Source organism: Eptesicus fuscus, chromosome 16 (genome assembly GCF_027574615.1).
Source record: "Eptesicus fuscus isolate TK198812 chromosome 16, DD_ASM_mEF_20220401, whole genome shotgun sequence".
In the NCBI taxonomy this organism is placed as follows: domain Eukaryota; kingdom Metazoa; phylum Chordata; class Mammalia; order Chiroptera; family Vespertilionidae; genus Eptesicus; species Eptesicus fuscus.
The window spans coordinates 23,965,898-24,254,255 of NC_072488.1; the positions used below are offsets into that span (position 1 = coordinate 23,965,898).

At 41.2% G+C, this 288,358-nt stretch overlaps 2 protein-coding genes and 1 non-coding gene across 3 annotated transcripts in view; 1 reads left to right on the forward strand and 2 right to left on the reverse strand.

Moving 5' to 3' along the window:
- Positions 1 to 6,337: 6,337 nt before the first annotated feature.
- SRBD1 (S1 RNA binding domain 1) lies at positions 6,338 to 168,706 on the reverse strand. Its single transcript, XM_008162174.3, has 21 exons — positions 168,671 to 168,706; positions 165,515 to 165,594; positions 162,246 to 162,423; positions 159,023 to 159,409; positions 150,630 to 150,796; positions 148,324 to 148,441; positions 147,188 to 147,326; positions 143,254 to 143,350; positions 139,788 to 139,923; positions 136,666 to 136,769; positions 135,602 to 135,709; positions 131,536 to 131,693; positions 127,199 to 127,289; positions 125,892 to 125,999; positions 89,003 to 89,094; positions 85,031 to 85,113; positions 40,911 to 41,017; positions 39,456 to 39,632; positions 35,562 to 35,741; positions 10,087 to 10,271; positions 6,338 to 7,103 (listed from the first exon to the last, which is right to left on the reverse strand). The coding sequence occupies exons 2-21, from the start codon at positions 165,592 to 165,594 to the stop codon at positions 6,814 to 6,816; spliced, it is 2,985 nt and encodes a 994-aa protein (XP_008160396.2). The 5' UTR covers positions 168,671 to 168,706; the 3' UTR covers positions 6,338 to 6,813.
- Positions 128,837 to 128,995, reverse strand: LOC114230339 (U1 spliceosomal RNA). Its single transcript, XR_003616247.2, has one exon. It is a non-coding gene; the product is annotated as a U1 spliceosomal RNA (small nuclear RNA).
- A 26,628-nt stretch (positions 168,707 to 195,334) lies between the features above and the next one.
- LOC129151823 (protein kinase C epsilon type-like) overlaps positions 195,335 to 288,358 on the forward strand; it is a 171,198-nt gene continuing 78,174 nt past the window's right edge. The window contains exons 1-2 of the mRNA XM_054727960.1: positions 195,335 to 195,371; positions 195,574 to 196,118. Of these exons, the coding sequence (XP_054583935.1) occupies positions 195,771 to 196,118 (348 nt within the window). The 5' untranslated portion in view covers positions 195,335 to 195,371; positions 195,574 to 195,770. The remainder of the gene's footprint in view (positions 195,372 to 195,573; positions 196,119 to 288,358) is intronic.

The following is a 288,358-nucleotide window of genomic DNA, read 5'->3' on the forward strand; positions in this document are numbered from 1 at the left end:
ATCTGAATGTACTCAAAATCAATGACCTGTACCCTTTAAATAGTGAATTACATCTCAATAATGCTGTTACCAGAACCAAAACCAAAACAAGAGCAAGGTAAAGTTTCTGGAGGCAAAGTTTCTTATTGCAGACTGTTTTCTTTGGTCCTGGCTCTCTTCACTGGGGCCAGCAGACTGTATTAGTGAAAAGTTGGCCAGAGCCCAAAGAACTCTCTTCATCTGTGCTTTGCCTTGAGCAATTTATTTTTAAATAACCCTTTGTCAAATTAGACATACACAGCCTGGTTTTGCCTATCCTTTCCTAGGGTTTTTGATGTTTTTATCTTGGGGATAGAGCGAAACATGGACGATATGTTTTCCTCTTTGAAAGATGTGATGGGTTAAGGGCCAATTCATTGTCAGTTTTGGTTTTCTTGGCCCTTGACTCATGTCCATTTTCAACTCCAACAGCTTCCAGAATCAATCACACAGGAGCCAAACTCTCCATGAGGCTGAGAGATCGCCCCACATCTCTGAATTTCTAATTCTCTTTCTTTAGTGGATGTGCAGCCTCTGCTCAGTGTTCTTAGAGGTCCGGGTGGGAGGGAAGTAATCTAGGAGGGCCTTGTAAACAAGGAAGAAATAGAGGGTTTTTAGCATCTAGGTTACCCAGTCCTGTTAAACATTGGGAGGTGAGGGATGCCTAGGTCTGGGGCTGGTTTCCCTGAGAGCTGGGTGGGTCTCCTGGGTTAGAAACGGGAAATCAATGCCTGATAGGAGGAACTCTGACCAGTAAGAAGCAAGAGAGAGGAAGGAGACAGCAGGTAAACGTTTCTTTCCTATCTTCCTTCCACTCTGAGTCACTATATAGTTTCTTCGAGGACAAACTGGTGACTCAGACACTGGCAGTGCTTTCTTATGAGGTTAGAGTTGAGTTCCACAAGTACAGCATGAAAGTAAGGGTAACGGGGCAGAAAAGGGAGGGATGGTGGGCACTCACGATCTGGTGGATATGGTAAGCTAATTTCGCGTTGAAGACCCTCAATTCTAATGCTGCAGAGGCTATACTGGACCTATGAGGCTCCCACCCCACCCTCAGCCAGAAGCTCTATACCAGGGGTGGGGAACCTTTTTTCTGCCAAGGGCCATTTGGACATTTATAACATCATTCGACGGCCACACAAAATTATCAACTTAAAAATTAACCTGCTAAATTAATTAACTCACCTCACCCCTAATGCCTGGCCGTGGTCAGACCAAATGATTTTGAGGGCCTTACATGGCCTGTGGGCCGGACGGTCCCCATCCCTGCCTGGCTGCTACTGTCACTGCTGCTTGCTGGAGAAGTGGGGGTAAGGTCCAGAATCCAGCATGGCCTCCATCACACCTGTGCAGTGGGTCCAAAGTAGCTCCAGCATAAGGGTCTGACCCTACTGGACTCACATCCTTAGCAGCTGTCCACAGAAGTCAAGTAATAAAACCTAGAAGTGTGGGAAATCGATGCCTGGTAGGATGAAGTGAAACCAGCAGGAGAGAGGAGGGAGACAGCAGATAAACTTTTCTTCCCTACCTTCCTTCCACTCTCTGAGTCACCATCTTGCTCTACAGTTTCTTCGAGGACAACTAAGAAACTGGCAGTTTTCTTATGAGGTTGTACAGAGCTTTGTTTTTGCTTTCTCATCTTCCGGGATTCACTACCCTTTTCCCTTGCTCTTCCCTCCCTGAGGTTATTAATCTCAAAAAAACCCGAGTACAGTCTATGAGTAGGTGGAAAGTCAGTCAGAACTGGGAAGATTTCAGTAGCAGGATTTCATCCATTTGTTACTTTCCCCAAATGCTGCAATAAATTGGGAGATCTATTTGGCCTAATCACGTGGATAAAACAAGACTCAAAACTTTGTGCTCCAACAACACTGGGCTCTCCCATTGCTCTCCCCCCTCCCGTGCCTTCACCACTATAGTATGTCTTTAACTTTAGATTTTCTGCTAGGACTGAGCTACATAATACTTCAGACATGTCACATTAGATGAGCTATATAGTTGTGACAGATTCTCTGGTATCTGAGAGGTTTCTCTCTGTAGTGTTTAGATTAATAATTTATTTCCTTTCTTTAGGGTTAGACTTTTCTCCTTAAATATTTTGGGGGAACGTCAGAATCCTTAGATTCCTGATATGAGGCAAGAGGCTAGCAAATCTTTTCTAGAGTGGTTTTTAAATTAATTTCTAAAAAGGTAATTGTTAGTGATGACAGGATCAGAGTCTGCTTATCCCACTCTCCCCCTAAATAATAACCCCAGCCTTCACGCACAGCATCATCCTCACCATATAAATGAGTGGGAAGAAACCTATATCTTTCTTCCTGTGGAACAGGCAGCCTTGGCAATGAGCCCAGTCATTCAGGAGTCTTCATGATCTGTTATTTAAATCCAACTCGTTATGACTGATTTTAGGCAGGAAGCCAAAATGAAAATATTGGCTAAATATATCTTTGGTTTTTCCATCCTGTCCCTTCTTTCCATCTCCAATTTTAACACAAGTGCTAATTCTGAGGTCAGGGTCAGATGTAGACACTCAACACGAGCACTCCATTAACCTAAAACCAAGCATTTCAAGGAATCTTGTGGTGTCAAATGAGATGGGATGACACCATATTGTGAAGTAGATAGCAGCCAGGTTTAGCCCCAAAATGTCCATGATTTTAAACTTCAAATATCCCTTGCTGCAGCTGAAATTGCAACTCCTCTAGGCTATAGAGGTCCTCAAAAGATATCAGATTAATCTTTCATCCTCAGCAGCTGGCATAGGGTCTCACAGTAGGTGGAATAAATGTTTTCTGAATGGAAATTTAGGTCTATAGGCTCGTCTCCTCTATTTCTTCTTGCATTCCATACTATGCCTAGTTGATTGCTTCTTAAAGCCCTTCTATGTTTGCTTGTTGATCTTTAAAAATGTTATTTATATTTAACCCATCTGGAATTTATTTTTGTATGTAGTATGGCAATTTGATTTTACCGCTTTTAACATAAATTCCTATTGATTTTGAATTGTTTATTCCACTCTTCTGTTTGTCTATTCCTATTAAGCTTTTGAATATAATTTATTATCTGATAGGACAAATTCCCCCATACTATCCAACTAAATTATTCTTTTAAGGTATTGACTTTTTTTCACATACTCTTTTAAATAAATTTTATTTATAATTTTAAGTTAAAATAAATAAACAAACATACAAACAAAAGCAAAGCCAATTGAAATGACTGGAATTTTGGCAAAGCTTAGATGTATATAATTTTTGGAGGATGGTACCATGTCTTCCAATCCAGGAACATGGAATACATTAATGCATTCTGCGGTTACTTTAACATTCATTAGTAAAGTTTTATAATTCTTCTGCATATGGATCTTGTATATTGCTTGTTAGGTTATTTCTAAATATTTATAATATGTTGTAATAAATAGGAACTTTTATTCCATCATATTGACTAACATGATTAAGAATAATTGTGCATTTTTTGAACATTTATTTTATATTCAACCATTTTATTGAACTTTTATTCAGTATTTATTCATCTAATCAATCAACACTTACTGTCTATCACATGCTAGAAATTTTGCTATGTGCTGGGGGCAGGGAGAGGAGGACAGTCAGGCACCACACAAATGTTATTAGGAAATACCCTTTGCTGTAGCACCCTCCTCCCCCATAGCTTTTAAGTGAATGAAGGTTTTGTTTTCACCCATAATGTGAAGTTCAGAATAGGGAGTTCAGGACCTGCTTTAGCAACTCCACAATGCCAAGATGGACTCAAGAACTTTCTATCTGTCCAGCAGGCACTGTTGAGTGCTGGTCACTATCTGACCTCCCGCACTCCCAGCATTCTGTCTGCATTCCAGGCAGGAAGGAGGACAAGGGCAAAGGATAAGAGAAGTATGAGAGCTGAGCCTGACCTCTCCAACATTGCCAGCTTTCCTGGAATCCCACCCTATGACTTTTGCTTACTAGTATACTCACTGGCCAAAACTATATCACATGGCCACATGCATGTCCATTGGTTACATTATGGCTGTCCTCAAATCAGAATTCTCATAGTGAGGAAGAAGGGGAGAATTCTGAACAGGCATCTAGCAGGCCCTGCCAGGATAAGACAAAATTCCTGCCCCTACTGGATAGAGATGTTCAAAGAATTTACATCCGAGTGTCTTGGCTTTTCAACAACGCAGTACTTGAGTCCCTTCTGTACTTTATGTCCTACTCATTCCATTGGTGATCTTAGTCTATCCCAGGGCTGCAAGGAGTCACATGATAGTGACTACCAACTTACATTCCAGCCCAGTCCTCTCCCCTGAACTTCAGACAGAAATAGCCAACTGTCTACTTGGCATCTCCACTCAGATGTCTAATGAGTATCTCACTTTAACCCGTTCAGAATGAACTCCTTCCCCAAAACTGTCCTCCCACAGCCTTCCGCCCCGTGTCAGCAGACAACAATTTCATCCTCCTGATTGCTCAGGCTAAAAACCGTCCTAGATACCAGTGTCTCACATCTTACATCCAATACTCCAGAAAATCCTGTTTAACTCTATCTTCACCTCCCAACTATAGCCACAATCCCACCACTTCTCACCACTTTAACCACTAACATTCTGGTCCAAGCCACCATTATTTTACGCCTGCACTCTGCGACAGCCTCCCAAAATCATTAGCCACGTAGATAATCCTTCCTTAAACTGTCATTTGACTTCCTCTTCTTTAATGATATTATCCTTGTCCCCCACCCCTGTTATTTATTCCCATGACCGATCATTCCTTACCCTTTGTAATTACTCAAAACTGCAATACCAAAAAACTGTAATTTCAAAGTTCAGCATCCTCCTTTTGACAACTACTTTTTCCACCCATTATGCCCTGTATTAATCCCCCTCTAACATTCCTCCAACTCCACGAGGACCTACAATCCATTAATCCTATACTTTTTCACTGCCCCCCACACTCCCCTTACTGTTGCTTTTCTTCTTACTGAGCTTAATTTCCATGGTCAATACTTTCTTTGTCCACATGCCCTCAACTCCCCTGCCCTTCTATATTGACCTCATTTGGCAAACTCTCAAATCTGATCTACCTCTTCACAAAATCAGGACCTGTGCCCATGCAGCTAATGTGACTGAAGAAAATATATAGCCAAGCTGACTGATCCTACATTCAATTGGTCACTAACCTGAAGTGGAACATTTAACACTGTCCAGAAATCACACACTATTTCCTTAGGCTTTTCACTCTCTTATCCTTTTCTTATCTTTCCCTTTCTTCTCAAACCTCCAACCCTTTTCCCCCTCCATCTTTAGTCTCATTTGATGATGTTCCTTTATATTTCAATGAGAAAAACAGAAGCAATCCAAAGAGACTTTTCAGGCAGAATGACCAAGAAACACAGCCTGATTTACCACTTGGTAAGGGATTTACTAAGGTGGTCATATGACTTATTATCCAATATGGGGCACTTTGCAAATAAAAAGAGGCACTATTAAAAATTATGCCAGGACAATAAGTGTTTACCAGGGCTGTTTCAGGCAAAAGAGCAGGATCTATCACTGTCTTTAGTGACCATCCTCTACTGCAGGGGTCCTCAACTTTTTAAACAGGGGGCCAGTTCCCTGTCCCTCAGACCGTTGGAGGGACGGACTATAGTTTAAAAAAAACGATGAACAAATTCCTATGCACACTGCACATATCTTATTTTGAAGTAAAAAAACAGAACGGCAAAAACACCCGCATGTGGCCCGCGGGCCGTAGTTTGAGGACGCCTGCTCTACTGCTTACACATGGAGAACCAACAACCCATTCAGCCGTGCAAATGACTCCACCAGGCAAACCAACCACAGCACCCTGAATGCCCGACAAAATCCAGCATGGGCTCCATTTACGTCATTTCTACCCTGAGTGGGCACGCCAATACTTCCCATCTCCCCTGAGTAAAAATGCAGAGTCACCTGCTTTATCTACTAGCCTTTCTTCCCTTTCACACATGGTCTACATTCAATCTTCAGGAAGGCCATTTCTGTCCCAATCTGAAGCTTAATCCTAATGCTTTAGAGAGAATGTACCCTTCTATGCTAAGTCAAACAGAAAGTCAATCTTCAAATTTCCAAAGGCTTCCCTCTTCCGCCAAAGCACAGTTGGTTTATACGAAATTTGTATAAGTGTGCGCCACACCTTCTTTAATCAAAATGACTCCGAGGTCATTCACTGAAACAACATTGCAAAAAACAGGTCACTGACACAAAATTTTATTGAAGTCACCAATACATATATTCTTCTGAGAAATGTTCTGAGCCATCCACTTGATGGTTACAGACATATAAGGATCGTTTTTATTGATATATTTTTAGTTTGCTTGTCAAGAAAGAAAAGCCACAAATCAAATTCAAAAAGTCTGATTTTTAAAAATCCATAAAAAATGAGAGTTAAAACTGCATAATTCAAATAAAAAAGACAATTTCATACAAGTCCAGCAAGGCAAGTTGGCAACTGGAAGTTGAAATAATCTCTTATACAAAATGCAAAACGAGTCAAAGATGAATTACAAAAAAATAAAATTTTGGTCAGAAAATCATTACTATATAAAGCCACATAAGGACACCTATTGTTTTCTTTAAGGTGAAAAGAAATCAAACTATTGGTTTGCTATTTATTCAGAAAGAAAAATTAGGAAAGTGTATGGAAAACACTTCTTATATTAAGTGACTTCTGCTATTTAGAAGTCAGAAACATTCTGACTTATTCTTGCCGATCAGTAGAAATGAGGAAATAAAGTGGTTGGCCTTCAGTGGGACACTTACAACACCCGAATGAGGTCCAGAGTGATCCGAGATCGGGGGACGTCAATGTTGATTACTCGGACTTCCACCCTTTCTCCAGGGCCCAGTCCAAGACTCCTTCTCCTCTTCGTTTTAGAAAGCTTTGCTTCTGTTACATTTCGTATGGGAATCAACCCTGTTATCCCCACTCCTATATCCACAAAAATGCCAAACAAAGTGGCATTCTCAACTTTGCCTGTAAGAATTGTCCCAACCTCCAGATCTTGCAAGCAGACTATGCTTCTCTTGAAATCGGGTTGACTGAAATCTGCAAGGAAAGGGGAACAAAGACATGTAGTTTAATAAGGTTCTGCACTTCCTAGACACACACAAATGAGTAAGCATTGGCTACATCTCACTTATGTGCCCAGACCAATATTAAGCAATCAGGGGTGACACAAAAGGAGCTGGACTCCGGCCTGCCTTTGGAGAAAATGCATCCTAGTTGGAGGATCAGCACTCACACAGTAGAAATAAGTCAAGAAATTTCCTCTCCTCAAACTCTCTCGTTAACATGTGAACACTGGCACTTCATTTAAGGACTCTTCTTTTCCTCTTCATGAGGCGATTAGGAAATAATTTTGCCCAATGAATACACAAGGCTGAATCACAAACAATGAGAAAGTCAGACCCTGGGAGACGGAAGGTTGGGAGATTTTACTCAGTGCCTGAATCCTCACACTTTTTAAAGGTGGTAGAAAGTACACCAACATCTGGTCAAACGTAGATGAAATTCAAATGTTCTTTTGTCTCACTTCTCCCCAACAAATCTGGAGCTCAGGAATCCATTTCTATCCATTTTGAATATATTTATCCAATCAAAATTTATGGATTCTTAATTCATCAAACATTTATTAACTCCTATTATCTCCTTGCCAGGCACTGCTGGGCGCTAGGGACACAAAGGTGAAGCCGTGCAGGCTCTGTCCTCAAGGTCCTCCCAGCCCTCTTTTCCTGCTCACCCCGGCGCACATCCTTCTGTTCACTAACAATACTAGCCCCCGAAAGGTGGGCATAAAGCATGCAAGGAATCATTATGGCCCTCGTTAAAACAAAACAAAAACAAAGGTTTTATAAGGGAGAAGGTTAGAACCAACAGTTTAAATGGGGCGTTTGGATTATCTCTGGATTCCATTTATCCACGCTCTTCTTGGCCCCCTTTCCTAGGATTACTGGATGTTGATTCTAGTAACAAAGAACACATTCTGTGCTTGGATCTCCTTTCACTGAGACCTCATTTTCCCCCCACCCATTCCATTTCCTTTTCCTCCACAGCTGCCGGCTTTATCCTGATTACTTGTTGAAGCGATCCTTTACATTTGTATTAACAACTGGTCACCTCTCTGTTCCCCTGCCCCAGCCCAACCACACTGAAATCAAGATTTTTTACAAACTCACCTTCTTCCTGTAAAACAAAAGCCTTCTTTAAAACTCAAATCTCATAAAAATAGGAATATGCTAACACTGGAACTGATTCTGTAGAATCTCACTTGATGCCGAAGCAGAAACCTACTATAATGTAATATATTACGCGGGGCACTGACTGTGTCCAAGCAAAGTGAAACTAAGTCATGGATCAGGGTCAGAGGCAAGATGGTCTCCGAGGCCCCATAGGCATTGTTTTTATGCTTGAAAAGTCTTTCCCCCCTTTTTTCTTGTAGAGGTCCAGCTGGTACAGATTCCCCAAAGGTTCTTGATCAGCTGCTTAGTTTGATTTTGCACGGAAAAGCAGAGCCAGGAACTACCTAATATGCTCCTGAAGACAGCCTGGGTCACTGAGAAATCAGAAAATCCACCATGTACTAGCAAACTTTAACACTTTGATTGGCAAGGTACATATATTCAGTCCCGTCATAAGGCTGCTTAGGAAGAACCCAATTATGGAAATCGACTAGCAACCAGAGTGCTAATGACATAGAACTGTGTCACCGAGAACACAGAAGATAGGATGAGTATCAGAAAAGAATGCTGCATCAGGAAGAGAGATCCTTTGGAGAAAATGGAGGAGATGAGACTCATTTGAAATTTCACTTGGCCAATGATTAAAAACTACAGTAACTGATAAGCCCAGTCGAGAGCCTACATGCATCAGGTTTCGGCTCAACTACGGGCATCACCAGGTGAGGATCTCTACTTGGCTGCTGGCTATTTAACTGAACTATATAATTTAAGAGTTGATCTTTGCCCTGAGCCTACAGTGTAACTGCAGTAACAGAGCAATCAACCCCGAGACAGAAATATAAAGATGGACAGCAAAACCCTTTCAGGATGCCTGCAGCTGGAGCACATTGGCCAACCTTCTAATGCAGTGGTTCTAGGCACACCGCCCTCAAGTCCCGCCCTGTTTGAGAACCATGGCTCTACTCTGCATTCCTACTCAACGCCACTTTGGACGGACTGCCCAGAGGCTTCGACTCCTACATTTTGGGCATAGATCTTACTCTATGTTTTATTTTACTTTTCTCCAACTTAAAAAAAAAAATTAATTTCAAACTTACTGAAAAGTTGAGGTAAAAGTATAATGAGCTTGCTGGCAGTGTTTTTAAATTCCCTTAAACTTTTTCAAAGAATTATGTCCCATCACCCCAATACAGCCTAACAAAGAATGAAAAGAACCAAGCCCTCAGCATGGTTATGAGACAAGTGCAGACTCATTCAAATCTCAGGGCTTCCTATTCAAATTTCCTTGGGAAATTGATACCTTAATTCTTTCTCACTGGGTCACTGCTCTCAACAACTCTGGCTGTCATAGTTCCCTCACCATCTACCTGTGCTGAAAGCTGAGAGCACTTTTAATTAGAAGGAAAAATCAACAGAGAGATAGTATCTTATTTGTTTAATGTGTTCAATGACACAGAATCCAGGAACTTGGAAGGCTTTAATTTAGGAAGATTCACTTTTTAGTTTGTGAACTGAATGCCTTACTTTGGACTTCTGGTTCCTATGAGATAAAAACCGTTTAGAAAAGGATGATGAAAAATGTGTGCCTCCATGCACACAGCAGCACATGTATAATGCATGTAGAGAGTAAATGGGGAACGAGGAATCTGGAGACCTAGCTTCTAGCTTTGGCTCTGGATACTACCTAACTGAAATGACTTTGAAGGAAGGTTACCATGCCTTAGTTTTCTCATGTGTAGAATGGGAGAATAACATCTGTTTTGCCTATCGCATAGGATTGTTGTGAGGGTCATAGGACCTATCGTGAGCTATGCAAATGAAAGGTGCTACTTTCAAGTTCAACTGCTTACCTGTTCGAAAGTCAAAGCTTTCAGGCTGGCTGAGACCATCTATGATGATCTGTAAAGAGGGCACTGTTGTCTGTAATCTTTCTGCAAGTTTCTCTATTCCTTCCTTTTCAAGGAATGACTTTATTTTTTGTTGCATTTCAGGCTTCCCAATTTCACACAGTGTTCCTCCAATGAAGGATAAAAACCTGCAAGGGGGGAGAGGAAAGGGAGGGGGACCAACACTTATTAATAATATTACTTATTTTCCAATTTCCTTATACAGACCACCCTAAAATTCAGTCATCTCAGATCCATATAGTAATCTATCAGTCTTTATTGAAAACCTACTATGTGTCCATGATATAATACACGATTTGTCTTGAAAAAAAAGGGGGGTTGAAGGGATGCATTTCGGTTCTTGCACCTACAGGTCAGAAATATTTTACAGTGTAATGTTCATTAGAGTTTAGTGTCATATGTGTTTGCTAAATAAGGATACCTATACTTACCTCATAATTCCTAAAATTTCAGTTAGGAAAACTTATTTGAATTTAAATTATTTTATACCAACAATGAATTGATTATATAAAAATCCCCAACAAGCACTGCCAGCTTTTGACAAATGCATTACTCTAGTCAGGTGCCATATCATTGCTTTGTACTTGTGTCACCTGTGCAAGCATACCACCAGCTTAGTAATTCTCAAATGCCATCAACAGGCAAGCCTCACATGGACTAATTAAAATCAGTACACTAAGTATATTCAGCATCAACATAGAAAAATGGAAGCGATAGAAAGTAAGATTGCAATTATATAGCCTTAAGATGAACATTATCTTTATAAGTTTTATAATTATACTAGAGGCCCGATGCACGAAGATTTGTGCAAGAATGGGCCTTACTTCCCCTGGCCAGCAGTGCCTTCGCTCCGGCCTGGAGCCGCCTTTCTGCCTTTGCTCCGGGCTGGAGCCGCCATTCTGCCTTCCCATGCTGCCCAGAGGCCCGGAGCAGCTGGGGCAGTGCATCCCACCCCCGGCTGCTCAGAGCCTGTGTATGCAAATTAACTTACCATCTTTGTTGGGTTAATCTGCATACTCACTTCTGATTGGCTAGTGGGTGTCGCAAAGGTACGGTCAATTTGCATCTTTCTGTTTTATTAGTGTAAATAGCTGCAATATTTACAAAATAAAATTATCTGCCTTTCTTAATTTCCCTTTGCTATGTTTTCCATTTCTCTTGCTTGAATAGCGACCTATCAATTACTTAGCTTTTGGAGTGCAATAATGAGTTAATTAAGAAAAAAATAATAAAGGGTTAAGCTGTGTTTCATTTAAATTTCATCTGAGCCGAAACTGGTTTGGCTCAGTGGATAGAGCATCAGCCTTTGGACTGAAAGGTCCCAGGCTCGATTCCGGTCAGGGGCATGTATCTTGGTTGCGGGCACATCCGGTGGGGGGTGTGCAGGAGGCAGCTGATCAATGTTTCTCTCTCATCGATGTTTCTGACTCTCTATCCCTCTCCTTTCCTCAATGTAAAAAATCAATAAAATATATTTTTAAAAAAAATTTCATCTGAATATTGGGCTGTAGCTCACTTTCTTGATATTCCTTGGCTGGGTATTTTTTTACATCAGTGATTTTCAACCTTTTCATCTCAAAGAACACGCAAACAAATTACTAAAATTGTGCGGCAGGCACACCAAAAAATATATTCTATTTTTTGCTGATCTGACAAAAAAAATAGGTATAGCTTTGATTCATTCACACCAGCCAGCTATTATATTGGCTGTTGTCATTTTTTTTTTTTTTTTTTTGACAATCTAAGGGAAAAGAGGTCAGTGCTGCTGACTAAATAGTCAGGTATTGCATGTCTTAAAAATTTTTGTGGCACACCAGTGTGCCTCTTGCGGCACACCGGTTGAAAATCGCTGTTCTACATCATTAAGTTTCATTTCCTATGATTAATGGCACTTTAAAAACGTCAACACAGTAATCAGACAGTGATACTAATGCTGTCAAATCCTTTCCTCTTAGGATGTCTCTGGAATACAAGATGGGAAAAAGGAAAATGTTGGAGACTTGTCTATGATCAGAATTGGGATCTATGCCATTTTGCAGGTTGTTGCAAAAGGAATACTTGTGATTTCAAGTTTTTGCATTGTTGTATTCAACCAGAAAGGCCTCTTTGCTGATAATCTGGTACTGGTAATCTGATATCTGCTGGAGTAAACTCTCACATCTCTCATTTCACTAATGTGTCTCTTTGGGTTCAAGTGTGCAACCCCCATACATTTCAAAAGCCATATTTTTGGTCAAAAACAGATTCTCTAAAATCTAATTAATTCTCTTGACAATGTATTTTGGTTAATGATCTAATGAAAGATGAAGGAGTCGGTGCCTGGTCTCCTTTTTCAGAAAGGAGCTTCCATCCAAACTGGCGGCCAGTGAGCAACCCACTATTTGTGTCCATGGCTTCCCCAGCCCACCAGAGAGGCAGCCAGTGTCTGTTAGTGCTGATGGATGGGCAGTAGCACATATGGGCTCTGGTGACAGGGAACAGCTGCTGGAGATTTGACTGATGGGGCAGATGATACATGACAACCTCTGCCCACAGCCAACTTCCTTGCTCAACTTTCTAAATAATACATGCCCTGCTGAGCAGGCTTCCCTGGTATTTACCAGAACATCTTTCAAATCCCCAAGACTCTGGCCTACAATCAACTGTTAAAGTGCCAAAAAAGTATATTCATGAGCTGTAAATCTATAACCTTGAATAGCATCTCATAGTTAATACAAGTAACTAAATGGCAGAAACTTACCAAAACAGAAATACTGGCTCAGGAGACTTAAGGTTGTTGTGTGTAACTAACATCTACCAAAGTCACTTCCACTGAAAGAATTCCGTTTATAGTGGTTGCAGATGTAAAAAGAAGGTTGGTCTGTTTAATCTGAATGCATATTTCATATATCATTTTCATTCTCACACACTAAGCCTGAGGGCACTAGTAACTGAAATCAATAAAAAAATGACCAAATTGTGCTCCTAGCTAATGCTTCATATTGATCAGACCTATTTTTAAATGACTATGGAACAAAGTCAAATGCTTTTTAAATGTGAAAACTTTTTAAAAGTTACAACAGGACTGCAGAGAAAGGAACATAGCAAACACAAGGGAGAGGAACTACAGAATGAGCTGGGAATAGCATTCAGAATGACCTCTACCTTATTGGATTTCAAATACGTTTGACCGTGAATGACAGAAAACAGTGTTTTATGCTCAGTAATCACTCAAACATGTGTTCTTCAAATATCCTAAAAAATTTTATTCTACATATTCTGAATTTTCACCCTAGAACTGAGCGTGAAAAGGACTATCCAATACAGAGTTTCACTTAGAACTGAGTATGTAATACTCAGTACAAAGTCCTTTCTGGCTCAGAAGTACCATATAAAAACATAATGTGCTCTATGACGCTTGGACACAGAATGTAAATGGACATGTACTGATAACTATGCGTGAAGCATTATGTTAGTGCTTGACAGATGTTCTTATTTAGCCCTGACAATAACCCTAAAAGACAGATATGTCATTCAGAAAAGGACAACTGAGGTTCAGGGAGGTTAAATAATTTTCCCAAGGACACACAGCTATTTTCACTAAACAGAGTTTCATACCATACACACCCATGTGTGTCTGTTTATAACTGCAGTTATGTCAAAAATTAAATGGCAATATTTGGTTAAGCTATAAAATACAATACTTTTGGTGACATTTCACCGGCACAACTTAATGGCAGATTAGTTTTAAACATTAGACAGTTAATATTGATAAATCTCACAAAGAAATTGTTATATAAATGCATTTCAGTAGACAATCTCTCACAATTCAGTGAGTCTCATTTCTCCACTGTCTCTGGAAGGCATTTCAGTTTGCTAAGGAGTGCTGTCTGAGCTGCTGTTTTTATTTAATATGTAATTTCACCCATCTTACTTAAAGTAAGAAAGTAGCATAAGTGCAACAAATGAGCACATCATGTTCTTTTCACGTACATCTGCACAAAGTTAAAATACAGAGCTTGCCGCAGAGAGCATGCTTGTTTTTCAAACAGAATGCCATAGAACCTAAAATCACTGACATTTTCAACAGAAACCTGTTACAAATGCACTCAAAGAATAAAAGTCTTTGTAAGGTTTTTTCCTGAAGAATATGAAATTCTCAAGACTCACAGGAGTTCCGATATAGGCATTCAGTTTTATGTAATCATTTCCAGCATGGAGAAAAAAAGCTTAGGAGCCCAGGGCTTGGCTCATTACATTAAAGCAACGTGATATCCCACAGAGCACAGAAGAACCGCGGTGATGCAACACCATCACTTTAAAACCGGCCTAATATTAGCCCATATGTGTAGGCCAAACTCACAGGATTTATAACTCCACAAAGAACATGCTGCAAGGGCAAAGATCTGCTAGCTGTCTAGCCACTCTTAACACTTTTAAGAGAGCTTTTTGTACTTGTTTATTTTTATCCATTAGTTTTACTCAGCTTTAAAATCATTACGTCAATAAACAAAACGTTAAATTCCAAGAGCACAGTCATTTTAGAAATAAAAAGGTACAGATAAAACAGGTCATAATAGGTAATACAGGTAGACATTCAATGATATAAAAAGAAAGCTTATTCGAGGAGAAAACCTGCCATCTTAACTGTGATTGTAGAGTAAGCGTTGGGACACAAATGAAAATTTAGTGATAGTGTGTTATCCTAAAAACCACAGATACTATATATTTTTAAATCTGCTGCATTTAATATTAAAGACTGACTATAAATTCCAACATGGCAAAGGAGAAAAACCTGCTATTTCTTTTATAGCATCCACAGGAGAACTGATACAGGTTAGCAGGTAGCAGCACGCAATTAGATAAAAGGCAGCCCTGGCTTTACCCACCTTTCGGCAGTCAACTCGAAGGGGCAGCAATGTGAATTGCACTGTAATCATCATCAATGAATCGTTTCAAACTTCTAACCTCTTTGTTAAACTGAGACCCTGGACTGAGCCAGAATCCTTAAAAACCTTTGCTGGTACAAAATCCATGAGTAATGGTAAATTCAAGTAGAGTGCATTCATGGAGAGGCCCCAGAACACCTACTGTGCCGTAGAAGCTGGTAGGTAAGTGAGGATAATATTTAAATTGCTTTTCTTAGCACTTAATCAACCACAGAAAGTTACAGCAAGTCATTTTTCACAAGAACTTACAGCTGACTGGCTTTTGAAAACTTATTGCAGATGAACTTAAAAAAAAAAAAAAAGTAACCCTTTCAGAAAGGGCAATGAGGCTGTTTCACAAGTCCTTACAGATTCTGATCTGAGGGTATAGTTTCAAACGGTATGCAGCTACCTGGGCTGCAGCGGGGCATTTTCAGCACTACTGGCTTGGCAACATTTGGAGACTTTGGGGACACCTCCTGCATCTAAGAATAAAAACAACAACAACAAAACAGGAGGAGCTGAAAAGGATAAGCCTAAGGAATACAGTCTGTCTTCCAAAAGACTCAGTTTCTAAGTACAGACTGTTACCTGCTTCTAACTTCGGAAGAACTTAACTATTCCTTCTTTTTGAAAGGTCTGGTATGCATGCACAGAAACTGGATACTTGATGCATGTTACATTAGTTGTATGTAGGAGAACATATCCTTAGAAAGCTATTTTATTTTAGCAATTTAGAACAGAAAATTAAATTAGTAAAAATAAAAAGTTAGTTAAAAGATTTAGGATGCTCTCTTTAGAAATATAGTTGAAGACATTGCTTGTATAGTTACATCAAAGAAAATATCTAAGACCAATGAAATAACTGATATTACAGAGAATAAGTAGCACTGATTTTGATGTAGCTTTTCCTATGTCAGAACCAGGTATGATATACTGTGTGATTATAACTTAACTAGAAGCCCAATGGACAAAGATTCGTGCAGAATGGGCCTTCCTATCCCTGGCTGCCGGCACCACCTTTCCACTCCAGGCCCGGAACCGCCTCTCTCCCCTCCAGCCCCGGAGCCACCCCTTTCCGCTCCGGCCCTGCCTTCCCACGCTGCCCAGAGGCCCTGAGCGGCTGGGGCGGTGTGGAACACCTGCGTCCTGCCCCACCCCTGGCCACTCGGTGCCTACGTATGCAAATTAACCCACCATATTTGTTGGGTTAATTTGCATACTCACTCCTGATTGGCTGGTGGGCATCGTGAAGGTACGGTCAATTTGCATCTTTCTCTTTTATTAGTGTAGATTAAAATTATCATTTAAAAAACCCAAATGTATATACATATACATTCAAATGAGTCGAGTATATAAAAATGAGAAGGCATCATTGCTGAAATGCTGTGGTTGCTCTAAAGATTTCTAAAATCCTGTTTCAGGAATTGCCTTAGAAATTAACTTATAAGTAACAAAAGAAAATTTTTAAAAACACATTTTTAAAAACACCCCCCTGACCCCATGAAGAGAACCAAAAGTATCCCAACAACTCAACTTCACTTGGTTTGATCATCCTCTTCCCACTGAGTCCGACCATTTTTAACACACACCACACAGCCCTAACTGGTTTGGCTCAGTGGATAGAGCGTCGGCCTGAGGACTGAAAGGTCCCAAGTTCAATTCCAGTCAAGGGCATGTACCTTGGTTGCGGGCACATCCCCAGTAGGAGGTGTGCAGGAGGCAGCTGATCGATGTTTCTCTCCCATTGATGTTTCTAACTCTCTACCCCTCTCCTTTCCTCTCTGTAAAAAATCAATAAAATATATATATTTTTTTAAAAAATAAACACACACCACACAACCTCAAATGATAAAAGATTTGCTAAAATTCAGGCTCTTCAATAGAATGTGACAAAATGCTGAAGCCTTGGAATAATTTAGAATCGCACAAAGAAGATGTGGTATATATACACAATGAAGTACTACACGGCTATAAGAAACGATGAAATAGTGTCATTTACAACAACGTGGATGGACCTTGATAACATTATGTGAAGTGAAGTAAGTTAAACAGAGAAAGCTAAGAACTATATGATTTAACTCATATGTGGACTATAAAACTGAAACTCATGTACACAAACAGCAGTGTGGTGGTTGCCAGAGGGAGGGGGGTGGGGGAAGAAAGGGGTCCTAATATGAGGTGACAGAAGATTTGACTTTGGGTGGTGGGCATATGGTCCTATATACAGATTTTATAAATTAGTAATCCACACCTGTAACCTATATGTTCATGTAGACTAATGTCACCCCAATAAAATTCTATATAATAAAAGGCAAAAAAAAAAAATCGCACATCCAGCTTCCTCATTAAGTATCATTTACTGTGGAGAAGACTGAATGTTTGGTAACAGAGCCTTTGCCCTGAATGAGCTTGCAGTTTACTTTTAAGCAATGACACTGCTGGAATAAATAATCTCCCACTTACACCTGCTCTTAGAGGTAGGATTTTACATGCAGGTAAATAGATACTTTGAAAGTGTTCATAAAGATGATTTCATTCTCTCAAAAAATTATTGTGGCTGTAGGTTTGCAGATAAGAGAATCAAAACTCAGATTAAGTGACCTGCCCAACGTTACACAGCTGAGACCACGGGTTGTAGCTAAGGTAAAAGTTGTCCTATATCACATCATCATTAGCACTCCTTACCCCTTTACTGTGGGGGATTTTCGATGCAGACAGAAGATTTAGATCCCTGATAAAAATTTGGCACCCGGGACCACTGCCTGGGAGCAATTTATTATTTTTAAAACCAAATTCAAAAGGAAAAGGTTTGGCTCTGTTTGAGTTACTGAATAAGAGTTGGAAAAAATTAAGTTAGTGGTTTCAAAGGCTGCAGACTCTCTAACATTTCAAAAACCCTGTTTAGAATTCATATAATTTAATTTACTGGCTGTAAAGCCATAACATGTATTAGTGCCTGTGAATATTTGAAAGAGAAGGGCAAATTAAAAAGTAGTATTCAAAAACATACGGCTAGAGATGGTAGAGCTAAAGTTAAACAGCTCCGACGCTACTAGGGGATAAAGCCCATGTTTTAGGGTAAAGGACGTTCTCCTTGGAAACAGCCCTTTTCCGGTGGATTCTATCTATCTGGCCAAGGAATCCTCCTTTCATGAAATTGGAAAATGCTTAACATCTGTCATTTCCATAAATGCCCTGGTTGTCCTCTGAATGGGCAGAGCCATTTTTATTCCATTTAAAGAGTAGGCAATTAAGGTCAAAGTAAGTTGCTTATGGTCACACAGAAAGTCAGAAGACAGGCAGGAAGGAGGCAGGGAGGAGGGAGATAATGGAGCCTAAGTCGATATCCTACTCCGTTTCAGGCTCCAGACTGAATGATTTAAACCTGGGGAAGAGAAGAGAAGAGAAGAGAAGAGAAGGGCAGATACTTTGGAGATGGAAGGGACTGAGGCAAGCACAACCTTATGGCTGGCCAGCAACTCCTCACTCCTCCTCCCCCGGGAACTGACTGACAGGCTGCTCCAGACACGTAGAAAGACAGGTCCAAGACCCAGTGTTAATGTTCATTAACAATGTTAAATGACCTCAATGATATCCAGATCTCATTATAAACCCACCCCCACCCCCGGGAGACTACCAGTCATAAGCCACCCTCTTTTTCTTTATGGCTCAGCTTGACAGCCCCTTCTCAACCACAACAAAAATAACAGTAATAGTAATTATAGCAACACCAATAAGCTTATTGTCCCAGGTGCTAAGAATTCTATAGATATTAACTTATGTAATCCCATGAGATATGTACTATCCTCATTTAACAGACAAGGAAACTGAGGTACAGGGAGGTTAAACAACTCTCCCAGATCAAATAGGCATGATCTGAACCCAGACAGGCTGGCACTCTACTGATAGAGGGCTTTCTCCCTTGTGAAACAGCCCTTTACTACGGGTTCTATCTATCCACAGTAAAGACTCAGGATTCTTTGCCCCAAACTTCATGTGGGGTGTGTGTTGGGAATGGCGTGTGGGACATTTGATATAACAATCAATTCCTAAGAAACCCACAGTCTGATCATCTGATTCTCCAGTGGGTAGATTCTCTTTCATCATTTTTCTCTTTGTGAAGGCACTTTGGAAAATATGATGAATGTTAACTTCCTGGGAATTACAGTAAGATGTTTGAGTTTTAACTACTAACAAGAAAAAAAATCCCTTTCAATAATTCGTCTATTTATCATGTTTAGATTTTAGGTTTGACCTCTCTTTTATGATGTTATGTTTCTTTATGAAAAGGCAATCTAATATTGTCTAATCATAGCTCCATAGAAGTTAATGTAGGTAACTATTGATACACATCCTAAGACATCACTTATCAAAAGCCAGCAATCATTCTGCCGTAATTTTCATGTCTGAATGCTGCCAACATTTGTGAGGCAAGACCAGAAAAATTTAAGATCTTTCAAATTTGCAAATAATTTCTTAGGTCTGTTAACTTAATCTTCATTTCTTTTACAGCATTTGTAGTTGGGTTTCTTTTCAGGCTAGGTTCCCACAAAGAAGCATGTTTTTACCATTGCAGAAGTTAGTTGGCGTGAGAATGCAGAGTAAAGCTGCAGTAAATTTTAGATGTGGGAGGAGGTGAGCTAGACACACTCAGTAGGCTAAATGACTTACCCCGCAAAAAAATTACAAGTCATTGGCCTTCCGGGTGACGGTCGAAACTATTAATATTAAATCTGTGAATGCCATTGCTCTACTGCTGCTGTTTTGTTTTAAAATAAAAACAATCTAAACTTCTTGCATCACAGCTGCAAGCGATTCAAAAAGAAGACTTCGGAGACACTAAACCCTTGAACAGGAAAGAAAGAGACTTCAGCAGGGCCCAACAGCCCTATCCGGCTGGACTTACTGCAGGTGCATGGCAGAGGGCAAGGGAATACCTCAACAGGGCCTCCCACCATATTGCTCCAACTGCTTTTAATCCATGAGCATCAGGTAAGTCCTTCTATCTCATCACAGAGCCCTTGTGTATCTGTTGTGTTAATTCTACTTTTTGTGTGTGGGGGTTTCCTCCCATCCCCAGCCTCACTGAGATATAATTGACAGTGTAATTTCAAGATAATACACTTATGTAACTGCAGATTGATTACCATCACACATTAGCAAACACTTTCATCAGGCCTCATAATTACCATTTTTGTGGTAAGAACATTTAAGATCTACTCACTAACTTTAAAGTATATAATACAGTATTATTAGCTATAATCACCATGCTGTACATAATATGCTCAGAACTCAATCACTTTACAACTGCAAGTTTGTACCCTCTGACCAACTTCTGCTCTTAAAAACCTGACACAAGATTTTTATAAATTAAGAATAAACACTGCTTGCTTTTCGTACAGAAGATCCTTACTTTTCCAAGTAAATATTTGGTTGGGTTATGTGATTCTTCTGTCCCAGACCTTTATTTTGCATTAATGGTTGTTTACTCTCTGAAAACACACTTTTCAACATTGAGTATAAGGGTCAGTAATAGGTACATCATCAGTAATAAAGGGAATATCACAGTACTACTATTACAGTACAGATATTGACACAAATCACTCCTTGGTATACATTTCCCTAGTCCACTAGAAGGGTATTGCATGTCACATTCCTGCTACACAGGCTGCTAACCAATTCTAGAAACTGGTCTTTTAAAATTTCTCCCCAATGGCTGAAATGGAAATAATAATTAAATACTAGCTAATGCTTTATCAAAATGAGTGCCGAATGACAGTCTTGACATTAAATTTCCTGGAATTTTTCAAGTTGAATCAAGAACATAACTTTCAAGCTTAACTATCTGGAGTGAATCAAATTCTCAATGCAGCAGATTCTTTGGGAGACTGCCAGGTCTCACTGTGACATGTACAAATCAGCATAATCTGCAGCACAAAGCATTACCTCCTGGCACCTTATTCAAGGAAAAGGGGAAATCGGATACTTGCTTTTGGATCTCTTGATCAACCAAGATGGGAGGACAAAAACAGAAGAGGCATGGGGGAGTAGCAACTGCTAAACAGTTTCTGGGCTTCATTTTACTCATAATGTAGCAGCACTTTTACTCTTAGCCCATATCACCCAACACAATGAAATCACTCACACATGGGGACACCATGACAATTTCTGGTTGATGACAACAAATGGTAAATGATCCTCTTTCATGGTCTGTCTCTGTTTTCTAGTCTATAAAAACTAGGAAGGCCGGGTTCTGAACACAATACTCTGTGGAGCATGAGATTCAATGTGGGGAGGTCCTCAAATCCCTTCAATCCACAAGGGATTCTGAAAGAATTACTCACTCAACAGGTGGGACAGGCACCAGCAGAAATAATGATCTAGATGTTCTATCAACAGTTCTGCTTACACAACTGCAATGACCTCAGCCATTTTAGACTATAGAAAAAATATTTAGGTTGAAGTAAAGCTAGACATTTCATTTTGCTCCTTGACACTTAAAATTGCCAATTCCTGAGTAGTCCCTTTCCTCCGTGTTCTTCTACATAGCCACCTTTATATTTTTTATTACTATTGTTTATTCTTTCATTAAACAAATATTGCCATATCAGTCTGTGTTTGGTGATGGGGATAGAATAAACGAGATTCATAAGGTCCCTGCCTTCCTGAAGCTTACAGCCTACAATTATAACTAACCAGCCTAGCAAATCTGGTATGAAAATTTCAGGTGCATTATTTATTTTACAGGGACAAGGACAGTTAGAGAGGTTCACAGCTTTACTTTAACCACAATATTCCTTTTGATAATCCAAGTCTATTATGAATAAGTGGGGTAAAGTGGAGGGCTGAGGCCCACAAAAAAAAGAAACTTCTTAATTACAAAATTTTAAATCTATTATTCTTTTTCTCATTTTTATATAAGACTAGAGGCCCGGTGCATGTATTCGTGCACTGGTGGGGTCCCTTGGCCTGGTCTGTGCCCTCTCACAATCCAGGACCCCTTGGTGGATGTCGGATAGCTGGTTTCGGCCCAATCCCCACAGGCCCAATCCAAACAGGGGGAGCCCGATCCTGTGCATGAGCGTCTGTCCCCTGGTGGTCAGTGTGCATCATAGCAACTGTTTGACCTGGCCGTTCAGTTGCGTAGGCTTTTAAATATATATATATATATATATATAGATTAGTTGTCCCTTAAGATCCTTGATTTTAAGGTCAATTCAATGTTCCCCATATTTTCTTATATTCTTTATGGTTTCATTTTTTAGTCAATGTATTTTGTTGTTAGCAATTTTATTCATCACTTAGAATTAGCAAAACAGTGCAATAGGGCCTGAAGAATATAAAAATGAATAGAGGTGATTTATGTCCTCAAGGAGCCTTCCAAAATAGGGAGGATAAAACTTACCAATAACCATAATAAGGTCAATAATTAGTACGTGCCTCCGTGAAACACAGTTGTTCACAGGAGAAAGGGGTCATTTCTAGACAGGGGAATCTCATAAGGTCAAGAATGACTTCAAGGCTTTTGAATTAAAAAACAGAAAGAATAAATCATCATCATCTGAGATAAGAAAAGCCATAGTTGGAACAAGATGTTGAGGAAGACCAGGAGTTCAGTTTAAGGCATTTTAGGTCTGAGATGTCAAATAGGCAGCTGGATGCACCAGTCTGGAGTGTGGAAAAGTGGATGGGGCAGAGGACATGAATTTAAGAGTCAAGTGCTTATGAAGGTCTTTAAAGCCACGAGACTAGAAGAGATCACCATGGGAGTGATCAAAGTTTAGTTCCCTAACTTCTTTCACCCCCATTTCCCTCCATTACAATGAGTTTCACTTCGTCTCCCAGTGTCTCTGGTCTTCATATTACTTTTGCCATTCACACCCACAGTTACTGTCTTTCATACCTTTCATCCAATCTGTCAGAAAATCACATTGTCTCTACTTGTAAAATATAGCCAGAATCTGCCCACTTCTCACCAACTCTTCCGCTATCATCTTAGTCTCAGTCATCATCATCTTTCACTTGCTTTCTTAATTAGTCTAACTGGTCTCCCTGCTTCTACTATTGCACCTTATCATCTAGTCTCAACACAGCAGACAACAGAATCCTTTTGACATGTACATCACAGCATGTCACTCTTCAGCATAAAATCCCGCTATCGCTCCCAAATCACTCAGAATTAAGGCCAAGTCCCTAACATAACCTCCCAATGCCCTTTTGGCCTACTTTCCTATTTTTCACATCCTTGCTCACTCGGCTCTAGCCACACTGGCCTCCTTGCTATTCCCTGAACATGGCAGTCCTGCTTCCACATTACAGCCTTTACACTGTCTGATCCATCTTCCTGGAACACTCTTCCCAGGATGTCTGCACGGCTAACTCCTTTACCTCCACCAAGACTTTGCTCAAATGTCACCTTGTCAACGAGACCTACCCTGATTGTTCTATTTGTTTCAAGCCCTTACCCATAATTCTGATAAATCCTGATCTCCATTCATCTGCTCTTTCTCTTTTTCCCACATCACTTATCACCTTTATTATTCTACACAGCTGATTTATTATGCTGACTGTATACTGTCTCTGTCCTTGAGAGCAGGGATCTTTGAATGTATTCCAAGGTTGCAGAACAGTATTTGAATACAGCAGGCACCCAGAAGGTATGTGCTTAATGAATAAATGAGTGATCCTGTCCACTCTAGCCCAGTTAATGGAAAGACAGCAGTGCTATTAACCATTCATTATGGGACGAGAGAGAAAGACTAAGTTCTTTTGTTTATTTGTCTGCCTTGTTTTTGTGTGGGGCTGGTGAATCTGACCACTTCTCACCAACTCTTCCACTATTACCTTACTCTCAGTCATCATCATCTTTCACTTGATGGGAGAAGAAGAGGGAGTTACAAAGGAAGGGATAAAAGGAAGAAACAAGTTTTACTTTTAGATATATTGAGTTTGAGTTGCTAAGATAATCATGAACAAATCTCTTGCAGGCAAATAGATCTGGACTAGAGATGTTGACATGTAGGGTTGGAATTATCAGTGGAGAGGTGCGAGATAAAGATGTTCAGTGAGTGGATAAAGTTATCCCAGAGAGCCTGCGGGACAAGAGGAGAAGGTAGCAAAGGTAAATAACTCAAAGAATATATATATATATGTAAAGGGCCAGAGAAGAAGAGAACTCAGAGAAGGCAGAAAATGAAAACAAAAGTCATGGAAGGTCAGTAAGCTGATGGTGTCAAATGTGGCAGAATGAGTAAGTGGTTTAAGGACAGAAAGAGGCCTCTGCTTTTGACAACAGGAGATGACTAGTTGAAAGAGTACTTTCAGAAGTGCGGTTCGGAGAGAAGCCAATCTGTAAGGGAACTGGGAGGAAGCAAGCAGTAAGAATTAGAGGCGGGTTATGCTTCAGAGAAGTTTGGCAATGAAAAGAAGGAGCAATGAGATAGAAGTTCTGGGTAAATAAGATAAAAGGCGGTGCTGCTTTTAGCTCTTAGGGAGTGGAGAAAGGGGAGACCACCACAATAATATGTCTGTGGGACAAAATGAAAGGAGTAAGTGGTGGAGACATTAAAGATACAAGAGTCATAAAACTTTACAAAGCTAAAAGACCTTATTCACTTAGCTGTCACCACCTCCTACCCCCTCCCCAAATATTTCAAGGTGAGGCAACAACACAGAGAGACCAAGACAATGTCAAGGTTGAGTCCTCAGCAGCAACCTGTGAGGAGTGAAGGTGGGGGAGAAACAGAATCACGAGATGGAAGGGTAGCTTAGCAAGTATGGGACAGAATGAGTAAAGATATGGAGATAATCTAAGGAAGGTGATTGTAAGGTAGCTTTGTATTTTCTTAGTAAAGTACTCAGGTAAATGTAAGAAGATCCTGAAAGTAAAAGAGATTTAGAACAAAATAGCTTCAAAGGAATATTGAAGGAAAATCTGAGTGTAGTAAAAGTAGGTCTCTTAATCCCATGCTCCCCTTATACCTTCTTATAATATTGATTCTTTGATTATGTTTTTAAGTTGACATTTCCTAAGGACCTTGCACTACTCCTCAACTCTCTTTTTCTCTCTCTTACTTAAAAACATCTTCTGGCAGAGATGGGCACATCACTAGGATGAATATGCTATTCCTGCTCTCTACTAGTTCCTCTCCTAAAATGAGTAGATACCAAATATGATCACCATCAAGCTGCTTATTTTGAAATGCACACACCTCATTCCAAAACACATAATGAAAGGGAATTCTTTTTAGTGCAAAATTCAGGAAACATCACATCTGCAGCAAAACAGCATAAAATTCTGCATACTCTAAGTGAAGCATCCATTTCCTATAGATCCTTTAATAAAATAAATAGGCAAAGCTTCCTTTATTGGAGGAGGTAATGTTTTCTCCAGAGGAAAGGCAGAGTCTAATTTCAGCCATGTGATGAGAGAGAATAACACTCAAAGCCAACATATTCCAGATACTTGGTCCTTTCTTCCTCTCTTTTTTTCCTCAAGAGGCACACACAAGACAAGTCACAATGCTCTAATTTTTTCTGTGCTGAACACATACTGTCTTTAAGGGTGTGATACCCTTAATCTGAAGGACCAATATGATTACATCTAAATCTGGCTCCAAAACAGCTTTTTAATTGTGACCTAGTTAAAAGCTCAGGCTTTGGAGTGTCACAGATGTGGTTCAAATTGTGTTTCCATCAGCTGAGTTATCTTAGACAACTTACTCTAACCAGCTGAGATTCTGTAGTATATCTAAAGAAGTGGGAATAATAATAATACCAATCTTACAAGATTGCTGTGAGGTTTAAACAAGATGATGCTTCTAAAGTACCTGGTAATGAGGAAGTATTCAATGAGTGTTTGTTTTCATTTGACTAGTAAGTATTCCCCAAACCTGACCAGAGCTATATTTTCCTTTCCCTAACCCTTTAAACATCTGTTTTCCAGTTTCTACTGGTTGAAATCTTTAAAAGACCTACCCAAATGTCACCTCCTGCATGAAACCTTATAACATGCCCTTGTCTAGAAATAGTCTCTTTCCCTTCTGAACAATCTTTGTGCTCACTTAAAGAGCACTTACTAACTATTGACCTCTATTATGATTATCGGTAAGTTTTACCCTATTTTGGGAGGCCTCTTGAGAACGAAAATCACCTCTATTCATTGTTATATTCTTCCAGTCTTATCACAGTGCTTTGTACATTCTAAGTGATGAAGAACACCATAAACAGTAAAACTCATAGCCCAGCTGGTGTGGCTCAATGGTTGAGTATCGACCCATGAACCAAGAGGTCATCAGATCAATTCCCCATCAGGGCACGTGACTATGTTGCAGGCTTGATCCCCAGTAGGGGGCGTGTAGGAGACAGCCAATAGATCTCTCATCGATGTTTCTATCTCTCTCCCTCTCCCTTCCTGTCTCTCTAAAATCAATAAAAACATATTTAAAAAAATAAAACTCATAGAGTAAAAAATAAAATCATAAAAAATCTGGGAAAAGAAGGGAGGATCAATGAATTGATCTTAAGAGAATAAGAATACCAATTTGAATAAAAGCAAGAGAAAGAATAAAAAGTTTATTTCTTAAAAATTAAACATCCATATTTCAAAAACACGATATTACAAGTAGAAATAAAAGGTAAACTAGAAAAAAATTCAGCCCATATAATAAACCACTTTAACATTTAATAGATAATCCCTACATGTAAGTCTTTATAAACAACAAGAATAGTAAAACTAGAGACTTTTTTTAAATGACTAACTGAAGTTACAAAATATCATCTCAATTTTCTATAATGTGAATGTAAGAGAGACCATATATAAAAAAATAAAAAGACTTAATGGCTTCAGATGTTGGTGTGTTTCAGAGAGTGACATTATAGGTAGGATGGCATTAAAGTCATTTATGTTCCTACTAGAGGCCCAGTGCACGAAATTCATGCGGGGGGGGGGGGGGGGGGTAGCATCCCTCAGCCCAGCCTGCTGTACCCTCTCCAATCTGGGACTCCTCGGGGGATGTCCGACTGCTGGTTTAGGCCCGATTCCTGTGAGCTGGCAGTCGGACATCCCTCTCACAATCCGGACCTGCTGGCTCCCAACTGCTCGCCTGCCTGCCAGCCTGATCACCCCCTAACCACTCCGCTGTCAGCCTGATCAACACCTAACTGCTCCCCTGCCAGCCGGATTGCCCCCAACTGCCCTCCCCTGCTGGCCTAGTCGCTCCCAACTGCCATACCCTGCAGGCCTGGTCCCCCCTAACTGCCCTCCCCTGCAGGCCTGGTTCCCCCCCAACTGTCCTCCCTCCCCTGCAGGCCCAGTTGCCCCTAACTGCTCTCCCCTGCTGGCCTGCTTGTACACAACTACCCTCCCCTGCCAGCAATCTTGTGGTGGCCATCTTTGACCACATGGGGACGGCCATCTTGTGTGAGGGCCTGAGGGTCAATTTGCATATTACCTCTTTATTATATAGGATTGGCTTTCTGTTATAACTAAAATTGAAAGTTACTGTAATAGAACTGACTTTCACAACACTGAAGGCAAACCAATGACCTAATATCCCTAGTGGCCTTTTGTTCTCTAGGAAGATACTTACGTAACACTACAGGAAGTATGAATTACCTATGTTGAGAGATGTCTACACTAAGTATACCTGAAAGCCAGAAATAACTATCATAGTTCAAAAGTGGATAATGAGGATGGTAAGCTTAATTAGATAAATTACCAGTTTTGTCTCCGTGTAGAAATTTCTCCTGAAACAGGGTACAAGTACCCTGCTTCTGAGAGACAAGGCTACTCCCAAAGGAAGCATAGAAAGGGATGAAGTCACTGGTAGGGCTTTTATGCTCCACATGCAGAAACTGGCTCATGTGAAAATTGGCAGAAAAGTCCTGTCTGACTGGAGAAATTAAAGATTTCTCAGGCTTGAACATGGCTGGTGGCATTATAAATCAGTATGTGACTTGGCAATGTATAGCAAGAGTCACATAAACTTTCAAACCCTTTGGCAGAGTTATTTCACTTCTAGGAATCCCTCATAAAGATCACTACTAGTACTACTATTACCAAATTACAGTTCAATCACACGATTTAGCCTTTAAAAAAAAATTCAGAAACAAAAAATTGTGCTTATATCAGAAAGAAAATAGAAAAAACGATCTTCTGAAACAACAAACCCTAAAAATACAATTACCATAATGTGAGACCACAAATTTTTTTTTATTAATAAAATGAGAACATGTGCTAAAAAATTGAGAGCATGACAAGAATGCCCACTCTCACCACTCCTATTCAACACAGTACTGAAGGTGCTGACCATTGCAATAGGCAGGAAAAAGAAATAAAAAGCATGATGATTAAAAATAAAAAGAAGTAAAGATTTTATCTACTTGCTGACAACGTAATTGCTTATATAGGAAAACTTAATCTACAAACATCTACTAGAACTAGTAAAATGAATTAAGCAAGGATGCAGGATACAAAGTTACTATAAAGATTAATTTTCTTTTTACTATTAGCAGTAAAATTTTAAAAATTCCATTTACAATAGTGTTGAAAAACAAAAATTCATTTAATAAATTATATGCAAGACCTGCAAATGGAAACTAAAAAACATTGTGGAGAGAAATAAAAGAAGACCTAAATAAATAGAAAGACATAATAAACTGGGGTAAAAAGACTTAATATTAGGATGACATCAACTATTCCTAAATTCACCTACAGACTCAATAAATCCTAATCATAATCCCACCAGATTTTTGTTTTGTTTTGTTTTTTAATGAACACTGACAATCTCATTCTAAAATTTATAGTGAAACACAAATAACCTAGAATATTCGGAGTACTATTTAACAAGAACAAAGTTAAATGACTTACACTATCTGACTTCAAAACTTACCTTAAAGCTACAGTAATAAAGATAGTGTGGTATTGAGAAACAGATCAATGAAACACAACAGAGAGCCAGAAACAGGCCCACCCACTCTTAAGAGAGTCATTTGATTTTCAACAAAGTCACCAAAGCAATGGGTAAGGCAAGTTTTGTTGTTGCTGTTTTTCAACCATGGTGCTGGAATAACAATGTTCATAATGAAGAAATGAGCCTTGACCCCTACTTCAAGCATACACAAAATGTAATTTCAGATGATCTAAATGTAAAAGTTAAAACCATCAAGCTTTTATAGGAAAATACTAAATACATTCATGACCTGAGGTAGGCAAAGGTTTCTTACACTGGACTTAGAAAGCAATAACTATTAAAAAATTGCTAAATAAGACATCATCAAAATTTAAAAAAAAAACTTCTGCTCATAAAAAGATACCAACAAGAAAATAAAGAGGTAAGCCCAGCATACATTCGACTGATTCCAAAAATATTTTTAAAATTCCCACAACTCAATAATAAAAAGAAAAACAACTCAATTAGAAAATGGCTAAATGATATGAACAGACAGTTCACAAAAGAAGATATACAAATGGCTAACAAGTACATGAGAAAGTGCTCAATGTCACCAGGGAATTGCAAATCAAACCCACAAAGAAATACTACTACACACACACTAGGATGGCTAAAATTAAAAAGACCAACATCAAGTGATGGCCAAACTACCAAATAAGCAGAACTCTTTAAGAATTATTGGTGGATGTGTGAAATGGTACAACTACATTGCAGTGAAGTCTGGAAGTTTCAAAGAGAATGAAACATTCATCTACCTTATGACCCAGCAAATCCTGTCCTAAGTATTTTTCCAAGATAAATGGAAACAAATGTCAATAACAACAGTGGAAGTGGGCAAATTTCCTTTAATAAGGGGAATAAACTGTGGCAGATTCATGATATTGTTTATAAGAAGTTCTAGAAGAGGCAAACTAATCTCTGGCAGAGAAAAGTCAGAACATGTGGTTAGTTCTTGCAGGCTGGGGCAGAGATTGTCTGTGAAGAGGTATAAGGGAACCTTTTAGGATAATGGCAATTTTTTTTTTTAATCTTGATAGTGGTTTGGGTTACACAGATACAAGTATTTATTTGCTAAAACTCAGCTAACGTCCACTTGCAATTAAACTGTCTGTGAATTTTACCTAAAAAACAAAACAAAACACACACGCATACACACACACACACACACACACACACACACACACACACACACACAGCTAAGAATGATAGAATTCTAGTTAATAATATGCATACTGAAGCATTAGTTGAAAGTGTACAGATATCTGAAACTTTTTCTTAAAATAAATAAAAGAATAAGATGGACTGATGGACAAATAGATGGATAGATAAGTAGAAAAACAGGCATGGTAAACTATAAAATCTAGGTGTGGGTATATATAGGAATTCTTTGTAAAACAATGTTTAACTTTTGTGTATGTTTAAAATTCATAATAAAATGATGGGAGAAAAACAAGTACCACTGTTTTGATTTTGCTAAAATATTATTTTTTACTTCTTTTGTTTTATTTTCTAAGTTCTCTATAATGTGTTATATAGCCTATAATTTTAAACATTTTTTTAAAGAAAGCAAACCAGAGAGAAACCAAGATGGCGGCATAGGTTAAACACCTAACCTGCAGCCGGGCACAACAATTTCAAAAATACAACTAGAGGTCAGAATGGACATCGTCCAGAACCACAGTAAAGTTGGTGGACTGAAATGCCCACAGCTGGGGGGAAGGAGAAGGCCACGGGGACAGTCGGGGAAGCCGTAAAAGCCTGAGGTATGGAGAAACGGGCGGAGACACGAGCACACGCGCCTGCGGGGAGGATGGAACCGGAGAGGAGGGGGCGGCTGATGACCTGGCCGGAGTTCACTGGCAGGAAGGAGATAAAGGCTCCGGAGTGCGCTGAGCACCGGCTCCGATTGCACTGAACCCCATTCCGGGCGAAACCCTGGGAAACTCACTCACTTTCGCAACTCCGCCGCCCCCGCAGGCCGCCCGGCCCGGGACGCTCGGGACGCCGCCGCAGCGGCGGCGCCCAGAGCCCAGCGGCCTCACAGCACCCGTCCCCGCCGCGCAGCCCCCGCGCGCCTGGTGCCACGGGCCGCGCGCCCCGCACACCGGACGGAGGCCCGGGCGCCCTCTCCGTGCACCTCCCGGCGGCGCTAGACTTCAGTAGAGTTGACTGAATTCAAGGGATTAAGAAGTATAAATTGGGGGGACGCCGCGGCGGCGACATCCGGAACGCGGCGATGGCGGTGCCTGGAGCTCGGCGGCCGCCCAGCGCCCGTCCCAGCCGCGCGGCCCTCGCGCGCCTGGTTCCGCGGGACGCGCGCACCGCGCACCGGACGGAGGCCCGGGCGCCCTTTCCGTGCACCTCCCGGCGGCGCTAGACTTCAGTAGAGTTGACTGAAATGAAGGGATTAAGAAGTACAAATTGAGAAGTTTGAAAAAGATGGCGGCGGAGGTTAAAGGCTGTTCTGTTGCCTCGCACCCAGCGAAATCGGAGGGGATGAGGTGTGGAGGTGCGTGGGTCTGGCTGGTGGCGGGGGAAAGGGGCTTTTGTTCCAAACCTAAGGGAGATTAGCTCTCCATCACCCTGAAACCCATCTTCTGGCGAACCCAGGGAGACCCAGATGCCTGCGGGGAGAGGCGGGACTCTTGCGGAGGTGCGCCCAGCAATCAGTGTTTGCTGCGCTGGAGTGCGGAACGAAGGGACTTAGATACGTGGAAGGCAGAAGGACCAGACTCACAGTCATCGTGGCTCGCCGCACCATGGCCTGTTGGCGCCCTGAGACCCCGCCCCGCCCTGGGACCCGCCCCGCACGTTTTGAAGACCTGCCCCGCAAGTCTTGCAGGCACACCTGCGCCCCAAGCAACGGCTTATGCATGTGGGTGGCCTGCCCTCTGGCAGCGGACCAGATGATCTGCTGTTCTAGTCGGACTGCTCCAGGGCCACTCAGACAGGAGGAAGAAACTACAGTTTTTGCTGTAATCCTTGCTGAGTGCCTAAGGCAGTAGCTGATCTACACCCCATTGGAGACCCAGAAACGAGGGCATCTAGTGGTCTGTGGGAGATGACACCAGATTTCAACCACATGCATAAGGGACACATTCAACGGGAATATTCAGTGAGCGCCAAAGCTTTGCTGCACCAAGACCCGGCCCATAAACGTGTCTCCTGCACAGCAACTCTTCCTTTATAGACAAAGAGAGCCCCCCCAGTGACACCAACAACAATCAAGACTTAACTATACAAAGGAGGACCAAGATGGAGGCATAGGGCGGAAGCCTGATTGTTGCCTACCACAACAACTTTCAGACTACGACAAGAGAGCAGAGCAGACACCATCCAAGACCACCATAGGGCTGGCTGAGTAGATGCTCTACAACTAGAATAAAAGAGGGGTATGTGGGATGATGCTGATGCCGGTGACCCAAAGACGACACTTTAAGAACTACGGCTCAGGCGACACAAAAGAACTATGGCTCAGGCGATACAACAGGGGCCTGGAACGTGCTCGGTGCAGTTCCCCCGGCGGTCTCCGGCTGAGGGGACGGCTCCACTGGCAGCCAAGCACGGACAGACGAGCCCCTATGAGACATGGGGTGGGAGACTCCGCGCTTGCTGACCTCTGAGTCCGTCAAGAATCTCAACGCCCCGGAAGCGGCCAGGTGCGCATGCTCGGCGACCAGCCACCGATGCAGACCCAAGGGCCGACGCAGCGACGCCAGACTGGCCCACCGCCATGCACCGGGTGCACCGGAGCTTCGCCGAGCCGCCGCCCGACGAGTTCTGCAGCAACCATACTGGAGCTCTGGAAGGATGGCCTGGGGAATTGCTGAGGGGGGATTGACCGGCAGGAATTGGGATCGGGAAGACGGGGCCCCGCTGAGACCTGGGTGCGGGCGGGGTTGCGCGCCTCTGGGCTCGGGTGTGGTCACACGCCTCTGGGTATAAGTGAGGCCTCACGTCCCTGGGTCTAGGTGAGGCCACATGCCCCTGGGTCCAGGTGAGGCCGGACTCCGGGTCCGGGTGAGGCCAAGTGCCCCTGGACCCGGATGACGCTGGATCCCGTGCCCGGGCGAGGCCAAGCGCCCCTGGGTCTGGGAGAGCCCACACACCCCTGGGTCCAGGCGAGACCATGTGTCCCTGGATCCGGGTGAGGCCGCGTGCACCTAGGCCCGGGTGAGCCCAAGTGGCCCTGGGTCTGGGAGAGGCCAAGCGTCCCTGGGTCCGGGTGAGACCATGTGTCCCTGGATCCGGGTGAGGCCTCGTGCACCTAGGCCCGGGTGAGGCCACGTGCCCCTGGGTCTGGGAGAGGCCAAGCGTCCCTGGGTCCGGGCGAGACCATGCGTCCCTGGATCCGGATGAGGCCTCGTGCACCTAGGCCCGGGTGAGCCCAAGTGGCCCTGGGTCTGGGAGAGGCCAAGCGTCCCTGGGTCCGGTTGAGACCATGTGTCCCTGGATCCGGATGAGGCCTCGTGCACCTAGGCCCGGGTGAGGCCACGTGCCCCTGGGTCTGGGAGAGGCTAAGCGTCCCTGGGCCCGGGTGAGACCATGTGTCCCTGGATCTGGGTGAGGCCTCGTGCACCTAGGCCCGGGTGAGCCCAAGTGGCCCTGGGTCTGGGAGTGGCCAAACGTTCCTGGGTCTGGGTGAGACAATGTGTCCCTGGATCCGGGTGAGGCCTCGTGCACCTAGGCCCGGGTGAGCCCAAGTGGCCCTGGGTCGGGGAGAGGCCAAGCGTCCCTGGGTCCGGGTGAGACCATGTGTCCCTGGATCTGGGTGAGGCCTCGTGCACCTAGGCCCGGGTGAGCCCAAGTGGCCCTGGGTCTGGGAGAGGCCAAGCATCCCTGGGTCCGGGTGAGACCATGTGTCCCAGGATCCGGGTGAGGCCTCGTGCACCTAGGCCCGGGTGAGCCCAAGTGGCCCTGGGTCTGGGAGAGGCCAAGCGTCCCTGGGTCCGGGTGAGACCATGCGTCCCTGGATCCGGATGAGGCCTCGTGCACCTAGGCCCGGGTGAGCCCAAGTGGCCCTGGGTCTGGGAGAGGCCAAGCGTCCCTGGGTCCGGGAGAGACCATGTGTCCCTGGATCCAGGTGAGGCCTTGTGCAACTAAGCCCGGGTGAGGCCACGTGCCCCTGGGTCTGGGAGAGGCCAAGCGTCCCTGGGTACGGGTGAAGCCAGATCCTGGGTCCGGGTGAGGCCGTGCGCCCCTGGATCCATCCGGGTGAGGCTGGGTCCCAGGCCCGGGTGAGACCACGCGCCCCTTGGGTATGGGTGAGGCCACGTGCCCCTTAGTCCGGGTGACGCCGTGCCCCTGGGTTCGGCCGAGACCAAACCAGAGGGAGTCGGACCTCCATTACCACCATTTGTCCACCATCCAGAGCTGAGGGGTCAGTGCTGACATGTACACATAAGGAACTACTGGACATCGAAATTGGGTCTCAAAAGAACTGTTGGTCCAGGGGGAAGCTCGCTACAGATTGATTCATTTGCCTGTCAGCATAAATATTATTGCTCGTCTCACATTCAGTTCTTATTAGTATATATCTAGTGACATATGATCTCGTTCATCTAGAGGAAATGATGAACAACATAGACTGAGGAACAAGAACAGAACCAGAAGCAAGGAGGCATCGATCGGACTATCGGGCCTCAGAGGGAGGATAGGGGAGGGTAGGGGGAGGGTGGGGGGAGGGGGAGAGTTCAACCAAAGGACCTGTATGCATGCATATAAGCCTATCCAACGGTTGAGTTCAACAGGGGATTGGGGCATGCGTGGGGAGAGGGGTGGGATGGGAATGGGGGGATGAGGACAAATATGTGACACCTTAATCAATAAAGAAATTAAAAAAAAAAAATTAAAGAAAGCAAACCAATTACATTTATCAAATATCAGTTATGTCAAAATAAGTTTAAAAATCTCACTTTAAAGTCAACCAAAGTTAAAATATTCACTATTTTTAAGCCCACGGTCACTTAACTCACTAAAAACCTTAAACTATTGTTATGTAGCAAGTCACTGTTTTTGAACTAAAATTTGTTGAACTAATCGAATGTGATATTAAAAGTTTTTTTCTTTTAATGCCTTACCCCGCTCCCCACCCCATATCATTCTGTGTTAATGTATGCTCTTTAAAAGCACATCATTTCTTATGGTCTGTAATAACCAAGCTGGGCAGTATTTCTCAAGAAATCTGAGTGTTGGCTGTTTACTTTCAAAAGGGCTTTATCTTTAGATAAGCATGAGCTTTAAGCCAGGTGCTAGTCATTTGTGTCTTGTTAATTTCCAAAACAAACAGAGGAGAGTGCCATGCAATTTCCATTACACACACTTCCCCATTAGTACCAGGGTTTATTGGCTTGACACTGCTCCAGGAATAATGGTTTCATTCCTCACTGAAATAAAATAATGTGCCACATAACTCAGCAATGCGGAACTTCTGAAAAATGTTGTCATGTTAAACATGGTCATATATTTAAAGTCTCCATTATACCAAAACAAAGGCCATTTGCTGTAGAGAACTTACACTGAGCATGGAGAATTCTCACATGGGCCTCAGACTTACCTCATGGCTATGTTATACGACTCCGGATGAATACAAGTTTGGTCCAAAGGATCTGGCTTCAGTACAACATTCGCTGCGGTTTTGCTCTTCTTCTTGCCCGGCTTCTCACTTGTGACCTCAACACCTGCTGGAGATGTCACGGCAACTCTCTGACTTGAGCCTGCAGATTCAGTGTGCTGACTACTGTAAGCATGTGAAACAAGGGGTGGGGGACACGGTGAGGGTGGGGTAGAAAAGAAAAGAATTTTCATTAAAAATGTGCTTATTTCTCTGCCATACACAAACAGCAACCAGATTCTGACCATTCACTTCACAGAAATTACCACTTATTTGTTTAAACACTGTCAATAGGATTTTCTGTTAGTTAAAGCCAAAAACATTCTTAACTGATTCAGCCTGTATAATTGGCATTCTAGAAGAGAAAAGAGAAAAATGGAGAGAAATAAATAAGAAGGAGGGAAAGGAGATGGAAAAGATGATTTCCGAGAGCAGAGGAAAAATACAAATTCTCAAATTAAAAGAACCTACTAGGTACATAATAGGATAAATTGAAAAAAGACTCATATTTGACACAGTGTAGAGAAGCTTTAGAATATGATTTTATAAATCAAGAGAGAAAAATAAAACAGATTTCTTAGATAGGAACTAGAATCTGACCGGTATAAAATTTCTCACTGACAAACAGCAGAAGACAGAACACAATGGTGCAATATCTTAAGTTCTAAGAGAAAATAATTTTGAATCTAGAATCATATACCTAGCCAAAGTAGCATTTATTTAAAATCATTTTCACACATGTAAGAAATAAAGTATAACCCACATAATATATCCTCTCTGAAAAGAATTCCAGCAAAAACAATGAGTTAAAAAAAAATGTTAACGTGGGCTACAAGAAACAATAAAAACATACTAAGTTAGATAATTTCTCATGAATGACATACAAAAGGACAGTCTGAAACTAAAATCCCCGGTCACCTCACCACGGGATGTAGAGGAAAAGTAGAAGGTTGGGAAGGACCCTAAGGTCCTGGTTTTCTTCAGGAGAAGGACAGAGACACTAGAGGTCAGTCCAAATTAACTTCAAATACAATCACCAGATTGTATAAAACATGAAATCACTAAGGGGAAACGAAAAATGAGGTGGAAAACAAGGAGAAAACTTGTTAACTGGGAAATCCGATGAACAGCATGAAAGGAAAAGAATAAGAAAGTATGATGAAGAGAAAATATAGAGTATGGAAAATTAAGTCCAAGCAAAGCAATAAATACAATAAATTTGATTATATTAATAAATGATTGGCAAAACCATGAAATATATTTGTTTACAAGAGTTACAGAAATTAATTGCCCTTGAAAATTTGAAAGTAAATCAAGCATGTTCTAAAAGGCAAATATAGCAACATGGACAGCAAACAAAATAGATTTCCAAGCAAAAAAATATTCAATGAGATAGAAAAGTCCATTCTGAATAAAGATATGACCTATCAGGAAGATACAACAGCCCAACTGGCGTAGCTCAGTGGTCGACCTATGAACCAGGAGGTCACAGTTTGATTCCCTGTCAGGGCACATGTCTGGGTTGCGGGTTCAATCCCCAGTGTGGGGCGTGCAGGAGGCAGCCAATCAATGATTCTCTCTCATCTTTGATGTTTCTATCTGTCCCTCTCCCTTCCTCTCTGAAATCAATAAAAACATATTAAAAAAAAAAAAAAAGACACAACAGTCATGAATCTTCGAGTACTTCATAATTAGTTGAAAAAATGGCAAGTTTTAAAACAAATGTTCACCAACCGGACACTGATTAAACTACAGCCCATCCATAAATTAAATACTATGCAGACATTATTAAAAAATGATATAAATCTATAAGTAGTATTTGGAAAGAGATCCAAGATATATTACTGAAATAAATAAAGCAAGTTTCAAGTAGTTGTATAGAATGATCTCTTCTATATGCATTTTAAAATAACACACATATATAAGCTGATATAAATAAAATTTTATTTTTAGAAAGCATTATAAGAAACTATTTTAAAAGAAGAGATTGAGGTGCCCTTTACATTTTCTTCTATTTTTACTGTATGAATTTTCTAACCAAGTGTTCAAAATACATAAACTAAAAAACATGTGATTATTTTATTCTCCCCCCCCCCCCCCCCCCCCGCCCCATTTCTGGCTTCTAGGTTTTGTGGTCTACTTAGAAAGAACTTCCACCACTCCAATGTTCTGCATAATTTACGCATGTTTTCTTCTGGTACGTTTATAGTTTCATTTTTTTCCATTTAAGTCTATGATCCATCTGGAATTTATCTGGATATAGGGTATGAGGTGGAACGAGATTTTTCCCCCACACATACCAAATTCCTGCCAGTTGTCATAAAGCCATTTATTTGATAATCATTGTACCCACTATTTGAAACATCACCTTTATTATAAACTAAATTCCATGTACATGTTGTGGATTTCAGACTCTATTCTATTCTATGTATTTCTACAACAAAAACAAATTGTTTAGTTAGTATAGATTTACATTGTATTGTACTATCCACTGGGGCTGGTTTTCTCTTAGTCTTTTCCAAAATCAAGATTATTTGTCCATATTACTTTTGTTATAATTTTGCCAAAGGGGAAAAAAAATAAATGAACCAGGTGGTCCCAAGGTAGAAAATACATAAAAGCTATTATTTCATAAATGATGCTAAGAAGTTTACCCAATTACTTTACTTTTATGCTAACAGAATTAGAAAGCAAAAATTAGCTTTTTATCAACAGAACTGATAATTAATGCTTTGGTCAGTTTTCAGGGATAGAGGGGATGGGGAAGCCCAACCATGCTCAGGACAACAGCTGCCAATATGAACTGGCCATTGTGAAGTCCTCTTTGTCACTTCACCTTGTACCAGGCCTTCCCACTTAGGAAGCTCCAATCACACTGGCCTGAGTTTCCTGAACACACCAACACTGGGCCCGCCTGTGCACGTACTGTTTACTTTTCCTTGTATGGCTGGCTCCTTAATTTGCTTTTTAAATTTTTTTTTTGTTAATCCTCAAATGAGGATGTTTTTCCATTGCTTTTCAGAGAGAGTGGAAGCGGGGGGGGGGGAGGAAGAGAGAGAGAGAAAGAGGAGCATTGATGTGAGAGACACACATCAACTGGTCGCCTCCAGCATGCGCCCCAACCGGGAGCAGAAAGCCAACCTGCAACCGAGGTATGGGCCCTTGACCAGGAATCAAACCAAGACCCTTTCATGTGCAGGCCAACGCTCTAACCACTGAACATACCAGCCAGGACATGGCTCCTTAATTTTATTCAAAATTTGGCTAATATAACTTTTCAATGAATAACTCATATAAAGCAGTTGTACTACTCCCCAAGATAATGTTGTACCTCTCTAATTTTTATAATACTATAGTTGATATTATTTATTTTTCTAGTTTATTTATTGTCTGTCTCACATATTAAAATTTAACTCCATAAAAACAGGGAATTTGTTGATTTGTCCACTGCTGTATTCCCAGTGCCTAGCAAATATTAGACAGTCAACACATGTTGAGTGAAGAAATAAACAGACACCTAGGATTTATGCCAGTGAGTAGGATGGGTAACAATAAGAAAGGAGGTTGATAACAAAATCAAAAGTGTACATGTTAGCCCGGCCTGCGTGGCTCAGTGGTTGAGCGTCGACCTATGAACCAGGAGGTCACAGGTTCAATTCCTAGTCAGGGCACATGTCTGGGTTATGGGCTTGATCCCCTGTGTGAGGCGTGCAGGAGGCGGCCAATCAATGATTCTCTCTCATCATTGATATTTCTCTCTCTCTCTCCCTTCCTCTCTGATATCAATAAAATATATATATTTATTTTTTTTTTTAAAGTGTACACATTAATAATCACCTGCACAATTTTCGAATATAATCCTGGTTAATTCTGATGAAGCCAGCACACTGCTGAAAAGATTTTGGCCCCAGTCCTTTCACTTTCTTCAGCTGTTCTCGGTTGATGAAGGGCCCATTTTTCTCTCGCCATTCAATAATATTTTTGGCTCGGTTGGCATTGAGTCCTGCAATATGCCTAAGAAAATAAACAAAATGAGAAATAATAGTTCCAAGAGTACTGAAGGAAAAGCTCTCATCTGAAAAGACAATGATATAAAACATTTGTATCATTAAAAAATTGCAATTAATTACATATTGTCATGTCTCTAAGTTTAATTAATAAAAAAGGGGAATTAAACTGAAAGACAGAGTTAAAAAAGAGTTGTCCAAGAGGAGGGATGAAGAACAGAATGCAAAACAATGGCTAAACTAGTAGAAACATAAAGATGCTGGTACACTGGTATCACCCGTGCAAGAAAGAGGACTGCTCCCGCAGCATTTCTACACTATTCACATTCCTTATATTTCCGAGTCAAGTTGCAATTTTGCCTCTTCCTGTTTAGCCTACAAGATGAGGTAACAGCAGAAGTTATAATAGCTACACTTGCATTTACTACCCTATTTTTTTTTTTTAGCCTGTTCTAATTTATGTAAAAGACTTGAACTATAGAAAGGTGCTTATCCATGAATGTCATGGTTATTATAAAAACATGAAAACTATATAATTAGGTAGTTTGCTTTATGTTAATTAAAAGATTACTATTCAAGAGAATCTTAATTCTATTATAGAATTCCATATGTGGAATTATAAATGCTTATAGCTATGGCAGAAAAGCAACACCTCAAAATGGAAGGGTATCTTCTGCTCTATCTGTTTCAAAGGAAAAGGGTCCAGATCTTTTCCAGAGTCCAACATTTTGTGCTGCATCAGAAGACTTGTGTAACAAATGCAAACTATCAACAAAAAGGCAGCTCTTCCATAACCCCAGAAAAAAAAAAAGACAAAGTACATAAGATGTGATTATAGTGCCATGAAGATTTTGATATGTTACTTACGGAATCAAGGTAAAAATATGGTAACCATAGCTTGAACCCTCAGAATTTATCCTTTGGTTCCTGCCAACTTTGACAGATGCATGCAAGAGACTAAACTAGTGAAAAATATCTACTCTCGTGTGGTGAGAAACAGCTCCTTTCCATGTTAACCTTATTTAAATTCTATTAGCAAAACTACTGCGCTCAATGGTAACCATATGCTCTTCGCTTTAGATTTGCAGTATTAAAAATGATAATGGGAACTGTCACAATTCTTTTCTTAAATGATGTCTTCCCTTCTGACTGATTACCTAAAGCAATGTATGAACACACAGACTTTCTGTACTTGACAACTTTACACATGTGTCCCCTTGGTCTAACTGGATAGCCAGTTAAACTCAAGATTCTGTGATCTTCATCCACAGATTTCTTGTCTCACCTTAACAAAACTTCTGAACAGATGTTAATATCGACTCCCACAAAGCTGACACATTCTTCTACAACACTGTCCAGTGTTGCCTTGAGTAAAGTCTGGGATACATCATGCTTAAAAGACAAAAATCAAATATCAGTTGAAAATAAAATACATGAAATTCTTGGACTGTTCCATTACTTTGCCTGTATAGCTGGCTAAGACATAGCATAGTAAATGTCATTTCTTTTAAACACACTGTTAGCAGAGGTAATTAAGCTGAACTTAAGGAATCTGTGTTTTCTTACTCTCTAAATTACTCATATACTTCCCTCAAATATAACAGCACCAGCATTTATCCCTTTTCCAAAATTCTGCTTAGAGCAGTGGTTCTCAAACGTTAGCATGCCATCAAAATCACCTGCAGGGGGCGTGTTACAACACAGGTTGCTGAGCCCCACATCCAGAGTTTTTGATTTAGTAGGTCTAGGGTGTGGCCTGAGAATTTGCAATCTAACAAGCTGGTTCCAGGAGCTTACTTTGCAACACACTCTCTGCTTTGCAATGTTATCTTCACTTGCATGTGTATTCCCTTAGTTCTTATAATAGGAAGCAATACTCTAATACTCACTGAGTTTGACAGTAATTCAAACTCTGTTTCATCAAATGGAAGATAATCCTATCTAATAAAGAGGGGATATGCTAATTGACCCTCACACCATCACAAAGATGGCAGAGCCCACAGCCAATAAGGAGGGAATATGCTAATTGACTGTCCCACCCTCAAAGATGGCAGTGCCCACAGCCGATAGGAGGGAATATGCTAATTGACTGCCATGCCCTCAAAGATGGTGGCACCCAGTCCCCTCAGCCCCCCAGGGCCGCCCGAGGCTCATGCTCCTGGCAATGGCAGCAGCAGAGGTGTGATGGGGGCGTCGCTTTCCCCTGATCGCCAGGTCGCCTCCCGCCCCTGAGGGCTCCCAGACTGTGAGAGGGAGCAGGCTGGGCTGAGGGACCCCCCGCTCCAGTGCATGAATTTTCATGCACCGGGAATCTAGTCTATTATCATAAAAGGCCTGTGGTCGTGACGCCATAACAGCGGAATGACCAAAGACTGGTCACCAGGAGGCTGCGTGCGCGGCGAGGATTTGAGGCGCACGTGGGTGGGTGGGGACTTGACTCTGGGTCCTGCCTCCCGCCCAGCACGGTAGGAGTCAGTCTGGGTCCCATCAGTACGGCGGGTCTGGGTCTTGCGTGATATCGCGCGCTGGGCCTCTAGTATTGCTTTTAAGAAGCACCATTATTTTATGTACCACTAAGAAAATACACTACTATTTAACAAAGATACAATGCTTTCCTATTCATTCCAATTTTTATTTTTTAAATATTAGAAGAGCTCTTTTAGACTTATTTAGAAAGTTTTATAAACCATATATCATACATAGATAAAAAATATATAAATAATCTAAGCTGGTTAAGGTAATTCTAAAATTTCTTCACATTCAACATTCAACTCTTCTGAATCACGTCTTTACCGAGATGTCCAAGTTTTCTACACAATATTTTCCTTTATGTTATCAAGAGCCTTGATAATGTAGCATTACTTAGAAGAAAAATATTCTACAGTATCTGGATTTTCTTTCAAGCTTCAGGTGTTCATTCTGTAAGCTTTGATGATAGTCCGATCCTTTCATCCTTTTAAAAGAAATTTTAAAGAATTTTTTTGAGAGAGAAAAACATCGATTTGAGAGTGAATATCGATACGTGCTTCCTGCACACCCCATATCAGGGACTGAGACCCCAACCGGGATGTGTGCCCTGACCAGGAATCAAACTGGCAACCGTTCAGTACATGGAATGACACCCAACCAACTGAACCCACAGGCCAGGGAGATAGTAGTCCCATCTTAATCTTAACAGAAAGTATCAACAGGAGATATCTGGACAGCAACAAAATTCCTATTCTTACCTTAAAGTTTCTTAAATGCTTTATCGTTAGATGGCTTATTGACTAAAACAGTGAATTTCAAAAGTCACATCTTCAGGATTAACAATCAAGTTCAAACAGAAAATACAGCACGATTTGCCGTAAGGCCCATGGCAACTGTTGGACACCACTAAACGTAAGATGCATCCTGATTTCAAAGATGTGAACATGCAAGAAAATGTGCATCTCAGAAGTGATGAAGTGCAGTATTTGAAAGTACGTATTTGTTGACTAATTGAAGCTAGATTACTACAATGAATAGTTCATAACATACTTGCTATTATTCATAATTCTAAAATTGAAGATCCTCCTATTGTTGTTCCCAGATAAGAAACTGGGAGTTAGCATCCTTATCTTTTTCCAGATATCTCTAGGAAACAAGGCCAGGCTTTGACAACCTCAAACTCTTAGGAAGACAATATAGTAAACGGGTGCCCAGGAACTGTGATTACATCATCACTTAGTAACCGCAGACGTTTTTGTTCTGAAGACTGAAGGGTGCAGAAATAACCTAGTTGGTAACTCTCCAGGTCACAGCTAAAATACTTTATTTTAAAAATCTAATAAGCAAACATAATTATGAAAAAGATAGTAAAGAAAAACCCAATACCTCACTGAGAATCTGATCATTCTTGAGCTACAGCTTTTAAGAAGCTGGATGGTCTTTTCTTTATCTAAATAGATGAGAAACAGCAAAATGAAAAGGGGATTTAAAAACAAAAGTGAGGGCAAGGGACAATGTAAAGGCAAGGACAACAACAGCAACAAGAAAAACTATCCAAGGAAAGAGACAAAACTAAACAAACAGGAAAAACGAAGGGTAATGGTTGGGAGCCAAAAGGATAAAGACAAACAATTCCACATGCTTCAAAGCACAGGAGATGCTTGAGATTCCTAAATGAGGAGCAGCCCCTGTAGCAGACAATCTTGGGTGCCTATCTTACCTCTAGTCTTAACCCCTTTCTCCTTCCATACAGAAGCCTGATTGTGTTTCCGGCATCCACCCTACCTCTGTGAGGCCATGTGCTTTGGGAAAGCTGGCCCCATCTCCAGCAGATGATAATGACTGGTTAAAAACTAGTGGTTTTCAAATTGAGGGTTGTGACCAATTAGTGGGTCATAAAGTTAATTTGGTGGCTTGCCACCAGCATAAAAAAAAAAAAATCAGAAAGAAATAGAATAGACCACATAGAGCATGTTGTATATATCCTTAACATGGAAGGAACAACACAATAAATAATGCAGTGTATTGAGGCTATCATCTGAAAGGAATATATACATGAACCAGGAATATGAGTTTTGTTCACTGATATCTCATTTGATTTTCTGGTAAATGATGGTTATTTTGACCACTGATTGATGGAGAGGTTAAAGGGTACATTTCAGAGTTATGAAGCAAGTTATCAAAACTAAGTATGAGCAAAATGCTGATTCTTTCAATCAAGTTTAGTTACAAACTTTCAGTATATTTTTCAGAAAGAATGTATTGAGCATAACATTTTTCAAATTATTAGAAATTGTAATATAACGGAGTTAATACAAGTTGTCCTTAAAGTAAATCAATTTAAACTTTGAAGGAAAAAAAAATGAAGTAAGCTAAACTACCAGATTTGGAAGTGTCAATAATAACAGACAAAATTGAGGGGAAAATGTTGACTCCAATCAGCAATCTTTCACTTGACTTGAGCCACATTTAATATCTATCTATCTATCTATCTATCTATCTATCTATCTATCTATGTAAGTCTTTAAAAAAAGCATGACATTAAAAATGATTTTACAAATATACAAAGCAATAAAAATGACAGATCCCAGACACACTACTGATCATAATGTCCTCCTAGATATCAATCTAAAACCTTCAAAATCAAAAACCAAATAAAAACACTTGGAACATCCATACCAGAATGACTAAAATGAAAAAGATGAAGAATACCAAGTATTGGTAAGAATGTGAAGAAACTGGAACACTCAAAATATCAACATGATAAATGAATTTTAATCAGATTTGCAAGACAGTTAGTTAGATGGAGGATTTATCTTGTATGGTAAAATACAACTTAACATAAAATCGAATCAGATATATTTAAAATGTAAGCTAAACTACCAGATTTGGAAGTGTCAATAATAACAGACAAAATTGAGGGGAAAATGTTGACTCCAATCAGCAATCTTTCATAAAAATCAGCAATTTGTTCATAAAAATGTATCATTATTCAATATAAATTAAATTAGATAAACTGTAGAGAAATAAAAAATGAACAAATTCCCCGAAATACAGAAATTGTCAAAATCAACTCAAGAAGAAATAAGAAAATCTGCACAGACCTATAACAAGTAAAGAGGTTCATCAGTAATCAAAAATCTCACAGCAAAGGAAAGTATAAGATGAGAGACCTTCATTAATAAATTCTACCAAACATTTAAAGAAGAATTAACACTAATTCTTCTCAGACACTTCCAGGAAATAAAAGGGCAGACAACACTTGCTAACTCATTCTATGAGGCCAGCATAACCCTGATATCAAAGCCAAACAAAGATTCCAGACACACACACACACACACACACACACACACACACACACACTATAGACCAATATTCCCTATGAATATAGGTGCAAAAATCTTCAACAAAATACTAGTAAACCAAATCCAACAGCATATTAAAAGGATTAAACACAATGACATACATATTATGCATTCGGTGTATGTGAACTCAAGAACCAGATACACCCTTTTTTCCATTGAAAATCAATCTCTCTTGGAATTTTTAAACTTTTAATTTTGCAATAACCTCAAATTTAGGGGAAAAAACTTTTAAGAGTAGTAAAAGTATTTCCTTATAGCCTCATTCAAATAAATACTTCAGTGTGTATTTCCAAATACCAAGGACACTGTCTTACATAACACTGTATAATAATTAAAATCAGGTAAGTTATCATTGATATAATATTACCTAAGGCACATCCTTTACTCAAGTTTCATCAATTGTCCCAATTCTACTATGTAGCATTTCCTTCCCAGTCCAGAATTCATCCATGATCACACATCGCATTTACTTATCCTGTCCGTTTATACTCTGTGCTAGGCAGCTTTCAAGAGGTTTCACAGTGATCCCCAACTCCTGGCACTCCTACATTTGTGTAATCCTCCTATCTCCTGCACCAAGAATTCACTGACGATTCTTGTCTCTATCAATTATCACTAAGATTATTTTACATTCAAATGTCAAGTTGGGTGAAAAAGTAGTTTCAATCTTGACTCAATCAAAATGTAAAAGAGTAAGCTTAATAGTGTATTGTATGTGCTCAGTGTCCTCATGTGTTCTAGACTGGGACATTCGTGAGCAGTTTATACCTATACTTTCAATTAAATCTTTTCTAATTCTTGTAAAAACCTTGTATTTAAATATAAATAAAATAGTATTTAGTTTTATCACAGATAAAGAATAAGTATTTTCAGAAGTTTTGTTTGAATTATGTTTAATTGTATAAAGAGATATACACTTATACAGAAATATTTATGTGACAGGTATAGCCATGGTATGAAATGTGTATTTTTCAAAATTTTTATTTTCTTTACTGATTAAGGTATTACATATCTGTCCTTATACCCTCCATTGCCCGCCCCCCCATTCATGCCCTCACCCCCCTGGTGTCTGTGTCCATTGGTTAGGTTTATATGCATGCATACAAGTCCTTTGGTTGATCTCTCTCCCTTACCCCCATCCTCCCCTACCTTCCCTCTGAATTCTGACGGTCTGATGGATGCTTTTCTGTCTCTGGATCTGTTTTTGTTCATCAGTTTATGTTGTTCATTATATTCCATATATGAGTGAGATCATGTGATATTTATCTTTCTCTGACTGGCTTATTTCACTTAGCATAATGCTCCCCAGTTCCATCCATGCTGTTGCAAATGGTAAGAATTCCTTCTTTTTTACTGCAGTGTATTATTCCATTGTGTAGATGTACCACAGTCTTCTAATCCACTCATCTGCTGATGAGCACTTAGGCTGTTTCCAAATCTTAGTTATGGTAAATTGTGCTGCTATGAACATAGGGGTGCATATATCCTTTCTGATTGGTATTTCTAGTTTCTTGGGATATATTCCTAGAAGTGGGATTACTGGGTCAAATGGAAGTTCCATTTTTAAGTTTTTTGAGGAAACTCCATACTGTTCCCCACAGTGGCTGCACCAGTCTGCATTCCCACCAGCAGTGCACGAGGGTTTCTTTTTCTCCACATCCTCGCCAGCACTTGCCATTTGTTGATTTGTTGATAGCCATCTGACAGGTGTGAGATGGTACCTCATTGTCGTTTTGATTTCCATCTCTTGGATGATTAGTGACTTTGAGCATGTTTTCATATGTCTCTTGGCCTTCCTTATGTCTTCTTTTGAAAAGTATCTATTTAGATCTGTTGCCCATTTTTTGATTGGGTTATCTTCCTTTTGTTAAGTTGTATGAGTTCCCTGTAGATGCTGGAGATTAAACCCTTATCGGTGATAACATTGGCAAATATGTTCTCCCATGCAGTGGGTTTTCTTATTGTTTTGTTGATGGTTTCTTTTGCTGTATGGAAGGTTTTATTTTGATGTAGTCCCATTTGTTGATTTTCTCTTTAGTTTCCATTGCCCTAGGAGCTGTATCGGTGAAGATATTGCTTCAGCATATGTCTGAGATTTTGCTGCCAGTGGATTCCTCTAATATTTTTATGGTTTCCTGTCTTATGTTTAAGTCCTTTATCCATTTTGAGTTTATTTTTGTGTATAATGTAAGTTAAGTTGGTGATCTAGTTTCACTTTTTTGCATGTATCTGTCCAATTTTCCCAACACCGTTTATTGAAGAGACTGTCTTGACTCCATTCTATGTTCTTGCCTCCTTTGTCAAATATTAACTGAGCACAGTGGTTTGGGTCGATTTCTGGGTTCTCTATTCTATTACATTTGTCTGTTCTTGTGCCAGTACCAGGCTGTTTTCAGAACAGTGTCTTTGTAATATGGCTTGATATCTGGTATTGAGATTCCTCCTACTTTGTTCTTCTTTCTCAGGATTGCTGCAGCTATTTGTGATCTTTTTTTTATTCCAGATGAATTTTTGGAGAGTTCGTTCTAGGTCTGTGAAATATGCTGTTGGTATTTTAATGGGGAGTGCATTGAATCTATAGATTGCTTTGGAAGCCAACATTACCATACCAAAACCAGATAAAGACAACACAATGAAAGAGAATTATAGGCCAATATCCCTCATGAACAGAGATGCCAAAATCCTCAACAAAATTCTAGCAAATCAGATACAGCATTACATCAGAAAGATCATACACCATGACCAAGTAGGATTTATCCCGGGGATGCAAGAATGGTACAATATCCACAAATCAATAAACGTGATACATCACATAAACAAATTAAGAGATAAAAATCACATAGTCATATCAATTGATGCAGGAAAAAGCATTTGACAAAATCCAACACCCTTTCTTGATAAAATCCCTCAGCAAAATGGGAATAGAAGGATCCTACCTCAACATAATAAAAGCCTTATATGACAAACCTACAGCCAGCATCATACTCAATGGGCAAAAACTAAAACCATTTCACCCAAGAACAGGAACAAGACAGGGATGCCCACTTTCACCACTCCTGTTCAACATAGTTCTGAAGTGCTAGCCATAGCAATTAGACAAGAAGAAGAAATAAAAGGCATCCAAATTGGAAAAGATGTAAAACTGTCATTATTCACAGATGACATGATAATGTACATAGAAAACCCTAAAGACTCCATCAAAAAATTATTAGACTTAATAAATGCATCTGGCAATGTAGCAGGATATAAAATTAACACCAAGAAATCTATGGCATTTTTATACACCAATAGTGAACTTACAGAAAGGGAGATTAAAAAAAACAATCCCATTTACCACTGCACCAAAAAAATGAAGATACCTAGGAATAAACTTAACTAAAGAGGTAAAAGACCTGTACTTGGAAAATGACAGGACACTGAAAAAAGAGATAGAGGAAGACATAAATAGATGGAAGAACATACCATGTTCATGGATTGGTAGAATCAACATCATTAAAATGTCCATACTACCCAAAGCAATCTATAGATTCAATGAAATGTATTTTTTTCCTACTGTGTGTCATGATCACAAGTTATGAAAAATAATAATCTTAGCCAATCATGGTGGTCCATTCCATTTATTCACTTATGGCAAATGAAAGGTGTAAATCTGCTGTGGGCTACAGAAAGACTTCACTGCTCGTAAATACAAACCTCTATGAAGAGCTGGTCTTTTCTTCTTTCCATTCAAGTATGACTCCTGGAACCAGGATAAGCACTCTACTCATGTGACTGGGACTAACTTGCAGCTGACTCTCTGAGGATGGCAGGTGGCACACATGCAAAGACTCTAGCTCTTCATGATACTCTTGAGATCCTGCATTAACCAGTTCTGGACTCACCCATCCTCTGACCTTGTAATCTTTTTTTATTATTTAACAAAGAGTAATAAGTTTCCTATTGTTGATCTCCGGTGTTTTATCTAACTAAAGCAATCATTTTATCTAGGGCTCAAAGTCTAGGAGAAAGATGACAATAAAAACAATGAGCAATAACTGTATTGAGACTTTTTTGCCAGGCAATATTATAAGGCTTTATCATATCTAATTTAATCCTCACAATTGTACAAAATATGTATAGGATTTCATGTACCATCTTCATATATAAGAATTTATTGAAAGGAAATATAGTAAGACATGTGAAAAGGTGTGTGTGTTTGTATTCAATCTAAAAATTGAGGGGAATGATACAAATAAATTATAAAACATACAAAACATGAACTATTATGGTCATTAAAAAGTATAAGGTAAGATAGAACAGATATTTTTACCAAAATACCTTGCAAGAAAAAAGGTCCAACATAATATACTGAGATGAAATATTTTTTAATTCCTCTAACAGCTACACTCATGTGAGAAAAATTTCTGCAAGGATTGCTGTCATCAGTAATCCTGGATGTTGCCTACATTCTTCCCCAACTTTTGCTTAGTAAAGTACTAAAGAGTTAACACTATTTTATAAAAATCATTTATGTTTAGAGGAGGAAATACTGAACAAAGTTCGATATTGTCCCCATAATAATGTCTTTGACATTAAAGCAGACACATTGATTCTGTCATTCTAAAAACATTTTGAAGCAACTATTATGTGCCAGACCGTGCTAGTTGTGCTACGTGTTGAAAGTACAGGAAAAAGCAAGTGAACTACATGTCTTCAAGAAGCTCAGTTTACACCTGCTGAAAGCTAAGATGTGACACATCACCCACCTGGCAGTCAGAGTGTAAGAGACAAGAGGACCCCAAGACTGACTATGCTAATTGTCAAGGACCTGATGCCAGGAAAAAATGAATTGTTCCGTTTTGTAAAAGTTACCTAACTCTGAATTTTTGGGCAAGTTATTTGAATTGTATAAACAGTCTGTTTTGAACTCAAAGAAATATTGTTTGGGCCATTACATTTTTATCTAAAATTTATGAGATTTTTAAAAAGGAATATAAACAGTCATTTATGCTAGTCAGCCTTTTTGAGGTCAGAAGCCACATTTTAATTGTTACTCTGCCACCAATTTGTGAAGAACTGTGGATCCCAACTGCTCTTCTCTTTTTTTTTCCTGAAGCACTAAAATTATCTCACAATTATTTTTTAAAATGTCCTTTCAGATGAAACATTGTCTGTGGACTATAGCTACAGACTACAGCTACAGCAACAAAATTTCATATTGTATATTCCATATTAAACTTTAAGTTTATTCTCAAGTGTTTTTCTGATGCAATAGTCTTGACTATTTTCTTTAGCAATTATCACTCACTCGTGTCTCTTACGTTGCCAAAATACAAAACGCAGTTAGAAACTAAAGATGCAAAAAAGCTTTACAGGGCAATAATTTCAGATAAAGCAATTCATTTCCTCATCTTGCATCTACTTTTCTTTGACTGACATGTGACAGTTTGAAAGTCATCCAGCAGAGTGAGTGTTGAATGACCTATAAAAACAGAACTGACAGAAGAATGGGAAACATTTGAGAAAATAGAACTTGTGGCTTAAGTGTAGCTCCTCCTCCAATTCTTCAAATCCAGTATACAAGAGGTCTTTAGAATATTCCCTTTAGAGACTACGACAATGTCTCTAACTACAGCACCATAGAAGTACTGTATTTAATTTATGTGAATTTCTAGGACAAAACTAATGTGTGGTGAAAAAATCCAAACAGTGCTCCCCTGTGTGTAAGAAGGGGCAGGGGTGAACTTCCTGGGGTAGAATTGTTCTACATCTTAATAGATGAGGGCTATGCATTTGTCAAAACTCATTGCACTGTATCACCACCTTTTTCTGCACGTCGATTATACCTAAAAAATTGTAAATAAACAAAAATCCAGTTTTAGTTTATGAACTGTTAAGGCAGATAAGCATTTTAGGAGGGAACAGTGATGTCCCTAATTACAGATCTCGATCTCTCTCTCTCTGTCTGTCTGTCTGTCTTAATTTGCGCTATAGCAGGCGGCTGGGGTACAAAATAGAGACCACTCGTGGTTTTTGTTCTACGGAATCTGATAGAAAATGTCCTCCCCAGATGTCTCACTTCCTGAACCTAAAAGGTAATTCTTTTCTCCTCAGTCTAGACAGTAATTTTCAAGGCCAGTCATTCTCAGCATAGCATCAGTAGACTACAGGGGAACTTAGTTAATAAAAAGGAGTGTGTAGTTTAGATGGCACACGCTTGCTAGTTAGCTGCTTGTTTGCTTTTCATTCCAGAATTATGAACATAAGATACTGATCCTGCCTTTAAAGGTTTCCCATGATGATTAAAACTTAAACAAAGTATATAACTTCTTGGTGAATCATGAAGCTACAAAATGAGTCTTTTACTATGCTATCTTAAGAGAACAGTGCTTACATTTTAATCTAGTCTGGTTTTCATTCTGTCTTCTAGTAGGTGCTCTCATGTCCCCTAGTGGATACAGGTCGATATGGTGGAGGGAAAGATAGAGGCAATTCTGCCTAAGTAAAGTCCCTAAGTCTTAAATGCCTGTCTTGCTCACATACTTTTCCAAACTAATGCCTAATTTACCATAAATAAAGAAAAACATTAACACATCTAAACTGGACCACACCAATCTGTCCCATGTGTGGTCATGTACAGAGTCTAGGCTAAAACACAATTCCTGACCTATGACATATACATGAACAAATGCATACCAATTAGCTAGGTATTTTGATGCAATGTAATACAAAGATGTCAACATTTCCATTGTAAGTCTCTATCTTTAGAGATTTATAGCTTAGTCATAAAAGTGGACTTCAGAAAAACGAAGAGTACAAAGATTTGGCCACAAGAGAGAAATTTCCCTTCGAATAAATTGAAAGTATGTAGATAATCTGATCTGAAACTCTTCTGTGTATGTATGAGAGAGATTGATTCTTGTGCACAGAAACTCTGACAGTTTTGTGTTAGATGATTTAGGTGGAGGGGGCAGGGGTTAGTGATAGAAGGACGCAGTAATGCAAAAATAATGGCTTTTTTTCCTCCCCAATTATAGGAGCTAGGTTCCTTGTTAGTATATCCAGGAGTTAAGCTCTAAAGATCCATCTTCTCTCCCCCAGTTCACATACATATACTCATATGTGGCCACATACGCAGCCACATATGAATTGGCTTCCAGTCCATTTATATAGACAGTAAATTTTTCCCTATTAGACCTGTGGCTGACTCTGCCAGCACAGGATTCACATAATGTGTTTCCACAGAGTTGAAGCTTTAATAGGGAAAGGGAAGGCTCCCTTTTGTTTGCATGTCCCACTCCACATGCCTATGGCAACAGAGCACCCAGGAGGAGTCCCACACTTAGCCTCCTGCACTGGTGAAGACAGGGCTCTGAAACGCTGCCCCCAAACCACTCTTAGCCCCATTTCCTATTTTATTTTATCTACAGTACTTGCCATCATCTGCTGCACACAAAAAGTTAGGCTGGCAAGTGGATATATGGCCTTTGGAGTTCGGGGAAGAGATCTGTGTGAAGCATTCTCAGTATGAACGGTCTAGCGTGAAAAAAGGAGGAACATAATAAATATCTAAAACCTCAGGAGAGAGAGAGAGTGTAGGGGAAGGATCCAGCAGCATCAAGGAACAGAAGCGGAAATGTGCATCTCAAAAGCAGTTATATAAATGAAAAGCTTAATATAATTCTTTTGTTGTTGCTATATGCAGTTAATTCTGAAATTCATTTTAAAAAGAAGTGATAGCTACCGACTTGTTTTATAAAAAGTGTTGCCTTTAGAATCCTTTTAATATGCATCTAGCGATTTTAATTGGATGAGGCGTTTAATCTTTAATGACAGGTATTGGTAATTGAAATGTCTGTGACAGAGCTGAACTTTCAAGAGAGAATTCATAATTTGGTGCAGTTGTTACTACCATAAAGGGGCAAAATATAATGTGTTATTGAGAAGCTATACTAAGCTACCAAAGTTATTCAAAGTTCCTGTACAAGAAAATCCACTTTACAGTAATAAAACCAGAAAATAATTATATTGGGAGTAGCAGGCGTCTGGAATTTTATAATGCTAACTTAATTCATCCTCATGTCTCCAAGGTTGCTATTATTCTTATATTATTATTCTCTCCATTTTACGAAAGAGGAAATTGAGACACAGAGAGGTTAAGTAAGTTGCCCAAGGTCATACTGCTGGGGTGTAGCTGAATTTTAAGGATCAATCTTTTGAGCCCAAGCTTTTAAACACTATGTCCCCCTGTTTCATATCAGTTAAGTACTATCACTTGATCTAGCAATGCAAATTCCAGCCCTCTTGCTTGGGTTGCAAAGAAAACCATTTACTTTACCTATTTTCTTTCAAAAAAAGAAAAGTTCGCCGAAACCGGTTTGGCTCAGTGGATAGAGCGTCGGCCTGTGGACTGAAGGGTCCTGGGTTCGATTCCGGTCAAGGGCATGATGTGCAGGAGGCGGCTGATTGATGTTTCTCTCTCATTGATGTTTCTAGCTATCTATCCCTCTCTCTTCCTCTCTGAAAAACCAATAAAATATATTTTAAAATAAATAAATAAATAAATCAATAAAAGAAAAGTTCTGTAACAATCAGGAACACATTTTTTTGTTCACAAGATAATATTGTCTATTCATTCATAAGGCTTACCATGACCAAAAATGTTCTGAAAAAAATAGACATGATTCTAAATTTTTAATCACATTGTTTTCATTATAAATCTTACATAAATAATAAGTGTCTATGCAATAACAACAACAGAAAAGAGATAGATTTCTGAAGTAACTATATGGCAACTTGCTTTGACAGGGCACTAGTATTTTTTATTATGAAACTATAATTTACTTTCTCCTGATCCCTTCCCCTCTAAATTTTCTATCCTTCTATCACTAAGAAGAATCAATTATAGCATTTTATTTGATATTCTGAAAATAATCTATTTTGTCACCTACCCAGCTCTGCCACGAATAATAAATGCATTTCTTTCTCAAAGGAAAAATGACTGCTTGGGAACATTTCCTTCCTGGTGGTTCCTTTGAATGGTAGAACAGTAATATGGCCCTGGCCAGTTTTGCTCAGTGGTTAGAGCATCAGCCTGCGGACCAAAGGGTCACAGGTTCAATTCCCGGTTGAGGGCACCTACCTCAAAAGCAGATTTAATCCCCAGGAGGTGGGGCATGAGTGGGAGGTAGTCAATCCCTCTCTCTCCCTCTACCCCTCTTGCTCCTCTCTTTCTTCCAGTCTCTCTAAAAAAAAAAAATCAATGGGAAAAATATCCTCCAGTGAGGATTAAAAAACAAACAAAAACTAAACAGAACAGTAAGTACAGAGGACAGGACCTACGTGTGCACATGTCTGAACCAGAGGAAAATGAGGAAGCCCTTCCCCGGGCAGTTCTCCCTCGTCCTCCCGGGCAACTAGACGTGTCCTGATGACTTCTAATTTCGATTTTAAACAATTGCATTTTAATAACGTAAAAAGCAAACATTTTATGATCACTACCTCCCTTTTGTTGGCAACAAATAATATAGAAGAAAAAAAATTGTCCAAAGGTTTTCTATTGAAATCTCAAAATTTTAGGACTGCAAAGGCCTTCAAGAGATCAGCTATAGTATAACCCTTCAATTCATAGTTGAAAAAAGCTAAACACAGAGACACAGAGTGATTACAGTTAGGGTAGTCTCTATGTTATTGTATCTTCTATCATGAATAAGAACTACAACTTGAGTTTCCCAGTTTGGTTTCTCTACAGCCACATTTGAAAAGAAAACACACATCCTTTATCTCCAAACACCCGAGGGCACAAGAAGAGGCCAAGTTGAAAATTACTCATTGAAATATAGTATGATGAAGTCCAATGCTTCCCAAATGTCAGTTCCTGGCAAAGTTCTCAGTGGTCAATAGCAAAATGAGAAAAAGAACAATGTGAAAGTTTTCTAACAAGATAAATGTACGTGACTTAAGCAACTGTACTTTACTATACAATTATGAAATTCTTGTTTTGGTGTTAAATGGTCCTTTCCTTTTTCTTTGTGTGAGAAGAAAAGAATTTGGAAATGTGTCAGTTCTCCATAACCCTACTACATTAGTTATCTACTGCACTGCAACAAATTACTCCCAAAGCTAGCAGCTTAAAACAATAAACCTTTATTATCTCACATAGCTTCTGAGCTCAGGAATCCAGTAGCAGCTTAGCTGGATGGCTCTGGCCCTCATGTGTAGCTCTCATGAGGCTACATTCAAGATGTCAGGGGTCATTTGGGAAGAAAGGGGGGCATCTATAATACTTTCAACAATAAAGATAAAATTTAAAACACACACACACACACACAAATAAGATATCAGCTGGGGCTGAAATCATCCGGACACCTGAGTGGGTTGAAGGAACTGTCTCCAAGATGGCTCACTCATGTCACTGTTGGCCAGAGGCCTCAGTTCCTCTCCATATGGGTCTCTCCCAGGGATGCTCATGACACGAAAGACGGCTTTCCCCAAGGTGAGTGATCCAGGAGAACAAAAGCATCCAAGACAGAACCACAATGTATTTTATAACTTAATCTCAGAAGTGGTACACAATTACTTCTGACATACTCTACTAGTTACAAAGACCAGTACAACCTGGGAAGTGTTAATACCAAGCGGCAGCATTATTGAGGACCATCTTGGAAAATGGCTACCAGGACCACAAATTTTTAAAAAATTATTTTACTAGTCCATGACATCAAATTCTAGAATCTGTTGTAGTAGAAAGGACATAAAGGATCTTAGTTAGTCTCTTAAATATCTTTCACTGCCAATATACTCTGAAAACTATAATACACTGATGAAAGAAATTGAAGACAACACATAAATGAAAGAATATACCGTGTCCATGGATTAGAAAAATTAATATTAGTAAAATGTCCATACTACCTAAAGAAAACTACAGATTTCAAAGCAATCCCTATCAAAATACCAATGGCATTTTTCACACAATTAGATCAAATAATCCTAAAGTTTACATGAAACCACAAAGACCCTTAAATAGCCAAAGCAATCTTGAGAAAGAAGAACAAAGTTGAAGGTATTACGCTCCCTTATTTTAAACCATACTACAAAGTTATAGTAATCAAAACAATATGTTACTAGCACAAAAACAGATTCATAGGTCTAGAAATAAACTCAGAGTTATATAGACAACTAATCTACAACAAAGGAGGCAAGAATATACAATGGGGGAAAGATAGTCTCTTCAATAACTGGTGATGGGAAACTGGCCAGATACATTAAAAAACACACACACACAAAAAAACCCCACAAAACTGGACCACTTTTTACACCATATACAAAAATAAGTTCAAAATGAATTAAAGACAAATACAAGTTCTGAAACCATAAAATGCCTAGAAGAAAACATAGGTAGTAAACTCTTTGACATAGGTCTTAGCAATATTTTTTTGGAGTCTCCTTAGGCAATGGCAATCAGAGCAAAAATAAACAAATGGGACTACATCAAACTAAAGTTTTGCATAGTGAAGGAAACCATAAAAAATAAATGAAAAGCCAATTTACTGAATGAGAGATGATATTTTCAAATGATATATCTGATAAGGGGTCAATATCCAAAATATAAGATCTCATATAACTTAACATTAAAAAAAACTGATTAAGAAAAGGGCAGAGGACCCGAGTAAACGTTTCTGCAAAGAGGACATGCAGATGGCCAACAGACACATGAAAAGATGCTCAACATCACTACTCATCAGGGGAATGCAAATCAAAAAACCACAATGAGATATCACCTCACCACACCTGTCAGAATGGCTATTGTAAAAAAAAAAAAAAAAGTCAACAAATAACAAGCTTTGCTGAGGATTTGGAGAAAAGAGAACCCTCCTGCACTGTTAGTGGGATTGTAAATTGGTGCAGCCACTATGGGAAAACATTATGGAGGCTCCTCAAAAAAATTAAAGACAGAACTAGCATATGACCCAGCAATTCTATTTCTGAGTATTTGTCTGAAGAAAACAAAAACACTACTTTGAAAAGATATGTGTACCCCTATCCTCATTACAGCATTATTAATTATTTGCAATAACTAGGAAATGAAAGCAACCAAGGTCTTCATCAATAAATGAATAAAGAAGATCTCTCTCTCTCTCTCTCTCTCTCTCTCTCTCTCTCACACACACACACACACACACACACACACACACAAACACACACACACTATGAAATATTACTCAGACACAAAGGAATGAAATCTTGCCATTTGTGACACCATGGATGAACCTAGAGGACATTATGCTAAGTGAAATAAGTCAGACAGAGAATGACAAATACCATATGATTTGACTCAGATGTGGAATCTAAAAAGCAAAACAAAACAAAACAGAAACAGACACATACATACAGAGAACAAACTGATGGTTGCCAGAGGGAAGCTACATGGGGGGAAGGACAAAAAAGGTGAAGGAGATTAAGAGGCACATACTTCCAGTTACAAAATAATCACAGGAATGTAATGTGCAGTACAGGGAATATAGTCAATAATATCACAATAGCTTTGGTGACAAATGGCTATTAGATATCGTGGTGACCACTTTGCAAGTATATAAATGTCGGATCACTATGTTGTACACCTGAAATTAATATACTATTGTATGTCAACTATACTTTAATGAGAATAATATTAAATTTATAAAAGTATGATGCAAAACTTTTTTAAAACCTTGCCAGAGCATGAACATGAAGAATAGAGGGCAAAATAACATTGGCAAATCTACTCTCCATTTTAGGAATTACAAGCAAGACAAAAGTCATTATGGGCATAGTAGGCAGTTTCCATTGCATTTCATTAATATAGAGAAAAAGCATTTAAGTTTCAGGCATTTAAGAGTGACAATCGTCTTTCAGACAGTTGGAAAGGACTTGAGAAAAACATTTGTTGGAATAAATGGAATGTGCCTTGGCTTCTGTGGTCAAAATTTCTGGGACTCAGCTGAAACAAGATTCTGGCTTAAGACTTATATGGTTTTCATCACCCTATAAACATTAACATTATTGATGCAGATCTGTCGCTTGAAATATTTTACCCATATCCTCCACTGCAAGGAATTTTCTTTTTACCCATTCATCTCTAGTGACAAATTTGTGGCACTTACAAATTTAAAAGGCTGTCAAAATCTAATAATGAAATCTTGGGGAGAGTCATGTGGGGGCACAGATCAGAAAGAACCAAAATTAATTTCAGAGGATTTACTACATAGGTTAGGGGTCACAAGGAGGTGAGTTTCTCTCTACAATGTGAAATCTACAGAAGCAATACCTTCCCAGAAGTAAAGAAAAAGCAGAAAAGGAATTAGTGTTAGTCAAGCCATAGAATGAAGTTAGAAACACATTACAGAAACCAGCACACAGACAGCATGGAAAACCATGCTGTCAGTGACTTAAATCCATGCCAGGGCCCATACTTGTTTTAATAATGGCTGTTATACTAAATGTCAGGCATACTTTTTAACTATTGATAACTCACTAGAAAAATTTTCCATCTTCACAAGCACTAAATTTAAAGGCTTGAGATCTATAACTTTTCTCCAGAAAGTGTTACCAAAATGGAAATATAGCTTTAAAAGTAAAAAGGTCAGAGCTTTTCCCCTTGTCTGAGCCTCTACACAGTACCTGCTACTAGAACGTTCAACGGCTAGCAGCACATTGAGGAAGGCAAGTCAGATCAACACCAATGGCACTGGATGATAGAAGACAACAGAACAGATGCAATAAAATAATGGAGAAAAAATAATTTTCCACCTAAAATTTCACACCCAGGGAAATTATTATTCATGTGGGAGAGTAAAATACCTTTACAACACATATAAACTCAGAACATTTCTCTCTCACCTACCTCCAAACAGTTATCCTTAGTAATAGAATTTTATTTAATGTTTTTTCTTCTTTTCTGACTTTCCATGTACTAGTGTAATAAATGGTTTGAATTTGCTTAATGAACACCCTTTCCCTAAAGAGTTTAAAGCAGAGATTATTTCTTTGATTTTCTTCCTTTTCCCATCACTTGTAAATAATTTAAAAATAGCATATCACATTTCCTAAATGGGATTCAGATATGAGTTTAAGTGACTTAAACCTCATGAGGTGACTAAAAATTTTTCCCATGTAGACACCAATTTTCTCTGTCTAATCAGAACCCTCGAAATTGGGTTTATTCTGCCAAAAGAAAACCAAAAAGTAAAACAAAACATATTTGAGATAGCAGGCATTAGGTACATAGAGCTATGAAAGTTGTATATCAAAGTATTTACCAGAGAGATTTCTTTTTAGATACTTAGACAATTACTGTAGGGGTTACATTATGTTCCTGAATATGGTATGTAAAAGGAACTTGGAATATCAGAATTATATATTTGAAGTCAACATAATTTTATGTAAGAAATAGGTATACTATTCCTTAACACAGAGACTAATATTTATGCTACATTTCCATGGTAAACACCAGTATTTGCTCTCTCTCTCTCTATCTTAATACACAATGTTCAATTGCAAACTAAAAATGAAATAAATTTATTGTTTAATAAAAGTATAAGGCAGGGGTCCTCAAACTTTTTAAACAGGGGGCCAGTTCACTGTCCCTCAGACCGTTGGAGGGTCGGACTACAGTTTAAAAAAAAAAACTATGAACAAATTCCTATGCACACTGCTAAGTCGGCTGCTAAGCAGGACAGGCAGCGGCGGCAAAAACACCCGGCGGGCCGGATAAATGTCCTCGGCGGGCCGCATGTGGCCTGCGGGCCGTAGTTTGAGGACCCCTGGTATAAGGAATAATACCAAAAACCGTATCCCCTTTCATTTGTGACATGCATAAACAAGAATGGCAACTGTCACCGAGTTTTCTTCAATAATGTAAGCATCGTGGTTAAAGACCTCTAGTGATGCTAAGCATAAACATTATGCAGATAGCTTACCTATTAAGAGCAAAGACTTTGAATCCAAGTAGACTTAGCTTTAAATCTTGGCTCTACTATTAACAGATTCCCAACTTATTTGAGCTTCAGTTGTTTCATTGATCAAATGGGGGGAAATAGCAACTAGTTTTAAAGATTGGTGAATATGAGATTATATGATTAAGTTTTACTATAAGCCTGGCACATAAGGGTTCAATAAACGCTAACAGTTATAATCAGCATCACCACCACCACCATTATCATCTGCTGGGTGAGCAAAACAAAGCCCACAAAACAAAAACTGGAGTGAACCATTCTAATATAGACAGAGTATTCAGCATTAGGCACAGCGCTGTACAAATACAACATTTGCATCTCAGAGGCCTGGGAGTTTACACAAATGTATGAATCAGGCCCCGTTATAATAAGAGAGAGAAGGGTAGGGGCTGGAGGTACACTGAAGAAGCTTGTACCCTCTCCTAAGGGCATTCAAACTTCAATTATTTTTAAAATTTCTGTGCTAGCCAGACAAAATCCTGTGGAATATGGCCTGTAGGTAACTGTTTTTCACCTCGTGAACTGAGACTATTATTCAAGCCCTCAAGCTGCCCTGAAAGAAATTAGAAAACAGGATTCCTAGATTCCAATGTACCACTGCTGTTTTTCTAGGTTTCTCATTTAATAAATTTGTTTTTCTCCCCAAGAATAAAAGTTACACATTTTATTATAGCAAATTAGGAAAGTGCACAGGTGTGTAAAGGAGAAAATACATAATACACACAATTTTATCACTTAGGAGCATCTCCTCTTAACTTTTAGGAATTTTTCCTTCAACTTTTCCTAGGCATATTTTTCTTCTGCAATACAAATATGAATCTAACTTTTTGGCTGAATATTTGAAAATTTTAATTAGGATTCTTTGGAAACATTAAATGATTGTAAATTACTCAAGTATATAGACATACATTAGTTAATCCAGTTTTTTTTTTATTGAACATGTTCCTTCACTTTCTCAGTTTTTTAATTTTATAGTTAACACTGTAAGAGTAAGTTTATGCATAAGATTTAAAAATTAACCTGCTTCCTTAGGACACAATCCACCGAAAAGAATTAATTGATCAAAATAAAAAAGGACAACGATACATATTGATTTGCACACTGAAATAGTTCTATGACTTGGCATTCTTCCAGAAGAATAGAGGAAAGAATGCCTTTTTGGCTACTTGTTCAGCAACTATGGGTCTGTGGGTATTTTTAACACATATTTCAAATTAAAATTCCAAAATTGCTCTTCACACATCATTAAAACAGGGAAGTGAATTTAAAGTCTTACACAAGAAGTGATTTTGATTCTGAAATTAATGCCAATATAACTTCAAAGTTATATTATTTTTACTAATAGTGGGTTGTAATGTATTGATCCTCTGAAATCCTCTATATTAATACAAATGGATCTGTATGATTTGATGTCAATTATTTAAGTTATTGGGGAGCAAAACCAGGGTGAGATATTAAATATTAAATCCAGGGATAATATTAAAATGGTCATTCCAGCCAATTTTTTCAAGCAATGTCAATCCTGAATTCCTCTGCTTCAGAGCTTATTATAAGAATAATAATAAGAATAAAAATTATACGAGCTAATTATAAGAATAAAAATTAAAACAGTGTATCTTACAGCAACATTCTCTTTGGGTACACTACAGAATGTAAAGTCTATCTACCTAAGAGTATAGCAGCACCAGTATGTCAGCGACACTTAATATAAACTCTATAATCATCCTGAGTCAGCTATTTCAATTAAACTTGCAGGGGTGTGAGCTGATGTGAAGAGCAGGGCTTTATAAAGGCGATCAGACTCTATGGTGATTCTCTGCCCCAAGCCCTCTGTCTTAAGACAGGTGAAAGCAGGCATCCCATAAGATGTTCAGAGGGTTAATAACCAGAGTTTTAAACATTTCCCAACTGATAGTATGAGAACAAAGAAACAAACAAACAAACAAACAAACCCCACAGGGCTAGGATACTATATTTTCTTATTTATCTCATGAGACTGTTATATAAAAATCAAATATAAGAACAGCTAGGCATTTGAAAAATAAAACATCATTACCACTAGATAATGTTATAAACTGGTGTGTTTTTGAAGCAATAATTATCAGTTAAGTTTAAAAAGAAGCTCCTGAATTCACAGTTCCTTAAGGCAGGATCATGTATGTTGTGATTCCCGTGTTTTCTAGCATACCTCCCTTGAATTGGAGACATAATTATTTGTTGAGTAAATAAACAGAATTGATAAGCTATATTTGAATTGTATTATATGTAAAATGTTTTTTAAAATATTTTCACATAGCTAATGAATCTACAAGTGTTAGTAGCAACATGTTTCTAAAAATTTTATATTCTCTATACTAGAAACTATTACATTATTCCTAATTTTTGTGCTCTGTAACATATATTGCAAAATAAATTCTCAATCAGCATCTTATCTTAAAATGAAGCACTGTCTTAGTCCATTAGATATTTAAGGGAGGAGACAAGAAAATGACTATATATGTCAATTAAAGCAATTATAGAACAGAAAGATGTTGGGATGAATATCCATCAAGTTAGTTTTAGAACACATAAGAAGCATCAGAGTTTTGGGGGGGGAGGGGAAGCAAAAGTGCCCTATCTTGGCTGAGTAGCACTATTAAATTCAGATGCAGGGTTCTATTTAGTTTGGACAGGTCCCAGCCACAGAACAAAGTCAGTCTGTCTTAGTACCATAACTGAATTCTACAAGTTAACAGCTTTTCATGAAAAGCTGCCATTTCAAAATGTCAATCAAATCTGAGCATAAGTGGGAACTCCTGCAGAAATAACCAGCTGCAGGTTTGAAAAACATTTTTCACTGAAAGTGGAAACACAAAAGATGTTTGAACGGGATCTCTTTTCATTCCTGTAACAGTAGACGGCCATTTTCACAACATCAAGGACAGAAAACAGAGGACAAAATTGCAAATAATGTCTTGAAAGGGCTATTTGCAGGGGTGATGACTGATTCAAGTTACAAATGACAGAATTACTGGCAAATGGGAACTCATTAATATGAAATTGTTTGTTTCTCATTAACTGATCACAGTCTTAGACTATTCTTTTAATTGCACTTGAATGATGATGCCATACAGAATGAAATGTAGCTTCAAGTTTTGACATTTATTTTCAACCTCTCTAAAGAAACTGATGATGGTATCACTTCATTTTAAAAGGAGAGGAGGTGATTCACCGACTACAGTTTATGAACAAATAAAAAAGAAACATTATTTCACTTTTCAGAATTGTCAAAGATAATAAAAATACTACGCATCAATATTGCTTCTTTCTTCCAAGAAAAAGTCCCTTGTAAGCAATGCTATAATAAAGTGAAACTAAATAACAGAGCAGTAAATATGATATACTATAAGAGTTTATGTGGAAAGGAGATAGGACTTACGGAGACGTACATGAGAAAATAAGACTCTGAAGAAGGCCTACCACCATGCTTTAGCTCCAGACGTATAAAATAGCAAAAAGAGTAATCAGAAAATAGCTTTTTTAAATTGTTCACAACTTGAAGAGTGATACAACACAAACACCCTCCAAATATTTTCTTCATACACCACACATTTCAACAAATCTTTCGTTCATTTGTTGGCAGCTGATAGGAGAATTAAGTATGTTCATTGACATGATGACTCCTCTCAACACCAATGGAATGGTCTGTGCAGTAGAGATAATATCAATGTTGACTTGCTTTTGTAGAAGTAAAAGGTAAAATGAAAACTGTAGTTTAAAAGGCACTATCTATATCATAATGTTCTATTAGAAATTTTTTGGTTCCCACAGTTAACCAATTTTTATTTATTTGGAAGATGTAGAGAAGTTATTGAACCTTGTTTATATATTACATCCCAAATTGTTGTCACTCGAATGAAAACAAAAAGGTAGTTAGAACTTAGACTCCTATCCCCAAATAAATGCTACAAACAGTTCAATCCAAAAAGTGCTGTAATATGGTATGGGATAATTCAGGGACACCAAAGTCTGCCTTCTTTTATTTTTCAAAAAAAAGTTCAATTTCTCGCATTTTCAGAATTTGGACTTTCTCTGGTTTAACGACACAAAATTAACAAACATCTATCCCAAATGCAGGTTTAATTAATTTTAGTAGTTATGGTCTAATTAACCTGCTTATCTCGAGCCCAAATTGTGGTTCTCTGATTTCACATACTTTTATCTATCTAGGAATTTCTCTTGAGTTATATACAAATATTATTAGGTGCTTATTTGTATATAAAGTAAGATATAATAAAGCTCACTAATCTCCCTTAATGTTTCCAAAAGAGCCACAACATATAGCTACATATACCAATTACATTCTCCATTATAGAGAAAAATACTCTTCATCCTAATTTGAGTAAATAAATTCAGTTTTAATATATATACTTCCAAATATGAAATGGTTAAGCCTTGGCACAAGGGTGTATTTTACTTTATTTTTAGAACTTTTCAGTTAGTACTGTAGCATGCACACATCTTCCTAAGAGAATATCCAATATTTAGTTCCAAATGCTTTTAATTCTTGTGTTCAAACAGCTGTATGAGGTTGCAGAGCTTGTGAAAAAGAATTTGGTGGTGGGGAGGGTGGGCATGAGTTGGTTACCAGTTGTCACCCAAAGATAACAGTTACATTTATTGGGGTATTACAAATGCAAATGGTGAATGTGGTATAAACTGTATACTAGATTTTAGTTAGAATGTCTAAAGCTATCACACAAGGCATTCATCTGCATTCCCTGTTTATGGGAATGAAATATGTAGTCATTTGAAGTCCACAATATGTATACTGTGTTTGTAATAACTGCAGATTTTACAAGCACATTATTCTTTCCATTAGGATTAAAACCTCACCGAATAGCAATTTGTGAAAGAATTCTAGCAGGGCCCGGAGCCCAGAACTCTGACCTCTGATGAGATGCTTGGCAGCAACAAACTCTGGGTCTAGGCAAAACATCTGGTTTGAGTTAGACTTCCTGAAAAAATAGCCGCTGTACTGGGGAAACTGGTATTCACTCAGCTTTGTATATATACTTTGACTGACTTCAACACTGCTATAGGGGAAAAAAAGAGATAAAAAAAAGAAAGACTCCACTAGAATGCCTGTCAATCATGATAGACTCCTTGGTGGCCTCTCTAGAATTAAGCTCTCTTAGTAACTAGAACAGCCTTTCTTTCCATATTCCTTGAGTACTTTTTTCCACGTTATAGCATATAAAATGTACAATGACTTCAACATGAGTCCAAGTTTGTTATTAGCAAACACAACAGTACATTATTTTTCTTTTAATCTCTCCAGGGAAGGAATCACCCGTTAATTTTACCTTCATTCTGCTTATATATGGAGGGGGAAAAAGATAAAATAATTATGTTTTGAGAGTTCCTATACATTTGGTAGATGTTAAAACTAAAAAAATCAAATAGATTCTAACTGTTCCTTTCTTCTAAAAATGATAGACTTATATGTAGTAGCAATGTTTAATGGGAAGAGGTTCTTTTTAGTTTTTTGCAATCGGATAAAAATCACAATTCAAAAATGACTCCTCTAATATATATATACTAGAGGAAAGATGCTCTGGATTAACATGCATACATGAAAGAACAATTTGGAGACAAGACATTATTAAAGGTTCCCTGCCCACTTTCATCTTCTGATGAGCAGGTTTAGCAGGACAAATGTGGGAATCCATCCACTGCAGTTGAGTTAAATCTCTAGTTATTTAAACTCATCAAAAGAGAACCATCAAATTATTTCATCTTCTTATATACGGGTTGGGCAAAAGTAGGTTTACAGTTGTAATACAATAAATAATAATACAAGAATAAAACTTCCACATTCTCACAACTATAAACCTATTTTGGCCCACCCCTGTAAACACAGTCTTAAAGTAGGTTCTTACATATCAGACCAAAGATGGCCTGAAACTTTGAACAGTGCTGCAAAGGAAAAGGGCATTATCTAGGTGAGTTGTTTTTTATAACAAAGGTTAACGTGAGGGCTTACCAAAGCATAAAAGCAGGATAGTACAAAGCAGTATTCCCTATCTTGACTGTGAATTGATTTGAGTTTCTAGTAAAAGCAGAAATATAACCTAATTTACCCCAGTGTCAATGTGTAAGATTAAAATCGGATGGGATAATAACTGGGAGCATGATTCACTTTGAAGGACCTGGGAGAGTTTTGTCGATCTCAGGCGGTGGTAAACTGCCATTGTACCTTTCTATATATCACCTGAATTTAATTATTACCTTTGTGAATAGAAGTGCAAACTAATTTAAAGTTAGTCTTTTGAAGGAACAGTGTGGAACAGAATGCAAATTAATAATTGTATATTTCTTTAGGTACGAATTAACTTCTCTACCCCAGTGGCATTGCTAACGACTCCACTGAATGCTAACTTGTTATAAAACATCAATATTGTCCTCCTACAGGTATCAGAGGTTTGCAACCCCTCCTTTACCATGCTTTAGGGAGCTGTTTAGGAACAACTACGATTATATATACTCTGTTTATGAATGAAAAGTAAACTCTTATTGACCAAACTCAAGCCAGAGTCTGAAGTTCCTCGGCGTCCTCACGACACACATGAACTTGCAGCACACAGTTTTTAATGCATGCCACAGCTATTATTCAGTAAATTATACACCTTACACTATCTCCACATTATACAATTTTTAAAAGTAACATACATATTTCTACTACAAAGTCTTGTCATTTCTATGCTTATCAGACTCAACAAAATAATTGTGGAAAAGTAAAAATACTTGCTTCTCCAAACTCTGTTTCTTGAATCCATAATTTTTATATACTCTAATATAAAATGTTTATTTGCCAGCTTTTCGTATAGTCCCTTGGAGCTTAAATTCAGCACTTCTTTTCTCCACGTCCTTGCAACCGTCTTTTGTACACACACCATGCACACAGCCCCCCTACACTTAGCTCAATACAAAATCAAATGTTTCTCTAAAAGATATTAATTTTAACATAAAATAAGTTAATAAAAGATGAGACAAAATTCTCACTTAAATGTAATTTTATGAGAATATATTGTGAAATAAAATACAGACCGATGCTATTAAATTTCTATAGGCATACATTTTCTTTTCTATCTCAAAACGAGGATAAACCAAACCTGTATGTTCGTTTCAGAAAGAAGGCAGAGGCAGTTTTAAAACTGTGTAAAGACACATGTGGAGTTATCATGCATATTTATATGTAACTATACTATAGCTATGTGGTGATAGATTTAGGAATAAAGTTTTTAGAATAATCATTGCCTGGAATGCCTACATAAATTATTTTTGGAAGTCTGCATTCCCTTAAACCTAATTGTATAACAATCTATATTTAAATCAGAGCATAAACATAAAAGTACAGGACTTGATACCTGCAGTTTCTGCATTTTGTCTGGTTAAAAAGAAAGTCATTACATAATTCTGAAGGACACTCAGAGAAACTGTCTGAAGCCAAGGGAAGGGGACTGCTCTGTCATCCTCCTTATGAAAGCAGCAGCAAATAAAACATGTTCTTCCTGATGCAACTTTAGAATGCATGTCGTTCAATCTTGTGCATACAGATAGAGAAAACTGAGCATAACAATGAATACTAACAAAAAATAACAGTAGTGATTTTGTATTCTAATAGTACTTTTACACTGGAATTAAATGGCAAATTTTCTTTCCAAAAGGCATAAAGAGCATTTCATCGCTAACCCCCTGCGTTTTTGAAAGCTATGGCCACAAAGGCACATTTATAAAATAAGCCCCCACTTGTTAAAACTGTAACATTGCCACCATCACTAGAGTTTCACCTTAGTGACTTAAATAAATATAAATAAAGTAATAAACACTATATGTTTTATAGAGTTCTATGAACCAGGGGGGAAAATCACCTTACAAAATAACCTCCTGGCAAATGCAAAAGAAAAGCTAACTTTGCTTTGCCCATATTTTCTGAGTTCCCAGAATATAAGCAGCAGCTAGGGGAAACCTAGCTTATTTAACTGAAAGGCTTTTGCTTATTTCATTTTCCACATTAGCCTTTCTGTAAAACAAGGGGGGAAAGTATTGAACAGAAAAGGATGGAAGAATTAGAGAAGGGCAATCAATATAATAAAAATATTTTGGGGTTTTAAACAAAGTATCTTTCATATTCTATGTTTTTACGATGACTTTGCTAGAAATGTTCCTACTGACTGAGGTTAGATACTGAAAATAAGCACCATAAGAATCAGACATGATGCCCTGCTATCCGAGGTGGTCAAAATGTCCAGCAAGTAAGTTACTCCTTTTGCTTTCCTATTAATTCAGTGCTGGTAAAACTCCATGCTGCTGCTGTCAGACAGTTGTCGTGTAAACTGTTTTATTTAGAACTAAAGAATAAAAATTTTAATGGCTGTCACATGAACAACTTTTAAAAATATATTGTTTCAGACTTGTTAATATACTAATGGAGATTTTGTAGAGTTTGAATATAATTTTCGAGTCATCACCTGGATAATAGCAATAACAACAACACTTATTTTAAATAACTCCAAATTATATACAGTTGAGTAAATTTAATTTGTTTTCATTTAAGGTCTTCTAAAGTTGAGGCCAGCGTGCTGAAGAAAAATATTAAACTATCTATAACCCTGTGTCAACATATGATGCTACTGGGAATGGTAAGCGAATTAATTTTCCTTGGAAAATTAATTACTTATGACTTACAGTTGTAAAAGCAAACAACGTAACTCGGGATTAGGGCACATTTAATTTCTGTTTGTAGTAGCGATTAAATTAATTTCATATAATTCATGGTATGTAATGGAAAGCAGAACAAAAATGAAATTCTAGACAATGACTGACACAGAAAAATGTACATGTTTATGAAGCTGATCCAAAAATAAAGGTCATGGATATTAATTACTGGATAATAAACCAATATTTTTAATGGTTCTGCAATAATGAATTTTTAGCATAGTTTTTGAGAAAGCTTCACCAAATAGAAAAGTCTAACACAGAGAAACAAAACAGAAACCTGTAACAATATCCTGTAACATCTCCTAAATCTCCCCATCCCCTGGCCTCCCAAAAAGTGCTAGAGTAAGGATTTGCACATCTTTTATTTATAATAATAATTCTTGCCCAAATAGATATGGGGCAGCTAAAATTAAATATACTATTAAATAATTTGAGTTGACGTTCTTAAAATTACAACTAAATTCTCTTCCCCTGACATCCAAATAGTAAAGGGCTTCTAAAATGGATCATCTGCGATTCATTTTTGGGCACCTGGGTACTACTAAGACAACAGATTTTGGCTAATTAATAAAGCCCTAAGAATATATACACAGCTGCATATATGAAAATATTCATCTTTATACTCCATCACTTCCTACCTGTTCCAATTAAGCCAGACATAATCTTTCAATTTTGGATTTCAACTTCATGGTATAACTCACGTGTTAGGATAAAGAACTAAATCTTGCCCTAATGCTAATTGTAATTAAATAGTTTAAAGTAGCTATGTGAAATGTCATTGTCCTGGTATATTAAAAAATACACAAAATCAAAACATTTCACATTCTGGTAATAATCCTACATAAACTGTCACTAGCCACCTGGTGAAATCATTGTTAGTAAAATTCCCACTGACATTTGGAATCATTTGGCAATGAGAAAGCAAGCATTTTGACACGTTCTTTTAAAGTCAAGTAAAATATTTCTATGACTTATGCTTTTAGAAATAAGTTGATGTAGACTTCTGATGAAAGATATAGTATGAACAATAGGAAAACTATAATCATAACAAAATATAGTTTCCCCTCAAAATTTTATTTTTACAAATTTTAAACTAAAGTATTCCCTTTCCTAATCACACCCTCTATTACAAAAAAGCATTTACTGTTCCCATATTACCTTCTCTCTTAAGAAATGTATTTATATAGAGAAAAATTATTAATTTATGTAATGCACTTGAGATAAAATTTTAAAAATTACTAAAAATATTCTAAATTCCATTATAATATTAAACCTATTAAAGGAAGAAGAAATTGTGACATTACTCTGTAGTCTTCCAGAGGAGTTTTTGAAGTAACTCTGCACTGTGAAAAGATTTCCTAAGGAGAGAAACTTTTCCCTCCTAGAGAAGCTGTGACTTAAGCATAATTAGAAAACATTTCTGCTCTATTCTGAAGAGTAAAACTAAATGAAGCAATAGAAACCTCCCCTCTCTGACTTGTTTTTCTAAAACACAGGGTTACTCTTATTTCAAAATAGACCTCACTCAGAATAACCCAGATGGAAAAGGGGTCTGTTTAGAAATGTCCTAGATGGGTTCACGTTAGAGCAGGAGGCACATCTGGCTTTTTTTCAACTGGTAAAGATACCCAGGAGACTAAAACATCACCTTCCACTCTCAGAGAACCTAAACTTGACTTTATTTCCTTTCATTCTTGGCTTCGACCACAGAACAGGTTTTTAAGAAGGGGGGCAGGGGGGAGAACAAAAGAATGAAAGAACAAAATCATGTCCTTCTGGCTCAGCTCTATCCTGCTGCCCGCATCAGTGCTGCCTAACTACACTGATGAAAAGAGACACAGGGAGGGAAATGAAAGAAAGAGAACACAGAACGCTGTTCTGACTGGCAATACAGTCTAGAAGACAGGGAAGACTTGCACTTATATTCCCCCTTAGAAAACACATACAAAACAGACTCTACATTCTCCTAATTTTCAAATGAAGTGCAGAAGTCAGTCTCTTTAGGCATCTTTCTTTTAATACAATTCACATTCATATTTCAGTAGATTGACTACAGGGGAATCACTAATTTTTTATCTAAACCATGACGTTTTGACAAACGTTATACATAACCAACTATAAATCTACAGCAAGCCTCAAATACTAAAGAGTTGGTAATATATGATGAGAAACAGCTTGATTATGGTAGAGGCAAGGCAGGCTGTCAACAAACAAACAGCTGTTTCACATTGACAACCCATAACTCAATCCTGCATCCCAACAAACTGAGGAGTTTGTTTCTGATGTTGCTGTTGTTTGTTTTTAACTATTCTACCCTCTTCCCCTCCCATCTCCAAAATACTGAGTTAACTTTAAACATTAGATGTGAACCACAACAGAAGAATCAGGTATACAAGGATAGCAAGTAAAGCACTATCGGCTTACAAAAACTCCTGTAGATAATAACTAACATAAGTTCAAAGTGTACTTTCCAATGCAAGTTCAAATGCCTATCTCTCCCTGTGTAACACGTCCTGTCATTACTGTAGTATCCGAGGCAGCTCGGCAATAGCCTGTTTCCTCATTCCTGGACCATGACCACAGCAATGCCACCAGCAGATCCTTTGTTCTGAAAGCTCTCCCACAGCTTCTTCCGTCCTCGTTTAGAAGGCAATGGACATGCTCATACCTGCCAGTGGGAACTAAATGACTTCTAAGGTCCCTTGCAACTTAAAATTAAATGATTTCAGGAATACTCAATAAGCTTAGCATATGAATAGATAATAGGAATAAATAAAACCCCACCAAAGTAAATGGACTCTGTGTACTTGATATTTCCATCATAGGAAATAAAATCACTTTTCCATTTATATCTTCAGGCATTTTCATATCTTTAAAAATATATATGTAAAAAATATAAATTTCCTTTTAATACTCTTTCAGAAAGCACATAGGTAATATTTTATTTTCCAACAAACCATGAAGAAGTGAAATTACTTTCCCAAGGTCACACAACAAATGCAGCTCAACTAAGGTAAGAACATAGCTCCCTTTGATGCTGAGGCTCTGTGTTCCTTTTGACTGAACTGCACTAAAACGAGGAAGGGACCAGTGAAAATGTCTATGCAGTTTCAGTTTTAAGACAGTTCCCTATCCACACAGGAGCTTCACCTCTCGGGAAAATTCTGATTAAACACACCCTTAATTATAACTACCCAACTGCAAGGAGGGGCATATGTCAGTGAGCACAGTTGTGTGCCCAGACATGACTAACCAAGTATTTTAGTCTAGAATCCAACTTTCCTTTGTAAACTTCATGATAAATTCAGGATTTCTTAAAAGAACATATCTCCTGTCTCACTCTCAACTACAGTGTTCCATTTTATTTATTTATTTATTTATTTATTTATTTATCCTCACCCTAGGCTATGTTTATTGATTTTAGAGAGAAAGGGGAAAAGAGAGACAGAGAGAAACATCAATGTGAGAGAGAAACATGGATCAATTGCCTCCCATACTCGGGGATCCAACCCACAACCTAGGTATCGAACTGGAAATCGAACCCATAACCTTTTGGTGCAGGACGATGCTCTGAGCCACCTGGCCAAGGCCCATTTTATTTAAAACCAGGCCTTTCCCAACTGGCAGATGGGGCTGGATGTCTTCTGCATTCTGCTGCCATCACTGGGTCTGTGTTCGGTTAATGTTACTCTGGTAGCATGCCTATGAATAAATTTGTTTTTTTAAAAATTCATACCATTGCCTAAATTTGTCAACACAAATTGAGTAGGTTTCAAATCGTAAACAAGGGTAGAATCACTTTTTTAAAAGCCCGGTTATACTTCACACCATATGAAGGGAGAAGCCCTAAGTAAGGGAGTAGGGAACAAACTACCTCTTCAAAAAGCAGCTAATAGGAGGCTGGAAGGGAGATGAGGAAAGTGGCAGAGCAAAGAGGGCATAGTAGGAGAAAATGCCAAGCAAGGTAGAGAAGAATGCAGGGCACATTTAGACTTAGGGTTTCTCCATTATCCGAGCTTTTAAAATTACTGTTTATGTTCTGCATTGATTTGAGATGGGCATTTAGGAGGGGAAAAGCATATAAGACTTTTTAAAGCCAATTCCCAATAATAATTTTTAAATCTCATTCTTTTAAAAAGCAACCAAACCATTATGAAGACCAATACACTTTCAACAAATTAAATGCTAGCTTACGTGGTGTCGAACATAACGTCCCTTGGAAATGCCCAAACCATAGTTTCATCCTACTAGTGAGGATACCTGAAAGTTTGAAAGACTCAACCAAGTCATTAAAATGAAGTTTTGCCTACAATCCAATTCCTTTTGAAATTAATTTTTTACCACAATCTGGGACTGTGGATGATCATTACTAATCACCGTCTCAAAGTGGACACATTCTTACCAGGACTGACTGCTCGTGATGACTGAGCAACAACTTCACTAGGGGCGCCAGAGCCCCCTCCCCAGCCACCCTGTTTACATAAACCACAGGCCTAGACCTCCCTCCTCTACCCTGTCTCTAAACTACACAAATAATGTTTCTGCTGGCCTTTGCCAACTCTCTGGGGAAGTGCTATGAGGGAATGACATAATTTTTAGAGCAAACTTAGGGCTCCAAAGAGAAATGAGTTATGCTACTCCAAAAGTAGAGATAAAACATAAAACTGATTGTCATCCTTATTTTCATGGAGCCTTATAATATTTCAGATATAAAATACTTTAAGGAATTCTTATCAATTAAATGCCTGCCTTGTTTCCGAGTCTTTCTGTTTGTAAATGGTTGGTATTTGGGACATCTGGAAAATGAAGGGGTCTTTCAGAACTACTGCCAGGAAGATGACCTATTTTCCACTCTCTCTAGGCAGGTTCACATCACCATGATGCTGGGTATGGCGCAACTCCAGAGAAAACAACCTTTTTGGGGTCTTTCAATGGCAGTTTATGAGTACACAACAAGTGCTTTGTGCCCTGAGAACTCATTAGACGGACGGGTCTTCTTTTGATTCCATTCTATAGTGTGTGGACTTCTATGTGGCATTACATCGTCACCTCTTCTCATAAGCAACTCCCACTTCCAAGCAAACATTTACCAGAGGCTATTTAGCGTGAGATTGATTTTCTTTTCCAATATAGCATCTGTTTATAAATGCATGCTACAAAAGGGAGGAACAACAGGTGCCACACTTTTCCGAAACTCATACCTGACACTAGGTAGGTATTATCATTGGTTAAAGGTTTGTATATTGATTCATTTTATGGAGTCCTCCTCTGAGGTATGTGTGGGCTGTTTGGAAACCAGAAAGATGTTACCCACTTTCCTAATGCCCTAAAAGATGGATCCCAACCCCCAACCCCTTTTTTTTCTTCCTTAACTTGCTGGTAAGGACTGTTTAGATCATTCATAGTCAGTGAATGCCCGTAATAAAATGGAGGAAAAAAATTTCAAGTTTAAAATTGGACAAAAACATTAGTACAGGGGAAAAAAGGAATCAATTTGTAGATAAACTTCATGCTCTGGTGTTGAAAGTTAGGGTCCACAAATCAAAAAGCAGTCATTTCTACAGAGCTAGGCTTTTCCACTGCTCTCTCAGTGAATCACGCTGTGGTTAGTTGAAAGTGCTGTTCACATAATAAATTAACCACCTCATTTCCTTCATCACCAAAATATACATAGCACCCCTACACAGATTTGTTTTAATAAAAGTAATAAAGCAAGCCCAGAGGTTATGGCTGTTATGACATAATCACACCTCGGAGATTTAAAAACACTCACTTGCACATCATGCCTCAAAAAGTCTTTGCAAGCCCCCACCAACAAAACCTAACTGCACGCATACCCTCTGGCCCCATCTATTCCAAATAAATAATGAAACAAAAGCCTTGTATATGTCAGGAGAAAATTCTCCTTCAATTATATTTTGAAAAGAAAATACATCTTTTTAAATAATATTTTACAATAAACAGCATGGGTAGCCTGATCTGGATTATTAAAGGAAATATATCACCAGAGTTAACAATGCACTAAGAAGGCAGCCAACTAGCTTACTATCTCACCTCGAACCAAAGATATCTCCTAAAGTTGTTAAAAAGGACATGTATCTATAATAATAAAAGCATAATATGCTAATTAGACCGACGTCCTTCCGGAGCACCTTCTGGACAAAGCCAGGGCTGCGAAGGAAGCGCGGGTCCCGGGTTTCAGTGGAAAGCCAGTGCCAGCAGCCAGGGAAAGGAAGGCCTATTCTTGCACGAATTTCGTGCATCAGGCCTCTAGTTAAAATATAATATAATCTCACAAGTAATTAAATTTACCTGTACTATTCTTAAACACCATGATCAATACCCACCCCCTCAACACATATACATGAAGGGATGAGACAATCAACATTTCTAAACAATATGAATATCAGATATTCAGGATATAGTTTTTAAATTCTCTGAAGTGACCCTCCTAATGTTGACACATTTTATTTATCTTCCCTATTACTAAAATTGTCTAGTACAATCTTATATTTGAGTTTTCAACAATTCTTTCAAATATGAACAACCTGAAAGATTTCTCATTATGCTTTAGTTTACATTTCCACAATTACAAGTGAGAGTGATAATTTTTTTCATGTCTACACTTTTTTGTGTCTCATCTTCTGTTAATTGCCTGTTCATATCTCCTGCCTGTTTTTCTATTAAATTGTCTATTTTTCTCTTGTTTTGTCAAAGACCTTTGTATATTCTGTGTCCTTTATAGGTTATATTGGTAGAAAATACTTTCTCCTTGCCTGTTAATTTTCCATTTATTGTTTTCTGATTCAGGGACATTTTAGATTTTAAACCAGTAGAATTTATTAATCTCTTCCTTTATGGTAGTACCTTTAATGTCATGTTTAATTTTTAAAATAATCCATAATAACATTTTAAACATTGAAAATACATTAAAGTTTTAGAAATCCTAAGTATGATTTTTGTGCTGATGTATGAAAACTAGGTGACCTGTAGTAGAAACTGAAATTGATCTAGTTTCATTGTCCAAGGTCAACAACATAAAAGAGTAAGCAAACAAAAGATTAAAAAATTATATGTGTGTTAGTAATTAAGGGCATTATTGGTAAAAGTTCTTTCAAATCATACTCACATTTCACATTTCTTTTAAAGATAAGTAATGGTGTTATACTAGAGTGTGTGTATATATACATGGCTTATTACACTGTCAGTGATTTCTAAGAATCTGAGAAAACTAAATTTAATACTTGAATATAGGAAGCATTATTCATCTGGAGTGAAAAAAATATTCAGAACAGAAATTTTAAAACTTTAAGTTTAAGGAATAATTAGCAAATTCTAATACATACATTTAGTTCATGCTCCCATTAAAGGTCAATTACTTGTTTTCAGTTATGGAAAGAGTTCAATTATGGTCAGCAATGAATTATCTTAATTACAAGCTAAGTGTGAATTTCATTCATAATATCCAGTAAGTAAAGCAGAGATTCATGCACAGCTCATATCCTGGGACAGTTAAGGGGCAATATTGTAAAGACATTTTTGGGCCCAGGCTGGTGTTGCTAAATGGTTAGAGCACCAGCCTGCCCACCAGTGTGTCTCTGGTTCAATTATGGTCTTGGGGTGCAAGTCCACTTCCATTCACGGCATGGGAGGCAACCATTCAATGTGTCTTTGTCACATATCTCTGTCTCTGTCTCTGTCTCTCCACCTCCCACTTGCTCTAAAAATCAATGGCAAAAATGTCCTCACTCCTCAGATAAGGATTAAAAAGAAGAAAGGAAAAAAAAAAAAAACTTTTGGCAAGGAACTCATCTCTATAAACAATGCCTGATTTTTAGAACAATTCTGTGTTCCATCTTTGTGTTTATCTATTTCACAATATTGCTTTAGTACAGAGGCAAAAATCTAGTCAAAAGTCCTCTAAGTGGATATCCATAGGACAAACTCTTCTCTATATCCCACTGTACAATAACAAATAATTAAAGGATTAAAATGTTTGAAAGAATTTGGGCAAACAATGTAGGGCAGATGAGGAACCTACTAACCTTTTACAGCCCTAAACTAAAACTGCATTTCCTAATTTCAACATGTTAACTGTAGTTACTGTCACCACCAAAGAGTTGTTTTGGCTTTTACCCAAAACTGATCCCACACAGGAGATAGAGAAATAAAATACAAATTCCCACCTTTAAGGTTTTACCATAAAGAAGTTTCAGTTGGGAAGATGATTTTTCTTTTACAGTGACTCCTCATTATCCAAAATAATGAGGAATAAAGATGGCCTGGATAGAGAAAATCCACTAAGGGTTCCAAAACCGCATTTTGGAAAACCATTTCATTCTCTAACATCGTCAAATGATTTAACAGAGAGGCACAAAAGGAAGAAAGAGAACTGTTCTGTCTTTCCTACTTTCCTGTGTGTGTGCTCATTAACAAAGAGGTGTTAATGAGCATGAAAGTATCTAAAAATGGTCCAAGGAAGGAATAAGCAGCAAGTAAATCCAAGCTGCTTAAGCTGTGCTTTCAGGATATGACAAGGCCAAGCTAAACCACCATTCCCCATGTCCCAGAGAACTCAACAGAGCCAACCCTGCATCATCCTGCTCTCACCCTGGAGTGTTTTCTTGGGAGTAACACCAAGCCACTTTCCAGCAAAGTCTATAGGGGTCAGTTAGGGATATGCTGTCATTTGACCGCACTGGCTGCCTCTCTCTCCAGAAATAATGACAGGCATGTGTTTTTAAAATCAGTTCTCTCCATTTCTAAGACAAGGACTGGAGTGCTGTCTTTAGCATTTGAGCTGTTATTAAACCAAAAGTATGTTAGTTTCTTCTGAAATAATATTATAGCTTCTATTATTTCATTTAACCATTTAACATTCTTTCTTTGAACAGTTTTCATTTTTTTAAAATTAGCAATGTTTATCTAGCTTCAAAATACATATAAGTATTAAGTTTATACTAAAAGCATTTAGAGGTCTCGAATGAAGAGAAATTCAGTCCCACTCTGGTTGTATTGGATGTTTATTCTATTAAGACTTAAATATTAAGTGGCCCATTGGCTGGGATAGAGAAATAGATGTGTATTTTACCACAAAGTTTATTCACACACATTCACTGTAGAAAGTTGGAAAAAGGAAAAAAATAAAAATCCCTAATCACACCAAAGATATAAATATCTTTAACTCTGTATCAATAACTTTATTGCAATTAAAAATATTATATCAAGAGTAATTTCTCGGGTCATTAAATCCTCCCTAAATCTGACTTTTTAATGGTTGTATAATATTTCAACTGACGGATAATCCATAACTCACTTAACTATTCTTCTACTGTAGCTGCTTCCAATATTTTGCTACAACAGCAAACTTGTAAATAAGTCCTATCAGTAGTTCTTATTACTGCCTTAAGAGTTTCCTAAAGGGAGAGCTACCAGGTCCAAGGGATCCATTTTTTTAAAGTGCATCTTAATAGGTATTAAATATTTGCTAAAAATAACCATTTGCACTTTCATTAACAGTGTATATGAATGCTCAATTCACTGTATCCTTCTCACTTGCACTGATGTTTATCATTTTATTACAAACTAGAGGCCCAGTGCATGACATTTGTGCACTGAGGGGGAAGGGAGTCCCTTAGCCCCGCTTGCACCCTCTCCCAGTCCGGGACCCCTCGGGGGATGTCCGACTGCCGGCTTAGGCCCGGGAGGGAGCCTAAGCCGGACATCCTCCGAGGGGTCCTTAGCACTGCTGCAGAGGCGGTAAAGGCTCCCACCACTGCCACAGCACTCGCCAGCCATGAACCCAGCTTCTCACTGACCACTAGAGAGCAGCTCCTGCATTGAGCGTCTGCCCCCTGGTGGTCAGTGTGCGTCATAGCGACCAGTCATTCCACCCTTCGGTCGATTTGCATATTAGCCTTTTATTATATAGGAGGATTTACTCAATTGTTTAATTCAGGTTTCTTTCATAAAGAGAAATATTCATATTTCATCTATGGTAAATGATATGTAGAGGCTGTTTAAATACAGGGGTGGGGAAAATAGGTTTATAGTTGTTCATATGGGAAAAGATATGCAGGTTATGATTACTGCAATTTTCCCTATGAACAACTGTAAACCTACATATAAATTGTGTACAAATCAATAAGGAAACACCAAAACCTTACTAATAAAATATGTAGTTATCATATGCACATATATACTTGTAGCAAATAGTTTCCTTAGTTCATCATCCGATTTAAACTTATGTGTTAAATGACCTAGCAAATCTACTCTTAGGCATATATCCAAGAGAAAAGAAAACATACATCACAGAAACATTCACAGTAGCATTATTCGTAATAGCCAAAAGGTGAAAATAACTTAACTGATGAATGGATAAACAAAATGTAGTCTATATGTACAGTGGAATACTACTTGCCCATAAAAATGAAGTCGTGATACACACTATAGCATCCGTAAGCCTTAAAAACATTATGCTAAATGAAAAGAAGCCAGTCACAAAAGGCCACATACTGTATAATTCCATTTATAGGAAATATTCAGAATAGACAAATCTATAGAGACAGAAAGTAGATTAGTAGTTGCCTAGAAGTAGGGAAGGAGGAGTGATGGAAAGTGACTGCTGATGGTTTCTTTTGGGGGTGATAAAAATGTTCAAAATTAGTGGTAATAGTTTCACAACCCTATGAATATACTAAAAATCACTGACTTGTACAGTTTAAGTGGGTGAATTTATGTATGTTTATACATGTAGGAATGTGATTATATCTCAATAAAACTTTTTTTAAATGCATGTGTTAATATAGGATGGTCTATTAAGACGCCTACAAAAAAAGCAAATGTCTCTTGCTCTAATTTTTAGGTTTTTAATGCTGCATATTTTTTAAAGCTATGTTATTAGATAAAAGAATGATCAGGGTAATTGTATCTTGTTGGAAAACTGTATCTCATTCATCTGAAATATTCCTCTTTAACCTGTTTAATACACTTTGCCTTAAATTCTATTTCATCAGATATTAAATTGCTATGACTTTCTTTAAAAAATATTCTCATGCAGAATATTTTTCTTCAAATTTCTAATATCAAGGTTGCTTTTTTCTTGCACATATGTAGCTTAGTGTTACATTTTATTTTTTAAAATCTGATATTCTATTACTAGGGCAATTTAACCCATTTACCTTTACTTATTATTTAAACTTATTCCTGTCATCATATATTTTATTTACTACTAGTGACCCGGTGCACAAAATTTGTGCACATTAAAAGGGGATTAATTAGAGGAAATAATTTAATATTGTTATTTGCCCTTTCTCTATAATAGAAGTGTCAGAGATGAAAGAAAATTAGTAAAATGTATATGAAAACCTTCCTCCTGTCAGAGTCTGGGGCTCACCACAGGACCCAGAGTCAAGTCCCCGCCCACCCACATGCACCTCAAAATTGCATGAGACCCTGACCCGGCTGGCCACCCCCCCATTGGGCTAGATCCAGACCCGGCCAGTCCCACCCTTGTCAAGCCCTGCCAGGTAGGGGGCATAGCCTCAGGTCCCCTAGCCCAGCACCAGGACAGGAAGCGCACCTTGAGGTCCCCCGTCAAACCTCTTGGGTGGGGGGCATGGCCTCAGGTCCCCTGGCCTGGCACTGGGGCAGGGGGAGGGGGGGGGGGGGGGAGGTGCGGCCTGAGGTCCCTGTCAAGCCCCACGGGGGCGGGGGAGGGCGTAGCCTCAGGTCCCTGCTGATTGCTCGTTAAGGCTCCTTATGGGAACTTGGCCTCAGCTGTGGGTGCAGCCATCTTTGTGACTGAATGATGGTCAATTAGCATATTCCCTCTTTATTAGATAGGATACTTTGTTTTCTCTGCCTTTGGTTAGAATGGTAATTTTTTATTTCTTACTCTCATGATTTATATTTGTGGTTATGATACATATATTTCAGATTATGTTTTTCTAACAAATTGTATCTAAATCTTTTCCCTGAAAAAAAAAAATCCTAATATTTTATAACTTCTTTTTCTTCTACCCTCCCATGTTGAGCTGAGCTGATCTAGACTGATTTTTAAATATGTTAATCCTTAAAAAGATGTACATTTTACTGTGCGTATGTGTACTGTGAAGCTCTCCACTGACTCCTTGCCTCCCTCACTTCTGTTTCCTCACAACATGCCTTTCCCTTCTTTGGGACCCCGCCTCCCCTTCTGTGGTCAGGAGTACTTCCATAAATAATACTTTCAAAAGAGGTCTGTAACAATCAGAGAAGGTGAATCATGGCAAGTCCAAAAATGCTTTTACTTTCCTCTCACACTGAATTGCTGTTTTGCCTGAATATAGAATTATGGGTTCAAAATAATTTTTCCCCACAACTTCAAAACCACTGCATATCTATCTTCTATCCCCTGTTTTTACCCATAATAGGAATGACATCAACCTGATTCTTTCCTTCGTAAATAAACTATGTCTGCTTTCTGGGAGCTTTTAGTCTTTTCGTCTTTATTACTAGCATTCTGAAATTTCATAGGTTATTGACATTTGAGTGTAGAGCATTTTACTGATTTCAGAGAAGAAGGGAAAGGGAGAGCGAGATAGAAACATCAATGAGAGAGAATCATTGATCAGCTGCCTCCTGCTTGCCCCACACGAGATTAAGCCCGCAACCTGTACATATGCCTTGACCAGGAATCGAACTGTGATCTCCTGGTTCATAGGTAAATGCTCAATCACTGAGCCAAGCCAGTCAGGCTGAGTGTATATCTTTTGTTATTCCTTTATTTAGTACTCATTAGGCCTTTTCAAAAGACTTCTCCATCTTCGGTTTTTGAGAAATTTTCTCTTTATTATTTCTGTGATTATAATCCCCTTTAACTCTCATTTTTTATTTAATCTTCTATTTGATGAATGCTAAAGCTTTAGAACGTCCTCTAAATCATAAGACTTTTTTGTTTTGTTCATGCTTTCCACCTTTTTCAGTGTAAGACTACATCCTAAAGAATCTTTGCTCAGTCTTCCCATTCATTAATTTACTTTTAGCTGTGTCCACTCTATTGATCCTGTTTATTGGGGTTTTTAAAATCTTGACACTCATATTTTTAAATTCTAAGATTAGTTCATTTCATTCTATCCCATGTTTGCTTTATAAATGCAATAACCCCTCTTGTCTCACTGTGAACGTTAATTTTACTTATTTCAAAGTCTGTTGCCTGTTCATTGTTTCATTGGGTGCTATTTTTCCTTATTATGTCTGGTGTCTCATTTTTCTATTATAAGTTTTCCTCAAATGTTTAGTGATTCTTGGTAGCTACATCATTTCAGAGTTCCTATGTGGCTATCTGTACAAGCTGTTTCTGTTTACCATCATCTGCCTCAAGTGATAACGTGAGAAATGTGGGATATGATGCCAAGTGTCAGTATAGGTCAGAAGTTTGTCTTGCCAGGATGAGGCTTCCTGACAATCAAAGGCTACTTGAGGATCCCCAGCCTCTCTGGCCCCTGTGTTATACTCAGTGCATTAGCTTAGATTTACAGTAAACTGAGCGAGGGGTTACAATGGGCCTACCCACTCTATATGTACCTCCTTACCTAACACTACAGGCCCCCTCCCCAGAATGTGATTCTGGTTTGAGAACACTAATGATCTATATATTTTGAGGAGTGGTCCACCAAGTTTTATTTTTTCTATGGATGTGATTCCTCGTGCTTAATAACTTTCAGGAATTCCTAAAATTTCCATCCATTGGTGGGACCCTTCCTTGTTTTCCCAAGCCATCATCAATTTATTCATATAAGTTTGTGTTTATATAGGTACAGATATATATGCACATCTTTTCTTACAGAATTTGGAGCTGTGGATATGGCAATCGTGACAGTGGTGCAGTTAAAGAATATCATGAGCTCAGCCTACCATCTTGATCCCTTGCCAGGTGTCATTATTTGCTAGTCTGTACTCCAATGTTAATAAGGCTATTTCTCTAAATCTTTCACTTGCATATCCAACTCCATTTGACATCACTGCGTGAATTTCCTACAGACATCTCAAATTTAACATGTCCAAATCAGAACTACTGACCTTATACTTACCAAACCTGCTCTACTCAGGCATCGTCCACATACCAGGGCCCTTGGAGCAAATTCTTAGCAACTCCTTTCCCTCACTTATTACCAAGTAATGCCTACAAAATAGATTTAACTTCTTTCCAATTCTACTACCGTTAGCTTTGTCCAAGCCACCATCACTCTCACCTGGGCTATGTAAATAGCCTCTAAACTGGTCCTATTGCTTTTCCTCTTCCCCTCTAAATCATTCTCTTCAGAGTAGCCAGAGTCAATGTTTAAAAAAACAAATCAGATCATGGCATTCCCCTGCTTAACACTTCCATTACTTCTCAGTACTGTTGGAATGAGGTCCAAACTTTTTCAGATTAAATGCTGTCTCTGAATCCAAAGCTGGAGACTATGCCTCTGCTATTTACTTAAAGACTGCCTTGATGACAAGTGTATTAGCCTGCCTGGCTTCTGTAAGTGTGACTTTCTTTTCTTTGTCCCACTACCTTGCTGATTTATTTTGAACAACTATAATTCCTCTCAACTACAATGTCTATATCATAAAAGTGCTACAGCTCTTTAGATAGTAGGTATATGTATCTGTAGCTACAAATCAGACCCTTCGGTAACTATGCTTCCCAAATGAACAAGTCCAGGTAAAGGTCTGGATGCCTCTGCATCTAACTTGCTATCAATGTATGACAGGTCACTGCAGGCTTTGCCAGTGTGGTCCTGGGCAGAAATCCTAACTAGGACGCAGCTTCTTCTTCTGTCAAGTGAGGGGTAGGGTCAGATGATTTCTAAGGTTTCTTCCATTTCTAGTCGTCACAGATTCCATGACCTAATCGAATATTTCCTTAAGAAAGTTCAGTACTGCTAGAACGGTATGGCTCAGTGGTTGACTGTTGACCTATGAACCAGGAGGTCACGGTCTGATTCCTGGTCAGGGCACATGCCTATGATGTGGGCTCGATCCCCAATAAGGTGTGTGCAGGAGGCAGCCAATCGATGATTCTCTCTCATCACTGATGTTTCTCACTCTCCCTCCCTCTCTCTGAAATTAATAAAAACATTTTTTTAAGTGCAGTGCCTATCATACAAATTCCATGAAAATCATACAGAAGGTAATATTCTACTTCCTATGTAAGAGGGACTTTCATCAAAGGAAAAATAATTCAACTCAAGGTTTCCAGAGACAACTACGGATTCACTATGCCAAAATTTAGTGCTGTCTTCAAGTACCCAATGTTCATAACCTCAAGAACTAAAATACAACAACAAGAAGCACTATTTCTACTACACAGTAACAGTTGAAAGCTTTAATCTCATACTGGGCAATGACCAAAAATTAACTACCAGGTATAATAATCAAATAGAAAAGGAAAACAGAGGGGAAAAAGTCACAGTAGGTACCCAAGGCTTCTTCCTGAAGGATCAATAAAGATGAATAGTTCATACTGGTTTAGACAAACAGCCAACATATCCCCCATGTTCCATAAACTCCTCCAATTCTATAATAAATGTTAAAAGCAGAGGCTCTCCAGATTAAGCTACTGGTCAGATCTAAGGTTTGAACAGCCTTTAAATCTGACTACACTCAATTCTAAGTCTGAATCAGAACCATAAACACCAGAAAAAATTACTTCCTTCTTTACTAACTTAAAACTCCTATCTTCCCACAAACTTCTAACCTTTGAAAACTGGAATCTATTCCCACTGACACTTAGTTACTATGCCAAGTTTGAGTACTGCTTTTTGTATTGATGGATTTCATAAATTAAATGATCCATGTTGCTTTACCTGATACATTCCAACTCCAATGTGTTTTGGCTCGATTTTCACCAGCTCAGCTAATGGATCTTGTACACGCCTTGCTATGGAAACTGGAAAAAAAAAATCCCACAAAGAATCAGAGTATGTTAATGTAAAAAGTATGTTAATGTAAAAAGAGCATCCAGATAATCACTTAAGTTAGTTCCCCATGATGCAAGTACTTGATTCCACCCCCTCTCAAACCAACAATTTCACACAAAAGAATGAATATAAAATTTCAGGACTTATTACGCTACCAGGACCCCGAGGCATTTCTGAGCACAAATAAAAGGGTTATACGTTAAAAAACAACAACAACAAAAACAACCAAAAACAAATACAACACATAGTTGCTACATTTACACAATTACCTGTTCATTCTTTAAAGATAAATACAAAAGAATAGAGTACCTCACACTTTAAAGGACAAGTAGATATTTGTTTTACTTTTAAATAATCCTGTATTATTATAAACACGGTATACATTTGTATGGCAAATATGCTTATAAGGACTAGATCCTGATAATAAGTAAATGATGAGATCATATCTTGCAACCAGAGACCAAGTAAGTTGGCTAGTGAGAACATTTGCATTGCCTTGAACATGACTGCTAGATTACCCTGTCACATACACTCCTAACACATCTCTTTCTCAACCATCACAATTCATGTTCAAGAGACTTGGAGTTAACTTCAAACATTCCTTTGCTTGTGTCATTTTACTTGGGCATCATTTATTGCCTTTTTTTTTAAACCAAATGTTAACAAATCTTTATATCAAATTTAGCTTTTAAGATAGATTTTGCTAGAGAAAATAAATTTAATGTGAATCTTCTAAAGGCATATCTTTTTTTTTTTCCAAGTAGCAGTGTTACATTGAGCCTTACGTATGAAAAGCTTTTATGTTATAAGCATGTGAAAACTAGTCAGTGTCACATACTCATATAGAAGGTTAAGTGAACTAAATTCTTAAGTGAAAACATTAAGGCCATCAAAGGAAATCCCTTGCTAGTTTTCATGTTAAACTGTTCCAAGTCTGGCAACAGAAGTCACCTCTTACAAGTGATTACCAGATTCTCCCGTCACTGATTTGTACATCTCATCAGAGATAAAATCTACTGTGAACATCAAGTTCACTGCATTTGTGTACAAGTATTTGTTGAGTACCTGTTTTCAATTTTTTTTAGTATATACCTAGTAATGGAATTGCTGAGTTATATGGTATTCCATATGTTTAACTCGGTCTAATTGCTTTTTGAACAGACTTTTAATCAATGCTCTATTTGACATCCACTCTGCCCTCCCAAAATACTTCTAAAGGTGCTTGTTACATTTCCTGAACCTATGGAGTGTCCATGATCTATTACAGATTAGTTCTGTTTTCCACAATGCTGTCTTAGTATTCCACTTTCTCAAGTTGGCTAGATCACTTATTACTCAGCCATCTGCTTTCCAGCTTCAAAACTAATGTTGCTGTTATCTCCTCGCCCATTCTCTTTGTCCTAGTGAGTTTATGTCTTCATTCTATCAAGTTACTATCATTTTAATGAGATTTTAGAAGCATCTATCTACAATTCTATCCATCTGATTTAAATGCCTCTCAAGTACATTACATTTATTATGGGGGAATATAAGCACATATAAAGATAACCTCTGTTTTCAATAAGCTGATAAACTGATCAAGAAGATCTAGTAATAATATGAAGGTCGTTTGCTTACATATGTTTAACACTTGTATGAATGTTGAAGTTCTGTTATATTCTGATATAGCAAAGTTATGGAGAGTTGAAAGGTAAAACCCATAGCCACAGGTAGGTCAGGTCTCAAATGAAGTATGAAGTCATCCCTGGCATTAATCACTACAAAAGAGACAAGAACTGAAGTGTGTGGGCCCTAGAAAACCCAGAGTGAAGACTCGCAGATTCTGTCAGTATTTGCCTGAAGGACCAGACTCTGAAGACTAAAAATATATATTTTCTGAGTTGATATGGATCAAACACAGTCATTGCCATATGGACAGAAGCTGAGACAGAGAAGGGAGGCATATCTACAGTGAATTACAAACTGAAGGCACAGCTAGATTTTGAAATCAGAGTAATTAGGATCAGATACCAATTCCATTTTTTTACTTCCTACTTTCACAGAGTCGTGCTGCACTGTAGCAATTCTGTCTCACCTATAATAGTATGATAGTTATGTACCTATGTGGGCCAGTGGTGAAAAGGAAACAGCACTTAGCAGTGGGAGGTCTGAGGGACTCCCAACTCCTAGACAATATTTTTTTCCAACACCCTATAGTAATATTACGTTTCAGTGCCAACTTAGGGAGTTCTGAATCTTACTTTTATAAAGAAAAGTATCCTTCTATTATAGAAGTATACAAATATTATGTGCACATTTACAGGCTATATGGCCTCTTTAAGCCCTTTCAGCCTTGGTTTCCTCATCTATAAAGTGGGGATAATAAAACTCTCAGAGGACAACTGTGAGAATTAAATAATACTGGTAATGCATTTAATACAATGTTTCACATATATTAAGTGTTTTAAAAAGATTAATATTAGCAGCTCCCACTATGATTACAGTAGGTCCTTGGGTTACATTGGAGATCTGTTCCTACAGCGCGACATAATGTAATTTTTGCCATAAGTCGGAACCCACCTACATAAGCACCTACGTCACTCACATGGAGCACATACACAGCAGTAAGGAAGTGAAACAGTAAAAAAATTTTAAAAGAAAGATAACAATTCCTGACCTTTACTTGTGGTAAATAAATAATAAAATAAAAACATAAAGCACCTATGTACACATGTCGAAATGATGGAACATTTTTTTTTTTATAAATAAATGGGAGATAATGACGTAACCACGAAATGACTTAAGTACATACATCGAGTCCAACGTAACCTGAGGACTGCCTGTACTGTTATCTAATCCCCTTTATTACTATTACTGCTATTGTTATTATTATTATTACAAGGAAAGTACCAAAACAATATGTGGCAAGAAAGCAGAAACCATGCTGAGCTAGTGTGATAAGGAAAAGCTTCCTAGAAGAGGCAAGATTTTGAGCTGGAATCTGAGTTTGAGCAGATGATCATTTTAGACAGGAACTGTGTCCTGGAATGAACAATTGAAGGGAAACTACCAGCTCTTTTAGATGTAAGAAGTTTATAGCTTTAAATTAATGCAAAAAATGTCAAGTGCATATCTCCAGGTGTAGATTTCAAGAATAGCCAATGAAATTTGAAGAGCATATTTAAGGAGAAAAATTCAATAGCCCTGACCAGTGTGGCTCAGTTGGTTGAGCGTTGTCCCGTGCACAGAAAAGTTGCTAGTTAGATGCCCGGTCAGAGTGTGTGCGGGAGGCAACCTATCAATGTCTTCTCTCTCACATCGATATTTTTCTCTCTCCTTCTCCCTTCCTCTCTCTAAAATCAATAAAAATCCATTTCTAATAAAGTATCTTAATTTCTTCACACATAAGATTTTATCTATTCCACATCACAGAAATCAAAGCAAGACAAAAGAAACTGGTTATCTGACAAATATTCAGCAATAAATTGAAAGCCTGTGCATGTTCATACATTTGATTGTAAATATTTTTGTTTATATATTACTTTTGCCAACAAAAAGCCATAATAAGTAATATTTTTTCTAATAAGAAAGCTAAGAGTATCTTATTACTTTTATGAACACTAACATTTAACTTTACTAGAGATGTTTTGAGCTGATTTTTCAGTATACTCTAGAATACTATGCAGAGTTCTTTAGAAAAAGTATTTTTCTTCCTTTTCCATAATTATAATTATTATTCGAACCACTTTCTAACATGCCTGCCTATTCTTATGTATACATATTCTAAATTTTCTTGGATATTTAAATATTTTGCTCTCTACAAATACCAGTCCAAAATGTCAAAATCACATGCTTTTGTGATGGTGCACAGCTTCTTACCTGCACTTCTCAAATTAGGGTCCAGTCCTGGCATCTCTTTGTTAGCTTCAGGGCTGACACTGTAGACTGATGCTCCTGCTTCACTGACAATACTAAGAAAGAAAGAGGGAATATCATTTTCCAAACTTTTTGTCCGATCAAAGAAAATAAATGACACTAGGTAAGAAAATAGTTGGAGGGCAAAGTGCTCTCTTTATATGTCAATAATACCTATCACGCTTAATTTTTCATTAACATAAAGTGGTTAAGCAATGTTTGTTTTCTTCATATAGGAAATACACAGATTTTAATCCATAATGAAGTCATTCAGTCGATTTCTGTCAGTAGTAATGAGATAGGTTATAGATGAACACAATAGATACTCCCCCATGATGCAACTAAGTGTATTTCAGAATATACTTAGCTTCTCTTGTGTTTACTATAATCCACTGTTGACTGACATTTACAACTACCATCTGAATCAGTCATTCTAGAGCATGTTGGGAAGCACATGAACATGTGTGGATATGTCCATATGTGAATAAGCACAAAAAACCACTGCCATAAACAGCGCCATTGTCATTACCTGGTTATCATTAACCATTACAATGTAAAAAGCAAAATGATCAGATAGGTATTACCCCACTTCTTTTCAGTAAATCATCTTTTTGGAAAACTTGAAACATTTCACTTCATGCAGATGTTAAACTATTTCATTCCATCATTTATTTAATCAAAGCATCACACATATTATCTTCTCTTTTTTGGCTCCAAAAAATACTTTTCAAACCACAATGGCAACAGTCTTACAGATGACATTTGATTGGTTGACTCTTGTACGGTTTATCAAACATTTAAAAATCAGAGTTCTTCTTTACACATTTTATGCAAAGAAACCTCATCTACCTAAAGTATTCACAATACTTATAGCTCTCTACCATGAGACAGGCCATCTAGGTGTGAAGACTCAAAAGCAGAAACACTTTTAGTGCTTAAGATTCTTAGGAACCTCCTCTTTCTCTGCTCATCAATATTTACTTCAATTCTGAGACAAGTTTAGTGGATAACTTTTAATGTGTTGCCCCCCTGTAACAATTCAACACTGATAAGCAAAATGTGAAAAGGTTAGTTTGCTGTCCCCTGCCTTTAAAGAATATATATATACTAGAGGCCCGGTGCATGAAATTCATGCACAGGGGAGGGGAGGTCCCTCAGCCCAGCCTGCATACTCTCTAATCCGGGACCCCTCAGGGGATCAGGCCTAAACCGGCAGTTGAACATCCCTCTTGCAATCCAGGACCATTGGCTCCTAACCGCTCACCTGCCTGCCTGATCACCCCTAACCGCCTCTGCCTGCCGGGCTGATCACCCCCTAACTGCTCCCCTGCTGGCCTGATGGTCCCTAACTGTCCTCCCTTGCCGGCCTGATCACCCCTAACTGCCTCTGCCTCAGCCCCACCCCCGTGGCTTTGTCCAGAAGGATGTCCAGAAGATGTCTGGTCTAATTAGCATATTATCCTTTTATTAGTATAGATAACTAACCTTTTCACATTTTGCTTATATATATATGTTTAATTTCAGAGAGGAAGGGAGAGGGAGAGAGACAGAAATATCAATGATGAGAGAGAATCATCGATTGGCTGCCTCTGCACACCCCCCACCGGGGACCAAGTCTGCAACTTGGGCACTTACCTCCGACCGGAATCAAACCCGGGACCCTTCAGTCCACAGGCCGACACTCTATCCATTGAGCCAAACCAGTCAGGGCTAAAGAACTTTTGACTGAACTTTGACAACTACAAGCCACCAAGATGCAAGATTATTGTGGGTAAGGAGATTTATTAATTAATTAAATTTTTGCAACCAAGATCAACTATCCTAAATTTAATAGGAAAAATGAACATCAGCAATTGAAAAGCAAGGCGGCTCACCCTGTTCTTCATCAACACCAACATCATCATATGCTAAGAGGTAACCGAGCATGCAACATACACAAAGCACAAAACCAAGCACTTTACAGACATTATCTCATTTGATCCTTCGAGGGGATTTTTTTTTTTCCCACAGATAAGTAATGTGTCAAACATCATACTGAGCTGGATCTGAAGCCTAACCTGCTTGATTCCCCAAGTCTGAGCTCATAACCAGCACAAGTAACTTTTTCTTGCTTAATTTAAATTCTTTATTGTTTAATGTATTACATAAGTCTCCTTTTTCCCCCCCATTCACCTCTCCCTGGCCACTCCCAACCCCCAGCACATGCCCTCACCCCCCTCCCTCGTCTGTGTCCATTGGTAATGCTCATATGCATGCATACAAGTCCGTTGGTTGATCTCTTACCCCCTCACCCCACACCTTCCCTCATAGGTAGGACAGTCTATTCCATACTTCTATGACTCTGGTTCTATTTTTGATCATCAGTTTATATTGTTCATTATATTCCACAAATGAGTGAGATCATGTGATATTTATCTTTCTCTGGCTGGCTTATTTCCTTTAGCATAAAGTAACTTCTGATTAGCTTCACAACTTCACATTAAAATGAAAACCTACATTTTTATGCTAAACAACAAATGTCACATTATCTTAAGAACTATGTTCTTAACAGATCCAGAAGAACTCATTTCTCTATTTTGTCGCCTTCACTTTTGATCAAAAGGTAAAGTCAGTTTGTTTTTTATATATCTAAAGAAGAATCTAAAGCATAAAAACATTCGAGTATGTTCTACAATTTCTGAGACTGACTTTAAAATTAAAAGTGATTTTTCTCCAATATAAGATTTAGATTGTGCTTATCTTCTACTATATAATGATGGAGGAAATGTAATGTCAAATAAAGCTAGAAGTAAAGAAAATTCTTAGTGTGGCATAATATGATACTAAAATCAACATACTAGCAGTGGTTTTTCAGTTTCATTGTAGCAGCATTTCCTAACCTGGGGCCCTTGTACTTCTGGACAGAGAGGTCAAATTAATCAGAACTGTATGCAAAACATTTGTGCGTATGCATTTGTTTTCTAGAAAAGGGGGTTATAGTTTTCACTAGTTACTTAAAAGAAATCTATACTCCCAAAAAGTTTAAGAACCACCATAGGATAAGAATATTCAATCACTAGCCATGGAAAATTTGGTGTCAAACACAAATTAACAGTCAGTCTAACAAAGTTTTTCTTTAAAAAAAAAAAAAAGAGAGAGAGAGAGAGTATTCATCAAGTGCAAGTTGAACCTATTATTAAGAGGTAAAAAATTTTTTTTTAAATTTCACTGCGAATTCATATTCTATCCTTGCCAGAAGCCTCCAAAATTACCACTATTAAAACAAAGGGAACTTAAATAAAAATAAAAATTCCAATTAACTGTGGCCTTCAGCAATGGGTACCTGAGAATTTGCTGGGTGATTCACTGTCTCTTGGAAGTTATAATTCTCAGTAGACTAAGGGAAACTGTTGTGAAGAAAAACACTCAGATAATAAATATTCCTTCAAATACCATACTGCCAGCTCTCTTAAACTGAGGAATACAAAACAGATGTGACACACTGCACCCAAAGATTTTAGATTAACATTAATATTAAATCAATACAAAATGCAGTAAATTTCATATGCTTTAGTTATTAGATAGCATGGATCCAATAAACAGTTTAGAACTAAGCACAGATCAGAATGCTTCAATAATCTAAATGAACAGAAAAACCTCAACACTGATTACTTCAATATAAAACATGTAACGATCTAAGAAGTATATGTGGCAAGAATTAAATGAAACAAATCAAGCTGGGAGTGGCGATGATTTCTTCCAGGAGAAGCTGCTAAGAACAAAAGTTATAATGTCTCCTCCCTTCCTTTTTTCATTCCTATTTAGAGTTCAAAGACAGACACTCTGTAGAAAGTATACTAGATTTTAGAAGCCACTTTCTATTTATTGGGAAACTTTTTGAAAATTATTCAATTACCTCTAATTTCTGAGGAAAGCAAAAATAAACTTTGTAAAACAATCAGATATCTAATAATTTAATAAGGTTTATATTTCACAAAACAAATTTCTCTCAGTTGTAAACAAATTAGGTTCATAATCTTAGCAATTTGATTATTTTACATATTGTGCCATAAAGCAGACAAGATTGAGCAGAATTTATTCGATGGAGGGGATCTGCCTGATACAGTTGCAACTGAACTAAGGTTTTGAGATTAGTATTACAGTACACCGAAGCCCCTTCAAATGACTGGTTCAGACAAACATCTCAATAGATACATATGATATCGCAAACGTTAAATATATGAAGGTGTACTTCAGAAGCTATGATTGGACTTCATTTTACCAGACCTATATATTAATGTGCTAACTCTCTTGAATTGGAACTTTCTTTCTAAATTTTTATATTAAAAAAACACACACACTCATACAAAAAAGCAGGTAAAATGCCCACAATATAGATGCATTTACTTTTAAATTAAAAAAATTTTTTACAAAAACTGTAAGTTAACAATACTAATTTTTGTTATCTTAAGTAAAATTCAATGTTACATAAATTTGTCCATGTATCAATATATTTATTTTTTTAAAGAAGCATTCGTTTAAACTTCAAAATTAGTATCTCCACAGCTCTAAGTCTCTTCTACCAAGACAGATTTTATGTTGATGTATCTTTTAAAACCAGGTTTGCAAGTAGTTTTCTTACAGTAACTATTCATTCTGACAGTAAGAGAATGGCAATTTCTTTTAGCAAATTGAGATGGGGAATTCTTTTCATGAGGCAGGAAAACTAGCTGTTCGGTCTTTTTAAGTTATTGGGCTAATAGTTTTCACATTCATTTACAAGGTTTCATGAAGCCTCTGTATGAGTCTCCTCCAGGCCCTTTCCCCACTCCCCAAATAGGAAAAGAGCTTTTGTTGTTGTTGTTTTTTATTATTTTAGAATAAATTACATGCTTCCTTATGTTAATAGGAGAATTTAATTAAAAAGTAATCCACTTAAATAAAACACAGCTATTTGGTAAGATAAAAAAAAAATTATGTGTTTTTAATTCTTCACAAAGTATACTAAAATTCCTTAAGCTTTATCAATATCTAGTAGCTCTTTTCTTCCTTCTTTCCACAAAATATATATATATACTAAATAATTACTAAATGCATAGACCATTTCACTAAAGTTTTATAAATTATTTATCTAAAAAAACCATTCTTCCAAGTTTTCACACTGAGAAACATTCATATGAAGAGAAGGTTAAATGACCTACGTTTCTCAATAAGTAATAGAAAGTGCTAAAAAAGTTAACAAACACAGACCTAAATTCTTTGCTCTGCATATGAGATAATCTATTCTGAAGTATGAAAGAATAGCTGTTTGTATCTTAGGAACAAGAGACGAGGCCAAAAACCAAACCACATAAAGAAAAGGGTCTAAGATTTAATGTTTAGTAAGGCTTAGTGTTTTTCTTCACTAAGAAAATAGCAAAGCAATTTTAAAGTCCTTTATTTAGTGACAAATTATCACTTCAGGGAATCTCAAATAAGCATTACTTAGTCACTTTAAAAAGGAAGGTAATCTGTGGATGAAGAGGATGCAGGGAAACAAACTAAACAGTATACTGTTAAAGATGTTTAAACTGTAGGACTCTTTTGGATGGTAATTTGAAAATATGGACCAAAAGTCACAAAAATATGCATTCTTTATGAACGAGCTATTATATTTTTAAGAATATATAGGAGAGAAATTTTAAAATAACAAAACATTTGAAGCACTATTCATCATAGCACAGCTCTGACTGAAAGAAACTAAAAACAAAATGCCTATCTTTAAAGGTTCATTAAATGGAAAACTATATTGTCATTAAAAATTATTGTTACAAAATTAAGAGAAAAAAATTAGTTTCAAAATTGTAAGTCCAACTTTGATATTTTAAAAATATAGACATATACAAAAGAAAAAATAGTTTATGTAATATAATGTTAATAGAACTTAAGTCAGTCCTTTAACTTCTTTAAATTCTTTTTCAATAACCATGTAATTGTAATTACATGCTTTCTTATGTTAACATAATTTATTTATAAACAGAAAAAATTTAAAATTTAAGTTTAAAATGACAATTGTTAATGGGCCAGGAAATACAATACCACATATGGCCAACATTTTTTTCTTTTAAAGTTATTAAAGTTATTTTGAACTTAAATGTGGGTAAATATATCCATTATTGTTAATAATTTTCAAACATGGCTTCTTGGAGATCTCAAACAATAATGTTTTATGATACTGTTATAACATAAAAGAAAGGTGATTAAGCAGGAAAGTCCAGAGAAGTTCTCAATTTGTACACACAGGTCAGATAAGAAGCAAATACATGATGAAAAATCTTACCAGAAAGCACATATCATGTATTCTAAAGTTTTACTTAGTCCCTGGCCTCTTATCCCTCATGACCATCATGGCATAACCAGTTCACAATTCATAACAAAAAGATGTGAGGTGATACAGTAGTATACCAGAAAAGCAGCATGTGTAAAAAAACTCTAAAAATATGGTGAAACAGAAAGAGAGAGAAAGTACAACACATCATGATCTCAATGGCACCGAAGGAGTTTACCTTGAGATATGTAACACCAGCACCATCTGGTGGAAGACCACTTAGAAGCAATTCTCCAATTACCACAGTTTAAACAAAAAATTCTAGGCTATCTTTCAAAAGATGAGCATTTTCCAAAGAGAACAAGTCTAGCAATACTACAATAATTACACGCAGGATCCGTAACAAGCCTGGGAGAACTTCGCATGTCTACCAAACACAGGGTGAGTGTACACCCATATGGACACCCTAGCACATCTTCTATACACGGCAGTAATTCAACAGCACAGAATTCCCTTGGCTACTTTTCCCTTCAGCGCCTCATACCTCATCAGATGAAAATAATATTTTCCAGCCACAAAGAAAGCTAAAAAGGACAGACACAAATTCACAACTACCGAGCAGAACTTTAACTTGGAGTTCAGATTCCTCAAAGCACCTGCTACCTACTTACCTATCCTTCTGTGCCATAAACACAATAGTATCCAATGTAAGAATCTGATTCTGCTATTAGCATCACAGATTTATGTTCCATGATGCTGAGCTGCTTTAATGTGCCCTCAATGTATCAAAACATTACACTTTTAATGCTGTCCATAGAAATGACAAAATCACTGCTACCTTCTAATGCCATTGTAGGGAAAAGCAAATCAAACTGAAGAACAAAGAAGACAGAGGGCTTACTTATATCTATTTGTAGGTTGAGTCCCTCCAATGGGGTAGAAGCAATTTCTGACAAAGAATGAAACCATCAGCAATTGTCAGTCTCTACCACCCTCCATAGTTAGCATCCCTTTTATTTTTTTTCCCCTAATCTTCACCTTCTTCTGCTTTCCTTTATTTCTTTTTCCACAATGAAGTTGTTGTATGTGTTACACAATACCACCAATACCACCAAGGGAACTCAAGGAAAAGTCACTGGAGCAACCACAAGGCCTGGTGCCTACGTGGTGTTAGACTAAGCAAAAAGACAAGGCCCCACTGACTCCAGGACAAGAAAGGCAGGCTTAAGGGAGGAACACTCACTAACTGGGCAAGAAGGTGGTGTTTACAACTATACTGTAAACATGCCACGCTCACTACTAACAAGACACAAAAACTAAGAGCGGGGAACAAATACTAATCTAATTTTGTAATTAAAACTGTCCTTTGGTCAACATTTTGAAATGTATTGATTTAAAGAACATGATGCCAACCCACCTGCCATACCCTCCCACACACACACACACACACACACACACACACACACACACATCAAAAAATGTTTCTCATTCTTTTTTTTTTAATATAGCAATTGTTCATATAGGCTTTTTAAAACTTTATTTTATTGATTATTACATTTTTAATCCTCACCCAAGGACATTTTTCCATTGATTTTTAGAGAGAGTGGAAGGGAAAGAGAAAGAAACATTGATCTGAAGGAGACACATCGATTGGCTGCCTCTTGCACACACCCCGACCAGGGACCAGGCTGGGAAGGAGCCTGCAACCAAGGTACATGCCCTTGACTGGAATCGAACCCAGGACCCTTCAGTCTGCAGGCCAACGCCCTATCCACTGAGGCTAGGGCTGTTTCTCATGATTCTTTTTTTTTTTTAATATATTTTATTGATTTTTTTACAGAGAGGAAGAGAGAGGGATAGAGAGCTAGAAACATCGATGAGAGAGAAACATCGACCAGCCGCCTACTGCACACCCCCCACCGGGGATGTGCCCGCAACCAAGGTACATGCCCTTGACCGGAATCGAACCCGGGACCCTTGAGTCCGCAGGCCGACGCTCTATCCACTGAGCCAAACCGGTTTCGGAATGTTTCTCCTGATTATTGAGGTGAACTCCAAAATTGTCAAATTGTTAGACGCTCAATTTGTATTTACCATATGACAACAGATTGTGCTCATTTTTTTTTAATTTTAATTAAAACTTTTTTAAATTAAAAAGCAATCTATGGTGGGTAGTCATGTCCTAGGCTGGGTATCTACCCTGACAAAGATCAACTTAACTGAGCCTATTGTCTTTTTGCATCTACGATCCATTTATTCTTTTTTTCAAGAGAAATTTTATTCAAATATAAATCAAGAGTTGTACATAGAGAACTGTAAAGTTTTCTTATGAAACGTTTGCTTCATTTCCTCTTTTCTACCAACCTTTGATTTTTACTTTTTTTTTTCTTTTTAGCTTAAATACATCTATGGGGTTTACCCACTAATAAACAGTACTGTTGATGACCTCAGGGGACTCCCCCATCCCCACCCAACTCTACTTTTCTCTGTGGTGAACTTACACCTCTGCAGAAGTCATCACCCCACAGTGAAGGGAGACACTACACACTTTATCTAATACATTCACCAACCAGCAGCCTCCTGTTTGGGTCTCTAGCCCTTTTCTGGAGCAGCCTTAACCTTCAGAATTTCTTTGGGCCATCCAGATCATGCTGGAGTAGGGGAGGGGGACAGCCCTGAAAGTACATGCCATGCATTAGAAGACCACTCTAATCAACCCCTTTTCTAATCGTGATTTTAAAAGTACACTGAACAGATGGAGGAGAGGCTGAGTTGTTCAGTTCAGCCGGCTGCTTCATTTACTTTGTTATCTACAGTTGGATCTTTACTTTTTGGGATCACTACACATTTCTGACTCTGCTATATTACACTGTGTAAATATTTAGAAGAAATAATTCCTTTCAAGGATTTAAACTTCCACTGTCGTTATGGCAAATGAACCTGTTTATGCTATGTTTGTTAAGTAACAGCAAGCCTACAAAAATCCGGGAATTTACTAACATATGTGGTACACAAACATCACAATCGTGAAGCTTCTCGTGGGGACACAGCAAGAACATGAAAGGCCAGTTTATTTTTACTCCCACTGCCCTGTAATTTTCTTTAACTCTACAACAACAGCCCTTAATTCAAACCTTCCCTATAGCTACAGGAACAGGGTCAACTGAATGTACATAAACTGTACCCAAAACTACCCATGTCTCTATTTAACTTTCCTTGACTCAGAGCAGTGGTCCTCAATCTTGATCCTGCGTCAGACTCTGATGGAGGCTGTTGAAACACAGATTGCTGGGCCTACCCCCATAGTTTCTGGTTCAGTGGGACAGAGAATTTGCATTTCTAACAAGTTCTCTGGTGATGCTGATGCTGCTGGTCCTAGGATCACCAGTTTAAGGTTTTGTTGAGGCACGACTTACATTTTATAAAAGTCACCCATCTTAAATGTATAATTCAACGATCTATACTAATAAAAGGGTAATATGCTAATTAGGGCAGGCGTCTTCCTGACGTCCATTCAGACAGTACATCCAGACAAAGCCACAGCGGCTGTGAGGCCCAGGGCCCAGGCACCCATGAGCCCAGCGGCCGGCAGTGGTAAGAGAAGCAGGGTGATGGAGGCGGCACCTTCCCCTGATCAGCCAGGTCGCCTGCCACATAGAAAGGCCAGACTTCAGCTTAGGCCCACTCCCCAGTGGTCAGTAGGCCATCCCCTGAGGGCTCCTGGACTGTGAGAGGGGGCAGGCCGGGCTGAGGGACACCCCCCTCCATGCACAAATTTTCGTGCACCAGGCCTCTAGTTTTTAATAAGTGTTGTACAACCATCCCCCAAATCCAATTTCAGAACATTTTTGTCCCCAAAAGATCCTTTTATGCCCATTTGTAGCCCTCATTCCACTGCCAGGCCCAGGAATCCACTAATCTACTTTCTGTCTCTATATATTTACCTTTCACCTTACATTTCATATAAATGCACTCATAAAATATGTGGTCTTTTCTGTCCAGCCTCTGCACTTATCATAATGTTTTAAGATTCATACGCACTGTTAGAATCAACACTTCATTTCTATTGCCGAATAGTATTCCACTGTTCTGAACATACCACATTTTGCTTAGCCATTCTGAGGGACTTTTAGGCTGGTTCCAATTTTCTAGTATTATGAATAATGCTGCTAAAATATTAATTTATAAGTCTTTATGTGGACATATGTTCCATTTCTCTTAAACAGATTCCCAGGAGTGGAAATGCATCATTGTAAATTTATGTTTAATTTTTGTAAGAAACTGTGTAGGGACAATGAATGAGGGTTCCAGTTTGTTCATTTTCTTGATAATACTTATCAGTGTCTTTTTGACAACAGTCATTTTAGTACTTATGAAATGGTATTTACTTGTAGCTTAATTTACATTTCTTTAATCACTGATGATGCTGAGCATAACCACAATATATTAGTTGGCCTTTTCTAATCTTCTTTACTGAAATATCTACTCAAATCTTTTGCCCATTTTTAATTGGCCTGTCTCCTTGTTACTGACTTATAAGTATTCTTTATGTATTCTAAATACAAGTCCTTTATCAGATACAAGATTTAGAAATACTTTCTCCCAATCTTTGGCTTGCACTTGCATTCTCTTAATGGTCTTTTGGAACACAAAATTTTAAATGTTAATGAAGTCTTAGACTATACTTTGAGAACCATTGCTGCAAAGCCTCAAAAATTAAAAAAAAAAAATAACAACAAATTAAACTCTGGAAAAATGTAAAAGCTTAGTGGTTTCCATCTGCATAAACAATATGTAAATGTCACTCACAGTATCTGCTTTTCTGTTTTGTTTTAACAAAGCCTATCATAACTATCATCCTAAACATATTCACCCTTTTTAGGAAGAACAGAGAACTTGCAATAAACTGGCTTTAATACATTATGGAATGAACAACTTCAGCTGCAAATGGACCTGCAGTGGGAACATGGGGTGGCCTGCTGGCACTACAAAACATGGGCTACTGAGCCAGTGTTTTCAGAATCACTGACACCATGTTCAAAGAATAAGAAAGATGTCAACCTTACAAATTAAAGGGAACAAAGATAAATGTTACACAGTGGTAGAGATTATAAAAAAGAGCATAACTACCAGAGAGTTACATTTGATTTATTTTGATATTTTTATCATCTCCTCCTCCTTCTCCTCCTCCTCCTCCTCCTCCGGATCTTTTAAAGTAAGTCATATACGAATACAACCCTTTCTTTGAAAATCCAATGTACTTTGAGTTAAGACGAGTCAAAGTTGGCAGCTAACATTCAAGTCTTATATGGGGCCATATTTGCAAATGCATAAAACATACTTTAAGAATATACAGGATATGTTTGATTCAGGTAGAAGCAATATTAAGATTATTCATTTCCAAGGTGAAACCAAAAATACTACATGTTTACTACTTGAGGATTATTGATATCAAAAAGGCAAATCATAAGATAAAGAAACTGATATAAATACTATTCCTATAACCATGACCACAGACATGTTCGGTGACTCTGGAAAAACTATAACAATAGGATAGTTAAAAGATGAAGAAAATCTATTTAAATGTTCAACAAAAATCCTTCTTCATATAATTCAAGTTGACCTAGGACCCAAACAAGCTTTGTTTACTTAAGAACTACCAGGATTTCACTGTAAAGTGCTTTCAAATATTTATGTCCCAATTCATATATTCTGTTGATAACATACAATCCATTAGTCCTCATTGTTTTCAAATTGCTGGAGATACACAGAGTGTCACAATAAAATGTATATACATTTTAACAGCTGATAAGTTTAAAATGAAATGTATTTTAATAAACCTTTATAATTATTCAAAGTGTGTGTATACATTTCTTGGGACAGCCTATATTTTATATTTCTACTAGTCTTCATAAATTGCAGTACAAGGAAAAGCTAGTTGGCCAATACTCATTCTCCCTTTCCCTCTGAGCCACGTGAAGTCACTTTAGAAGAAGCTGTCCAAAGAGATGCCAGAAGAGAGGATATACACTGAGTGGCCAGATTATTATCTCTGAACGCATAATAATCTGGCCACTCAGTGTATATCCTATATAACAAAAGGCTAATATGCAAATTGTCCCCTCGACCAGGAGTTTGACCAGCAGGCAGGCCAGCCAACCGCCCATGTCCCCTCCCCCTGGCCAGGATGGCCAGACCCCACCCATGCACGAATTCATGCACTGGGCCTTTAACACACACACACACACACACACACACAATCTGAGTGGCCAGATTATTATGCATTCAGAGATCATAATAATCTGGCAACTCAGTGTAGTTTCATATGTGATCCTGTCTCTCAACACAGTCTGGCTCCCAATAAAGTAACTTACAGGGAATCTCATCTAACCTCTTTACATTTTTTGCAATTCAAAATAACTAGTCACTGGAACATCACTCCCAAATTATACCACAGTAGGCTATTACCATCTCTGTGATATTACTGAACTTGAGACTGAGATAAAAATCATGATATGTGAAACAGAGGAAAGAGTTTCCGAAATAGCATACAATCATTATAATTATTCTGAAAGACTGAAAGGAAAGAATAAGCAAAAAATAATAATTTTTAGGCCTTCTTTTATAGCAGAGTTCAAGTCCCTTCCCTAATCAACTACAGTTACCGGGGGGAACACCCTCATTAGGTGATCATTTTTCTGCCCTTTATTTACAAATCAGTACTCTGGACCTAGAACACTAAGATGGCTCAGTGGAAAAAAGGAAAGCAGCAGCAAGGACCTCACAAAGGAGGTCTTACTCCTCCCCACTTAAGATCTGACTGTCATCAGTGTGTGCCTCTGCATGGCAATACGATCATAAGAGATGTCCATCCTCAAAAATCTGCAATTTCCTTGTGAGATTCTTAATAACAATGAGGAGTAAGAACTACCCCAAAACCTTCACCATCTATCCAGTGAAATGCAAAAAGATAATCACTAAAACGTTTGCTTATACAAACAGCAAGTTACTATCACACCAAATAGGGATCAAGGAGATTAATACATCCCAATCTTCTGTATAAAGCCTGTGTGGCCTTCTCAAAACTCATAGGACTGTACCACTTCGGCGATTCATCCATCTATGAACAAGTGCCCTCAGCCTAATCCTGAGGAAGGGAAGAATGATCAGTTAAATCTGTCTTCAGCTTGTCCAAAAATCTTGACATTTTCCAGGAAGTAAAGGTTCCAAATGGCAGGTGTCAGAAAGCCTCAGCCTCACAAGTGGTGCTGGGAGGCAGGAAAAGCAGCAGCAGCATGTGGCCACGTCAGAGCCACACGGGAGCTGCCCAGAGAGCACGTTCTGAAAAGAGCAAACCTCAGACTTGCTTAAATCAATCTCATGCCAGATGCCACTATCAGAACAAAGCTGTGATGCCAAAGATTAGCTGCCCAGAAAAACATTCAACTCAAGGCTTTCACAAAAGGAAAAGAGCTGAGTGTAATGGCACCTGTCTGTCTGTTAACTTGCTCAAACTAGCTCCTTCGATGCAGAGAATAAAGTGTCCACAGAATGCTTTACTTCATCTTGAAAGTGGGTATTATTTTCTCAAAGTCATTTTCAGGTATTCTAAAGGAAATTATATCAATCTCCTGCATTTGCCTAATACTTAGAGCTTTATGAAAGTGCTTTACAATCTGCTAAATCAACTACCTTCCTATAAGAGAGTCAGGGTCATACGTACCCTCTTCATTTTATCTGTGGGGTAAGAGAGAACCAAAGAGTTAAATGAAATTAGACTGAGATCATCTGAAACCAAGAATTTTTAAAAAACAAACCAAAATTTGGCCTCTGCACTGGTAGGTCAGACTTCTTTCTATTTAGATACCTACCCTCTGCTCACTCCTCTCCTTCCAATCATCTTTTCAGAGTTTCCCAATAAGAAAGCCTTGGAGCCTTTGAAAGTTGTTTATGAAGGTCAATCAATAAGCATTTCTGTTCCAGAGGTTACATAGCATCATGGTCTACTTTTTTCTCCTCAGATCTGAGTCCAAGAAACACTAATGATTTCTGAGGAATACACAAAGCAGGAGATGCTGGAGAGGCATAAAATAAGTTATTTGTTAAGGAGCATTCACTATCAAGTCATCTGATTAGATACATCAGAAACGACACACACTCGAATTCGCTCAGATAAGCAGTGCATGATAAATGACATAACTCACCCATGGGAAAGAAAATTCAGTATCATTTATATTTTTATACTTTACTAGTAGCACATTTGCAGGAAGAATCCTGCAAGCGGCCGCTGCTGAGGCGTGCGCTGCTGCCGTTGCTTCCACTGCGCCTGCACCCGCGTGCCGCTGCCGCCCGGCCCGCTCTGCCCCCGCTCCACCCCGCCCCGCCCCACCTGGGCTTTCCCTCTGGCAGCCACCTTGCTTTCCACTTTTCCTCCCTCTTCCTTCTAAGTTGTCTTCAGTCTTCACTCTTCCCTCCCTCAGCATATGCAAATTAACCACCATCTTTGTTGGGTAATTTGCATACTCGTTCTGATTGGCTGGTGGGCGTGGCTTTGGCGTAGAGAAGGTGCGGTCGATTTGCATATTACTATTTTATTAGGTAGAATTGGAACATACAAAGGGACCAGTGAGCCAAACATGAACACTTCAAAACACTGTATTTCCTCTCATATCTCAAAGGCAGATAGGACCTTGCTTAGATTCAAGTTAGTAGTATTTTAAAATAATATAATGTCAATGCGAGGACCTCTGAACCATCTAGAACAAGCATGTTCTAATTCTCTCCCAAATTGTTTTTTTCTCCTCTACAACACTTTTAGTCCCTATGGCTACCCCACTCAAATTTATTTATTTGACATACACTTATGCCTATTTTCACACTAAACCAGTTCACTGGAGTCTACATGATCTTGTCTTGCCTTCCAAGCAACCAGCAAGTACTACTCTTCAACTCTGTGCAGTTGCTCAAGTAACCTCTCATCTTTGTATTTTCAAATCTTATTTTAAGGTCGACTAAAGTATACAGCATAGAAATGATAAAAGTAAATACTAAACACAGACCCACATTTGACTAAGTACTCTCACTTATGTAGCCTACATTCTGAAAATCAAATGTTCTAAATAAAATTAAATAAGTTAAAATAAATCCTCTCTAATAAAATGGTAATATGCAAATTAACCATCACTCCGCTACATAAACCACACCCACCAGTCAAGCCACGCCCACCAGCCAATCAGGGCGAGTATGCAAATTAACCCCAGCCAAGATGGCTACAGCCACAGAGAGCAAGGTTTCCCAGGTAACAGAGCAAGCCAAGCTTTCTGATAACCGTTGCAGGCCTAAGCCTCCACTCAAGCTACAAAGTTTCAATTATAGAAGGTAAACAAATTCAAACAGAAATGGGGGCAGAACGGAGCTTGAGAGAGCAGGCCAGGATTGCCGGCGGCAACAGGGGAAGCAAAGCTTTCCGCACACCCTGGCTGGGCCCACCCGCTTAAGGCTACAAAGTTTCAATTGTAGAAGGTGAATTAACTGCAACAGAAATGGCTGCCGGCCGAGGAGGGAGCAGCAGGCTTGGCTCCACTCCAGGCTACAAAGTTTCAATTGTAGAAGAAAAACAAATTCCAGATACCAGGGCCTCCGCTTGGGTTGCCAGGGGGCGTGGCCAGCCTGCAAACCACCACAGGCCCCTCGCTCAGGCCACCCCACGCCCAAAGGGAACCCCACCCTGATCCGGGACACCCTTCAGGGCAAACCAGCTGGCCCCCCACCCGTGCACCAGGCCTCTATCCTATCTAATAAAAGAATAATATGCAGATTGACCATCACTCCAACACACAATGTCTGCCCCCATGTGGTCAAAGATCCTGCCCCCATGTGGACACAAGATGGCCACTACAAGATGGCCACCAGGAGAGGGCAGTTGGGAGGCACCCGGCCTGCAAGGGAGGGCAGTTGTGAGGGACCAGGCCTGCAAGGGAGGGCAGTTGAGAGGGACCAGGCTTGCAAGGGAGGGCAGTTGGAGGTGATCAACCCTGCAGGAGAGGGCAGTTAGGGGTGACCAGGCCGGCAGAGGAGGGAAGTTGGGGGCAAACAGGCTGGCAAGGGAGCAGTTAAGCATCAACCAGGCTGGCTGCGGAGTGGTTAGGGGGTGATCAGGCTGGCAGGCAGAAGCAGTTAGGGGCAATCAGGAAGGCAGGCAGGCAAGCAGTTGGGAGCCAGCAGTCCTGGATTATGAGAGGGATGTCCGACTGCCCGTTTAGGCCCGATCCTAGTGGGATCGGGCCTAAACGGGCAGTCGGACATCCCTCCAGGAGTCCCAGATTGGAGAGGGTACAGGCTGGGCTGAGGGACAACCCCCCTCCGTGCACGAATTTCGTGCAAAGGGCTTCTTGTATTAAATAAAAGTAAAATTGTCTAAATTTATTTCTTGTTCACCATTTAGTATGTAAGTTTCCATTTCCATAAAACAAGTTATTTTGACCGGATTAAAATTTTCCATGTCTACTTTTTTTGTTGTTAATCCTCACCCAAGGATATTGTTCCACTGATTTTTAGAGAGAGTAGAAGGGAGAGGGAGAGACAGAGAGAGAGAAACATCCATGTGAGAGAGTCACATCAATTGGTTGCCTCCTGCATGTGCCCTGACCAGAGCCAAGGTTGAGCCTGCAACCAAGATACATGCCCTTGACCAAAATAGAACACTGGACCCTTCAGTCTGCGGGCCAACCCTCTATCCGCTGAGCCAAACCAGCTAGGGCTGTCTACTGTCTTTTTTCTTACCCATTTGCTAACTTCACTCCAGACTTTCCAGAATATGCTTTACCCATTTACAAATAGAAGAGGAAATTGTGGGTCTTTTTTCATAAACATGGATAAAAATTATTCTCTGTTCAGGTCTACAGTATAATAAAGATGAGTGTTGCTAAAAACAAAGAGTTATGCTGATGTCAAAGAACATTCATTGCTCAAAATCATGCAAATGGTAAACAGACTCATGAAATGGACAAGCTTTGCACAGCAACTGGATTTGGTATATATTTCAACTGAAATAAAAGCAGAAGTAGGGTAAGCCAGACACAGATATCTCATCATTTCCAATGTCATTGGAAAGAGCCACCAGTTTCACTCCACAACAAAGGAAGAGTACAAACTAGGGCACCTAAATGTAAGTAGGCCAATGATACTCTGCAACAACCTCTTTGATGAAATCAAAGTACAAAAGACCATGCTTATTAAAGTCACTGAACATTCTCTAAAACTTAAAAATGAATCCACATGCAGTCAAATCTCCCTCTAGATCTCTCAAATCTTTTAATATCTCTTATGGTATCCCTGGCAATTTTAAATCTTGACGGTCAAATCTTATTTTTTGACAAATGTATTTTATATCAACAGTGCTTAATACTAAGACAAAATCATGGGTGTGTGTGGGGGGGAGGGGGTAGATCCTAAGACTAACACATGAGTAAACATAACCTCCTAGTCTAATCTTACCTAAAAGTACTATAATGACCTTTACCCATCCCTTCATTAAAAAGTTTCATGTCCCAAGTTCTTAAATTTTGCTCAGTAGATTCTTATGGAATTTTAAAAACCCAATATGTTAACAAAAGTTAGAAGGTTGTTCAGATATTCAGTCACAGCATAACTTACAAGTATATTCCTGAAAATTAAGAACAAATATGAAAATAACAGATTAGAAGAAAGCTAAAGCTGTGCTCTTGAGATTCCCCAAGGTAAGAAAGTTATAACTGTCACTTGTATGTACTTAACACCATGTGTAAAGAAAATCCTCGATATAATCTGATCCTGAAGAATTTAAACTACAGATTTCCTGATTCCCCAGTGCTGGCAATCACCTCCAGCAGGAACTCTGCACAATGACTGAAAGAAATTTTAGAATTATTTCATCTCCCCTTAGTTTGTTTTAAGTATGAAATCTCCATTCCAAGGTAAATTTTAAATGACTTGATGTTGTTCTGAAAATATATTTTATATCAAAGAGCTCCAAAGAATTTTTCCTGTTAATTTCAAGTTTTCTAACTCAAACATAGGACAATTATAAGATTACAATCTCTAAAGTAATATTAATGTAGCACATCACACAAATGTGGAGTCATATTTCAACATCATTTTCATTTGAAAGTTAAAAAAACAAACAAAAAGATGTTAGAATACAAACCCAAGCATAACTGACTTTTTTATCCTTGGAGGAAAATTGGGTAGTGGTATTTCTTCTTTATGAACAATTATAAACTGAATTGCTAAATGAAATAGATGATTTTATTAAAAATGGATATAACTATGATTAAAAGCATAAATCTTCAAGAAAATAATTATTTATGATCATGGGCATTCATACACAATAATATGAAAGATGTTAACCTTTTCCTCATATTTAAATGGGAGGGAGGAAAAAAAGAAAGAAGAGAGAAGGAAGGGAAGCAAACAGATAATATTTTCAGGAGAGGGAGCAAGCGAGCACACACATACACATACATGACTGGTACATTCATTAAAGTAACTTTTTCATTAAAATATTTTTCACTAGCCCAGCTGGTGTGGCTCAGTGGATTCAGCATCATTCCATGCATCAAGAGGTCACTGGTTTGATTCACAGTTAGGGCATATGCCCGGCTGGTTTCTGGGCTCGATCCAGCAGGCGGCAGGCAAGAGGCAGCAATCGATGTCTCTCTCTCATCAATGTTTCTATCTTTCTTTCCCTCTCCCTACCTCTCTCTCACTAAAACCAATAAAAACATATTTTAAAAAATATATTTTTCACCAAAATATGTAGGATACAATCTAATAATGGCTTGCAGAAAATGTAACAGAATGTAACCAATCAACCCTAAGCAACCTGCTTCTCCAAACCTTCTACCCACCCTAATCTCAGGGGTTAAAATGAATGTATTTTCCTCACCTGGAATAAATCACTATCATTATGAGCAAGTTTGAGAGTGTCCATTTCTAACCTTATCTAGTGGTTAAAAAGCAAAACCTCACTTATTAGAAACACATACACACAAAAAGAAGACATTAAAAATCACTTTTCTTCTTCTTTCAACCTACTTCCCAGACTTAGAAACCAGTCAACTGTCAGCAGATATTTTATGAACACCCATTTCAGTTCCAATTTGGCCTTTTAAATAGTCCCCTAAGTCAGTGGTCAGCAAACTCATTCGTCAGCAGAGCGGCAAATCGCAGCTCGTGAGCCACAGTTTGCCGACCACTGCCCTAAGTACTTGGTAAAACAAAGATTTATAAGATATTTTTTTCAGAAACAGATTAGCATACATGATATGTGTGTGTATATACTCTATCTTTGCTTCAAGCTTTTACTTCATTTAAAAATGTAAATTTTCCATTAGAATTATACAACAGCACAAAAAAAAAAACTTGTATCTGAAATTAGTCTATTCCACCATTTTCAATTCCAGGGGCAAACTTTTAAAGCAAATAATACTTCCAAGTTGGAAGACGTAGACTATAATATAATCTTATCTAATAAAGAGGGAGTATGCTAATTGACCATCACACCCTCACAAAGATGGCGGCGCCCACAGCCAATAAGGAGGGAATATGCTAATTGCTGCCACGCCCTCAAAGATGGCGGCACCCACAGCCACAAGATGGCAGTGCCCAGTCCCTTCAGCCCCGCCAGGGTGGCAGGCACGCAGCAAGTCCGGGCCCACGCCCAGGAGGGTCCGGCCGCTCCACTCACCTGCCTCTGGAGTACCCGTCTCCTCAGCCCCCCAGGGCTGGCCAGACATCAGATGGCGGCTGCCTAGCTGACGCCTGAGATGTAGGCACACCTTGGATGGCAGCTGCCCAGCTGCCCGGGGCCAGCCCGAGGTGCAGGCAAGCCTCAGTTGGCAGTTGCCTAGCTACCCAGGGCTGGCCCGAGGTACAGGCAAGCCTCTGATGGCGGCTACCCAGGCACCCAGGGCCGGCCAAGGCTCAGGTAACCAGGGCCGACCGAGGCTTGCACTGCTAGCAGTGGCAGCAGCAGAGGTGTGATGGGTCATCGCTTTCCCATGGTTGCCGGGTCACCGCCCGCCCCTGAGGGCTCTGGGACTGTGAGAGGGGGCAGGCTGGGCTGAGGGACCCCCCATCCAGTGCATGAATTTTCATGCACCGGGCCTCTAGTTAACAAATAAGGAAACAAAATTTACACATTTTACCTAAATCTATTGTCCTTACGGAAAGCTGTGTTTTTTGTCACAAAGATTAGACATTACTGCATTAGCCCCCCCACCATAATATCTATAGAAAAAAGTCTTTCAACTATATACAAGTATTTTAGGTAATGCTCCTATGAGAACACCTGCCAAGAAGCTTGAATTATCATGTTAAATGGCTCCCAGGGTTTACAAAGCGCTGCAGACGATCAAAAGCACTCCCGGTTCCAAGTATCACACTCAGAGCAGGAGACTTCACTTCAGGCGCATGTCTAAGTCGTTTCCCTAAATTGTTTTTTGTCAAGTTAAATGTCAAAAATTATTCTATCAAATGCTGTCCCTAAGGAATCTACCTCAACCCAAAGAGCAGCAACCAATTAGGAAAGTTGGGCCTTGTAACAGGGACCTTTTTTCTTTTTCTATGGATATCTGAAATTAGCAGAGTCCAGAGAGAAAAGTTTCATCTCAGCAGTTAAAGTGCTACTGATAGCTATAATCACATGCAGGCTGCAATTCCTTTAGAAAGGCTTTTCAAATGAACAAATACAAAGAAAAAAGAGAAACACAAGCGTTTTCATAGTGAATGACTACCTAGGATTACAGAGTCATAAAAAGCCAAGGTTAGAGATCCAGATATTCATTGTGAACTAACAAACCACAGGCAAAGAAATCCCTGCTCACTCCTTTGACAAGGTCAGTGCACCCATCCCCTGGCACAATAACCGATTGAATATCAGGTGTAGAAGGTGCTTCAGGAAAATCAAATCCACCACAAATCATTTAATGCCTCTCTACGGCCTCGGATGAGCAAGTAAAATCCTGAGAAGAACATTTCCTGTTCACTTTGCTGTTTTCCAAAAGCTGCATATCACTCTGAGACTGCCTTGTAGCAGATGTGTTCATCCATTAGCAGCGTTAAGTGCAGAGATGTAACAGATGCTCTTTGGCAGCCAATCATACTAGATCTTTTTCACCTGAAAGTCCAGATGGATTCATAAAGTACAACATCTGTAATTTACCCACAGAATTGGGCATCATGTTCATCTGCTAGAAAAAACTATTGATTGTCCAAGAACTAACCCCAAAAGCTCTAAAACTTGATTTCAAAGGACAGGAATATACTGGTAGGTAACAGGACAAACAAACTCACAAAATAAGACTGTTTACATGAGACATGGACTTAAGTTACTCAGGCTTACAGTCTGGCAAGAATCATTCATTATATGACCTATGGCTACTAACCTTATGACCTGTGGCTACTAAAGTCATCCAAAGGTTCATTTTTAACTGTGGCAAGGGGCAGGGTTAAAAACAAAAATGCAATGGTATATATTCCCATGTATGTATTCCTTGTGTACTTTCCACAAAAAGCCTCTTTGATTTGGATTATCCAACATTTCCCAGTGCTGCTGCTTTTTAAAATCTCCAGTCCCAGACACTAAATTTCTTGGCTTTGTGGCTCAAGCGATGACAAACAGATGATTTCCTATTCACTCCACTGACCTCATCATCAGTAAGACGGCTGGAATCCAGTTATGTTAAGACTTACTTCCAACAGCCACCTTCAATTACAAATGTTTGACATGATCACAGACTTCCAACGCTAATCCCTTTTTAAGTTGAAATACCCATACAAGGGCCCTTTGAGACACTCAGCATGGCTGTTTTCTTTGCGTCGCCTTATCCTGCAAAGGGGCTAAAATACTACATTAGAATCCCTTCTCTCCTCCCCCATCACTATCATCCATCTCTTATGCAAAGCAGCACAGAGACCCACAGTTAAAACATTGTTTTTCTAAGTATGTTTCTAAACATGAAGACTGTTTAAAGGAAGGAAAAGAAAATTTCCACGTAATTGACTCTCATTTCCCCAAGTTTTCTACCTGTAGAATATACTATACTCCCTTAGTTTAATACACATTTGCATGACTTGAGTATATTTAATTTCCAGAGCCCTACTGCTAACCACAATTCTGGACTGAGAAACTTTCAGTCTGGTCTACTCAGGGAAAATATCCATCATTTAACCCAATGTAAAGAAAACCCGAATCTACATAGGACAATCCTATCAACATACCAAATTATGCTTACCCATTGAACTTACATTTTAAAATTTCAAAGAATAACACAATTTCCTGGCACACCAAATTCAGGCATTTTTACCAAAAGCATATATTGAAGTCTCTACTATTTCCAAGACACAACTAGCTAACTTATGCTTTGAACAAAAAGGTTATGATTCTGCTTTACCTGTAGATGAATTCATAAAAATCTGCTCTTAACCAGACTTTTCACAAGTCAAATTCCACTGTAAATGCATCCGAATGCAACAAGAGAGTTTAGTAGCTAAAGGAACTATCACATAAAATTTCATAGTGTAAAGAATTCATGGGTAAAGCCACATCATGACCCCCTTCCATTAGGAGCTTTTAACTTGGACTTTTCTGTTCAGAATTTGCGTAAGTGAACAATTCTTTTCATTAAGCCTGTACCATACCTATGTTAATTGTGGAAACGTGGACCTCCATCTCTACTCTGAGAGAAAAGACAGGTCTATAACCCTGAAACTACATCTAGTTTATGTTCCCATGGAAATGGAAAGAAGTAAAAATCTCATGGTGAGAAGCACCAAGCAAGAACACAATAACCACTTACAAATTACCCTTGGCTCAGCTAACAGGAAGCATCATCAGAAAGTGAAGGGAATCAGGATATGTCACCCCAAAATATGCCACTTTGAGAGAAATAATTATTTCAAGCTGAAAGAATCTGAGAAACAGCAGGTACAGAAAGGGCTCTCTGACCCTCCCCTTCTGCCCCAAAGCAGGTCTTAGGTCACTCATGAGAGGTGTCCTCCCAGAACTTGGAGGAGAGGGGCATCCTTATCTCCGAGGACAGGTGTGTGGCCAAGAGGAATCCAAACGGACAGGCCTTTTCTAAGATTCCTCCAGTTTATTACTCGTAGCTCAGATACTTTTTGTCTCCCATCACGTTTTTTCACAACTTTTCACTCTTCAAATCTAGTACAAATATGCTCAGGCTTAATCATTTCTTTGAGTCTTCATTTCAGAATGAAGGCTCTCATGTCATGGAAAACTTATGTCAAATAAATTTGTTGTTTTTCTGGTAATTTTCAAGCCCAGCAAGGGACCTTAGAGTCAAGGGTAAAGTTTTTCCTCCCCTACAAAAGCAAAAAATCAAGCTCTACCTTCAAACTCTTTCCTTCCTGTCATGTCACTATTTTTCTATTACATTTAACCCATTGCTCCAACAAGGTTGGCACACAGATCTCTTCCTTCCTCTACATGCTTCATCATATAAAACTGTTAGGCCCTAGCCAGCATGGCTCAGTTGGTTGGAGTGTTGTCCATACACCAAAAGGTGGCAGGTTCAATTCCTGGTCAGGGCATACACTCAGGTTGCAGGTATCTCTCTCTCTCTCTCTCTCTCTCTCTTTCTCTTCCTTTTTCTAAAATCAGTTGTTGTTTTTTTACAAAAGAAGCTAGTCCAAAAGTAATCCCTCAGTGATTATTTCCTGTCATCTGCTGAGATTTCAGGCTCAAAAACTATCTGGGTACTGATGAGAACATATTAGTACTACATAGTCTAAAAAACTTTAGTAACATAAAAAGGGCTAGTTTACCCCCTGAAAGTTTTTCTCCTGGAGAACACTCCCTTAAAAAAAACACTGAGCAGTTAATAAAAGAGTTAATTAGTTTCAATTTGGCACTGAGACAAATTTAGTTCATGCTGAAGTCTAAAACATTTAAAAGTTGAAGAAGATGGAAAATGTTCAAAAGAGGTGTTGCATTCCACTACCTTAATAATAAACTCTGAAAGAGTTTTAGGACCCACCAAGACCAAAATCTGGCTGGCTTGATCACAGAGCCTCAGGTCCTTTCTGGGATATGAGGAGTTAGTCTAGATCTTTGAGGGTATTCTGCCTCTAATACTATATCATGTATAATTTAGAGAAAGTTCTTAATGCTAAGAAGCTGATGAACATGGATTAATCTAAATATAAACTCAGCCTTGTTCAGAAGATTTTTGCCATTTGTCTCCACCATCTCAAATGAATGATCAAAGGTAAAAGGTAAATTCAAGAGTGTTTAAAATAGGCATTTATTCCCTTAAGTCAAACTTTCTGAAAATACCTGCCATATTTAAAAACTAGAGAAATGAAAAAGCATGTGTACTGGAAACAGCTTGAGGTTTAAAATCAGATAACCTGGATTTGAGTCCCCATTCTGCTAAGTCTTTCATGCATATCCGCCTACAGTTCAGTTTCCTCACCTGTAAATGCAAATAATACTTCCAACTAGGGGTTTACTGTGAGAAACAAGTAAAAGGTGTTAAGCTTCTTGAGAAGCAGTAGTAAACCTATAGGCTGTTATTACAAAGAAAGTCTGAATTACACAACTTACTAAAATCTATTTTTATCAACCTATAAGCAAAGGACATCATAATTTAAATTAGAAATATTCACACTATAACCCAAACTGATTTGTAATAAAGTAAAAATACTTCCCATGTAACTCCTAAAGTCAGTATTTGGAGGCAAATATTTGACTGGGGTAGCCTTTTTTTCTTTTAAACAAAAGAACAAACTATTTGAAATTCTTACTAAGTGTCCTTCCAGTTTATGAAATCACATTCTACAAAGCAGTGACCTACTGACACTGCATATCAGTAGGATAATTTGGTGTGGTAAGGCAGCATAGTGGATAACCAGAAGTATTAAGTACTTCACAGCAATGGGTATAAATTATCACAAAAAAATCAACTGTGGGAAATAAAATTTATCTGGCAACTCACCTATGAAAGAAAAACATTACTTTGCTAGGACACATCATTCCCTAAAGTGCAAAAACAACATTCAGAAACACTTCCCAACACAAATGATTTAACTATGACTTCGTTTATCTAGCTTTCAGGCTAAAATCAGGCAAAATAATAATTTTCTTACATGCTTAAACAATTCATCACTGAAGTGAAAAAAATACACGTCACACTTCTGGACCCTTTTCAGCAAGAATAAAATGGGAGGAGGGTGTATGAACTGTCTGAGACCCCTGGCTCCATCATTATGGAAATCAATAAATAGTCTGAGTCTAGGTTTCCAAAAGAAATATCTATTTCATCACAGTCTCTCTGGAATAAATGCTTTTCAAAGTGTTACAATTCTCATTTAAACTACTTTTAAAATTATTAACAACCTCCTTATACCATCAAATTTTATAGCTCTAACAATTTTCAACCAAAAACTCTAACCAAGTCTGTCTTAGATTCTGAACTGCTATGACAGATCATATTCTTTATCAAATGTCTTTATTCAGTCCTTTTATCACTTGATGTCACTCTTTAATTTTAAAAGGAATTTATGCATCTCGTGAGAAAACATACCACTGAGCAATATGACTAAGACACTTGGGGTCTAATAGTGCGTTAAGCTCAAGAATAGCAAATTCAGTGAGAATCTGGGCACAAGAGAGAGTGCATGAAATTAGATCCTACTGGACAAAAAGTGTGAAACTTCAGAATGAAAGGAGACTTATATTATTATACGGTCACACACTGTCGTGCTACATATGTAATAATTTCTTTACTCTTCACAATCTTGTCATTATCTCATACTAGAAGCACGGTGCCCGAAAACTGTGCACTTGGGGGGGGGGGGGGTGTCCTTCAGCCCAGCCTGCGCCCTATCGCAGTCCGGGAGCCCATGAGGGATGTTCAACAGCCCTCAGGGGATGCCCGACTGTCGGCTTAGTGCTGACATGGAGGCAGAAGAGGCGCTTGCCAGCCGTGAGCCTGGCTTCTGGTTGAGTGGGAGAGTGCACTGACCACCAGGGGGCAGCTCCTGTGTTGAGCATCTACCCCCAGTGGTCAGTGCAACTCATAGCGACCGGTCATTCCGCTCGCCATTCAGTCAATTTGCATATTAGCCTTTTATTTTATACGATAACAAGTACGAGGTCAGGTAATTTGCTCAAGTTTATACAATTAGTAAGTGACAGAGTTATAATATGAACACAGATAGTCTGACCCAAGAGCCCATATTTTTAACCATTATTTTGAGCTATGTACTATATTCAGCATAGAACAGATATCTCATTAATCTTCATATTCCTGAAAGGTAGATATTATTATTCTCATTTTACTAATTAAAAAAACGGAAGCTCCGTGAGATTAAGAAACAGAGCTGAATCAATCCCAGGACTGGACAGCTCTAAAGTCTGTGCTCCTAGATAAGAACTACACATACCCCCTACGAGGGAGGCAGTGAGTCCGTCACCACCACACCCCTCACCAATCAGGCTGACACCTATTTCTCCACATCTGGCTCTTTTATGCAGCCTGACTCTTTAAAGAACCTCCTGGATATTAAGTAATTATTCACAGCCCCTCCCAACTGACTTGATCACTGCTAATATGAGATTACTTTGAACAGAATGAATGGCAAAACAGCATTGTAATTTCCAAACTAGGCTGACAACCCAGTCGTTTGTGAGTGCAGTGGGAGAGGGAAGAAAGAACTGGCTGAGGCCTCAAAGCCCCAGGTCATGCCTCTCATTACCTTAATCCATAGCACCTTGTTTAGAAACCACAGCCAAGGATAGGTAGGCAATAATCTTCCACTTTACATTTTATAACATGTCTGGAGCTTTCTTCAGAATCAACCAGGGAAACATCTTCTTTATGTTTTCTACAGACTATAGAGCAATCATTTAGAAAAGGACAGATCACAGGATAATGACCTAAATTTTCTCTATATAAAGGACACAGCTATATTCAAACAATTGAATCTCTTTAAACACAAATGTCTGATCTGATTGTTTTGTTTACATTAATGAGCCAATTTACAAACTACCAAAGCATGTATTTTTTTTTTTTTAGTTTTTACAACTAAAATGTTTATCTAAATCTCATGTTGCCCAGAGAAATGGAAGAGGTGAGCTTTCTCTGTGGCTTTCTCAATGTGTGCTCCTGAAAATGGAAAAGGCTAAAAATATGAGGTAAGAACTAGATAGATTTAAAGGAGGGCACTGAAAAAGAAACAGAAGTTTACTTTCCTCAAACAAAGATGAAAGATAAAGGGAACAACTTTATAGTCCTTACCATGCTCCCATACTCAAGGGTCCTCACCTCTCCAACATGGGTATTCTTTTGCCCTCATCATCACCTCACCTTACACCCCACCCCTTTCAAACCAAACCTTGGCCTTCACTGGCCCAGGGAAAAGCTTTACAAAGCAAAAAGCGATGCAAAATGCTCCTGTGGCCTGTTGTACTTCCAAGGCCCAGGGGATCACTTAAAGAATTTACAAGGCAATTTGATTAAGAATGATACTTTTATATCTTTAAAAATATTCAAAATATGTGTACTACATTCTTTATGTGATAATTCCAACAATTGCATGTTTGCTGGTTCAAAAGCAAATTTTGTGATTTCTGCTAACTCGGGCACATATAGTATTTGTTTATTCATTTTCCCTGGAAACTCTAGAAAAATTTTCATACCTATATTTAAAGTGTTTTTTCTTCCAAGAGGCTAGAATTTGCCTCTGCTATACACAGCAGTGGAGCACTCTTCTAGTCCTTTCACACGTTAACTCACTTAATCCTTGCAACAAACTCATAAAGTTGCCCTTCATGTTTAAAAAAGATATATCTAAAACGGGAGACACAGAAAGGACAAGAGTAAAAGAATGGAAAATTACATCCCAGGAAATTACTAGTCAAAAGAAAGTACTGATCAACTTCTAAGCTGGTGAGTCATTTGCAAGCTTAAATTGGTTATCACTAAGTAACTGATAAGTACCACTTAGGATCCTTGGTTATGTTGACCCTTACCAATCAAGCTTTAGACTAACTTATAGTTAATATGTTTGAATGATTAAATAAACAATATCAAACCAATTCATGTGTTTTAACTATGGTCCTAATTAGATAGGATACACAAAACTTCAGACCTTTAAACAAAATCAAAGCATGAGTCACTCTGTCAACCGAAGGACTCCACAGTGCTCTGCCTTAGGAAAGCGGAAATGCTTTTTTTCCTGATGCAGTATCACACTTCAATGTCTCCCAATTCCCATGACTATGATGGGTCATATATTATTAACAGAACCTTTCTTATATGCAAAAGAGGATGCTGTTAAATATGCAGGGAAGAGGGGGGAAAGGAATTAAAGAAAAAGAGAACATGAATGGAAGAGTATACATCTTCCAGCTCTCATCCTACTACCTATTTCCTAATACTCAACTACTCTCTCAACCCCAGGTCAATCTTCCTAATGCCTGGGGTGAGCCATACATGTGGCAATGGCAACAAGAAGTACTGCATTTCCTATATCAACAAATGGGAGCGATGAAGCTCTCCTACCCCCTTCCTCAATGAAGAACTCAAATGCCAAATGAACTACATACACTGCTCACTGCCCATACACTAGGTATCTCGCTTCAGGAATCTCTGCAGCACATTCCCTGTTGACGGATTGCTTGTCATTAATATCTACTTTCCTTGAAAATAAAAGGCCATTACCAAACTCCTCTGTGTCAGTTGTAGGGCTGACTTCTTATACTTTACAGGCCAAAAACTTGAGTTCAATAAATCACCAAGACCAGGTCTAGGCTGAAATTTATTTTCCCACCTTATATGAATAAAAATTAGTTAAGCAGTAAGTGTAAACAAAATTACAGAATATCAAGAGGATATGCTATTTTTAAAACATTTTAATTCTACAAATGCATTTTAACAAATACTAATTACAAAAAGTTTTTATTACAACAGACTTTGAAAAGCTTCTACAAGGTAAAGTTATGTTAGTAAGTTGAAAATAAAGTATAAATTTGAAAGCCAGTTGATTTTATTTTCTAAAACATTCTCTGATTTATACTTTTCACTATTCAGACTGAGATAGTTCTATGGTAAAGACATTAGGAATAGATCCACAATTGTGATTATCTAAAATGCAAAATATTTTTAATTTTAACCATTTCTCTTAGGTAGGGAGAAACAGCCAACAAATATTTATGAGTCAAAGAAGGAATCAGAGTTTCAAAACTGAGTTACAAGAAGTTCTACCCTTATATATTAAGCCTAGAACATAACTGCCTCTAAAATACGTGTTTCCTGGAAAATAAATACTCCACAATGTATATGGCAAGCTTTCCCTGAGTCTCGTTTCCTTTGTTCTTAAGACTCAGTTTCCCCTATTACTGTGTTTAAAGGTTTTTCTTAGATGGTTCAGTAAAGAATAAACAGGCTGTGAAGTTAAAGTAGTTAAACAATCTCTGAATAAGATACTGACACTGACTTTTATTCTTTCTTTCACAGAGGTTTGAATTTTCTTTTCCAACCCTCTTCAATTGTCTTATAACCAAGACGAGTGCCTCCTCACTCTAATCATAAGCACTGCACTGGACTAAAAACTACCTGACCCAAATGAAAACACAAACAGACCATCCTGGGAAGAGCACAGTTGAAAAAGAATAAATTCTAAAATTCTCATTTATTCTCCCTGACTAACTATTATCACCCAACCACCACCACCACCACAACCATGCCCTCCTCCCCCAACCCCTGCCTTGAAACAACTGCTTTAAATTTCTTTTAGTGCAGCAAGCAATAGCTTGTAAAAGGATGCAAACCAGCTGAAATATTTGACAGAGAGTGTTAAATACCAGGGAATTCCTATCAACCATTTTACTTTAAAAGGTACTTTGATGTTGGCTATCTTTCATGTACCTCTTTCATGGCACATTAATAAAGAAAACGAAGCTGAAGTAAATCAAGTCCCAAGGTCACATCTAGAATTACAGCACTGTAGGTACCTGATGAAATACGGATTAATGCTGCATGAGTAGTGAATAAATAAAAGCACCTCTACTCACCAATCAGGCAAGTTTTACAAGTGCTTCTGAACTTTCTTCTGCAACTAGACCTGAGACATCTTTAATCCCCCATGCCCCTAAAACCTAATTATCATAATGCGAACCCAAATGTTAGGGTCCCTTCAAAATGCAAGTGCTGTGAAGCGGAAAAGTAATGGGAATTAAGCTGGGTGTAACCTTAGAAATGTACGGATGTGGGGAACTTGAAAGTGCTATTTCAATAAGTTAGGAGAGCATAATACAAAGATTTAGCCACATAAAATATACTGAAATCAAAAGATTTACTCCTCAAAAAAACCCACACATCTAAAACACAAATAAGGTAGATTGAAGAACTCCTTTTTGCAAATATCAAGTTCTGGCCAGAGAATCTTCAAGTCCTATATAACCAAATAAAAAGGATCTCAACAACAAAGGATTCTAGCAATTTTGCATTTTTCCAATGCAAATGAAATAAGAGACAGAACCAAAGTGATTCTGTACAACCCAAATAGGTCTAAAACACACAAAAAAACTTAAATGTTCCCCAATCATCAACTGAACACATTTCCTAAGGTGTTAGCCAAAGGTGAGCTATTTAATGCCAAAGAAAAGTGGAAAATATGAGTAAGAATAGGCCAAGGAGTTAACAATCTCAAGGTAAAACTCATTCCATTAGTAGTCTGTTGATAATGCAGTCTTATCCCTTACACATCTAATTTATTCTAGGAACCATGATTTTAAAAAGAGCTGAAATTACAGCCTATAAATACACACATCTTGTATTCACTACACACCTGTGTTCACTACAACACAGAATTCGGCATAAATCAAGACTGCACTGGGTCCAAATCAGAGATGGTTCAAGTCCCAAATGATCTACACTACAACCCTGTAATATGGTTTCTAAATTCACAAGTACACCATTTAGAAAAAGGTCTATGTACAATTATTTCACTACCTATATTAAGCATTATAATCTTAAAAACAATTCTTTTTTATTCAACGGCTGTCTCTATGATGTATGCGTTAAGAAATAACAGAATGGCATATATATGAAATTGGTTAACACCACTCTACTTTCAAGATCACAGGAAGATGTTAGTTTGTAGGAGGGTTTAGGAGGATCTAAATCTGTACAGACACAAGCTAAGACTGTGCATACACAAAGTAAAACAATTGTTCAAAATAAGGTGTGTTTCTTCCTTTTATAAAGGTTATTAAAACACTCATAAAATCCCAAAGTTCATCAATTGTTACCTTAATGCTGAACATATTGTTGTTTAATTTATATTTTAAGTTCTTTTATAGCAAATACACTTGTCTAAATAGAACATCTGTTTTGGTTATAATAAACTGTATCTTTGGCAAGAACTTGTAATAAAACGAACAAAAACAATCAAGAATCTTTATTGGATCTGGCAACAAAAGCAGATTTGTAACCAAAACCTTAAGACGAGAAATGACCATCACTGGGCTCAAGGCCAGTACTAATCTAAGTCAATAAACAAAGATCTGTAAGAGGGGCTACAGTTAAAGAGGGCTGGGGGGTGGGTTAAGGGAACTCCTGTAGATACTTAAGTTGGACCTAGGGATACAGAAACACATGGGTTACATAACTAGCAAAGCGTATTTTATTTTGAGCAAAAACTGTCAAAGTGAATCCGAATCCAAATAATATTTTAAAACCACACACACATACACACACACCATAATTATTCATTTCTTATACCTCCTGTCTAACAAACCTCATTATGGTCTACTTAAACACACGTTTTTAAAAATATTCTGGCTGTTTCAACAAAATGAAAATAAATTATATTTATTATAAAACAATTTTATTTTTAAATTTATTTAATGTCACAAACATCCCAGAAAGGAAGTCTTATAAACACGAGTTTATAATAGTAACAGAAAAGGAGAAGAATATCAATAGGTAAAAGGAAACAATAGCTTGGACCATCACAGCACATTATCTCAAGCCTTCAAAGAAGAGAGACAACTACTAATAGTAAATCACCTTAACTTGTTATTAAGCATAATAATCAAACTGACATCCAAAAAATAACTTAGGCTGTCCCGAGTTTCAAGGTTAATTCATGGTCTTCATCACTACTAGAAACAACAGAAGGAAGAGATAAATGTTTAAATAAATATAAAGAAACTGATTTTACATTCCACATGTACAACTTAAAACTATTGCACTGGTCAGAAAAAAAGTAACAACCACAAATTTTCCTCCATATAATTTTAACTTCACAACATTATAAGCTTTACATAGCTTAATACATCTTAAGTTGTACAGCTAAGCTTAATGATTGTTGGGAAGTAAATTTCTTTAAACCAAAACAAAACAAATCAGGTCCAGGTGATTCAGGACCTGGGAAATCCACTGCACCTTACACTGAGAGAATTTTCTTCAGTCTGTTTCAAGGAAACCTGAGAAAATCAGCCCATCAAAATTACTACTGAAAATTGCCTCTAGCATCACAAAAATCTTTATCCCTGTTACAGTTCATCTTGTTAGAGTAGGTCCAACAACTCAAGTATTTAAAAATATTTTTGACCCTAATTCTAATAAACCTCAATGTCCACAAACTTGAAAGGCATGCCTCCAAACCTAAATTAACGATTAAAACGTTAACTAATACAGTGTCTGTGGCATGCACCTAGAGACCTCACGCTAGTCATCAATCCATTAGATAACTAACATCTTTTTGGTAACAACCTAACTAAATCTCCAATTCTCTAATTTCTCTATAAGGTTATCAAAAGATGTGCTAAAATCTATATGTGTCTACCAGTCTAGTTTTCCTAAGAAAAATGAAATGGGAGAAGACTGAAATGTTTTATTAATTAAAAAATGCATGCTGATTCCCAGTGATGACTGTTCTGTGTTCCTTCCTAACCTAGTGTTTGTAAGTGATCCTTTTATAATTTAAATTAAATAATCTTGTCTGATCAAAACTGCACTCAACAGTCATTTGCATAACCTATCTTATTTCCCCTTTTGAACATCAAAATAACATCTGCCCATGTTCAACAATTTCCGAATTTTACAAACAGTAGTATCAACATTTTATTTCCAAGTCCACCTAGAACTCCAGAAAATGTTTCATCTGGGCCAGAAGATAAAATAAAAAAACAGAAGCTCTCTTACTGTCACCCTATTTTAGTTAACCTTCCAGTTTTCTTTTATTGATACAATTCTATCTTCAGTCCCCAAATCATTCTATCTCACAAATCAAGCGTTGAGCAATTCCACTTTCTCTTAATCACTAATTAAGATGATAACATTATCTACAAGCCCTGGGATCTCTTTTCTACCCTTCTTTCCCTAAAACAACCATTAGAAGCCTTTTATGCTTTACACAGCACTTGGAGGCAGGCCGTTAGGGAGGGTTGCAGACCTTAAGCTTTGGTCTTCCAGTATATTTTTGGCAGATTAGTGACACTTCTCTTACATATATCCTTGGTTACTTATACTTTTTTCAGCTCTGCATATATCCTTTTAAAATCCACTCTTGACTGAGAGTTTGCAGCCAGTACATACAAACTGATTTACTTTTAGCTCCCAATCTTTTTCTGATTACAAAGCCCCTGGAAAATCAATGTGCTCTATTCAAAATATGATGGACTATGTGCATTTAAAATAACACAATTAAATATGCAAGAGCTAAATCAAATACTAGGTACCAGCAGATATTTAAAAATTATGAAAATGCATGGGTGTAAAATAAACATTAATCCAAACTTGGTTTGGCAAAGACTCTTTCACATGTAATATAATTCAAAGCCTTCTTCTAAAGAAAATAAAATAAAAATTTAGCCTTCTTAACAGAATGCTTAAGCAATTTTCTCATATATTTTAATGGGTTTTTACACTTAGCAAACCAGTCACCCAAACCATTTTGGGTTTTTTTCTAATGTGACTATCTTAAATTATATTCCTTTTTTTAAAAAAATTTTGTTACCAAGAGTGCATCTCTGAAATGGCCTACTAGAAGTCTTTTCCCTTGTAACAAAATTACAATAAAGCTTTGGCATGTGTTAATAAAAGTGTTTGGAAAGTTTTCTTTAACATGAGAAAACTTAATTGAGGAAAATCTATCCACTAATGTAACTTTTCCAGAGAATCTGGAAAGGATTTTAGTTTGTAATTTTACTTGTAGAGCACATTAGTCCAGCTCACATATCCTAATATGTTCTGGGAACTGTTGCTGGTTCTACATTTATATATAGGTGCAAGGGAGCTAGAATAGCCAAAATAATTTTGGAAAAAAAAAAGAACAGAATTGAAAGACTTACACTATCTCATTACATGACTTATTAAAGCTATATAAATCAGCACTGGGTGGTAATAAAGATACACAGATTAGTATAAAGACATATAGATCAATTAAACAGAATAAACTCCAGGAATAGATCTGTATGTACATAGTCAGCTAATATTCAACAAAGATGCCAAAGCAATTGAATGGGAAAAAGAAAATCATTCAACAGTGTTAGAATAATCCAGACCCATGTGCAAAAAAAGAACTTTGCACCTTTATGAAAAAATTAGCTTTAAATGGATTATAGGCCTAAATTAAAGAGTTTAAAATATAAAATGTCTAAAGCAAAACATATGGTAAAATCATAATGACCTTAGTTTTTCAAACATTACTTAAATAGGACACAAAATACAAGAAATATATTTAAAAAATTGATAAACTGGACTTCATAAAGTATGTCTACTTTTCAAAAAACCATGTTTAAAAAACGAAAAGGCAAGTTACAGATTGGGAGAAATGTTTACAAAACAGGTATCTGATATAAGACTTGTATTCAGCATAAATACAAAATACTCTTACTCAATAAGAGGAGGAAAAATAATCTAATTTTTTTAAGTAGAAAGAATATCTAGACAAATATTTTACCCAAGAAGATATATGAACAGCAAAAAAGCAAACAAGATGCTCAATATCATTAATTGCTAGGAAATGTATTTAAAACCATAATGAGAGATCACTGAACATCCACTAGGTTAGCTACATTTAAATGACCAACTATACCAAGCACACTGATGAGGATATGAAGAAAACAGAACTCTGGTACACTGCAGGTGGGAAGGTAATTGGATACAACCACCTTAGAAAAAAATTTGGCAGTATCTTAAGTTAAACATTCACCTACCATACAGCACAGCCCACTCTTATTTATTTACTCAAGAGAAATGAAAGCATATGTCCATGCACACACTAGTACGAGAATATTCATGCAGCTTTATTTGTAACAGCTCAAACTGGCAACAATCCAAATGTCCATCAACAGGTAAATGAATAAACTGTGATTTAGCCATATGATATACTACTCAGTAATAAAAAGAACAAACTATCAATATATGCAGCATCATGATGAATCTCAAAATAATGATACTGACTGAGTGAAAGAAGCTAGCAAAAGGATATGTACTGTATGATTCCAATTACATAAAAGTCTAGAAATGTACAGTAATCTATAGTTACAGAAAGTAAATCAGAGATTGCCTGGGGGAGGGAGGAGGCAGTGAAGGAAGGGTGAGTTACAAAGGAACACAAGGAAATGGGGGGATGAGTATGTTCATTATCTTGATTGTGGTCATAGTTTCGTTCAAGTATACATGTGTCAAAATTTATAAAATTGAAAACTTTAAATATGTGCAGTTCATTTATGTACATTATCTCTCGGAAGCAATGAAAAACTTAACAAATAGGACTTCTAGAAGTAAAAAATATAACTGAAATAAAAACGTCAATGAATGGGTCTGACAGATAAAGAAAAAGCTAGTGAACTAGAGAAAAGACCACAAAGTAGGCTAAGGAGGTAAGAAATGAAAAGAGATAGGTTAAAAAGCATGAAGGGAAAAATAAGCACGGAAGACAAGAGTGAAAGGCTGAATGTAGTATATAATTAGAATTTCAGAGGGAGATCAGAGAGAAACATGTGACAGAGGTTAGATTTGAAGAGCAATGGCTGAAATTTTTGAAGATCTAAGAGATATCACCCTATTAACTTAAGAATCCCAATTCAGACTGAATTGTGATAAATTTGAAGAAAAAAAATCCCTGTCTTCTCAGTCATTACAAATACCATATTAAACATCATTTGTAATACTTACCTTGGCTCTTAATTCTGAAGGCCAATGATTCATGGGCATCAAAACTTTGGGAGAGGAAGACTAAGTTATCCAGTCCTACTTACTAGTCCGTAGTTAAACAGAGCCCTCACAATGTAAAGCCAGGAAAATCCCATGAAACCAAGTAAGCCCTAACTTGCTGCTTCTGTGAGAAGTTTCGGAATACTGAAACTCAAATTTCTGCAAGAGGCGGACACTGTACATTGTCCTGCAAAGCTCCTGTGAACAGCAAGAGGCGATCTGGGAGCAAACAACATGCATAGCTTTAAAAAAGAAGGGAGGAAACATCACAGAAGGAACCTGAGAAGTTCCTTTGCCTCTCAAAGAAAACAGACATTCCTAACATCCTTACCAGTAAACAACATCCAGTGGAGCAAAGTAATTTTTCATTATCAGGTCAGCAAAGTAAGCTTCTGTTTCCCGGCAGGCAGTTCCATTTCCAATCACCACTGTGCTGCAGCTTCAAGGGAGAAACAGGAGGAGAAACTGGATGAGCTCAAGGCATGCTTCCAAATCAATCGGAAGAAAATGTACAGAATGCACAAATGCTACTGCACAATGCTCCTGCTCTCTCATACATCCAAGCAACTTCTCCACTGTTTCATAAGGGAGACAGACACATGTAAAATAAAAAACAGCCTACCCGGTATGGCTCAGTGGTTGAGCATCAACCTGTGAACCAGGAGGTCATGGTTCGATTCCCAGTCAGGGCACATGCCCCAGGATGTGGGCTCAATCCCCAGTAGGGGGCATGCAAGAGGCAGCCAATAAATGATTCTCTCTCATCAATGATGTTTCTATCTCTCACTGTCTCTCCCTTCCTCTCTGAAATCAATAAAAATATATATTTTTTAAATTAAATAAATAAAAATAAGATTAAAAAATACTGCCTTGCCCTAACCGGTTTGGCTCAGTGGATAGAGCGTCGGCCTGCGGACTGGAGGGTCCCGGGTTCGATTCCAGTCAAGGGCATGTACCCTGGTTGCAGGTACATCCCCAGTAGGGGGTTTGCGGGAGGCAGCTGGTCGATGTTTCTCTCTCATCGATGTTTCTGGCTCTCTATCCCTCTCCCTTCCTCTCTGTAAAAAATCAATAAAATATATTTTTTAAAAAACAAAACACTGCCTTTTCATTTGGCATAGCAGGCAGTGAAGGACTATTTTGCTGTCACACACCTCAATAACAGTCAGCTTTATTCCCATCTAGAAGGAATCAAATTTAGACATGGTTAGGTGAATTGTAAGCCACAATAAAGTCATTGTGACTGAATTATGTGATATGTTGTCAAATAATTTAGGAAGCTTCTAACTACTACCATATCCGTTCCTTCAGATCCATGAAGAAAGGAAAGAAGGTAGAAGGAAAAAAGAAGGGAGGGAAGAAGAAGAGAAGGAGCAAAATATAGAACCAAACAGAAAAATTAAAGGCTCACTATGCTCATATTACCACCTTTGTTTAGAAGGTGGCAGAGGAAGGGAGAATTCCTCTGGAGTCTCCAAAGGGAGATTTCTCCAGCAATCTGCCCCAGCACGGTTTTACATGGTCCCTTCCCTCTTACCAGTGCACTCCCCTGAATCCCTCCCTCCAAATTAGGGGCTTCAAAGGTGTCTCTGACTGGCTGAGCCACTGAAATACTCAAAATATTACTTATTTTCATACTTGAAATTCAGCAAAAGCCTCTTTATTTTCTCTGCTTCTTGGAAGCCTTGTCCACAATGCAAGTAAACCACATCAGTATGAAGAATCTGACCTTAGAAAAAAATGAAGAGAAGCCAACTTATGAAACATTTCAAAACATAACACACCAATGATTTAAGCCAGGTGAAACAGAAAAGGAAACAGGTTTGTCTTTTAAAATGCAGCCTGAATCGTTCATATTCAATAAATCAGATTCTCCCTAAGCACTATAAAGTTTTGGTACATCCAAAGTTACAAGGACTCTATTTTGCTATATAAAACCATTACTAATTTTTCATAATACTTATCAATAATAGTAAAAGCTATCCTTTACTGAATACTTACTATATATGACATTGGATATTTTTATTTCTTATTTGGGTTATAGATACATGAATTTCTTTACCTTGTATAATTTTTTTCAGCTGCATATTTATGAATTGTAAGCTTTTCTGTACTACATTATGTTTTAGCTAAAAATGTATTTAATGGGGAAAAAAAGAAAAAATATACATTTAAATTTTTTAGGGTGACTACCTAAAGAATAAAAGTAATGATGAGCTATGTGACCAACTTAGGAAGTTAGGCAGAAAGAAAATGATCTCAAATGAAAACAGAGAAATGTAGAATAGAGTGAGGAGTAATAAAAAGGGTAAATATATGAGTAATAGAAAAAAAAATTTACAGGCCAAAACAATAAAAATGTATTGTGGTATTTAAAATATATAAAGAATTAAAAATAAATAAATAAATAAATAAATAAATAAATAAATAAATAAATAAAAAATAAATAAATAAAGAATTAAAATGAATCACACAGGTGCCACCATGGAGAAGTACCATCACCACTGCAACGAGGCTGACCTAAATGCAAATGAAAGCCACAACATTGTTCAAGGTGGGGTAGTGAAGATTACAATCAGAACATCAACCAATGGACTGCAAGGATAGTGGAACAATCCTTAGTACGTCTGGTTAAGTTGGGAAAAGCTTATAAATCTATGGTGGTCTAGGGGAGTGCAGATGGCTTTCGCAGCCAGTTCATGCTTTTGGGGATACCACATCTGATGGAGCCTGTATGGAAGATGGGAGAACCAAACCATGAACCGTATAGTCCATGTTTTCGCCACTGTTATTGTCTGTGACACATTAAAAATATTTAGCCAAAGCCATTAACTTAAGAATTTGTCAGTGTATCCTTTCTTTAAAAAGTAAGTTACTTATTAATATGCTAGATGGCAAGTGTGCAACAGGCTTCAAAGCAATCAACAAAAACAATATTATAAGCAAGCAATCACATAGTAAGTTTATAGATTAGCTCATATTCTATATACAGAATCATTCCCTTTTTTACAAAGCATGCTTTTTTGCTATTAAAAGTTATCATTAATACCTTTTCAATTTTTTAATTATAAAGTCATATATAATCATATAAAAGAACATTTGGCAATAAAATATAAAAATCCATAAACCCAGCATCTGTTATATCTTAGTCTTACTTCCTTATAGTCTTTTCCTTTGTATCTAATTTTACATTATTTTAATAATGCCATATTTATAATTTTGTACTGTAAGAAGTTTTTTTTTGTTGTTGTTGTTGTTGTTTCTTTTTTTTTTTTTTTTAGCGCGAACGCAGTCCCCCACTACCACAAATTATGCAGTCGAGTTTCCCACATTTGGGGAAATCGCAGGGGTCAGCACATCCGGAGTGCAATGGATAAGCCTCGCCCTGGGAAAACCACCTTCGTGATCATGGTCTCTCCCCTGCCAGGTAAGTACTGTAAGAAGTTTTAATTTTACTCCTTACAGAATTACTTCAATAGGAACAGTTTAATGTCAGCAAAAAATAAATAAATAAATAAATAAATAAATAAATAATGGCATAACGTGAAAATACGATCTTATATTTTGACCAGCTTTTCACTAACATTATGTACCTAATGAGACACGGAAATCCACTCAAACAATAAAATTCTCTTTCAGCTTCTGAGATGTTTTAACAGGGATAAATAAAAAACATGTTGCAAGGATAAATCTAGAGAAAATAATAATTAGTTAACACTCCTTAATTTTGCATTTCTTCTTAGTTGTACACATGACTTAGTACAAAGGAACTGTTCCTTTTTTTCTCTCAACTAATAGTGGAGTACCAACTACTATTAACTTGTTTACATTTTCTGAGAATTGTTAAAACAGTTTTTAAAATTTCAAAATCTTGGATTTATATTTGAGGGCAAACTAAATCTGGTAACCTTGCATTACCCTGTTGAACAAAAAGAGCTACAGAGTACAATGAAAAGTATCTAAGTTGCCTTACAATTCACGCATCCCATGTGTAACAAACATGTATTGAATGCCTGTTACTGCATATTTCTCTGCTACTCATCATAGTTATCAATCTGCTGTACAAATTCTAAGTTTCTTTTGGCACCTATTCAGTTGGACAATTAACATTTATGTTTGGGGAAGAAAATAAAGTTGTTTTACAAGAGATGGAAAAAGCAAAGCTGGTTATCCATGTGGAAGGAACCAAAGTGATAAGCACTAATTGCTGACAGAGAATCACAGCTGTAATTTTAAAAACTGCTCCTAGCAAGTAAAAAAAACGCATAAAGTATGCAGCTCTTAAAAAGCTTATTAGCAGTCTAACTGTACAAGTGGTAAATTTTACCACTGCTTTAGTTTCAACCATCTGTAAATAATTTTAAATACTTATGTGGGGTTCAAATTAATTAGAATGAAGTGTAAATTAAAAGTATACAATCACTAGCAGATTATTAAAATCTCAGGACTTATGAAATGTAGTTAAATTTATTTAATAAATAAAATATGAAAAATTAAAGAACACAGCTGGCCACCAAATGTGAAATTATACCACTGTTTAACCTTGAAACAAAATCAAGTTTGCATACTACCACTAACACTAATACATATAGGAACTGGAACCATGATTCATTGAATTTGGGGAGAAAGAAAAGCTTGGTATTAATACTGACAATATTAAGACAGTATCCTTGTAGGAATACTGTGTGCATGTTTGATACTTTGCTGAGTAACAATAATTGCTCAATATTTAAGAAAAACATTAAGAAAATACAAGGGGAGAGTTTAATGCAATGATCTACATTTTCAGCCTGTGGAAAATTCTCATAGTCACTGCCTTTATGTTACCTTATACTGCTGGCTTTTGTGCCATTGAAGATTATAATAGTGGCCAAAATATTTGTGCAGTTAAGACTCATTTTGATTATTAGTTATTAAAGCCTGATCTTAAAAGAATAATAAAAAATATCTCGTGAACTTACTATTTGCTGCTTGTAGTCCTATATAATAAAGAGGTAATATACAAATTGATCATCACTCCAACACACAAGATGGCCGCCCCCATGTGGTCAAAGATGGCCGCCACAAGATGACCAGCAAGGGAGGGCAGTTGTGGGCAATCAGACCTACAGGGAAGGGCAGTTAGGAGTGACTGGGCCAGCAGGGGAGGACAGTTGGGGGAGACCCAGGCCTGCAGGGGAGGGCAGTTAGGGGCAACCAGGCCTGCAGAAGAGGGCAGTTGGTGGCAATCAGGCCTGCAGAGGAGGGCAGTTGGGGACGACCAGGCCGGCAGGGGAGGGCAGTCAAGGGCAACCAGGCTGGCAAGGGAGGGCAGTTAGGGGTGACCGGGCCAGCAGGGGAGGGCAGTTAGGGGCAATTGGGCTGGCAGGGGAGCAGTTAGGCGTCGATCAGGCTGGCAGCGGAGTGGTTAGGGGGTGATCAGGCTGGCAGGCAGAAGCAGTTGGGGCAATCAGGAAGGCAGGCAGGCAGGCGAGTGGTTGGGAGCCAGCAGTCCTGGATTGTGAGAGGGATCTCAGACTGCCGGTTTAGGCACAATCCAGGATTGGGGCTAAACAGGCAGTCGGACATCCCTCAGGGGGTCCCAGATTGGAGAGGGTGCAGGCTGGGCTGAGGGACACACACCGCCCCCCCTACACTCCCCTCCCCATGCACGAATTTTGTGCACTGAGCCTCTAGTTAAAATATAATAAAGATGATCTTCCTGTGCTGTAAAAATAAAATAAAATGTATCTATCACATATAAATGCATCACAATAAACAGATGTGATAGGAAGACAGAATTAGGGGGAGGGGGTTGGTTAATAAATAAGATGAATATGAAGTTTGATTTTCTGATTCCCACATCCCTGTACATGAGAAAACCATTTTCTAAGACTTGAAAAATTAACATTATTTTTAAGTCCTCATGAAATATATGAAGTGAAACGTATGAGCAATCAAACAACTTTTATATAAAAGCTGAAAGATATGCTTACTGGTAGGAGAAATGATAGCTAATTTGCAACCATGTTTGTAACCAGGATCCACTCCCATCAAGGTGCGCCCTGGAACAGGGTTTGTTAAAAGGAGCTGACGAAGGTTCCGTCCAAACATCATCACTGATTCCTTCTCTGCATCTGATGTTAGTTTGGCTCTTTAGAAAAAAGAAAAAGAAAAGGAGAATGTAGTTTTTCATTCACCCAAATTTTTTTCCAGAAGAACAGAATTCATTTTATACAGTTACTAGTGACCCGGTGCACAAAATTTGTGCACATTAAAAGGGAATTAATTAGAGGAAATATTTTATTATTGCTATTTGCCCTTTCTCTATAATAGAAGTGTCAGAGATGAAAGAAAATTTATAAAATGTATATGAAAATCTCCCTCCTGTCAGAGTCTGAGGCGCGCTGCGGGACTTAGAGTCAAGTCCCCACCCACCCGCCCACACCTCCAAATCGCACGAGACCCAGACCCAGCCAACCCCACCCCGTCAAGCCCCGCAGGGCAGGGGTCGCAGCCTCAGGTACCCCAGCCTGGCGCCGGGCGGGGGACGCAGCCTCAGGTCCCCCATCAAGCCCCGCCAGGTGGGGGGGGCACAGCCTCACGTCCCCCAGCCTGGCGCCGGGCGAGGGGGGCACCCTCAGGTCCCCTGGCCCAGCCTCAGGACCCCCAGCCCCAGCGCGAGGGTACTAGGGCGCAAGGGCATGAGGGTGTGACGAACATTTCCATATTAGCTCCTTATTATATAGTATTCCTCACAAGAGCATTTATTAACAAAATTACTTAAAAAGAAAACACCATATACAAAATTATATTGAGTCTATTTTTGCTAAGTGCAGAAACACAGTATCACAAATGACTTTGTGGTATCAAACCTACCAAGTTCATCATACCTATGCTTCTTCTCTCTCTGCTCTCTTTTATGTACAAAATCTGTATGTATAAACATCTGTGTATATGAGAGAGACAGGATGTATAAAGATTTGGACAGCAAATGGATGTCAAATTAAAGTTTATCAACAAATTAAAAATATAAGCACATAATTAGAGTGATAAACTATTGAGTCATAAGTAGCCTCCTCCAACAATACTTAGTTTTACACCTTCACCGATGTATCTCTCAATGTTATAGTCTCACTCTATTCCATTCCCTGTATCTACCCCCTTTGTCTTTCTCAGTGATTTGATATGACCATAGATACTAATGCCAGTCTAGAACTATGGTTCATATAAATAACTTCCCAATTTTATCCAAAAAAGTTATAAGATTTTATAAAAAGTATCTCTTCTTTATTAGACCAGGTTAAAAAAATGCATGCCATTGGCCACAAGAAAAGTGAGAGTTCAAAAGCAAGTCAAAGTACATTTCATATCAGTTTTGAGGTAGAATGTTTTACGTAACTGAAGGCACATAGATCTAACAATATTTGCTTTTCTGGCTTAATTCAGTTCCCTAAGGCTCTTCTCTCATTTTCCCTAACACTTCAGTCAATTCTCCCTGCAGTTAGCCATGCAACATGAAAAGTATCATTATAGATCTTCACTTTTAACTTTATTTATCGAGTGAGCATTTGTGTCAGTCTTATATAAGGTACCATGATTGGTATGAGAGATACAAAGCTGAAAAGACAAGATCCCTATCGTGAAGACCACTATCTAGTGGAAGAAACAGAAAAATAAACAGACAAGTACAAAACAACGATAAGTGCTATACTAATAGGAACACATAGGGAGGATAGCTAAATTAGAAAGACTTTCTAAGAGATATCTTCTCAGGTGAATCAAAGAAGGATAAGTAATAGATATAGGCAAACAAAGGTAGGGAGAGTAGATAGAAGGCATGGAAAAAATACTCCAGACAATGGAAGCAGCTCATGGCTCATCATAGAAGAAGCAAGTAATTTAATATGCTAAAGTAAAAAGAAATACCAAGACATAAGGCTATAGAGACAAAAAGAAACCAGATCACAAAGGGTCAATCAAGCACATTCTTCTAAAGATTTTGCCTTTTTTCCTGGAGACAAAGAAGATCCATTGAAGGATTTTAAGTAGAAGAGTATGAAATAACCAGATGGCAATTTTAGGTTGGCAATGTGGAATATGTATGGGAAAAAGAAACAAGACAGAGATCATCTATGACCCTATTATAATAATTCAGACAAAATGATGATGTCCTGAACCAACTATCCCCTAGTGACCACAGAGATAAACATAATTCCAAATTCAAAATATAATGAAAGATGGTAAAATAGCACTTAATAACTGATGGCTTTAAGAAAGAGGTAGGTGTAAAAAATGACACATGAATGAATGATCATGACAATCAGAGAAATAAGAAATGCAGAAGTAGACTACGAATTGTATGTAGCCAACTGAATAAAATGGCTGCAAAATAATAGTCTAAATGATCTCACTTAATTCATACGTGAATGAAGAAAAGTCTGGTACACAATGGTTATGTCTAGGTAGTGAAATTATGTGCTTTTTCTTTGTTTTACTGATTTTTTTCTACATCAGGAAAATTTTCCTTTTAATTAGAGAATTAAAGTAATTTTCTTTTGAAAAAAAAAATCCATTGGGAGTTTCCCCCCTCAACTGCTGTTCAGGTAATTACAAGTATTTCTATTGAGAGACACATCTATAGACAATGTCTGAAAACCAACTTATGGAATGAAATAAGATATATTTCTTTAACCACAGGCATTTTACAAAAAGAGAAGGAAAGTGCTCTTGCTTGTCACTAATGGAAGTCAGAGAAGGATTATACATTAAAGAATCCTACACCAAACTACTTTCATTAACTCTCAATGAAATTATTCCACAAGCAGTGAAGCTGTACAAATCGAATATATACAAAAATGTTGAAAGTGCCACTAGACATTATATGCAACATGAGAAAACAAGATAAAGGAAATGAAATTTTAAATAAGTTAAGTTTCTATTTTACTTCAATAAGAACAGAATCCCTTATTTTTAAATTTGATGCCCCAGCACTCAAAAATAAGAGATGTTACTTCACACAGACTTGAAATGAAATAGTTTTCCAAAAGAAATACTATTTTTAAGGGATGTCTGGGCTAAAAAGGATGAATCAAGAGAAAATGACTTTGATAAAAAAGAAGTTGGACAAAGGAACTATGTGTTGTTTTTAATAGTACCTCCTCACTCTCTGCTCTAAATACCTTTAACCTCAATATCCAGGTCCAGAAAAAGAAACAAACATAAAGGCTACTATAAATTAATGAGGTTGAAGAGATGACTACTAGTAAATCTAGAGATCCAAGATAACCCTTGCTGAAACCTATGAACAAGTGAGAATGAAGAAAATCTGTGGCACATAGGAAGGAATGCAGAAAAGGCTGGTTTCTAAAGATTGCCTACCAAGACCAAGGCTAGAGAGAAAAGAGGGGTTTGCCTCCTAACATTACTTTTCTTTCCATCTCCTCCCTTAGAGACAAAACCGTACCTCACCTTTTTTGCAGTTCTTCTTTATAACTTAGTCCCTCTGCTGATCCATCTATATGATTCCTTTAATAACCTTTTAATATTTGCTCATCATTGCTGATAATTACTCATCCAAATGACTCCCATTTGGAGTGAAAAACATTATATTACCTTTCTCTCTTCATAGTAATAAATTCATCATGTGTTCCACTGATTCCCTTATGCTTTTTTTTTGCTCTCTGTATCCATAAAACTGCTTCCAGCTAACTTCTCCATTAACTTCTTGGTTTGTTTCTCCCAAGCCAAATCTCTCATCAATAACACCCTTTGTTTAGCTTGGTTGTCAAACTGAAAGACTGTATTGCAGAACTGGAAAAGGTACACAGTAGGGGTCAAGATTTGATAAGTATATCATAATTAATAGCTGTTTTGTGATGTATGAATGTGAATGCCTCTATAGACTGAAATCTAGGCTTAATTTTAAGACTTTGTGATTGGGACTCAGTTCTTTGGATTGGTTGATGGGTCAACTAATACTTATTATGACATGCTTTAATAGGCTTATTATCATACATAGTAATAAACAGTATACAAAATTAAATTAGACAAGATGCGTACCTGAACTCCCTACAGAGGAGAGGATAAATAAGGCGTTTAAAAGAATCATCTATTGAATTGTGTAAAATCTTCATTAACTCCGGCCTTGCAAAGCGACGTGGTCTCCACCTGAGGGGAAAAATAGCTATACTAAAACTGATGTACCAATAACAAGACCAGGAAACGGCTCTTGGAAGAGGAAAGAGGAAGTGGAACAGAAAAGGGGGAATAACTTTACTGAAGTCAAAGTAACAGTCTGTGTAGAGAGATTATGATGGAAAATTATTAACTATGGCATCTGGAGTTATTTTTAAAAACCTAGTAACCATGGTCATACAAACTAAAGGAAGGAAAAACTTTCCTATTCTAGGAAGAGTCTCCAAAGCATAATAATAATGATCAAAATCTTCAGATATAAGAAAGTTACCAAAAAAATTACTACAAGTAGGTTAGTACTACTAGGGCATAAAATATTAGTTTCTGAGGGACAGAGGGAGGTTTAGAGACTAGTAGATAAGCTAGAAAATACGGCAATGAGCAGGCCATTAACAGTATTATACACCATGCCATGGAGCTTGGCCATTTAGGAAAGATAACACGTCCTGCGTCATGGGACAATATGCTAAGAAGATAGTCTTTTAAGGCGATAACATCCTAATGGAGTGCTTTTTTAAAAAAAGCATTATTATCTGATGTCTGCTGGGGTCACTCCCCATAAGGCCAAACCAAGGTATCCCCATTTGCTTATAGGAAAAAACTTTTACATATGCTATGGTTTCTCCCAAGAATGCCTTGATTCCTTTGTCTTGCATGCTAAACCATAATTCGTTTTTTTTTTCCAAGTGGAATTTATTGGGGTGACACTGGTTAATAAAATTATATAGGTTTCAGGGCTACAATTCTAAAATTACATCATCTATATATTGTATTGTGAATTCACCACCCCAATAATGTTTTTAATGTACAGAAAATACTATATCCATTGCCTCATTGTTGGTTTGTGTCCATATTAGTACATATAGATATCAGTATAGTATTTTAGAAAAAAAAAAGAAAGGAAATTTTATAAAAATCTATAAACAGACCTGTTTTGGATGCACCACCTACAGAATTCATTCTTAACTCCATCAGGAATGTTGACCTTGACCGTCAGTATCTTCAAATTTTCTCCACGGTTAATTGCCAGAATCTGAGTACACACATATATGGCAAAGACTATGATCCACAAAACATATAAATGATCAATTTAACCAGTCATCATTTATAAAACAAATCAGGTGGTTACCCAACCTAGAACTATATCAATTTTTTATTTATTTACCAAAAATGTATTAAAAATAATCATTTCTTTATATAGTTTATAAGATTTTAAAAAATAAAACACAAGTACAGAACCTATGGCATTCACCAGAAGAGTCTTTGGTGATCTAAAATCTCATTTCAGATTCAACTAATTGAAAATTAATGATCATCTAGAGATAGGATATACGTTTTATATTTGTGAAAAGAAATTGCTAAGATAAATACAAATAGACAAATTCCTGAGTAAAATATTTAATCACTATTAATTTGTACCATTTATTGAATACTTAGTAATTGTCAGGCCCATCCAAGTACTTTAAATACATTACCTCATTTAATCTCCAAAACCACCAAACATACATGCATTATCATCTTCATTTTACATAATTTTCCAAGAATAATTTGTCCCAAATCATAAGCAGTAAAGGAGAAATTTAAACTCATATCAACCTGCTCATGATCTTAAATTAATACATTAAAAGAGCAATTGTTTTAAAACATATTAAAAACTTCCCTTAAAGAGCAAGCAAACCTCAAGTAAGCAAAAGAAAGAAAATAATAAAAACACAGGGGAAAGTAACAAAATAGAGAATAGAAAAACAATAGAAAGTATAAACAAAACCAAAACTTGGTTCTTTATAACACCAACAAAATTGACCAACTTTTCACTAGACTAGGGCCATATAAGGCCCAAGAAATCAATTGGTCTGGCCCTGCCAAGGCATTAGGGGTGAGTTAATTAAATGTTTGACTAAATATAGCAGGATTATTTTTAAGTTGATAAATTTGTATGGCCTGCGAATGATGTTATAAATATCCAAATGGCCCTTCACAGAAAGAAGGTTCCCCACCCCTGCACTAGACTGTCCAAGAAAAAAAGAAGAAACATTCTAATTACTAGCAAAATCAGAAATGAAAGAAGGGCCATGACTGTGGATGATACAAAAATAAAAAGAATAAGAGAATACTACAAACAACTGTATGCCAAACTAGATCACTTAAAGTGGACAAATTCTAAAAAGATACAAACTGCCAAAACAGAATCAATAAAAGTGGAAAAGCTGAAACAATCGAAAACAAGAGACTGAATTAGTAATTTTAAAATTTCCTACAAGGAAATGTCCAGGCTCAGATGGCTTCATTGCTGAATTCTACAAAATATTTAAAGAATTAATGCCAATTCTCCACAAACTCTTCCAAAAAAATACAATAGAAAACTTTCCAAATCTTTCTATTTACTCTGACACCAAAACCAGACAAGTACATCACACAAAAAAAAAAAAAACACAACAAGGAAAACACACACACAACATACTTATTATATCTTGTGAATAGAGATGTAAATAACCTCAATAAAATATGAGTAAACCAAATCTAAAAACATATCAAGAGGGATTGATTCCAAGAATGCAAGTTTGGTTTGACATACAAAAATCACTTAATGTTATACATCAGACCAATGAAATAAAAAACAAAAGTACATGATCATCTCTACACATGCAGAAAAAGTATTTGACAAAATCCAGCAGTCATTCATGATAAAAATACTCAACAAAGTAGGAATAAAAGGTATTTCATCAAGGTGGTAAAGGGCACATACAGAAACCCGACAGATAACACCATACTAATGGTGAAGGCCTAGATGCTTCCCATCTAAGATCCATCTCCTCTTGCCACTTCTATTCAACACTGTACTGCAAATTCCAGTCAAGGAAGTTAGGCAAAAATTAATAAAGAAAAGAAATAAAAAGCACCTAGACTGAAAAGACAAAAGAAAAACTACACTTGCAGAGAGTATGATTTTATATATTAAAAAATCCTAAAGAATCCACTAAGAAACTATTAGAATTAAGATTTCAGGACAATCAATTTACATACACTAGCAATAAGCTTTCTGAAAATAGAAATTCTTTTAAAATTTTATTTACCGAAGCACCAAAAGGAATAAAATACTTAGGAACAATTTTAACAAAAGAAGTGCAAAACTTATACTCGGGAAGCTACAAAACAGTGTTAAAAGAAACTAAAGACCTAAATAAATGGAAAGACATCCCATGTTCATGGGTGAGAAGGTTTAATATTGCTAAAATGGCAATACTCTCCATATTGATTTACAGATTCAATGTAATTCCTATTAAGTTCCAGCTAGGTTCTTTGCGAAAATTGACAAACTAATTTTAAGATTCATATAGAAATTCAACAGACCCAGAATAGCCAAATCAATCTTGAGAAAAACGGAACAAAGCTGGAGGACTCCCACTTTCTAATTTCAAGACAGGGTTACTGGCATACTAGTAAGAATAGACCTACTGAATGGAATAGGATTAAGAGTCCAGAAGCAAATCTATATCTAGGTCAACTTATCTCCAACAAGGATGCCAAGACAATTCAATCGGAAATATGCAGTCTTTTTAAAAAAATAATGCTGAGGCAACTGAATAGCCACATACAAAAGAATAAAGTTGTAACCCTTCCTCACACCATACACAAAAATTAACTCAAAATTGATCATAGACTTTAACATAAGAACTAAAGCTATAAAACTCTTAAAAGAAAATATAATATCTTTAATTTGAATTTCACATGGAAAAGATCCAGAATTGAGCTCAAATCCAAGCATACGTGTAAGCAGAGTCTAATAAGAAAGGTCACGGGTCAGAAAGTCATGATACTTGAGGTGTTATACTGTCAGCTATGCTAATAATTCTTAGTGTCACCTATAACTTCTCTGGGCCTTGAGTTCCCCACTTATGAAATGGAAAGGATATGACAATATTACAAGAATTTCAATGAAGAAAAAAGAAAATAGTTGACATAAAATTATTTAATTCATTAGTAAGTAGGCAAATCCAAAGTATTATCATTATTACTACTACCAGCATGCATAAGGAGTTTCCTTATTTACCTGATGATGTTGGATGTTTCTTATGTTGCATGAAAAATTCTGGTAGAGATGAAACTTACCAACATCTTTCTCATTTACATTTTTTGAGGTCACTTTTGCCAGAGATGACTGAATAGAAATATATCTATTTTGGCACCTGTTCAAATAAACAAATTTTAAAATAAACAGGTTATCTATAATAATAAAATTGTAATATGCAAATAGACCGAACAGCCGAACAGCAGAACAACCATCCGTTCTACCACACTATGACACCCACTGGCACCAGGCCAGCCAAGGTGGGTGCAATGCGATTGGTCGGGGGCCCAGCCATCGCCCCATGATTGCCCCACAGAGGGAGGCCCAGGCCACCGGCCGGCAGGGTGATCAATCAGGGGGCTCCACAATCGCCCCAAAGAGGGAGACCCAGGCCACCGGCCAGCAGGGTGATCAATCGAGGGGGCTCCACAATTGCCCCAAAGAGGGAGGCACAGGCTACCCAGCGGCGGCGCTGCAGCAGGAGGGTGGGGCCTCCCTCTGTGGGGGCGATCCATCATGGAGCCCCAGCTGGGTGGGCAGGGCCTACCTCTTTGGGGCAATTGATTTTGGAGCCCTGTGATTGATCGCCCTAAAAGGGAGGCCCAGGCTACCTGGCCAGTGGCAATGCAGTGGGTGGGCAGGGCCTCCCTCTGCAGGGCGATCCATCACAGGGCTCCCAGACTGTGAGAGGGCACAGGCCGAGCTGAGAGGGAACACCCTACCGCCTGCACAAATTCCGTGCACCAGGCCTCTAGTTTATTAATATGTGTAGTAAGGAAACATGTTATATGGAATAGGTTAAAAAAAAAAAAAATTAAGCTGCTACTGCCCTGGCCAGTGTGGCTCAGCCAGTTGGAGCGTCATCCCATGCACCAAAGGGTCACAGGTTCAATTCCTAGTGAGGACACATACCCAGGTTGCAAGTTCCATTCCAGTAAGGGAACATACAGGAAGCAACCCATCAAAGTTTCTCTCTCATTGATGTTTCTCTCTCTCTCCCTCTCTCTTCCTCTCTCTAAAATAAATAAAAACATATCTTCAGATGGGGATTAAAAAAAAAAGTTAAGCCACTACCAAATATTTTTAAATGATACCCAACTATGAGTTATTGGCCCCTTAAAAGAGGAGTCTTTGCCTAATCCTAAGTCCTACTAATCTATTTATGTATCAATACAATCCTTCCATAAAATATCTAAATGATTCAGATTCCATATGCAGTTATATAAGAGATCAAAACTATCTACAATAAAACAGAGCAATAATCCTGGTCGAAATATCATCCTTCTCTAACCACCAAGTAAGCCAGTCAGAATCAATTAAAAACTAAAAAGAAGAAAATGTGTCAGAAGAGCTCCCACTGACAATGTATTGAAACAACCAAGTTTTTGCAGTATAATCTATATATATATAAAAGCGTAATATGCAAATCAATTGGACCACAGAACGACCGGTCAGCTATGATGCGCACTGACCACCAGGGGGCAGATACTCAACACAAGAATGCCTGACCAGGGCCTGCCGACCAACCTCTCGGTTCCTCCCCCGGGCTGGCAGGCTCCGATCGCCCGATGGGGAACCAAGAACCAGGGGTGGGTGGCGGCAGACATAGGCGGCGCCGGGGCCCAATCGCCCCGTGGCCCTTATCGCCCCACACACAAAGGGCAACCGGCAACAGTGGCAGCAGGGGGAGGGGCCAGCTGCTGGCAGCCGGAGAAGATTGGCCCAGATCGCAGGCTAGGCCTAGGAACCCTACCCGTGCACAAATTTCGTGCTCTGGGCCTCTAGTTACCTATAACACATTTTAAAAGCTGGGCAATTCTCCTACTTCAACTCATTCCTGCTAGGGTCACTGAAAAAATAGCAAAGTTCTCTCCTCTGAATTAACATGACCCTGACAAGCTACAGTAGTCAACTGATTCATGTCTACCTTTCCTCTTCTCTACACAGCTCACACAGCTGCATATGTGGAGAGAGAGGAAGAGCAGAGGGTCAGGGAACATCAAAATTAAGTTTTAAATTACTTTTTTTAAGGGAAAAAAAGAAAAAACTCATGGATACAGACAACAGTGTGGTAACTGTGAGGTGGAGGCGGATCAAGGGAGGTAAATGGTGATGAAAAAAATAAAGGGAAAATATAAATAAATTAATTAAAGTAAGTAAGCAAAGTAAAATCTCATTTTTTAAAAATTGTTCTTTAAAAGATAATTTAAGCCCTGGCCGGTTTGACTCAGTGGATAGAGTGTTGGCCAGCGGACTGAAGGGTCCTGGGTTTAATTACAGTCAAGAGCACATGCCCGGGTTGCAGGCTCGGTCCCCAGTGGGCGGCGTGGAGGAGGCAGCCGATCAATGATTCTCTCTCATTATTGATGTTTCTATTTCTTTCCCCCTCTCCTTTCCTCTCTGAAATCAATAAAAATATATTTTAAAAAATAAAATAAAATAATTTAAGCCCTGGCTAAAGTGGCTCAGTCAGTTGGAATGTTGTTCGGTACACTAAAAGGTTGAGGGTTTGATAACCAGTCTTGGGGCTTGTGCAAGAGGCAGCTAATCAATGTTTCTCTCTCACATCAATTTTCTGTCTCTCTCTCTCCCCTTCCTCTCTCTAAAAAAGCAAAAATTAATTTTAAAAAATATCTTATTTTAATGAGGCATAAAATCCATAAGCCTGAGTAGGGTTTAGGTCAAAGGGTTTTAAAAATCTCGTACAAACTGGGACTGTGATACCATGGATAAGCTGCTCTCCATCAGCTAAAATTCATTTTGAGGTCAGTACTTTTAGCCATACCTGACATGAAATAGTTTCGTTAGCCTAATCACAGTAAACACTAGAAATGAAATGTTTTAAAATTATATTCCTATGGCATAATATGTTTAAAAAGCAATGCCACCGACTCTAAATGAATATGAATCTCTCTCTAGCATAGTTTGTATAACCTAGTGGTTTTTAAACAGTGTTCCTCAAAGTCCTCCACTGAGGTGCTTCAATGTTAGGAAGATGAGTATTCAGTTTCGGGCTCCCTGCTCAGAATTCAATTAAAACAACTTTACTTTTATCTGTTTTATATATTAGGGTTCTGTTGTTTGAACAGAGTTCTGCTACTTAAAAAAAAAAAAAGTCTAAAAATAAAGTTTATTTTAAAACAAATTTTTTTTTAATTGATTTCAGAGAGGAAGTTAGAAGGAGAGATAGAAACATCAATGATGACAGAGAATCATTGATTGGCTGCCTCCTGCACACCCCACACTGGGGATTGAGCCCTCAACCTGGACATGTGCCCTGATCAGGAATTGAACCATGACCTCCTGGTTCATAGGTCGATGATCAACCACTGAGCAACACCAGCCAGGTTGAAAAAGTTTTTAATGAACACTGGTCTTAGCACTAACCATGCATCCCTTAACAACATGAATCCACAAAGCAGAAAAACTCTGTACAAGAATTACTCACAATTTTCTTATGAAGTCAAGTGTCTCTTTATCTTTAGCAATCATGTCTGCTAAAATATGCTGCACTCCTGTTTCTATGTCCTGGAGTGTCGAAAGCCCTTTAGACAAAAGAGAAAACAAAAGCAAGAACTATAGATTGTTTTTTAATTGTTATTAAATCATAATAAGTTTATTCTAGTCAAAAAGAACCTTAAATTGACAAACTTAACACATTGCGGACGGATCACGAGAATTCTCCCTTCATATTACACAGAATTTTACAAAGTATCATACTTTAAAAAAAGATTAGCTTGTAAGAACAAATAATAAATAACTTCAAAATTCAATGGGTATTTAATTTTAAAGCGTGCCTTTAAAATTTATGTAAAACGCTTTTTGTACTCGTTCAATAGAAACTTATCTGGCCACTGGGTACAGCTAGCAATAAAACTACTGGTCCACAATGTGTTAAGATACAAAAGTATCATGGCAATGACTAGCTTTCCTCTCCAACAAAAACAAGTCTTCAAAAGCAATAACAAAGGACCTTCATATACCATATAACAGTGATGGGTAACCTTTTGAGCTTGGTGTGTCAAACTTCGCCAAAAAACTGAGCATAACTCGGGTAGTGTGTCACTTTGAGGGAAAAAACATTATTTCGCAAATGTTTCATCCTCGGCATGCGGCCGCGTGTCATCAAAAATGGCTACACGTGTCAGTGCTGACACGCGTGTCATAGGCTCGCCATCACTGCCATATAACCTAGTGGTGAAAATGCAGCTCTGGCTCTGACCGGTTTGGCTCAGTGGATAGAGCACTGGCCTGCAGACTCAAGGGTCCCATGTTCGATTCTGGTCAAGGGCATGTACCTTGGTTTCGGGCACATCCCCAGTAGGGGGTGTGCAGGAAGCAGCTGATTGGTGTTTCTCTCTCATCAATGTTTCTAACTCTCTAACTCTCCCTCTCCCTTCCTCTCTGTAAAAAAATCAATAAAATATATTTTTTTTTTAAAAAAAGAAAGAAAAATGCAGCTCTGGAGCCAGCTGCCTGGTCTAATCCTTGTTCCACCATTTACCAAATGTGTGAGTCTGGGCAAGTTACTTGACCTTTCTGTGCCTCAGTTTCCTATAAAAGAGGACTAGTAATAGTACCTACTTCATGAAGTACTAGTATTTACAAAGATTAAGCATGTTATGGAAAAACACGTTAGTAGTACTGTAACTGTGCTGGGCCATGAATAATTCCCATCATCAGAAGTATCACCAAGTATCCATCATCACATATAGTTCAGAAGCATCACCATATATGACAATCAAGAGAGATATGGTTATCAAACCTACCCAGTAGGAACTCAATATGAGAGTGAACTAAGGAAACCTTGTAGCACAGGGGATAAAAAATAAAAGGAAAGGAAATCAACCATAAGAGAAAAATTAAAATAAACAATAAACCTTTATGCATCTAACATTCTGAAGCTTTGGCATTCAATTTTACTGAGACATATTATGATTGGCCATAGACAGTCTCCACTGTGACCAAACTTAATGCATGGCTATACAGTCTCAGCTACTTTAAATTATTAAATGTTGCAACCCTTTAAAAATCCAACTAAAACTACATGTTTAAAAAAAATAAACTTGAATTTTACTCATTTCAACCCATCTCTATACTCAAATAATATTAACTTGCTTCTTCTTGTGATTATTATCCTTTTCAAAACAGATATTGAGATGTGTTATTTGTATATGAACAGATATATATTTTTACAGACACACATACTCAATTTATTAAATTGCAAACTCACATTTGCTGATTTTTTTAAAAAACCGAGATCATGGTATGCTGTGATTCTCTACAGTTTTATAGATTCTGTTATCAGATACTGCCCCCTACAGATACTTATGTCTCCTAGCCTAAAAAATCAACAGAGGCCAAGATAAACTAGAATGATTGTCGGAATCACCAGAACATCACTCTCCCCATTAAATCCTATCAGCACTCCTGAAAAGGCCACTTATTCAACAAACTTTGATCTAAGGCCCTCATTTTGACAATGAAACCAACACATCTTGAAAATGTCAGTTGTCACTTTCCTTGGGTTTTTCTTAGAAATAGCTCTGCCTTACTCCGTTCCTCTCTCTCTCTTGTGCACAAAAGGACAGGCAGATACATTTCAAAAAAAGACAAACACTTTACTCCTGGAGAGCACAAGTGTAAGAGGAGGACTTCACTTTATTCTTCATGCACGCTGACACTGTTGAAATTCTTTCCAAAAACAAGATATGACTTTATAATAAATTTTTAGAAATAGGACAAAGTTTTAAAAGACAACATAGGAGAATCTTTATAATGTGAAGAATCCTTATTATCCTTATAACCTTAGGATGTAAAGATATTATTTTTAAAAGAAATAAAGCAATTACTATATCTTAAAAGATCAATAAATTGAAAAAATTAATATATTAACAATAATAAAACTAAGACCTTCTATTTACCAAGATAAAGCATAAAGAAAGTATGGGAGAAAAGATCTGCAACCCAGATAACTAAAAAAAGAAACTGATGAACAAAATAGATCCAGAGACATAGAATCATGGAACAGACTGATGAATTTCAGAGGGAAGGTGGGGGTGTGGAGGTGGTAGTGGCGAGAGATTAACCAGCGAACTTGTATGCATATATGCATAGCCCATGGACACAGACAATAGTGTGGCTAAGGCTTGGGAGGGGCGGACGTGAGGAGGAGATGGTCAATGGGAAAAAAAACAAAGGAGATATCTACACTAATAAAAGAGAAAGATTCAAATTGACCGTACCTTCGTGACACCTACTATCCAATCAGGAGTGAGTATGCAAATTAACCCAACAAAGCTGGCAGGTTAAGTTGCATACACAGGCACCAAGCAGCCGAGGGCGGGACCCAGGCGTTCCTCACCACTCCAGCCGCTCTGGGCCTCTGGGCAGCGTGGGAAGGCGGAAAGGCGGCTCTGGGCCAGAGCTAAGGCAGAAAGGCGGCTCCGGCCGGAGCGAAGGTGGTGCCGGCTGTCAGGGGAAGGAAGGCCCATTCTTGCACGAATCTTCGTGCATCAGGCCTCTAGTCTATAATACTTTCAATAATAAAGATAAATTTTAAAAAATAAAAGTACAGCCCTAACCGGTTTGGCTCATGGATAGAGCGTCGGCCTTCGGACTCAAGGGTCCCAGGTTCGATTCCGGCCAAGGGCATGCACCTTGGTTGAGGGCACATCCCCAGTAGGGAGTGAGCAAAAGGCAGCTGATCGATGTTTCTCTCTCATCGATGTTTCCAAGTCTCTATCCCTCTCCCTTCCTCTCTGTAAAAAATCAATAAAATATATATATATTTTAAAAGTACATACAAAAAAGAATATCTTAAAATAATTGTAAATTAGTAAGAAAAAGAGAAACAGCCCAAGCCAAGTGGCTTAGTTGGCTGGAGCAAAAGGTTGTAAGTTGGATTTCCTTTCTGGACACATACCTAGTTTGCAGGTTCAATCCCTGGTGGGGGTGCATACAAGAGGCAACCAATATATATTTCTCTTTCACGTGGATGTTTCTTCTCTCTTTCTCTCTTCTTCTTCCTCTCTCTCTCTCTCTTTCTCTCTCTTTTTCTTTTTCCCTATCTGTCCCACTTCCTCTCTCTCTAAATAAAAAAAATCAATAAACATATTCTTGGATAAGGATAAAAATGTTTTTAAAGAAAAAAGATAAACAAAATTAAAAAATGGACAAAAGTCTAGAACAGATACTTCATCAAAAAAGAAAAGCTGAATGGCTAAGCAAGAAGTGTACTGGGATTTATTTGGTAAGAATTCCTTATTCTTTATATGTTATGTTTTTTGTACAGCCATTATTACTTAATCAAACAAACTTTTTAATATATGTTTTCAAATTTAAAGAGAAACAGGGCTGATCTCTTTAAGTAAAGCAGGTACCTTTTACACTGGGTTGAATGTAAGACAGCAGATTGAGCATCCCTGGATTCTCAAGCAGTGTTCTGGCTGCTTCCTCTAATCCCAACTGCCTTGCTCTCTGGGCTTTGGTGCCTTTGCTCCCGGTTTTATATGGAGCTGACTAGAAAAAAAATTCAGAAAACATACCACATCATTCAGTTTTATAAAGCGAGTTAAAATTAGGACACAAAATTAGAGGGCATGGTGAGAATGCTAAAGATATCCTATGACAACCATTTCATCTTCTTTCAGAGACTAATTAATATTAATTAGATAATACTGGCTACATGAAGACAGTTGTTCTTTATCTGATTCTTTATACTTTTATGTATGCTTAAAATTTGTTTGTTTAGATTCACTCATCTTAAAAACTCAGTGCCTGAACTGTAAGAACTGTAAGGTCCTCTCCTCAACTCCAGCAAGCTCCTCTAAAAGCTGTCAACATTCAATGCTTCTACTTCTGTACCCACAGTCACTCCTCAACCCGCCATCACCACTGCTCTTTCCATACAGTATGCTCAAAGTGATATCAGAAAGATCCATAAGGATCCCCTAATTACCAAATATACCTTTTTCCCTCCGTGTCTTGCCAAACCTCTCTGCTACACTTAACCAGTTAACTGCCACGATATTTTGAATTTAATTAAAAATATCTGCCACTTGCGTACAAATGGTTATTTTACCTCCTTCTAAAACTGTTTTTCCTAGTCTTCCACAGGATCATCATCTGATTCTCCTCATACTTCACTACTCTTTCCATGTCTGCCTTCCTTAAGCTCTCCCTTCCGCCACCCACGCCTCAGTGGTCCACCCTGACCTGCCTTCCTCACCAACTCCCCTGGAGTGAAATCTTCTATTCTCATGGTTTCAAATACCAAATACATGCTGAAGACACTCACAACTAGGCCTTCATGTCAGGATTCTCCTTAAGCTTCACACTACTATAACCTCATCTCATTTTCCCTATTTGACTGAGAATTCCTAGCAAAAATATGCATCTGATAGTTATTTAACAAAGAATAAATCTTTTGTTGAATTAAGTAATGATGACTGATGACTTTAGCTTTTTATATAGACCTAAATCTGGTTTTCATTAAAAGATAAAAAGGGCTCCTTACCACGTGTTCTAGTTCTTCAAAAGTTTTACAGTTTAACAAAGCTCTTAACAAGCATTCAGACATCTTTCCCTCCTTCTTAATTTTCTGGATTGTACCACGAACCTTCTTAGCAACAGCCCTGAAAATAAAAACTTTTGTAATATACAAGACCTATAGGTTAAAACTTTCTCTTTGAAGCTATCTCCAACTTACAGAAATGTTGCAGGTAAAGTAAAAAGTACTTCTCCCCCCCTCCCCTGCCCTGAACCATTTGAGAATAAGTTGCCATCACATTCAAGTAGTTTATGTGCATTTTCTAAAACAAGAATCTCCTCCTACATAATATAACCATCAAAATCCATTAATTACTATTGATGTTACTTAGACACCAACTTATGGGTGAAAGTTGTACGCATTGCTATTGGGTATCACTGCTCAAGACGAGTACACCTGACACTCATAATTGATTTCTAAATACCGTTTTCCACTACAAAGAACTGGAATTTCGCCCTAACCGGTTTGGCTCAGTGGATAGAGCGTCGGACTGCGGACTGAAGGGTCCCAGGTTCGATTCTGGTCAAGGGCATGTACCTTGGTTGCGGGCACATCCCCAGTAGGGAGTGTGCAAGAGGCAGCTGAATCGATGTTTCTCTCTCATTGATGTTTCTAACTCTCTATCCCTCTCCTTTCCTCTCTGTAAAAAATCAATAAAATATACAAAAAACAAACAAACTGGAATTTCATAGAGAAGCTGATCCCAGAAATCAATGTACAGGGATCAATGCACAGGTGGGGTGGGAGGGGGGGCCAAGGGCAAAGCACTGTTGTTCTACCACTTTATAATAATTTTTCACTGTGAATATACAATCCTACTGTTATTTTCATCCTATTTCATTACCTGTTCCTATTTACACGATCTGCCTAATAATGCTATTGCTAAAATGATGGGCAAAAGGCAGGGAGATAATAAAAATTAATAAAAATGATAAAAAATAAAATTAAATCTAATCATGGAAAGAAAGAAAAAGGCAGGAGATTTCAAATTAAAGATGAAGTATATGCAGTCCTTAGATTACATTCTATATGCCTTTTACAGTCCTGGGAGCCTGGGGGCTGGAGCCTATCAGAGTCATTTTGACAATAGACCAATGTCCTATTGACCATCATAGAAGGAAAAGAGGCATATTTAGAGAAAATACAGAAAGCTTTTCTTTAATCATATTCTTTAATTTACTTCTTAATAGTGACTCCCTCAGTTGGCTAAGTGATTTTTGCCTCTCAAGTAATCAGGATCAAGCTTATTAATGAGCTTTATTAAATAGCGTACAATAACTTTATTAAAGTACAATAACAATAATTTTATTAAAGTACATAACAATAACTTTATTAAATAGCGTACAATAACTCTCCACATACTAACATTTTAATTCTCCTGGCATTAAAAACTTCAACAAAAGAGGTGGAAAGGTTAGTGAGTTGCAAGTTCCCCAAAAATCACAGGAAGCTTATTGGACTTGTTGTAAAAATAACCCTTAATACTTTTAGAATGGTTTAATGGTAGTATATGAAATTTTAATCAAATTCTTTTTGTAGACTTAAAGAACATATGCTAACATGGCACCTGGCATGTAGAAGACATGAAATAAATGCATGAATGATGAAGAGTGTTTTCATAAACTTTACTGAATAATACAAAGTCTTACAGTCTTTATAGTTTCTACATGTGTATTCCTGAGTTATTACAATAAGTACATAGGCATAATATTTTTAAAGGGTACGTTCCATTCTATAACTGTGCAAAACTTACAATCCTGATATAAAATTACCATCCCCTCTAAAAAAATAGAAAAAGAAAATATACATATTTCCTACCAAACTCTATACTGCCAAAGAACTTTCCACTAAGGGTCTTTATATAGTATTAAGAGGGCAGTTTTGTGCATGCTGTTGAAGATTTAGACAACATTTTATTTTTCTGAGTTTCCTGCTGGCAGTCCTAATTTTGCCATTATGCAGTACACAATCACTTCTATGAAAGATGACAGTCAAACTCTTAGGCACACACTTTCATTGAAAACCACCTTTTTGATACATGCCCAAGCTATGCGTAAACACACCAGCAGAGGGACTCTGTACAGCCCTAAGTAAGTAAACTAGAACTGACTCTCTCTGTCAGAATAGGACTATAACCAGATAATAATAAAGATGCAAAACAAACACTGAAACTGTTGAAATATATTGTCATTCACTTCCTCACCGTTTCTCCTCATTGGATCACATGCCCTCTTTCCCCTCACACTAGGCTTATCTCTTCCCAGGTTTCTTACCTTAACTCCTCTAGTGTTTGTTGAACTTCTCTCAAGTAATCAGCATCAAGGTTATTAATGAGCTCTTTTCGATAACGTACAATGAAGGGAATTGTATTATCATCATTAAAGAGACGAATGATGTTGCCACAAACCCAAGGTTCAATATTAGTTCTCTCAGATAAAACCTGTAAATTAAGTATACTTAGTGATTTAGAATCCTAAAAATTAAAAATCTATATTATAATATGTAATTTAAAATACAGCATCAAATAATGTTCTCCAATCGCTTAGAAATTACTTGCTGTGGTTTAAAATTTTTTCATTAAAAAAATATGTATATACATAGTATATAATTTGACAATCATAAAACAGCCATTTCACTAATTTAATAAAATACAATTGAAACCAGTCTGTATCATTTATATTCTATAGGGCTCAATGAGATATGCACCTTTTTTTCTATCAGACTGGTCACAAAGATCAAAGAGTTGGTAATTCACAGTATTGGCATAAGTGACAAGAAAAGGAACTTTGAGTCACTGCTAGTGAGAAAGTACAATGGTATAACCTCTCAGAGAAGAGCAATTTGACAACATCTATCAATATTTACAATACATAAATGTTTTAATGCATTAATCCCACTCCTAGGAATTTATCCTGATATATTTATTCCTCTTGAAAAGGACATTTATAGCGATTTTGGGGGAAGAATTGTTTCCAGCAGGGTAAAAGTTTGACAAAACCTAATTTTGCAATGGGGAACTGGTAAGTAAATTATGATATGCCCACAGAGTAGGATGCCATACAACTACTGCTTTGTGGACTGATTTGGAATGATTAACAGTAAGTGGAAACATGGCTTACTTTCAGGAAAGGTAACTGGTTGGATGAGAGCTAGGATAGAAATATCTGTATCTCTGCATTTTGTATCATACACATATAGCACTCCAAATTCAAAGTAATTAAGTTTTAAAAACACACTCAAGTCTACATGTAAAAGTTTCAGCACAATGTACATGTAAGCAGAAGAGTTTAGAGAAGTCAGCCTAGAGAAGAAAAAGAATGAAATGCAATTTCAGTAACTCTTTTCAAAACCTAGGCAGATTTGTTCAAAGTAAAATATAAAAGGCCTTAAGTTTTATTAGTGTTTTAATCTTGATGCACAAGATCTGCCAAAAAAATGAAAGAACAGAAAAATAGTTAAAGAAGTATCATAATCAGCCCTAACCGGTTTGGCTCAGTGGATAGAGCGTCAGCCTGCGGACTCAAGGGTCCCAGGTTCGATTCCGGTCAAGGGCATGTACCTTGGTTGCGGGCACATCCCCAGTAGGGGGTGTGCAAGAGGCAGCTGATCGATGTGTCTCTCTCATGGATGTTTCTAACTCTCTGTCCCTCTCCCTTCCTCTCTGTGAAAAATCAATAAAATATATTTTAAAAAAAAGTATCATAATCAACTAGCTAATAAAATCAAGTCAATATATAAAATAGACTGAATTTCAAAACTGGAGATGAAATAAATGACTAAACTCCAGAGACCATTAAGACTAATTACATCTTGGTCCAGCCATCAAGAAGCTCAAGATCTGGGCTAGAACTCTGGACCGAGATACTTTTCCTCTGGAGAAAAGCGATTTGTACATGTAGAACCTTCAAGCTGAGGATAACAGTGCAAAGAAAACCCTGAAGAGAGTATTTCAGTGTTCTTTCCTGTTACACAGGTCAATAAATAAAACTTACCTGTTATACTGGTGGAGGTCAATAAATCTCCTTTATTGCTTAAGCTAGTTCAACTGGGGTTTCTCTTATTGCAACCAAAAGACCTCTAATCAATGTCCTCAATGTCACAGTGTGCTCTCTATCGCAGCCATCTAATCCGTCACCAAAGAAGCAAACTAAACTTCTGAAATGCCTGTTCCTTCCCCTGGAACTCCCTTTCTGCAAGTACATTTTGTCTGAGCCAGAGATCAGGTTTTTATGTTCTTTAGACCTTCCATCCAACCTCTCTGCATTACTAATGACTATATTTCTAAAACAAAGATATAGTAAGTCCTTTATTTTTAATTTTTCTTTTTCTAATCATAACCTCCAATGACTCTTATCTATCTACTGGTAAAAGTCCAACCACTACAGCATAGTTTTAAAATTCCTTCCCAAAGCTTGGCCCCAAACTTCACTGTCCTCAAGGAGTTAGCAATCTAGAGGTGAAGATAAAACGTTAATGCAACCCTGGCCGGTGTGGCTCAGTTGCTTGAGCATAGTCCCATGCACCGAAAGATCGCCAATTCAATTCCCAGTCAGGGCACATACACTGGCTGTGGGTTTACATGTATTAAGAGTGTGTATGCTGCCTGGCTGGCATGGCTCAGTGGTTGCGCATCGACCTAGGAAACAGGAGGTCATGGTTGGATTTCCGGTCAGAGCACATGCCTGGGTTGTGGGCTCAATTCCCAGTAGGGGTTGTGCAGGAGGCAGCTGATCAATGATTCTCTCTCATCATTGATGTTTCTATCTCTCTCTCCCTCTCCCTTCTCCTCTGAAATCAATTTTTTTAAAAAAAATTTTTAAAGAGCGTGTATGCTGCCACTTATGGCAAATTTGTTCCTTGAAATTAAGAATAATAAAACTACATATAAGCAATCAGAACTTTTGAGCCTCCAAATCATCCGATTTTTTCTGTCTTAATTTAGTTAAACATTTATTTTAGTTCATATTATATGCCAATAATCACACCAAGCCAGTGATAATCAAATATAAAAAACCAAGTCCCTCTTCCCAACAAGCTCACAAGCTAATGATAGAAGCATAAATAGAATGTTAGGGAACCAGCTAGAATTGTAAGAAATATTAACCATGCTCTGTTAACCGTGATTGTTTTATTCTTATTAAAGACAGCACATTCTAACCTGGCTGGCAGTCACACTGGGGACCTGGGAGCTGACCTGGAGATGCATTTGGAGCTGCCCATTATCATGGAAAGATTAACAACTTTGTTGCAGAAACCAGAGCCAGAAGTCAGAATCACCAGCCCTTTGAAGATTCCCCAGCCCTTTTGGCATTCCTGCAGGCCTTTGCAAATCTCCAGTCTGCTTACCTGTTAACTGCCCATTTGGCCTACCCTTTGGCTATTCCCCATGTAACTCCAGCCCTTGCATATCACTAAGTTCTTGGAAGATTCCCAGTCCTTTTGCATATTGTAAACTGCCCATTTGCCCTTCTGCCTCCTTTCCTTTGTACTTTTATCTACATAAGCAGCTAGCTTATGGTGGGCTGGAGAGAGCAGATTTTTGTGGATGACCTGCTGCTCTCTCATATTGCCTGCAATATTGGAATAAATGCTCATATATGAGTCAACCCTGTCTCTGCTTAATTGGCTTGAATAGTGACAGGCAGCACGGACCCACTGTTTGTCCGGTTACACTAACAGAAGACAGACAGACAGGGTAGCAGTTAAACTACAGTGTGATTTGTACTCTGACAGAAGCATATATTGATTGTTTTAAGAGCATAGGGAAGGTAGAAACATCTAAAGCATGGAAAAGCAACAAGAAAAAGAAGGCAGCCAAATGGGGGCAGGAATTCCAGGATGAGAGACTAGCATATCAAAAGCCACTGATGAGAAACCTAGGCACATTTTTTAAGTTGCTATACGTCCAGCAATGCTAAAATGTACATGTGGTGTTGAGGTGAAAAATGAAAAAGTGAATGGTGAATTCTGTAAAGAGTTTGAACTTTAGCCTATGGCCACTATTAAGCCACTAAATGACTGACCTGCTCATTACTTCGTTTCAGCTGTTGAATCAATAGCCTGTAACCCCTACGAGTCAATGAGATTTGTGCACTAGAGCAGTGGTTCACAATGTGTGATCCCCAAAGTAGAAGCACATGCATCATCTGGGAACTTCTTAGAAATGCAAATTATTGAGCCCCACTCCAGATTGACTGATTCAGAAACTCTGGGTTGGGGCCCAGAAGTCTGTATTTTAGAAAAAAAAAAGGCTAACAACAAAGAAATGTTTAAGAGTTAAAAGTAGAGAGCAAGCCTTAAGGATGGGTAGGAGTAAGGCAGAGAACTACTGTAGTTTCTTACTTTTAAACCATTCCCACTTTTATTACTTTAATAATTTGTATAGTTAACTGGTAGATAAGAATGAGAGTAAAGTAAAAAAGAAGGCAGTCTTGAGATTTTTTTCCCCTATAAGATTTAAATAGAGCCTGGCTGGTTTGGCTCAATGGATGGAGCGTCTGCCTGTGGACTCAAGGGTCCCAGGTTCGATTCCGGTCAAGGTCATGTACCTTGGTTGCGCGCACATCCCCAGTTGGGGGTGTGAGGGAGGCAGCTGATCGGTGTTTCTCTCTCATTGATGTTTCTAACTCTCTTTCCCTCTCCCTTCCTCTCTGTAAAAAAATCAATAAATTTTAAATAGAGAGGTACTTTTTGTGAAGTGTTTTAAACTAACACCTATATTGTTACAGAAAACCGAAGAACCAAGCAACGCTTAGAGAGATGGAGTTACATTTATTATTATGTGTGGGCCCAGAGGAAAATGTCTCTCAAATTCTGGACCCCAACATGGAGTAACTTTTCCTATTTATATGTTTTTACCTTCTTTGTCTCCCAAATATGGGGTGTTTCCGGCCCCCTTTGCAAGTTCTTAAAGAGCCCCTATGTGCTGGGGCCTTGAGACCTCAACCAAAGACCTGGCCTGGTGCCAGCACTGATAACTTCGTCCGGGGAAGGTTTAATGGCCTCTCTGAAGTGGGAGTAGTCTTATTTTCCTTATTATTTAAGCAAGCAAGCATTTACAGAAGCCAAATAGCAGGGTTAAAATTTCAAACAGCAGTTTTTATATAAGATGGATGCTTCATTATGAGGCTTATTATATTCTAAACTAGCTCCTATATTGGGGTTTATTATATTCTAAACACTTTTACATATTCAATATGAACTCATTTAAACTATATAAGCGGTACTATTATTATTCCTATTTTACAAATACAAAAATTGAGGCCCAAGGAAGTTAAGTGAATTGCCCAGTCCCCCGAGCAACTAGTATAGTACCTTTTCAAAAATTTGATTGTGTACAAAGCAAGATGATTTTCTTTTCAGGCAAAAACACAAATTAATCAATTGCCTTTACTTCTCTTCCTGAATCCTACTGCAGTGAAGTGAGACATGGCCTTCATACTGCCCCTGTAGTGTTTAAAACCTTTAACAAAATGGCATCCTCCAAGTGTCCAGAGATTTACTCCTTCAAGTCTATATTCTCATTGCTTCAGTTTAAAAAATAAATAAAATCTAGGCATCAGTTAATAAACCAGAGCCTTAATCAGCCTTAGGCAGCATCTACAATTTAAAAGAACTAACACTGAAATTAAATGACACTCTAATGAGTAGAATTGAGAATGTTCTATTCAACATCATTCCAAAAACCAGCAATTAAATACATTCCTTCTGAAAGCTGTTAATTCCTGCTATTCTTTTTACCCTTATGTGTTCATTTTATTGGATCACTTATCAGACACAGAAAGTTTTGTTAAAGACTGCAAAAGGAAAAACTAATCTATGCTGTTAGAAATCAGAGTGGTTACAGGAGAGGGCATTGGTTAGAAAAGGTTATGAAGGGAGATTCCAGGGTGCTGTTAATGTTCTGTTTCTTGATCTGGAAGCTGGATATATGATGACACTTTTGAACATTCATAAACTGTATACATTAACTACAATTTTCTGTATGTATACTTCAAAATAGTTTTTAAAAACTACCAGCTATATATTAGTAACAAAAACTTTGTTTTACTTAATTCATCCTGGAATAAACAGTTTGACCTAATGAGTGATGCTGTGCTTATATGCAGAACTGCAGAGAGAAAGCCAACTCAGCTCACCTCCTTCCTGTCCCACTTCTTTCCCCAATTTTGTCATCCCAGAGTCTTCTTCACCCATATAATCACACATCAGCTGTTGCAAGAAAGGGATAAATAGCTAATGAAGAGGTTTTGCTTGCTCTTCCTTCTTAATTTAGAAACTTTGCAAAAATATTCCATATGGCTGCTCCACTCCCCTCCCCCTACACCCCTCAAAATAAAGAGACATATAATATCAATCACCACTTTGGAGCATTTGATTTTCTCAGAAACTGCTTGCAGCTAGTCACCTCTTCAAATTCTTATAATGCTCAGGGTATTCACAACATATTTGCATAATAGTATAATGTACTTTGACAAAAACTAGTTTCTGGTGGCAACCCCACATTTGCAGCTTGGGGGACAGGCCTGAAAAGAAGCAGGTTCTCTGGCTCAGTGATCTCTAATCCCTGATTAGTAAATAGACACTATGTTTATATGTGAAGCCTATAAATAAGTCAAGTACGGGCAATGCAGTTTTCCCTCCCCAAACAAAACAGTGATGTTCCTGAGAGAACAGTGAACTTTTCAGAGTTGGGAAACATGCCTTGAAAATGGGGGGGGGGATCAGGTGTCATGGTTGTCAGGGTTCATGGAGATTATCACACAAAATGAAGGAAATAAAAAGGTCATTTCTCACATGTTCAATCTATAATAATAAAAGCGTCATATGCTAATTAGACCAGACGAATGAAGCGAGGAAGCCCGGGTCCCAGGAGCCAGAGGGAAGCCGGTGCTGGCAGCTGGGGGAAGGAAGGCCTACTCCTGCACGAATTTCATGCATCGGGCCTCTAGTTAGTAATCGTACCTAATAAAAAGGTAATATGCAAATTGCATCACTCTGCTACGCCCACGATTGGGCCGGCTGGAGGCGCGGGGGGCGGGACTCAGGGTGGCCGATTGGCTGACGGGAGGGGGGGGTCCCCGCCCCCAGCTCCTCTCACCGGCCTAAACGGCCAGCGCTGCGGGAGGACACATGGGGCTGGAGGAAGGCGCCAGTGGCGGCTGATTGCATGGCTGCCAGCATCAGTTTTCCGCCACTATACCAGTTTTCCTCTAGCCACCTGCCGATCGGAGCGCCTCCAGCCAGCGCCATCGGCCACCCCGAGTCCCGCCCCCAGCCTTCGGGAGGCGCTCCGCGCTCCGATCGGCGGGTGGCCAGATGCCAGAGATCGCGCTGGCGGGAGGCACTCCTATCAGCAGGTGGCTAGAGGAAAACTGGTAGTGGCGGAAAACTGATGCTGGCAGCCAGGTGAAGGAAAGTCTATTGCACGAAACTTCGTGCAACGGGCTTCTAGTAATTAATAATTTCTATACAAGTAATTTCCACTGACCACTCCTAACTAACTAGGTACTTTTCAGGATTTCCCCAGAGACCTTGGACATACATTTTGCTTTATAGCAGATAATACGCAGATTATAGGCATTCAATTGTTCCAGGCCTTTCCAACCAACATGGCATCACTGACTCTCACTCTTCTCCGGCGCCATTTCCCCAACACCTGCCTCTGTTCTCAATCAATTTAGAAAGCAGGAATGCAGTGCTATGGTGAAATTATTTTCTCTCCCACAAAATTGGGGAGTTTCTCCTGTTTATGGGGGAATAAAAAGGCATAGGAAAGGAAATCCACACATACCACAAGAATTGTCTGTAAAAGTTAATTCAAGGTTAGACAAAGATGACTACATCTGGTTAAATTTTTTTAAACCCCAAAATGTAAATCACACCTAAAGTTTCCCAGACTGAGTAGTATTAGAATCCAGCAGAGGTCCTGGCTCTAGAGCAGCAACGCACAGCCAGGAAAGGAGTGCACATCAGAATCCCAGGACAGACAACAGGGAAGGAGGTCACCCCCAAGGTACCCTGAGGGGCAATGCCATTATTATGTGAAATGTTCTCAGACTGTGTTGGGGCAAACAAAAAGGTTGAGAATCACTGTTTAAGGTCAGTTCTTCTCTACTATCCCCAAAGCAACAAAATAAACTGGGATAAATCCGAGTTCCCCTGATATAATTATGGTACCTCAAGTTGGAATTCAAACAGAATTTTCCTTTAAGAAACTGCTAGGTCTTGTTCATAGTATATTACAACATTACACTGTGTTAAATAGATGTACAACGGCCAATGACCCAATCACTTGCACGGCTTTATAGAGAAATACAGTCCAAATTCAAAGCAAAAACTTAATAATGAACCTTTAAGGGCCCAATCTGTTGGTATACTGTCTATATAGCAAATGTTCACTAGAGACATCCCTTGCCTGAAGGAGACATCCCTCAGAGACATCCCTTGCCTGAGGTCACAGCTCTTAGCTAAAGAGCTGACGACAATAAGCTATGACACAAAGCAGCATACCCAGGAAAAGAACCAGTGACCAAAGCCTCCTGAAATCACTAACAAACCAAAAAGAGAAAACTCCCAACCCTTCCCTTGGCCACTAACACTCCTATGCTAGTCAAAAGGAAAGGAATCAACTGAACTAAAATAGAAAAAAAAAGGCTGCACATACCTGTACTATGTCCCAGTTCATTTCCGCCTCCTCTATAACATTGCTGGCATTTGCTGGAAACCTGACAGGCTGGCCCTGAGGACATGATTCGGTCTTTATTTTCTTTAAAGGGGACTGACCAGATATACAGTCATCTTCATCCTCTTCCTTCTTGCATGCCCCTTCCCACAGGGTGCTTGTGGATGGTGTCTCTGTACTGTTACTCTCACTCTTGAAGTTGCTGGTTTTGTTGGTTTCTTCATCAACTTTCAGCTTTTTGGTCCTTGGAGCTGAAGGTGACTGAGCTGAATTTTTTCGTTTTGTCCTTGCTGTTTTCAGAGTCTGTACAGTATCAAATTTATTTTTTCTGTCTTCCAAATTAACATCAGCAATAAGCACAGAACTATTCTATCAAATCACAAAGAAAACACATGGTAATTAGAAGACAAAAACCAATTACTATGAAATATTACTCAGCAATGAAAAGGAACAAATTATTCACACAATAACTTGGAAGAATCTCAAGATTATGTTGGGGGGGCAATCTCAAAAAGTTACACACTATCTATACTAATAACAGAGAAATATGCAAATTATCCGTTACAGCGTCACGTCACAACCAGATCAGCAGGCTGTGTCCCTGCCCTCTGCTCAGGCAGCTGTAAGGCCCAGGGTATAGGATAGGATACAATAGGAGGGGATAAGAAAGGAGAGGGAGAGGAAGGCAGGCCTGCATGCATACAGGCCGAGAAGAGAAACAGAAATACAGAAAGGGAACAAAAAAAGATGCAGGAATGGAAAAGGGAAGGAAACGCGGGGCTCCACGCAGGAGGGGTTGGCGACTGCGGGGGGAGTGGGGGTAGAGAGCAGGTGCACCTAGAGAGGGGCGGGGCAGAAGCCCTGCCCAGATGCGGGAGGAGGGCGGTGCCCCCCGGCACAGGCTGTTGGCAGGGAGGCACCCACGGGTCCAAGACGGAGTGGTGGACGGTCTGAGGCCTTCTGGGCAGAGGCACTCCTGCTTTGTGGCAGCAGCAGCACCTGGGCCGTGCAGGTCTCAGCCACCCTCACTGGGCCAGGTGTCCCGGGCAGGGAATGGGAGCAGGATGGTGGCAGGGAGGCCGGGGAAGGGGAGGCAGCAAACACCTGGCTGGGGCTGAGCCCTGGGCTAGGGGTTAACGCTCCCCCGAACAGAAGCTTTAAGAAGGGAGGGAGGAAGGGAGGGAAGAACTTTATAAAGGAGTCAGTAGAGAGCAGAGTTAAAGAAGGAAAGAGGATGTCTGAGTGAACTGTAGGAGCTATAATGAAAATCAAGTATAGTTGTGTACTGGGAACAGATTTTAAAAGTAGGAGTCCGAAAAGAAAAAAGATAAATGATAGTAAATAATTAGGCAGGTAGATAGATGTTAAAACAGTGGAAGTACGTAGAGAAGAATGTATGGGAAAGGTAGGATGAGAGAGAAAGAGGGAGGGAAGAAAAGTTTTAAAGGGGAGGCCAGTAGAGCTTAAAAGGAGAATGGGAAGAACGAAGAAATGGGGGAGGGAGCAAAGCAGGTCTCAGGGAGGAAGTGAAGAAAAAAATTAAGGTGGGAAGGAAGGAAAAGGGGAGGGAGTGCAGGGGTAAAGATAAGGACAGAAGGAATGTGGGGAGGGAGGGAGGGAGGGTAGGAGAAAGATGGGAAGAAGGATGATGGAACAGAAGTAGGAAATAAGGAGGGAAGAAAAGTTTATAAATGATGAGTCAGTAGGAAAAAGTGTTACATAAAGGAGAGAGAAAAGTTGTGTGAGAGGGAGAAGCCAATAAGGAAGTCAAATACAATTGTGTGTGAAAGGGATAACATTAAAATAAAAGTTAATAGGGGTGACCAGGCCGGCAGGGGAGGGCAGTTAGGGGGATCAGGCAGGCAGGCAGAGTGGTTAGGGCAGGCAGGCAGGTGAGCAGTTAGGAGCCAGAGGTCCCGAATTGCGAGAGGGCTCTCAGATTGGAGAGGGTGCAGGTCAGGCTGAGAGACACCCCCCGCCCCACTCCTGTGCACAAATTTCGTGCACTGGGCCTCTAGTATGATTATATTTATATAACATTCTTGAACAAATTAGTGGTTGCCAGAAGTCAGAAATTGGGGGCAGGGAGGAGATGAGGGAAAGGAAGGGTGGGAAGGAGCTGGGTGTGGCTATAAATGAGCAGTACTAGGTCTCTATGGTGATGGGACCACAAGGATCTGTGTGGTGGATACACAAACCTACACGTGATACAACTTCATAGAACTAAATATACACATACTCGCACACATAAATGAATACAAAGAAAACTGGGGAAATCTAAATAAGGTGAGTGGGTTTTATAACCGTCAAATCCTCACTGTAATATTTTCCTATATTTTGAAATATGTTACCATTGGGGAAAACTGGATGAAGGGCACATACTATCTCTGTATATTTTTTACAGCTGTATGTGAAATTATCTAGAAATAAAAAGGTTAATTTAAAAAATGACTAAAGGATAGGTCTACACAGACAGAAAAACCAAGATTTAAAATTTGCAAGCAAAAATCAACCATTTCCTCAGATAGCTGGTCCCCCACTGTCCCCGCCAGCGGGCCGTTGCACCCAACCACCACGCCGCCGTGGCGTGGCGGAGCCGTGCATCAGGACCAGCATCCAGTGCAGAGAGCCCTTCGTCCTGGGAAACAGAGTGCGGCTGGAAAGGGGAAACCTGGCGCTAAACCATTCGTAGACGACCTGCTTCTGGGTCGGGGTTTCATACGTAGCAGAGCAGCTCCCTCACTGCAATCTATTGCAAGTCAGCCCTCGACACAAGGGTTTGTCTCACTCTCGCGGCATCGCTTCCTTCACAAGGGGGACGGACGCCCGCCACCCACCCACCACAGTGGCAGCACGGAAGGGGGGGGTCGCCCAGGGGGAGGGGGAAAAAAAAACACAACCATTTAGAGAGAAAAGAGTAACACACACTGATAAAAGGCAACAGGCTACACCTGCCACCAATTTATGCAGATGGATACAGGACAGAAGAAAGTGTGACAGCAGGGTAGTGTCAGGAGTTTGCAAAGCAGTCCACACACGTCCAGAGGCCACTTGATGCACAGCCCCCACCACATATGTGCCCAAGTGATAGCTCAGGTGTAAAGGAATGAGACCTGGCACTCATTTGGGCACTAAATAAAGGAGACAGTAACATCACCAGTTAGGAAAGCACTGCAGTGGCCCTGTGTCCAGCTAACGGACCTACCAGCTCCTTAACAACCATGCCTTCCGAGCCATCGCTGGTCTTTAGGGTATTCTTCTTCCCCCGGGGCACCCTCTTCGGTTTGGATTCCTTGCAAACAGGTTGCTTAGGGTTTCTGGGGACTTTCTTTTGGGGCTCCCAGGCACTATCTTCCTTGTCATCTTCTTCAGAGGCAGATGATCTAGGAGTAAATTGACAGAAAAATTGTAGGAAAAATGAAGCCAAATGTCAAAGTAAAAAAAAAAAAAAAAAATCCACAAAAAGACAAACATACATCTTGAAAAAAGAATAAGGTATGTGGTGTTTAATATAAAATGGAGTTATATGAGCACAAGCTATGAACAGATATTACCAAAAATTGAAACAAGAGTTAATCAGACCAATGTAAAAATAGCCCCCGATATGCTGTAAATCACAGGTCTCTCTATTCACCTCTCACCTAACAGACAACTATATACACACATACATTCAATGCACAGGAAGTCATTTATTACAGTCAGCAATGTACTGGAGCATGTCACACAATAGTCACTGTGAGGTTTTCCACTTTAACAGTGAAAAGCACTTAAATAATTGCCGAAGTATTAACCGTATTCATTTAAATTGTATTAGGTTACTCAAACCATGTAAAGAGTGGGAAATGACTCTAGGAAGCACACTCAATTACATAAAAAGCCACTACCAAGACCCTTCCAGCTATTTTGTTTTTGTTGTGGGTTTTTTGTTTTTGTTTTTGGTTTTGTTTTGTTTTTTTGCACTCCCAGACCTTCCAGAGTGGGAAGAAATAAGATGCATCTTTTTTTTTTTTAAATGATTTCAGAGAGGAAAGGAGAGGGAGAGAGGGAAAGAGAAACATCAACGGTGAGAGACTCATTGATTGGCTGCCTCCTGCACACCCCACACTGGGGATCGAGCCCACAACCCAGGCATGTGCCCTGACCAGAAATCGAACCGTGACCTCCTGGTTCATAGGTTAATGCTCAACCACTGATCCATGCAGGCAGAGCTCCAACTATTTTTACTTAGCCCTTTTTTTCCCATCACAGAATGGATCTGTTTCCTGATGAAACGGGATCAGGTGCAGCTACAGGACATTTCTAACAACTCAAGAATCAAACTCATAGCAACAGCAGAGCAAAAGCAGCATGTGAACTTTGGTAAAGGAGCATCATGCTCTGTCAATCCAATTAATTTTATGTCTTCCCACAATGTAAAAGGTAAATATTGGCAGGAAGGATAACTACTTCCTTCACTGATTAGTGAATAGAGATGTTTGGCTTTTTTAATGTTTAAGTTCTGCCTAGAGGCAAAGCATGATTGGATGACTGCTTAGCTAAATTATGCCCTAGGAGAGCATAGTTACGAGAGGTGAAGCTACTGATGGTCTCTAGGTGAGTTATCTTCAGAGGCAGACACTAACTAAAGCCTAAAAGCAGTCAAAAATAAAGAAATAACACCAAAAAGCATTAAAGTGACATAGCACAGTAACAGGTGAATTAAAAGAATAAGATTTAGAAAACCAAGGAATCAGAAAACCAGGGTTCTGCTCGTCATGCCATTACCAAACTGAGCTGAATGGCTTCATTTATTAGGAAGAGAAGCTCAGCACAGGTATTATTTTATTATACATGAGGCAGTTCTAAGACAGCTAGTCAACGCTCATTCCTAATCGCACTTGACCTCTCAGCAGCACCAGGCACTCACTCCTTAGAGCACGTCTTTCACACCTAACGGACACTGCTCCTCTGGTTTCCTCCTGCTTCCCTGGCAGCTACTCCTTAGACCCTTTGCTTGCTCACCCTCCTCTCCACAACCTTTCAATGTCGGGAACCTCTCAGACCTAGTCCTCAGCTCTCTGCTCTCTACATTCTTTTTACTAGATGACCTTATCTCATCCTATAGCTGAATATAGAGGAATCTCAATTTTATGTATCCAACTTGACCTAAACTCTAGAGAATGCCCACTTTCACTCAATGTCTAGCAATCATCTCAAACTTACCAAGCCCCAAACAGATCGTCTGATTTCACCACCCTCACACCTGATTCTCCTCCAGTCTTCCCCAATTCCTATCTACTCTATCTTTAAAATATATACCAAATCAAACCACTTCTCACCCATTTTAATCTCACTTCCAGTCCCTCTCTGCCTTGGTGACTCTGGTCCTGCTGTTCCCTGAACACTCCAAGCTCATTCCTGCCTCAGGGTTGTCACATTTGCTGTCCCCTCAACTTGGAACATCCATCTATTCCTCAGATCTTTGCTAATTGCACTCCCAAATCTTTTAGATCTCTTGCCACACACTCCAAAAGAACTTTCCCAACTACTGTAACCAAAATGTCTCCCACTCCAACCATTCACCATGCTCTCTTATCTCGTCCTCTTTTATGTTTCCTTACAGTACTATTACTGTCTAACATTAATCGGTCCTTTCTTCAGGGCACCTACTATGGTGCTCTAAAGCAGAAGTTCTCAACTGGGGACAATTTTGTCCTCACAGGAGAGTCAAGGAGAATGAGAAGATGCTATTGGCATCTAGTAGATAGATACCCCAGATGCTGCTCCATTTCCTATAATGAAAAGGACAGTCCCCCACAGCAAAGAATTATCTGATCAATGGTGTAGCGGTTGAGAAACCTTGCTCTAAAGCAATACAGGATGGGGCAAAAGTAGATTTGTAGTTGTATGTGAAACTCAGAGTTTATTCTTGTATTATTATTTATCAATTATTGTATTATTTTCCATATGAGCAACTGTAAACTTACTTTTGCCCCACCTGTATTTAAAAATTCCTTGCTCTCATGTAGCTTACATTATAGTGTAAATATTATGTTAAATTTTTAGTTTGTTGCCTGGTGTGGCTCAGTGGATGAACATTAAGGTCTGATTCTGATTCAGGGCACATGGCCAGTTGTGAGCTCGTTCCCTGGTGGGGGGTGTGCAGGCGGCAGCCAATCAATGATTCTCTCTCATCATTGATGTTTCTATCCCTTCCTCCTTCTTCCTTCCTCTCTGAAATCAATAAAAACATATGTATTTTTAAACGTTTAGTTCATTACTTTCTTTCTCCTTGTTCAACAGTACCAATACCGAAACAGAACCTGGGACAAAGCATGAATTTAATAAATATCTGTTGCATGAATGAGTGAAAAAAAGCACAGCCTTCTTCAATCCAAATGACTTAGAAGTTAGTGAAAGAATGCATTAATTCCCTAAAATATACACCATTCTCCCACCCTCCCCACCCCCACAAAAAGAAAACAATATGCTTACAACTCAGAGAAGGAAGAAAATTCATCTATGGGTACTGCAGGCTGGACCTTTAGTTTTGCTCTTCTTGGCAATGATGACATCTGGAAGAAATAGAACATGAAATCAGCATGATTTGAATCACCTGAATGACTGATGACTTATTTTGTCTGCAAAACATGTCATGCAAAACTAACACTCCAATAGCTCTGATATTAGAAAATGCTGTCGGGGAGGGGAAATGGGGGTTATTTAAACCCTAAACACAGGTTTCCCCTCTTATGTGGCTGCCAATTTTAAGAGCAGCTAACACCTTTCCAATGATTTCAAAAGCCTGACGAGTGTGAGTCATCTTTGGTAAAAATATTAGCTCCTATAGGGTGACAATTCATAGTTTTTTAGAATTATATGCTTGAGTACACTACAAGTGTTTTTTGATAGTATATCAGACAGCAAACTATAAAGTTCTTTATTAAACTACATCTAAACTATAAACTATATTAAACTGTAAGAACTATTTTCCCTCTTCTATGTCTTCTTACAGTATAAAGAAGTTTATATGCAAAGTTGGCAATATTGATTGACTAAGCAGCCACGTTATTCCTAAAACAAGATAATCCATTCCCTTATAATAAAAGTTTCAATATTTAAATAACAATTACTAAAGCCATTGAAAAATATTTACCAAATTCAAAGGCCCAACTCTAAAAAATTAAGACAAATAGCCAGAAACATCATATGATACAGGAAATAAGCAGATTTATTTTAGCTGATAAATTATCTAGGGTTAAACTGATGTTTAAAGACCAATGTTCTTAGGAACTGTTTATCTACCTCCATTCTCTAACATTCCCTTACTGTGTGTCATAGGATTTGTTACATTAACCAAAATTTCATCTATTTCCATGTGGTGTTTTTAATATATTTTTATTAATATCAGAGAGGAAGGGAGAGGGAGATAAAAACATCCATGATTACAATCATTGATCAGCCGCCTCCTGCACGCCCTACACTGGGAATCCAGCCCACATCCCAGGTATGTGCCCTGACCAGAAATCAAACTGAACCGTGACCTCGATTCATAGGACGTCACTCAACCACTGAGCAACACCGGCCAGGCTATTTCCATGGTTTTAAATACCTATATCACCTACTTAACCCACTCCTACCCCATCTCAATAAATTGCACCACCATCCACCTAAGATAGATGATTTTTTGCTAAGCCAGAACCTTCAAAAAATGTTAACAGCTTCAATGAGCTATAATTGACATGCAATACACTGTACATGCTTTAAATATACAAATTCGATGTTTTGACATATGTATACACATCTCCACAACCAAGACAATGAAAATATCCATTATCCCCCCAAGTTTCACTTGCAAATCTGTTTTTCTTTCATCTCCCACATCCAGTCTATTAGTAAGTCACAAATTTTTCCTCCAAAATATATCTTAAATCTCTATAATATTCAGTGAGTCTTTAGTCCCCACTATCTCTCACCTGGACTACTGTACCAGCCTCTTAACCGGCCTCTCTGCTTCCACTCTTGCCCCTACAACCCATTCGCCACATACCAGTCCAGGTCATTTAGAAAATGCTTAAAACCCATTTGGTGATCAAATCATATTTTTTTACTACTGCCTTCTAAAGTGCCCGGCAGGACTGACCCCCGCCTACCTTTCTAACTATATTTACCACTTGCTGTATCTCCACAACCGTCGTTCCTATAATATTCAGTTCCTGTAACAAGCATGATTCTTTCCCACCTCAAGTTCACTCTGGGTGGAGTACTATTCTTCCTGCTCACCAATAGGCTGGCTCCTTCTCATCTCTTAGAGCTTAGTATTTTAGGCCTAAAATGGGTGTCCTGGAAATAATATTATAGGACCGTTTACTTCCTTTATACAGTACTATATAATATAACCTATATAACTATCCTTATTTGTCTGCATCCCCCCTGCTCACTTCATGACAGTAAACACCATGAAGGAAGAAACCACGTTAACCTTATTCATTTCTGCATCCCACAGAGCCTGGCATTTAATAGCTGCTCTATAACTACTTGTTCAATGAACCTAAGAATATATTTTTAAATGGTCTCTGTAGAGGAATACTGTATGCATTTGTTTTCCCCATCACTATTAGGCAAAATCACACATGGCACTCAATGTTTTCTTGAAAAAGTGACGGTATGGAAGACCATTCTTATTCTTAGTGGCTTGAGATGTTCCAGTCTACCAAGCTGTCTTATTTCTCTGGGCACATGAGCATATTCAAATCAATAACTTGGGAGGTTTCTGTGATGTTACTAAGGGGAACAGCACTCAACTAGGGCAAGTGAAAATCGGGAGAAGGGCACGGAGAAACCGGCATCCACACGAATATTAAAATAGGAAAAAACCACAATTTAAAAATTTAAGAAGTAGAGCAGAGGGGAACAGCTTTTTAAGAGGTAGCTAGAGAAGTTTCCCGGCGGGGGGAGGGGGGGGCCGGGGGGACCATCATAAGTGCTCTGAATGCCAGCGGATACCCAACTGAGTAATAAAAACAAATACTAGACCTGGAAGAGCCTCAGAAATCAGAGGCTTGCTGTCTTCTTTTATGAATGAGAGCCAGTGAGGTTAAAGGGTTTATTCTAAGGGAAGAGCTATGTGGCAGAAGGAATAGGACTCAGAGCCCCAAACACCAAGCCTAGGCCTGTTTCCCATTCCACATACGTTACATTAATAACATGCTATCAGGTAGGAGGTTCCAGGGAAAGTTCTAGACATTCCACTCATCCTTTCCTCGACAGCTGTTCAGCGCCTCCTAGATGCCAGGCGCACTGCTGAGAAGGAAGTTGATTCTGCCATGATCTGATAGTGAAAAGGATGCTTCCTCCCCCATCTCCGAAAACCTGAGGTATAAACACAAACTAGGTTTGCTCGGGCTTTCCTTTGTCTGCCGCTATGAGCTAAGAGCTGCATTTTTTTTTACTAACACGCTACGAGGGGTTTTCCGGATGCAAGTTGGTAAATACAGAACTCAAACAGCAAAAACTTCTCACTTTTAAAAAGAGACGTTATTCCCCAAATGAGCGCTCAGAACTTTTCACATGGCCCCAAGGACACCGGAGCCCGGACGCCGGGCTCAACCTAGCCCGCAGGCACACCGCCAAAGCGGACGCGCGGCTCACCTTCCCGCACCACGTATCCAAAGGCCCGGGATTCTGTGTGTGTGACCGCGTCTTCCGGTTCCCGCCGGAAGTTTTTCAAACTCCGGAAGTCCCGCCTCGCTTCTCCTTGACTGACTGCGAAAAGGCTGCGCTCCCTGAGCGAAGGGTGGGAGGGCTGAGGGGGAGGGATGGAGGTGGAGCCTGACGTACAGCAGTGGCGGACCCGCCTCCCTGTTTTTCTTTCTCTGGAACTGCTTTGCTCTCTTTTCATTACATTATTTGAATTTGCAGTAGAAAAATAAAAAGCAGTCAAGCTTTACACTCTCTAAAATCCAATTTTTAAATGTTTTTATTTAACTTGTTTTTTAGCGTATTTCATTGTTTCCTAAGATCCAACGTAGAGTTTTGCTTCAGAGTTATGAAAATATCCAAATTTTCTGACTAGGACTTCTGGTAAACCCTCACACAGCCCAGGAGGTTCCCTCTGCCTTCACAGAAGAGTTTAGCCCTACAGTCATCATTATCTTACATTGGTCTCTCCGGCAGTTTATTGCACTATCAAGTACACGTTTTAGAAACCTTGTTCTTTGAACCTGTTTCTACCTCCTCCGGCTTTAGCTTACCCCTTACCCTATAAGGTACCCAATACAAATTAGGGGTAAATACTCACTGAATTAATTGAGGCAAACACAGGTCCCAGTTACCCAAATTTCTTGGGCTAGAATGGAAAAGCACTGCCCCATTTCGCTTGTCAGATTCTTTGAAAGTGGTAATAATCTATTATTAGTATCCTGAGTGAGCCCTCCTCCAGATCCAGTATTTCTGTTTCTCTTCCCTCAAAACACAAAAGTAGCTCTTATTTTTTATTACAATGATTCCCAAGTATGTTAGCTTTGTGGACGAAAGGGGCCACATGCTAACCTGACAAGCTCAGGGAAGGCCTGCATGGCAGTCTTGCAAACTCAAAGATCTAAAGTAACTGCAAAGGGTGGTCTGAAATTAAACTTTAACTAAAAGCCGTTATGGTGGGTAGTCACTTCCTAGGCCGGTAACTTCCCTGACAAGGGCAACCTTTACCTTAACGGAGCCCATCTGTCTTTTTTGCATCTCTGATAACATATCCTTGAAATGTCAGGGTAACTTGTAACTTCCCTTTTTGCCAGAGCCCTTAGGCCACAACCAAATGCCCTGGGTGCCTTGACAGGAGACCATAAATTCCTTAATTGTTATTGTTACCTTGTTAATTGTTGACTGTGAACTATCCTGCACCCACCTAAGTATGTGTCTATCATTTTACTTTTTATCCAATCCCAGAGGTCCCCCCCCCCCCCGCCCCTTTGCTTTCTCCCACCTCTCTAATCTATCACCAATGGATTTCATGTAACCCACCTACGTCTCCTTCTTTGATTGCAAAAATAGGTGAAAAACTGCCATTCTCCAGAGTATTGTCCCAATACGTTGCGATTCTGCTTCCCGGCAGTTGTTGACAGTTTGGCTCAAATAAACTCACAAAAATTCTTTACAGGTTTGAATGTTTTTACGTTAACAGCTTCATGTCCATACCCTAAACCCCACGTTTTTTTACTAATCCAATTTAAATGCTACAAGGCCTTCCCAGCAATTCTTTCCCTTCACCTTGAATACATTTTCTCAAAATCAGTTCTCAGTAGAAATGAAAATGACTTGGGGTTTTTTTGTTTGTTTGTTTGTTTTTAGTGATGTGTTTTTTACCAAGCACACTAAACTCTAAACTCACAGAAACAGCCCCCCCCCAAAAAAAATTTTTTTTTTATTGTAAGATAAAGGAAATAAAGCTGTTGTTAGTTTAGATTATAATTTAGCATACCAAAACCCCATGGATTTGTTTTAAAAAGCAGCTTTCTATGCTAATGACTCATTTCCAAGGACTCTGATTGCTGAAGAGCTAATGAAATGACCCATGAGTGGACCTTACTACATACAGATTTATCCAAAGTAAACATAAATTTCACTGGATAATTTTTGCAGTCTGTAGGAAAATAAGACTTTCTAAATTTCTATTCTTCTGTATCTAAGATCCTTGGTTGGTAAGGATCAGTTTCTGAGATTGTTTAGAGATTTTTTTTTCCCTTCTTAATTTGTAGTCTTATGTTGCCTTTTGCAATGATTCCAGAAGGTCTGGCACTGTCTGCTACAATCACTGTCTGCCCCACAATTTCTAGTTCTGAAAGAATACTAGAGAACACATTACAGTCCGGGATTATGGGAAGGAAACCCAGTTATCATAATAAACAATAGTCATTTGCTATTTACTATTCACCTACCTTTTATTGTGCTATATAGGTTTAAGATAGAGAATAATAAGGGTTAAGGTGAATCAATGCTCCACAAAATCTTTTAAAATAATTCCTATCCTAGAGGAATTTACAAGCAGGACTATTTATTTATATTTTCACAAGAGACAAACCCATACAAGCCCTGGCTGGTTGGCTCAGTTGGTTGGAGTGCCATCCCATGGTGGTCAGCCAAAAGGTTGCAGTTCAATTCCCATTCAGGGCACATACCTAGGTTGCGGGTTTCGTCCCCAGTTGGGTCACGTTCGGGAGGCAGCTGATCAATGTTTCTCTCACATCTCACATAGATGCTTCTCTTTCTCTCTTCTTCTCTCTCTAAAATCAATAAAAACATATTTTCTGATGAGGATTAAAAGAGAAACAGACAGACAGACAAACAGACAGATCGACCAACCTATATAAGATCGTCTAGATTCAAGGGTTGGTAGTAGGTACACTGCACAGTGAGAATGAGAATAGGAATTGGCCAGCATAGTAGAGTTGGACACTGACTCTCCTCTCTTCCACCAGGGATATCTGCTTTTCAGCTGGAGAAGAAAATATAAATAAATAGTATACCAAGCCCAAGCAGGTTTGGCTCAGTGGATAGAGTGTCTGCCCACAGACTGAAGGGTCCCGGCTTTGATTCTGATCAAGGGCATGTACCTTGGTTGCAGGCTTGATGCCCGGCCCTGCTCAGGGTGCTTACAGGAGGCAACTAATCAATGTGTCTTTCTCACATCAATGTACCTCTCTTTCTGTCTCTCCCTTTCTCTTCCACTCTCTCTAATGGGAAAATAGCCTCAAAAATATCCTCAGGTGAAGATTAACCAACAATAAATAAATAAGTAAATAAATAAATAAATAGCCTAGCAAGGTTTTAGACATCAGACATCTGGGAAAAATAAAAGTTGGGACAAAGTCCTCTAAAATTAATGTAGGTGGTGACCTACTTCAAAGGCAAGTAAGACTGTCTAGAAAGCAGTTCCCTCAGAAGTTTGTAAGAGCTATTCCCACTAAAAGCTGTCAAGGAAATTTTGTAATCACTAAGCATAAACCAGGCCCTACCACAAAAACTGCCTTTTCTCTCCAGGACCTTGCGCAAGCTATTGTTTACCTTTGGTTCTTAAGTGCTGAATTCCAAGAAATTCAAGGGTTTAGTCTGGGATAATCTGGACACCCACCTGAGACTATGCAGTACAGTTTGGGAGTAATGAAAACATGTTTTGGATTTGCCTGGAGGTTATTTATTTTATTGCTTCAAAGCACACAGCTCCTCACATGATATTCATTGGTATGTTATTATTTGTATGTTATTGTCTATGTTTTCAAGTCATTTCCCTATGAGTTCTACCTTCCCAGGGAGACTATAATAATAGTAATAACATATACTCATTGATGATCTACTATGTGCCAGGCACTAAGTCAAGGCTTTTATATGTATTTGTATATTCAATTCGCATTTCAGCTCAATGAGACGTTGCTATTATGCTGTTTCTATAAATGAGAAGATCAGCCCTGACCATTGTGCCTCAGTTGGTTGGGCATTGTCCTGTGCACTGAAAGGTTGCTAGTTTGATTCCTGATCAAGGCACATGCCTGGGTTATGGGCTTAATCCCTAGTATGGGCCATGCAGGAGGCTGCCAATCAAAGTTACACTTTCACATTGATGTTTCTTCTCCCTTTCTCTCTCTCTAAAAAAAATCAATAAACTATTCTTTTTAAAAATCTTAAATGAGAAGACTAAGGTATAGATAAGTTAAATAACTCATCCAAAGACATATCAGCTATTAAACGCATTTCTGGGATTTAAACCCAGTACTCTTAAAGACATCCATATACCACCAACTCAAAGCAAAGATCTCTTTTCCCTCCACAATGGTAGTTAGTGCAATAATTGAGAAGGTCCCCAAGTTTGATTCTGGTCAAGGGCACATGCCCAGGTTGTGGGCTTAATCCTCAGTTGGTGGGTGTGCAGGGGGCAGCTGATCAATGATTCCCTCTCATCATTGATGTTTCTATCTCTCTCTCTCCCTCTCCCTTTATCTCTGAAATCAATAAAAGATATATATATTTTTAAAAGGATACAAATTCTTAATATAGATGCAACTGTCTGCACTGAATTTTGCACCCACTAAATTATAAGATACTTGTATCTAAGTCTAGGAACTAAGTATTAGTCATGTTAGTCTCTCCTTCTCCAACTTCTTCCTTTACCTATATACTGCCTAATAATGCCTGACAAAGTACTCGATAAACCCTGGCCAGGTATATCAGTTGGTTAGAGCATTTCCCCTACATGCCAAGGATGCAAGTTCGATTCCCGGTCAGGGTACATCCAAGAATCAATCAATGAATGTATAAATAAGTGGAACAACAAATCTCTCTCTTTCTCCTTTCCTCTCTCTATGAAATCAATCAATAAATAAAAATTTAAAAAATAAAATAGTAGACTAACTTCTGGGCCAAGAACTATACCTGGAGTAAAAAAAAAAAGTCCTTCCTCGTACTAGGAAAGTAATCTAAAGCTCCTGCCACACAGAAGGTGGGTTACCATTCTAAAAATCAGATGTGCTTTGCGAAATTCAAACATTTTGTCCCTTAAAGCTAATCACCTTGCAAAGGCAGAGAGTCTGTTTCAGATTAGAGAATGCATAAACTGAAACCAAGCCCTATTTTATAAATTTGCATATTAGCTCTGCCCATCTACTTCCCCACTGTCAAACACTCTCATTCCTAAACATTAAAACTCATTGGCTTCAATAGGCTTGTCTCAGTAATTCAGCCAGGAACTTAGAGACTTCCTGCAAAATACAGTATAAGAGACTGGTAAGCAGAGAAAGGACTGCCTCCGTTTCCCAAATGAGAAAGGGGCTTCTTGTTGAGTGAGGTAGAATGGGCTTGTAGACGCATTCCCAAACTTGGCTTGTCCGGTTACTTTTTCAGTCTGGCTGGGAGCAGAGCATCATTCCAAAGTGCTAGTCTCATGCTGAAGACATTGTTACAGCCCAGAGAAAGTCTGTCTGCCTTATGTGTAAAAAGAAAGAAAAAAAAAGATCCAAGGGATTAAAATCCTGAGTTTTGAATAACTACTGAACAGATCTTAAAGAGGCATCATCGAAGCCTGAGGAAATCAATTGTGCAGATTTTTCAAGGAAATGGGTCTTCAAGCATAAAAGGATTACAAACATTCAAATTTATCTTACATGAATAATGGGACCTACATATTAAACTAGAATATAATTTCTCTCTTTAGCTGAAAACGGAAATGCAGTGTTTTTCCCCACTTATGTTTTGCAAATCCTTGAAATACTTTGTAATGAATGCAATTAAAAGCGAGATTAAAAAAAAAATCCAGAACCATAGATAAAATATTGTATCTATTACACAGCTCACTGTTCTACTCATCACCTGTCTGGCAAATTCGCTGGCTAAAGTCAATCTGTTGCATTCAGGAGCAGAATTTTCTCCTAGTGCGTTTATCTCCCCTGAGTAGTATGTAGGGCAGTGATGGGCAACCTTTTGAGCTTGGTGTGTCAAACTTCGCCAAAAAACTGAGCATAACTCGAGTAGTGTGTCACTTTGAGGAAAAAAACATTACTTCGCAAATGTTTCATCCTTAGGAGCAGCAAATGTTTCATCTTCGGCATGCGGCCGCATGTCATCAGAAATGGCTACACGTGTCAGTGCTGACACGCGTGTCATAGGTTCGCCATCACTGGTCTAGGGACCACTCGGAGGCCTAAAATATTCATTTAATAGCCTGAGATCCAAGCATAGAAACCCTGGAGGGTTCATGAGAACCCTAATGATGGCATGACTGGCTAGGTTGAAGGGAAGGGATGAAAGGCAGCACAGTGGGGCCAGGTTTATTTTGTTCATCACCACAGAGAGCCATGTCTGGAGACTGTACATCATAACTAATTCTTTGTGGTACCTTTGGTCCACCTTTCAGCTTAATGAACTGAAACTATCCTGCAAATGATTGGCTTGAAACACTCATCCAGGATGCCTGTAGTCAGAATTTTAATACTAGAAGCTTCACACACTGACTGGAATTCAATTTTGGAAAAGCAATGTATGTCAGATTAACCTACGTTTAAGTGTGTGTGTGGGTGGTTGCTATTTTTGCTTTAAAGTCTGATTTATTGAGAATAATTTGCATAAAGTAAAACGCAGCTTTTTATTCTGACAAACACACAGTCAGATAGCCACCACCACAAGTAAGATATAAAACATTTCTATCACCTAAAAAATGCCCTTTGTAAGTTAATCTTCTCTCAGCCCCTGGCAAGAACTCATCTGTTCTTGGTTCCAATAATTATAACTTTTCTGGATTGTCATGTAAACAGAAGCACAATCCTTTTTCTTAGTATAATGCATTAGGGATTAATCCATGTTGTTGCATGTATCACTGGTTTGTTTCTTTCTATTGCCAGTTAGCATTCCACTGTGTGGGCATACTACAGTTGATCTGTTCAGCAGCTGATGGACACTTAGGGGTTTTTCCACTTTTTGGCCATCATTAATAATGCTGCTATAAACATTGATGTATAAGTTTTTGTGTGGACATACGTTTTCATTTCTCTTGGGTAAATAAATAACTACGAACAGGATTGCTGAGTCATATGATGAGTATTTAGCTTTATAAGAAACTACTAAATTGGTTTTCAAATACTATTTTGCATTCCCACCAGCAATGCAGGAGAGATCCCATTGCTCACAAACTTGCCAGGACTTGATATTGTCACATTTGTTTTTTGTGTTTGTTTGTTTGTTTTTGTTTTTGCCATTTAATTGGTATTTAGGAGTATCTCACTAAAGTTTTAATTTGCATTCCTTAATGACTAATATAATGTATTTATTTGTCACCAATATATCTTCTTAGGTAAAGTGTCTGTTCAAATCTTTTGACAAATTTTAACTGGATTTTTTGATTGTTGAATTATGAGAGTACTTCATTTGTTGTGGATACTAGTCCTTCATAAAATATGGCACTTGGCTTTGAGAGTAACAAGTTATCACAAGCAGCTGCCAGCCTAATAGCACACAGAAAAATGATTCCGTCAAGAGGCCAGCTAATAGATGGTATCAAAACCACCAACATTCTTATACACGTGAATTTTCCTGAAACCAATGTCACTGTAAACAGAAAACATTCTTTGCAGAAAAATGACCTAATTTCACAGTGAAAGATGATAAAAGTATGAGCCTCAGATACATAAATTTATCACCTCAAAGGAAGGCATTAAAATTGAGAAAGTGGCATCCATAAACTTTAGCGACACTGTGGGAAGTTAGTGAAACCATCATGTTCACACAGCCTAACTGGGTATTTTGTTTAGACTACACCATGATCTGAATATAAGAAAATCCAAATAGTTTACCAAGAAAATCCTGTCAGATCCTGCAAGTTAGAGTTTAACAGAAGTAGGTATCGCATATATTAGGGTCGTTAATAACTTTCTGCCATGAGCTTTATCAGTCAGGAGACCCAGGTCTATAATTTCTATAATTTTCAGGCCTGTTTCTAGAAAGCATTAGCTAGTACTTCTCAAATTTTAATGCACATATGAATCATTGGCAGAGCTTTTTAAAAATGATGATTCCTATTCCTAGCCCCAAGATCCCAATTTAATGAGTTTAAGGTAGGAACTACGTGAGTGAGGACACCAAGAGGTTCTTCTATACATTACCCAAAGACAAGTCTAATTCTTACTGTACACTTGATTTAGGAAACTTAGAGGTAGTTACGTACTTATTTCAATTAAACCTTTATGTATTAGTTATCTATTGCTACTTAACAAACCACCCCCCAAATTTTTTTAATGTTGTAAATATTTTATTATATACAATTGATTTCAGAAAGGAAGCAAGAGGGGGAGAGATAGAAACATCAGTGATGAGAGAGAATCATTGATTGGCTGCCTCCCGCACTCCCCCTATTGGGGATCGAGCCTACAACCCGGACATGTGCCCTCAGGCCATTGCTCTATCCACTGAGCCAAACCAGCTAGGGCTAATGTTGCAAATATTTTACATAACCTCCTGGTAAATAAACGAGATGAACTGGTTTCCAGAGAGACAGATTCTGGATAAGTAAGTGTGCGTATTCAAAGGTGTCTTAAAAATAATGTCCCCAGACTGTTTCACAACATAGTAAAAACTTCCAGTTATAAGATAAATAAGTTTTGGGGGTATAATTTACAACAGAATGACTATAGTTAACAATATTATATTGTATATTTGAAAATTACTAAGATAATAGACCTTAGAAGTTCTCATCACAAGGAAATGTTTTGTTAGTTGCACATTAAATAATCAATTTTACTAAAAGTAAATTTAGATAAAATTAGGTCTATCCTAATTCTAGTAAGTCTTGTATTTGTACCCCTAACACACAAACCACCAAAAATTGTTCATTTTACTGCTGGGCCTTTAAGCCTGCCAATAAAAGGGAACCACAAATGCCAACAGGAATTGATGGTAGTCACCTTGGAATCTGCTCTTATCCAAACCCAACCAGCACTGGTTTGGATCTCATCTCTGTCAACTTGAAAAACTCTGGCCCTGGAAATTCTACTTCTAGCCTGCATTAAACTTTTTGAGCTCTGTTTGGAAAAGGCCTGAAATCTCAGCTCTGTTTTGGTTAATAGTTATTCTTTGCCACCAGGATGGCTAGGATTTTTGCTTACTTGAGACTCAATATTATTTTTGCATGCATAAAACATTCAGAGTGGTCTGGCAAGTGGCTATTTGCATTTCTAAATATCATCTTTAACAGGAATGAATTAGCAACACTGTTTTAATGACACGTGTAACCTGCTAACATCTTACAGTCATTCATTGCAGTTGCCTCCTGGTTCATTTAGCAGACACCATGTATGAGCTATCATGGTAACTCAATTGTTGCCAAGTACATTGGTGACAAACTGTTTTTCTTTTCAAGACATTTGTCCTCTCACCTCTCTAGATACTGCTGTAAATACTAATAAAAGCATAGTATCTGATATATTTATATCTTGTCTTATGGAACAATTTCATAACAATTCAGTAGAAAGGTCTCATTACAATGAGAGTAACAGCTATACTGAACTTTTAACCAACAAACATCTGGTTGTGGCTTACAAATGACACAAACCTAGGGATGATGTCACATGGTAATGGACTCTGGGTGAAGAGCGGTGCATGCAAGGCACAGCCTACCTTCGCGGTGCTCATTGACCAATCCTTGGAACAAAAGCAAATTTGAACAAAATACTGGTGTCAAGAAGACTCATGTTTAGTTGAACTTTTTAAATTTTAACATATCTTCAAATGTTTTATTAGTTAATATAGTTTTGTAATTCAAAATGTGAAAGATACGAAAGGGCATGCTATAGAAATTCTGTTGCCTCTGTTCACCAGCCACTTAATACCCCTCCCTATGAGTAATCTACCAGTTTCTTGCATATCCTCCCAGAGAAAATTCTTTGCATATGCAGTCAAATGAAACAATATATTTGATCAAACATAGGATGTCATTGATTGCAAGATACACTGTTATTGTTGTTGTTATTATTATTATTGTTATTAACTAGAGGGCCCATAGTGGTTGCTGGATGGGGGCACCTCCCTTCTGTCGCCACCACCGCCACTGGCCCCACCCCCTGGTCGAACTCACGGTCCAACTCCTGGTCAAGGGAACAATTTGCATATTAGGCTTTTATTATATAGGATTATATATGTTATTAACATATATGCTATTATATTCTATATAATTACATAGTACATATAATATACATACTATAATATAATTATACTAGAGGCCCGGTGCACAAATTCGTGCACAGGTGGGGTCCCTCAGCCTGGCTGGCGATTGGGGCCATTGGGGCAGTCTCACCCAGTCCTGATTGGGGCCGATTGGGGCCAGTTGGGGAGAGGGACCACAAGAGGTTGGCTGGCCCGGGTTGTGGCAGTGCACTGACCACCCGGTGGCAGCTCCTGTGTTGAGCGTCAGTGTGCGTCATAGTGACCTGTCGACCAGTCATTCAGTCATTCCGTTGTCTCATTGCTTAGGCTTTTATATATATAGACTAGTGGCCAGGTGTACAAAATTCATGCACATTAAAAAGGAATTAATTAGAGGAAATACTTTAATAATGCTATTTGCCCTTTCTCTATAATAGAAGTGTCAGAGATGAAAGAAAATTAGTAAAATGCATATGAAAATCTCCCTCCTGTCAAAGTCTGGGGTGTGCCCCGGGACCCAGAGTCAAGTCCCCAACCACCCATGCACATCTGGAAATCGCACGAGACCCAGATCTGGCTGGCCCCACCCCCGTCAAGCCCTGCAGAGTGTGGGGGGGGCACAGCCTCAGGTCCCCCAGCCTGGCCTCAGGTCCCCCGGCCCCGGCACGAGGGCGCAAGGGCGCAAGAGTGTGATGACCATTTGCATATTAGCTCTTTATTATATAGGATTATTATACTACTACAAAAGAAACATTTTAAAGCCCTGCCTATTAAACTATGATTTGACACCTATTGTATAATGAATTCTAGTTTCATAAATGTCAAAAATGTAAAAATCTGTGCATTTTAGAATCAATTAAATGTGGTCTATGTTCTTTTTTGAAATTCTACACAAAAGGTAATAGCCTATTTTCATGATTCTGTGCTATGCTTGATTCACTCAACAACACATCTTGGAGCTTATTTCATATCAGTTCCTAAGGCATTTCCTTCCTTTTTTAATGTGGAAGAACTGTGAAAAGAAGACTTTGATGAATATGTGGTAAGTAAGAAAGTGATAAAGCAAGGAATAGGACACTCTTTGGGAAATCTAGTGAATAAACTGTGATGACTGAAGTAAGAAACACAATAAACATTACTTTGTTCTTTTCTTCTCCAAGGATAAAGATCTTCAAAGGAAAGCGTAGGTCAAATAAGATAAAGGATTCAAGTTTGCCATAATAGGAAAAAAAACACAGTAATATGGTATCTAGAAAGTATCTGAGACTGAACAAATACAAACACACAGCACTAAAACACACAAATGTGACAAAATCATTCTTGGGAATTTTTGTGAAATGATGAAGGAAAGAAAAGGTGACTGAAGATGGGGTAAAAGATTTTACAAAAGTGAAAAATGTAGATGATAGGAAATGCAAACTGAGTAGTCACATTTCCCATTTACAACAAGCTTTAAAATACATTATTAAAATATGGTTTATTAGTATTTTGAAAGTAAAAATGTCACACTTTAAAAAATATTTTAAAGAAAAAGAGGTGATTAGAAGGAATCAGAATAGGTTCGCCTGATATGTTTTGCCACACCTAGGTTGTGGCTAAGGTGCGGGGAAAGAACTGAAGAGATGGTTGGTTGCTGTACTCGGTCACCAGTCAATTGACTGTTCCCTTCATCTGTGCTCCAAGTGAAGAACAACAGACATAACTATGAAGAACAACAAACATAACTATGAAGAACAACAGACATAACTATGAAGAACAACAGACATAACTGGGTGAAAAACGGGACTGGATTCATGCCCTGTCTCTGTCACTATTTAATGACCTTGGGCCCATCACTTCATTTTGTTTTTCCTTCTCTAAAATAAGAAGATCACATTTATTGATTCCTGAGTTCCTCTCTATGAATTACATTTTAACTATAATCTGGTTATGACTATATAATATATAACTATATATTATAAATATAATCTGAAGAACTTGGAATATATAGAGTTTGTTTATGTAAGAAAAATGTCTGATGTGGTTTTTTTTTTTAAATAGGGACATTGTATTTAATTTTTTTTTATTTTAGAGAGAGAGAGGAGAGGTGAAGAGAGAGAGATAAAGAGGTAGATAGATAGATACATACATACATCTATTTGTTGTTCCACTTATTTATGCATTCATTGGTTGCGTCTTGTATGTGCCCTGGCCAGGGATTGAACCTGCAACCTTGGTGTATTGGGGTAATGTTCTAACCAGCTGAGCTACCCAGTCAGGGCTGTCTTTGGAATGTTCATGGAATGATCATCATGCCTATGTGAATTTCCCATGGGCATGTATTAAACTTTGATTTTCTCCTGTTAATGTATCTCTGCTAATTTGGTTAGTAGTCCAGCTCACGTCCTGATGGGGCAAGGATTTTCATAGTGATCTTATTTTCATCTGCACTGACTTCCAGAATTTTCAGTGTACTGTCGTATACCTTCTCTTGTTTGACAGGGATGACTCACCTCTTTTGTGTGGATGAGGAGGACACTGAGGCTCAGTGCCATTCAGTGACTCACTCTGAATCACACAGCTGCTGTCAGGCAAGGACCTAGAACCTGGATCCAGTCCATATCCTAAAAGAATTGTCCCAAGGAAAGTTGAGCTGCAGGTAAATAGATCCTGCTGGGCGGTAACCAGGGGAGTTTTGGGTAAACTTCAAAGCTAATCAGAGCAAACAAACCAGTGAAGGAAAGACTAGTTTTAATGCATATTCCCAGAACGGTTCTCCAGAGATAGCCTTGCACCTGCCTTTTCTGAACCAAGCTTATTAATGAAAGGAACAAGTGTGTGGTTGCTTGGTTTGGAAATTGGACAGTTTCCTGGAAAAGAAAAATTCTCTCCTAAGGGAAATAGGAGGCAGTGAGAAGGAAGCAAGATTTTAGCAAACTTTTGGATGCAAGAGATAAATTGATGATAGTAACCAAGAAATTGGGGGGGTTAAAAACTTATATTCATTTTGGCAAGCTTAACCTTTTTCTCTGAGCTGGTGCTCCTGGGGAATGTGTTACAAGGATTGGAGGGAAAGCGAGACTCTGGCTCTGTTCTTTGTTGTGCCACCCCGGAAGCTACTGGCCCAGGTAGACAGGGCGAGCATATCTTTTCCAGGGTGGCACATTCCGCAGGCGAGGGAGGGGGACTGAAGCACAGGTAGGTGGAAAAAGGAAAGTCAATAGCACCGCCTCCTTTTACAAACAGAGTTTGGGCTCACACCTATACTGGTCACCAGACCTGGGTTTAAACATGCCTCCCTCACCCGGGATAGGCAACTATCCTTACCTTTTCATTTCCAAGTGATCCGTGGTCCCAGAGTTACTGAGTAGCGCAGGTCCCCAGTGAGCCATGTTAAAGCTCTGTCGTGTCATATGTACAGTGGCGTTCTTTCCTTCACAGTTAGCCCAGACTCATCTCACCAGAAGTTTGGTTGCTTCTTTCCAGGGACTTCGGAGACATTTTTCTGCTGCCTGTGGGGACAGAGTGACAGAATGCTTCCTTCACTCATTCTTTGTCTCCAGTCTTGAGCCTTTCCTAACCTCCACAGAAGGTAGCAATTTTGTGTATGTAGAAAACATGGGCTTGGAGCCAAATAGACCACTTTGAATCTTCTCTCTAGCACTTATAAACTGTGTGATCATGGGCACATTATAGCCCCTCCTCCCAGCCCCAGTTTTCCCATAATGAAACAATACTACCACTTACCTCTTACGATTTTTGTGAACATTAAATAAGATTGTGTATGTAAATACCTAACACTAGGTCAGACTCACAGTACTTGCACAGCAAACATTATTAGTTCCTTTGCCCTAAACTTCTATTCCTATCTCGTTGCCAGTCTTTTGCTACGTCAGCTACCTGGGCAGAGTTATCTGGGGGAGTGAATCTACCAAACACATCTTTCTCCTTATGGAAACTTGCAGGGTCTCAGAGAGACAAGGGCCCGTTGCATTGTACACCCCGAGAATGAGAAAAGTTTATCCTGAACAATTGCTTCCAGGACAGCAATTACGTATAAATGAGCTGCGTAAAGTTGTCCTACAGCTCAGAGATGACCTTTCAATAGAAAGATTATTTTCTGTTTCATTTTGGATCATTTCTATTGCTATGTCTTCAAATTCACTCAGTCCTTTCTTCTACCATGTCTAATTTGTCATTAATCCCACCCAATGTGTTTTTATTCTCAGATATTGTTGCTTATATCTCTAGATGTCTGATTTGGGTCTTTGTAATATTCACTGTCTCTATTTTAGCTTTTGAAGGTATGGACTTCTGTTATAATAGCTGTTTTAATACCTTTACCTCTAATTCTAACATCTGTGCCGGTTTCAACTGACTTTTTTCCCCCCCTCATTATGGGACATATTGCCTGGCTTCTTTGCATATTTGGTAATTTTTGATTGGATGTCTGCTGAATTTTAACTGGTTACACAATGGATATTTTTGTTTTCGCTTACATATTCTTAAGCCTGAGGCACAGTTAAGTTACTTGGAAATAGTTGGATCATTTGGGGTCTTATTTTTTGAAATTCTTAGGCAGAGCTAGAGCTCAGTCTAGGGCTAATTATTCCTCACGACTAAGACAAGATCTTTCCAATGACCCTGCTTGATGCCCCTTGAATCATGAGGTTTCGCCTTCTGGCTGGTGGAGAGAAGCACTATTCCTGGCCCGGTAGGAGCACCAGGCACCACTCCCTCTACTCCTTTCAGGTGGTTCTTTCCCAGGCAGGACGTTCCCCCACCTACATGCGCTCATCAGTACACAGGTGAATACTTGAGGGGGCCCTCTTCCCATATTCGGAGTGGCCCCTCTGAATAGTTATCATCTCTTCAGCACTATGTGGTACAAGCTCTAGCCCCTGGGATCACCTAAGACTGCCGGTTCCACCTCATCAGCTCAGCAGCCCTCCAGGTTCTGGAAATCCTCCCCAGGCATCAAGCTGGGTGGATGATAGGGCTTACTTTGTGTTCCATCTCAAAGGGTTCATTCTCATTATTGCCTGACATCCAGAACCTCTTAATCCATCTGAATTAAAAATGGAAGTTTTTCTCATTCTTTCACAATTTTATTATTTATTTACATTCGCATAATAAAATGGTACATGTTTTAAATCTATTCAAACTTAAATCTACATAGGTTGGGGCTTCCAGTTCTGGAAAGACGGAGTAAACAACTAAAAACCTACACAGAATGCTTGGAAAATCTATCTGAAGACTGGAAAAAAAAAAATGGTGGCAGACATATGAGGGTAGGAGATATGTGAGGGAATAACCTGGTGGTAAGTTCTCTCCTTCTTTTCCATACCTCCAGTCTGGGTTCAAACAAAGGCCAAATCCCCAAACTGTGTACCAGGCATGTCCTAAGGAAAGCCTGCTCTTTCTAGTGTGAGGAGCAGAAAAGAGGACCCTCTGTATATGGGATACAGAGATTTGAGGAAATCCCTGCCTTTTTTTTTTTTTTTTACTTCTTTCCCCACCCCAGCCCAAGGCAAGTGCCAGATACAAAACTGTAATTTTGTGATGGATGGATGGCAGCCTGGGAAGGGATGGCAGTGAATGCCAATAGGCACCTAAAACCCAGAGGGAGAAGACTGTCCTAAAAATAGAGGAAGAATCCCTATTGCTTATTTTCCCTTTATGTATCCTCCTGCCACTTGGCTCCAGAGGTAGACTCAGTTGCAGAAAATGAATGGCAGAGCAGGGAGACTAATGCTCTGGATTCCTACTCAGAATACCAGGAAGGAGGACCCTTGGAAATCAGGGAGGAGGCAGCTCAGGAAAGGGATTCCATAAAGTAAGGTACTAGTATTAATTCCAGGCTCACGCCTGCGCTGCACATGTATACATAGGGCCCTAAACTTATACCAAAGACTTAGAGAACTGAACTACAGAGTAGATTACTTACACACATATCCCAGACTGGTCATTGAGTGGCACTCATGTGGGACAGATTTGAATAGTACAGCAAAGTCTTTGAAAGTTGGACATTGAAATCATAGCTCATAGGAGGCAAATTAGAACTCACACACGGAATTTAATAGGACTATTGCCTGTTAAAACAGACAAACAAAAAATTTATATTCTCCATAGGTTTTAAATGAGATATAGGATCTCTTAACATGATATTTACAATGTCATTTCAAATGTATTGAATACAATACATAAACATGTGAGAATCTCTATGCTAAAAACTAAAAATACCGATGAAGGAAATCAAAGAAGCCCTAAATGAAGAAAGAGAAATACTGTGTTCATAAAGCAGAACATTTAAATAGTTAAATGTTAATTCATCCCAAACTAGAGTTTCCAGATTTAGAAAAAAAACACATTATGGAATATCAAGTTAAATTTGAATTTCAGATACTAGTAAATAATGAATAATTTAGTATAATTATGTCCATCCAATATTTGCGATTTTATATGCTAAATATTTATTCATTGTTTATCTTAAATTCAAATTTAACTGGATGTCCTGTATATTATCTGGCAATCCTGCAGGGCCCAAATTGATTTTATGGATTTAATATAATAACAATCAAAATCCCAGCAGGATTTTTGGTATATATAGGCAAGCTAATTAAAAATGTATATGGAGGCCGGCTGGTGTGGCTCAGTGGTTGAATGCTGACCTATGAAACAGGAGGTCATGGTTCAATTTCTGGTCAGGGCACATGCCAGGGTTGTGGGCTCAATCCCCAATAGGGGGTGTGCAGGAGGCAGCCGATCAATGATTCTCTCTCATCATTAATGTTTCTCTCTCCCTTTCCCTTCCTCTCTGAAATCAATAAAAATATATTTTAAAAAATAAATTAACATGTATATGGAAAAGCAAGGGACCTAGAATAATCAAAATAATTTTGAAAAAGAAAAACAAAGTTAGAGGACTCACAATACTTGATTTTAAAACTTAATTAAAGCTAAGTAAGCAATACAGTGTGGTACTGGAGAGAGTTTAAGCACACAGAGCAATGAAACAAAGTAAAAGAGTTAAGAAATAGGTCCTCACAAATATAATCAATGGATTTTTAAGGATAGATTATTTTAGTAAGATAAAGTTCACATAACATAAAAACCACCATTTTAATCATTTTTAAGTGTATAATCCGTGACCAACTGACTTTTGACAAAGGTATGGAGGCAATTCAATGGATAATGGATAATTCTTTCAACAAATGAAACATCCATATACAAAAAATAAAACTTTAACCTACATATAAGATTGTAATTTATAGAAAAATTAACCTCAAATGGGTCATAGATCTAAATGTAAAATCAAAAGTATAAATTTTTAATTTAAAAAATCATAGGAGAAAAAGATTGTGAGGCAAAGAGTTTTTAGATACGACATAAAAAAACAGTCCATAAAAGAAAAAAAAAGATACATTGGACTTCATCAAAATTAAAACTTTTTCCTGTAAAAGACATCGTTAAGATAATTAAAAGGCAAGTTATAAACTGGGAGCAAATATTAACAAATCACATCTCCAAAAAAAAAAAACCTTGTATTTAAAATATGTAAAATAAACTTAAAAACTCAACAGTAGGAGGACAATCCAGTTTAAAAAATAGGCAAGAGATTTGAATAAACACACCACCAAAGAAGACATAGGGATGGCTGACAAGCACATGAAAAGATGCTCAACATCATTAGTCATTATGAAAACACAAATTAAAAACCACAATGAAATACCACTACACACCTATTAGAATGACTAAAGTTAAAACAACAACAAACCCAACTGAAAATACCAAGTGCTAGTGAGGGTGCAGAGAAACCGGAACTTGCTGGTGGAAATAAATGTAAAATGGTATAGACCCTCTGCAAACAGTATGGCAGTTTCTTATAAAGTTAAGTATATATTTGCTATATAATCCAGTAATCCCACTCCTAGAGAACCTAGGGGACCTTGCCTAGCTTTTCTCCACCTTAGTTGCTTCATCTGCAAGAAGCACCATAATCGTATGCACTACTAAGAGATTTTAAAAAGTCTCCCCTGTAATTATGGTATGACATAGTACTTTCTTATCGTGCATTGTAAGATGTTAAAATGTGATTTTAAAATGTGTCTTACAATTGAAGAAATATGGTAATATCTACTTCATTGCATTGTTTCCGGATTTAAAAGAGCTGTTAAATGTTACTGCCTGGCCCTGGCTGGATAGCCCAGTTGGTTAGAGTGTCGTCCAGATACGCCAAGGTTGTGGGTTCTTGTATGTGCTCGTCAGGAATCAAAAACTAACCAATGAATGCATGAATGAGTGGAACAACAAATAGATGTTTCTCACTCTTCTCTCTCTCTCTCTTCCTTCTTCTCTCTCTAAAATCAGTAAATATTTAAAAATAAATAAATAAAAATGTTACTGCCTGGCACAGGGTTCTCAACCAAATAGTTGTTAGTTAACTATACTATTGTTATTGTTAGCACTACTACCACTACTACTACTACTACTACTACTGCTACTATTACTATTTTAAGAAACAAATAGCAGAACTTGGATTGTGGTACATTGGAAAGTGCCCCTCCCACTGCACTCCGCCTTCTGCACGCCCGGCCCATTTTGCTGTTGAATATTCATGCTCTGGCACAGGCAAACACAGACTGTGTGGCTGTCACCGGAGGAAAACGTGGGAAACATTGACCACTTCTTCGTTTTCTCTTGCTAGAAAAAAAACCACAATGACATGCTACGTGTTGTGTTGGCAGGGTCAGTTCCTGCACTGGCACTGCTCTCGCGAGGTCAGTTGTTGCACTGTTCCCATTTTGTGGGAATATTGGCTCCCACGAGGTGAGGGAGTCGGGGTGGGAATGTAAACTAATAGAGCAGTGTGTGTGTCAACCCTGTGTTGAAGGACAGGGGACAGGAGGCCTCGAGGGTGTGCTAACCATGCCTCAATTAGTTCTCTGAGGCAGAGATAAATAATTACTACTTTACAGCCACTGACGGGGGGAACACATAAATTAGGGTTCCAGTTGGGTTAAATGGCTGGAAAACTCAACCACGACTACAAGGGGAAGCTGGTTAGCCACATGACTTATTTCCTTATTATTTATATTTTATTCAAGTTCCTGGAATCTTTCCTGCAGCCCTCTCTCTGGTTGTACTAAGAGCAGTGTATAGAGGGATTACTCGCCTTCCCACCCCCCGGCCCCCCGCTCCCATACCTGATGTCAGGGCCATTCTTTTTTTTTTTTTAATATATTTTATTGATTTTTACAGAGAGGAAGGGAGAGGGATAGAAAGTTAGAAACATTGATGAGAGAGAAACATCAATCAGCTGCCTCCTGCACACCCCCCCCACTGGGGATGTGCCCGAAACCAAGGTACATGCCCTTGACCGGAATCGAACCTGGGACCTTTCAGTCTGCAGGCGACGCTCTATCCACTGAGCCAAACCGGTTAGGGCCAGGGCCATTCTTAGTGGGGTGTTGGGCCCAGGGCATTCCCTTTGTGTTCCTGGACCCTTCACACCAAAACCCCATTATCCAGGAGCCAGCTGGCTAAGAGACTACCTTGGGGGTGCTATCAATGCTAGAGATAGAATGAATTAAAAAAAGAAATGTTCCTTAGGGACTGAGTGCAACATAGAAAGGAATTTCCTGAGAACTACTCTGTCAGGGACTGTACCTACCTGAAATGCAATACCCATTGATATTCTGTAAGATAGTTGTCACAAACTTCTTGTTACATTTGAATGAAGCCAGGGTCCATTGACACGCAGGTAATTTGCCCAAGATCCTAGAACTAAGTTCCTGAGTTTCCAGGCTGGATTCCACCCCATACTGCTCTGTGCTGAAGTGACCAGTGCTGCTCACCAGACAGGATGACGCTGGTGCTGGAGGAATGGTGCTCATCCTTCCTTCCTAAGTGGTTGTTGGGTTTGATGGCAAAAGGTTGAGTGACCCCTCCCGCTCCCAGCTGATGGCGTCTGTGTCTCCTCCCACCCCCAGAAAAGGAAGATAAGTTATCTGCTGGAATGAGAGGAGTGATCTTGGAGGGAGCCCCGATCCCTCCCACATCCAATACATTCCATTCTGGGGGTTCCTTGGCCATTTCTCATAACCCTCACCTTAGCTTCAGGAACTGACCCACAGTCTAAAATTTAGCATTGATAGGAACAGAATTCTTCACTTTGAGAAGCCTAGCTGTTTGGTGTTTTGTTTTTTTTTTAATTATTATTATTAAATGACGGTAGTTTTTTCATCCAACAGGTATGCACTTGACTGTATTTGCTCCTGTTCATGATGGGCATGTGGATAAAGCCAATGTCCCATGCCAAGTAGTCTGCCTCTTGACCTCTTTAAGTATTCCTAGTGCTCCTCCTAGTTTTTGGAGCAGAAGGTGCCCAGGCGGTCAAAACCGTGAGATGAACCGGGCTGGGAGCGCTCATGCCCGCCAGGGGGCGCTGTCGGCTTGCAGAGCGGGGCACAGTGGTCTTGGGCTCCTACGTGCCCTGGAGACACCGCCCAGCAGCCCAGTGACTTCATCACTACAGTACCTGCTTGCTGTCCGTCAAGTACCGCGAGCCAACCATCGCTTAGGAGCTCATCGGGGCAAGGAAAGGGAAAACTAACAAGATTTGTGACATTCTTATTTGTGTCTCCAAACTTGAAGACCTTTTAAAGAAGGAGATTGCGGTGCAGGCAGAGGGAAGGGCTGTAAGAAGTGAGGAGGAAGGGGAGGGAGAGTTGGGAGGAGAATCCTTAGTTTCACTTAAGGGTATAAGGATTGGGCCCCTGGAGGGATCCTGCCTTAAAGGAGAGAAGGATTTGCCACCCTGCATCAGATCCTTGCTGTGATTTTAAACAGTTCTGGTTTTACATTTGCTATAGCTGCATAATCTATACCTGTGACAAAAGACACTATCCCTGCCCCGGAGTCTGCAAGGTAAATTAGGAGTAGCAATGGATTAACCAAACGTCTAGAATGTGTGAGCGATATATAACCTAATCTGAACAGTCAGATTAGTCATCTGTTAATTGATAAGATATCCACTGGGAGCGTGCAGAAACAGCTGTTACACTTGGTACAGGTATCATAAAACCATATGCTGAAAATATATCTAATGGGTGTTAGGAGAGAAGATAATAGAGAAATTGAGAAACAACAAAGTCCTTTGTTTTATTTATTTATTTATTTATTTATTTATTTATTTATTATTATTTTTTGTTAATCCTCACCCGAGGATATTTTTAGAGAGAGTGGAAGGGGTCGCGGGGGAGAAGGGGGGTGGAGCGGGGGTGGGGGGGAGAGGGGTGGGAGAAACATAGATGTAAGAGAGATACATCAATTGGTTGCCTCCCACACGAGCCCCTACCAGGGTGGAATGGAGCCTGCAACTGAGGTATGTACCCTTGACCAGAATTGAATCAGGCTACTCTTTGCCCTCCCTAGAGCACATGCCCCAGTGTCCAGGACATAGCAGGTACTGAGTAAAGGCTTATGGATTGGTTTATGTCCTTAAAAGTTCCAAGATGCAGACCAACATCCAACATCAGAACTAAAGAAGATGTGGCACGGGATGCTACTTTCTCTATGGTGATTGAAAGAGTGGGGCTCCGGGTCAAGGGAAATGGGGAAGGAAAGGCACCAGGCCATCTGCTGCCTCCTTCATCTTTAAGCTCTATGGTGTTGCGTCTATCCCTCCACCTCCTTGCAGGTGTAAGTGAGGCTTGGTGTCTGGGTCATTGCAACGGAGTCCAGAAAGAGATGGAGCCAAAAGAAGAAGACGTGGCAGACCAGACATGAGCCAGTAACAAGAGGGTGGGCCTGGGGTGGGTTTAGAAGCAGGACTGGGCCTCAGGTGGGGGTTAGGCTGGAGCAGGGCCACACCGACACAACTCTGGAAGGTTTCTGTGTCATTGTGCTGCTGTCCCTTCCATCCTATGGCCTGGGTGGCTGAGTTCTGTTCCATGGAGCATGTGTGGAATGTATGACAGATCCTGAGCAGGCAGACCTTTGCTGGAGCCATTGGCATTCTATAAACAACAAGCACAGCAACAAGGACATGAATATTAGCATCCTAGTCTTAGGTTCTGGCACCCCCTCCCTGCTTCTTTTAGCTGATCTAAACAATATCCACAGACTGTTTCATTTTTGATCAGTTGGAGAATAAATCATCTTTGACTCGGATCTTCTAACATCCTGTTTTGGGGTGAGTCTTCTGGGGGGAGATTGCAGAAGAGAAATATATCCATTCCTGCAAAATTGTCTTTTTAAGGTATTATCTCCAGTTATGCTCTTCCCCCCTTTAGCATGACCAGTGACTCTTAAGAAAAGAGTTCAAAAGCATTGGCAGGTTCTACAAGATCTTAATGATCTGGTCCAACTTACCTTACCTTATCGCACTGCCTGCCACATGCCAGGTATACCTTGTCATCCCAAAGAGCCATGCTCTTACCTACCTGAGATCTGCACACTCTTCCGTTGTTGCCTCCAATGCCCTTCCCTTACCTCTCTGCCTCAGGAGGAACTCCTCTTGGAAAGCCTAGACCTTCCGGGTGGTGCCTACCCAGGCAGTGGGCTGATCCTCTGTGCTCTCCCAGAGGCCGGTGCACCCTACATCTACGGCAGCACTTATCACACTGCCCTGGTGACTCTTGCTCTTTCAGTTCTTTTTCCTATGAGCCTTAATTTTTAAAATATATATTTTTATTGATTTCAGAGAGGAGGGAGAGGGAGAGAGGTAGAGACATCAATGATGAGAGAGAATCATTGATCAGCCGCCTCCTGCACACCCCACACGGGAGATCTAACCTGCAATCCAGGAATAATCGAACCATGACCTCCTGGTTCATAGGTCGACGCTCAAACACTGAGTTATGCCAGCCAGATGAGCCTTAATTTTAAAAGGAGAGGAGCACCATCTTGATCATCTTTGCAAAAATTTTTATATCATCTTTCTTCCTTTCCTTTTGCCTCTCCCAAAGATCACCAGATGACTAAGTCATAGCTGGAACCAAGGGGCATTTTACTCAATGTCTACATCAATGGCTGTCTGTCGTTCAGGACTATATACAGGGGCCAAGAGAAGGAGGAAGTAAACAATAATTACTGATTGGAATTTTACATTCGAAATCTTCCTCCTGCAAGTGCTTCTTTTTCTCTTCACATGAAATCTGGAGCAGAGAGTTATTTTAGACCAGATCCCCCAGACTTCCCAGGTAAATGCAAGGGCCTTCACCTAAACAAGCTCACACCTGGCATTTCCATGGTACCCCTGGAGAATACATATTTTCATTTAGCCAAGTTTGAGAGTAGGGAGGTGAGAGATTTATTTAGAAATAAGGATGCAAAAGGGCAGGAAATCAGCAATGTTTGCATGTAGACTAGCAGCATTCTCCCTTTTTATATAAATATTCATCCGATTCAAAACAGGCAGTTTGGCCAAGTCTTTTGGTTACAGCCCACTCTCCCAACCCCCACCACGGAAAGACTTATAATTGAAAGTAGAGGTCACATTGGCATTGGTTGCACGTGAGAATTACAGTGTGATTATTCACATGTGTAACGAACAGTCTGCTAAGAGGCAGATGCTGCCTTCCTGTAACCTTACTTAGGTTGCAAAGAAGAATAAAACCAACACTTCTTAGAATGCCTACTCACCGAGATGGCTACTAACCCTCTTTAATATATTTGGGGGTCTTGTCTGGGGGTGGGATATGATACTATGCAAAAAGTTCTATTCAGTGTGTCCATCATTCTAAAATGATTTCCTGTTTGACATACTGGAGAGGAAGGATTGTGGCCACTGTTTTTCAGTCCTTTTGCTTGTGTGGTAAGACAGAAGTCACCCAGAGAAAGAGTAGGTGTGAAACACTGTTTACTCAAGGATCCCTAACCTCATGAAATACTTGCCTCTCTGGACTTCCCAACAGGGCCAGGGCTAACGTGAAGGCAAGGGAAGCACTCATCTTTTGGTACAAAACTTCAGGGGGTACCAATAAACCCAGTAATATAAGTCATATTTTAATGCAATTTTTAAAATGAGTTAAACTTTGGATATGTTCAAGCTAAATTTGTACATGTATTTTTACTTTTAAAAATATTGCATTGCCCAGCTGGCGTGGCTCAGTTGGCTGAGCGTTGCCCCATGCACCAAGGGGTCACCAGTTCAATGCCTGGTCAGGGCACATGCCTGGGTGGTGGGCTCCATCCCCAGTGGGGGGCATGCAGAAGGCAGCCAATCCGTCTTTCTATCTCTCTCTCTTGCTAAAAATAAATAAAAACATATTTAAAAATAATGCATGAAAGTATCATTTATCTTGATGACTGAGTTTATTGGTACCCTTCAAACTTTGCCTCTTTGTCAAGTATCTCACTCATCTCATTCTAGCACGGGTTCTGCTTCCCAAATGCTTTTTCAGATCAAGCCCTCTTCCCTGCCAGTCGTCCTCAGTCACTTACCCCATGAAGGGAGGGACAATGTTTAGGAAAAATATAGTGGTAGAAGTGAAAAACAAGGAAGAAAAAGTTCTGATGTTCAGAGAAATAAAAATTAAACAGCAATGAGACATCACGCTTGTGCTTTGTCAAACTGACAGATTTTCGAATATCATCTCCAGCTGGTGGGGGTGGCCAAGTAAGGCATAACTTTTTTATACCTGAACGATCTCCTTCGTCTCTAAGCCTGCATTTTAGCACTCTCTCTACCCAGCTGCCCATTCACCAGACTGTGAGTGGCTTCTAGAAATGACTTGTAAGATCCTGCCCGCCTTCGGAGACAGAGGATCTGCCACAACCACCTTGGGACTTTTCTGATCACTTCTGCGACCTGTGTGCTGCACTTGGTATCCTATTGTTCCTGGGGGCTGCCTCCTTCCTGGCCCTTAACCTTTTTAAGCCACAGGTAATAACCTTTTTTCCACTGAGAAAAAGTGATCGGGAAGTGGGTTTTACATTTTGGTCCACACTATTCCAGTCCTGCCAGATTGAACACTCAGCTTAGGACGATTTCTACAAACTCCCTGACTTGACTTGGCCTTTTGGATAAGCCGCGGTTTTCTTCTTCCATTTGCACAACCCCAGCTCGCAGGTTGCGGAGATGACCTCTTCCCGACCCAATCCTTCGAGATACTCCAGCAAGGACCGCGCCCCGGGCCTGCGCGCTCTCGGCCCGCCCTCCCAGGTCCGCGTCCCGCAGCGCCGGGGCCATCCCTCGCGGGGCCGCCTTCCCAGTCCCCGGCTCCCGGCGGAGGAAATTCTTCCCCAGCAGCCCAGGGCTCGCCTCACGTGACCAGCCCAGGCGGCGGCTTCCAGGGAGAGTTTAAAGGTTACGGAGGAAATTAGCACGGACACAGTCACTGGTCCCCCGCAGGGCGCGCGCCCCGTTTTCCCGCAGCTCGGACGGCCGCTGTCAGCGCGTCGATCAGAGCCCTCTCCCCGAAAAGGGCAGACAAGGTCCAGAGTAAATATGAAGTCACTTTGTAGAACATAAGCACAAACCGAGCCGGGGTTCTACTAAGCTCTCACTTGTCAACAAGTCCTCGCAGCCTGAGAAGTCCAGGGCAGATCCCAAAAGGGGGAGAATGCCCCAAAGAAAGGGAAGAGAGAGTAAATATATAAACACTCATAGGGAGCCTTGCACGCCCCTCCCTATGCACCCCCCCCCCCCCCCCCGCCACCGCCGAGCCCAGCGTCTCCAGACAGAATGGCAGGCCTGCCCGCGTCAGGGTGAGGTGGGGAGGGTCCCAAGTCTTCTCTCCCCGTCACTCTCCCACCCGCAGCTCTAAAACAGCGTTGGCCACAGAGCTCCGAGGAGATGCGCGGCCCGCTGGTCTCCGGGGGAGAGCAAAGGGCAGGTATCCACGGCGTGCAACACCCGCACCCCAGGCCCCGCGCCGCCATTCTCCGGGGTCCCGCGGCGGGCTCCCGGCCTGGCTCCCCCGCCTGCCGCCGCGACCCGGGCAGACTCGCCCGCTTCTCCGCCGTCCTCACTTCGGCTCACTTTTCCCGTATTGCTCCCCCAACCGGCAAAACTTTCTATTTCCCTAAACACAGGAGCGCGCGCGCGCGCCCTCGCCCTCTCGCTCTCTCTCTCGCTCTCTCTCTGACGTCTTTTGCGCATTTCCTGCATTAGAGGGAGGGAGACTCGCTCGCACACCGACGGAGGGAGAAGGGACCGAGGGGGAGAGCTGGCGGGTGGCGAGCGAGCAGCAGCCGAGCGCGGGGACGCGGAGAGCGCGGCGGGCGGGCGGGCGGGCGCCGGCTCCCTGGAGGTGGGGCCGCGCAGAGTCGCAGTCCCGGCCCCGCCGCCGCGCTGCGCACCGCCGGAGCCGGCCTGCGCCCCTAGCCCCAGCAGCGGCCACCCCGACTCCGAGCCCGCGCCGATGTGAGATTCCGGGCTCCTGGCGCCTCCCGATCGCCGATCGCAGCGCGGCGCTGCTTCGTCCTAGAGGCGGCGGCCAGGCTGGCGGTGGGGCTTGTGGATTTTTTAAAAAAAAATTTGGCTTCGAGGAGGACCATTTCCTTTCGACATGCATCCCTCCGGATAGACTGAACATCCCTCGGTCCATCCCCCGCCCCGCGCGGCCAGAGGCGGGCGCTGGGTGTGCGAAGAGGATCCGGGTTGAAATCTGCGCCCCCGGTTTTCGTCCCCGCCCCACCGCCCCCTCGCCCTCCCGGAGTCAAAATTTCCCGGGGATTATGTTTCGGAAAGGTAGGTAAGCGCCCGGCGCGGCGCCCCGCTTCCCGCAGCCCGGACCCGGAGAGCCAGCGAGGCGGCGAGACAGCCCCCGCAGCTGGCAGAGGAGCCGACAGCTCCTCTCTTCTTCTGGAGGTGCCGCTGGTGGTAGGGGGGGAGAGGCTTGTTCCAAACACGGACGTCCCCCAGCTCTCCCCCCCTCCCTGTTTTCCGTTAGGAACCCGGCGAGGAAATACATGCACTCACTGAGAATCGCCCGCGCCAGGGCGCAGCGCTACCAGGTGTAGGCAGAGGGTGGGGTGGGGCGAGAGGGGACCGAGGAGCCCCCCGCGGCTCCGAACACCGGGGCGTCGGTTCTTCATCCTGCCCTCGGGGGCGGACGGAGGGATCCCGGCCCCACTCCACGCCCCGACCATGGTAGTGTTCAATGGCCTTCTTAAAATCAAAATCTGCGAGGCTGTGAGCCTGAAGCCCACAGCCTGGTCGCTGCGCCATGCCGTGGGACTCCGGCCCCAGACTTTCCTTCTGGACCCTTACATTGCCCTCAACGTGGACGACTCGCGCATCGGCCAGACGGCCACCAAGCAGAAGACCAACAGCCCGGCCTGGCACGACGAGTTCGTCACCGACGTGTGCAACGGGCGCAAGATCGAGTTGGCCGTCTTCCACGATGCCCCCATCGGCTACGACGACTTCGTGGCCAACTGCACCATCCAGTTTGAGGAGCTACTGCAGAACGGGAGCCGCCACTTCGAGGACTGGGTGAGTCTGGCGCCTCGCGGTCCAGGAGCTCTCCCAGCTGTGGGGTCCGGGGTTGGTTGGGGGGTGCGAAGGGGGCGACCAAGGGCCTTGGCATTGGTAGTAGGGGTGCAGGGACTTCACTGTCACCTGAAGTGTGTGTGTCTACCTAAGTCTCAGTTACCTTGGAGAAGAGCACCCTCTACTTGGGTGGTGGGGAGAGGTAGTAGGCACTGGAGCCAAGAAGAAGAGACTTGGAACGAGGGTCTGGCTCTTGGGCCCCTACAGCCGGCGGGTTGCTACAGGGAACTCGCAAGCGGAGAGAGCCCCGAGCTAGTGCCTGCAGGTTGGCCGGCGCCTTCCGCTGGCGCGTGGTGGGCTGGCTGTGTGTGATGGTGTGTGGGTGGGTTCCTCTGTCCTTGGAGCGGCACGTGGAGCCCTAGACTGAAGGCTTCTCGCACGTCCTGGCTTTGTCCTGCTGCGCCGAGTCCGGAGCTGCTTTCTTTTCCCCTCCGGAGGAAGCTAGCTTGTTTCTATTCTGTGGCATGGTGGGTAGCTCATCTTCGGACACAGCAGGGAGAGAAATGTGTTCTCCTCCAGGATGCCACCTCCAGGGTCGAGGAAACATCGGCCCAGCTTGTTTTGCCCAACGCATGACCCCTCCATCCCGAATGGGTGTTGTATTTAAAAAATGGTTCTGCTTGCGGGTAATTGAAAAAAAAAATCAGCGCTTTGAAACCTACTTACAGTTTCCCTGGTTTGATCTTCAAGATATGTGGGATGAAATACCATTTCTAAGTCTGAGATTGAGTTAATGGATTACATTGTCAAAATATTAGGGGCTGGGAAATAGGCCTTGTCCATGGACTGTATAAGCTAAGTGCCTTCAGCCTCAGTACCCAGAGAAGCAGGGAGGAGAACACAGCCTTGTTTTAGCTGTTCTAGGAGGGATAGTGTTAAATGAGGAAATACATTTCTGTATTTTTAGAAATTCTTGTTACCTGTTTCCACCGAGAGCAGGCGTGGCGCTGGGTGTATATGTTTTCAGGGTTCTTTGAGCCACACAAGAAGAGAAGTATCTGCTTCTTGTGGAGAGATGTAGAGAAATCACCTTCTAATTATTGAGAACAAATAACTTCATGATTGTCCTAGGGTCAGAGGTTGCATATGAATCACCTTGGCAGATCATATTTTTTCAAGGCAATGGACTTTTAGGGGGAAAATCAGAAAAAGCCTCTTCTCTTTATCCTCAGGGCTGTGATGTGGGCTGCCCGAAACCATGGTTACGGACCTTGCAGGGAAGCTCCAACACACCACGCCAAGTACATCCCTGGGTGATTTGTGACTTACACTTTGGGAAGCAGGCAAACCTTGGTGGAATCCCAAAGAACGCAGTGCCATTCCATTCCACAATGCCCCGTACCTCTGCCTCCCTCCCACCACCCGAGTTTCCACTCGTTCCCCATGTCCTTTCCACACATGCCTGTTAGTACTTTTACTCATGAAAGCAGTATGTGTCTGAGAGGGAGAGGAAGGGATAACTAATTTCAGAGCCAGACCTTAATACTAATCAACTATGGTTCTGAAGTTGTTGTTTTAGGATAGGAAGGAGAAAAAAAAACCATGACTGTGGCTGTGAGGAGATGGGGCCTTTTGCTTTATATGCAGAGGAGGGGGTTTGAGGGGAGGCAGAGAGTAGCAAGTCCCCTTTTATTCAGAGAACAGGTCTTGGTTGGAGGGGGCGATGTCTGAGTGCCTCTGGTGGTGCTTTGCTGGGGCCCACCCAAACCCTGGGCACAGCAGGGCACCATTCCCACTTCTGAGCACGTCCAGTGAAGCGTACAGTGGCCAGTAGTCTTGCTTGGTTATCTTTCTCTAAGCTTCTCAAATTCATGTTGGATTTGGCCCTAGACCAGATCACCTAGGGCACAGGCACGTTTTACAGACAAGGACACTGCGTCCCCGAGAAGCTAAGTGGTACCCGAGGTAACATGACAGGCAAAGGGGGGTTGGAGGTAAGGCCCACAGCTCCTCTTGCTCACCACTGTCTGGTGGAGAACTGAGCCTCCCTGGTCTATTTTCCCTGCAGATACGCAGGCTGCGTCCCCGAACATTTTTATTGTACATGATAATTTAAAGAGCTTTCAAAATCATTATCTCATGATCTCTTTTGCCTTATAGCAAGTGTGAATTAAGTATGACAGGTGTTAGACAGTTTTAAAGAAACCTGAGCTACAGAAAGGCTGAAGGCGTCGGAGAATGAAGCAAGAACTAGAGCTGGTTCTCTTTGCTCATGTAGTGTTGTTTTCCCTAGAGGAGGCTGTGGCCACTCCGGTTCCCCCAGCCCGAGGGTGGGCATGCATCAGCAGAGGTGATTGGCCCTTGGAAACAGCCAAGTTGCACGTGGGCTGAGTAAGGTCACCTTTCCCATTCCCATCAGCCAGGGGCCCCACTTACGGAATCACACCTTCGGGGAGAATTCCCCGGGCTCAGGCCTTTGCGCTCTTTACCTGGCAGTGATGAAGAGATTCACCTTTTTCAGGAGTGGCTAAGAACTCTGAGGGGGAGCTGGCGCTGCTCCTCGCATTGCTGTGGAACGTTGCATTCTTCTGAGCGATGTATTCATCTATACTCGCCGTTTGTTGCTCAGATTCAACCAGGGAAGTTTAGCACTCTAATCCAGAGGTAAAAGAGACGATGGGTGACTCTCTAGGGGCTTCCATATAACCAGGTAAACACCGATAAGGTTCTAAATGAATATTTGGAGGAATTCAGAAAAGGAGTAGGCGAGGAGAGCTGGAAGGATCTGGAGGGTTCCTGAAAGGAGGCATGCATTGGGTGTGAAATGTGGGTAACATTTGAAGAGGTATTTATAAGAGGAGGCAGTGTTTCATGGGCACGGACACAGCTGGAATAAAAGCAGAGAATGCCTGTGGTCAGCATCGGAGAACGGAGTAGCATGGCTGAAACGGAGGGTGCCTATCAGAAAGGAGCAGGCTGGGTCACGTTCCCTAAATTTAAGACTTATTATCTGGGCACTGCCTGTGCTATTATTTACGTAATAGTTTTCAACATTGATTCTTTGACTTTCCACTTGAGCCCCAGTCTTCATGAAATCACAGGTTTGGAGACTGTTGTTATGACTTTTCTTCATTCACATGAAAATAAACACATGGCCTCTGAAATAAAAAGAAAAGAAGCTCACCTCAGGTACCTCTTAAAATCATTAGTGACATGGGGGACACATTTTGGAAACACTGGAGTAGGAGGGAGTTTAGACAACTGAGGTGGGTTCCAACGTGTTTCAAAGCCAGGCTGAGATCATTATTCTTCAGATAGTGGGAGACGTATCAGTTGTGATGACAAAGGGGGTTCTTTAGAGAAAGCTTATTACGGAGACATGGGAGGATTTCACCTGTGCTTGAAGCAGAATCCTAGTAAACCCTGTTGCTATAGCTCGGTTTTCCAAGAACAAGATAATAACGCTCCTCAGACTTCGGTGTGCAAATACAGACCCTCCTGCCCACCTTCAGAGCTCTCCATTCTGTGGCTTACGATGGGTGCTAGGACTCCTCGTTTTTAACAAGCTGTCCTCAAGGTTTGGATCAGAAGATGCTTTGGGAAACCCTGGGCCGGAATAGCTCCAGGTAATTAGTGTATCAAGATTTTGTACAGAAATGTCCAGAAATTTTCTTGTAGGCCTTTGTAAGTCCTAAAGCAATATTTATAAGCATAATTGTATAAACTAGAAATGTGGGGATTCATGTTAGACTCAGAGGCTCGATGGAGCTGCATTAGCATTTAGGACAGACGGTGGGGAGCACAGTAGATGGCAGAGAGCGTGGATGGAGCACGCAGGTTGACAGCTGGCTGGTCCCCTACACACTCAGGGGTTTGCTCTATAGTTTACGTAGTCTACTTAGGTCTGTGTACCGAGCTCAGTTCCCTATTCCCTCACCCCCTTGCACCACCCCTGCCTCTGAAGACATCTTTGCTTAGGGTCACTCCCTTGCTTCATCCTGTAGAAGAGGTGCTGAGCTACTCATAATGCAGAGGTAATGACAAAGTCATCTTTAAAACATTTAAAAAAAATTATTTCAGAGAGGAAGGGAAAGGGAGAGAGAGATAGAAACATCAACGACGAGAGGGAATCCTTGATCGGCTGCCTCCTGCACACCCCACACTGGGGATCAAGCCCACAACCCAGGTATGTGCCCTGACTAGGAATCAAACCGTGACTTCCTGGTTCACAGGTTGACACTCAGCCACTGACAACTCAGGTTGTCTTTTGAGAGGCGGCTCAGCAGAGCGCTTACAGGCAGAGCTCCGGAGACAGGATGTGTAGGTTTGAATCCCATCAATCTTTCGTGACCTTGAGTGAACCATTTAACCTGCGCTTCTGTTTCTTCCTCTGTAAAAAGTGGGTGACAATAAAAATACCTAGCTAAAATAAAATGGGGCTGTTGTGGGTGAAAGGAGTCAATAGCTGTCAAGTATACAGGCCAAGGCCTGAACCTTAGGAAGGGCGCAATGAATGCTTAACAGCTGCACGTATTGTTATGTCTCCTGATCCTCCCAGTTCTTTACTGAGCTGATTATTCTGTAGCACCCCAAGAAACCAGCTTTACATAGTCTCCAAAATATTTCTCTTCAGTAGGGTCATCTTATTTGGCAAGGATTGAGACACTCAAGTTTCTGTTTCATATTTCCAATACAGCCTATTGACAGGGCTTCTCCAATCTTCCTTCCCTGCTGATCCTGGGAGATAGGCCTGCACCCTGTTTGGAAAAGTTAGGCTTTGGGGCTGATTCCCCTTTGGCGCAAGAATTCCGAGGGGGAGATTCTTACAATGCAAAGGCCAAGGAAGGGCCCCTCTTGGTTTAGATGCCGATGCCCTGGGCGAAGCCTGAACACACTTAGGATTAAACAAGTCTCTGCTGAGTGTCATCTGAGATGATGGCCTGAGCACACCTGGATGCACACTGCCCCAAGGTGTATCTCTATCTTCAGGACTTTTGTAGGGAAATGTTAGAGGAAATATGGAAATCTCCATCATCATGTAAATAGACTGAGGTGGGAAGGGGCTGGGAAGAGGGTGGGGGAGGACTGGGAATGGTCCATGGGCACCTGAGAATGGTTTATGCACAGAAAGCCTGCATTTGTTCCCCAGCAGTTGAGGGTCTATGAGTGTCTTGCTACTCTATTCCCTACTGACTCCTAAAATTCTAACCTTCTGATTAAAAATTATTCCCTTTGGTACATAATTGGTCGCTTAATAACTACCCTAAGGGTTAGTTCTTACCCCAGTGCTATCACACCTCCATGGCATTGGGGCCCTGAAGTGAAAGGGCAGTCGGCCTTGTCTGTGGGTCCTGTTTTTGACCAGCAGCCACTTTAGAGACTATTTGAGGCCCTTGGCGCCTCAGTGGGCCCCTTTCCCTGGAATCTGAGTTCTAATCACAGATGCCTCTAGCACTCACTAGTTGAGTGCCTTTGGGCATGTGACTTAACCTATGCTTTAGCTGTTATAAACCCATTAATCTGTAATGTGAGAATATAATAGTTCTTACGTCTTAGGGTTGTTGTGAGAAACAAGGGAATCTATATAAAGATTTTAGCAAAGGGCCAGGCTACAATACATTTTAACAATATTATTAATACTTGAAGAGTTATGTGTATGTATTCATAGTTTTAGAACCTTAAGTCAGAATATAGTTCCAGTGAAAGGTATTTTTTTTTTCTCCTTGAGTTGTGAATGCATTTATAAGAAAAATCTCACATAGTCTACAAATAAATTTAATTTAGTTACACTTAACAAATTGCCTTTTTTGAAAATATAGCAATTACTTGAAATGAGGTTGTTTTGGGAAGTCCAGGAATTGTGGCCACGATAGTCAAAGGTTAATTACTTATTGAGGCATATGAGTAATTGGAAATAGGGGTATTTGGGAGCCGCTGTTTTGGTTTCACTGTACTAATTTTATCTAGCTTCATGGATTTAAATATATTCTCAATGCTGTTGACTCTAAATTCCTAATTCCAGCCCATACCTGCTCTTGAACTTCTGAACTCACATAAGTGACTGCCTTTTTGGCATTGCCATTTGTTTAAAAATTTTTTTAAACAATTATTTTTTATTGATTTCAGAGAGAGGAAGAGAGAGAGAGAGAGAGAGAGAGAGAGAGAGAGAGAGAGAGAGAGAGAGAAACATCAGTGATGAGAGAGAATCATTGGTTGGCTACCTCCTGCACACCACCTACTGGGGATGGAACCTGCAACCCAGGCATATGCCCTGACTGGGAATCAAACCATGACCTTCTGGTTCATGGGTCGCTGCTCAACCACAGAGTCACACCGGCGGGGCAGCCATTTGATTTTGTAAAGGACATCTCATACTTAATTATGTCTAAAACTATATACCTGATTTCTCCCACCTCCCTCCCTGATCTAAGCCTCTCATAGACTTCTCCCAGCTCAAGAAATGGCAACTCCATCCTTCCAGTTGTCCAGGCTGGAAAATGTGAGAAGCCATTTTTGATGCCTCTTATCCAGTCCATCAGCAGTATCTGTTGTCTACCTTCAAAATGTGTCCCAGGTCTGATGATCTTTCTGACACCACTCTGGCCAAGTCCCTATTATCTCATACCTGGGATATTTCAATAGCCTCCTAACTGCTTCACCCAACATAACCAGGTCACGTCACTCTGCACATAAATCCCTCGGGGTAAAAACACAAGTCCTTATCATAATCTGCAAGGCTAATATGGTCAGGCATCCTGTTATGAACACTCTGACCCCATTGCTCATTACTCTTGACCTTGCTCACTCCTTTCCCAGACATACTGACCCACTGACACTCCTTAAAAATATTCACCATGCTCCTGCCTCAGTCTTTGCACTTGCCACGTCATCTTTCTAGAATGTTCCTTCCCCAGATACCTCATGGCTCAAGATTTTACCAAATATTACTTTCTCAGTAAGGCTTTTTCTAGCAGTCCTTTCTAAAAATTTACCCTCTCCTTGACATTTTATATGCTCCTTTCCTGCTTTATTTTGCTCTTATATATTACATATTTTTCTTATTTATCTTTATTGTCCATCTCCAACACCAGAGCAGAGGTCCTGTAAATGCAAAGGTTTTTGTTAATGGCTGTATTCTTGGCACCCAAAACAGTTCCTGGCACATTGTTGAATGAATGAAACGAGTGTGTATTCCCTAGTACCTACTATGCTAGATTTTGGGGGCTTGGTAAAAACAAGAGTTGTGTTTGGTATTATTCCTGCCTTTGAGGAGTATGAAGTCTATTTGGGAAACCCAGTATGGCAAGTGAATTCCATAAGAAATCATTCTGTACAGTTGAAAGAAGGAAGAAGGAAGATTATTTTACTTATAAAAATTTGTGTAGTCCATTAAGATGTTTGAATGAGGGAATGCTATATTATTTCCCATGTAGCAATTTCTGAACTGAAGTGTCTCCATGAAGTCTGAGGTTCTGTGATTTCAGTAAAATCATACACCCTCTAGAGGCCCAGAGCCTATGCAAGATGCTGGGATGAGGGGAGAAGGAAAAGGGCCACTTGTCCTTCCTTTGCAGAGATTAAAATCGTGTATATGAAAACAGTATGGGGTTTCCCCAAAATTAAATATGGAACTGCCATTTGATCCAGTGATCCCATTTCTAGGAGTATATCCTAAGAAACCCAAAACACCAATCAGAAAGAATATATGTCCCCCTATGTTCATAGTAGCACAATTTATAATAGTTAAGATCTGGAAACAGCCCAAATGCCCACCAGTAGATGAGCGGATAAAAAAGCTGTGGTACATTTACATCATGGAATACTATGCAGAGGAAAAAGAACTCCTCTTACACTTTAAGACATCATGGAAGGACCTGGAGAGTATTATGCTAAGTGAAATAAGCCAGTTAGAGAAAGACAAGTATCACATGATCTCACTCATATGTGGAATCCAATGAACAAAATAAACTGATGAACAGAATAGATCCAGAGACATAGAAGCATGGAACAGACTGTGGAATCTCAGAGGGAAGGTGGAGGAGGGTGGGAGGGTGGGAAGAGATCAACCAAAGACCTTGTATGCATATGTGCATAACCCATGGACAAGACAATAGGGTGGTGAAGGCCTGGGGTGGGGTGGGGTGGGGGTGGGCTAGAAGAGGTCAATGGGGGAAAATAGGGGACATATGCAATACTTTCAACAATAAAGCTAAAAAAAAAAAATCAAGTTTAAGTTCGCTTAAGGGCTTTAGAAACAAAACCCTTTGTAGTTGGCAGCAACAAGAAACGAAATTTTAAATTCCAGCGCCTGAACTCACAGAGCTCACTGAGGCATTTCCTTCTTCCGGGGGCTTCACGTAGATTAAAAGAACTCCAGAGCAGGCCTGCAGTGTTTTACATAAATAAAAGCTACACTTGGCAAAGCATTCTATTTCTCGCCAAGTTCCTCTGGGTATATATGGGCCTGTTAAGTAATTACAATCTATTATAATGCTAATCAGCAGGGCTGCACCTGTTTGAAATCTAGTTTTCTGGCAGAACCCAAGTGAGGTGGCCAAAAGTCTACTGTGCTGGGAGAACCGAGAGGACAGGAGCATACTATTGTCATTGCAGCGTCTGAACAGAATGAAAAATGCGGAGGGAAAATGATTGAGCTCTGTAATCTCGTGTCTTGGAGGGAAGCATAAGCCTGATACCAAATCCAAGTGCAGAAAGGGGGATCTCCCCTGCCCCCACCTCCTCCCCGTCCCCTCTATCTTACCTTGAAGTCTCAGAGAGGTCGTTTCTTTCTTTTTCTTTTTCTTTGTGTCCGTTTTGTCTTTTAGTTGTAGTTTTGAAGTGGGGAGAGGTCGTTTCTCAGCTAGTGAAAAGTCACCTTTATTTGCCACCAAGGAGTAAACTCATTGAGCTAATGATCCCAAGATGTAGATCAGAGTGAAAATGTAATCATGTTCAAGAGGGTTTTGAAAAATCATGGCAGGTGAATCTATAATTAACCATTGAGGGGGGAAAACCGTCTTTGATTTTGCTTTTGTCCTTCCTGAATAGAGTTGCTTGTTTTTCGGATGATAACATCTTTTGGTGCCAGCCATCTTTTCCCAGCCAGATGTAAGCAACTGTGAGCGGGACGTGTGTCTCCTCCCCCCTCCTATCCCGCAAGTGGCTTGCCAATCAGAGTATAAGCCACTCAGGAAGTCTACGTAACCTACTCATCAGTTGGTTGTATAAAAGCTTGCCATTTGGGGTCTGATCTGTAGAAGCTCAAATAGGCAGCATTCTTTAATCAGACTGACTTGGATTCTGCTCTTAGAAGTTCATCTGGTGCAGTCTAAAAAAAAGATGATGGATGCCTCTAAAGTTTCTAACCAGTGGCCAAAGTGGTGTGTTCACTCATTGTCCCAGCCATTTTTTAAAATCCATTTAGTAAATATTTATTGAATACCTTAGTTGCCAGGCTCTATGCCAGGAGCTGGTCCCTGCTGTCATGGGAGTATATAATCTTGTGGGAGACACGATATGAATCAAGGAATAACATAAATATACTGGTATGTAAAATTACAGCTAAGAAGCAGAGCTCATCACAAGCCTTTCAGAGCTGGAGCCACCTGGACCTCACCTCTTCCCATGGGAAATTTATTGAAGGAGAGTCAAGTGACTTCTATTAATTGGTGGCGTTGGACCTTAGATTCCCCGTGCGTTAGCATAGTCTGAGGCTATGGAAGGCCTCTGTTAACAGGGATCCTGACTCGGCTGTCTGCATTTTAGGCCTTGACTGCTCAGCCTCGCACTTGATAAAATTTCATCTTTATTGTTCTCCAGGAAGCTAAATCTTGTCTCCTCTGAAAAAGTGCCAGCTTCTGCTTTTGTTTCCTCTTCATTTTTCTGCAATGTCGTGATCGAAATCACAAAGCAATTTTTGATGGCTTGCTTCTCGATCTAGTGTTCAAGACCCACAGACAATAAATTTATTTTTAAATGGCCCTCTGTCTGGATCATTGAGAGAATCAATCAGCCAGCAAAACTGGAGCATGTAACCTATCAGTATTGGCCAGAGTATCTTCTCCTTGCTGTGATCAAAGAGGTTGGGAAATGTTACAGAGTTAAATGCACATTAGCATATTAAAGTTTCCTAGATGGCCCATTGCAAGGGGACTTGTACATCCCTGTATACAACTACACATTTCTATGATGAAGATATTATCACAGAATGCTCTTTCTTATTTGTGAAAAAATTATTAGGGTCATAGAACTAGTGTTTGCTGGACAAAGTTTTGAAAACCATAATTAGATAAAAGAAGGAATGGACCTTCCTCAAGTGGACCTTTTGGGGATTCAACAGTAACACCTTTTTATGAAACAGTGAGGTTGAAGACCAGGAATTCATAGGAGAGGTGGTTCACATGGGTTCTAGTTAGCAAAGACTTCTTGGTAAGATTTGGAGCCAGGCCTTGAACAAAATGGAATTTGAATAGACAGGGAAGTGAGCCCCTCTAAATTGGAAGAAGAGCATAAAAAATGTTGGAAAGCAGTGTTGTTGTTTTTTTAAAAAATTGTTTTTATTAACTCCCACCTGAGGACATGCTTATTGATTTTAGGGAGATGGGAAGGGAGAGAGAGAGAGAGAGAAATGGAGAGAGAGAGAAAGAAAGAAACATTGATGTGAGAAACATCCATCGGTTGCCCCCTATACGTACCCCACCAGGGATTGAACCCATAACCTAGGTATGTGCCCTCACAGGGAATTGAACCTCACAGGGAATTGTACTGGATGATGCTCCAACCAACTGAGCCACACTAGCCAGGGCTGGACAAGCGGTTTTTAGCATTTGGGTTATGAGGGCAGTCAGCAAACCGGTGAGATTAAAGTAGGAATGCAATCCAAAAATAATTGCTTCATTGAAAACACACACACACAAAACAAAACAAGCTATCCAAAGAAAGAGAATGGTGGCTAGAATGGATATTCATTCATTAATCTGTTCATCCATCTAGCCAGCCAGCCATTCAACAAATATGTATTGAATACTTTCTGTGTTCTAGGAATTTTGCTTGCAGCAAAGTGTTGAACAGAATCACTCATGATATATTGAACTTTTGGTTATCAAGGAAATCTATCTTGAGGGCTAACCTCAATCTCCCACGCTATATTTCCAGTTAAATTTCTTTTGTTTATTTCTTGATAAGATTGATAGAGGTGGAGAATAGCTTCGTAGCATCCTTCATGTAATTGAGTGGTGGCTTGTCGAAATTCATAAATCTAAAAAAATATTTTGGAGTCAGCCAGTCCTGGGTTGAATTCCAGTTTTATCAGTTTGGGCTGCATGATATTGGGCAAATTACTTAACTTATCTGTACCAGTCTTCTCCTTCTAATAAAAATGGGATTAATAGCTTGCTTGCAGAATTATTGTAATAATAGATGAAACATGTAAAAGTGCCTGGCTTCTAGAAAGTTCTTAATAAATAGTAATATATTATTGGTAAGCATCTGCAATTAATATTTATTATTAGAGACAGGTAAAATTGTGCTTCCAGCTGAAGGTTTTGTTCAATAATTACCAACTGAGGAGTTTTGAGCTAACCCTTTTCCTGTGGGTCCCTACTTCCCTTCCTCTCTGAGATAAGGCAGCAACAGGAAACAGGAATTTAGGGTCTGCTAAGCCCTTCCTAGTTGGCCCCTGGGGTGGGAGTGGAGATGAACATGGATTACCTGCCTTTGGGCTGGCTTTGGTGCCAGTGGGTGGACCGACCTGACACATCGTTCCCTCTTGGGTTTTTAAAAAGCAGGGGCAGTGTCACATTGTGACCTGAACCTCACCACCTTCATTAGCTGATGAGCCTCATGTGGTAACTGAGTTTTGAGGCTTTTCTACAACCTGTTTTGCTGAGGTCCCGGTGACTTCATTTTCCTACCAGGTGTCTCTTATACAAGCGCAGCTTCTAATGCACTGCGCACTGATTGCTTTGCAAGGACTTAGCTTTTGACCAGGACATCCGAATTGTTAAGGAGCAGCAAGAGTTGAAGAATAGCCGGCTGTTTGAAAAGATCGCTGTATGCGCCTAAGGAGCATGTCTTCGTCCTTTGTGGGAAGAGGAGGGAAGTTTGCAGTCACTTTTTTTAAATCTTCACCTGAGGACATGTTTTATTTTATTTTATTTTATTTTTTAAAATAATCTTTTAAAAAAATATATTTTATTGATTTTTTTACAGAGAGGAAGGGAGAGGGATAGAGAGCTAGAAACATCGATGAGAGAGAAACATTGATCAGCTGCCTCCTGCACACCTCCCACTGGGGATGTGCCCGCAACCAAGGCACGTGCCCCCAACCGGAATCGAACCCGGGACCCCTCAGTCCGCAGGCTCTATCCACTGAGCCAAACCGGTTTCGGCTGTTTTTTGATTTTTTTAGAGAGAGAGAGAAAGAGAGAGGAAGAAACATCGATCTACTGCCTCCTGCATGCCCCCTACCAGGTATGGAGCCTGAAACCTGAGCATATGCCCTGACCAGGAATTGAACCGGCAACCTTGCCTGCACTGGGTGACGCCCAACCAACTGAGCCACAACAGTCAGGGCTGCAGTCACTTTAAAATGGAAGGCTTAGCCCCTGGCTGGCATGACTCAGTGGTTGAGTGTCGACCTATGAACCAGTAGGTCATGATCGGATGATTGGATTCCCGGTCGGGGCACATCCTGGGGTTGTGGGCTTGATCCCCAGTGTGGGGTATGCAGGAGGCAGCTGATCAATGATTCTTTCTGATCCATTGATATTTCTATCTCTCTTCCCCCTCTCTCTTCCTCTCTGAAATCAATAAAAATGTATTTTTAAAAAAATGAAAGGCTTAGCCTCGTTAAGATAATTCCAGCATTAGCCAAAAGTAGGGAATGTGCTTTTTGATCAAGGACCCCTTTTGAGAACCCCTAGAATTGCAGAGGTGGCCTCCTACCTTAAGGTTTGAAGTTCAGACCACCCATTGGCCTATGTGCCGTAGGACCCCACAGCTTCTCCTTTTCCCATGGTGAATATTGGGGCTCTATTCGTAGAGCGTGCATAGTCCCCAACCATGACCATCTAGCTGGTTTAAAAACATTATTTCTTATTTTGAAGAAGACTATCTCATTTAAGTTCCAGGTACCTGTGCACTATTTCATGATGCCAGCTTTAGGATTGGCTTTCATCTCTTTATTAGTCTGGTTTCTTGGAATCCAGGGGATTGGTGTAAGAGTTGTTCAGTGGCACTCAAAACCCCCTGGGGTGCTCAGAACCAACAGTTGTCACCCCCGCCCCGGGGCGGGGTGGGGGGCTTATGGGATGAGTCTAGCCTCATCATTGCACCAGATTTCAGGGCCCTGCATGGCTTGTATCCTGCCCCTTCCCTGTTTTCTGCTAAGTGGATCCCACGTGGCATGTGCTAGCAGCCTCTTCCAGGAGGCCTTGCTTCTGCCCTCCATCCCACTTTTTCTCTGTGCTCCCATCTCCCGTGTCCATATTCCTGGAATACTCTCACACCCAGTCAGGTCTTCCTCCTCCGTGGGCGATCCTTCCTAGAACTTGCCACAGCGGTTTTGGCCCTTGGAATCCTGGTAACGTTTGTGATTTGTGTTCTTCATTTGAAATTATTGATGTCTGGTGTTGAGGACTGGATACTCTCTGTCTCTGTTCTCTAGCAGGGGCAGAAAAGGTTTCCCCTGAGAGTATGGTCTCATGTCACTCTGTGCTTTTTACCCCGGCATATTGCCTTGCATATAATAGACTAGAGGCCCGGTGCACGGAATTCATGCACGGGTAGGGTCCCTAGGCCTCGCCGGCAATCAGGTCCCTAGGCCTGGCCTGTGGGGCCACCGGCTGGGTGATTGGGGGGGCCCCCGCTGGCACCCACCTTGGCTGGCCTGGGGCCTGGGGGCTGGGGGCAGCTCCTGCATTGAGCATCTGCCCCCTGTTGGTCAGTGCAGATCATAGCAACCGGTCGTTCCACCTGCGGTTCCGCCTTTTGGTCTATTTGCATATTAGGCTTTTATTATATAAGATGCTTGGTTGGTTAAATTTTAACATATGGCATTTAACATAATATTTACCTAAATAATGGGTGTTCTTTAGATATTTGTTCTGGGGTGTTCTCCTTTCTCCCATGACAGAGGAGAATATAATGTTTTAAAAAATCACACATACAAAAACATACACACACACACACCTGTATGTAATTTAAAAAAGAAAAAGGCAAGGAAGGGTGTGGACATATGGGGAGGATTTTTATCTCTTACTTCAGCAATATTTTTAAAAATTAATTAACTGCTGTTTAAAGGAGTAAACAGAAATACCGAGCAGGCAGTATCTAGTTCACACATACTCCATCCTCCCCAAACACAGTTTCCCCTATTATTCTATTCATATATATTTGACTTTAAAAGTAAGGGGGGACAGATGCAGCTTAGCTACTGTGTATTGAAGTAGGTGGCATCATAGTTAAGTACAAAAGCTTTGCACTACAGCAGTGATTCCCAACCTTTTTTTTTTTTAAAGTATATTTATTGATTTCAGAGAGGAAGGAAGAAGGAGAGAGAGAGAGAGAAACATCAATGATGAGAGAGAATCATTGATTGGCTGCCTTCTGCATGCCCCCTACTGGGGATCGAACCCGCAACCCAGGCATGTGCCCTTGGCCGGAATCGAACCTGGGACCCTTCAGTCCGCAGGCTAATTCTCTATCCACTGAGCCAAGCCGGCTAGGGTGGTTCCCAACCTTTTTTTTGGCCATGCCCCACCTAAGCATCTCTAAAATCCTGATGCCTCCCCTGTGACCTATGATTCTTATTATTCAAAAAGTGAACTTCTGTTCATATGGAGGAAGCCTACAAGGCCATTAACTTGGTCTAAACAAGCTTCCAAAGAACATGGTATCCATGAAAGAGAAAAATAAAAGAATGAAAGGACAGTTGAAATACTGAGGAAGAAATCACTAAGAAATTGTTAAAAAATAATAATATGAAGTGATATGTAAAAATAGCAAATAAAGTTTCAAAACATAATAGAGAACTGAAATGCATAAATATGTCTCAATATATATTTATATACTGTATATGAGGCTCCTAGAACCATAAGAAATGCAAAAAATTCACTGTTAGTAACTCATTCTCGAATTGCCCCTCTTAAAAATCAAATCAAATTCCCCCCCCCCCCCCCCTGTGGAACCACTGCACTAGAGGGAGGCAGGTTCTAATTTGGGTTGCATGCCTGAACCAGTGGCGTGCGCTTTTAACAAATTGTGTAACCTCTTTGAAGCCTTCATCTGTAAAACAAGATCAGTAATATCTAATCATGTTGGAATAAACCATAGAATGCATAGAAAGTGCTTGTCACCGCTAACACAAAACGTTAGCTATTATGACTATAATTCTATTGAAAACATAAATTGCAGATTGTGTGGTTTGGGGACTTATGTTTATTACGTTGTCAGAGTCCATTTTATTTGATTCTCTGTGTCTGAGGGTGGCTTGGGGCTGGGGGCTGCTCTTCATGTGAGGGGCATGCCTTGGATAGATGGTGGTTCTCATGGTGATGAGTTACGTGGGAAATGACTGCGGTTTGCCAAGTTTGTATATGCTGTCTGCATTCAAGCATTTACATATAGGCTAGTATATAGCATATTCACAGAGTCCTGCGTTCACAGTTTGCTGGTTTATTCTTTACCGATTCAGCTTCACCGCTGATGAGCTGTGTGACCGGGAGGAAAAATGTAACCTCTCTGAACTTCACTTTCCTCAACTGTAAAATGGGACGAGTCATAATTGGCTCTGCCTACCTCCCTGGGTTGTTAGATTCATTTAGCATAATCCTGAAGGGTGAAATATTCTTGTACACATGGAAACAACAACTGTGAACCACTTTGGGATTTTAGGAGGGGGATGGCATTTTCATTCAAAATTTACCGATGGGAAAATGGAGGATAGAGATTGTCCCCTGGTAGGGGGCACTCAGATCTTACTTCCTTCGTCCCTAATAGCACTGAGCAGCGTTTGGGTTTCTTAGCCGCCCCCACCCCCCCTTTATGTTGCTGGGGCTGAAGGTTTAAAATTGATCTTCGGGCTTTGTTTCTAGGAAACTGGAGTCTTAGAAGCCCACCCCCGTGTGCAAGAGAACACGTCTCTCTCTGCTTCCTTATCCTTTCTTGGCTCTTAAAATTTTTTTTCTGTATCACTGCTTATCATATGACTGTGCACAGACAACCGTAAAGCCAACTATTTTCGGGGGAAAAGGGAGGAAGACAGATAAGACAGTGATTCAGAAACAAGCAGGAAAATGGAGTCATGTGGGATGCACCGTAGTTTCATAGGCCCAGACGGCCTCCCGAGCAGCCTTCACCGGGCTCACATGTGCATTCCCGCCCCAGAGCTGCACTCTCCCTCTGGCTGTGGCCCTGCTCCGTGCTTGGGGCTGTGCTAGGGGCCGTGGGGGCTCTGAGGGGAGGTCGTGGTGTCTGCCCCCAGGAATATCGAAAGGAGAAATGCCCACTTGAAGAGATGGATCACATCAGTTTCAGAGCGAGAGGAAGCTGGATCCTGTCTTAACCTATTGGTGGAAAAGTGTAAATTAGTGAAGCCTTTTTGGGAAAACAACTTGGCAGGTAGTATCCATAAAAACCAAAATATATACTTTCAACAATAAATATAAACATTAATGCCCACATACCATGTGCCTTCTGTAATAGGCTTTGGATTTTAGGCAAGAGAGCATAATTTGACCCTATCCAAATTTAAATGGGTTAAGAACTTTTAGAATTGTTCTCTTCTTGGCCAGTGTGGCTCAGTTGGTTGGAGTGTCGACCTGTACACCAAAAGGTAGCGGGTTCGATTCCTGGTCAGGGCCCATACCCAGGTTGTGGGTTCGATATCCAGTTAGGGCATGTGCAAGAGCCAACTGATCGATGTTTCTCTCTCTCTCTCTCTCTCTCTCTCTCTCTCTCTCTCTCTCTCTCACTAAAAAAAATTTAAAAAAAGAATTGTTCTCTACTTTTTGTAGATGACCTTGAACTTCCTACTGTTTTTCTATTTGAGGGGGAAAGACATGAGAAGAGAGAATGAGAGCACATCTTGACTAGTTTTTCAAACTATAGATCAAGATCCATCAATTGAGGTGATAAAATCAATTAATTGGATCTCAAACAGCAACTTAAAATATGGACATCGAATAGAACAACATCGAAATTATCATTCCATGCAGTAGGGGTAAATGCAAGATGTGGCAAAAGTGGGTTTACAATTGTGAGTACACAAATCAGAAATTATCCTTTTATTATTATTTGCTAATTATTGTATTATTTTCCACATGAACAACTGTAAACCTCCTTTTGCCCCACACTGTATTGCTCCATAAAGTTTCCGCTTCAGTTTTGTTTATACGAGTATTATTTATATGATAATCTTTATTCTTCCTGAGGGTTTCAGTGAAAATAAAAAAGTTTGAGAACACGATTTCTAAGTTAATAGACTTTTATTGAGTACCAGTGAAATGAAGATCAGACAGTAAAGAAGGTATTGGGTTCTCTGCACTCAGTAAGCTTCCCAGTTGTTCACCCAAACAGTTCCATAAAGGCAGCTGTGTTACGATTGCCCAGGGGAAGGTTGTTAAAGGCTTCGGGGAGGAGGTGGCTTTTGAAGGATGGGTAGGATAGACTGGTTTTGAAATGCTCCACTGCTCCTCAGTGAACAAGTCCAGGACAACTCAGGATGCAGAAGGGACCTGATGAACTGAAATGCCTTATGTTCGCCAAGTGCCCTCATGTCCGGAAACCCCTTCAAATGGCATTCAGTATCAGATAGTGGTGCATCAGGGCTCTTGGGCTGAACTGCCAGAAGTTCAAGGTTAGAAACCTCTGATGCGTGGTGGGTGTCTCTAGCACTGGATACATTTCAGTCAGCTCAGGACAGTTTTGGACTTTTTGATCAGGAATGTCGGGGCTTTGGAAAAGAATGTGTTTTGCCCTCACCCTTTGGACTGCACAATGTTAACACATTTATTGAAAAATCTGTAGCTTTTCTCTTGATTCTCTCATCAAACTTATATGGTAGTAAATACATATTTTACTTCTTAATTTGACATCTGAGGACAAGACTCAGGGGCGTTAAATGGTGAATTGGAAGCTGAGGCAGATGAACGTGTGCCTCTGGGTCTCTTAATTTTTAAGGCTGGGCTAGTTCCTGCGCATGTACAGGTATATAGTCTCCCAAACACACTGGGTGTGTCCAGAAGGTATTGATATTAATACCTCTATACATTTAATACCATTACATATTTATACATTTAATTTCTATTCAAAGGCATCAAATGAATTAAAATTCCTTCCTACCTTTTTCTTTTCCTCCCCTTCCCTTTCTCTTTTTCTCTTAGGAATGATCAGATGGGGAAAGGTCCATGGAACATTTTTCCTCCAATTGAAAGAATGTGAAAATAGCTGTCAATGTATTCATTAATTTCCTGTGTATAGGTTGAAAAATATAAAAGCACGAACTTAAGCAACTTGATCAAAGTAAAAAATTTAGTATAGACAGAGGAACTATGAGAAAACCAGTTTCCTGATTCCTAGTAAGATGCTTGTATGGCTATATCACTGACCCAATCATCATTCACCTATCACACTGCCATCCTCTGTCATCATCCATCCATCCATCCATCCATCCAGTTTATTGGTCATAAGTTAATGCCAATACTATGTGTCCAGAACCTTCACTAAAGGGAGGCTGATTTTTTAATTTATGTTTTCAGTTTGCTCTTTAGCTATTGATTGAGGTTGGGGTAGTTGATGAGACCACCCTTTGGGTTGACAAAAGTTGAAACTTGTCTGTTTGGTTGAGATAACCATTTGCCTATCTCTGAGGGGTGGTCTTGTCAAAAAGATGGTAAAAACCATGATAAGGAATGATTTAAAAAAAAATTCCCCTTGTTTGCTTCCATTACTTCCAGAATTCTCTAGAGTGTCAGAATGCATTTACTTTGTAATTCAGTCTACTGCAATGGTAAGATCTTTCCTTTTAAGTTGGAGCAGGGTTTCCCAAAATGAGTTCTGCAGAATAACGTAAGTTAATAGGTCATACACATTCAAAAAAGGAATGCCATAATCATATAGATTTGGGAAACTGGATTAAGTAAAGCTAAACATTTCTTGCAGGACTTCTGAGAGTCTTAAATATACTAATTTCCATTGGTCTCCAGGATGGCAATTGAGTGACTAGTGTTCCCAAACACATTTGATCATGCAAGACTGATTTAGGGACTTAACATCTCTTGAACTCATTTGGGAAGTACTGTCTTGAGAATCTAGTCCCTACTATTTAATGCAGATACTACATGTTTAGGGTTGTTGACCAAGGGAGATAAGTATGTGTGCAGGAAAGGATCATTATTAATTTTCATTAATCTTGTAATCATTAAGGCCAAACCTTGTTTTTAAAAGTAGGATCCCAAGTGTTTATAGGCATCTGACTGTAAAGAAAAAGAGAAGCTGACTTGGGCAAGTGTTTTTATAAGAAACTAGGAGTGCAAATAGGGCCCTCATTAGCAGGATTCCCTAAATGTGATTCTAGTGGTTCATCCTAGTTCTGTGTTTAGCCAGCTCCATACAGCAGTAGCAGTGCTGACGTTACGGTTCATATAGAATCCATGGGCCGAGGCCAGCGGCGCACGGTTCCTCCTCCTTCCTGAGCCAGGTCAGGCTGAATATTGCCCAAGTGCAAGTTAACTCTTGCTCCTTCTCTTTCAGAAATCCTGTGTTACTTGGTTGTTGCTACCAATCAACACTATTGTGAAGGCATACTTTAATAGTGCATTCCCTGTGTTTATCAGAAAAGATTGTGAAAAAGCTCCTTGCAAAGATGTGACCATTGGGGCTGATTTGCAACAACCTCTCCCCTGCAAAGCAACAATACCCCCCTACCCACCACCCCCCCAAAAAAAAAAAAAAAGTCAAGGAGGTAAAGATTGATTTCAGGTTTTTGCACCTTTGAGAGCCCCTCTGAGCCTGGGGCCCAGTTAGGGTTCCTGGGTCCCCTTTGGCTGAGAAACTTATTTACAATGAGGTGTAGAGGGGTGGGCAAAAGTAGGTTTACAGTTGTTTGCATGAAAAAAAAAAGAGATGCAGATTATGATAATTACGATAGCTTTATTAACTCAAAAGGAGGTCACAATGCAACTGTAAACCTACTTTAGCCCACCCCTGTATATCCATAATGAGTTCCACAGCCTGGCATTTTAGAAGAGTGATATAGGGGAAGCAATCCTTCCCCCAGAGGGTGACATCTCTACCTCGGGGATTTTCAGATGTCAGTGACAGGTTCAGATGAGTTTTTGGTCAAGAGGAATCTTTCCAGCCCGGTACTCACCTGTGACCAGGTCGTTCCTGAGACCACCATGCCCTTTGTCAAGGGCTGGGGTCTTCGTGTAAACCTCCCTCAGGAGGTCAGGTTGAAGGTTCAACTCACCTCTGCTGAATGGACATAGTTCTTGATTACTTCACATTTGAAAGGCTTGTCTCCCCCCTCTGTGAGGGATTAGTGCTTTTCCACTTTAAAGGAAAAACAGGCCATAAATTACTGAGGAATTTTATGGCACTGTCCAAAGCGCAGATTGGAAGCCAAGGAAAAATAAAACCCCAGCTTCTTTCTGGAAAGTCAAATGGAAAAGAGAGATTGCTTCCTGCAAAGGGGGGTTGAGGGGGTGGGACTGCCTGCGAGAGTGGTGGGAGAGGAGGCTCTACGGTGGGCTATAGATACTCATCTTCTGGTGCCCTGGAGGATTCTGGGCTCATCTGGATGAACTTGACAGCAAAGTGAAGCAGGCAGTCGGATGGTGTGTCTGGGAAGTGGTTGAGAGAAGTGATTATTTTTGGTAGCTAGATGTATGTGTTTGAATTATGCCTTGATTTACATTTGCTCCAGCAGGGCTAAGAATTCCTCATGTCATATACCTGATGCCGATTCCATGCTGGTGAGATGTTGAGGGAAAGGAAGGGGTGAGGTGGGATTTTCTGCGACTGGTTGACGAGGGACAAATCCTGGGAACTGGACTTCATCGTAAATTACAAACAGAACAGTTCAGAATGTTGTATGTTGCAAAACAAAATAGGACCAGCATGAGAAAACACTTTGTAGACTCACGTTAGGCAGACTCCCTCCCCCTGAGTATGTTTACTGAGACAGGGAAGACCAGGGAGCCCCGTGTCTCCCTAACTCAAGCCTTCAGTTCATCTCAGCTCTCTTTTTCCTACAGTGGGTCAACAAGATGCTGTTTTGAAGTCTTTGCTTTTATCCAATCTTTTAATCAGGAGCAATGGGGTTACTGTGTCCAGTTTGGGGTAAATACAGTCGTTTCACTGTGTTATCATTTTAGAACTGGAGCGAATCTAAAGGAATCATAACAGTTGCATTTAATAAATTCTCCTGGGTATTGGCTAATTTTAAACTGGTCAGACAAGTTTTAAGGTCCATGTGGTTTGGGGGAAATTCAGCGGTGCGTTTCCTGGTTTCATGGCGCCTTATTTCCCTCCAGCCTTGCTCCTTTTCAGCTTGCTGGTCTACTTGGCATGGTTATCTTCCATCATCTTAGGTTGGGAGGAGGGATGGATGGGGAGGGACTGGGCCGAAGGTCACTCAAGAAGCATTCAGGCCTCTCTGCTTGTTAGCCGGCACCCTTTGGAATTCCCAGGCATCTTGGGAAGTTGGCCTTCAACTTAGGGAGGGCCCAGGTGGGAGGCTGCCATCCACCAGGAAACCTCCAGCTGGCGGGATGGGGGAGCGGCACCTCTAGCCATGGAAATGAGAGCATCACAGCCTTTTGCTTCTTTCCCTCAAAGTCTCTGCCACCACTGCAGGCTCTGTCATGGAAGCGTGAGCTCTCCACGTTGATCGTCTGCCTTGGCTCTATAATCGTGGTGGCTCATGGATGCCAGTTGTTGATTTGTTTTTGGGAGATTATTTACCATCAGAGTTGGGAGATCTTCTGGGCCATGGGAAGTTCAGGGAGCCCCAAGATGGGGCTTCACTGGAGGGTGATCAACCCCAGAATCATTCCCAATCTGAGGACCAACTCCCCGCTCCTCCCCCCCCCCCTCGCCCCTGCAACTGCTTCTATGCTGGGTGCTCAGCTCTGTTGACATTTCGTGGCTCACCTGTGCAGGTTCCCCCAGCAACCTGCTTTCTGGTCATTGTTTCCCTCACAAGGCAAGTATTACAGTGATTGAAGTGTTGCTCTAGGAAAGAGATTTTTCAAAAACCAAAACATGTGCAATAAAACCATTGAAATGTGTTTTGAAACATTTTAATAATATCTTAAAAGATACAGAGCCTTGCCCTAACTGGTTTGGCTCAGTGGATAGAGCGTCTGCCTGCGGACTCAAGGGTCCCAGGTTCGATTCCAGTCAAGGGCATGTACCTTGGTTGTGGGCACATCCCCAGTGGGGGGTGTGCAGGAGGCAGCTGATCGATGTTTCTCTCTCATCTCATCGATGTTTCTAACTCTCTATCCCTCTCTCTTCCTCTCTGTAATAATCAATAAAATATAAAAAAAAAAAGATACAGAGCCTTTTCCTCACTAACACACGCAGTTCAGAATGACGCCTGTAAGGATTATATTTTCACATCAAGGGGCAAGACTAAGTTCCAGACTGGAGTGTGGATAGAGAAAAGGATGTTTCTGTTTGAAATGAATTTTGACCCATGCACCAAAGGGAGTCAGGAAGCGGCACAGTGGGTGCAGATGTCATGCTTGCCTTTTGCATTCTCCACTAGACACCCACATTGTTCCCTTGTTGCACAAGGTGGTAATGGAGAGGCTAGTGAAAAGCTCAGTCCAGGTTCTCAGGGGGCCCGAGTAAAGGCAATACACGCTCACCCTTCTGTGGTCAGTCAGGCAGGCGGTATCAGGTATCTCCATCCTTTCCTTTTTTCTTTTTAATTTTTAGATCATTCATGTGTTCATTCAACAAAACTTTAGGGAGCCCCTGCCATGTGTCAGGCATCAAGCTAGGACTTGGGGATATAACAAGGAACATGATAGATACAGATACATACTCTGACACCAGAGGGCTTGTGCTCAAACTGGGGTACAGATAAACACATGGGTAATTCTCATGTAGTAGGAAAAGCCTGTGATGTATGTCATGGGAGCACTTAAAAAGGGCCCTGACCTAGACGTGTGGGGTTGGGGGAGGCTTTTGGGAGAAGGTGATGTTAAAGCAGAGGCCTGAAAGGAGAAACTGAAAATAGTTTAATGTGACTGCATTGTGAAGTGGGGTGGTGGGTGGGAGTGGTTGGAGGCATGGGGAAGAGTAGGATTTATTTTGTCAACTGATGTTTTTCTTCCTTCCTTCCTTCCTTCTTTCCTTCCTTCCTTCCTTCCTTCCTTCCTTCCTTCCTTCCTTCCTTCCTTCCTTCCTTCCTTCCTTCCTTTTCTACCTCCCATCCACCCTCCTTCATTCTCTCCCTTCCTTTCATCCTTAAATGTAATCATAGAATGTAAGAGGCCACCTTAGGTGCATAGAAGTCTGTGAGTTAGGGCTCTATTCCAAGGCTAACGGGAGAACCAGTGAAAGAGTTTTAAGCTGAGAAATAGCCTGTTGTAGTTCCCAGGGTAGAGATGCTGTGGGTCGCAGTGGGGAATTGGCAGGGCTGGTGGTGCCTGGAGAAGTGGAGCTGGCTGTGGATGGAATGTGAGGTGAGGATGGCTAGAGCCCAAGATCAGTGCCAGCTTTCTGGCTTGGGCATCGGGGTGCTGTTTACTGAGATGGGCAGTTCAGAGGAACAGGTGCCTTTGTGGGTGCTGAGGGTCCTTGGTGACTGCTTTAGATCTGCCTTGGGGAATTCTGTTTCCCAATAGAAAGGGCTGTTTGAGCTGGGGAACAGTGAGGACAATTGAAAGGTGAATTGTGTGATGGGAGGTATGAAGCCATAGTGGCAACTGGAATGAACACGTCAATAGCTTCCCCTGCCTTTTCTCTGTCTCTACAACGTGAATATTAACCTTGTTTTACATGAGTCTGAGGAATCTTGGAGGACCTAACCAATCAAGTTGGTGGTTCATCCACTAATCCAGGGGTAAAGCTTTGTTTCTTCATTCTAACAAGGCAATTTCTATCTACCTGTTTTTTCTTCCTTCCTCATCTATCTCCTTATGGTTTTCTTGGGTTTTATGTGTATGTGAATACTTCATATTGAAATTTTGAATTTTATTTTTTTTAACCTTTAATATTCTATCTATGTTCAAATGTGTTTAGAATATACAATATACAATTGACTCTTGAACAACATGAGGGCTAGAGCACCATGTATATCATGTTATCCATATACAATAACAATTGATTCCCCCAAAACTTAACTGCTAATAGCCTATTGTTGACCAGAGCCTACTGATAACAGTTGATTAACACATTTTTGTATGTTATATGCATTATATACCATATTCTTACAATATAGTATGCTACAGAAAAGAAAATGTTATTCAGAAAATCATTAGAAAGAGAAAATACATTTACGGTACTGTGCATATTTGCTGAAAAAAATCTGTGTTATAAGTGGGCCCACACAGTTCAAACCTGTGTTGTTCAAGGGTCAATTGTTGTTCTTTGAATTATATAATGCAAAATGTTATTAAAGTGTCTTTCTTTTAAATTATAATAAGAAACCAAAGTTAAGATTTTAAATTTTATTTTGACATTTGTTACTAGTATGATGTATAATTTTGGTAACATTAGTGAGGGATCAGGTTTTAACATTTCTCCAATGTTACATTCTGCAGATTGCAAATGTTTGTAACAGTCATTACTAGATAAAAAAAAAAATCAGTGTGCTAGTTAAGGTGACCAGTTGTTTCTAAACTTCTTTCTAATTTTAAGGGCACAGAATGAACTTGGGTAAGTCAGTGTTAAAACAAGGTGAGGGAATTTTATAGATGAAAAGTAACAAGGCAAAAGAGTCTATATTAATGGAAATTTGGAAGGAACTCTTCTTTCAAGATAACTAAATTATTTACTGCCTAGAAATTTATCCTGGAATTTTCTGGAAACATTTTTTTCATTTCTCTGAGCTTAAGCTCAACCTCAGCGGACTCTGAGATTTCACAAATACAATATATTTTTTAAATTTCAGAAGCCATGGGAAGAGGACTATATCTGTGGGCATTTGTGAAAGGTAATGGAAGTAAAATGAAAGAGATACACATTTTAATTGTTTTTGTTCTATTCTCATTCCATTATCTCATTATCAACAAGGTTCATCTTTGATGAGGCCTGGACAAGCGGAAAGTTTCTCATTTTGAAATTTAGTTGCTTTTTAATTGGTCACTCAAAAGAAAGGCTTACATTGATTTTGAAAGACAAAACATGTCATTGTTCTTTTTTACTAATGCCTAACTTCTACATGGCTGACTGGATATTGTTCAAATTTTCCAAAAGAAAAAGAGAGAGAGAGAGAGAGAGAGAGAGAGAGAGAGAGAGAGAGAGAGAGAGAAACACCCTTATTTTGTATTAGAAACCAGTCATGGAAAATTTCATCCTGGAAGGATAATTTTTCATAAATATGCAAGCAGTAAATGGCAGTGTGGCAACAATAGAATCTACCCTCGGACTTCCATAGGCAATCTCTCGCTGTAAACACTGAACTACAGGCACACATCTTAGACCCAAAAGCACAACATCACACTGGAAGCCTGATTACGCATTTCCACTGGGATTGAGACTTTTCTTTAAGACCCACATAGACATAGGCTCTTACTTCATCTTTATTCCACTATATGAAAGGTGGTGTTGCTAGAGAAAATTCTGTCCTTAGCATTTGCAGTCCAATCAGGAAAATAAAGTGCACATCTATTAAAATCGAAGTCTGTTTGTAATAAGTGCCAAGTTTGTGATGCAGATAGGAAGTATTGTAGATCTAAGAAGGTCAAGCTCATGGGTATACGGGTTGTAATAGTCTCTTGGGAGAAATGGAACTTGAGTGATGGGTTGAAAGATGTGGGATATTTACACGAACAAGGGGAGTGGTGAGCTGGTCACTACCAAGAACAGGGAGCCTGGAGCCTGTGGGTGAATGTTGGTCCCTCCTTTGGGTTTATTGATTGACTTCTATGGGCACTCTGACCTTCCTCCATCTGGGTTCCCATCCGTTAGGACAGAGAGGAGTGGCTCAGCTCAGCTTTCCCAGGTCTGACCAGAGGACTATGCAACATGAAGGTCAAGTCTTCTTCAAGCAAAAGGCACAAGAGGTCTATTTTCCAAATCTAGGCTCTACCTGTTTCCCATGCTTTTACTCCATGCTGTTAGACCTGAGAAGAGATTTAGCATCTCTCTGAGTTGAAGGAGCATTTTGAGAGCGATTGTAATAACTATTAAGAGAGAGGCAAAGAGGAAGAACCAGGGATGAACAGGTTTGTGTTGGGATAAAGGGTGAAGGTGCAGGTTTAAAGCTAGCATTCATACACTCAGCCTTGGCTGTTCTGGAAAGAACTAGACAAATCACTAGACAAATCATGAAGGGATGGTTTGGTATTGGTCTGTGAACCTCCCGAACTTGCCAACTTTTTTGAGTTTGAATGGTGAGCACTAACAATCTTAGGAGGCCTAGTAACAAGATTTGTTCTTTCAATTTAGGGGGTCCTGGTGTGTCCAGGCTGATGGAATGGGCTCTGTATGCCCCCTCTCTGCCCTATCAGGAGGGAGAATGGAAAAAGAAGGTCCTGCTGCCGACATCCCAAATAGGAGCTAATACATGGCGATGCTCGCCCTGGCCCTTTAGGCTCAAACCAGCTCCTTTGAATAGTTGTATGGTGCCCAGGGTTAAACATGAAAGTTGGGCTGTTCACCTACTCAGGACATGGAGAACCAAACTGGGAAAGTGAGATAAAGATGGGCTGATAAAGCTTAGCCCATTCCTGCCATTCGAACAGCATGCACACACTCTCAGGTATATACGTACCTACATACCCGAGGCATCTAAGTGCTGAATGATAGAGGAAAAACCTTTATAAAAATGTCCACATATAGAGACTTTCCAGCAGCCTTATGCAGTAGAACTTCATTTCTTTCCCATCTTGAATAATTCGCTTCTCAACCTGACAACCCTTTCATGCTGATACCTCTATGATGAATCCCGCATCTCTCAGGTGACAAACCAAGGAAAGAATATGTGAATATGAGTCAGGTTACCACTGTTAAAATCTCAGAAAATTGTGCTGTGAATAATTTTGTGGGTTTTTTTTTTGCTCTTGTTGCTGCTTATAATGAAAACCAGACTAATACACATAAAACAATTAGAGTGTTGTCTTAGAGACTTAAAGCTCTTATGTGTTCTTCATTCAACAGCCATTTATTGACTACCTGCTGTGTCCCAGGTACTTCGTTAGAGATTTTAAAACTCTAGGAGCTTAGGTATTACAACCTATAAATGTCATTTAAAGACATAGTGTTTTCTTTCTCTATTCACTTTAGCCACTCTTCATTTGTCTCAGAATAGGAAGCAATTGTGATTAAGTATCTAGAGTAATGTAGTTATCCTAAACTTTAGCCAGATGCTCTTTCAATTGCCCTTTGGAAATTGGTTCTATCATATTTATCGGTAAGCCAAGTCATGAAGTTTTCTGAGTGAGTGCCAGGTAGGAATTGCTGCAGCTAAATAGAGGCTAATCAGGTCTGTTTGGGTTTTAGTGTTTATGTTGGGGATTAATGCCCCATTTGACTCCTTGAGCAGTTTCATCTGTGTTATTATAGTTTAAATTTATCTCGATCTGTTGGTTATCTCTTCCTGGGCCTGAGGGTGAGACCAGGGCCACCAGAACTTAGAGTCATTTTCTAGTGACACAACTGAGCGGACATGGATGGGTGATGCCCGTGGGAATGCAAACACCAAGGACCAGGAGAGGAACGCCTGCCCTGTATTTAAAACAAGCCCGTGGTCGGCAAACTGCGGCGCGCAAGCCACATGCGGCTCTTTGGCCCCTTGAGTGTGGCTCTTCCACAAAATACCACGGCTTGGGCGAGTCTATTTTGAAGAAGTGGCGTTAGAAGAAGTTTAAGTTTAAAAAATTTGGCTCTCAAAAGAAATTTCAATCGTTGTGCTGTTGATATTTGGCTCTGTTGACTAATGAGTTTGCCGACCACTGCCCCAAGCGCATGCAGTCAGCAGTCACTACTCCTATAACATACTGTCGGAGTCACTCACTGGTACTTATTACATCCTGTCTTGGGTTATTAGTAACCTTTGTGTGCATTTGTTTCCCTCCCAGCTACACGGTCCAGCAGTGTGGATACACCAGTCCCTCCCTATTCAAATTCTTTACCAGTGCTCTCTGTGGGGAGCAAACTTGATTTATGTTTTAATTATGAAACGGGGGTGTTAGATTTATTAAAATATAAGTAGTGTTTATTCAGACAGTTATAAGTTGACTAATTGAACTTTTAAAAAACAGATTTATTGAGGAATCATTGACATACAATACACTACAGTACATGTATTTAAGGTGTGCAATTTGATAAGCTTGGCCTTGATAACTTGTTTTCTTATTCTTTTTTTTTTTTTCCTTCAAAAAAACATTCAGTGCACTGATTTTGTGTAAGGTTGCCTATCTAAGAGAGTGAGGTGGGGATTTTGAAATGACACTGTGTGATGGTAAGGGGGTGATGGCTCCCAGATGACTTTCAGATTGTAGTTTTCCACGATGGTGTTGTGATAAATCCTGCTCACTGAAGGGCATGTGTATGTAGTTGTAAAGTCTTTATTTCTGTGCCCTTTACAAAAGGAATATTTTGCATCTTTTGTTCGTTTATTTTTAACAGAAGATACCTTTTTAAATTTCTTCTTTCCAGCATTGTTGAGGTATAATGGACAAATAAAATGTATATATTTAAGGTGTACAACATCATGATTTGATACACGTAAACATTGTGAAATGATTATAATGGAGTTAACACATCTGTGACCCAACGTAGTTACCCCCCCCCTTTTTTTTTTAAATGGAGGATAGTTTATCATAGCCCCAGCAATTTAGGATCTTTATCCTCTTGATAAATCCAGCAGTGATTTTACTTCCCTGAGTGAAGGGATGCGGGCTGGCCAAGGCTTGGGACGATTCAGTGAGGAAAGTAAGTTGATATGCCTGTGGCTGAGGAATCTCCTTCTCCTGGGTCCCTCTTTGATTTTCATGAGGGCTGAGCAAGGCCTGTGTGCTCAATCAGTGCCAGGGCAGGCCAGCTGAATTCCAATTGACTCTAATTAGCACCTCCATAAACTGTGACCATTTCCCTCCCAGCCAGCCAGCCAAGTAGCATTAGGAGAGGTGAGACATCTTTCTTTGGAATCATTAAAGAGGCAAAACTATTTTCAGATTCAGGCTCTGCAAGTCCTGCCTTTTTCAGGAATAGGGAGGACGGGAGATAAGGAAAGAAATCCCTGGGGGTCAAGGTGCCAGAAGTGTGCACCCTGCATCCAGCTGTGGGCTCAGTACAGCAGGAAGGAGATGCTCAGGGTCTTGCTCTCAAGTACCTTGGACTCTAGTTGGAAAGAATGAAAGATGGGGTGTAATCAAGCCTTACTGTTGCATGGGAGCTGGGGAAATATTCGCGGGAGCAATATTGACGGCCATTCCAGAGGCGGCGTCTTACCTGGAACAAGGCGTTAGAAAAAATGAAGTTTAAGACAACTAACAGTTCACAGACAGCCTTGCGTGTTCCTTCCCCTCCGGCCACTCTCACTGGGACCCAGTGTCTGCTTTCCGTAGCAGATGCCCCTGTGTTCCCATCCCTTGGCTAGACATGTGTTTCCCATTGATGGGCAGCTACATTTGCAGCCAATTATCAATCATTCGTGGTGTTAGGCCGGGAGTCAGAAATAATGTGGGAAGCTCCATTCGCAAATCAACCCAAGGCCTTACTAGTCAGAAGTTTCTATTTTCCTCGCCATCGCAGACCATAAACAACTTCAGAGTACACCTGGCTTGGTGTGTGTGTGTGTGTGGGTGTGTGGGTGTGTGAGGGGGGGGGGGGGGCGGGGGAGGGGTGCAGGGGGTGCTGGGGGTGGAGGGAGGCAGAAGTGAGGCCAGAGCTGGACAAAACTGCAGTTAATTGGAGCGATCTTCATTCCCTGCCTCTCCACTCAGCAATGCAATGGGCTTTTTCTAGCTCATTGAAACTTGCTCTCTGTAATCAGCCATTTAGACCTCAGATGTGACCATAAGTCAGTGGGTTCTCTTTTTCAGGAAATTTGCCTTTTGTATCTGGGTCTCCTTGGTGAACTGAAAGGGTTTGGATTCTGGTGAAGGAATCACAAGGAGATGAGGAACAGGCAGGCATGATTCTGAGATGACATGAGGAGGATAAGGCTTGCCTCGTGTGTCCTCACAAAAGCACCCCGGGCATACCTCTGCCTGGGTTTTCAAAGATCTGAGCTGGACCCACAGCAGGAAGTACATTCCGCCTTGCGACACAGGGTGCAGTCATGAGGAATAATGGGGCAATAATGACCCTGACTACGTGAGGAGCACCTGATCCGTTTTAACAGCCTGGCATTTAACCTTAAAACGTGGTGATTGGTCCTGCTAAATTGGCTTCCCAGCCCACCAGTGGCACGTGAGCTGCAGGGCCAGGCCGGGCTGCTGCTTTGTGTTCCTGTACCCGAGCGTCTAGTCTGGGGACCGGTGGGGGCTGAACCTCGACTTCGTTCTCTTCCCAGGTGGGTACCCAGACTTGGTGAAGGAAGGGGGGGGGTGCCTTTTATAACATGCACACGGATGGTCCATGTGCCCAAGGCATGTATGCACGGGGCGTGTGTGCCTCTACCCGGCTCCATTTTGTCATTTATAAATAGGATCTGTGTGGCTGCTAGTGTCCTGGCAATAGGCGCCGACCGTGCAGGTGGAAAGTCACAGGTGAGGAGAGGCTAGATCCAGGGGGAGAAAGGATGCCCTCCTTGGCTCTGGCACGGGTTACAGTATCTGTCCCCGGATTTTTTCTCACGTTCCCTACGCTTTGTCATGGAAAGATGAGGAAGGTGCTGAATGGAGATAAGGAGAAAAGGGCCCATGTAGTCTAAACACTCTTAGCAAGATTTGTCTGAAGGAAAGAGCTGAATCTCTGCCTGAGTAGAAAAGTGAGGAAAGAGCACTAAGGAGAAAAATAAATGTAATAAAAAAAATCATAAACAGATGTTGGTTGAAAACTTCTCTGTACCTGAGACGGAATCAGATACTGCATTGTTTAAATAGCTTCTTATAGTCACCATGGATCACAGTGATTTATTGTTTTACAGAAGATGAGATTTTCCCATCTGCATGAATGCCCTCATTTGAATTCCGTAATTTTTTTCATCACCTCTGGTCAGTCACGGAGGCTACAACTCCTTGAAGTAGAAGAGATTTAAGGACTGTTTTTCAAATAATGCCCATTGTGCCAAGAGGGAGTGTCAGGGAGTTCATTAAAGTTAAAACAATGGCCAGGTTTCCTCAGGTAAGAAAAAGTCCTCCCCTCCGCCCCCACCCTCCACATGCTCCTGATAATAGAGTGTAAAACACAGAAGACTAACTGCCATTTCTCTTGTCACTCAGAATTCCTCATTCAGCGAGTATTCATTGAGTGTTCAGCGAGTATTCAGCGAGTATTCACTGTCCTCTGTGTCCCCCGACACTGACTGAGTAGGCACTAGGCATGAGCAGGCCTGCCAAGTCTTTGCCCTCAGGGGACAGTGTTGAGGGGAAGGGAAGGCTCACTAATGTGCAAGCACCGGAAGGGGCCCTGAGCCTCCCTTCATGGTGATCAGTGTGGGTTCTAGTCTGTATGTAACAATTAGGATTAAGTGTGTCTGCATGTGACAAAAGCCCCGAGTTAACAGTGGCTTTATTTTCTCAAGGGTAAGATGTCTTGATCAGGGCTGATAGGCTGTTCCATGAAGCTGTCAGGCACCCAGGCTCCACCCAGCTTTCCACTTCATCAACCTTAGAGTGCGCCCTCACTCATAGGGTCCCGGATGGCTGCCAGAGTTCCGGCTATCATATACGCATTCCTGGGGACGGGGAAGAAGGGCATACTTCCTTCCTTTTAAGGAAGGTTGGGAAACAGCCTTTATTCTAGACAGTCGTGTGCACAGCTAAAATTCAGGAGGCTTATATTGTTGAGGAATAAGGGGAGAATGGAAATTGAGGTAGGCAACTAGCAGTGTCTCCCTAAGGATGGGGTGCAGTGTGGGAAAGCTTTGTCAAGGGGGTGGATGTAACTCAGACTTTCATGGACGTGGTAGTGTTTGGATGAGACCGCTGATACCATGTATACTGGAGACCAGACCCCTCTGCTATGGCAGATGTGCCTGTAATAGAGTTTGTGAAGGCCCACCATAGCAGCTTAGTTGCTGCCTATCCATGGATAGAATCCAGATCACCTAGTAGTTGAAGGCTAAGTATAGATTAGCAGGTTTTGGTTATTATTGCTAAAACTTAAGTAAGGGAGATTTTGCAGGAATAATATAGGGAGTCACACATAGGAGTTCTTAGAATGGGACCCTAGTCCCTTGTTTTGTACTTGTCACCCATAAAATACACACCTATAGAGTGTGGCAAGTCAAGGGGAGGAGAAGGCAAGCAGAACCCGGAGAGTGCTAGCAGGGGAGTGCAGTTGGAGGGCCCTAGAGAAAAGCTTTTTCTGCTTCATATTTTCCCGGCTTCTGTTTCACCTGGGTCCCCTGGAAATTGCAGTTTGATTTTGTCCCTTGTCCTCTTCCTCTAAGGGTTTTCAGAATACAGAGCTAGCAGAATTACACGGGTTGTTAGGGGTCATGCTGCCAACAAAATAAGGCTGTCTCCCACCACTGCCTTTATTAAACATTGTCCGGAAGGTACTAGCTGATGCACTGGGACAAGAGAAATACAGAAAGCTAAAGTACACACGTGGAAAGCAAGAGGTAGAGTGATCATTAATGGCATTTGATATGCTTATATCCTAAATGATATGCTTTTTATTACAAACAACAAGAGAATACACTAAGGTGCCTTGGAATGAAATAATATATAAATGTAGCTTTAGAGAAAAACAACCTGGTAGAAAATAGAATGGAAGCAAAGGCACGCTTTATAGTAAGGATAAGTGAGAATAGTTAAGACGAACTAGCACTGTCAGGTATTACATAATTACATAGTATCGTGTTGAGGCTTAAATAGACAGAATGATTAATATTACAGAATAGAATCCAGAACTAGACATCAATATGTACAGAAATGTCTTTAGGTGAAGATGGCATTTTGTGTCAGTAAGGAAATGAAAGATTATTCAAAAATAGTTCGGGACAACTGGGTTGCCATCTGGAAAAACAAAAATTGGATCCTTACCTTGCTTCTTATGCCAACAGAAATGCCAGATGGATAAAAATTTAGATATTAAAAGTAGTAGATGAAAACAGAGAAGTTTTAAGTCTTGTTTTAGCACAGTCTTCCTAGGTATAACACAAAGCCTGGATATCATAAATAAAAAGATTGATATGTTAAATTTCATAAAAGTAAAGAAATCCAGGTCTCATGGAGCCTGGGTCCCTGACAGTTTTATGGACCATTAAGAAGAAGTAAAAACACACAAAAATTGAATTGAAATTCACAATAAAAACCAAAGAACTAATATCCTTAATTTATAAAGAGCTCTAATCCTATATAATAGAAGGCTAATATGCAAATCAACCGAACGGCTGAACGACCAATCGCTATGATGCGCACTGACCAACAGGGGGCAGATGCTCAGTGTAGGAGCTGCCCCCCTGGTGTTCAGTGTGCTCCCATAGGGGGAGCGCCGCTCAGCCAGAAGTCAGGCTCTCAGCTGGCAAGCTCAGCGGCGGTGGTGAGAGCTTCTCCCACCTCTGCAGCAGCGCTAAGCCGGCAGTCCGACATCCCCGAAGGGCTCCTGGACTGCGAGAGGGCACAGGCCGGGCTGAGAGACACCGCCCGCCCCCCCCCCCCCCCTGCCCCGAGTTTATGAATTTTGTCCACCGGGCCTCTAGTAAACGAATAAAAGGTCAACAATGTAATGGAAAAATGGGGAAAGACAAGAAGATTATTGACTAAAAAAAGAAATAAAAATGACTCTTGAACATATAAAAAGATATTCAACTTACAATAAGCTATTTTTAAAAATGATCAGAATAATAAGTATAAAAAAGTTAATCATTAAGAGTACAGGGAACTAGGCATTTATGCATAATGGGAGCCTATATTGGAATGACTTCCATAATGGGTGTTCTGATAATCATTTTCCAAATGAAAAATGCATATACCATTATCTCAATAATTCCATTTCCAGAAATGTTGTCCTTCAGAAATGTGTAAAGATATGTATGAGAGTATTCATTGCAGCCTCTCAATGTCTTCATTACTCTGTTTCCTTTTGCTCAACTGTGAGGTGGAAATAATGATTCTAGTTTCCTGACACTTGAAATGGCCGGTATAAGAGTATCTTAGAAACCAGCTAGGCTACCTGAAAGAGCAAGGAAGGTAGTCTCTAAATTTAGGACGTTATTTTAGAGCTTTAGAAAAAGGAAGAGTCCTAATTATAAAGCAATTGTCCTGTGCTTTGAAACGCCAGGGCAAAGTCAGCCCAGTTGTGCTGGGTTTCTGCCTGCTTCTCCACTCTGGTACCAAGCCAGTGTGATGGGGATGGCTGGTGGCCTTTTTTGACACCGGGCCCCTACAGATGGCGCACCTGGTTGATGCTCCCCTCACCACTTGAGGGCATCCAGCCTGGCATTCTGGCATGCCTCAAGGGCAAAGCTCCCATAGGATCATCTTCTTGGATCCCACAGGTGGGACCCTCAGATTTGACATTACTACTTTTGCACCAACATTATTTTGAGTCAGATAATGATGCAACCTGTTACACAGCCCATCAGTGTAATTATATGTGAGGAAATTGCTAAGGGAAGTCCCTGAGCAGTTGGAGGCCAGAAGGAAATATTTTCAAGTAATTAATGGGTGGTCAGGTAAAGAAAAATTAATATAAAAAAATAGGTAGGTTAATATCTGTCCAGAAAAGGGGATATACTAGAAGAAGCTAAGCTGAGATTCATAGATGTTTAAACTTAGGTTTTAAGCCTTTTTATTTTTTTTTTAAAAAAGCATTAAAAATACCATGTTAGATTTCCTTGTCTCTCTCCCCCCCTCTCCCTTACCCAAAATAAGGCCTAAGAAAATAACCATTCTGGGAGTTTATAAACAGCAGAGGCTAGAATTTAGCAAAATGAAGAGAATTTAACTTGGATGAATACATCATGCATAAGAAATAGAGGGTTGGTCTGGGCTTTGCTAATGGCAAATGCCTAAACCACCAAATGATTGTGGTGATTTTATGGGTTTCTTGAAAATGACCAAGCATTTAGAATCTCCCTACTTATAAAACACTTCAGGTATTGCATTGGTTAAGGAAAAAAAAAAAAAAAAGTGAGGCACGGGTAACAGGATTTCAAATAAAGCTTCCTATCCGAGTTGGAAGAATATATTCTAATGACTTGTTCTGATAATTTTATAAATTGCACCTATAGCAAATGTGTCTTGGGCCTTGGGTCAAAGGCATGAGCTGAAGAGACTGTCATTTCAGAAGGCTTCTGAAATGCCTGTAGGAGCCACAATTAATTGGTTGAGCATCAGCAACATAAGAGGGTCAGTGCTGACCTTTTGGGAGCTCATGTTTCAAAGCAGATAGCGCTGATGTGACCAGAACGGAAGAGCACAAGGAAAAAAATGATCAAAATGTTGCAGGCACGAATGAGCCCCAAGCGTGCTCTATTTAAAGTAAACCTCATCAAAGAAAGGCACGGTTAAAGAAACCTAATAAGTTAGGGGTCATGTCTTTGCTTTTCGTTTAAGCACAGCTCTTGTGGCACATTGGAAATAGAATTTGATTTACAAAATAATACCCAGATCACGAAGTCCTTGTTTTAAGTGTGTCATGTAAGTGAAATAAAGAATAGTGATGCCTCATTTAACGGGGGAGTAGATTTCAGGTAACCTTGGGCCACCAGAACCTGACCACGAATAAGGAAATGCTATGGAAGAGCAGAAGGAACTGCACTGAGAGGCCAGAGGTCCTTCAGAAGAAGAAAGTAGATCAATATGAGCCAGCCTTGGGCCATTCTCCAGACCCCGGTTCCCTCATTGGTGAAATGAAGGTATTAGGCAGTTTTAAGGTATCTCTCCTTGGTAAAAAATGGAAAATGTAATTATTCTTTATTTGTTTGTGTATATTTATGCATAGTACTGAAAAAAGATTTAATAAATATACATTGTAAGGAATTCAAACAGTAAAAAGGTAGACGGCGAAAAGCCAGCCTGCCTATTATCTCAGGCTCCCAGCTCCCTCTCCAGAGGCAACCACTAGCCTCGTTCCTCGTCTGTCCGTCCGGAAATAATCTATAGGCATCTTATAAGTATATCTTACAAAAATGAGTGGGGTGTGTCACACACACTGTCATACTTCTTGCTGTCATGATCGCTTTCGGAAATTGTCATCATTGGCTCATATTGATCTACTTTCTTCTTCTGAAAGACTCGACAGTATAGTAATTCGTGTCCGGTAATTAATTTAACTGTTTGTCAATGCGTGGTTTATTTTCATAGATCATCTCTTCAGTTCTCTACAGCTCTAAAGTTCTCTGACTTTCACATCTTGGTTAAAAAGATGTCTGAGTTAAAAAAAAAAAATAGTCGTTACAAATCACATTTGCTGATCCTCTTGGGAGACAAAAGCCCACCGGTTCTGAGCCCTTGAGACCACAGTCATAGATGAAGTAAGTGAGGGATGAAAGGCACGCCCTGCGGCCGCAGCGGCAGGAGCTGGAGGAAGCACATTTCCTGGCACTGGGTCAGGCCCCTCGCAATGTCCATTTCACCCATGTGACAACTGCTATTCCTGTTGATGGCTGGGTTCCCGGTCAAAGGTGAAATCAGATTTGAGACAAAATTCACTACCTTTTAAAACAGTATATATACTAGTATGTTAGAGGTTTATTTTTTCTTCACTTTAAAACGTTAAAATATAACTTGGGTTGCAGAAGAACCCCTCAAAGACAGGGTTGAGCACATTGGGTAGGAGCTGGAAATAAGAGCGTAAATAGAATTAGGGAGGTGGAAGGTATAAGTGCATTTCCCCCTGTGCCTGATGATCAAGCCTCGAGACTAAGTCACTCCCAGGGCTGGAGTGAGGACAGTGGAAAGGCAGTGAGGACTGCCTGGCTACTCCTGGGCGGAGGGACAATTTAGAATAGCAGCCTGGGCCCAAGGCTGTTAGGAAGCACATACCTTAGGGTGCCAGCTAAGTAGGAAACCTGCACATTCATTTTGGAAAGAATTTTATGTTTAATATTTACCAAAAAGCTTCATAGTAGTCATCATGGGAAAAGCCTGAACTTGGTTCGACTTCTTCTCTTAAGGCAGGTATTAGTTTTCTTAAAAACCACCTGCCTGGAGTGCATCAGGGTCTCAGGGCTGAGGATCTAAAGGCTGTAACCAGGCCCGGGTGGGGCCTCTGGAGACCAGTAAGCCGTGCTTGTCAGTAGCCGGGCAGGGCAATTCTCCTTTCCCACTTGCACAGGGAAGAATGGGCCATTTGCATTTTTGTGGCAGGCAGGAATGGTACTTTTGCCACCCCCCGACCCCCAATTTGATTTCCTCTCAGGAACAGGGGTTGGTACACCTGCTGCTGCAGACACAGCAGACACAGCGGACTGTGTCTCCAGAGAGATTGTGCATTTTCTTTTCCATTGAGAGGTTTTTCTCAGAAGGCCCCCAACATGTTGGTTTGCAGTGTTTGTTCAATAAAGAGAAATGAGAAAAAATTTGCGCTCTGGCTGATTCACCTGCCTTCTGCCCAGCCCGTTCATTCCTGAAAGGCGTTCGGGTCAAGTGTCCACTTGGTTGAGTTGGAAGCATTCCGGGGTCAGCATTGACATGCTGATAATTGTGCCCTATTTCACTTTGGGTGCGAGGAGAGACACTGTCTTTATCAGCCTCCTCTCTGCACACCCCTTTAAATGAATCTCCTTTCTGTTGGCTGGTATTGGAGATCATTAGCTTAGTAATGAGTCACAGCTTTGCACAAGGAAAGCCTCGCTGTCCTGGAGAGCACACCCGCAGCCCAGCCAGCGGCTTTGCCCACATTTCCTGAGGGATCGGGAGGCCAGGTGAGGAGGGTACAGGTGGCTTAAACTCAGCCCATCTCTTTCTGAAGACAAAACACAGATTTGAGGTTCTAGTGAGTGCGGGTCAGTGAGTCTGTCTTGGGAAATGATGGTTTTAAGTATGACTATAATTCAAGTCTAAGGGATGATTTAAAAAAAAAATCTGCACTCATGGCAAAAGTTCCTTGGTGTGCATTGTTCATTTTTGTTCATGGCTTCACCAAGAAGTTCATGAGTTCCAGGGCCTCTGAGAGTCCATAAAGAGGAATTAAGACATAATATCCACCTCTCTTAGTTTCTGGCTGCCAACAAAATACCACAAATGGGTGCCTTACAACAACAGAAATTTATTCTCTCACAGTTCTGGAAGCTATCAGTCTGAAATCAAGGTGTTGGCCAGGCCATGCTCCCTCTGAAATTCCTAGGAGAATCCTTCTTTGTCTCTTCCAGCTTCTGGTAGTCCCAGGAATTCCTTGGCTTGTGTCAGCAGAACTTCAGGCTCTGGCTCTGTCCTTACATGGCTGCATTCCCTCCCTCTCTCTATCTTGTCCTCGTCTTATAAGGACAAACAGTCACTGGATAGAGGGCCTGCCCTAATGATCTCATCTTTACTTCATTAAATCTGCAAAGACCCTCTTTCCAAATAAGTTCACATTCACTGGTGTCGGGGGGGGGGGGGGGGAGGGGGTGTGGGGCGGGTTCGGACTTCAACATATCTTTTTGGAGGACACAGTTCAGCTTCTAATACCACCTGTCCTCAGGAAGCTTCCAATTCAGTGGAGAAACTAATGAAAATGATGGCAAAACCAGTACTGAAGAGATCCAAGGAGGGAAATACACATCCATATATGTACACACAAACACATGCACAGGTACACACCCCAGTGAATACCAAACACACATCTGTAATGTGATGCAGAATTGATGTTTATAAACACTCTGTGGAGGAGTTTGTCTTGGCATGTAGCCTTGAAGCATGGGTGGGTTTTAGGTACCAAGAAATGGGCAGTGAGGGCACTTGAAGCTAATCGTGAGTAAAGTTGTGAAAAACACACTTGGTCAGACCTGGGAAGAAAGATGCTTCTGGTAGAAATGTGAGGGAAGGATTGAAATATTAAGACTGGAAGTCAGTTGAGCGATTCCGCAGGAGGCCAGGGCAGCTCAGGAGGGTCTGAACTTGGAGGTGGTGGTGGGATGAGAAGTCAGGGACAGATCATGAGGAGTGGGGCCGGGGTGGGGGGAGGTGATGAAAGGTGGCAATAGATGACGGGGAGGTGGTCAGAGGAGAGATGACCCTCGGATTTCTGGTGGAGTTGACTGGAATGATGGTGATGCCTTTAGACAGGATGGACAGGATGGGGAGCTTGGGAGGAAAGCAAATTTGAAAGGGAAAATTAATGTTTTGTTTTTTTTTTTGTAAATATGTTGAGTTTGAGATAATTGTGCTCCAGGCATAGGTGCCCAACAAAAAGTTAGAAACTTGAGATTGGCAATCTGGAGGAGAGGTCTGGGTTGGAGGCAGGAATGCCAGCATAATAGTTGGAATCATAGGAGTGGATGAAGTGGCCTAGAGAGAGAGTGGACAGAGGCAGAAGAGAAGCAGGGCAAGGGCCAGACCTTGAGGAATGCCCAGGATAGGGATAGGGGTAGAAGATAGCTCAGGTCGGAAAGGCAAGGGGAGAGAGTTGAGCGGGGATAGACAGACAGTACACCAGTGGGGCTGTATCCTGCCTTGAGTTAGGGAGAGAAAAATGAAAAATAAGGAGCCTGACAGATATGACAGTTGATGATCTATCTGTCTCAGAGGCTGATTGTATGAAAACTCTCACTGAAGTGTTTGAGGGCAGAATCCAAATTGCAAGAGGTTAAGATGAGCTGGTGATGGAAGTAAGAGAGTGAGGGCAGACTCTCACTCTGGAAGAGTTTGGGAAGGAGAAGAGAGAAGGAATGGAAACCTGAGGGAGTAGAGTCAAGAATGAACTTTTAGTTAGGAGAACAGAGAAGAGAGGAAGATTATTTAATGAACTGATTTCTAGAAATGATAGCAGGCTATGAGATTGAGAACAGGGACACAGGGATAAGATTAAGAGACTCAAGGGAATCTTGAGACTAATACCAGGGAGACATTGTGTGAATGAGGTCTGAATCACGTGGAGATTTCGAATCTTAGTGTCTCGAGGTGGGCTCCACATCCCTTCCTGAAGACTGGAGATCCACTAGTTGAGTTGTGAGGACACAGAGTTTTGTGATTATTGACCTCTGCTGTGCCTTACTGACATGGGGACTGAAGGCTCACACCCAAGCACCAATAGCTTCCCCACAGATTGCCTGGCTTTTTAATTTTATGGCGTTTCCAAAACTGAGGGATAGCTCTAACATCCCAGATAGGTTTTCTCTAGCCCCCAAACTTTAGCCAAAGAAATGTCTCATCTGGGAAACAAAAGTGCTATAGGAGCCTGACCTGGAAATAACTATTTTCCATCTGTCACCATCCAAGAGGAACAACTATGCTTTCCCCCTTATCCCTAGCTCTCTCTGGATCTGAATTTCTAGATTGGAATCTGGATCTAGGCGATGGGACAGGAGAGTAAGGAGGGGTCAGGAAGCCTGGTATGTGTAACCTCAACCCCTGGTCATGCTTATTGGGTACCAAAGACAACAGCATGTCCAGCCTCAGGCTAAGTGATAACAGATATAAGAGTGTTGGGTTTCCTGCCTTCATGGGACTTACATGGGACTTGGAGGATGTGCCACACAGGTGGGGGAGACAAGAGTTCCCGGGCAAATGCAGACGTGCTAGTTTTGTGGTTCAGAAAGGAGAGGCAAGTTCGATGATGGCTAGAGTGGTTGAGAAAGGCTTCATGGAAGACAAAAGTGGGACTTTGCATGATGGGTAGTTGGTTGATGGCCAACCCAACATGCTGGAAACAACATGGCGAGTCTATGAGACAGTGAGAAGATTGGCCAGGCTGGAGGGGATTGTATTGGGGAGTGAATGGTGATCAGTGAGGGTGAACCTGGTTTGTGGAGGGCTTTGAAGACAAGGCTGAAGAGTGTGGACTTTTTCCTGAGAGTGACTGGGAGCTTCTGGAAGTTATAGAAAAGAGGTCACAGGAGGAAGTCAGTGTTTTGGAACGAGAATTGTCCTCCTTTTACTTTAGTTTGGCTGTGAAGAGCTAACGACCTCATGCAAGATACCTTGGCTGTGTTCCCTGCCTTGTGGAACGCACAAGAAGGCAGTTCTTCCTTCCTGTTTATCCTCGGAAACTTCCCTCAGGCACTTGGGTTTATTTCTCCAAATCATGCAGAATGCAGGCTACTCTAGAGCTTGAGGGGAAAAACCTGTTTTTCAGATCTTCTCTTCTTTTCTTTTCCCCTCACATTGGTCTCTTGCCCTTAGCCCCTAAGGATCTTGATAAAATTCCTCTTTGCATTTTCCCGATTCCCACGGTGATTTTAATGAAACCATCACCACCCACGGAAGAGAACCCAGTCCCAGACTGAAGGTTGAGAGGCCATTCATTCCAGTCTTTCTCTCCTTTCCTTCAGGGAAATGGCGTTTGTGTTAGATAAATGCGCTGCCACTTGACAAGATAACTGCCCATCACAGAGCTCCTTGAAGAAAGCCTAAAATAACAGTAGCAGAACATGTGCCATGCTTGTGGGATGCAAGGGCTGGCAGAGCAGAGAAAATAAACAGATTTTAATGTCAGCCTGACAAGAGTTTATTATACACATCAGTGATTAAAATAATGACTTTTTTAAATGATGAAAAAGGCATTTTGGGGCCTTGTCACATAGCAGCTGTGTTTCCTTGCAATTGCTTTTCTGGGGCCACAAAAGAGACACCTTGCTTTTTCAGTTCCCTGTGGGAAGTTTGGCAGGAGGCAGTGAACGCACTACACCCATTCTCCCCTTGCCCTCGGATTTTGCATTTTGGTTGAAATGCTTTGTGGGCCTTTGCTCTCCTGTTGGCTTCTCCAATTTCTCCATTTCAGGACTTGGATTTGCTATTGTCTCCCCGGCTCCCCCCGCAACCCACATCTCATCTTCTCACAGCTTATTAAGGGAGGATCCACAGGGCCACATGGTGGGTGAAGGTGCCACTTGGCGTCATCTTTTCATTTTCTTTGAAAAAATTAGGCCCTTCTGAAATAAGTAAGAGGTACAACAGGGAGCTGCTGAGATAGTGGGGGTAAGTGGAGACCTGGGAACCTGGATCCCAGTTTTCCCATTCAGCTGGAGTTTTCTCACAGGGAACTGAGAATGCTGACTGTTCCACATAGTGAAATCTGGCCACCTGTTGGCCCCTTTTTCCAGCATCAGGCTTGTCATTAGATTTCTGACTCATCACAGAGAAAGAAGCTTTAATACACTTGACTATGCAGGTGAGGACCAGGACGTGATTGTTTAGGACACTATTTGATCACATGCCTGATCATGTGACACCCCCCCCCTCGCCCCCGCATCACAGATCTCCTGTTCCCCTGCCCAAAAACTCTGAATCCACTTCAGTTCTATTCTAGACCATCTTTCTTCCTTGGCTTCTGTACCTGCCAAAAAGGACCATGTTTGATCTGGAGCTAAAGGCAAATCCTCATCTGATGGCCTCTTATTCATGCCCATGGTGGTAGGGAGGATTATCCTCTGAGATTAAAGGTGGATTTTGCTCTAATACTCAGGAAGAGGCCTCCATCTGAAATGAAATGCTCAGCTATGGCTGACCAGTGATCAGTTTCTCATTTGGAAGCCTGTGGTCTGCTGGGGACGGCCTGGGAGGAGGAGAGGGTGTGCACCCCTCTGCTGGTCTTGCCCTGTCCTCTGGCCACCTAACATTCTGCTTGGCTCTGGTCCTGAGAGTTTTTTATTTTTTAATTTTGAACTCCAGAGAACTGTGGTCTGGCTGACACTAGTATTACCCTTTCTGCCTACTAATGATGCTCTGATCCTCTATTGGTCTTGGCCAAAATTTGGGGTGAAAATCCATTTTCTTCTTCATCTAGATAAAGATGTTTGCTCTCAAAAGCCAAACCAAACTAGAGGGGAATTAACAAACAGAATTCCCTATCCCCCTACAAAAGCAAAGAAGTTAGAGGGAGCCTGGCCAGAGTGGCTCAGTGGTTGAGGTGGACCAATGAACCAGGAGGTCACGGTTTGATTCCTGGTCAGGGCATATGCCTGGGCTGCAGGCTTGATCTTCAGTGTGGGGCATGCAGGAGGCCGCTGACCAATGAGTCTCTCTCATTACTGATGTTTCTATCTCTCACTCCCTCTCCCGTCCTCTCTGAAATAAGTAAATAATATATGTATATAAACAAAATAAGTTGAAGGGACAGAGAACAGGCTTCTGCTCTTTGCCCAGCGTGGGCTGCGTGGTGCCAGGTAGGTGGCATCTCCAACCCCTTTTTCCACACCAGCCCTGGCTACCTCCCATGGTAGGTGGCTTCCACGCAGTGCCATCTTCACCTCGATGCCCTTGATCCTCACCTGCCTCCATTCCTAAGAGCTGAATAGAAGGAGCTTTCTATTTCAGAGCTCCACCCTTCCCCTTGAGGGTCTCATTTCTGGACTGAATGGTCAGGCCAGCTCAGCTCACCACCCTAATTCCCGACTAGCTTTTTTTTTTTTAAAGAATCAGCACCCATATATTTCTGCAAGTGTTTAGAATTTGTCCCCAGGTTCTTTCATTGTGTGTGTATTCGATTTTGACAGTGAAAGAAATGGAGAACATTGAAACTCTTGAGCACTGCGTTTCCAGCCAGAGTGAATGAAGAAGAGCCTTTTGACAGAAGAAAGAGACCCGTTTCCAATGAGCTTTCGAGCGTGTCATCTCCCTGTAGATTTATTTCCAGTTTCTAGGCAGCTACAATTGAAGTGGACCTCAGTCTGTACTGGATTATTTCCCACAAATGCTCCATCAGGTGCCACAGGCAAATGTAATGTTTGGCTGGGTGTCAGGCAGCCCACACTCATTTTGTGGGCAAGCTTCTGGACAAGTGGTTAAAATAGGGTTTTGTGTGTGATTATTTTCTTTATGGATTGTCATTAAAAGTACCCGGATTACTGGTAGGTGAATTTGGTGGAATCTTTTCCTACCAGAATCCAAAATTGTATCTAGAATCTTATTTTAGTCAAGTTAATGTAATCTGGCTTGATATGAAACATAACTCTGCAGTTGGGGGTGTGAGTGAAGGGAAGAGGCTGTGTGGAGGGAGTGCCCGCCCCCTCGCTGAAGGCCTATGGCTTCCTGGGGGCCGGGGTGGGGGTGGGGAATGAGAAGATGGATTTTGCCCAACATCTCTGCTAATGGTGTGGAGCTCAAGTAAACAGCAAGTTAATGGACTTCCCAGATATGTGCCATTGAGCAGCTGTTGCAGACTACAGTGAACACAGAAAAAATATTGTAAAGGAAAAGAGAAAGGAAGAAGAAAGAGAGGAAGAGATGGGGAGGGAGGTCTGCAACTGTAAGCAGAAAACAGCAAGGAAGAGGTTCAGTTTTTCAAATCCAGGTTCTTGTATCTGGGCGTGATGGCAAATGCATGTGTCCTAGGCACTCATCTGGAAAAAATAGCCCATCTGAGAAAGCCCCGAGGGTGACCCCGGCAGGCATGTGGCTGAGACCTGTCGTTTCTTAGGGTCTGTTTTTGTGTGCAGAGGTGAACAGAACAGGCAGTACATCGAGATGTATGAGTGCTCACACCCCTTTTGAGAGAATGAGCATCCATAAACTTAAACATTCACCGTTAGTATTAGGTTAAAATTTATGTATTGTCAAGGAAGTAGAAACAAATTACACTTTGTCAGCTAATTCCAAGACCCATTATAAACTGGCTCCTGGTTTTATCTTTTTTAGCTTCATCTATTTCTGCTTTTATTGGACACCCGACACCGCAGGAAAGTGGTGTGGTTTGCTCTTCCCATAACATATTTTTCTTTCCCTCCGATTGCAAGTTCTGCCTCACACCTCCCTGCCCTCTCTCATCCTCCTCCCGGTCTTACTGTCCTTCACAGGCAGAAGAGGGCTTCCTTCAGTCCCCAGAGATGTAATGCCCCTGTGGCCATTGCACATACCTGTGTTGGGGCATTTACCCCACGCCTTCTCATTATTCGATTCCTTATTTGTGTCTCTCCAGAGTTTAGGTGCTGGAATATAGGAACAAGACGGGCTCCCCCCCCCCCCCCCCCCCCCTCTGTCAACTCTAGCTTCTCAAATTGTCCCACTGAAACCATAAGAACTCAATAACTGTTGGCTGAGGGAGGGGGTGAGTGAGTTATAAGGTGTGGTAAAGTGAAGGGGTGGAGGAATGGCCAGATGGGAGTACCACACAGAGCCCCATGGTTGAGGGGCTGGTGGCGGGGGTGAGGGGCCCTGAGTCACGGTAGATGTGGCTCAGCTGTCCTTATCTCTACACAGACCAAGGTTGCTATTGCCGTGTGACTGTTTCAAGTTGATCCAAAGGAAGCCTGCCATGTTTTTGATGGGCTTGGAGGATTTCAGAAGCAGATTGTGTGTGTGGTTACAGGGTTGAGTACGGTGTTAAAGGTACGAAATTGACTCTTCAGAAGGTAGTGGCTTTGAGAAGAATGTGTTGTTGTTGCCAGTTGACAAGGAAGGTGGGAAGTGAAAACCTCTCTGCGGGCCCTGGGAAGCTCTAGTGCGGATGTCACCTCTTGTGTCTGGTGGGAATGAAGACACTGGTTTCCCACACTGATTCGGGCTGGATGCTGTGGGGCTGGGGCTGGGGCTTTGGAGTTGAGGGAGCAGCACAGGGTGATTCTCCGGTTCTCAGTGATTGCCAGGCATAGGCTGGCCTGTACAGGGGATGCAGCAGCTGGGCCCAGCCTGCGGCAGGCATGGGTCACAAGGTTAATGACCGCACTTAACTAACGAGGCTGCTTGGGGTTGAGGATGAAATGATTACCTGAGTTTTTCTTCTCAGTATCAGAGGACCAACTTCTGAGTCAGGGGCTGTGTTAAGAGGTGGGGATCCAGCTGGAGCAAAGCAAAGGGGTCCTTGCCTTCCAGAGCTTTGCAGTCTGATGGCATAGAGAGACATCAGTCAAATAATCCACAAACAAATGGAAAATTGCAAAGGTGATGAGGACAATGAGGGAGAGATCCTGCGGTGGGAGTCTGTAGTAGGGAGTTTTGACCTGGTCTGGGCGGTCAGGGAAGGTTCCTTGGGGTCAGGATTCTTGAGCTGAGATGTAAAAGAGGGAGAGAAGAGATCTGAAGCTGAGGGAACTATAGGAAGAAGCCTAGTACTGTTATTTGTTGATGTGATGGATTTTTTTTCAAGATATTCAGGTTCCTGCTTCTGCTTGCCTGAGGGTAATCAAGGAAATGAAATTGAACTTTGCTTAGACTAGGACCTTGTAGAACCTGAGGTCATCACTGTCTCTCATAGGTGGGTGTTATGAGTTGAATTGTGTCCCCCCAAAAGATATGTTAAAAGTCCTAACCCACAGTGCCTCAGAATCTGACCTTACAGTATTTAGAATAGGGACTTTGCAGATGCAGTTAACTTATGATGAGGTCATTGGGGGTGGGCTCTAATCCAATATGCCATATGAGGATGGAGGCAGGGATTGGAGTTCTGCTGCTACAAGACAAAGAATGCCTGGGGCTGCCAGAAGCCGGAAGAGGCAAGTTAAGACGCCATCTTAGAGGCTTTGGGGGGAACATGGCCCTGCCAACACCTTGGGCTCAGACTTCTAGCCTCTAGAGCAGCAAGAGAATAAATTTCTGTTATAAGCCACCCAACTTGTGGTTCTTTGTTATGGTAGCCTAGGAAAGTTAAACAGTGAGGAAAGAAGAAAATGAAGGGTTGTCTTGAAGATTAAAGATACTAGTAATATATTTATACCCAGAACAAGGCCTGGGGCATAATAGATGCCCAGTGAACAGTTACTAATCTGATCTTACTGGATAGAAAGCAGGGATAGGTTTCCTTTTGTTTGTTTGTTTTTTTGGGTTGTAGGTATGTTTCATTGTTTATGTTTTTGGGAAAACAAAGTACTCAAAGGTTAAGTTGGGTTGTCTTATATATAGTATATAACACTGATCGCCGCTCTTCTCCATGTTAAAAGAAAATGTCTCTCTCAGTCCTCTAATGGTCAGGTCTTCAGCCCTTTATCAGAGGACAGAGCTTTAAAATGCTGGTGACCTGGAACATGGGTCACAGTGACCCACAGACACACTAATGGCTGATCCTTTGTGGGGGGCAGTTTTATGCAGAGCTTACTGGGGCAGTCAAGGACTGATGTACAGAAGAGGCATTCCAGAAGGGATAACAGTGAAGAAAGCAGGTTTTGTCCACTTCACACGTTAACCCAGGCATGGCCCCCGATGAAAGCAGAAGTTGTCTCGTTGGTCCAGGCTGCTTCCTATTCCTATTTAAATTCTAGGCTTATAGAGGCCTGTCTCTTACATTGGTGTTTTAGAAAACATCTGGATTCTTAGAAATATCGGCGAGTCTAGGTTATTTTCTTCCTTCCTCCCTTGGCATCTAAAATTTAGGAATAGTCAATACCAAGATGAGTAAACCTGAAGTGGGGAGTCACCCCCTGAAGATGGATGCAGACATCAGGCTGGTTTCATAGCTGGTGAGGAGGCTTTGGTGTCAGGTGGCCTGGCATTCCAGTCCCCGCTCTTGGACATATGATGTGTGTTTTCTCACTGTCAGTTACCTGGCCTGTAAGATAGGGTTGTTCATTCCTGCCATTACAAGCAGTTCTTGTAGGGATCATCTGATGAGATAGCAGCTGTAAGGTGCTTAGTTGCTTGTTGGATGTGTTCATCCTGAGCTGTGGGCTTTACACCTGCTGAAGGCTGGCCTTTAGGATCTAGGTCTTCTTTTTCCTCTCTATTTTTTTCTGGCTTCGTTGAGGTATTCTTTAAGAAGAGGAAGAAGAAGAAGGAGAAGAAAAGATAAAAAATATGAATAATAAGATGGCAATAAATACATATCTATCAACAATTGAATCTAAAAATCAAAATAAATGAAAAAGAAATCTAATGAACAAAATAAACTGATGAATAAAATAGAATCAGAGGCATGGAAACATGGAACAGACTGACGAATCTCAGAGGGAAAGGGGGTGGTGGGTGGGAAGAGATTAACCAAAGATTTTATATGCGTATATGCATTATCTATGGACACAGACAATAGGGTGGTGAAGGCCTGGGGCGGGGCGGGAACTGGGTGGAGGGGCGTAATGGGGGGAAAAAACAGAGACATCTTTAATACTCTCCACAATAAAGATTAAAAGAAAAAGAAAAAGAAAAAAACATCCATTTATCTGTTGATGGACATTTAGGTTGTTTCCATATCTCAGTTGTTTAAAGCACCTAGTTCTGCTCTTGGTCCCATAAATACTGTATTTGTTGAATAACTATTGAATGAGAGTTAGCCCATGTTCTGCAACAGTAGCATCCAAATTATGATTTTTTTTTAGTAGTAGGGATTCCCCTCCTCTTTTCTTTTTCAAAATAAAACTCTAGGGGAACCCCAGCACATACAGTAAAATTTAGAGGGACTTCTCTTGTTGAAAGCAGGGCAAAGACTGCCTCTCTTTGTCCCCATTCCTTTCCTTCATCAGACAATATTTTAGAAGGAGCATTTGAAAACCTTACACTGAGAGTAGAGACTGAAAACTCTACTAGAACTGGAAGGAATTTCTGCTTTTTTGGGTGTTTTTTTTTTCTTTTTTCTTCAGGAAGTCAGTTTTTATTCTTTTTTTTTTTTCAGTTCTTATTCTTAACTAAAAATCTTAGTTTATCCCAGCTGGTGTGGCTCAGCAGTTGAGCATTGAACTAGGAATAAAAAGGTACCCGGTTTGATTCCTGGTCAGGGCACATGCCCGGGTTGTGGTCTTGATCCCCAGTGCAGGAGGCAGCTGATGGATGATGTTTCTCTCATCGATGTTTCTATCTCTCTACCCCTCTCCCTTCCTCTTTCTCTAAAAATCAATGAAAATCATATTTTAAAAAATCTTATAGTTTAGCTGTCCTTAGTAACGGGGGAAATCTGAGTGGCCTCAGCTTCTGTGTAATTATTTGTTGTGTCCCTGGTGATTGTTGTTACGTGTTCCCCACCTGAGTTAGAGTCCACACTGCCGTTTCCTTTCCTTCTCATTTCCTTTTGTTCCGTGGCCCACAAACTACTTGATTAGAAGCTCCTGGAGGGTAGAGGCACCTCATGCGACACCTCCAGAGCACCTCCCATTAGAAGGACAAAGGCCTTCCGATTATGGAACTGACTCTTCTTTGGATTGGCTTTAGTCCTGTCTCCTGAATAGAAAGCTTCACTTGTTCCTGTAAAGATTCTTTCCTAGAACATTTATTTTGTTTTGTTTTTTTTAAAAAGACAATCATCGGGCTTCTGTCTTATCCTTGGGAAAGCTATCTTCAACCATGCAGCCTGTTCACTCGCAGCAACACATTCATATTCTTTCATCCATATGCTCACAGAAGATAAAGCTAAAGTAGCTTGATTTATAGTACAAGTATTAAAATGACAGATAGATCTCCAAATGTCCAATGATTGGAATAGTGCAGATTTAAATTCCACCAAGATTAGGAGGCATTATTACTGACAACATTATTATTCTATCCACCCATCCATTTATCCATTCATCCATCCATCCATCCATCCATCCATCCTTCCAACATTTATTTAGCATTTACTTGGTACAGGTCCAGAGACATAGCTGCATAGAAAAGGGCCAATGAAGTCATGGCAGGGAGCAGCATATAGTATTTGAAATTATTAGGATTTTACCTCCATTTCATTTCATTCATTCTTTTTAAGGTTAAACACAGAAAACAAGAACCCACTGTGTGCTTCTGTTAGCAAATCCTACAGTGACTTTCCTGTATGAAATGTGACTTGGGTCTGAGTTTCCTCAGCCTGGCATTCTGGTGTGGTGACATGGCCTTTGCCAGGATAGCAGCTTGATTCCCAATACTAACCCACCAATAACTATCCAGGTTTCTCATCTCTTATCTCTCAAAAATGAGCATCATGATGCCAGTCTTGTAGAAGTTTTGTGAGAATGTAATGCCTGCTATGGCATCGGGCATGGGTGGATACTCAGCAAATATCAGTCTTCCTCTTCCCTCTAATTTGTCAAGATTATAAACAAGATACTGTAACAACAGAATATTAAAAAACCTTGATAATACAGGGTGGGGCAAAAGTAAGGTAACAGGTGTGAGTAGATGAAATACAGTTTTTTCATGTATTATTATTTATTAATTATTGTATTACTAATGTCCTGGTGCATGGATTCGTGCACATCGAAAGGCAATTTATTAGACGAAATATTTTAATATTGCTACTCGCATCTTGCTAATGAAAAGAAAATAGGATTCTATCGAGTCTTCTACCTACCTACTCCAGGACTTCTGTGAGAATCAAATGAGATGAGGCACAGGAAAACGCTTCACAAACATTTGTTTAAATTGTAAAATGTTTGCACCTGGCTATAAAGCAAGTTGGGTTCCTGGGCTGAAGAAACTCCAAGGAGGCTAGTAGCTAGGGAGAGGAAGCTGGGTGTTGCTATGTGACATCATTACCCGACGCCCACAGGCACTGTTTCTGGGCTGAAGGCTGCATTTTGCGCCATGGGGTCTTTGCAGTGTTGGCTATGATTTGGTGGGGTGTTGCTCTGGGGTGGTGGCAGGGCCTGTGTCCCACTTGGGGGAAGCCGAGTGTTGGTTTGTGGGTGCCAGGTCCACGGTGCTGTTTATTTTTAAATGACCAGTGCGCATCATGACAGCTCCTGCATTGAGTGTCTGCCCCCCTGGTGGTCAGTGCATGTCATAGCTACCCGTTGGACGGACAGACCCTTAGCCTTTTGTATATATAGGTTTTTTCATACAAACAACTGTAAACCTAGTTTTTCCCAACCCTTTGTAGTTCAGTGCCACATGTTTAGGTCCCATTTTACCACTGTCGGATGGGAGCATAGAAGGTCCCCTTATCCCCAAGGCAGCCGTGTGGCACTGATGAGCCAATAGAATGCAGTCTTTGCGAAGTATAAAGCTCACAAGTGCCTGGGACTCGCTGTCATCACTATTTGGATACATTCAATTTCAGTTCCTTGCTCAGTATTTTTCTGGGAGGTGTATCTTTTTATTCCACGCTTATTGCAGACTTTGTCTCTGGATCTGTGGAGCTTGGCTCCATGTAACTCCAGGGGCCTGAACTATTGTTGCACTCTGGGACATAATTTTATGTGGGGAGAAGCATCAACCTTTATTTCACCTGCTTATAATTCTAGTGGCAGAAAAATTTGGCTCAGACTTTCCAAAATAAACTCACCTTTGGGTTGAGTCCAGGAGTGGAAAATTTTAGCTGGAAACAACGGCTTGTCAGAAAACAGGAGTGACGGCAAACTGGGGCATATGTACCCATCATAGAAGGCTGCGTGTAACTCTCCACCGTCCTCCCCCCCCCCCCCCCCCCACACACACACCATCCCCTGCCCTCCCCGAGTATGTGTTACAGGCTCAATGGAAGGAGGGAGGCAGGAAAATTCTTAGGAATTGTCTGTTTTTTTCCACTGTCACACCAACCTCAAGGCTTTGGCTTCTGGAGTGATGGGTGGCCTTGCTTTCATTTTGCGGGTTTGATAGCATTTCACTGTGTAATTATTCCTCTCAGCTGAATGTCCTTTGCCATGATGGCGGTATAGGTAGCTTTACCAGACATAATTCCTGTAATCCATGAATGTTGAAAGAAGGTCTTATTTTCAGATCAAATGCTGCTGATCTGATGAAGCCCGGTCTTGCCTTGGAGTCGAGGATGAAGAGTTTGTCCAGGGCAGAGGCTGGTGGAATCCAGGGCCTTTTGAAAAAATGGTTCTGAGCCGGGGTGCTGAGCTTTCATAACCGTCAGACACATCAAGTGAGATGTAGCTGGCTTTTCGTCCTCTGTCACACAGCTCATTCTAGCAGACAAAGGGGTCTCTAGCCTTCTTTGAATTTTCCATTGTTCGAGGATTAGAAACCATTTCTACCAGGGATTTCTCCTGAATAGAAGCATGTCCAGGTGAAAGCGTGGGGGTGGGGTAGGATGGGAAGGAATGGATGCGCTGGGGGAGAAAGATTCTGAGTTGATGCTGGCGTAGAAATGCCACGGGGCTCGTGGCAAGGACAGTGCTTAACAGCTGCTATCTTCCTTGGCAAGAGAAGGAGACTATGAAGTGAAATATTACACAGAATAACCCTAGATTCTCACTAGACACCCCACCCTGCCCCCCGTGCTTCTAACAGAACAAGTCAATGCACAGTGATGGCAATGCGAAAAGGAGGCTGTGGACATGCCCTGTCTTTCTTTCTTCTCATCTTCTCCTGCTTGGTCCTGAGTTCTCCATGCCCGTGGTTCAGGCCTCGCCTGGTGGTTCGGCTGGGTCAGGGGGACTTGAAGCAGGATGTCAACCAGTCTGTGGAGTTAGGCACCTGGGAACCTGGACGCAGTCCTTGTAGGAGTTGGATCGGATGCAGATGATCTTTGCTCTTGTTTCTGCGTTGAATTGAGTTTGCAGGTGTCCCTGTCTCTGCTGTCTCATCCCAGCCGGGTCTTCTCTCCTGTTCATCCCGGGGTAGAATTCTGTGTTGGCTGCAGGACAGGTTGGCCCCACCCCAGTGAATTCAGTTCCAGCAGAAAGAAAATGGGAACCCCTGTCTCCTGTGAGAGACTCTGAGAACACTGCAGGGGATTCATCGGTTGGAAATTTGATCACCGATAGCAAGAAAAACCCTTTATTTGAACTGTGTCTTTAGTTATTGAAGTGCTTTCCCATTTTGTACAACAGTGAGGGGGGAGCTGGGGTCCAGGGTGGTTAAGTGATTTGCTGAAGATCCCAGACTGAAGAAGTGATGATAGAAATAAACCTGTTTTGCCTTTCACAGGCCAGAGGGAAATGGAATCGTTTTTTTTTACTTTTACTTGGGAACTAGCTGATTTCACCCCTAGGACTGGGGTCCTGGCCAACTATATAATTCTGTGATTTTTGGACTGTGTATCCCTCACCATCCAACAAATATCACATTTGAGTCTATGAGAGCTGGCCTCTGATGAACGTAGTGGGAGTCCCTCGTGGATTACAGCTCGTTATTTTGCTTGTTATTCCTTGATTAGAGCATGTGTCCCAGAACGTACCGGACTGCGTCTGGCACAGGCCTGTGCCCAGTGCCCACCTCTTAAATGTGGAGGCTGCTGCATTGCTTCTGCTCTTCTAGATGGAGCCTGAGCTAAGATTGTAGTTGTTATCAAACCTCTGAATCTGCTGGAGTGGCAGGAAGGGTGAGTGGATAATAACACCTCATGTTCCCGTACAAAGTGTTATGCATTCTAGAACCATTTAAACGTTGATTCTCTCATTCTAACTTCATTTATTTCCTCCATTTGACAAATGGGGAGAAAATGGAGACCCAGAGAATGTGTCACTTGCTCAAGGTCACAGAGCAAACTAATAGCTGTCTTTGCTGCTTGTTCTTTCCACCGTGCTGGCCCCTCTTGGGGGATCCTTTCTCTGGCCCCTGAAGGCAAGGTGTTTGTTCCCTTCCAGCATTTTCCCTGGGCCCCCTGTTTTTAAAATGCTGCAGTGGGGAAGGAAGAATGTTTTCTTCTGAGTTTTCTCCTATCTGTAGGACAAAGAACACAAAGAATCCTATATAATAAAAGGGTAATATGCAAATTGACCAAACGGCGGAATGACCAGTCGCTATGATGCACACTGACCACTAGGGGGAAGACGCTCAACACAGGAGCTGCCCCCCCGCCCCCCCCCCCCCCCCGCGGTGGTCAGTGTGCTCCCATAGAGGGAGCGCTGCTCAGCCAGAAGCCAGGCTCATGGCTGGCGAGCGCAGCGGTGGTGGTGGGAGGGTGGGAGGGGAGATGGCTCTGTCTGTCCCCTTCTTGGTTCCTCCTGCAAAGCTGAGGGAGTGGCCTGGGAACCCCAGCTGCAAAGCTCTCGTTAGTCAAGCCACGGCATTCCTGCCATAGGCCTCCTGCAGGTCCCATTCATCCCCTCTCTCTATTCAGCAACCGTGTATGGGAGGAGGGCTACTCTGTGCAGGCCATGTGCCAGGAATACTGGGGATGCCCCAGGGAGACACGGCACAGTTCTTGTCCTCAATGAGTTCTGTCCCTGGCACTCCTCCCTGCATGTTACAGCTTGGACATCGAGGGCCATCAGATTCCCTTTTAAGTCTGCCTGCAGAGCAAGCCGTTGACTTAAGCTGGGGCTCCAGACAGGACCATCAAGCTCCACAGAGCACAGCTGTGAGGTCGATTATAGCAGAAATGGCTTATGTTTCCACCAAAGCCTATTTCTTCTAATTCCTGGGCAAACAGTTAGACCAGTGGTCGGCAAACTCAGTCAACAGAGCAGCAAGAGCTAGACTATACCTCTAGCTCTGAGCTAGACTATACCTCTCAGTGTCCCTCATCGTCAGGTGTGGCCGTGTGGCTTAATTCTGGGCAATGGAAGGCACGTGGAAGGGATAAAACTGCCCCTTCTAGGCCAGCCCATAAGAACCTCGTGGGCAAATGCTCCATGCGTCTTCCCCTTCTGTTGGTTTGAATCAGCCAGTTGTCATCTTGGGGGCCATGGGTGGAAAGTGTCAGAGCACAGGGGTCCTTCACACCTCTACTTAGAGGAGAGCCACTCCCGGGAGGATAGGAGCAATAGTTTGGACCTCGATTACACTGAGCCACTGAGATTTGGGGATTTACCTCTTTCCCTAATATGCCAGTTTCAGCAGTGGAGACCCTGGCTTAACTCAGGAACCAGGAGTCAGTCTGGACCAGACAAGTGAGGCTGGGGAACTTCTTGGACTGCTTTTCCTGGACCAGTGCCCAGACCTGGAGCCACTTCTGGGTGCGAACGCGTAGGAGGTGAGGCCCCCAGCCCCCACGTCTGAAAGAGGGACTTGGGCCCGAGGCCTCCAAAGCCGGCCAGAGCGTGGCGGCAGGTGCTGGTCACAGCACGTGGGCTGGGGCTAGCGCACCAGGAGGCCCTACCAGCTCAGCATGGCGGCTGCTTCAGCCAGGCTGGGACCTGGGCTCTCGGCCTTCCTGGGGCGAGACCGGAAGCCTGTGCGGTGTAAGATGGCCCAGCTGCAGTGGCTCTTGGTTCTTGCTCCATTCCCTACAGCAGCCGGCGATGTGACCTTGGACAAGGTTCTTCTCTGTTCCTCAGCGCGATTCTTTTCCTGTTCCGTGGGCTGGTGTGGGCTAGATGATCTCAGACATGTCTGAGTGTGTATTTTGAAAACTTGAGTATAGACTATCTCCCAAGAGTTTTGAGAGCTCCCGGGCCACTCTATACTCTTAAGGCTGTGGTTCTGCTTTGTATAGTTGCTATGTTGAACAGGGTGTTGGTGAATAGCACTCCTTTACCGTGACAATAAACCAGTAACTTTAAAAAATTCTAAACTCTTTCAAAAGAAATAGAAACATCCCATCCCACGCCCCCGCCTCCATGAACCTAGATATTATGGTCTCCTCCACCAGCAGGCATAAGATGTCTCCTGTTTTCCCCCAGCCCATTTTTCTTATTTAATAAACACATATATAGCACTGCCTAGATATCCAGCATTGTTCTCAGAGCTCTCTGTATATTAACTCATGTAATCCCCATAACAGCCTGATTGATGACAAGTGAGGAAACTGAGGCCTAGAGAGATTAAGGAGCATGCTGAGGCTCCCAGCTAGTAAGTGGGCAGGCTGAACTTTGAACCCAGGAAGTCTGGCTTTAAAGTCCATGCCCTCGATGATTGTGATACGCGCAGCCTCTTGTAAGTGCTCCTTCCAGGTTCATGCATCCCCCAGAGCCTCTCACATGCCCTCATGGGGTTTGGCTCTCCTGCTTCAGAATCACTGCCCTAGATGGTCTGGTCTCAGATGAACCTTGGTGAATGTATTTCTTAGCTCTCTTTTCTTCTGTAAAACTTCCTGTGTGCTTTCCTCCTTATGAAGTCTGTCCATAGATGAATGGTTCCATGGTCAGGCCCCAGGCCAGGGCTCTCAGTTGCGAGATGTGGCAGGAGAAGGCTCTGGACACTGTGGCTCCAGCGTGGCCCAGAGTGTGCCCCTGGCCTGGGAGCTGCTGTCACAGGGATTTGCAGCTGTTCCTCGCTGACATCTTGTTTTTGCCTGGACTGATCAGCGAGGCCTGGGCCTGACTAAGATACCATTGTTCTCCACCCCTGTTCTCGGGGCTGAGGCCCATCGACTCTCACCCCCAAGGAATCGGGGTATTTTACTGCTTGGCCAACAGGGCCTGATTTGTCTGCCAGACTGAGCCAGGGGTGCTGGGGAAGAAGGGAACTTGCCTTCTCTCTTCTCTGCTTACCATTGGGTGGGAAGATCCCACCAGGCAAGACCTGTTCCACTGCTTGTCTGCTGCTCTTCGTGTTCAGCCTTCCTTCCAGGTTGCTGCTCCCTTCTGGGCCCTCCCTCTATTTTTTCATAGTTTTAGAATGCAGGGAGTGGGGAGAACGGTGAAGAGCACAAACTTTGCTGTCATCTAGACCAGGGTTCAATGTACAACTCTGCTGCTTATTCGATGTGTAACCTTGGGCGAAGTATCTGTCTTCTCTGTGTCTGTTTCCTTATCTACAAAACAGGCATAAAAACAGTGCACAGCTCATAAAACTATTGTGAGGGCCAAAGTAATACACATAGGCTGCAGGGCACTTACCACAGTGCTGGGATGTAACAAGCAAGAGTCGGTGGACATTATGACCAAGAACAGGCACTGGGGCCAGACTGTCTGGATGCAAATTACAGCTCCATTACTTACCACCCATGTGCCCTGGTGTGGGTTACGTAACCTCTCTGTGCCTCAGTCTCTTCCTCTGTAAAATGGGGATAATAAAAGCCTTTATTTCACAGGATTGTTTTAAGGATTAAATGGATTAGTATCTGTAAAGCACTTAGAACAATGCCTGCCGCCTAGCAAATGCTATCCAAGTATTTGCTTAAATGCAATACATAAGAACTCAATATATGTTGGCTGTTATTTTTATTATTTTCTCATTATTATTGATAACTTTGACATAATCCTCATGAAGAAGGCAGGACAAATACTGTTATTTACTCTGCAGGTAGAAGGTTAAGTGATGGGAGCAGATTCCCATTCAGCCCCTCCTGTCATTTGCCCGAGGAATTACATCTTTTTCTCACTGGCCTCTGTGCCTCCAGGTGCTCCTGTTAACCTCTCACCAGCCAACCTACTGCCTGACCCGGTCCTCCCGACACCTAAATCTGGTCATGCCATTTCGTTAAATGCCCCTGATGGAAGTGCGTCTGTTGTTGGCCTCCAGGGAAGTTTCTCTTCCCGAGCAAGGCCTATGAGGCTCGTTGGCCAATTGGTCTTTGCTAATCCCACTGACTTTAAAGCTCCCTTATGATCTATCCCACCTCCAGGGTCTGGGCATGCTATTCCTTTGGCCTAGAATGGCCCTTCACTTTTTCTCCATCCAGTGAAGCCCTCCTTCAAGTTTCAGCCCAAATGCCCCCTCTTCCTTCCTCTTACAGAATGGGATCAGGCTGCCCTCCCCCGGACTCCCAGCCACGCGGCTCTGGAATCCCTTTGTGTGGTGCAGGTTTGTTTAAGAGACATTCAACTCCCCCAGTACATTTCCCTTTCCTCGATGGGTGTCATTTCTCTTTGTATTCACCGCAGATGCCTACTTCCTAGAGCTCAGACATACATCTGGCACCTGGCAAATGCTGGATGATTTTGGAAGGGTGGGTAATGATGAGAAAGACAACACCGCCGCCTTGCATCTCCAGTGCATGTCATGATTGATCTCAGAGCTCTCAGACCTTTGCACTTTCCCAGTCCTGGTTTGTGCTGGCGTTCAGTGCTGTCTTCAGTAATGAGCTCGTCTCTCGGGCCTCAGTTTCTCTACCTGTAAATGATCTGCAGTCACTCTCATCCCAAAGATCTTATGAAAGTGAAGTGGATACTCATTGAAGAATGTGTTTGGAATGACGCGCTAGACATACAGAGGGCATCATTGTTCTGCACATCTCGCCCTTGGACTGCACAGCTGATTACCTTGCCAGGTAGGAACAGCCGCAGGAGAGCACAAGCCTGGGGTGGCTGATGATGTGTATTTGTCCGTGCTCCACATAATTGTGCAACACCTGGTGGAAATGGAGAGCTGCAAAGACACATGATGGCCTGTGTAGCTGCTAGGGTATGTGTCCTCCTCCTGTGTTACTGGTCAGGAGGCCAGGCCCATGGGGAGCCATCCAGTGCACAGGCAAGCCCTGTTGTAAGGAAACTCAGTATATGGACATTCAAACCAAGACAGCACTGGGGGGGGGGGGGGGTCATAAATGCAATAAAAAACAGTTCTTCATTTGAAGAAAGGATCCATGGGCATTTCTTGTTATAGGAACCCATATATATTTATGGGTTGAAAAATTAAAATCTTCATAATAAAGAGCTTGGCAAGGAACAGGAAAGACAGAAGGCCCTAAAGCTGTGATGTTAATATCCACTGTTGGTAAATGAGAAATGAATATAAAACACCTCCGAAAAAGCGAGTCTCTCTGAACATAGATCTGGATTTGCAGACATTCCACTTGTAGGCACCTGTTTCAGAAGTAGGTCTGTGGTTTTAACAGAGGGACCCCATACAATGGACTTTTATTCCATAAAGCATTGGTGTGCAGACTTTTTGCATTTCTTAAAACAATTAAATACATCCATTCCCTCTACTCCCCCCCCCCCCCAAAGGGGAGAGCAACAACCTAAAATTAATCCTTTATTAATTTTACCAAGTAAGAATAAAAAAATAAATTTACTATCATATTTTTTTTCATGAATAAACAGAGCATTTTAATTCAATGATTGAATGGGCATTTATTGAGAGCCAGCATGCCCCAAACACAGCTAAATAGTGGCTATTTAATAGCAGACAAGACAGGCATGGCCTCCGCTCTAAGGAGACTTAGAGTTGGTGGGGGATGGACACGAAACAAACCACAAATAAGTGCAAGTTGTAAGAAGGGCTCTGAAAAAAAGCAAGGGGGATGAGATCAAGGTGAGGAGAGGTGGCTTACCTTTCAGGGACAGGGCCTCTTTATGGAAGGTACAATTAAACTGAGACACAGAGGGCCTGGCCAGTGTTGCTCAGTGGTTGAGTGTTGACCTATGAACTAGGAGGTCACAGTTCAATTCCCGGTCAGGGCACATGCTTGAGTTGCAGGCTCCATCCCCAGTGCGGGGTGTGCAGGAGGCAGCCACCTCAGCCAGGACTCTCTCTCAATCACTGGTGTTTCTCTCTCTCGCTCCCTCTTCCCTCCTCTCTGAAATAAGTAAAAATGTATTTAAAAAAAGAAAAAAGAAGAAGGAGCTGATATGGAAAAGGCAATAAGTGTTGCAGGCAGTGGAAACTGCATGTGCAAAGGCCCTGAGGTTGGAAAGGACTTGGTGTGCTCAGGATAGAAAAGAAAAAGTCCAGACAGGCATATCTCAGGGTAAAGGATGGCTCTTTAAGTTAAATACGATCAGCTTTATGCAAAACTCACAACAATGTCTGTCTTTATGTCTTCCTTCCTCTCTCCCTGCCTCATCCTACTGTGGCCTAGTAAAAGGTTTTCTTGGCCCAGCACTGTTAAGCCTGACAGAGGTCATGTCCTTTCCATGTGAGGAGCAGAGATCATGTGGAGAAAGCACGGGGAGGGGTCAAGGTTAGACGTAGCAGATGTCTTCACTGACTCAGTGGGGGAGGGTGGGTGGGCCTGCAGCCTGGAGCCTGCTGAGCCTGTCCTGGAATCTCTTGGTGTTCTTGGAGTCTAATTTCTGTGTCCCTCAGAACCGAGGCAGACCCAAGGCCTTGGCCACTGGCCCGCGAGTATGAACAACCGTCATGTAGGAGAGTAAGCAGTCACAGTCTGGGCGTTGGGGCTGAGTGGACAGCCACAGGCCGGCTCACCTCTTGGCCTCCGGGCTTCCAGCATTTGCAGGTTCCTCCCAGGCTTTGTTGTTTTCCCTGAAACAGGCTGGAATGGTTCCCTGGCAGAAAAGGAGACTGGCTTTTCCTCAGGCAAATGACCCAAAGCTTTGAATTGAATGAATAACTCATTCACTCACTTAACAAATATTTTTTAGTGCCAACTGTATGCAGCTGTGTTTGGTACCATCCGATGACCCTGGTCTGCACCTTGGCGTCATTTGTCATGGACTGTCCCCAGGGTATTGGTCATGTCCCCTCTGCCAGGTTCAAGCTTCCGGTGGCAGAAGCTTCTCTTCTGTTCTGATCCCCTCAGCACTCAGTGCCCCTTGACACCCCCTATAGGTGGTCTTGAATCTCAAATTACATCACCGTCTTTTGGAGCCTCAGGGAAATCAGAGACGTAGTTGGTTTTTCTCTCTGACCAATTCTAGCCCTTCCTCTCAGAGGAAATCTTTTCCCTCCTGTTTTCATCCTCATTGTCCCTCATTGTCATGGAGCCTCTGAGGAATAAGGGACTCCTGCCTTCTCTTCCAAAGTCTTGATTTCTTCTGGAATTTTCTACGAGGGTTCGTCCACCGTCTCCATACAAACAGCCTACTGTATTCTAAGGAGTCCAATGGTGAAGGGATGAAGAAGGGGTGAGTGGGGAGGGGAGGACTAGGTATGGGTGGATTCTGAGAGCCTCCCGCCTTCCCTGCACCAGCTCGGGCCTCACAGGCCTGGGAGGAGGGTGTTGTCACCGTCTTGCAGAGCATGGGATGTAAACTGTGTTGCCCAGGGCCGCTCACTGCTCAGTAGTGGAGCAGGTCGGGCCTGGGTCTGTTAGACTCCGAGCCGTGTGTACCCCATGGAGCCTCACCTCCTGCCTTGGTTCCTGGGACACAGTGGCTGGGGATGGGGGTTGCTCATTGTTTCTCAACATGGCCCAGGCCACCTTGTGTCTCCCTGCTTCTATCTCTTGGCTCCTAGTTCGATTTTTCTCCCTTCTTGCCATCTCTCCTCACCACATAAACCGCCTTTCTCTGGTGACTCCTATTTTTGGGGCAGGAGGGGGTCTAATGGTTTGGGTCAGGTTGGGCAGTGTTAGTTGATGGCAAACTGACGTCCACAAAGGCTGTCTTTATGGCGGGTCCTCTCTTTTTTCACCTCGCCCCATGGGCCTCTCACCTCAAAACACCCCGGAGCCCTTCCCTGCTGGGTCGAGGCCCAAAGATCTCTCCTCCCAGCACTTTGCCCCACATTCTCAGCTGAGTCTTGCCTGTTGAGATCCTGTTTTAGTTTTTAACCAAGAAAGTGCCTTTTGAAGCCGGAAAACCCTTTCCGTCCCTTGTCTCTCTGTACTCGCCTCTTATTCACCGTCAGTAGTCACACAAGGGCCCAGGCAGAACTAGCATCCTTGGAAAGAGTTCTTTCTTCAGCTTTCAAAGGTCAAGGCTAATGCCTTGGTGATAGTCTGGCTGTCCCAACCTGCTCACGGTCCTTGAGTGATGCACGGAGCTCCCACTGTGACTGCCTCCACGCATAGCCTGGGCCCAGCTGAGGATGATGTAACTGCTGGGAGGAAGGAGGAGCTTAATTCTCTCATTTGCCTCCCGGAGTGCAGCTTCTCTGGCTTGCAGGTTGTTGTGTGTCTGTCTCATTGAATAGGAAGAAGAGCTGGGGGCCTGTGAGTTAAGGAGCAGCATTCAGATTCCAGCCACTTTGGAATGGCTGTCACTCAATCAGTTAATCAGCCCTCTACCTACCTACTCAGCATCCATCCTTTTCTGTCTATTTTTCTACATGTGTGTACACACAGATTCATACACGTTTTGGAGCGTTTGCTTGCACAAGGAAACCTACTCTCTATTGATACGTTTGTGCTCTCCCTAAGGCATAACTCACGCTTCGAGCATATCTGCAGGTCCCACGGAGCATAATGTGTCCCTTCCGTCTGAGTTCTTGAATGCACCTGGACTTCAGGAAAAGGATCCCGAGGCTTCTTTCCTAGCAGCTTGTGTTTTTCATGGGAATGACAATATTCAGTCCACTGACCCCCTCTGTGGGACATCCACACTCTTGCTTTTGCCCCTGTGATGGGGACTCCTGAGGGTAAGGAGGCAGCTGAGGGGGGCCCAGTACCCACTGGCCTGGCTACTTCCACAAGCTGTCATTGATTTTTGAGCAGATGGGGGTCAGACTGCGCAAATGGCCTCATGTGGCGGTTAACTGAGTGGGTCGAGGACATGGCAGGAGATGCCTGTTGTCACAGGTTCGCTCTCTGGATGACTGGCCTTCGTGCCCTGCCCCAGGTTGTGTCTGGTGGATGTTAAAGGAAAAGCTCCTTTTGTCAGCAGAGATGGGCCCCCTGTGGAGGCTGATGGCTGGTTGGCAATATTCCTTCCAGGGTGGCATTCATGATTTTGGTCAATTTTCCAAGATTCTCAGACATGAGACCAAGACTGCGGGTTTATAGGGTTCCCACCCTCAGCACCATTGGCGTGTTGGACCAGTTAATGCTTTGTTGTGGGGGCTGTCCGGGGCCTTTTAGGGTGGTTAGCAGTGTCTTTGGCCTCTACCCACTAAATGCCAGTAGCACCTCCTCCCCAGTTGTGACAACTAAAAATGTCTCTAGCTAGACATTACCAAATGCCCCCCCCCCACCCCCTATCCCCAGGTCCAAATGCTCCTAGTTGAGCACCACTAGGTTAGAACATGAGAGAGGCTCCAGCCTTTTGGGGAGAGTGAACAGTACCCAAGTGGTTGCAATTAATTTATGAAGTCAGCGTGCCAGTTCCTCAAGTTACACAAGGAGACTGGGTGTTATGCCAACTGGGATTCTAGGGTCAGTTCACCATCCTGTTCTAGATCTGGAGGCAGGCTCTGCAGAAGGCCCATCTCTAATGCTGGCATCAGAGACAGGAAAATGAGCTCAGTGGTTCCGTAGTTTAATCGGGGGTTCTGAGGAGCAGTAGTTCTGAGGGCTATTAATGGTTGTTTCGCAAAGAGAGGGTTCTATTCTAGCCTAGCCGATGTTGCTTAGTGGATTGAGCATGGTCCCATGCACCAAGAGGTCACCAATTCGATTCGATTCCTGGTCAAGGGCATATGCCTGGGTTGCAGGCTTGGTCCCCAATAGGGGGTGTGCAGGAGGCAGCCAACTGATGTTTCTCTTTCCTTCTCCCTTCCTCTCTTTCTAAAATCAATAAAAACATATATAAAGAGTGCTATGGTCAAATGAGTTTGGGAAACATTGAGTTAAAAGTTAAAAAGTTTTCTTTATTTTTAGAGCTTATCAGAGCCTTTAATATGCTAATGTGGGCTATAACTCTTCTAGAGTTGCCCAAATGTTTTAAACTTGTGGGGCATCTCTTGAGTCTATACCTCACAGTCTAAAGTTTGGAAAAATGGTTTATTAGCAGCCGATGGAGAAGGCCTGAGGCATCCATCCTCACCATAGGATACTCACCTGTGGGCACACTGGGCTGGACACTGTCATTGCATGTTGGTCCTTCCCTCCTCCTTGGGTCTCTGCTGGTTCTTCTCTCCCCCAACCCCCTTCAGCCCCACCTCAGCCTCTAACTTTTTTGAGATTATGTTAATGTGTTTAATCCGATTGAGAACTAGTCTAATAAGTGCTTGGCTTTGCTTATATTTTCACTGATTATATGTGTTGATCTTAGTTTTGTTGACAGAGGGCAAACTATATTTCTAATTTTAAAGTTTTTTTTTTTTTCTTAAGGAGGATACCAGTGGAGACCTGAGGGCTGGCATCCCTTTGGCTTATATCCCCAGGGTATCTTGTGCCCCATGGAAAGGACTGGGCATCGGCCTGTCATTATTTCATCCAGCTCATTCTTACTCTTGGGAACGCAGTGGTGGGCAGTGGGAACGTGGGAAATGTGTACTGAGTGGATGGATGGATGAACTGATGGTGGGACCCATTTGAAAGACAGGATCAGGGTTTTGTTTAACAAATATTTCAAGGTGTGGCACACCTGAAACATATGTGCATGAGACCTAATAAGTGGCTGTTAAACACACATAGCATGTGGATATGTCTGGGAAGAATTTTTTTTCTTCCTCCTTTGCAGTCTTGATCAAACAAACCCCAACTCCCCAGAAAACAATGAAGACACCCAGATTGCCTGTCCTGAGTTCATACGGGGCTTGGCTGCTGGAGTCCCTTTCCAGAGACCATAGATAGTCCAAGGCAGTGGAATCCCAATTCACACAGAAATAGCATTCCTTGGCTGCTTCCTGTCTCTCTCTGACGGATCAGTGGGCTGCCTGCCAGAGAGAGAAAGTGAGAGAGAGGGGCTGAGGGCCAGGAGAAGTGTAGGAAGGTGCTGTTGGTGAAGGAGACAAGCCCCCAAAGCTGGGAGCAGCCACTTTCCCACCCCTCTGGGAGTGGAGATAAAGTGAAGTGGACGCACTATCATTTCAACCTATTGGTTGGTAAGAGAACTAACTACCAACTACCTGGAGGTTGGAGGAACTGGTATTCATTCCTCCTAGGGATCTGAGGAGACCCTGGACAACCCCCCTAGGAATGGCTTGGGGAGAAACCTTGGGGATCCTCTGATAGGAGTGAGTGAGAGCTTATGAGCCTGAGAGGTATAATATGAGGTACCAAGATACTGAGATGATACAGTTCATATCTGAGATAGAAATGTGCGGCATTTGAGTAAATGGATTCTTAGGTGTGTCCCTGCCCACTCAATGCCAGAAATTCCTGTGTGCCAAAAGCTGGTAGTCCTCTTTGCCCACGCTCATTTCCAAATGACCCCCTAAGAGGGCATATGTCCCCTGGTGAGACCCAAACTTCATGTATTGGTTCTTACATCATTCATTCATTCATCTAGTAAGTGCAGGTGACCGTTAAGGTCATCGCTGCCTGTCATGGCAACATAGCTATCTCCTGCAAGCCAGCACCACGCTTGGTGCCCAAGATTATTATAGCAGTTTGTGCTCGGAAAAATACCGAACTAGGTGGTGTTGGAAGACCAGATTTCTGCTTACTCTGCGTTTTAGAAACAAGGAAACGGATGCTCTGGATTTAAGTTGCCCCAGATTAGCGGGCTAGTTAAGAGGCAGAGCAAGGATTCATTTTTACAGTTCCACGTTGGCTTGGGGGAAGCAAGACACACCCACAGGGAAAGTTAAATAACAACAGAAGTTACATAACCCGGGACAGTAGTGCAGTGGATGTCACAGGGCAGTGTATGATGCAATGCTAGGTGGCATAGAAAAACTAGGTGTTAGGGGAGCTCAGAGGATCCAGTTCTCAGAGCGATGGGTCATCAGGAAGATTTGGTGGAGGAGGCGGGGCTTGAACTAGATCCAGAAGGTAAGGTCTGAGGGGCAGAAAGCAGCAGGATTCTTCAGATTTAGTTTCTTAAGAAACAGAGAGGATGCGAGCATCTGTCGTTTCATGAACTATTAGTTTCCAAACTTCTGGGTCTCCAGACCAAAATTTAATTTATTTAAATGTAAATATTTAAAAATTATTGAAGGCTCCAGAAAGCTTTTGTTCATGTGTGCCATATCAGTCAATATTTACCCAATTGGAATGAAAACCGGTGCATTTCAAAATGAACAAGTAATAAACCAATTACATGTTAACATAAGAGCATATTTTTGAGGAATGTGATTGCATTTTCCAAAACAAAGATCTGAGAAGCATGGCTCTGCTTTACAGTCTTGCAAATCTCTTTAATGTATGGCTTCATAGAAGTCAGCTGGATTGTTCTATCTGCTTCTGCATTCAGTCTGTTGCCATATCACACGTCATGTAGCCCCTGGAAACTTCACGGTACACTCCTGAGAGTATGAGAGTGAAAGGGACCCAAAAAATGTGTTTGTGTTATTATGAAAATAATGTTGACCTTGAGGACAAACTGAAAAGGTCACAGGGACCCCCAGGGGTCCCCAGACCACACTTTGGGAACCACTGCTGTGACCCAAGAGAACAGAAACATAGGCAGAAGAGGGTGCTGAACTTGGGATGCTGGTCTTGGTTAGTCTCCCCTGGGAAATGGGAAGAAGAAAGCAAGGTGGCAGGACACCATCCTTTGATCCTGAGGTCCCTCTCTTGAGTTGAGTGGACTAACCAGGTGTGTTTCAGTGGTGGTGACAGCATTGGCCTGTTTCCATATTGAGATCTAATCTCACCTTGTGTGCGTAACCAAGGCACCTCGTGGCTCCCTTCAGAAGCCAGGAATGCATTGTTGTAGGTGAGAAGATAAGCTATCAGCATTCATTCTCCACCGCCCCACCCGTGGGAACCCCCCGTGGAGGGTGAGAGGCCACCTTTGACCTCTCGGAGCTTTCAGTCCACGCGGTTCACACATGTGGTTCTGCAGCCCTGGAGATTCTTAGAAGGAAAGCTGTGAATCCTCCTGTTAAACTGGGCACTGGGGGAAGAGAGGCCCCGTGAGCCCAGAATCCAGCTCACATGTGTTTCCAAGGCGGTAATTAGAGGGGGCCTGGAACGAGCCCCAGGAAGCTTCCAAAGCCTGAGGTTTAAGTGTTAATTTCCCACACAGATGCGCCCTGGGCTTCTGGGCTCGAGGTTATGTGTGTGCTGCTTGTTGCTGTTCCTTGGCAAGGCCCTGTCCTTTCTCCTAACCCGTTTGCCCCGTCGATGGTCACGATGGTCACGATACACCCTTCACTCTGCCCCCGCGGGTTTGCTGCTCCTCAGGACAGTTCACTGGCTCGGAGTTTAACATTCCAGCATATGTTCCTTTGATTTCTTTACGCTGTGACCACAGGGCCTGTTCTGATGCTGTTTAGGAGATGCTGCTTTTAGTGCTTGTTTTCAAGCAGCTTAAAAGGTTTAGATTGTCCAGTGAGCAATGCCTGGCTTCAGATTCTGGACAGGGTGCTGGGGTCTTCACTGCATGGTTTTGATTGTTAGGATATATAGGGTATCCCCTAAAATGTATACGCACACATTGAACAATTATAAAGTCAGTGTTTATTAAAATGCATTTCATTTTCAAAATTGAGCTATCAGCTGTGAAAGTGTGTATATATATATATTTTTGGGGGGTGGGGGGGCACCCTGTATTTTGCTGGCTTTAGGAATCAGATATGTCCTGGGAGTTTTTGGCCTCTGACACTACTGCCTTGTGCTTCCAGCCTTCCTGTTTAGTCAGGTGACACAGAGGGCCTTGTAGGGAGGCTGCAGGTGGTGCCAGGGGATTGAAACTGGATGCCACTATCCAGGAGAAAGGGGGGCGGAGCTTGAACTCTGCCTTAAAGGATTAGAGGATTTGGACTGGGAGGCAGGGCATTCCCAGTAGCTTAGAGGACGCGACCAGCTTTTGTGTGGCATCTGTCATTCTGCTTGGATGTGCTGGCTATGATTTGAGCCTGGATGGCACTGGTTTCTTGCCACTGTTGCGGTTTTTGCCTCTTGGCTGCATGCATTTTCACACTGTACCAGAACTCTGGGGAGCCAGGCAGGACACTGTGGAGGCTGCATCCCTCGCTTGGTTTAAACTAGGCTGCAGGCAGTGGTCTTGTGGAAACACCATGCCTCACTCTGTGTGTAAGGGTGTTTTTTAAAGTGTGACTTCACTCCTTTTTGGAAGCCTGTTGTAGCCCATCCAGGGAGTAAGATAACAGGTGAGAAACTATTTTATATAAATTAAAGGTACTGTTGGTTTTGACCTCAAAGGGCAAAGAATCAAGATTACAGCAAGGAGAAATCTCTCCCTCCTGATTTTAGGGGAAACTTAAAAAAAAAAGACCCTAATTGCCTGCCTGGTACCTAGATGGCCAGAAACATCACTGGAGTCTGGTGTAGCAAACCAAAGAGTAACAATATGAGCAATGCCAGTTGTGGTTAACCACCTCTTTCCCCACCAGCACCCTCCCCCAACACTCCCACCCCCCACCCACTCTCCACGCGATCCTGTGGAGCAGGGAGCCTCCTTTGATGGTGGTGACTGTGCTACTGGGGGTCATTTTCTATTACAGTTATAATGCCCCCATGGCATTTTAGTCTTCACCTCTGAGCCACAGACTTCTAGAACATCAGAGCTGGAAGCAATCTTAATTATAAGCCCCTTGTTTTATGAATGAGGAACTGAAAAACCCAGGTTGTCTGACTCAAGTCCAAGTCTCTCTTCACCAAGTTCATGTTTTTTTTTAAAGTATCTGAAAAAATAATAACAACCACTACCACTTAGAGAGGCCCCATACTAAGTGCTTTTCATGCATCATGTCATGTATTTCTTGTAACAACTGTATGAGGGGGTGTTATTATCATCTCTCTATAAAGTTAGAGAGGTTGAGGAATGGGGTTAGAGTCAGGTGTTAATAGGTAACCGAGTGGAGATTTGAACTCAGAATGCAGCAACTCCAAAGCACTGTGCTTAATCGTTAGGCTGGGCTGCCCTGTACGTCCCAAGTTAGGTTTTCTCTCTGCTCTCATTTCTTCCCCCACTTTCACCCGTTTTTCCTTTCCCCCTCTTCCCCTAGGGACCTCACTCTTCCACTATGGTACAAAGGTAGGAGTCTGACCTTGGCCACCACTGACTCAGAAGCCTGGGCTCCTTCCCTTGGAGCCTTTGCAGAGGTTCAGAATCCTCATCTTGGGGACGAAAAAGGGCTCAGACCTCACCACTGATTCCAGGAATCCTTGGCTGGTTAATTCAGGCAGGTGGGGCAGTGGAGAACATCATGCAGTCCCTTCTTGCATTGGCTTATGGAAGACTGAGCAAGAGATGGGAGACTCCACGAAACCCAGCCCCAACTCAAGCACATGTCCTCTTAGGAGGGGTCAGTTGCATCATCTTTATTGTCAAAGTGTATGTCCCCAATACAGATAGTTGTGTTTGTGCGGTTGTGGTAGCAAGCTAGCTGAGGGCTCCTGTCTGCAGCCCCCACCATATGCATCTGCGTCTCTTCCTTTCATTCTCTTCTCTCTTTTCCTTATCCTCTTCCTGGATCGGCGGCCTGAAGGATATAACTCAGACCCTGTGAGGCTGTGATCGCTGACCCTCGGCTTACGTGAAGTCTTACACAGCAGCGAAGGGACTGCATGCTCGGAAATGCAGCTGCTTTTCAATCTGTGATAGAGAGTCAGCCTCCATGGAGACTCATTTTTTTCAAGTTTGAGCCGAAAATATTCCAAGGGATGTTGGTGGTCTAATGGAACAGCCTGCAAGCTGACTCTGCTGTAGGCCAGAGCGGAGCTGAGGGGTGTTTTGGGGCTCCTTTGCAGGGGAAAGACTAGTACCTTCATCTTGCCCCAAGGGGAGCAGACTTGGCAATGGCTTAAGAACCCACCAAACTGGAGGCAGGGTTCTAGACCCATCTGGGGTCTCACGAGAAAGACAGATGCCTGTGGAGCAGATTTTAGGGCCATGGGCATGTTTTGCATTCTTTAAAAGGATATAGGGTTATAACTCAACAAGAATGGATGCTTTTGAGTGCCTTTGTTAGCCTCGGGTTAGAAAAGAGGAAGAAAAGTGAAAACCACACATCAGAAGAACAGCCCCGGTTACAGTCATGTTGCCGAGGACACTGAGCCCCAAGAGCCGTTGGGGGCTTAACAGAGCACAGCATGTTTAACCGTTGAGGGCTTTCATCGCTACCCGTTTTCTGTCTCTTAAGAGACACTTCTCTCAAAGGAACAGTTTCCATTAGAAAAGAAGATACTAACTTGGTGCGTCTGCCCCACGGATCATGGCAGACAGAGAGCTGTTATTTGAAAAATGTTTTAAACATAAATTCTTACATTCATGGAACATGGAAATGATATTCACCAGATTTGCCTAAAAAAAAAAAAATGAACCAAGTCTCACTGATTTGAAACAACACATGGAGGCTGTTAATGAAAATGTTGAGGTGAAGGAAATGTGGAAAATAGTGGAAGTTTGGGTGCTTTCAAACTTGGGAGAATTCTCAGGCAGAAGGCAGCTGTGAGGTAGGCAGGACCCTCTCCCAGGAGGCAAGGACAAGAGATGCTACTATAAAGCCAGGGCTTGGATTCTGGAATTAGGGGTGGGAGGGGGTGTGGAGAAGGAACTAATGCTAATTACCTCCTGTGTGCTGGGTGCTGTGCTGGGCCTTTCATACTAGTATATTGTGCCACTTATTTCTTACCGTATCCATTTTACACGTAGGTACTTTCATTCCTGTCTCATAGGTGGGAATCTGAGGGGAGAGATTAGGTTGCTCTCCCAAGGTCAGAGAGCTATTATGTGATAGGCAGGGGTGGAAGGCAGGACTGTGTGACAACAAGACCCACGTCCCTGTGACTAGATCACTCTGCATAAAGCATTGCGGTTCAGTACTGTCATGTGCCAGGGCCAGAGGGGCATGGAAGAAATCAGTGGCTGATAGATAAACCAATCTGTGAGGCAAATAAGGCAGAAAAGCTGCCTCCTCCAGGAAGCCTCCCCCGAGTGCCCCTGCCCTGGAGTCTGCCCCTTGCTCTGACTTCTCTGACACTGCCTGCATCTCCATCGGCTCTAAGGCTCCTCTCACTTTCTGACAGGTGTGTGGTGACCCGTGGGCCATTCTCACTCCTGTTGCACAGTCCGGTTTCTAGAGAACAGAAAAGGCCAAGACTCTTTCGTTCCACTGCCCTGCACGTTGCCTTTCCCCAGGTATCCTCCAGTAGGCGAGCAGGAAGTTTCATGGAAAGAACTAAGGAGTAGGAACACGAGACTGTGGTGAGACGTGACGAGGTCCTGCAGCCACAGGTGCTTTAGGAATCCGGTGGAGATAATCATTTTGGGGAAGGGTGGTCAGGGGAGACTCCACTGAGGAGGTGAGGCCCAAACCCAGACCTTGGAGAATGGGAGCCATGGGTGGGGGGGTCAGGTCGGGAGAGGGAAGATGGGCACTTTGAAGGAGAGCTGCCTTCTTTGGGGGGTGGGGGGAGATGGACGGTTGTCAGTCACGTGTCTCTCTCCTCCTGTGTGCTGTCAGGGCCGAACCTGGTGAAGCACAGGGGGCTGGATGGTTTCTAAGGGAGTGTGAATATGCCAGCCTTGCCAACGTGAGACCAGATGCTTCTCCTGTGCAGCTGTCTTCCAAATGAAATCGTGATGGGAGGTGGGTGAGGAAGCGAGCATGAATTACCCCTGGCCCACGTCTTGGCTCACTTATAGGCGGCCTGCTTGCTTGAGCTTTCTCTCCTCTTTGAGATAAGTCAGGAACTCCCAAACACTCCTCATGGAATTGTCCCGCTCCCTGCCCTGCCTTGAGCCTGGCAGAATCAAAGCCTGCCAGTCCCGGGACATTTCATGCCCTTCCTCAGAACACTCCCACGTGGTGTAACCTGTCCAGCCTTCACACGTGTGGGCCAGGAGGCAGGGCAGGAGGCAGGTTGCGCACCCACACGCTGGAGACTGAGGCCCAAAGTGGAGGCTGATTTGCCCACATTCCTGTGGCTCCTCTTAGCTGCCTGGCAGATTCCTCCTGGTCCTCTCTGGCCTCTTGGCTTCTTCTCTGCCTCTTCCACGACTGTCTCTTCTTTCGTCCATGACGTGTACAGACTCCCCAGCATCTGCCGTTACTGGGTCTCCGTGTCCCCTGGAGCCATAATATGCATAGAAAGTCAGGGTTGGAAGAATCAAGTCCAGCCAGGAGCCCTTTGCTGATTTTTCCCACCATCCTCTCTGGGAGGTTCTCCAGGCTCTGCTTGGAGACCCCCTGACCCCATCTGCCCCCTGTTCTCCTCTCCTTGCTCTGGGTCCTAAGACTTACCCCTGTCTGCTAAGTTGTTTGCCGTCTTGGTTCAGGCACCTGCACCTTTTTGCCTGGACTCCCGTGGTTTCCTCCTACCTGCTCCCCTGCTGCCAATCTCGCTCACCTTCAGGTTCAGCCTACACACCATTACGGGATTATAGCTTTCATTATGTTCATTAAAATCATTAATGAACACAGTTTTAATTATGTTATCTTCCTGCTCAAATCTTTGAGGGTTTCCTCTTTGCTTTGGAATTAAATAATGACCTCTTGCCTAGCAACTAAACTCTTCTATCATATTTACTCAGTCTCTATGACTCAATTTTTTTCATACCTGTAGATAAACTACACCTCAGCCAAAGGGCTTATTTGCTGTTTTCTGAATGAGCTGAGTATTCCTTCCTCTGTGCCTTCCTTTGCTTCTGCCTGGCCTTCCTCTAAATTGCCTTTCTCCTCCACTGTTGGAAGGCCCATCTACTCTCAGATAATGTCTTCAGGGGTTTCTGATGTTCCCAACCTGATGTTTTCTCTTTCCTTTGAATTGCTTTTATGTTGGAGACTATATTTTACTTACCCTTACATAATCACAGACCCTGGCCTTGCCCCTCGTTCTCAGTAAGTACTGGCTGAACTGTACTGAATTTGAGCATCTCGGAAAGAGCCAGCATCTAACCGATGCTGAGAAATCTTAGATGTTGGTTGTCATATGTGGCGTAACAAATGCTTTGCCTCTGGCCTTAGGGTTATTGGAAATTAAGATGGGATAGCTCTTAAAGGTGCAGGGTTGGGAGTCATGTTTCTGGTCTGAAATTGATGAATTTTAACATCATTCATCTATGTAATTTACGTGGCCCTGTCATAGTTATTATTTCATGAACCTTCCAACACTTATGAGCAACAAGGTTGCCTATGTGTTATTTTTATTAAGCAAACAAAGGGACTGGATTGGTTTGTGTATCCCGTCTAGGGATAGATGGGAACAAAGTTGGATCAGGGTGCTTGTAGGATATCATCATATTGCTGTCTTTGTCCCTCCAGGCTGCTGTCTTCTGGCCGTATTCACAGACCAGTTCTTCCCAGGTGGTGGCAGAAATGGCCAGTAGCAGCTCCAGGCTTAACTTCAACTGTAAATATTTTAGGAACCCACAGAATGACAAGAGGTGTCTTTCCTAATAGGCTCAGCAGAAGTCACTGCAAGGGTCTATCTTTGAGTTCATCATTGCGGCCAGGAGATGTGGTGCTCTGATTGGCTGGGTCGAGACCTCAGTGGACAGCGAAGGAAATTATAAGCATCAGAAAGGCGAAGGGACTTACTCAAGATCACACAACAGACAAGTATGTGTCTTCTGACCAAAGCCCATGTTCTTTGAATTACCCTAAGTTGTTTCTGGACAACCAAGGTCTCCTTATATCTCTGTGTTAGGCCTTTTTAGTTTAGGAACTACCCTGGGCCCAGTCACAAAGGTGGCAGGTTGGATCTTTCGGCTCCCATTTTTCTTTTTTCTGGACCCTTTTGGGTGGGCCTATCTGAGAACTTGGCTTAATTCCCAGTTCTGTTTTCTTCTTGTCCTCCTAAAAAACAACAACTTGATAATCGAGCTTAAAGTATTATGCTGAGTTAAAGAAGCCAGACTCAAAAGGCTACATACTGCATGAGCCCTTATACCAGTATATGTCATTCTTGAAAAGTTACGTTTGGGAAACATGCTAGGAGTGGGGTGGGCTAGGGGACTGACCGCAAAGGGGATTGGAGTAAGTTTTTGAGATAACGGACTGTTTTATAACTTGATTGTGATGGTGTTTATATGATTGTATATATTTGTCCAAATTCACAGAACCGTACACTAATAAGGGTGAATTTCATGGCATGTAAATTATACATTAAAAAATTAAAAATTAATAAAAATAAATAAAAGGACAAAAACAACAACAAAGCCCCCAGACCTTAGAGCCTGTTCAGGCCTGGGTGATAGTGGGATTTGCATCTTAATGAGCCTCAGAACTTTAGGTTGTGATGAACTGAGTAGCTTTGCGATACCACCATCATCTAATATCAAGAATGACAAACCACAAAGTATTAGTCATTCAAAACTAATTACTCTCATTCCCTGGGCAGTGGGCAGGCTCTCCCTGAGCTGAGTGACTCTTCTGCTGAGTCAGCAGCTTATGCTGCTGCTGCCCTCTGACCTGGAGCATGAACCTGTGCCTGCTCCCCTCCCTTTGGCCCAGTCAGGGGTGAGGGCTTTTTAGGGAATGGGGGGCTGGGATTGGTGCAGCGGGCTAGGACACAGCATGAGGGGACAGGCTGATAGGTTGGGAGGAGAGTGGGAAAGTATGACCATTCACAGTATTTAGCATTCACCTCCTTATCCCCCCACCCACCTTCCCCACCCCTGCCCCATTGCAGCTTTTCTGGCCTTTGCCCCCGGATTCTCTCAGAGGGACTGTCCTTTTGGTCTTTTCCATGCCATCTGTATACTCCCGATTCCCTCAAACGCCTCCCAAGTCACTTCTCCCTCATCTCATTACTCTCTGGGTATTTTTGTTTTTTTTCATTCCAGTCTGATTATTCATGTCTGCATCCCCAAATGTTTTGATTTCTCCCTGCCCATCCTAATTCTACCTAGTCTCATCTCAGACCACAGTTGTTCAAAGGTGCAGCGGGACAAGGTGATATTATATCCTATACACATTACACAGTGGTTTCTGAAGTTCGAGTAGCCTTCTGCTCAGTGAAATCCTCTTCTGACAGGGAAATAATAAATATTTTCAGTTATAGACATATGTCACACTTTCTGATTTAAAATAGCCCTAGCTGGTTTAGCTCAGTGGATAGTGTATCGGCCTGTGAACTGAAGGGTCCTGGGTTCGATTCCAGTCAAGGGCACATGCCCGGGTTGCAGGTTCGATCCCCGGATTGTGCAGGAGGCAGCCAATCAATGATTCTCTCTCATCATTGATGTTTCTATCTCTCTCCCTCTCCCTTCCTTTCTGAAATCAATAAAAATATATTAAAAAAATATATATATATGAGCTGCATCCCTGGCTGGTGTGGCTCAGTTGGTTGGAGCGTCATCCAGTACACTGAAAGGTTGCAGGTTCGATTTCTGTTCAGGGCACATACCCAGATTGCAGGTTTGATCCTGTTTGGGGTGCTGATCGATGTTTCACTCTCACATCCATGTTTCTCTCTCTCCCTCTCCCTTTTTCTCTCTAAAATCAATAAAAATCCTGAGGATATAAAAATAATATTTTTATTTTTTTCCGAAATAACTCTCTTAAAAAAACACACACGTTGCTCACCAATTACTAGAACTAAAATCGGGGGAGCTCTGGTGGTAGAATTGAGGAGTTAGGAAGCTGATCTCCACACTTCCAAATGGGTTTGCTTCTCTCTGTGCCTGTAGAGGAGCCACTGATTGTGGAAACAGGCTCATGCTAAGCTGCAGGTAAGACCTGGGCTCAGGTAGACCATGTGTGTACAGTGTGTAGAGGATATTTTTAATGAGTTGGGAAATCAGACTGAACAATAATACAGTTCCTGGGAAACATTTCCTGGCGATGGTTTATAGTTTGCTTTTAGCATATACAGGTCTGACGCTTTCTGGCTTTAAGTTGCACAAAAACACCTAATCACTTGTAGGGAGTGAGACAGGGGATGAATATCAGGGCCTGGTTGGGGCAGACAGCGCCAGGAGAATAGGGCCTGGCTTTGGCAGAGAGAGAGTAAGGAGTCCTCTGGGGAGGCCAGCAGCCAGCTCTGCCCTGGTTGAAGGAGGCCTGTTCTGCTCTGACCTGGTCCCCAGTCAGGGTCCACCAATCAAGTCACAGCTCGTGCCAGCGTAGCCCAGCCCAGCCCAGCCCAGCCCAGCAGATGGGCATGTGCATGTGTTGGGCCCGTGCCTGGACTGGATGGCATTGCTGACATGCTCCGGGCTGTGGTCCCGAAAGACAGGCTCAGGAGGGAGCTCAGTGCTAATACGGCCTGCGCTGGATTACCCCGGGAAGGCTGCCAGTACGACAGCCACTGCTGCCAGAGAAGTACTACGGGCTCCGCTCCTGCACGGTCCCCTCCTGCAGGGGACCTCGGGGAGAGGCCATGGGGTGAAGGGTCTCCCAGTGAATCCCCTGGAATGCTTTTATCCGCTAGGCCTCTCATGGCACTGCTACGTGTGCTGGGCAGTAGCGATGGTGGAAAGACAGGCTGTGGTCAGATGCGGAGGACTTGTGTGTTCCTGCTTCCAGGTGCTCTCTGCCTCCTCCAGGGGTGGAAAGAGCCCTTGTCCTTACCAGGTATGCGCTAAGGCTGTGATAGCGGTGGGCTGGCCGCCTGGACCTGCCTCCTTAAAAGAGGTGTAGGCTCAGGTGCTGCAGGGAGTCCGAGACAGGGAGGAGACTGCCAGCTGGCATCTGGGGACATAGCCAAGGCTCTCCTGGTCTAAAAAGGCAGTCTTAGAGTTACCCATGACAGGGACCAGAGGACAACCACCTCCCCCAACCCCCCTTACCCACACCTGCAGGTTAAACCTCCAAGAGGCAGAATAAACAGTCAGCCAAGGACAAGTTCAGGGAAGCCTTTCTCCTCTCCTGCTTTTCCCACCCTCACAGACAGAGGTCCAGGAGCCTTCCAGGCTGGTGTGATGCTTTTCTGCCTTTGAAGTTGCTCCGGAGAAAGGAACCAGGAGAAGCTGATGTCGGAAGTTAGCTCATCCCTTCCCACTGAGCCAGCTCTGGTTTATCTTTCAGATCCTGCCCTGCCTGGCTACATCTGTGTACACTGACTTAACTCCTCACATCCTATTGTGGGTGTGGGTATTCCCCCACCCCCCAGTGCTGCTTTTCAAAACCCCGCCCTAAGCATGAGGTTTCTTCGATTCTGTTTAGTCCAAATAGTTTCAGCCAACACACCCACATTAGCTGACTCTACAGAGAGCTTGATTCCGGCCCCGGTCCCTACAGATGTTCTCTCAGCTTCTGAGCCATCAAAATAGGAAGCTGGCTTGGCCAGAGACGGCCCGAGTGCCAGAATGACCTCATCGCCGGGCCCTGGTGAAGGGTGCGGAGACCTGAATGTACAGGAAGGAGCCTGACTCTTGGGAGCTAGGTTGATTGTGGATTTGGCTGTTGTTGTTTTTTAGATAGTGCATCTAATGGATGACGTATGGGAAAGAGGCCGATAGCCCTGGGTTCAAATCCTGACCCATCACAAGCTGGGTGACCGTGGGTAACTTGCTTAATTTTTCTGAGTGTAGTTTCCTCATCTGTAAAATGGGAGTAATAATACCAACTGAGTTGTTTGATATGAGAGATAATAGAGACAATATGCTTAAGTCCAGAGATCAGGATGGGGAATGTAAGAGGCTCTCAGTCCAGGGTAGTGATTGTTATTAGTACTGTCTATCAAGTGGAGAGTCTGCAGTTTTGCTTTCCAAAAAAAATTTCCTAGACTAGACAATGTTTTTCTCTCAATTCTGGCCACACATTGGAATCATATGAAATAGTTTTACAAAAATGCACTTGCCTGATTTTTCGATTCTGGCGATTCTGATTTGGGAGTCTCGTGTGGTGTCCTGGAATCTGTATTTTTCAGAGTTCTCCACATGAGTCTGATGTGCCTTCTGGTTGAACCCAAAGGAATGGATTGCCCTGAGTAGGATTTTAGACATACTGTGGGGTGCAGTGTGGGGAGGGGTAAAAAGGGGAGGTTTGTAGGGTAAGGAGGACCACTTTCTGGGAATTCTGAGATCGATCACATCTTCTAATTGTCCCTGTCTGCTATTGGGGGTCCTGGAAACCACTGCATTCTGGTATTTGCCCCCTTCCTGCAGCGAGGGAGGTGGATGGTGGTGGGGAGTGTGGAGCTGGGACACAGCCCTGGTACACAGATGCCGCATGTCTCGTTGGACTCTGACAAACCTGCTGCGCCTCCCCCTGCAGTGGCCCTGGAACCCGTGCCCAGAATCACAGCCTCGAAGGCTCCCTTTTCCATCTGCTCTGGTGGGTTTAGCTTTGTCATCGCTGCTCTCAACAACTTCTCTTCCCTTCTGCCCCCTCCACATCACTCACTGCCCCGTGGGTATCTGACCTCCGGACTTGGCTGTAATTTCAGGAAGCTTTCTAATTGAAACTGAAAGACGTAGAGGTTTTACTTTTCTGTGTTTACGGTCTGTACAGATAACTCCCCCCAGATGGAAGTGGATATGGCATTGACATTTTAAAAATCTCACTAATAATGCCAGTCCATTTTGTTTCTGGTGGTTGATGGGATGCGTGGGGAGGGAGAGTTGGCTCTGACCAGCCTTCTCAGTTTGTCACTTAAGGGAGACCGTGGGTGTAGACCAGCCCCTAGGGGTCCCTGAAATGTGAACAGCAGTGAGATGTGGAAACCAGAACAATATTAGGGTTCTTTCTGAGAATCAGAGTTTCAGTTTCTGTATTCCAGTTTGTCTCCATTCTCCCTAGCCCTACAGCACTGTGCTAATGTGAATGGATGGCCCAAGAGGTCATTATAGACAAGTCACAAGCCTGTGGACTTTTACTATACTAATATGTCAATCATGTGCCCACAGGTGATAGTTAAAAGAAATCAGGCCATGGAACGGAAGGAAATTAGGCAGCAATCCTAAGTATGCCTGTCTCTCCTTTCTGAGAATTTCTCTTTCCCTCCCCTGCCCTCTTTCTCTCTTTCAGCTTTTATTTGTATTTATAGGGAAAACTAGCAGCTATATCCAGTTTCATGGCTTCCTATATACTGATGGTTCTTAAATTTTTACTTCTGTCCAAACCTCTCCTTTAAGACTTGTATATCCACCTGCCTGTGTACCTAACTGGCTTCTCACACTTCATATGACCAAGTCTGAGGTCCTGGTTTTTCTCCCCAAATCTGCTCCTTCTGTGTGCAGTCTTCCCCAAACTCAGTGTCAAGAGTGAGTGAGTGTCTGGCACATAGTGTCAATAAATATTTGTAAAATGAAGAATAAGAAAATGAGGAGTTCAGACTTTTATGCTTGGAGTCAGGAGCTGCACTAAAGCATGGACGGTACCAGGACACACTGAGAGAATTGTGCCATTTGGATATGTGACATCACCACGTTTCCAGAGTATTCAGGGTCCCCTCTTCCTGCAGCATCCCATGTATATATTACCCAGCTTTTATTCAAGCCTGCTCTGCTCATCTCTATCCTGTCTCCAGAAATGATTCTCAACACGCTTCTTCTCTCTAAGGAGACAGACTTCCCCGTGGTCTCAGGAACATGTCATCACATTCCTGCTCTAAGTCCCCTCTCCCAGGCCCAGGCCTGGAATGCCCCCCCCCCCTTATCTCCCAAGCCCTTCCAGACTCTTCCTACCTTTCAAGACCTCAGCTCCCACAGCCTCCCCCTACGCTTCCCCTCCCCCACTGCCCCTGACTCTGCAGCTGCACCCATTACTCGCTTCTCTGGTTTCTCCAGTCCTGACCCACACTGGGTTGGACCCTGTCTGGTTATGAATGTGTCCATCTCAGTTCCTCAGAGATTGTAACCTCTTGAGGCCAGGACGTTCGTTTCTCATTTCACCTCTATAGTGCATAGTATTAAATACTTTTTAATGTAAAAATTTAAAATTGTGGTAAAATACACATATTATAAAATTTGTCATTCACCATTTTTTTTGTACAAATATATATATTTTTCAAATACAGTAGATGTTCAATACTACTTTGTATTAGTTTTAGGTGTAAGGCATAGTAGCTGGGCAATCACATACTTTACAAAGTGTTCCCCTGATACTTCCAGTACCCACCTGGCACCATACAGAGTTATTATCATACTAGAGGCCCAGTGCACAGATTTGTGCATTGGTGGGGTCCCTCGGCCTGGCCTGCGGGGATCAGGCCAAAACCGGCTCTCTGACATCCCCCGAGGGGGTCCAGGATTGTGAGAGGGTGGTTCTCTGGTGACACACCCCAGAATTGGGCTCGTCACCTGAGAACCGCAGCTGCCAAGTCACCGTAGCTTGGCAGCTCCTGCGTTGAGCATCTGCCCCCTGGTGGTCAGTGTGCATCATAGCTACCAGTTGGATGGTCAAATGGTTGGCTGATCGCTTAGGCTTTTATATATATAGATTATTGACTCTAGTTCCTATGCTGTATTTTACATTTCCATGACTACTAATTCGTACTTCTCGATCCCTTCACCTTTCTATCTTCACCATGTTTAAGTGCACAGTTCAGTGGTGGTAAGTACAGTCACATTGTTGTGCAAGCATCACCACCATCCATTTCCATAAATTTTCATCTTATAAAACTGAAACTCTATACCCATTAAACACTAACTCTTCATTCCCTCTACCCCCAGCCCCTGGCAACCACCATTCTGTCTTTTGTTTCTGTGATTTTTGACTTCCTGAGTACCTCATATAAGTGGAATCATACAGTATTTGTCTTTATGTCTGGCTTATTTCACTTAGCATGATGTCCTCAAGGTTCAACCATGTTGTAGCATGTGTCAGAATTCCCTTCCTTTTTAAGGCTGAATTATACTTCGTTGTATGTATATATTACATTTAGTTTCTCCATTCATCCATCAAAGGACACTTGGGATACTTCTACCTTTTGGCTATTGTGAATAATACTGCTTTGAACAGGGGTGTACACATGTCTCCTAGAGACCCTGCTTTCAGTTATTCTGTGTGTAAACCCAGAAGCAGAATTGCTGGAATCTATGGTAATTCTATTTTTAACTTTTTGAGGAACGGCCATACTGTTTCCCATAGGGGCAGCACCATTTTCCTACCAGCAGTGTTAAGTTTCTCCACATCCTTGCTTATACTCGTTTTGTTTATTTATTTACACAGTAGCCATCATTTGCATTTCCCAAATGATTGTTGGGAGATAGAGCATCTTTTCATGTCCTCATTGGCCATTTGTATATCTTCTTTGGAGAAGTGTCCAAGTCCTTCGCCCATTTTTTTAATAAGGTGTTTTTGCTGTTGAGCAGTAAGAGTTGTCTGTATATTCTGGATATTAACCCCTTATCAGATATCTGATTTACAACAACTGATACTTTTGGTAGGTTATTCATTGCTAACTATTATAGGAGTCTGCTTTTAAAGGTCCTGAAAGGCCAGCTGGCAGGTATTTTAAGAGGATTGTTTTTGACCTGGGGCTACAGGCCAGGCATTTTCCATGCTCGATCTCAGGCAACACTCACAGCAGTATCACTTCCTTTTTACAGATGGAGAAAACTGAGGCTCAGAGAAGTCAAACCATTTACTCAAGGTCCTCCAGCCTTGTCTTGTCAGTGACAGAGCCAGGGTGTGATGCGACCCCCCCCACCCCCCAAGTCCCCTTGCCTCCTGGGCCTTCAGCTGCATGTGAGAACGCCAGCAAGCCTCACACATGTGTTGCTCATCACTCTCACTCTCTGGATCTCATTAAAGAAACCCCTGTGCCTGGCAAGCAGGCCGCTGCCAACACCCCTGACTCTGCAAAATGTGAAGCGTCTCCACGTTTGCATCTGCGCAGCGTGACTCAAACACCTGGTGCTTCTTTCCCCAGCCTTCATCGGGAGGGCATGCACTCTGGCTTTTCGAATCTGTCATCTCCATTGTCCTGTTTCTAGCTTAGGGCTTCTCTGAGCTGCTCACATGCATCAATCAGTGTGATTCCACAGGAAGTTCAGCTGGGCAGGCCTGGCCTCGTGCTGGGATGGGGGAAGGGAGGACGGTCCTGTCCTGAAGGAGTAGATGCTCCAGGGCTCACACAACTGGAGAGCCGCGAGAGACGCCGTGCCTTCGAAAGCTGAGTAACTGGTGCAGTGCAGACTGTCTGGGCTCCGAAGCAGGGAGGGAACAGGAGTTTAATGTGTTCTTAAACCATCTTCCCTGACCCACTGTGGGTGTGTGCTCAGAAAAGCCAACCTGTCCACTGTCAGGCTGAACAAAACATACTCCGGAAGGAAGTATGCTACAAACAAATTGTTCACTGTGGTCCAGAGCAAAGAGATGCCATCGGTGGTGTGTGCATTTCCCCCCTGTCTCACTAGGCCTTGGTTTAGTTGGGATTAAATGTCTGAGTGTCGTTGCCATGTGGCTTGCAGCTCATGGATGCAGTTCTGCTAAAGGATGTGGACCAACTGCTCGGCAGCACTCCCAGCATAAACTAAGGGAAGTTGTCAGGAGAGGGCCTCACCAGCCTCAAAGAGGGACCCCACAGTTCCAGATATGGAACGGCATTCATGGGATGCAAGTTGCATATCTTAGCACTTATAAAAACAATAACCCACATAATGAGCATTTAACAGATAAGTACTACGAACACGATTTCATTTCATTTTTATAACGTATAGGTAAATGGACTTTCCATAGTCTCACAAGTGGTAGAGATGGAACCCAGACTTGACCATGATTCTGCTTTGTTTTTAGAGTCTTTGCTTTCAAACGCGGCACTAAACCCCCTCTTTATCACACGGGTTACCGGAAGCGAGGACATCGGTTGAAAGAAGGAAGTTAATATAAATGCCTTGTACCTTTGAGCACACCTAGCATTCTTCCAGAGTCATTTGTGGGGACCAAGGACCACGTGAAAAGGCGAGGGCTGTTTTGAGGAGGACATCCATTCTGTTGTAAAGGAGACCTTACTTGTCTGTGGCCCGGGTTCTTTCAGTATGGCTGATTTTTCTAGGCTCTTAAGTCCAAGTAGTGAGTAATATATCAACTTCAATAATCCCCTTGTCCTCACGCCCAGAGGGTTGTTCTTTCTTGTTAGGGTTTTTAAAAATTGTGGTAAAATACACACAGCATAAAAAAATACCATTAGTGACATTTAGGGCATTCATAGTTTTGTGTGACCATCACCACTATCTAGTTTCAGAATAGTTCACCCTGAAAAGAAGCCCTGTACCCATTAAGCAGTCATTCCCTATTCCTCACTCCTCCAGCTCCTGGAAAACGTGAACTGCTTTCTGATTCTATATAGATCTGCCTACTCTGGATAGTTCATGTAGATGGAAACATACAACATGTGGCCTTGTGTGTGTTCTGTTAATTTTACCACACATGGTTCCTCCTTTCCATACCAACAGCTATAGCCCCACTGCCCTCGTGGGGAGCTGTGTCCCAAGGTGGGTATGGCTTTGGGATCACAGAGAACCAAGCTGGGCAAGTTATGTGACTTCTCTGAGTCAGTCAAGGCTCTTGGAGGATTAAGTGAAATGGTGTACAGCTTCTTGTTCTTGACCTTGGGCAAGTTGTTTAACACTTCGTTGCTTCGGTTTTCTTTCCCTACATCATGGGGCTGCTCTGGGGATTCAACCAGGTAATACACGGAAGTATGTGGAACCGTGCTTTTGCATATGGGAATTGCTCAGGATTAGTGTCACCCACTTGGTTTGGTGGCATGCGTCGGGCCCTACGTCATTCACTGGAACAATAATGGAGGCCCCTCAGCAGCCCCTCTGCCCTCAGAGCCAGCCTGAACATTGTCCCCAGAGCAGCGCTGACCACCCACTCTTTATCTCAGGCCACTTCTGTGACTCTCTGCTACCTAGAGAGTTCAGATTCCTAAACTTTGCATTGACTGCCCTCTTCATCTTGCTTTTTTTTAAATTTCTGGTCTCTCTTCCCATCCTAATCCCCATGAACCCATTCCAGCCACCACTGTGAACCATTCAAAGGCTCTCTGGCCTTTCCGGCCTCGGTGCCTTTGCTCCTGCTCGTCCCTCTGTTGGGATGACATTCCATTCATCATCATCCGACACAGCTGCACTCTTTTCTTTCCCTCAGTTTTGTCATCCATCATAATAGTAGATACATCACAGGTTGTTCTGAGGATTATCTGACATAGCACATGACTGAGACGAAGCATAGTACATAATCATATTCATTGAGATAAAAGCACACCTGTGTGGGAGACATCTGGTAATGGTTCAGGATGCATTAGTTATCTCCCTATCATATTGTTGTATCATTCTGGTAAGACTACTTGTACACACCTGCTTTCCCAACTACACTGCAAATTTCTCGAGAATAGGGCCCTATCTTGTAGGATGTACATCCCCACTTGTGTCTCGATGGGACCCTGCAGATAGAGTTTCCACAGTTATTTATTACATTGAATTAAAATGAGAGCTCTCTTTGGTTATTCCCATCCCCGGTTTCCATAAGGGGGAGAAATCAGTTGTTAAAGAAGCCTGGGTCAATTGGGGAAACAGGCCCAGTTTGTTTGCCTTGACCTGTGAGGGTCCCAAACCAATCCCTTGGAGTCCAGTGTCCCCATATTGCCAATCCACCTCCCAGCCACCCTCTCAGAGGGCTGCCCTAGCCAGGCCCCTTGTTGTGCTTTAGGCCTTCCTCTCCTTCCTCTCACACTTCCAAACTCACCCATTCTGTCCTATCATTTGTCCAGGTCGGTGTAGGTAAATGGCTAATTAGGCTGACATTGATTGATGCCAACTTGCTGCAGAGGGGCCAGCAGTGCTGCGAAGTAGTCGTGTGACCCTTAGCAAGTTTCTTCATCATTCTCACCCCAAACTGCTTTCAGATGCCAGTCCTGGGCCTTCTGGCCGTCTCCAAACCCTCCCTGCACCCCTGTGTGTGCTGAACTCTGTGCTAAGCTGCCTTCCCTCCTTCCCACACCCACTGAGATGGCCCTCCTCCTCCCTTCCCCATGTGTAATGGAACAAGTCAGCACTGAGGCTCAGGAAGCTGGGTTTTTCTTTCCCTTTTGCACTCACTGGTTGTGAGATGTTAGGACAGGACCACCACTTCTGAGCCACAGTTTCCTCACCTATAAATCCGGGAACTGGTCTCAGGGATCTCTGTTATTCAGCTAGAATATTCTGTGATTCTATGAATTAAACACTGAAGCAGAGACTTGTTTTCCTGCTGTGTCCTCTCCCCTCCACCCCCACCAGCCTCCACCTCACCTCTGCACCTGCAGGCATATTATCTTCTGTCCATGCAGGCAGACAGCGGGTCACCCTGACCGAGGTACCTCCCTCCACCTCGGTGTGCCTGGAGAAGCTCCCAGCCCGATGCTGTCAGTGGGGTTTGCTGGATGGTTGGGGTTTGGTGGGTTATGTAATCCATTTACCATCCATTTTAATAGAGTGTGCATCCTTTGAACTACAGATGGGGCGCCTGCTGTTTATGGGCTTTCTAGAACATGGACGTAGGGGGAGGGACTCAGGGTTTATGGGGCTTCCCAGGGCCCACAAATTCAGTGGGGCTATGTCATTTTGTCTGAGCACAGTGTGTGCATGCTTACACCTCTGCTGTGTATACAACATGCTCAGGTGATGTCTGGATCACCTAGCACCTCAGGTTAATGAGCATCAGACTGATCTGAACGCTTGTTAAAGCATAGGTGGCTGGGCCCCACCTCAGAGCTTCTGATTGAAATAGGCCTGGAACAGAGTCTGACATTTTGCATTCCCAGCAAGCTACCAGGTGATATGGAAGCCCCTGGCCCAGGGATCACACTTTGAGAAACAACTGCACCAAACAATTGAAACTTTGCATCCTTTTAATTACTAAGCTAAAGTGAAACTAAAACATTTCTGGCCAAGTTTTTAGGTAAAAATTATTCTCTTGTATCAAGTCTACTGGAAAAAAAAATTGAATACCTTCTTTTTTAAAAAAAAAATATTTTTTATTGATTTCAGAGACAAAGGGAGAGGGAGAGAGAGACACATCAATGATGAGAGAATCATTGATCAGCTGCCTCCTGCATGCCCCACACTGGGGATCCAGCCTGCAACCCAGGCATTTGCCCCAACTGGGAATGGAACTGGGACCTCCTGGTTCATAGTTCGATACTCAACCACTGAGCCATACCAGCTGGGTTGAATATCTTCTTGATAGCGATAATCATAATTATGACTGTTGATTAATTGTGGTTGGCTGTCATTTGGGATCTCCGAGGTCACCTTGAGGTTGGCCCAGGCTGTTTGAGTATTTGGTTTTGCTTTTTACATTTTCTGACTTTTCCGTTGAGGTCAGGCAGTCAGCCTCAGGCTGGCTGGCATGCCTGTAGCATATTTCCCTGCCTGGAGCTTTAAAATTTCCTTTCTTATTAAAATGTTCACACCTATAAAAGTAGAGCAAGGAAAACAGGTAGATTTTTAACATTTTTGCTCCATTTTGCAGAAGTATTCTAAAGCCCGTCCCAGGCATCATAACATTCCCCTCCCAAATATTTCCGACTGCATCTCTAAAAAATAAAGACATTTCTTGCATAACCACCAGGCCTTTGTCACAACGAACAAATCCAACAGTAATTCCTCAGTATCATGAGACTCAAACCATATTCAGATATCCCCAGTTGTTCAAAATGTCTTTCCAGTTGCATCAGTATGCAAAAAAAAAAAAAAAAAAAGGTCTGTGTCTGCCTGCCCTTTGACTGCGAGGTACCTTTCCCTTTGAATTTGCCGTTTTGTGGGTTTGATCCGGATCTGTGAGCAGAGAGCAGATCTGGTGCAAGGGCTTTGTGACATCTCGGTTGTCTGCACAGGCACTTTTGCTTGCTTCTCTTTTCTTTGATCTGCAGAGGCAAGAAGACTGGGTGTGTGGCTTCTAGATCAGTGAGTGGCTTTCATGTGGGAGTACGTATATGCTGAAGTGTGTTTATGAAGCAGCTGAGTGGCCCAGGGTTGGAAAAGGAGTTGGTGGCCCTGAGGACTCTTGCCTGTGCGTGTTCCAGACATGATGTGTTTCCTTTGCACAGGCTTTCCTGTCTCCTTCTGTTAGTAATCCAGCCTCCATCCAGGCTTTGCGGAGGGAAAGGATTCCTTCAAGCTCCAGGCTCTGAGAACTCACACACACACACCTAGTCCCCCGGCTGGCCTGCTTTCCTGCCTGAAGTATGAGAAATAAATATTGATGTGCTGTGCCCGGCCCCCTCGCAGCCCTGCCTCCGTGCTCATTCTTCACGTAGGTGTTTCAGATATGTCACAGACATCTAATTTAACTTCCCCATCCCAGTCAGAGGTGCCTTACTGCCATTTAAATGCCACGGTGTACCCGTGGCTGGGGCTGACGTGGATGGGAAAGCAAAGCTGTCCCGCGTCACGCAGCCTCGGCTGTACGGCCATATGGCCCTCGAGGCGGTGCTCAGAGGGGCTGCCAACTTTAAGCTGGGCTGAGGATGCAGTCACGAGGCGGCAGGAGCGGGTGGGGGACCTGATTGGCAGAGGCTTCCGGGGCAGTTCAGCCACTAGTTCTAGGTGGGGGACCAGCAGTAGTACCTACTGGAGATGCCCTGAGTGACCCCGCAAGGAGGCCCCAGAGGAGGGACAGCGTGCTGGGCTGACTGCCAGATTTCAGCCCAGCGCAGCCCCCTGTGCTGCCTCCCTGACCCTTATAGCCCCTTTGTGCATCTATTGTGGTCCTCAGTGTGCTCCATCAGGGCGCCGACAATGGGTTATGAAGGGTTATCACCTTGCCCTTATCCTCCTCTGGACTGGAAGATTCTCATTGTGTTTGGCACACAATGGCACGTAATCAAGATGCAGCAAATCCAGAGTGGGGCAAAAGTAGGTTTATAGTTGTGGAACACAGTTTATTCTTGTATTATTATTTATTAATTATTGTATTATTTTCCATACAAACAACCGTGAACCGACTTTTGCCCCGCCCTATATATTACTACAGCTCAGGAAAGGGAGGGAGTGAAGGGAGGTGTCTTTGTGGTGAATTAGGTTAAGCACGAAGTGCAGAAGCAAACCCGAGTTGGTCCTGAATGCCATCGTCCACCTAACCTGCCCAGGATACGGGGCTTAATTCTGACGCGGCTGCTGAGGGCTGCTGTTGGCTGAGAAACCCTTCTCAGTGTCCTGCTCCTCACCTTTTCCTGCCTGGCTATCCCCTCGCTATATTTAGCTCAGATTTCTAATGGCAATTACCAGGCCATTTAGAAACATTTTAGTTTTAACCATGTCTTACCCTTGCTCTAGACCAGTGGTCGGCAAACTGCGGCTCGCGAGCCACATGTGGCTCTTTGGCCCCTTGAGTGTGGCTCTTCCACAAAATACCACGGCCTGGGCGAGTCTATTTTGAAGAAGTGGCGTTAGAAGAAGTTTAAGTTTAAAAATTTTGGCTCTCAAAAGAAATGGCAATCGTTGTACTGTTGATATTTGGCTCTGTTGACTAACGAGTTTGCCGACCACTGCTCTAGACTTCATGGTGTATGAGGGCAGGATTTACCTGGGGTTTCTCTTTCCCTCCATTTTAGCCCTGGTTTACACACACTAGCCGGGACTCAAAGTAGCTGCCCAGTGAAATGCCAGCCTGCAGTGTTGTGTGAGTGCTAAAGAAATGGCTCAGACAGTCATCAGGAGAACCCTCCTACAGGAGGTTGGAACTGATGGGCATGTGGAGAAATGAGGAAGGAGGAGAGGAGGGAGGGAGGGGGGAGGAGGAGGAAGGGGAGCAGTTTTGGTGTTGGGAAGATCAGAGGAGAGTTTATTATACTGCTGGGTATAATAAGAAGGTGTGGCTAATTCGTTTATAACCACTGGCTTCTGGGTGTTTACTGGACACACAGTGAACTGCCTGGAACTATATAGACTGACCACAGGGAGGGTGGCTACAAAATTCTTAAAACATGATGCTCACTCCAGTTCCTGCTGAGAATGTTGGGGGTGAGTCTGGTTAAGACAGGGATAAACATTTGCTTATCGGATGGAAATCCACCCTGTTTTCTAAGATCTTGGACTTCAAAAGAACATGTCCCCAAACACTAGCTAATGGAGGAGGGAGGAAGAACAGGATTACGGGGCTCCCTCCAGCAGGCTCTGGTGGCTTAGCTGGAAAAGAAATACTGGGGTGGGTTGGAGAAGATGGAAAAGTACAAAGTTTCAGAATTTGAAAAGTGATTATACAATTGCTTTGGAAAATAGTTTGGCAGTTCCTTAAAAAAATTAAACATCTATCATGTGGTCCAGCCATTCTACTCGTAGGTATTTACCCACGATAAAGGAAAGCATATGTCCATGCTTTCTTATAGGTGAATGTTCATAGCAGCTTTATTTGTAATAGCCCCAAACTGGAAAGAACTCAAATGTTCATCAAGAGATGAATGTGTAAACATATTGTGGTATATCCATACAATGAAAAACTATTTAGCAATAAAGAATGAATAGATGAATCTCAAAAAATTATGCTGAGTGAAAAAAGCCCGATAAAAAAAAATAAACATACTATATGATTCCATTCATATAAAATTCTTGAAAATGTGACCTAACCTGGAGTGACAGAAAGTAAAACAGTGGTTGCCCTGGGATGGAGGTTGTGTGGAAAGGATAGGAAGGAGAAGAATTCAAAGATCTTTGAGGAAACTTTTGGGACTGAAAGATAATGTTCATTATCTTGATTATAGTGCTGATTGTACAGGTGTATATGTATGTCAAAACTTACCAAAGTTTACTCTTTAAACGTGCTCAGTTTATTGTCTGTTAATTGTACCTCAATTAAGCTATTAAAACAAATAACAGTGGTGATTGAGTGATTCAGTGCAGTTCAATTAAACAAGCCATTATTGCTTATTACATTTCTGTCCCTGAACGAGAATTAATACATGTCAACAGATATGAGAGAAGAAAAATGGACTATCTCAAGGAGCTTAGGATGGCAAGGAAGAGCCACTATTAAACTGAACACAATTGATGAAAAGAACTGCCTTTGAGTACTAGTCAGGGAAAGCTCCAGGTCAGACTGGAATTCACTGAGCGGAGAGAATGTTAAGAGCAGGGAGATGCCAAATGAGCAAGGCCTTAAAGATAGAATCAGCAAGCAGTGTGTTGAATTAAAGGGGGAGGCAGGTGCAGGGAAGGCCGAGGGTGCAATATGAGAAGGGCTAACATCAAGAACTAAGGCTGGATGGGCTGGTGGCCAAGGACATGGGGGATGGATCTGAAGTGCCTGGCTGTGTGTCTTGGCTGTCCCACTTAGAGATTGGGCAGTCTTTGGACAGATTACCTCACTTTTCTGTGCTACACTTTTCTCATCTATAAAATAGGAATAGTAATAGTCCGTATCTCATAGGGTTGTAGTGAACATCAAATGAGTTAATACAAGGTGAGGCAAAAGTAGGTCTACAGTTGTGAGTATGCAAAACACAGAATTTCTTCTTGTATTGTTATTATTTTTTAAAAAAATATATTTTTATTGATTTCAGAGAGGAAGGTAGAGGGAGAGAGAAATAGAAACATCAATGAGAGAGAATCATTGATTGGCTGCCTCCTGCATGCCCCCTACTGGGGATCGAGCCTTCAACCCGGGCATGTGCCCTTGACCAGAATGGAACCTGGGACCCTTCAGTCTGCAGGCTGACACTCTATCCACTGAGCCAAACCGGTCTTTTGTATTATTATTGATTAATTATTGTATTACTAGAGGCCCGGTGCATGAAAATTCATGCACTGGAGGGGTGGGGGGCCTCAGCCCGGCCTGCCCCTTCTCATAGTCCGGGAGCCCTCAGGGGCAGGAGGCAACCTGGCGATCACACCTCTACTGCTGCCACTGCTGGCAGCACAAGCCTCGGCTGGCCCTGGTTACCTGAGCCTCGGGCGGCCCTAGGCTGCTGGGCAGCTGCCATCCGAGGCTTGCCTGCACCTCAGGCTGCCCCTGGGGGGCTGAGGGGACTGGGTACTGCCATCTTGTGGCTGTGGACGCCGCCATCTTTGAGGGTGTGACGGTCAATTAGCATATTCCCCCCTTATTGGCTGTGGGCGCTGCCATCTTTGTGAGGGCGTGATGGTCAATTAGCATATTCCCGCTTTATTAGATAGGATTTTCCATAGGAGCAACTGTAAACCTACTTTTGCCCCACCCTGTGTATGAAAAGTATTTAGAACAATGGCTGGCATAAATTAAGTGCTCAATAAATGTTATTGCCAATGCCATTATTATCATAATTATTTATCTACCATTGGGTAGGCCCTGGAATGCCAGGGTCATCAGGTACAAGCCATGATACAGCAGTGAGAGTCCCTCACTGAGCTCTGCCCCTTGATTGTCCCTATTCAGGGCCTTTGCCCTTGTTAGGACAACTTTGCCTGGAAAGTTGTCTCTCCTTGAGATGTCCTCTGGTACTTTTTAGTACCTCCCACAAAATCTAACCTCAGTCACACAGGATGAAAATATCAGGTGCTTGGTAGCTCCTCATGTCCCTCACATACTAGTATATCTGGTCTCCGCTCAAATGTCACCCCACCAGAGAGACCTCAGTTTAAAAAATAGCATAAATCTGTATCTATTTATTTGCTTAATTTCCTTCCACCCTACTAGAATGTAAACTCCATAGAGACTGCGTTTTGTCTACCGCTGTATCCTCTGAGCCTGAGCTCTTCCTGGAATGTAGTAGATGCTCAATGAATGTTTGTTGACTGGAAGACTTATCAATCTGTGTCCTGGGATGAGCCGCTGAGGGCCATCAGGCCTCAGTCTCCTCACCTGTGAATTGTGGCATTTTCGAGCCTACTAGGCCTTTCAGCCTGCTGTGGTGTCTTGAACGAGGGAGTGATGTGATGGGGGACTGTGGGGAGCGAGTTAGAGCTACAAGATAGGAGGGGTAGGGCGAGAGAGCTTCCAGGGAAAAGCGGGGAAGGGAGGACAGTGGCCATGGCCAGCAGGGCCACACTGACATGCAGAAATGTAAATCACCTCTTCCTGCTTATGAGTGAGTGCCCTGGTGGGTAAGGATTCAGACGCCTACTTGCACTGGGGCCTGTGCTCAGTATTATGAATTCTAAGAGGGGACGCCCCTTCCTGCCCGCAGGGTACTTCTGGTCTAGGCCAGTGTTGCTTAACCACCTCCCCACCTTTTTATAACAGCTTTTTTTTTCTCTTTGAGATATAATCTACCCACCGTACAATTCACTCACTAAAATATGCAGTTCAGTTGTTCTTAGTAGTTTTGCAGAGTTGTACAAACACCTCAGTCAATTTTTAGAACATTTTTATCACCCCAAAAAGAACCCCTATGCCTGTTAGCAATAGTGCCCCACTTTCCTCTCTTCCATCCCCTGGCAACCACTAATCTGCTTTCTGTTTCTTTGGATTTGCCTATTCTGGACATTTCATATAAAAGGAACCATACAATAGGTGGCCTTTTCCACCTGGCTTCTTTCACTTAGACTGTTGTTTTTGAAGCGTATCCATATGGTAACATGTATGGTTGGATGATATTCCATTGTTCGGATATCACACATTCTGTTTATCAGTTCCCCAGATGATGGACATTTGGGTTGTTTCCATCTTCGGGCTACTATGTATAATGCTGCTATCAGCATTTATATACAATTTTTTGTTCCCCTCCTTTTTTTTAATCTCATGCTTTTTGAGACGTAAGCATGTGCTGTCCCCCCCCCCCCCCCGCCCCCCATGCTCTTTGAAATTACAAAGTGAATTCTG

Excerpts from the sequence above, each read along its gene's own strand:
- SRBD1 (XM_008162174.3), bottom strand. The coding sequence starts at position 165,594 with ATGTCATCATTGCCAAGAAGAGCAAAACTAAAGGTCCAGCCTGCAGTA. Across the intron at positions 85,114-89,002 it reads CCCTAATTTGAGAAGTGCAG|TTTCCATAGCAAGGCGTGTA; the intron begins GTAAGAAGCTGT and ends TTTTTTTTCCAG. Across the intron at positions 39,633-40,910 it reads TGTTCAGAAGTTTTGTTAAG|GCATATTGCAGGACTCAATG; the intron begins GTGAGACAAGAA and ends TTATTTTCTTAG.